Raw genomic sequence first — 284,411 nt, 5'->3', positions numbered from 1 at the left:
TTCTGGAGAGCAGCTCTGTAGAAAAGGACCTGGAAGTGCTGGTGGATGACAAGTTGACCATGAGCCAGCAATGTGCCCTAGTGGCCAAGAAAGCCAATGGAATCCTGGTGTGCATTAGGAAGAGTGTTGCCAGCAGGTCGAGGGAGGTGATCCTGCCCATCTACTCAGCCCTGGTGAGGCCTCACCTGGAGTACTGGGCCTGTTTAGCCTGGGGGAAGAGAAGCCTGAGGGGGGATCTTATCAATGTGTACAAGTACCTGAAGGGAGGGTGTCAAGGGGACAGGGACAAACTCTTTCCAGGTGTCCCATGTGACAGGACAAGAGGCAGTGGGCAGAAACTGAAGCACGGGAAGTTCCGCCTGAATGTGAGGGGGAATTTCTTCACTGGGAGGGTGACAGAGCACTGGACCAGGTTGCCCAGAGAGGTTGTGGGGTCTCCTTCTCTGGAGATATTCAAGGCCCACCTGGATGCAACCCTGTCTAACATGTAGGTGACCCTGCTGAGCGGGGAGGTTGGACTAGATGATCTCCAGAGGTCCCTTCCAACCTTACTGATTCTATGATTCTATGAAAGGGCTGCAAACAAAACTCATAATTTCCAAACCTCTCAGGTCTCTTATGAGAGCCCTGATATCCTGTTCACAGCAAGGCTTGGCTCTCCAAGGCTGCTGCCATGAGAATTATTCTTAAGAACTCAGAAGGTGGAGCTAACTCGCTCTGATTTGATAGGCGGCACAAGCAATCATCCACAGTAGGTCTAGAGAACTCAACACACTGCAGCATGTATAAGCAGTGTACTCAGCCAAGCACCAGGAACATCAGGTTGAGGAATGCTGCTGGTTTGACTGCTCACCAGAGGAAAAAACAGCCACAGCAAACATGAGGACAGCTACTGGATATGTGCTAAGCATGTCAGCCTGGAGCAGAATCATAGAATGGATAAGGTTGGAAGGGACCTCTGGAGATCGTATAGTCCACCCCAACCCTGCCCAGGCAGGGTCACCTAGAGCATGTTAGACAGGATCGCATCCAGGCGGACCTTGAATATCTCCAGAGAAGGAGACCCCACAACCTCTCTGGGCAACCTGGTCCAGTGCTCCGTCATTCTCCCAGGGAAGAAATTCCCCCTCATGTTCAGGCAGAACTTTCTGTGGTTCAATTTTCGCCTATTGCCTCTTGTCCTGTCAAATGGGACAGCTGAAAAGAGTTTGACACCCTCCCTTCAGGTACTTGTACACATTGATAAGATCCCTCCTCAGGCTTCTCTTCCCCAGGCTAAAGAGGCCCAGCTTTCACAGCCTTTCCTCACAGAGCAGATGCTCCAGCCCTCTGATCATCTTTGTAGCCCTGCACTGGACTTTCTCCAGTAGCTCCATGTCTCTCTTGTCCTGGGAAGCCCAGAACTGGACACAGTACTTGAGATGAGGCCTCACCAGGGCTGAGCAGAGGGGCAGGATCACCTCCCTCGACCTGCTGGCAACACTCTTCCTAATGTACCCCAGGAGACCATTGGCCTTCTTGGCCACTAGGGCACACTGCTGGCTCATAGTCAACTTGTTGTCCAGAAGTAGCCACCAAGAGCACCCAGGCACACCTTTGCCTCAGAAACTTCCTGTGCCTTGTGTAAGAGAGATCAACTATGGAAAACACCCACTTTTGGACTCTGACAACTATCCTTGAAAGCACACACATCACATACCAGCAAGGCTACATCTCTTCAGTGACCAAGCACCACTCAGAAGCTGAGTGAAACTGTGTGTGGCAGCACACTCCTGTGAGTCCTGGGCACCACAACATTGCACTACTGGAGCCACAGCCAGTAGCATCCACCCAGCTGTGACTTACAGCTGTGACTTACAGGTCTCCCTGCAAGAGCTCTCTGTGCAGTGTGTTCATAAGCACAAGTGGTCACCCAACTAGAGGTGGAAAACTGCTGGTGGCATCCAGTACAGGGGAGAGGAGTGGAAAGGGAAGAGGATGAGAGTAAAGCAATAGGAAAAGCCACCCTTCTGGTAATCTCCCCTTCCCCCACACTAAGCATGCGTGTTATGCTCAAGGGGTTCCTGTTTTCCTGAAGTGTGCCAATAAAGCACACTGGCTGCCAGGTAACTACTGCAAAAGGAAAGACAGACCTTAAAATGATCTGAATTTGAAGACCACACCGCTCTAGTGAGAGTGCAAAGAAGCAAGATCTGATTCTCAAGCAGGTTTTGTGAAATTACTGTGCGAGCAGGCATTGCACAGAGCCTGAAGGATGCCAATAATAACAGCAGTGACACATGACTCTTCCACCAGTGTAATTTTTGTGGCGGTGGAAAATGAGGAAGATACCTGGGAAAATGGAGGCTTTTCTTCAACCATCTTTGGCTCCTTCCCTTTTGTTATAAACTTATGCCATGGAGGTGGCTCACATTTTGGTCTGGGAGAAGGTTTATCTGGTGGTGGTCTAGGCTTGATTTTCAGCAGTGGAACTGGCACAGATGTAAGCCTAGCCTGACTCTGTGCTCCAGATGGCTTTGGCTCAGCCTTTCCATGTCTCTGGGATTTGTCAGGGAGGTGGCATCCATCTTCCATTGCTGTATCCAGTACTTGGAAAACAACTTGACTGGCAACATCTTGGAGGGCTGAGAATAATGTCTCTTTGAGGCAATCAGGAGTGCCAGAGGGAAAGGGGCCAGGACAGTGGCAAGGAACATCGGGCAGGGCTGTTTTCTTCAGGACATCTGTGATTTTTTTTCCAAGCTCTTTGCTAGTGTCTGGTGGAGATGTCAGCATTGTCTTGAGAGGTGGAAAATCAGCTTACTTTTCAGAAACACTCTACAAGAGAAACAAAGAGGGTGAAGGTCTTGCCAGAGCAAACAAGAGCATTCATCAGAGGAAAATGACCTTTTAAGCATATGAACCACAGAGATGAAGGGAGGGAAGGCTCAATCTGAAATCCAAGCCTTGCTGAGCTTTTAATGAGAGGTCAATTGGAATTTCTGTCTTTAAATCAGGCAAGTTCAAATACTGACCCTGAGATGCATCCAAAGTCAAACAGCCCTGTGTCATGGTCCAGACACCATCAAATGCTGCTTAGCATGTGTTCTCCCAACACTTGCGGAGAGCAGTGTGGGACCCTAGCTAAGCTCAAGACATAGCTGCGCCTGTGCCTCTCCAGGCACAACGACAGGACCGCAAGCATCAGACTAAGATTACAACTTTTGTTCATCTGCACATGCAGGGCTGCCAAATCTTGCAGTCCTATTTTCTGAAGAGATTTGCTTAAAGCCCCACTCTCTGGAAATAAGACAGTGTCTGTTTTGGGGTACTTTTATCTTCATAGCTGTAGGAAAAAACTTTATTGGGGTGATCCACATCCACCTTGAAAGGTTAAGCACATAACAGAACTTACAAAAGATAGCTCCATGTCTACGTCTAGGTCTAGCTCTAGCTATGTTTCTGGTTTAAAAGCTTGTAGTTTTCTAATTCCTATCCTATGGAGTTTTTTTGATAACTAAACCATGTGAATCTAATCTACAGCAAAACACCATTCACTTCCTCAACTTCCAGGTGACAGAGTTGTACATTTTTTCCATTTATAGCATCCTGACTGGTGGCATTTCAGGATTGCACATGTGTTCAGGTCATTGTGAGAGAATGGCTTCTCTTTGGAAATGGAGCCTCTGTGAAATCCCTCAAAATCACGTTGTAGATCAAAGAGTCAGAATGGTATGATACTATAAATGGTATGCTACTATAAATAGCCCATAGAAAGTATGGTATGATACTATAAACAGCCCATAGAAAGTACATGCCTTTAACAACTGCCTCCTGCCAATGCTGGGGCTCAGGTTTCAAGTAACGGAAGCCAAGAAGAGAAAGCCTCCATCATCTTCTTCTCCAGCTCCCTCATGCCCCAAACACATAGTGCCAGGTTCAGAGGAGGGGCTGACAAGGAGCTGATTGTGTGTATAGGTAAGTGTGAGTCCACAGTGAAAGGACTAAGGAGAAGACCTTGCTGGGTATATCTCTATGCAACAAAATATGGCTAGTTTCCAATGAAATTGGAATGTGTCTGTGGTGGCTTTCTTCTTTGCAAAAGGTCTTAGTGCCAGGAGATTTAGAGAGACATACCTTTGGGTAGAAAACCCTCACCACTTCTTCCATCCACTTCCTCTCCTCCCTGCATGCAGTCTGGGCAGCAAATTTCTCCAGCATCCTCCACTCAGGGCTTTGCCCAGCTTTGCTTGTGACGTGCTTTTTCTGTTCTCTTTCTGAGCTGGGTGGAACAGCGTACCGGCCAGAGCAGAAATGACTCCACTCTGTCCAACAGGAATACCTTTGAGGCTCACTGACTGAGCTTGAACTGAGTTCTCCATACACCATGACATCCCTTACTTGCTGGGTGGGATCTTCCATTACAGGCTGGAGGCTCTCAAACACATCCACATTGGCAAAGAAATCTGCAAAATTGGAGGAATGCTCAGCAGTTGAGTGGGAGGGAAAAAGGGGGCATGCTACTCCCTCTGGGCCTTTGCTGTGATGTTCCTCTCAAATATGCTCCAGGTGGAAACACCCCTATGACACCATGACTCCTTTGGGTTCTGGCATCCACAATGGGTCAGCAGTATAAACTGGGTGCTCCAGTTAGTGGGCTTTGGGGAGGACATGTCTCACTGCATAAGAGCAAAGCAAAGTCTGTCATTCAAGAGGAAACTGGAAGGGCTGGAAAAAACATCATTTGGAGCCCCCTGGAAAGTCAATCGCTTATTGTAGCCCTCAGGGTGGACAAGCATTATGGCTCCATTGTAAAGCATTTCTGCATTGCCACTGCAGGAAATAAGCATGCTTTGGCTGGGGAACAGAATACATCCATGGTATTGCAATTACTAAAACAAAGACGCTTCACTCTCCCCTCTTGCCTTTCACTTGCAGCTATCTACCTTTTAGATGTACTAATGTACTGCACCACATAGGACAGAAGAGTTACTTGGATCACCTTGTAAGACAGGGGTAGAATAATCGGTCACAGGTTACAGGATGAGGTGCAGCCATCTCCACACTTTATTTGCAAAATTGTCCTTTCCCCTACCTGACCTCTGTGAATAGACTGACAGAAACTAGGCAGGTGGAGAGAGTCTTGGACTCCGTTAGCTAACTGGGAGCTCAAGTCCTACGTCAGTGCATGTTTTTGTGGGAAGGGTCGTGCAAAAAGGGGGGTAGAATGGGTATGTAGTGCAGGGAAGTGGAAGAGTGATGTGTGGTGTGAGTCTGTGAAAGGCTGAGGTATTTGGTATGTGCCCCTCAGAATAAAGTGGGTGGGGAAGACTGGAAGAGATGCTGAGGACCCAAAACCGTGGGACTCTGGGCTCAGGAGGACTACCTGTACCTGACAATCTTGGCCCACATGTGCTGAGATAGACTTGTGGTGTGGGAGGGAGTGTGCAGAAGCAGTGGCCTGGGTTTGGGGAGCCATGCAGTGGGCCATATTTATCTAGGTGCCTGCAAGTGGGGAACAACAATGAGAGATCATCTCTGTGGGGCAACAATAGAGGAGTCATGGTCTTCAATGCTAAAACTAGAAAAAACAAGTCAGAAAGTTGTTTTAGCTTTAGGGTGTTTTTCTCAAGCAGCACTGCAGTTTCTCTGAGCCTGGAGCAGGAGGATCTTACTGAGGCCAGGATTTATAACTAACATTCAAGCCCATGCTCTCCACCAGCTCCTTAGCAAGCACTGCAAAATTCCAAGCAGGAAAGCCATTGTTGCAACAAGATGGAGCCTCAGGGAATGTGTCACAGGGCTATCGTGAACATAATGTGACCCTCCAAGCATACAGCAAGTGAGAAAATACCCTCCAACCCCAAAGAGCTATGGGACATTTCCTACAATGAGACTTCCTCTTTCCAACCACTGGTCCTACTTACAGCAATCTCACAAGGGCTGACGTTCACAGGTAGCACAGAATTGTTTTCCATGATTTCTTTTCGAACCAGGGGCTGGATCATGCAATCTTTTTCAATCACAAGTCAGTACATCTTGTACACTAAGTACACCTTGCAGTCATAAAAGGGAAGCTTGACCTGAAAGCCTGGGAAAGCCAGATGACTGAGCACATCCAAAGCTGAACGGGTGCCTACTTACCATGACTGTGATGTCATAAACAGGTAACCAGGCAAGCCCATCAGGCTGGGCAGCACTGGCACCACTCCCTTGTAGGCCAATGCATACCACCAGGATCATCTTTGCTCTAGCACATGGGGTGATCTGAAGAACTGGTCCAAAGAAGTTTCCCAAAAAAGCAGAAATTTCCTTTGCTGTCTCATCCAAGGCTGGAGTTTGTCATTTTTGTTGAATATCATGAAATCTGGGCACCTCTGCTTTCTGCTTGTCAGGTTCTTTCAGCCTTGAAGCTTTTCATTGCAGCTAATGGACATATGACTGTGGGTGCGCTTTTGCAGGGCCTGCATCTCAACCTCCATGCCTCTCTTGTCGCATGTGCTTTGCGTGCCTGGCACCTGGAGGTACTGTCTACTGGAGGGACTAGGGGGTCCCAGTCAACTGTGAGGCAGACTGTAAGGTCTGGGGATCGACTGAGGCAAGAGGCAACTGGGAACAAGAAGATCCATGGGCCATCTCTGGGGAGACTGAATGCCTAAGCCCTCCTACTAAGGGATCCTCAGTGTGTGTGTAGGTGGTGTGGCAGGGGGTGGGGAGAGAGAAAGGAGACAGGTAGGGGTCTGTGTATTTCACCTCCAAAGTATAAAAATAATTTTAAAACTGATCAGCCAAATCTTAGCCCCCATCTACATTCCCTGAAAATACTCTCAGCTTCATGGAAACATCCTTTCTGCTGCAGATTATTGGGTTATGTGAGAAAAAGCTCACTTTCACCAGCACAAAAGAGACCAAAGGAACAAGGTTGGAATCCAAATAATACTTTCACATGTTTTCTCCCAGGCCCATCACAGGAGAGTGATCAGTTCACAAATAGTTTGTCTCCACAAACATGAAAGAACTCAGAGAAACAACAGCAGGGAGAAAAATGATCATCCTTCCCTGACTCCTCCCAGGGCTGTCCCAGCAGAGCCATTCAGGAGTGAAACTCACCTGTGAGTCACAGGAGTGGCTCTTCTGACTGCCTCTTGGACTGAGAGGTGTTATGGACTCAGGGGGGAAAAGGTTTCAGATTGCTCAAAACTTGTTATGGGATGTTTGGGGGCAGGACCAAAAGGCAGAGGGATGGAGGGATCTGGATGATACAGGAAGGGTTAAGCATGGGAAAATAGAGGGATAAGAGGTTTAAAAAGGGCTGGAGGCTTGCAGATTGGGACTGGTCAGTAAACTTATCTGGCACCTGATCAGCAGTCTGACCTCTCTTCCCATTAAACTCCAGTTTTAACATTTGTGTATGGAAGTCTAAGTGGTGGGACAAAGGGTCCAGGGCCTGCTTGTATGTGGAGCCAGCAAGGGGAGCAAGTAAGTGTAGGTACGTGTGGTTACAAGGGAATATGAGACCAGGCAAGCAGAGTAAAGGTGAAGTGGTTTGGAAACCAGGTGTATATGTGTATCTCTAAGGGTGAGGCACCTAGAGGATTTGGCTATCGGAGGGACCAGGCCATCCCAGGCAACTGCAGGAGAAACCGTAAGGTCTGGGGATTGACTGAGAGACCCGTGTATATGTGTGTCTGTGTGTGTGTCTCTATGCAGGAGGCAACTGAGGACAGGAGGATCCACAAGCCATTCTGGCGAGAATGAGTGTCTAAGTCCACCCCCTGTGGGATCCTCATTGTGTGTGTAGGTGGGTGAGAAGTGGAAGGGGCAGAGAGTATTTGTGCATGTGTGTGTACCAGCAGCAGGAGGAGTTTAAGCCTGAGGGACTTGCATGCCCAGGTTACCAGCAATTGGGTAGAGTGAGGATCTGGGACAAGTTACTTCAGTGTCCAAGCCCATGAGCTGGAGGGATCCACATTGTATAAATAAATATATTTCCCACTAATGGACCCTTCCCCTGTTGCAGTGCTCTGTCACCCTCATAGTAAAGAACTTTTTTCTTAGATTCATAGAATCATAGAATCATAGAATCAGTAAGGTTGGAAGGGACCTCTGGAGATCATCTAGTCCAACCTCCCTGCTCAGCAGGGTCACTTACAGCTCGTTAGGCAGGGTTGCATCCAGGTGGGCCTTAAATATCTCCAGAGAAGGAGACCCCACAACCTCTCTGGGCAACCTGGTCCAGTGCTCTGTCACCCTCCCAGTGAAGAAATTCCCCCTCACATTCAGGCGGAACTTCCCGTGCTTCAGTTTCTGCCCACTGCCTCTTGTCCTGTCACATGGGACACCTGGAAAGAGTTTGTCCCTGTCCCCTTGACACCCTCCCTTCAGGTACTTGTACACATTGATAAGATCCCCCCTCAGGCTTCTCTTCCCCCAGGCTAAACAGGCCCAGTACTCAAGATGAGGCCTCACCAGGGCTGAGTAGAGAGGCAGGATCACCTCCCTCGACCTGCTGGCAACACTCTTCCTAATGTACCCCCAGGAGATCATTGGCTTTCTTGGCCACTAGGGCATATTGCTGGCTCATGGACAACTTGTTGTCCACCGGCACTCCCAGGTCCTTTTCTGCAGAGTTACTCTCCAGAAGAGTCAAGAAGGTCAGCCCCCAGCCTGTACTGGTGCATGGAATTACTTCTTTCTAGGTGCAGGACTCTGCACTTACCCTTGTTGAACCTCATGAGATTCCTCTCCACCCAGCTCTCCAGCCTGTCCAGGTCTCTCTGAATAGCAGCACAGCCCTCTGGTGTATCAGCCGCTCCTCCCAGCTTGGTATCATCAGTAAATTTGCTGAGGAGGCACTCTGTCCCCTCATCCAAGTCACTGATGAAAAAGTTGAACAGGATGGGATTCAGATCAAACTTCCCGTGTTTCAGTTTGTGCTCATTGCCTCTCATCCTGTCACTGGGCACCACTGAAAAGAGTCTGGCCCCATCCTCTTTACATCCTCTCTTCAGATATTTATATGCATTGATAAGATCTCCCCTCAGACTTCTCTTCTCCAGGCTGAACAGGCCCACCTCTCTCTACCTTTCCTCATATGACAGATGCTCCAGGCCCTTAATCATCTTAGTAGCCCTACACTGGAATTACTCCAGGAGCTCCATATCTTTCTTGTATTGAGGAGCCTAGAACTGGACACTACTCCAGATGCAACCTCACCAGGGCTGAGTTGAAGGGGAGGATTACCCCCCTCAACCTGCTGGCAAAGTTCTTCCTTGTGCAGGCCAGGATGCCATTGGCCTCCTTGGCCACAAAAACATATTACTGGCTCATGGTTAACTTGTTGTCTGCTAGAACTCCCAGGTCCTTCTCTGCAGAGCTTCTTTCCAGCAAGTCAGCCCTCACCCTGTACTGGTGCATGGGGTTATTCCTCCCTAGATGAAGGACCCTGCACTTCCCTTTGTTGAACTTCATGACATTCTTCTCCGCCCATTTCTCCAGCCTGTCCAAGTCCCTCTGAATGGCAGCACAGCCCTCTGGTGTATCAGCCACTCCTCTCAGTTTTGTATCATCAGCAAACTTCCTGAGGGTGCACTCCATCCCTTCATCCAGGCCACTGAGGAATAAGTTGAACAGTACTGATTCCAGTACTAACACCTAGAGAATACTGCTATCTACAAGCCTCCAAACAGACTTTGCACTACTGATGACAACCCTTTGAGCTCTGCCTTTCAGACAGTTCTCAATCCACTTCACTGTCTCCTCATCTATTCTGCACTTCCTGAACTTGCCTATGAGAATGTTATGGGAGACAGTGTCGAAAGCCTTCCTGAAGCCAAGGGAGACAACAGCCACTGCTCTTCCCTCATCAACCCAGCTAGTCATGCCATCATAGAAGGCTATCAGGTTTGTTAAGCATGATTTCCCCTTGGTGAATCCATACTGGCTACTGTTGATCACCTTTTTATGTGTCCAGGTGGGTCCATGTGCCTGGAAGAGCGTGCACTGTGTGCATGCTGACTATGGACCATCCATGTTTGTGTGCCCAGCCTTGTGTACGTGTGTATGCAAGTCTACACAGGAGTGCAAGCTTGGCCCTGTGTCCATGCAGGCACACACTGTCCATCTGTGAGTGGCTCTGTAGGCACAGAGCTCCACCTACTGCTGTGTCATTGCAGCTGCTGAATGTATCCATGCATGGAGCTGCACCCAAACCTGGCAATGCCCAATGCTTACAGATAGAATCACTGGGATGGGAGAGAGCAGATATTTCCCTCCTCTGTCTCCTGCAGGGAGAGGTAGGCTCAGGACAGAGGGGAATGCTTTTTCCATGCAGAGCAGGCAGCTAATGGAAGCTGGAGGAGAAAGAAGCACCACATCTCCAGCTATGCTGCACAATATCTTTTATAAGGAAGGAAAAAATCTAGTGAAACAGTACAAAGACACATGTTCCTAGAGTTTGGTGAAATACAGAGAATTGCTTGTTTCCGCAGGACAAGTGCTATGGAAAGTGCTTGTGTTTTCCCTTTCCACCTCTGCCTTCTGGCAATCACATCCCCCCAAGAGCAATTTCTAATTCTGAAACCCTCCCATCCCACAGTGTGCAGGCTCTGTAGGACAGCTTTTGACACTGTCTCCTGTAACATCCCTATCGACAAGCTGATGAAGTGCTGATGGATTAATGGACAGTGAGCTGGTCTGAAAACTGACTGACCAGCCAGTTGGTTTTGATGGTGATTTTGATCAGTGGCATAAAGTCCAGCTAGAGGCTAGTCACTAGTAGTATACCCTAGGGGTGGATATGGGGTCCAGTGCTGTTTAGCCTGCTGGCTGCCCTCTTGCCAATGCAGCCCAGGATGCAGCCAGCTTCCTCGAAGCTAGGGCACATGGATAACCCACACTGGGTTTCTTGTTTACAGTAATATGAAACTAGGATTTGGAGTAGCAACAGCATTGCAATGCTTAAAGCCCCCTCCCCCCACTTTTATTTTTGCCCTTGATGTCCCTTGCCACTCCCAACATGAGTCCAGCTTTGCCTTTTCTAACATCATTGCTGCATGCCCTGGCAACGTGGCTCTGTTCCTGCTTTCTCATCTGTCCCTTTTTTAACCTCCTATGTCTTTCCTGTCTGCTTTGAAGCTCTCTCGTGAGTTTCCCTTTTAGCCAAGCTTGTCACCTGGAACATCTTTTTTTTCTTGAGCATTAGGGTGGACTTACTCATACTTGGGGAGGTGGTCCTTAAAGACCTGCCATCTTTCCCCAGGTCCTTAGCCTGTCAGAGCTGCTTCCCATGAAGCCCCACCCACCCATTTCCTGAATATGCTGGCATTGACTCTCTTGAAGCCTGGGCTCTGCATTCTCTTACTTGTCTTCTGCTCTCCCATCTCTCCACAGATAGACAATCTCATGGTCACTCCAGCCAAAGCTGCCATTGATTATTACATCCTCAGCCAAGTCTTCCTGGTTCATGAGCAGAACCAGCCTTGGCCCTCCTTGACACATACAGAAGATGTAAGAGTTATCCCCAACTTCCCGAGCCTCAAGGGTTACCTGAGTCCCAACATGTTGCTCTCCTGAAGAGGCTGCAGAGCGGAAAATCTGCATTGTAAGAGTTGACTGCAACCTGGCATTCACCTTGAGCTTTTACAGAAGATTTTGCCCCCTTCTCATCATGAGTGGGTGGACCATAACAAGGGAATAAGGAAATAAAATCAAGGGACCATAATAAGTGGACCATAACATGGGAATGGCACCAAATCCATCTCTTCTCTACAGATGCAGGTATAAGCACAAACTTATAAGCACAAACTATGCACAAACTGGAGCTAATACGCACACTATAAGGATATTTGGCTAACTATTCAAAATGAACACAGAGATCAGATAGTGATCAGAGGATCAATGACAGGATGGAGAACACAGACAACCTGATCCATCTGAATTAGTTATTCTTAAGACCATCAAAGGTGAATGACTGAGCCATTGTCCACAGTGCAGAAACCTGCTGTGGTGATTCAACAGATGAAATTGTTTCCCAAGTGCTATGAAAACTCAAGTGGGCTACTGCATAAAGGAGTATAGGATATGTGGGCATGCGGTGAAAGTTTATCATTAAATAAAATAATTTGGGGGTAATACAGAACTTATTATGGGTTGCTGAGGGAAAAGGCCAAAGACAGAGAAAAGGAGGTATCAAAGTGTATCAGGAAGCAAAAAGCATGGGAAATGCAGAGAAGGGAAGATAAAAGAGACCAACCATATGTAAACAAGCTGCCAGTCAGTATATTTGTCTGGCCAAGCCCTGCACCTGGTCACTGCAGTTTGTCTTATCTTCTTTCTTACCTACTTTTTCTTTTTTTTTTCCTACCTATTTGCTGCCTGAGACACTCCATTTTATGTGCACATGTGTGAATTTGTGTGAGTTACTGGGTAGTGAACATAACACTGTGGAGTAAGACAAGAAGCCTGAAAGCCAGATTCTGGAGAGACAGAAGTTTAGGGGGTCAAAAACTGGAGAGACTTCTTGCTCAGGGAGCAAGATACCAGAGAGATCCTAAGTGTGACATCCATCTACTGGACAGACTGGAACTCTGGGTGCCAGATACTGGAGACACCATAGGTCTAGGAGCCAGGTATTGAAGAAACCGATGAAAGTTACTTACTTTTTCCAAAATGTTTTTAGTATATGTATACCAATGGCATTGTGAAAAAAAAAAAGTTCTGCTAGGTCAGTGAAAACATTGCATGGTCAGAAACTTCCATTTTATACAGTGGCAAAAAGTATTGTAACTACCTTACAATGTATCTTGATATCACTCTTTAATTCCATCCCTGTCACATGACATTCATTTCTTATACCTCAGTAAGAATCTCCTTCATTTCTTTTGTGCACGATTGTTCATCCTATCTCATGCTCTCATACTTTTTATCATGTCCTTTTGTGGATTATTCAGTTGTCATGTACAATTTCTTTAAGGTCTAGTTTCAATAACAGCTTTAAGAATTCTGCTAAATATACAAGTCTTGAGTAAATCCTACTAAGGCTAGGCTTCTGGGCATAGTTCTGGATATCAAAACTTTGGACATCAGAAGTTATATAAGGTGAAACCCAGCTCTTACATCTTCAACATTGGTAATAAGCTCACCTATAATTCATTAGCTCTGTGACAAAAAATCCGTTTCTGCATACAAATACCAGTGCTTCAGGAATATTAGGAAGATCAGCAAGCATGATTCATCTCTTCTCTGTAATCACAGCCAAGGTGTTTCAGATATATTCAGTGGCAACTCATTGTCTGGAACTGAGAGTGCTGTAGCTGTGCTCATCTCCAGCTGTGCTACTCCTGGAGTAAGGAAATAAGGAAATTAAGACCTCTACTCGTCCCCAAGTTCTGTCCAGAAATTCCACACCACAAAAGCAAAAGCTATGATCAAGTAGAAAGCATGCCCACTGCCTTTTCAGCAAGTGTGTTACCTGAATAAGAGCTAATGAATATCCAGAATGGCTCCTGATTTGTGCATGGAGAGATATAAGAGGCCCAGGCTCTTCAGGAGGCAGTCTGAGCAGCTAACTGGGAGCTCGTAAAGGCCAGCTTGCCAGTGATACTCCATTACTATTTCTGCCATGGTCCTCTTTTACACTAGAAGAGTCCTCTGACAACATTCATGCATAATTTTCACTCTCAAACACCCTCTTCATTTCTTCATGTTACCTTCAGGGACACAAAACACAGATACTGGGCAGAATATTAATAAAAAAATGAAAATCACCACACCTCATTAGGCTGCAACCCTTTTTGAACTGAAAAAACTTCACCAGCAAGAGCATCCATAATTTGGGACTGTGATAGATGGCTGTAATAGGTGGGATTCAAAAGAGATCTAGGGTAAATAATACACCATATGAGTATGGACAGTTTATTCCACAGAATGCAAACACTCAGTTATTGGGCACAAGCCAGTCTGCACCGAGTTGGTAGAAACTTTCTCCCAAAAGATCTCTCTTTGATTTGGCCCATGAAGAAAGCACACACAATAGCCTTGTCCAGCGCAGTCCTTTCTACAGCAGCATAGAGCTGAAAATCAGGGAGTGTCATGCAGGTAGGGAAACAGGTTCTTCACAAATCTATTGCTAAAAAACTGCTTCCCCACAGAGAGTACTGGCCCAATGCTGAAGTTAGCTTAATTTCTACTCATTCTGATTCCACCTGAACTTCAATTAACCTCATGTGGAAACTTAAGTCCTATATTTTCTTACATATGTTGTTATAAAATATTATGCCACAACATATCTTTACTTCCAAGTATAGATATGAGAGCTTGTCAAATCTTCAGTTTGCCTCAAGGGAAGCAGTTCATAATGGCCAAAAAAGAAGTGCTGGGAGGAATATGCGAGTGCTTAGGGAAGGCACAAAAGTGCTGCCTGATTGTACCATAGGGGATTGCTCTGAGAAGAAAAGTGCACATCTGTCTTGTTCATAATGTCCTTTCTGGAAGTTGGGGTCACCATCTTTAGAAGCTTTGAGGAAAGTATTTAGCATGGTCAGAGGAGTGGAATTCAGATCAAGAGGCTTGATATAGTTGTCTAAACATACTGACTTCATGCCATTAAAATCATTGTTTTATACCCAAGCCTTTGAAACAGCTCTGCCGGGTTAGTACAGTACCTACAAGATCTGCATGTCATTCTGAAGTGGCAGTTTGAAGGCCATGCAGAATATCTTTGAGCCTATAAAGTGTCAGTAAACTCCTGCATTTAGGTTTTTGTATCCTACTGTTGATGGAATTTAAATGCTGTTCTAATTAGATTCCCGGGGGCCAAACATCCAGTTTGGCAAGCCAGCACAAACTCATACACACACACAAAGACTCTTCAGCAGCAAGAAGTTTATTAGTAGATACTTACAAACAGACCGACCCGATGGTAATCTCGAGAAGGACCACCTCAATGCTTGCCCTGATCGTCTGCATGATGAGAGAGTCGGCAGGCACAATCTTTTTGGGTGTCCCCGAGGAGGCAACGTGGTCCTCTGTTGTATAGCAGCCTCTCTCTCCTTCAGAAAAACTCCGGTATTTATGATTATTTGTGGTAGGTGGGAGTCCCAGCACCTGGGGTCAGCAAGTGCAAGGAGTCTAGCCCAACTCCGCCCCAGTTGCATAACCAGGGTATGATACTGCGCACGCATGCAGACTTATTTCAGGGACTACATTTGACTTTGGGGGTCACTATTTCATTACTCTTCAACTTCTGACCTTCATGTTGACTGCTTCTCATGGTGATTCTGTGGCTTCCAGCCACAGAATCTATATGTAACCAACCGCTGTTCTTTCTCACAGATTTCCAAGACCTTGTTAGTTACTTATTTGTATCCCGCTTAACACAGCAGTATTGTTCTAGGCACTAAAAAGTTACAGCACTAGGCCATTCTCACCAATCATCAGATAGTACAGATACAAAAAGTTACAACAGGGACCATTTCCATCAAGTATCACGTAGTACAGATACAGATGCCTGTCTGACATGGGGACAACTGAGTTTGGATATCTTCAGGGTCTGTCGCTCAGGAGTCTATCCACATCTGAAACACCTCATCATACTTGCAGGTTTCACAAGACTGGCACATATGAAACAGAACCAACTAGTTCCTGTAACTTTCTGGAGCAATAGGTGGAGGACATGAAAGCTTCTTAAATATCTTAAGTAGATATCTGTTCTTCGGCAACAAAATCACACCCATGTTCTGAAAGTAAGTGCTATCACTATCAGATGCTTGCTGCTGTTTGATGAATCTGAACTGTCAGGTTGCATGCAGTCTTTCTAAAATCTGTTGATTGTAAATGCAAGAGGGTTTGGCCAACTGGGTCAAGGCATTATATCCACAAATCATACTTGTAGCCAAGAGTTTGCCCTCCATTCTCTGCATCTAGGCCATCATGCTGACAATTCAAAGTACCCCTTTACTCTATCTTCAGAAACCACAAGCTTATGCCAGCACATCTAGTTTCTGAGAGCGTGGAACTGCAGTCCAGGCAAAGACTGAAGGTGGTGAATGTCTATGTTAAGAACCACAGCATCCTACAAGAGAATCATTCAACTGCCTAACCATAGCTACCAAGTCATCATTTAATACCTTAGATTATCCAGAACAACTACATGGGGTTATCAGCTGTGACTCAGGACCTGCAAGACACATGCATGATGTATTGACTGCTGGAGGCCAGGTGGGATACCTTAAGATATCTAAAATGACAGAAGAAACATCAAGCCCTTGAATATCTCCTTTAATTTAGATCTATGCAATTAACTTCCAAACATTTAAAACTACAGGAGATAATCAGCAAATTTTCAATCTCTTACAAAATAGTGTCCTCTTGCCTTTTTCCCTTAAAAATATCAGAGGTAGAGTAACCACGTTCTGAGTTTTGTCCTTATTTTAATCATTTTCCTCCAAGGAAGAATTTTCTCCCTATTTTTTTTTTCAGGGCACATTTCACTTCCTGGTTCCTAAGAGTGTAGATTAAAGGATTTAGAGCCGGGGTGACAACACTGTACATGAGAGACACCTGCATTTCCCTTTTGGTGGAGCTTCCTGAGGAGGGAGGTGTGTAATTGAAGAAAACTGGTATATACAGCAGAGCTACAACAGTGAGATGGGAGGCACAAGTGGAGAAGGCCTTCCATTTTCCTCCATTGGACTGAACTTTCAGGAAGAGGAAGAAGATAATATAAAGATAGGAGAGGAGTATGACAGTGAAGGGGACTAGAGCAATGGATGTGGTGACAACATTTAGGAGGGTCAGGTTGAGGCTGATGCTACTGCAAGCCAAATTCAAAAGTGGTTTGATGTCACAGAAGAAGTGATTGATGTGTCTGTGGCCACAGAAGTGCAGCCGAGAGGTCATGATTGAGTGCATCATGGCATGGAAAAACCCAGTAGTCCAGGTGGCCCCAGCCAGCAACAGACATGTCCGTGAGCTCATGACCAGAGTGTAGCGCAATGGGTTGCAAATGGCCACATAGCGGTCATAGGCCATGATGGCTAGGAGCACAGCCTCAGTACTGCCCAGGAAGTGGAAGAAGTAGAGCTGGGCCAAGCACCCACCAAAGGAGATGGGCTGATGCCCAAAGAGAAAGCCAATGAGCATCTTGGGAACAGTAACAGTAGAGTAGAAGATGTCCAGGCAGGAGAGGTTTCCCAGGAAGAAGTACATGGGTGTATGGAGACGAGGCTCAACTATCACCATGGTCACAATGGCACTGTTTCCCAGAAGATTGGTCAGGTAGAGCAACAGGAAGGTGGTGAAGAAAAAGTGCTGTAACTCCTGGAGATCAGTAAGGCCCAAAAGGATGAATTCATTCACCTCTGTCTGGTTCAGCATTACTGGAACAAGGACAAGCAAAGGCAAAATGTCAAGGTTTCACAGCTGTGAGAAAAAAAGTATTACAGTATTCATTTATTTCTGTGCTATTTTAATACAAATGAATGCATAAACATGTGCAAAACACAATGCATGAAATAAAACATAAAAGCTGAATAGAAACACAATAAATGTATATGAACAAAAACAGCTAAAATGTATTTTCTCCTACTTTCTCTCTGTAACAAGAATGAAGAAAACTAAAAATATAACAGAATGAAAAATACTAAAACAAAGCCTTTCTTCTATGCATACAGCGGAACGTGAACGATATGAAACACTGCTTTTTCTTCCACTCCAGTCACACTCGTATTTCAGTTCTGTCCGTCTATAACTTCCCAGTACAGTCTTCAATCTCATCTGCAATGCTTCTAACTCACATGAATCACTCTTAATGCTCTCTTACCTCTATTCTGCCTATATTTCATTAAGCCATTTTCAATTTTCATGTTTCTAATGATTACCATCTCTTCTTGATATTTTATTTTTATCTTTAAAAATGTACATCTTGCAGTTTTCAGCAATGATAATCACTGAAAGATGCCCCATGGTGTATGCAATCATCAATATTTCTTTTGTACTTTACTAAGAAGTAAAGAAGAGAATGCTTCAGCAGACTATCTCAAACTCAGCACATGTTCTCATTCTTTTTTCTGTTCCAAGCAGGTTTATTTATCATTCTGGATAAGAGCTGATCATATGGAATAAGAATAAAAAGTTCTGAGATAATTTTTCTAGGACAGGTGGGCATGTATATTTCTGGTTTACATTATACACTGCAAATTCTGCAAGATGAGTCTTTTTCTTTGTTCATTCAGTGCAGAGAAGATAAAGTGATAATCAGTATTAGTGAATATAACTAATGAGAACGTAGTTACTTCCAAAACATTTCTTTTAATGAAGTTAAAGCACATACACACAAATTTCATAATTTTTTGTTTCTCTCATTATAATATATACTTTTATTGAAAAGAAGTGATTTTTTTAAAGTCATTATGATTTATTTCCAGTCCAATCACTCACTTTCTTGTATTTCTTTGGATTATTCTTTTACTATAAATACAATAAACAGACAAAAAGAAATTATTTTCCTAATAAAAAACTGAGCATGTAGCCAAAAACTAATTTACGCATATGTATGCACTGTACTAATTTATGCACTATTAAAAAATGATCATATGTATCTGAAAATACTTCTATCCCAATCTTTGAACAAGTTGTATTGGAAACATTACAGTTAATCATATTATGGAGTCATCAACCAACCAGTGTTGCCTAGATTTGAAGAAATAAAGGTTTTAAATTCAAATACCTCCATTTATACATACTACTTGCCACCTTCAAGTGTACAATTGATCTTCATTGAAATCCATGTGTAGAAAGATATCACTGCATTAAGGTATGTTCCCTCCAATTCTTTTTATCTCTTAGTCAGCCACAGGTAATCTAATCACTTTCATTTTCTCTTTCTTCTAACTATTTTCTTACCTTTCTGACACATCTCTTCTCTTTCACAGATGCTGACTATTTTTTTTTTTACAATTAACTGATGATTACATCAGTACATCAAAGGAAAGTATCCCTCTCAAACATTTTTTTTGAAAAACTCTTTCTTAAATACAAATGCAAAGAAAAGTCTTTTCATGATGAAGCTTGCCTGTTTTTCCAACTGTATCAATTACATAACAAAAAATTTTCTGTGGTTTTGTAGTAGGGCAGAAAGCAAAGCTGAGGATGAATGTATTAATTTTGTGGTGTTAAAAGACTGAGAATTTCTGCCGTACTATTTTCTTGCATACCTACCTGGCATTTTTCTAGTTGAGAGATTAATACTGTCACTGCAATGAAAAGCCGTGCTGTAAAATTCTCAGAGATTTTTAGCTATTCCGGTAAGATGCAAGGAGGAAGCTTTTCAGACTATGCTAGAAATCTCTGATGACCTAGCTAGAGGACAAGAAAGTCTTTTTATTATGTTAATGACATACAAAATACCAACAACATCTTGGGAAGTAAATTTCCAGTTTCTTTGATCAGTCTCCTGAGATGAGATCTGTGATTCACTGGTGAGTTGCAGAACAAAGAAGTCAAATATTCCCTAAACATAATTCATAGATGAGTAGCTTGAAAAGCAGTAAAGAGCAAATGAAGCAACCCACAGGACTAGATAATAAAAATAAAACCAAAACACAAATATCTTCATCTCAGTGCACATAATTTACGGCTGAATACAGGTGACAAAGGCATAAATCTTGCAATTCCAGCTGAATTTGAATAGTATTGGGCTAAATTACTTCTTGAAACTTTAAAAAATATTAATCTGTCAAACCAAGTCTATATTCCATCCATTTTGATCTATTAGCTCTTATTGGGTTTGGAGTTTAGATTTTTGGGGGTGGTGAGGAGGGTTGTATGTGACAGATAAGGAGGAGTTTCTGGCCTGATTATAATCAAGGAACATCACAAATTTGCTTCGTAATGTTCATTTTGTCTCCCATAGGAAAGTTTCCACAACTGGTTACAGAAGTAGCATATTCATTTGCAATACAAGTAGTTCAGGTGTAGTAATATAAATCACACAGGAGTAATATAAATCACACAGGAAATAGTGAATCACAAACATGTCTCTTTCTGAGAAGGTGGATTCTTACATATTCTCTATAAAGTTCCTGGCAAGTCAGCTCCAAATTAATCTCAGGTTTGAAAACCTAGCACAGTCAGCACAGTTTCACAGACACACAGAAACGCAGGTTTGGAGAAACCTTTGTAGACTCTGGTGCACCCCCCCCACACACACTCAAAGCAGGAATCACTTGATAGATAGTTCACAGTCTTATCCAATGAAGTTTTGAATATCTCCAAGGATATTCAAACAAACTCTCTTAGTAAATTCTTTCAATATTCGAATATTATGAGGAAGAAAAAGATTTCCCTAGTATCTACTCAGAATTTCCCATATTCCAACTTGTGCCCATCGCTTTTCATCTTATCACAATACTTCTCTAAGAAACATCTGTTTTCATCTCCTCTACACCCTCACTGTAAGTAGCTGCAGCAAAAAAATCTCTCATGATTCTTCTCTTCCTAGGAATGAACAAGCCCAGGTCTCCCAGTATCTCCACCAGGTAAGTCAGACCCTAATCAGCCAGGTGACCCTGTCTTCATCCACAGGACTTGTTCCACAATGGCCATGTCTTTCCAGTACTGGGAAGTCCATGACTGGAAATACTGTTCCAAATATGGTCTCCCAAATGCCAAGGAGTGGGAAAGGATCCCTGGCCTCAACCTGTTGCCTGCACTCTTGCCAGTGCAGCCCAAGATATGGTTGGCCTTCACTGCTGCAAGGGCACACTCCTGACTCGTGTTTGCCTTCTTCTCCACCTGGACCCAACAGATACTGTTTTTCGTCAGTTATCCACCAGCCTACCCTGTGACATGGGGTTATTCATTCCTTCCTAGGGGTGCAATCTTTCATTTTCATCTTTCTTGCCCTTCTTGAAGATGGATGTGACATTTGACATTTTCCAGGCCCCCATGAACTTACTGTCATCACCATAGCCTCTTAAAGACAATAGACAGTGGCCTTGCAATGACGTGGGCCAGTTTCCTCAAAATGCTTGGATGCTTTCTATTTAATCCTATGGATTTTTGTATGTACCACTGACCTAAATGCTCTCTGACTGTATCTGTATCTGTTGCTTGTTCTGCTTCACTCCTGCAGACTCTGCTGGTAGGCTTAGGGATCCAGGAAGCCTGAGAGCAGACCTTACTAGTGGTAAGTATGGCAAAAAAAAGCATTACATACCTCAGCCTTTTAAAGGTCCTTGGTCCCCTGCCCTGTTGAACAGGAACTTGCATATTCCTTAGCCTTCCTTTTTCTGCTGATTTACTTATAGAAACCCTTCTTCTTGCCCTTCCAGTTCCTTATTAGCTGCAACTACTGCTGAGCTTTGGCTCTCCTAACTCCATCCCTAGAAGTTCTATATCTCTCCTGGGTAGCCTGTCCCTCCTTCCACCTTCTGTGAACTTTCTTTCTTGTTTGAGCTTAGTCACAAGTCACTCCAAGGGCTCCTGGTATCCTTCCTGAAGCAGAACAGCTACTCGCACAAAATACGAGAGTAATGCAGATATTTGGCTGCTTAACATGCCACTCTAAAAGTCAGAAAGACTAACAGTCTTCTTTATTCTTTTTGCCATTTTTTCCAACACTGTCCTAACAGGCCTTGAATCTAGTCATCTAGTCCAGCCCCCTTGCTCAAGCACAGTCACCTCAAGCACATTTCCCAGGACTCATTCCAGATAGCTTTTGAATATCTCTAAGGATGGAGACTCCACAACCCCTCTGGGCAACCTGTTCCAGTGCTCTGTCACAGTCATAACAAGGAACTTTTTTCCTTAGACTCAGATTGAACTTCCTATATTTTAGTTTGTGGCCATTGCCTCTCATCCCGTCGCCGGGCACCACTGAAAAGAGTCTGGCTCATCTTCTTTACACCCTCCCTTCAGATATTTATATGCATAAATAAGATTCCCCCCTCAACCTTCTCTTCTCCAGACTGGACAGGCCCAGCTCTCTCAGCTTTTCCTCATATGAAAGAAGGTCCAGTCAGCCCTCCACTACAGTCGCTCCAGGAGTTCCATGTTTCTTGTGTACAGTGACGCCCAGAAATGGAGACAGAACTCCAGATGCAGCCTCACCAGGGCTGAGCAGAGGGGCAGGATCACCTCCCTCGACCTGCTGGCAAAGTTCTTCCTCATGCAGCCCAGGATACCATTGGCCTTCTTGGCCAAAAGGGGCACACTGTTGGCTCATAGTCAACTTGTCCACCAGCACTCCCAGGTCCTTATCTGCAGCACTTCTTTCCAGCAGGTCAGCTCCCAGCCGAAAGTAGTGCAGCTGGCTATTCCTCCCTAGGTAAAGGACTTCATGATATTCTTCTTTGCCCATTTCTACAACCTATCAAGATCTCTCTGAATGGTAGCACAGCACTCTGAGGTATCAGCCACTCCTAGTTTTGCATCATCAGCAAAATTGTTGAGGGTGCACTTTATCCCTTCACACAGCTCATTGGTGAATAAGTTGAACAAGATTGGACCCAGGATTGACCCCTGTGGTACACCCCTAGCTACAGGCCTCCAAACAAACCTTGCACCACTGATCACCACCCTCTGAGCTCTGCCTTTCAGCCAGTTTTCAATGCACCTCACTGCCCGCTTATCTACCCCACACTTCCTCAGTTTGCCTATGAGGATGTTACGGAAGACAGTGTCAAAAGCCTTCCTGAAGTCACAGTAGACAACAGCCACTGCTCTCCCCTCATCTACCCAGCCAGTCAGTCATCACAGGAGGCTGGTTGGTTAAGCATGATTTCCTCTTTGTGAATCTATGCTGACTACTCCCAATCACTTTCTCAACCTTCATGCACTTGTAAATGGTGTCCAGAATGAGATGCTCCATCACTTTCCGATGGATGGAGGTGAGGTTGACAGACCTCTAGTTCCACAGGTCCTCCTTCTTGCCCTGTTTGAAGACTGGAGTGACATTTGCTTTCTTCCAGTTCTCAGACCTCTCCTGATGGCCATGACCTTTCAAAGATGATAGTCATTACAAGGCCACTCTTATCAACCAGCTCCCTCAGCACTCATGGTGCATCCCACCAGAGCCATGTACATAACCAGTTTGTTTAACCTAGTCCTTCTCCACCAAGCGAAAGTGCCCTTTATTCCTGAAGGCCAGTCTTACCAACAAAACTGAGGTGAAGAAGTCTTTTCTAGCCCCATCTCTGCATGCTCAGACAATATCTGTATGTTCCTCCCAGGTTGACTGCTCCTACATTCACCTTCTGTATACTTTCTTCTTGTGTTTGAATTTTGCCGGTAGCTCCATATCCATCCATGCAGGCCTCCTTCTACCTTGTTTCTTTTTGGGAGGGACCATTCCTGAGCTTGGAGGAGGTAGTTTTTGAATGCTAATGAGCTTTACTGGTCCCCTCTTCAATCTGCAGCCATACCTTTCAAGTAGATCCCTGAATAGGTCAAAGTCTGTTCTCCAAAAGTCCAGGGCTGTGATCCTGCTTTTTGCCCTGCTCCCTCCTCACCGGATCCTGAACTCCACCATGTCACGATCGCTGCAGCCAAGGCTGCCCTCAGCCTTCACATCCCCAACCAGTCCTTTCTTTTCTGTATGTATGAGGTCCAGCAGAGCACATTTCCTTGTTGACTCCTCTATTACCTCTATCAGGAAATTGTCATTGATGCACTCCAGGAACCTTCAGAACTGCTTATGCCCTGTTGTGTTGTCCCTTCAGCAGATATCAGGGTGATTAAAATCTCCCATAGGACCAAGGCCTGCAAATGTGAGGCTACTTCTAGCTGTCTGTAGAAGGCCTCGTTTACCTTTTCCTAACAGGCAGCCTATAGCAAGTACTGATAACAATGTCGCCTCTACTGGTCTGCCCCTTAATCCTTACCCATAAGCCCTCAGTCAACTCATCATCCACCTCAGGTAGAGCTCCATGCATTCCAGCTGCTCCCTCATATAAAGTGCAGCTCCCCCTCCTCTCCTTCCTGGCCTGTAATTCCGAAAAAGTCTGTATACATTCCTTGCAGCATTCCTGCCATGTGAGCTATCCCACCTCATCTCCATGATTCCAATGAATCCTGTTGTCCTGCAACCACACACAGATTTTTAATTCATGCTGTTTATTCCTCATGAGGCATACACTGGTGTACAGACACTTCAGAGAGTGTGCAGATTTTCCAGAAAGGGTAAGATGTTTCCCCACAGTTCTAGTTTGTAGACACTTCATTGTTTACATGCAAATGTATGAGGTACCCCCACCTAAACTGTGTTTTGTTGGTTATATGTTCCCTTCTATTCATATCACCCTGAGGCCTTTGTTTTTCAATCCTGTCCATCACTCCCTCACATAGGTGCTCTGCTCTCCTCATCATTCCTAGTTTCAAGTCTTTGTTACAGATCAGAGAGCCTGTTGAAAAAGATGCTCAGTAAGGTAGATCCCACCTCTCCAAAGCAGTTGGAAATCCTTGAACAGGGTCCCCTGGTCATAGAAATGAAAACCCTATTGCTGACACCAGCTGTTCAACCAACCATTCATATGGAGCATCAGTCCACTCCTCCTCATGCCTTTCTCCCCTCTTACTGGTAGGATGGAGGAGAAGGTCCCCATACTCCTGGCTTTTGCCCCCAGAGCTCTGTAGTCACTTTTGATATTTTCCAAGTTACCCCTGGCAGTATCATTGGTACCTACATGGAAGATTAGGAGGGAGTAATAGTGAGGGATTGACAAGAGGGCAATCTCTCCACAACATCCAGGATCCAAGCTTCCAGTAAATCTCTCTAGACAGAAGGTCAAGTTGGCAGACTGTGTTCCCTGCAGCAGGGAGTCACTCACTAGTATTACTCATCGCTTCCTCCTGGTACTCCTGAGTAGCTCAGAGTTTTTCAGCCCAGATTCTTCGCTTGAAAGCACACCTGGCTTCTCAGCTTTCAGGGCAGTGAACCAGTTCCATAGCTGCAAGCCTTCAGGAGAAGCAGGAGCCTTCTTCCTAGTGGCAGAAGGCACCAGCTTCCAGTCTTCACCTTCCCTGAAGTTCCACTTACCGTGCCATTATGCATAGACTCCACCTGCTCCTTCATTGTAGTTGGTGCTCTTGAAGCAGTAAGGTCTCGAAGAAGATTTCTCTCCCTCTCTCATCCTCGCTGATGCTGTGCAGCCTGTTTGCTTCCTCCCCTAACTCCTTCGCTTGGCAACACTGCTCTTCAAAAACAACACATATCCAGCAGAAAAAAAGACCATCTGCCCCAGCCTCATGAAGGGGCCTCAGACACTCTACAGCCTGAGACTTGCAGAGTTGTATCATCCATCTGAAGTTCTATCTGGGTCAAAGCTTCTGACATGGCAGGGGCAGCTGCTGCAACAGCTGCTGGGGAAGAAGTCCCCAGAAGATCTAAGCAGAGCCTAGAGTCTGTTCTGCAAACTGCTGCATCTGTTGACTGCCTCTGTTACCTGTGCTCATCATAATTGTGGGGTTATCTAACCCCATAATCATTAAGTAATGGCTAAGCATAACTTTCAGCATCAGAGAAAATACAGTGAGATGGTTTTAAATAGGTGACAAATGGCATCCCAAAGGTAAATTGAATCTCTTGGGGGTTATTTTCTTATAAACCCATGGGTAGGCTACAAAAAGTGATCATAGAGCTGTTTACTTGGTGTGTACATAAAAGCAGTATTAGGGTCAAGAGAATCAAAAAAATAAGCTAGCTCTTGAAAGAGATCCAAGAATGTAAACATAAATTCTGCTTGATGTGAAAATGGAGAGCAAATGGTTAAGGATCATTGAAAAACGGCGTGAGATAAGATAGTCAATTCTTCTTGAGCAGGAACAGTCAGAAAGATATGGAAATTTATTCTGGTGAAAACCAGCATGAAATACAGTCTGCAATTTTTTAAAAACTCATAATGCCTGGAAAGAATAGAATTTAACTGAAGAACACTAACGGTAAGAGAATGTTTGGCAAGAAAGGAAGATTAGAGAGATACCAGAATCCCAAAAATCAGAGACAGACAAGGGTCCAGTTCTGAACCCAGAATGATTTTCCACTGGGTACATTTTTCTTAAATAAAGGCAAGGTACTCAAAGACATATGGAGTTTATCACAGGTCAACAATAATTGTTAAAAATATCTGCATAACTTCGTAACCTAACTCCTATCTCTGCTTTTAAGATCTCATTCTTTGTAAGTAAATATGTTTGATAGGTATGTCAGCTTGGCTTCTTCCTCCTCCCGTTATCCTTTTTTTTTCATTGTTTCCCTCATAACAGAAGCATATATACATATTTCAAATTATGAATCTATTTTTCTGATGAAGAAAGTATAATAATACCTCTCATAATAACATCAATAATTAAAATGATACACGAGGCATGGAGTAGCTCTTTCCTATGATCACTCTGTTCAGAACAGAATATTGTCTTTTATGCCTAGCATTTATATCCAGTTTATTTCTAAATGTATATTTTTGCAACACCATGATTTTTGTACTATTAATAATGGCAGCCCTTACCTTTCAAGCAGATAATCACATTTATAAACTATGTGACTTCAGGCTGAAAACCCATGTGAGTGAGCATCTCCATGCAGAAATATTCGGAGGACTGACCCTTTATTCTTTTATGTTCAAGATTTTGCAAAGCTAAATACTCTGATAAAATAACTGGAAATTGTACCAGTAATAGATTAAGTCCCAGTTAGCTGATGGTAAATGCAACACTTGAAAAATCCATTGAATTTGGTAGCTCTAAACAGTTAGTTTAGCACTATGGAATCAGTTCAAGAAAATATGCCTGATTTTTATTCTTTTAATGTCATTGGGGATTTCAGCATGGCTTGGGAATGATAGCAGTGTTGCATTACAAGCTTAAAAAAAATGGTGTGCTACACTGTTGCTGCAAAGTAGCAAATCTCTCTTTGGATCATGCTGTTACTGTGGGATTTTGTTAACTAAACATTGTCATCTCTTGTTATTTTGGATAATGTGGGGCATCTCACTTGATTTCTCTTTCAAAAATGTTGTATTGTCATAAATCCTGTATTTCAAACTCATGTGGATGTTTTGGTGATGCTTGGGCATTGAAAAAGTCTCATTCCATATCTTCCTGTAATGACAGTTGTATGTATATTCATATGTAGATGTGCAGATGGAAAAAAACCAAAATGCTGCTATCTGAATCTCAAAATGTAGCCCTCCTATAATCTAATTTGCAATAATATTCATAGATGAGGCATGGAGTAGCTCTTTCCTATAATCACTCTGTTCAGAACAGATTATTGTCTTTTATGCCTAGCATTTATATCCAGTTTATTTCTAAATGTATGTTTTTGCAACACCATGATTTTTGTAATTGTTTCATTCATAATTTTTAATTTTTTTATTTAATAGCTCACATAAGATTTTACTTCACACTAGAAACATGTGCCTTTTATTTAACTTCTCTAGATCTGATTGTGGAAATTATTGGGGTATGGACAGAATCCTCTTGACTTCTACACTTTTTAAGGGGAACAATAAATCCCAGAAAACCCAATCCAACTACTCCTATAATTATTCTCTTCTCAGCGTCCAGTCCCATGACTACATGGTCCTGCTTTTGTCTCCCTTAACATATAAGGAATGTTTTTCTATGCCATCATAAACCTAATTTCCTGCATATAATTCCATCTTTTTTTTTTTTTTTTTTTTTTTTTTTTTGAGTATCTTGGAGGAAGAGGAAGAGATGCTCTCAGGGAACCAGACCTCTGTGACTGAATTTACCTTCTTAGGTTTCTCCAGTTCCCATGAACCCCAACTCTTTCTATTTGTCCTTCTCTCACTGGTATACATGCTTACCATTGCTATTATTGTCATTGTCCAGATATGCCAGCAGCTTCACACTCCCGTGTATCTATTTCTAAGCAATCTAGTCATGACAGATGCTGGGCATATAAGCAACACTATCCCCAAAATGCTAGTGGACTTCCTGGTAGAGAGGAAGTCCATCAGTGTATCAAGCTGCATTACACAGCTCTGCTTCAACATGTTCCTTGGAGCTACTGAGAACCTCCTTTTGGTGGCCATGGCCTATGACCATTATTTAGCCATCTGCCACCCATTGAACTATACAACTGTCATGAATGCCAGAGTCTGTGGCCACTTAGCTTTTGGTTGCTGGGAGAGTGGATTCCTTGTTCCCCTTTCCCCTTCAGTCTTTCTCTACCAGCTGTCTTTTTATGGTCCCAATAAGATACATCGTTTCTTTTGTGACTTGGCTCCTGTTTTGCAGCTATCATGCACAGATAATTCCATTAGTGAAATCAGTTTCTTTTCACGCACATGGACTATAGTGTTCGGCTGCTTTATGCTCATAATGGCATCCTATGTGTGTATTATCTATGCTGTCCTAAGGATGCCATCCATTGCAGGGTAACACAAAGTCTCCACTTGCATAACGCACCTGATTGTTGTGACTGTATACTATGGGTCCACCATTTGTATGTGTATGTATTACATGTCTGTGAGGCCATCAGTGAGTTATATCATTAGGTCTGACAAAGTAGGGTCTGTTTTCTACTGTGTAGTATCTCCATTCCTGAATCCTTTCATTTACAGCCTGAGGAACAGGGAAGTTCGTGAGGCTTTCAGGACTGCCTTAGCAAAGACAAGAAATGTCTCCAAATATGTTGCATAAAAGTAATATTCCACCAAAAGATTAAACAAAAATGTAATCAAACCAACTCCTGCAATTCTGTTCAGAAAGCAAAAGCTTGGGTGAAAATAGCTAGATTGTTACATCAACTGATCTGATTCTATAGGAATTATGTCGTATAGTCCAGTTATAAACATATAATTCTACAGCATTAATTTAATTCTACAGCAACTTAATTTTTGTAGTCCCTCACATATTTAAATACCCCAGAAAAATTTACCAATTCTAAGCTGGTCATCAGAATTCTACAGTCAACAATGAAAAGTGCACCAATGGAAAAAGTCATCTTAGATACCTTAGGAATCTTTACTTTTATTAAGTAGCATTGATCTCTGAATTTACCTGTGATTAGGAAGCTACTTAAACTTTTATGCTTTCAGACAGTCAGAAATGTATGATGAATCCTACTTTTCTGAGTTCTGGTTTCTCATTAGGATTTAGGTAGGCATGAATCTTCCTTAATGTAGGCATCCTTTCTCCTCAACCCTTCTTCCCCACTTCCCATTCTGTATGACAGATTGTGTTATTTCCTTTTCCATCACCTGCAGCCCACAGTGTCCATTATACTGCATAACTGCTTCTCTGCTCTGCTTCATCTGTTGTCTACACAATACATATCATTCTCTACTGAGCATGGTAATTTTTTCATCACCCGGTTGTGACCAGTATCTGAGATGCTACCGGTTCTCCTTCACCCTAGTGCAATGCTGAGAAGTCAGAGAGATTGGTTTAAACTACCATGGAAGGATGGCAGAGGAGATGGGCTTACGTGAAGAAATATTGTTCTCAGCAGAGGCACCTGGACCTGACATGAGGCTGGGAAGTAGGGTTGCTGCTTACCACCTCCTCTACCAGAGAGATGTCTAGCTGTGTGAGGTCTTTTTCCCTTCCCAGTTAAAATCAATCAGCTGTGATTTAAATGAACTTCTTTGACCTGATGTTGCTACAGACAGGAAAAGAAGGACTTCCTTGGCTGTTATTGGTCTTGGGTTGGAGAAAAGTACCAGCTGAGGGGGTGTTTCTTGTGCTTCCCACATGATATTTGTACTAGCCCATGTCCCATGTAAAATGTTATAGCTATATCTGCATCTTAACTCATAAGCCTAGGCTCCCTTTACAGTCACTAAAGAGAAGCAGCACTTCCACAGTGTGAGTTACATAATGTTTTTTTACATGGCTAAATTACAGTAGATGAATCACACATCTTCTCCAGGCATCAAATCTTTTCTATCTGGATTAGTAATCTTTCTTTTTTCTCTTCCTTTGACTAGATAACTAGATGAGATTTTAGTGATATTCCAAGAGTTCTCTAGGAATAAGTAATGACTAAAGCCATAACATCCCTTCTGTCCTTTCTGTTCTGCCCTAAGCCACAGAAACACAAAAATTCTTGCCTAATACAATGTTTGTCACTGGCAGGGTTAGAGGGGTGCAAAAACAGTATGACTGGGCTCACCCAGTGTGACAGGTTCTACAGTCAAATTTGACGGATAATAACCGAAGTGCAGATGATACCAAACTGCAAGGACTGGTTAATACCATTAGGGCTGTGCTGCCCAAGACTGTGCTGTGCTGCCCTTCAGAGGGACCTTAACAGGCTGGAGAGATGGGCAGAGGAGAACCTCATGAAATTCAATAAAGTGCAGAGTCCTGCACCTAGGGAGGAATAACCCCATGTACCAGTACAGGCTGGGGGCTGATCTGCTGGAAAGTAGCTGTGCAGAGAGGGACCTGGGAGTACTAGTGGATGACAATTTGACTATGAGCCAGCAATGTGCCCATGTAGCAAAGAAGGCCAATGGTGCCCTGGGCTGCATTAGGAAGAGCATTGTCAGCAGGTTGAGAGCAGTGACCCTTCCCCTCGACTCAGGCCTAGTGAAGCCACACCTAGAGTACTGTGTCCAGTTCTGGGCTCCACAGTACAAAAAAAGACATGGACATCTGTAGAGAATTGGCTGCCTGAGCATGGATATCAGGCCGTGCAAATGAGCAACCCTGACTTGCTGATATGGAGTAACCTTGGAGACACCTTGAAGGACAAGTAATGAGGGAGTAAGAATGAATGCTGTGTAAAAACAGGATGAAGGGGTTGGCGAGACGGGACAGTGAATATGTGGATAGCCAAGAGCACAGAGCTTTGCGGCGTGAACTATAGTAGTAAGCCAATTAGATATAGCCAGCTGGATGCTTGAGCGTGTGAACAGCATACGATGGTATATAAGCAGGTTAAGTTGCTGAAATAAACAGATCATATTGCTAGCTCATATTGGGTCGTCTTATGATTCCGCAAGCCCGCCTCCGACAGAAATCCCGGAGTAAGCCCTGTGAAGAGGAACTGGAGATGATGAAGGACTGGAGCATCTCTTATATGAGGAGAGGCTAAGAGAGCTGGGACTGTTTAGTCTGGAGAAGACAGAGGAGGAATCAGCTATCAATGGCCATCAACCATTTTTTTTGTGACGTCTCTCTAGTGCTGAACCTTTCTTGTACAGACATGTCCCTGGCAGAGATAGTAAGCTTTGCATTGGTCATGGTCATCCTGCTGATCCCCCTCTTCATCATTGTCCTCTCCTACAGCTGTATCATGTCCACCATTTTGGATATGTCCTCTGCCAAGAGGAGGAGCAAAGCATGCTCCACTTGCACCTCCCATCACACTAGGGTCATTAGCTTCTCCGTCACTATCTTCATGTACACCAAGCCCAAGAGGACCCATTTGTTCAATGCAGTAGAGCCTTTTTTTCATGCTGTCTTGACTCCAACATTGAACCATGTGATCTATTGTCTGAGGTGTAAGGAGGTGAAAGACATTCTGAGGAAGACCATAGGCACAGACAGTGCCTCAATACATAGGCTGAGGAAACAGAGGTAGAAATACAGTAACAGAAGACCTTTAGTCTTCTGAAAACAGTGTTGAGAAGGGCTGCTATTCCTGGTTCAATTGTCAATTTCCTGATGCTCTACAGTTTGTGAGTTTGTACAGTGTCCTCACTGCTTTTACATGTAACCGTCTCCTACCTATTCATGAGGGTGCTGTGATGACTGAACTATACCTATCTGTAAATTACTCTGCTGTGATGGCAGTAAAGTCATACAAGGGCCCTGGCAGACAAATAATTTTCTTTTTAAAATCCTAAAAGTGAGATTTTTTTGGGGGGGGGGATCAAAAGAAACTTGGGAGGTATCGAAAATCGGTCATAACTGAAAATCAGTCATCAAAAATCCCTACAGATACATTTAATGAGAGTTAAATGAGAGAGCTTCCTTATTCTATCACAATATTTCTGTACAAAGAAGAAAGCATCACATTAGCTGTGGCTGTACTGTTTGTGTTGGCTGTACCTTCTGGTGAACCTACATTTGCTGTATGACATGGCAAAGACATTTGCATTCACACTAATGCCAGGTGAGCCACTTAACTCATTCCTGACCAGAAGCAGGATGAGTCCTGGTATTCTCTGTGTACAGTCAGGGAGCCAGGACCAAGTCTGAGCCCTTTTGCAACAGGAGAGTATTAATGAATTCTCTGTGATGGTTTCCATTTGTGATGCACTAGTACAACGATATTCTTCAACATTCAAGTTAACATTTGATTGATTCACATTCCTAGCTTTTTCAAAATACAAACCCAAATTTTACTGGAATTGATCAGCTGTTAAGTACTTTAGTCCTAAATTCTTATCACCTAATCCTTCACCTCTGTCTTACACTGATTTACCACACCCTCATCAAAAGCGCTTCTTACGACTGAAGGGCACATCCATCAAATGATAACAATCTTTCATTTCCAGATTTAAGTGGACAAAAACTATAAAAACAATAAAAAAGTTATAAGAATAGCCTACTATTCTTGTTTAGTGCTATGCAGGACATTGGTCTCATACTGCAGTATTCCATATTCACAATACCACTGTTTATCCAAGTATTTGTTTCTATAATCTCTTGAAAATGTCTATAACTACTGGACACTAACACATGCCAAATTTCATTTTCTCTAGTATTAGTAAACTAGATAAGAATAAGAAATTATACTATTATTAGTGATATAACTCCTGTTAAGAATTATATCAGTGACTTCCAAATATATGGAAAGAAACATTACCTATAATAAACTTTGACTTCTAGTATCTCTTAAAATATACTGCATATTTATATAGTCCATGGATTTTTAAAACAATCATTTTAACTTATGATTTCATCATAACAACAAATCACTATCTACAGACCTTGTCCTACTGGAAGCACAAGAAAATTCAAATACCACCATCCGTAAGTTCTAGAAGCATTTGAAGTCAGAGGGGAGATGTTGCTTTTTACCAAGGGAAATAAAGGTATTGATTTCTTTTATCTCTATATTCACGATTTCTCCTCCTTTCTGCCCCTAATGAAGAGAGAGATCAAATTCTACCAGTTTTAGTAACATGAGATAATATTTCAATTTCTGCTCTTCATCCTTAGTGGATTTCTGAGACAAAAACAAAACCAAATGTGTTTCCATAGTTTATTTTTCCAATTGGAGCCCAGAGATGGTATTAGGATATATAAATGATATACATCCCACTTGGCTTTAGACATTGACAATGCAGATTTTTACTTCTGAATTATTCACTTGGTTTTCTGAGAGAAATAGGAACCTCCATAGCATGAGGAATTTGTACTGTTTTAGATGTCTATGGAGGAGAAAGATTAATTGTACTCAGAAAATCCTTTCTTTTTTCTATCATCTGTAAAAGAATTTGCCAATTGTAGCTGCCTATATTGCATGTAATTACATTGAACAGAAGAAATACACAATTTCTTTCTTTCTCTTTCTTTCTAGCCTTCTGATCTACCTATTTTCTCTTTCATCATCACTAAAGCAAAAAAAAAAAAAAAAGAAAAGAAAAAGCATTGCATTTTCAGAATTCTGAAACTCCCCAAATCTTAAGCCATTTTGTATAATTGAAATGGCTATTAATGACACTGTTTCACCGTTGTGTCAGTAACAACAGTCTTTCTTAATCTATAGGCTCAGGTTGACTTCCCCCCAGATATACAGATATCATCATGGTAATTGAAACAATTTGTTTCCCATTATTAGTTTGGCATTTTTGTTGCACTTGTATATCCTGATCTCACACATGTAAACCCTGAATAAGAAATGCTAATTCTTAGTTCCATTTTGTAAAGATGCAGTCCGGATCCTGTGGGCCAGATTCTGATCTCAATACTAATATTGTAAATACAGGAAAGATGTTTTTTATTATTGTCTTTTTGTCACACTATGGCTATGACTTTCCTAATTTGCAAGTTGGGATTTATCCTGCTTAATCTTAAATAGCTACAATATAGACAGCTGTATCTAAGCTATCTTTTCTTTGTAGGTGGAAAGAAACAGACAGTTTGGCAAAACTAATGTAATTCTAAAGTCTTCTTTAAAATTTAACAGGTTACTCATGCCCTAAAAGCACCTCTTTCTTTCTAATAATAAAATTTAAACTAGAACAGACATGTGCATTGAAATCATCCAAATTTAGAGAGACTAATTTCCTCTATGATTCGGCTCTGCTGTCTTTTTGTTGTCCCTCTTCATTGCTCTACTCTGCAGTGTTGCACTTGTAAGGAATGACAATCTTACCACGTTTCCAGTGCAAAACTGTTAGATCTCTTAAAGTTAGTAAAACTTTCCCTTTATTAAAAATTCACAGAAAAAATGATTCATTAAATCATAAGACAGGTAAATCAATTAAAAGGAAGCACATTCTTGGGCAGGCTATTTCAATTTGTTATTTATTATTTCCTGATAACAAAAGGAGCGTAACTACTTTGCCCAGATATCTTACTTTTACAAAGCTGGAATTAATAGTTGAATCCCACCTCAAGACCTTTAGCAAATCAGTACAGCGTTTCAGGATGTTACTTTTTCTAGCAATTTGATGTTAACTTCTGAAGATTTACCTTCCATGCAACAGTTGATGAAATGAAACTAGTGACCATCTCTCAATTCAGTACACTCAAACTCAGCCAGCAAAATTTTGGCTAAAACAGTCCAAGAAGATTCCCAGACAAATAATTAGAGCTCATGAGGGACAGTAGAGCTCATGAGGGATACATTTCCACAAAATGGCAGCAAGATGCAGATGTTGGCGACCTCTTTTATTTGGGCGACTATCTGTATGGTAAACATCTTTTTACTTCTCAAAACTTAAATTAATATTTAGGATATAAATTTTATAAGATTTGATGAAATAAGTGTAAATGAACACTTTAATTAGTTTAATCTTCTCTAAATTTGGACTGTACTTTTGCAGGTAACGTTAATCAATGAAAATAATTCTAACATAGGCAGATCATCTCTGCTCACAAATCAAACCAGTAAGTAGGTAGGGATCCACAAGGTTTTTATTATCACCTGGCTCTGAGCACCGAGAGCTAAATTATTTTCAGTTAATTTCAGCTGTCTAAAGACTTGGTAATCATATACTCACTTCATTATTAATGATTCCATCAGTACTAGCATTCCTTTGACATCTGTCTTAGGAACAAATTGTGCTTCTGTACTGCAATCTATTTCTCTTCCTTAAATATGAAGTGTTTCTAAGATGACTGGTCACATATAAATGTCTGTATCTTGGATGCTGAAGTCAAGTAAGAGACATCCACCCCCATCCAAAGTGAAATTCTTCTGGCTTATCATAGATGTCTCTCATGATAAGATAATCTGTCATAGAATCAGTAGGGTTGGAAGGGACTTCTGGAGATCATCTTGTCCAACCCCTCTGCTCAAGCAGGGCCACCTACCTTTGGAAAGATCCATTTTTTCTATAAAAAATTAACCCAGAAGGCTATTTCAAATTTGTATGTCTATCTTCTCTTCATCTATTTTAGAGAAGATTAATCTCAGCCTGTGACCGTTAAGGATTGCCTTGTACAGGTTCCCCAACCAAGCTCTTTTAGACTGACATAACCATGCCTCATCTCATATCTTGAATCCCAATTTATTTACAACTATAGCTATTTTTGAGACCATGATCTGTCCCAAGCTACTAATCCTTTGGTAGTTTGTTTTTTGTTAGTTAGTTAGTTTGTTTGTTTTGTCTCTTAGGATGCAACTTGCTGTGGAAGCGGAGCCAGGAAACCAAACCATCATTGTCCACTTCATACTTCCGGGATTTACCTTTTATGGCAAGATACAGCTCCTATTTTTCACAGCAATTTCCTTCATGTTCCTGCCCATGATAACAGGGAACTCTCTTATTGTCGTGATCACAGCTATTGACCCCGCCCTACACACACCCATGTACTATTTCCTAAAGAATCTCACCTTGATGGAGAATTGCTGCAGCTAGAGCACCAAGTGTCTTGGGTCACAAGACACTTGTGACTCTGATGGTGGAGAGAAAAATTGCTTCCTTCACAGCTTGTGATTTGCAGCTCAACTGTGTTGTATTTTTGTCACCTGTGAGTGTTTCCTGCTAGGCACAATGGTTTATGACCAACAAGGAGCAATATGGCATCCGTTGTACTACAGCACGGTGAGGAACAGGAACCTCTGCATCAAGATGGCTGTAGCGTCTTGGCTCTCTGGTGTCCCTCTGGCTTGTGCTTTTGTTTTCTTTCTTATTCCTTCTAATTTCAACTCCAGGCCTGCTCTTGCTTGTATCTGAGCACCATTTTCCCCATCAGTTAGTGTGATTAATACCTGATTTACATCATTTTCCAGAATAGCATTTTCCTCTGTAGCAATTGAGTGTTTTTCTATTCACCTCACTTCTGGACATAGGAGGATCAATTCACCTAGCTATATATCATCATTTTTTGATTATCTGCATTTTTACCGTGTTTTTGAATAAACAAGCGATTTCCTGTCCCACAAAATTGTCTTACCCCATTTCACTTTGTGGGAAGGACTCCAGATCCTTATGTCTATACATCCTATGGGATAAAATTGCAACCATCTTAGAAAAAACAGCATGGAAGTGACCACGAAAGGAAATCTAGTCTATCCACCCTTTCCTCTGTGTCTTTTTTGACAGCTCATCTCACTCATCAGTTAAATTTTGGACTAAGATCAGTTACAGTCATTCATCCTGCAACAAAACATTTTATCTTGCTTATATCTTAACTTTTTTTAAAAAATAAATAAATTTGACCTGCTTCTTAAAAAAAAAGCTGCAGTTGAGAAATTAAAAATACACAAACTCCATAAATGTCAACATTTTTCACAAATTTTAGTCAATTAATTTTGTTGTGCAAAATTATTCTCTAAAATTGATTCACACCTTGCAAATATTCCCTCTGCTTCTATAATTACATTTTTCATTTGTTGAAAGAAAAAGAAGTCTGGGTCTGTATGACACACACTTGTATTCTTAATACTTTAGGTACCTAAATATCCAACTAAGTTTTCTTCTTTTTTTTTTCTCCATTTATACACTAATATGTCCAGCTACCTATTTGCCCACTTGTCTACTTACCAAGCATTTTTTCCAACGGACTGATATTTATTTGTTCTACCTTATATTTGTCTGTCTAATCCTTGGACAAATACCAATAAAGACTCTCATCACTAATTCCCACTAATTCTTTACTCTTCTTTCTGTTATCTTATTGTGCTAATGTCTATATATTGGTTTTGCATGTCTCCTGATCATATGCCTCTAGCAATGGGACAAGGTTTGGTTCCGTTGGTACATCTTACAGTCAAGTGAAAGAGTTTGAAAAAAATATATTCAAAACGTCAAAAAATGTTACTCAGCTTTTTAATAATTTTATATATGCCATGAGTCTTTGTAACTAGAGGATTATACAACCCAACTGAGTGTGCAGGTAATTTTACAAGAACAGCTCCAGAGGGAACTGGAGCTCTTAAAGGACTGTAAGGCAGTGTTACTTCTGCTGTGGAAGGGGCTGGGGAGACAGAAGATTTTATTAGCGACAGCTTAGTCCTTTGAGACTCATGAGAGAAATAGTCAGAGACAGACAGTCCACAAGATGCTTGATCACAAGGATAATGTTCATTTTTGTTTGACATTGTCATCTCCTACTGGAAAATGGCATTCATTAAGTTCTTTTGGAGCATATTAATTTAACATTGTTAGGCTTAAGAACAAGAAACAAAAAAAGTCCTCTTATGTCATCTGCTCATTAAAATCCTCAAGTCTAGCAAAAGTCTTCACAAAAGCCTATTTCTCCTATTAGTTGCCCAATGAGTGTACAGAGAATTAGAGGCAACAAAAGGCTCATTATAGTTTCCTCACTCTAACAAGCCGTTGGGGAAAAGTTATGCACTATGAAGGGCAGTCACAGAAAGAAAGTTTCCTGGAGTTTTAATGGGGCCTTCTGAGAGGTGTTAGAGGTAGAGCTGTTACAGGAAGTGCAAGTGTCCCTCCCAAGAGGCTTGTTAGAACAGAAAATCAGAGGCATGATTGCAGGAAGACAAAAGAAGTAACAAACTTTCTTATCAAGTAGTTCTTTTGAGTCCTTCTGAAGGCAATGCTTCTAGCCCTCACCTGCCAGAGGTTTCTCTCTAGTTGGTGTGATGTATATGGCCCAGGGAGGGGCTGCAGCAACATAGCACCTCTGCACATCCAGGCTCCTGGGAGGGAGCAGAAACGAATGTCAGACATCCTGTTCACAGCAAAGCTGTCTGAACATACATCTCTTCCTGCTCTCCAGGTGGCCACGGCAGAAATCATCCAAGGGGCTGTGAACAGGACAGACCACCGTATCATGGTGCAGCTTGATGATACCTCCACAACACCCTCTGTGACTCTTATTCCGTCTTTGACACACACACAAGCACACAAGTTTGTATCAGTCTGGCCCACCTATCACCCTGGGGCTACCCTCCTTCCCTAGTCCCTCTCAGGCTCAAGGACTGTTGTTCAAACCCGAAATATAGCCCTTACTACCTCACTTTCCCTGATACCGCTCAAGCCTAGTCCACAGATCTGCCAGATAATTTCCAGGATCCATTCCTGTGAAAGACTAAATCTTTTCTTAGAAAGAGCTGAGAGATATTCAGTGACTCAGTCCAGAGACTACTCTCAAGGGCAGTATGGATAGCATCTGTCATCCAGCTGTATCTGAGCAGACTTATCATCCTCACATGCCTGTATGTATCATCTTCCTGCATGGAGAATGAATTTTCCTTTGTATCATGCTGTCCTAGCGCAAATCTAGAAAACCAAGGAACTCTCGCTATTAAGGGGAAATATGAAGACATATGAATTCTTAAAGAAGCTTAAAATGTCTCAGGCCATGAGGAAGGTTAAGGCAGATCTCTGGATTAAGGCACTTTGGTTTTATGCTGAGGGATTCAGGCACACTAGGAAGCAAAAGCCATTTAAATAAATAAAAAATATCCAACAGTGATCTCTGTTTCAGGACATGGTGGGAACTAGCATGGAAATGTGGAAAACATTAAGTGTGGCGGAGTCAGTATTCAATGAAATCTTGGAGATAGACAGTGCAAGAAACTGTGGGATAAATATCCAGTCTAGGTTGCAGTAAGGACATGGCTTGACTGTTTTAGAGGAAGCTAGCTGCAAGCCATATGGACACGGTGTATCCTGTATACATATCAAGTTAGGTAGTTCATCTAGACAGTTGTGTAGTGTATCTCCAAAGCCAATGAAAACCAACAATAAAATAGGAATTTGCTAAGGAGGATTCATTACACTCAATTCCGGATCTGAAAACCAGGTTTTAAAAGCATCTTGTGCCATTTGGGGTGACCAAGGGTAGCACTGATGTCAGCACAGGGTTGATAGATAGGACCCAGAGAGGAGAGCTGCAGGATACCTTAATATGGCTGAAATAGCACCAGATACCTATGTTTAGACAATTATTTCTCACTTTCATTAGAAATGCCTACAATCTAAATGGCAAGAATTTCAAAAGGGATGTCTGAAACAAACTAGTCATCTTGACTCCCTTTATAGTCAATGGATAGAAAAAGAAGCTCTGGCCTACTTGGTGCATGCAACAGATCTTTGCTGCCCCCCTCCCCAAAAGTAACTGCTTCTCAACATTGGCCATAAAGGGAGCCTAGGGAACTTGCCTAACTCAGAGTCTAAATTTTTAGACATAGAGCTAGGTGAGATAAATCCAGGTTACAGCCCCCTTTCCGTTAACAATGGAAAACAATGAACTGGGTTGACTATCTCACTCTTCTCTAGGAATATAAAGGAGGTAGAGATCAGTAAGAACTGTTATAATGTAACATTGGAACCAAAGGAGTGCAGTAAGGTGTGGGAAAGATGTGATTGTAATATACAGCTGGCATTTCAGGGCAGGAGCAACTGAGAAGGGAAGATTGGACATCTGTTCTGTGGAGTGTTCTTTGGAAAACAACAGTGTGTTGACCTTGGAGGAAGGATTACTAGGTGGCACAGCAAGTGGTAAGGAATATTAGAAGGAATGGTGATCCAAAGGGAAAAGAGTTTAAATTAATATTTCTCATATTATTTTTACCATACCTAAGGAGATCACAAGTTAGCTCTCTAAGTTTTCTACAATCAGTGAAAAAGAAATAAGCAGCTCCAGAGAGTGACTAGCCCCTCCTGACCAAGATGCATACCTGAGAACCTGAGAAATCATGCTGGAGATGTGTTTATGGCTTCCCACTGACTCCTGAGGGACTCTGCATTCCTCGCATTAGCATAGTTCTTCTTTATCAGGAGGCTAAACTTAGCAGAAAAGGCAGCCATCCCTGGCAACTTCAATTCTCAGTTCCCTTACAATCCCCAAATAATCAGTGAAGAGAGACTGGCACTACCAGAGTTATGGTAGTGTAATGGTAGGGTGTGAGCCCTCTCTCTCTCCATGAGGGAACCAAACCACTTAACACAGATTATGTTACAAATTTTCAGCTGTCATATTTAGATGAGGTTTGACCCATGTGGTAGTGTCACAATGAGAAAAGATTCCTGTCTCTACTTTTAGATAGCTAAATGATGCCTAGAGGTGCAATTCATATGATCAATCTTCAGATGAGATGAAAGTTCTTTTCTTGGCAATGTCTATTTCTTTCCATGAACAAGCCCTATTTCCATTTCCTAGCCCTAGCTACCAAGATGAGAACAGACATAGACCTTTAATTTTTAGATTCCTATTTATAGTGTCATTAAAGCTGTATGTATGTCTTTATCATTTTTTTCCTATGGGAAGCATTGACAGCATCTAAACTGCTAAAGGTAGCTCCTCAGGAAGAGATACCTGACCTCTGGACAGATAGTGCAGCCTGACTCTCACTCGCACTGCTGCAAGCCCCCTCTGGCATAGATGGGCTGAATACAGGCATCTGCTGTCACAGCAGAAACCCTGGGATATATGTGACATCTTCACAAGGTTAACAGATACGACCTACACCTTAGGATAGACCTGTGTGCTTTTAGAGTGGTAGACACAGTCTAGGGAGGCATTCGTGCAGTATCTAAAAGGATAATGTATGTCTACATCTAGGCGGATGAAACCTACCTTTGTTGTCCAAACAGCATGGCACTTGGCAAGGGGGTCTCGTTTATGCTGCATGGAGAATGCCGGTAGCCATAAGAAGTATTTCTTTTTCTTGCAGCTTTTGATTCCCAAGTGGCTGAAATAATATGAAAATATGACAAAAATATTTTGAGTTTAATCAAAATTTGTGGGAAGGGTTTTACCATTTTGGTTTTACCATTCTTTCTAAAAGAAGTCCATTTCAGTTTAACCAAAAAATTATTTCTTCTTTTTTTCCTCAAACAACCACACAGCCAGAGAAAGTAGTTTATTTTCGCTTGTGACTTGGCAAATCACCAAACCAGTGACTATACAGTTGCTTTGGAAGTCATCTTCAATAGTTTATATTTTTATAGTCTAGCCAAAAAAGCCCCATAATGCATAGCTCTTGATATATCATTTATATAAATTCCTAAATGCATAGAGATCTTTCCCCAGGTTTCTCTGACCTTGTCATTCCTTAAGGTGTAGATAAGTGGATTCACCATGGGTGTTACAACAGTATGGAAGACAGAGAACAACTTGTTTAAAGCTGTGAGATTGAAAGTTTTTGATAACATATAGAAAAGGATAAGAGTTATATAGAAAATAGTGACCACAATGAGGTGAGAGGAGCATGTTGAAAATACCTTTTGCTTCCCTGTAGCTGAAGGGATTCTACAGATGGCAATGCCAATTAAAATGTAGGCTGCTACAGTGAAAAGAAATGGCAGCACAGTACGCGCAGCAGACATCACAGAAGTTATGATTTCTATCAGGAATGTGGCACTGCAGGAGCATTTTATCATAGGCATGAAATCACAGAAGAAATGGTCAATCTCACTGCAATCACAAAATGTAATTTGCAACATCAGCAATATGATAACAAAGCTAATTATAAAACCACTTACCCAAGTCCCAGCAGCTAGTGCTATGCAACACATGATTCATTAGGTGACAAAATGCGAAGGTTTGCGTACTGCTGAGTATCAATCACAAGACATCACTGCCAGGAGATAACACTCTACCCCAACTAGAAAAGCAAATACAAAAAACCGTGTCATGCAGCTATTGTAAGAAATACTTCTGTCCCCTGTTAGGAAGCTGGCCAGCAGCCTGGGCAGGATGGTAGAGCTGTAGCAGGTCTCCAAGCAAAACAAGCTGCCGAGGAAGAAGTACATCGGTGTGTGGAGATGCTGGTTAGTCACCACCAGCACAATGATGAAAATGTTCCCTGTCATTGTCACCATGTAAACCACCAAGAAGAATAGGAAAAGTGCAGGCTGAAAATCAGGTAAATTTCCAAATCCTAGGAGGATGAATTCCATAATGTAGGTTTGATTTTATTTTCCTATAGCTGACATTATTATGCTGAATCTTGAGGAAAGCAAACACTAAAATATAATGTGAAAAATAATAAAGCTATTTTCAAAGTATGTCTGTAAAAATACACTTTTAAAATTCATTCATTCAATATTTATGTCCTGATAACTTATCTAATACTCTAATTATGAAAATGTTTCAGCAATATTTACTATGAAAAATTGCCTTATTTCACTTTTTCTCATTCACAGTTGGTATGTCTTAGGGATAAGTTGAAACAGGAGTTTAAATGGGTTTTTTTTCTTCTTTTTCAGAAATATGGATGATCACATGTCATTTTTTGGCTCTATATCTTGGACTGTTTCCTTTTCTTTAGCATATATACCCCAACTCTTGTTTTTTGTGCTCTGGACATACTTTAACATATTCATGCTCCTTTGTACATCACCCAGCTATGCCGAAGTGGTGAAAGATACTCACATCCTTCTACGTCTGAGCTGTCATATAAGCTTGTAGTCGCATCAGATCAGCTTCTCCAGTCAACCATGCTGCACAGAAACTTTCTCATATTCTGGATATTGGATGACCTGACTGACTTACAAGGTAGGTAAAATTCAGGCATGGGGAAGGACTGTCTCACATTAGGGCTATGCTCTACAGACAAAGCAAGTTCAAATCTTGGAAGCCATTTGGCTTAAGTTTGAATGCAGTACTGGGCACAGCTATGGAAAGCAACAGAAATGTAGTCTGATCCAGAAGCAGATCCTGACAGAGAGGAGATCATAGTGTAAATGGGTTTTATCTTAAACACACACACACACACACACACACACACACAAAGCAAAACAACAACAAAATGAAACAAATTTTTAAAAAGAGAAAAATTCCTCTCCAGACCAGTTTGTTCAAAAAAAATCACTTGAAAAATATTGAGGCATTCAGATAAAGCTGTGGCTGGCATAGTAAAATCATGTCAGTCACTGCAGCTTTACAATTCGGTACATTGGTTATTTCCACTGAGAAAAAACTTTCCACAGACAGTATCAAATCAATCTTTTCATAAGTTCTTCATTCCCCTTCTCCCTGAATCTGAACACTTTTCTTTGACAGCATTACCTACATGACAAGTCACTTATTAGTTGGGATCTCTCATACATCAACTCCAGCCTTCATATGTGGGCGGCATTGTGGATTCTGTAGGCTATCTTCTCTGCTCATCATCTTTACATGAAAGCCAAGAGCTTCATCTTCTAAAGTGGTTGCTCTGTCCTTAATAAATCTCTGTATTTACTAGAGCCAAAATGAACTCCAGAAGTCCCCTGTGACTCGTTATATGCTCTCTAATATGAACGTAAAATCTGTTTTGATAGTTTTACTAACGGGAATTATAAATATTTTAATTTATAGATTGATTGAAAACTTCCCAATAGCATTCTCAGAGAAAGTTTTTATGTTAACACTACACTTGTATTTAATAATAAAATTGTATTTCTCTCTCCCCTGTACATATTATCTGCATTTATATTCCATTTTCCAAAAGCATCTAGATATACCTGATGAACTTACTGGGAGATGGATGCCTGTTATGCCAAATAAGAGGAGACTGTATCACAACCCAGCTGAATGGTATCTTTATAGCATGACATTAAGGGCCTTTGATGTAGCCACTCGTGTATGACTTGAGGGCATGCAGTAGCATTTCAGACAACAGTCACTACTGTAAACACACTGACTCCTAGCACAGGTCCTGGCTAACTCCAAGTCATGAACATCCCCATTTAGTCTACAGACTGAGCTGGACAGAGAGCATTGCACAGTCTGGGCTATAGCCTAGCTCTCTTGAGTGCTCTTCCCACTTGGCTTCAATGTCAAACACAGGCCAAATATCAGGCACAGAATTAAAAATGAGACAGAAACTTGAAAAAGTTGAAGTGTCATCTTTTTTCCTATACTTCAGTCTTCAGGTTTTGCCTGCCAACAAGCTGAAATTAGTTCAATTATTCAGCTGTTCCCATGCAGCACCCAAAGTGCATCTTTTCAGCTGTGACTGTGTTTTCTGCACCTAGCACTGGTGTGCTAGGAGTTAATAGAGAGATTCCAATGCCTAAAGGGGGGCATCTCGTGTCATGCTAGATGCTCTGGAGTATCTGAGATGCCCACACAGGATAGCAGGTATCCACACAGGACTAGCAGGTATTTCCTAGAGTTCCTGGGACACCCATGACCTCCTGATGCAGCATTATAGGCCAGGCAGGATGTCCCAGGTTTTCAAATGTGGCACAGAATTGGCTACTTCTAAGACCATTGAAGGAGAACCACTAGACTATTGTCCCTGGTACAGACCCATCAAGATGAGAGAAAAAAAGGAATTTTTCTCCAAAATGCCATGCAAATTAAGGCGCATATGGCTTAAAAGGGTATAGGGCCTATTACTGTATGCAGGAAGAAGAGACATTCGAGACAGAGCAGAGAGAATTTGAGGACTGTGTAAAATAGCTTATGGAATGTCTTAAAGGGAGTGTAAGATCGTGAAAAATGTTTTGTGGTTTGTTTAGTAGAAGTACAAAAGGTGGGAAAAGGGAAGAATCAAGGTGAATTGGTGAGGAAAATAATATGGAAAAATAGAAAACGGCTTAAAGCGGTCATGTGAAAGCAAGATGCTGGTCAGTATACCTGGTTGACTGAGCCCTCTTCTTGATCACCTTAGATGATCCCGTATCTTATTAAATTCTATTTCTAACGATCTTCTGCACGAGTGTATTTCCCATTCTAAGCAAATTTCAAGCTGGACTAGCTGGTGCATGCAGGTGTGTGTATGTGTGAAAGCCAGCACACATCAACTCTTACCAGCTGGAGATGAACAGAGCTAGGCAGTCTGTGGTGTTCGTGATTGTAAGAGTACGATCCATTTCTGTGGATGTGCTGGTCCTCTGGGAACTCTATCAAAATATCAGCTTATCCTTACTGCAGACCTCCTGACTGGATAAATAAGGCCACATGCATCTGCAGAGATGAAATTGTTCCTCATATCTCAGGGAACTCATTTATTAACCTGTAATTGTGATGATAATTCACACAACAGCACTGCCTTGAGTCCTACAAATGACCCACATTTCAGGTATGATTCAGTCTATGAACTTTAGCTATCTTCAGCTATCATCTGAGCTAATTGTCCAGACCATTGTTACAGTCAAAGAGAAGGACACATTTCTAAAGTGTGTTCCGCCTTATACATTAAAGATGCCACCTTCAGGATCAATGTTGTAGAAATGGAGATCTCCACTGGCTGACCATCAAGCTTACCCAGAAGCCTGGTTCATATTTAGGTGTTTCTTCTGTAAGCTGCAATAAATTCCATCTTGAATTGCTGTTACTTTCCTGATTTTTTTCTCCCTACTTAGTGTTTTTTTACTGTTTCCTTTCATACTTCAGCATATTTGTATAAGTTCTTACAATTTCATTCACCTCTTTGTTTCCTGAGTGATAAACAAGATCGCTCACCATGGGAGTCTAAAGTGTGTAGAAAACAATGTTACTCACTATTCACCATGAATCTGTGCTTGGTAATATTCACAAAATCATAACGGTTTCATAGAAAATGATAATTACATTGAAGTGGGAAGAACGGGTAGAAAATGCCTTTTGCCTTCAAGTGATAGAAGGGATTTTCAGGATGGTGAAAATGATGGAAATACAAGATGTTGCCATTAATACTAATGGGAATAGGATACAGAAAGAAGGCAGAGTAGAAAGTACAAGTTCCATCTGATGAAGGTCACTGCAGTAGACTCAGATAATTGGAGTAAAAACCCAAGAGAAATGATCAGTTTTGAGGTAGGCACAAAATGTCAGTGATGAAAGGAAAGATATTAATACAGTATTAGTCAGAAGACCAGGATTAAGTGACTAACATGTTGCAAAGTCTGTCATTCATAAGGGATGAACAGCAGAGAGATTTACATATAGCTAAATACCAGTCGTGAGACATTGCTGCTAGAACGTGACATCCCTCTGCTGCCACAGAGTCAAAGAAAAAACATTGGGTGATGCAATCCCAAATAAAGACTAATTTCTTTCCAGTTCAGGAATCCAAAACAGTAATTCTGGGTTCCCACTATCGTCACTGAAAGGAAAGAGGCAGTTCTAGAGAACGGCAGAATCGCATGTTTTCTCAGTATGTTTTCTCTTTCTCTTTCCAGAATGCAAAGCAGACCTACAGTGAAGATCTCAGTTTAGTTGTTTATCACTAGCTGTCTAAAACCTGCTTTTTTTTCCCCCCTAGCAGCAGATAGTGCCTTTTGCATTGAAGACAATATGCATAAAATATCACTATGAAGTCACTGTGGGACAGTTCCTAGCTGAGTCCCTCTCACTACTCATGAATCTTGCATTACTTTCCCACTGCGAAATGCAGTCATGCATTGAAGTTTGGGACTTCAATGACTCACACTGCTCAGTAACTATCCTCTCTTCACTTTCCAGATGGAGGCTATAGATAGCCATCCGAGGCTAGGTATAAATTAATGATTTGTGAATTGATTATATGGAAATATACAGAGATTTGTCTTCTGAGGTGGCTTGTTCTCCGAACTAAAACCTCTAATATGCACCCCCATACAGATATCATGGCAACAATGTAGTTGAGACTGTTGTTGGCTGAACAAAGGCATTTGAAACCTGTCTTGGCATTGACAGAGTCGGTGTTGGGTGGGAAGTCAAGGGTGTCCCATGCGAAAGTCAACAGATAGATTTTGAATGTTAGAGGCAAATTTATTTCATCTCCTATTAGCAGTCAAAATGTACAGCATTCAGTTCCTGCTGTTCAATTCACAACCTCTCTGCACCTGCTGAAAGCAGAAGTTACTGGGGTAGAAACTGATGTTTTGGATTGACTACACTCCCATCTAGTGGTATATAATACAACTCTCCTTTCCTCTTTGTTGGATCCTGTGGTCCTTGAATTGCCCCATGTTTTTGTATTTTGTCTTTTCAAGGCTTATCAAGTTGACTCAAAGCAATCTTTGTCTCTTATTTTTTGCAACCACCATTATGTCTGTCTTGTCATGCCAGGCAGAGAAATCTGACTGCCTAGAAATCGATACAGACAGGGTTATGTTCTCAGAGCTGTTCCACAGGGTTCTCTGGGCTGTTACCCAAATGGATTTGCCACATCAACTCTACATCCTTTGGCCTAGGTCTGCTCCTATCCATCTCTGATATCCTTAAGGATGTGAACAACGGTTACTTTGTGTGATTTTTTTTTTTTTTTATTTCAAGGTGCTTGAAATAAGAGGGCTATGTCATAACTTGTTAGAGTAAAATTTCATAGCATGACAGAAGGCATGCCATATGCCTGGAACATGCCTCAAAGGTCTTTGACAGTACGAAGGTGTCTGAAGAAATGTCAGAGGTGTCTCTTAGTCTAGGGAACTAAACTTGCCATTGTGCACATTCATAGTGCATTCGTATGTTTTTAAATAATTTAGCTTTCTAGCTTATCCTTGGATGCTGGTTCCAAAACCCCCAAGCTGCTTGCAGGTTTGCTTGTTCCTGGGCTCTGCTTTGGAGTTAATTCAATAGTATCCACCAAGACAAAGCTAAGGCAGAGTTCTTGTTGCCTCTGCTCCAGTATCCTCTTCCAATTAGCTAGCTCAATTAAATTGCTAGGCTTCCTCTATCCCATACTGGCTTCTAACATTATAACAGCAGTTATTGTATGTGTTGGCATCCACCACATAAACCCCTCACACCAGGCCCCAGAGTGTGGAGCTCATACTCTTTAGCATTATTAAGACCTTTATTCTGTCAGATTGTACCATGAGCTCCTCACTATTTAACACACTGTAAACTGAAAATACACACCCACACACAAGCATGCTTGCATGTGCATACTCACACATTTTAACACCACAGGGCACCAAACACGGCTCAAAAGAGACTTGAGCCAGCTGTTACACTGTGTGGAGTTGTATGTTGCCTTTTAAATGGTCCTAGCCCTGAACACTGTGGGTCCTTCCCTCTCACCTCAAGGTGCATGTTTATAGCTGCCTTCCAAATTGTGTTTCACTTATTACATTTTTTTTCCAATATGTGAATGCATTACTTTTTTTTCAAATATGTGAGTCTTCGCTGGAAGAAACTCATTTATCATTGTGCCTGACGATAACATTTTATCATTATGCCTGATAAAGTGAACATTAAACTAAACTTGATTTAGGCCAATGTTTGTTTTCCAGAAAAATGCATGTACAGCGGTAAATAATAAGAAAACCAAAAGATGTTTATTCAATAACCTGTTTCTGTCTGGCCTTGGAGATTAAACAATCTGAACCTTAACCAACAGATAAACTGCAGTCCACCTGGCCTTCTAATGCAAGCTGAGAAGACCTGGTTGAAGACCAGGGCCCTGGAACAATCTCACTTAGCTGTGATACCAAAGTTAAGAGCACAGTCACTCTACATTATGAGTAGATAGAGCAGCATCTCCAGAGGCTGACTGAAATAACTGGCACTCAGATAGCAGCCTGGTAGTAAATCCAGGCCCTGGTGAGTTTTTGACTTAGGAACTTCCGTAGAACCCAAAGGGAGTGCTGGATTGATAGTAACAATGACCACCATAGTAATCTTTTACTCATTTGTCATGATATCTACCAATATGATTTTATCCAGTCTCCAAAGTAATCAAAATTCAGACTAAAAGTGCATTGCAACTCAAATGTGCATGAAGCAAACAATTATTTACGTGCATATGAGTTTGATGAATCAATCTCTCTTAGGTTTTTGTTTGGTTGGTTGTCCCCTGGGATGATTCACCAGCCTCAGCTCTGAAAATGTTTTTAAGGAAGAAGGTGAAAGGAGGAACACCATCTGCTTGTTAGAACAGAAAAGAAAAGTTGATATATTCAGCTGATAACAAAACAGAAAGATGAGAACAATCTTCTGGGATTTCTTTGCCAAGAAAAGTGCTATAATTCTTTTTTTTTTTTTTACAAGAAAATCCAGTTTCTGAAGAAAATAAAGCTCAGTACCAAACCTTGAAAAATGAAAGACTGTTGGATCAGGTTTCAATGTCCCTTTGGCTTCAGGTAAGAAATAGTGTTGCTCTAAAAAGTTTATTAATTGGCACTGAAATGGGACATACTTTCAGTGATCTGAGTTGTCAAATGCTGGTAAATTGGCTCAGCATTGGAGTTTTGAACAAATAAGCTTTAATGTAAAATTTTAAATTACATCTATGCAAAGAAATGTGAAAATCTTACAGAGTTATGCTACCAAAAGCAGTCCAATTAAAAGTGATTGGATGACTGTCTTTATATTGCATTCACTATCGTAGTGTCTAGTCACCTCCCTATAGCGCACACATGCAGTGAATAACATCTAACTGGGAGTGCAGCCTGCATTGCAACAGTTGATTTCTGTATCTGAACTGCTGCTCTTGTCATTGGAAGGAGATAGACAATTTCCATGGATTATTAAGCTCTTACAATGTAGGTATCTAAAACATGTTGAGTGAATTAATCTCAAGTGCTAACTTCTCTCTGTAGACTCCGAAAGGAGTCTGAGGTAAATACTTTAGATGCAGATGTCTATACTGCAGATATTCCAAGTAAGGTGACAGTAATACTACTGAAGAAGACTCAGATAGACACTGCTAAACTGGAATACTGTCTTTGGGAAGACAGTGGGCTGGAAAAAGCCATAGCTTGTGAATCTAACAGAGAATGTGTTTAGGAAACCCTGGAGTGGAAGATTGTTCCTTCCAGTCTGCGGAGGGTCACGGTTGGAATTTGTGTTGCCAGTCGCATGGATTTAAAAAACACACCCCATCAATGCATCCCCTTAAGGTTGTTAGTACCTCTTCCAACTCCACACCTATCTGGATAAAAGCAGAGGTGACATGAAGAGTCTATACAGAAGAAAAGAGAAGTAGCTCTTCTGTTCAATTCCTTTGCTGGTATTATCTTATTCACAGTATTGCGTCCAGTTTTGGCCACTGAATTTTAAGAATACACTTTGAAAAAGTCAGAAAAGACCAGTCAAAACCACAAGAGTTTTGGAAAATTGAATTGTTAAGGAAATTTAGAGGGACTGAGGCAATCCAGTACATAGAAAAAAGAGCACTATGATAAACAGCAGATTTCAGCTAAACTGTGCTTTTTCAATTAAGTATCTGAAAAAAAGTAGTCCACTAAACATCATCAGTGAAAGGTGACATTACTTTCAGAAGAGGATTAATTCTGTTCATAGTAGGGTGAATGTGACCGCTGCAATCTGGAGTCCTTCATTCTGTCTGCTGACAATACTGGATGCTGAGACAACTGGAAGGTGTTTGTGTGTCTTGGAGTTCTTTGACAGATAGAAGAGCATATATTAATGAGGATATACATATTCTTCATACTTTTTTCCACTGGAGGCCTTTGGATTTCACAATTTCTTAAATTCCCTGCCATCTACATTAGTTCATGATTCTGTTCTCTTTCAGCCTCCTTCAAATAAGAAAAATGAACACATTAAAGGTGGTTACATAGATAATGAAAATACAATATACATCTATGCATATTAGCAAAGGAAATATGATTCTGCTCCTATTACAGCAATCAGACCAAATATTTGTTTTTCATATCGGAATGAAATAGGGCAAACTTGTGATGGTTTCTAACAGAAAAAGAAGTTAATTTTTAATTTGCTTACACAGGTTTGAAATTTGTCAGAAAGACTCCTTGCCCACGGGAAAAGCATGGGTGCATTACTTCAGTTTTAAGTGCTCTTTTCAGTACCTGGAATAAAAGGATTGACCTTGTGAGCCCTAGTGAATGAGAAATCTGTGTAGATATCAGAGGACATGTCTCATAATGCAAGGACTTTTTTTCTCTTTACTCCTCCCTTCTATTAAGAAATATTCATTGCTTGAGTATATCTTTTTTCTGTCTTAACTGTCAAGGTCTTCATTGGTGCTAACAGCTCCTTTTTTCATAAAAATGAAAGCCATGTCACAGCTAGAATGGAAAAACAAAACAGCTGTCACAGAATTCATCCTCCAGGGATTTGGGAATGGCCCTGAAGTACATTCTCTTCTCTTCCTGATATTCCTGGCAATCTACACGGTGACCATAACTGGGAACATTTCCATTGTTGTGCTGGTCGTGGCTAATCGGCACCTTCACACCCCAATGTACTTTTTCCTGGGCAATTTGTCCTGCTTGGAAATCTGCTACAGTTCAAACATCTTGCCGAGGATGCTGTTTAGCTATGTGGATGGAGACAGAAGTATTTCAGTCAATGGATGTTTTACACAATACTATTTCTTTGGTTGTTTAGCAGCTGCAGAGTGTTATCTCCTGGCAGTGATGTCCTATGACAGGTACCTAGCAGTGTGCAGACCCCTGCACTATCCAATATGTATGAATGGCAAGCTCTGTCTACAGCTTGGTGCTGCATCTTGGATAAGTGGCTTTCTGTCTAATTCTATATTGATGTTCCTGATCTCAAATTTAGACTTCTGTGGTCCCAATGAAATTGAACATTTTTTCTGTGATTCCTTCCCAATCATAAAACTCTCCTGTAGTGACACTCATGTGGTGGGACTTGTCACTTCTGTTGTGGCAGGCATATGCTCACTGCCTCCATTTCTGTTGACATTCTCATCCTATTTGTCCATCATTGTCATAGTCATGAGGATTCCTTCTGCCACTGGAAGGAAGAAGGCCTTTTCCACTTGCTCCTCACACCTTATTGTGGTGATACTTTTTTACTGGTCAATATTAACTGTCTATGTATTTCCTCCTTACAATACTCAAATATCTCTGAACAAAGTCTTCTCTGCCTTTTACACCATTCTCACTCCCTTGGTCAATCCCCTCATCTACACTTTGAGAAACAAAGACGTAAAGGAAGCTCTGCAAAAGCAGACAAGTAAATTACTGGATTTCAGAGAATTGCTTTGTATTTTTAAAAAAGAGAAATAATCCATAGTGACTTAAATGTTCAGACACAACTACATGGCATGTGAATATAGTTAATTTGAATAAAACTTGGGAATGAATAGCTATGCATCTTTAAAATAAATGAGCAAAGAAAGAAATAATATAATAGAAGTAATATAGTATTGCCATCAATTTGTGAAGTATGGAGAAAGACAACAAATGTAGTAAATGTGAATTAAGCAATGTAATCAACATCACAAATTAAGCAAAATAAACACTGTAGATACATTATTGCACATTATACCCTCTTGCCTGCCTGCTTGTCTTCTTTCCTTTTTTTCTTTCTTTTCACTACAACTGAAATTCGGTTCAGAATGAGTTGAAATTTAATTTAGACTGGGTAGACCATACTTTATAATATTATGTTCTGGATTAATCTTAGTTTTTACATCTACAATGTAGAAATCTGTGTCCAAGATAGTTATCTGGACTCTCTTCTTTGCAAATGAAGAGAGAGAGAAACATATTCTTGAACACAATTCATCTGGTCTGTTCTGGATGTCTGTTTTGAGGTAGCAAAAACAGTGTTCTAGAAGGGTTCAATTCACTCCACTGAAGAATTAAGGAAGTTAGCCAGCCAGCTCACATGGGAGAGCATACAGGCTAGACAGTCTAAAATTAATTAAATGTTACCCATATTTGGATTCATGATTGAAACCTTAAAGTGAAAGAAAAACACCCACATCATCACGACAACTTCCAAAAAGGAATGCATGCCCTGTTGAAGTTTAGTGGAGAGGAGAGGAGTTAAATGGAAAGGACTTTTTTCACCAAGTTGAAATTAGTTCATTTTGTATATATTGTTTTATTCTCCTTGAAAACAATTTCTGTTGGAACAGCAGTGAAAGTATTAGTTAGGAAAACCTTTCCTATGTATAGAAGTATAAGGTAAACAAGTCTGTCTAAGTGAGTGAGATTCAAGTGACTACCCTAATCTAAAGCAGTTGTTTCCAAGGGTAGGATGCAAACAGCAGAAACACTTAAAAATAAGAAGGGCTGAAAAGCTAGAGGAAGAGTTTTCTGTGAGCTATGAAATAGGCAGATTTGTTTAGGAATCTTCTATAGGTTATAGAATTGTGATTGCTATGCATATTCTTACTGAGATTTAACATGGTTAAAAAATGTAAATAAATAATATGGCTAGAAAAGCTTCACATTTCTCTACAGTGTCTAGCAGTGCAATAAGCACTAGAGAACAGACAGCAGGAGCAGCAAGTAGAGTAAGAAGTGAAGCATAGGACCAGGGGTGGCCATCATGGCAAAGAAATGTCTCTTGAGAGCAGTTAGCAGGGTGAAGTAAGAAAAGGCTAGGGGAGCATTCCTGGGGTCTGAAGGAAGGAACAGTTGGAGAGGTGGCTAGCAGAAATAGGAAGAAATGATACCACAGGACAAATGAAGCTATATGAGACTGAAAGAGCTTTCCCATGCCTTGGCTAACTTAAGAATATAGGAAGCATTCACATATCTACAGTAGGTTAACCTGAATCTGCTTACCAGCTCAAAAAATGTCTATAGCTCTTCATTTACTCTAATAGATGTCTAGAAAACTAGTTAACAGTTGGGTACCTGCAATATAAATTCTGTATGCATGCTAATCACCTAGTGTCCCAGCATACTCACTGGACAAAAAAAAAAAAAAAAAAAAAAAAAAAAAAAAAAAAAGACATTTCCATACTGTGACATTTTGGAGTTCTCATGATATGAGAGAAGTGCCTGTTCCTCTCCTTTGACTATGGAGGGAGTGATTCTATGGCAGGCTCTCTCAATATTTAGAGATAAAATCATTGGCCAAACACAAACCTTCAGTGCCCTTTGAGATACCTGAGAGTATCTTATCTGGCCTCCAGTAATGTTCCAGAAGCACATAGGTCTCCTACAGGAGACCTGTAAGAAAAATCAATATATTTGCTAGCTTTATGTGGAAGTTTTGGATACTCTAGAGCATTTCAAACACACTAAGTGCATCAGCAACAGTCAAAATGTTGGATTACAAATGTCTCAGATGCATTTCAAAAACTAGTTTTGTAAACATGAATTTCTAATTTTCTGAATACCTGTAGGAACCATTTCACCTAAGCTTGTCCATCCAAATGTAGACATTTTTGTTAAATGACATATTCTGCTACCTTCATGTTAATAAAAAGAGAGTTGTTTCCAGAACGCGATTTATCCATCCTCAGATTGCTGTCTAAAACAAATGGTTTGATTTGCTTGGGATTTTGTTTCTCTCCATCAAGACAGACTTCATTAACAATTCAAAAAAGGTATCTAGCTACCGGTTTTTCCCTCGTTCCATTACATTCCAATGGAAAATCACATTTTCCCTGTTTTATTTTTAACTTTTAACTTAATTATTCTTAATTTTATTGTTTCTACTCAAGTAAGAAAAAAAAAAAGAATAGTGAACTTTCACTAATTTAAGTTGTTCAATCTGCTACAATACCAAGGGAAATGTTTTGCCTTCTGAGTATACTTGTAATGAATGTAGAGAAGGTTTCCCATCTCAGAGAGACAGACATGTAAGATAAAATGCAGTTCAGAAAAACAGAGAAAGCTCATGGACTATTCAGGATCCTGCATGAAACTCTCTTCACAGACACGAAGTGTGCAAAAAGGGGAAAAGAGTATCCTGGTATCTGAAATGAGGAACAAAGACATCATATCAAAAACTCTCGATTGCTTCTCATGAAAATTGAGGTATATCATTATTTTCTAGACTTTATGGTAACAGAAATTGGCAAGAAAAAACATGTATTAGTATAGATGACTCAAGAGAAAATATATTTGTATCTTTATAAGGCAGGATAGAATGCTTCTGAGACATCTGCAGTGGACACTGATGTCTGAGCTAAATGTTAAGACTTCTTTTGAGATTTAAGAAAATCAAGTACTTCTGACATTTAGTCTATTTTAGTTTACTTCCAAAGGATGGCACAAATAACATCTAAATGTCTTTATTTATTTTCAGGCTTTAAGGGAAATGTAAATTAGTAGCTCTGCTGCTGATCCTTACCATATGGATGTTTGCAGATAACAACACAAAGGCTTTTAGAAACAAAGTAGCTGCACAGTTTGGGAGTGAGAAGTGCTTCCCAAAGCAGTGCAGTCAAGTTGCAGAGTACTTCAGTAACCTATGTAAATCCATAGGGACTGGGCAGGATGAAGCAGAGGGTACTGAGGGAACTTGCTGGTGCCACTGTGAGACTGCTGTTTGCCATCTTTGGCAGGCTGTGGCCACCACGGAGATTCCTGATGACAGGAAAAAAGTAAATATTGTACCTATCTTCAAGAAGGCCAAGAAAGAAGATGAATAGCAGACTGGTCAGGCTTACCTCAGCCACTAGGAAGAATATGGAGCAAATCATCGTGTTCAGGCACATGAAGGACAAGAAGGGGTGTGTATCAGCACAGATTTACCAAAAATGTCATTCCTGACCGACCTGACACCTTTCTATGCTGAGATGTTCAGTGGGTGAGAGTGTCATTTATCTTGACTTCAGCAGAGTTTTTGGCAGTCTCCTGTACTAGCCGTGTAGATATATTGTAGATACAGATACTGGATGGGAATACTAATAGGTAGTTGAAGAAATTACCTGGACCATCAGGCTTTAGAAAGTAGTGGTCAACAGTCTGAAATCTAGCTGGCAGTTGCCTGAGAGAGGCATTCTTCACAATCTGTTACTGAGACTGATACTGTTTCACTTTTTCATCAGTGACTGGCATGATAGAATGGAGAACCTCCTCAGGAGTTTTTAGATGACAGTGCTTTGAGAACAGGGTTAGAGGTCCATACCATGAAAAGCAGGGTCACCTTTCAGAGGGACCTCAGGAAGCAGGAGGAATGGGTCAGCAGGAACTTCATGAAGTTCAGCCAAGGCAAATGCCAGAACCTAACCCTGGGACAAAACATGCATGGGTATAAATCAAGGACTTGGCCTTCTGGGGAGCAGTTCTGCAGAAAAGGATGTGTGTGTACTGGGGGAGGGCAAGTCAAATATGAGCCGGCAGTGCATTCATGAGGTGATGAGGGATAACCATCTAGCAAGAGCTAGCCAGAAGGTTGAGGGAAGCATCTACTCCCCCCTGTTTGGTACTTGTGCAGCCACCTGTGGAGAACAGCATCCAATTTGAGGGTTCCCCATTCAAGTGAAAGATTGAGAAACTGAAGAGCATCCAGAAGAGATACAACCTTTCTCAGCTCATACTGCTTTCCGTAATGCGTATAGCTGCTCCTTTCTGTGATAAGGAATAGAGAGAAATTCTTCCAGGCAAGAGATATCCATGCAGATATCTGAATGAAGTGAGACATATAATCTAGGTTTCTGACTTACCTTCTTTATCTACTTGTCTTTATACCAGCTACAAAGGCAATTAAAACATTTACCTCAGGTATGGACATCTACATTGCAAACAGCTAAATATGGACAGCTAGATTGTAGAGATCTCCGGAAAAAGGTTTTTTAAAACATGAAATCAATAAGCAATTGTTCAAGGAGCTGAATAAAGAATGATGATGACTAAAAACCCATAAATTTAGTATGTCATTGTTTATATTTTAGTAGCAATGAGAATAAATAGCCAAATACATGCTTTATCCACTCTTCAAACTGTCAAATATACAAATGTACCATCAACAAATCTATTTTCCAAGTTATTTTGAGATATATAGCTATAGATACAGATACAGATATAGATATGGATACATGTGTGTATATCTGTGTGAAAATAAGGGGAAATATTTTTTCCTAAAAATAAAGCAAATATTTTAAATAAGTTACACTTCTGTAGGAAATAAACCCATATTTTGCACACATAGAAAATAAGATACATAAATTGTTGGTGAAAATATTTTTCCAAAAAAAAAAATCAGTTGCCCTGAAATGCCAAGTAGACGTGGCAACATCATAGCTGAATTAAAAGGAAAGCAAGGAAATTATAAACAAAACAAAGGGGGAAAACTTATTTCTTCTGGCATTTAATGTGAGTGTTTTTCCTATATCTTTGTTGTTATCATAAGGATTTTTATTAGGTTGATTATAGATGGATGTTATTTGCCCATTTGTAGTTGATCACCCAGCCTGCTGAATAATGGAACTGTTTTCAGAGCAATTCACTATTACATCGTCATCCCTATAAACACTCCCTTCTTTATTTCTTCTGTGTTGGGTCATGCAGGCTAAGTTAGAAAACCTCTGAGGAACATCTCTTTCAGATGGAAACTGCTGAAACACCATGGCTCAGAAATTGGACCTATTTCACCTTGCAAGGGTTCTCACACCTTGCCACCCTTCAGATCTTCCTTTTTGAGGGGATCCTTCTGATTTTCTTGATCACAATGACTGGTAATACTCTCATTATTGTAATTACAACCACTAACCCTAACTTGCACACTCCTATGTACTATTTTCTCAAAAATTTGTCTTTAATTGAAATTTGCCTTTCATTAAACATAGTGCCCAAGATGCTTGTAGATTTGTTGTTGGAGAGAAAGGTCATCTCTTTTTCTGTCTGTGCCCTGCAACTTTACTTTGTCATATACTTTGTCACATCTGAGTGTTTTATTTTGTGTGCCATGGCTTATGACCGATACATGGCTATATGCCATCCCTTGCGTTATGCCACCACAATGAACAGGAGAATGTGTCTTCTTATGGTCATCGCATGTTGGATTTCTGGTATTCCATTTGCTGTAGGACTTACTGGTTGGCTGTTTAGCTACTCTTTTTGCAGCTCAAAGGAGATTGAGCATTTCTTCTGTGATATTTCCCCTATTATGGACCTAATTTGTGCAGACACACACTTATTTGAGCTGCTTGTGTTCATTGCCACTGTTATAATTGTTTTGATCCCATTTATCTTGATAGCAGCATCTTACATCCAGGTAATCTGTGCTATCCTCCAAATACCATCCGCTGAGGGAAGGCACAAAGCTTTCTCCACCTGCGTTGCTCACCTCATGGTGGTGACACTGTTCTATTGCACAACTGGCCTGATCCATTTAAAGCCAAAATCCAGTCTTTCACTAAATAGCAAGAAATTGGTGGCTCTTTCTTACACAGTAGTAACTCCTATGCTGAACCCAATCATCTACAGCTTACGAAACAAAGAAGTGAAAAATGCTCTGAGGAAGACATTTGGAAGGAGATAATTCTTCAGCAAGATGTCTCTGCCCAGATAGTATCACTGATTTTCTGACAATGTTCACACTTGAAATATTATATATCAAGGAATTGGTGTTCCTCAAAGCCTTTAGAGTTTGATCATTTTACTTTTTATTGGAAAATACTAAGAAATGTAAATCATCTATGTATTGAACTAAGAAGTATACTTAATGTAAGTTTCCAAAATATTACATAGGCTACAGAATTGAACCATAAAATCTGTACATTAATTACAGTGTCTTTAAACCTTTTGTCCTTTTTCTATTCAATGATTAACCTTCAAGAGTATATAAAATTAATTATTGTCATAAGAAAACATGACTCCAGCATACAGAAAAAATCTAATATGCAGCAAAATTCCAGAAAGATCTAGAAAAAAAGTCATGAATATTTTCATGGAAAATATGCTAAGTAATTGCTGGCATATTAGTACAACCGATCACATGGTAATTAGTTCCTCCTACCAGACAGTAAAGAGTAAGGAGAGAGATTCAATTGAGTATAGGGATGAGACTCAGTTGAAGATTAAGACATCTAATTGTAGGTGGCTATGTGCAAATTAGTGCCTACATGCCTCATCAAAGTCAATCACAATATAGTCAATACAATCTGTAGCATTTAAGGAGAGATTCAGCTGCACAGGTGAGAGAAACTTGATTTGGTTGCTTGAATATAGGTATCTAGTGCTGCTAGAAACATTCTAGGTCATCCTATTCTAGTTCCAACTTTCAGCACAAAAAGGTGAGTTTCCCATAAGTCCATGTTATGGGAAGCCCAAATATAAAAGAAATAACCATGGGGACTGCAGAAACCCAAGGACATTTCAAATCATGCCTATGCGGAAAATTTAATCAGGGGATGTTTACGCACTCTATGGGCAATTGAAAAGGCCTCCAGTTGCCATTCCAGATAAGCGTTAGGAAATTGCATCCAGTCTCCATGTCCCTTATCCATCATTCCTCTGGAGAAATGAGCATGATACATCCTCTGCTGCATGGGTAATGCTTAGGAACTATGCTGCCTGAGATGTTTCCATATGCTGCCAGAACTGAATATTGCTGCTCTACCGCAACTGCAAACCAACACCAGCACAAAACTAGCTCGAAAGCAAGGGCAAGCACATTGCTAGACCTTCCTGTGCAGTATGGAACATGGGTACAAAGAAAAGCAGCATGTCAGGATGCAGCAATGAAGCATGAAAAGCCACATTCTCTGAGCACGACCCCAGCATACACCAGAATCTCAGCATGCCAACATGGGACAAGGTCCAGACTCTCACCACACAGGCAGCAAGAGCCCCATAAGCTGAACTACGTATTAGCCCTGTCAAGCCCTTCTCAGGTCCTTGACTGGATGCCTTCCACATCTCTGGGTGTACAAAGCAAAGCATGTGGGACATGATGCTTAGCTGAGGAGGAGCTTGGCACAGAGCCCTAGCAGGTCCTGCGCTCCCAGGTGGCTGAAGCAGGCAGCAGCCACAAATGTGGCTGGTGATGGGTCTGACTGGCTTCAAGACAAGGTCTGGCTGTTACACCACTGGCTGGATGCTATGCTAGCAGCAAAGCCTGGCAATATGCATCAAGCAGAGACATGCTACAAGGCAGGATCATCTCAAGAAAGTCAGCAATGGGGACAGAAAGATCTGTGGACTATTGAGGTGGCATAACACCAGCCTCAAGGAGGTTTCCCCCACACACTTCCTTGCATCCATTTGAAACCAGAGCTGTAGGAGTGAGAATGCAGGAAGAAGGGCGGTCATTGCTGCACACTCCTTGCAAGGCCAAATGGGCTCTGCTCTGAGAAAGCTGCTCAGGTAACAGTATCAGTTTCTCCTCCAGAACAGGAGCCGAACTGCAGCACCAGTAGGGTGCCCTCCTTTCACACTCAACTCTTGCTCCACGGAACCAGTGTGAATTACCTGATGCACTTTCAGGTGGATTTGAAGTAGCACAAATGAGTAGCACAATCCCCAGATTTTTCATTTTCTTTTGTTTGTTTTCCAGAAATCTTTAACTCTCCTAACAGCCAGCATTTTTGGCATTTGCAAATCAGGTCCCCAAATCTGAAAGAGATCTGTGCAAAAAACACACCCACTGTCATTCTTTTACACTCCCCACTAGGAACTTGTTCATTTTCCTACAAGCCTATGCAGCCGGCAGTTGTATGCAGCAGGCAAGTGACAGCTACTGCAGGACAACATCCCAGAAAGGCATTTTCTGGATGTGGTTTTTAGGGACACAGGGGACCCTTTGTTTTTCTTCTCTGGGGGGAGCTCAGAGCTATTACTCCCAGCAGATGGGCAGCCACCCAAGGTAGCCGCTTACCTGCCTGCACACTCACGTGATCATCCACGGCTGTTATGGTGTGATTTCACACAGGATGGGTGCACTGCTGGAATGAGGGGAGGCCAGCACTGTTCATCCAGCCCCGCAGGGCCACCACGGGAGCAGTCCTAGAGTAAGGGAGGGCAAACAGTGCTACCTCTATTAGAGGTGGTGGCAAATGTGTTTCTCAAAAAGCAGAGTGGCGCAGCAGAAGCATGCTGGGCCATAACCCAGAGGTCGATGGACCGAAACCATCTTCTGCTATTTTCTTTTTTTTCCCCGTCCTGCTCCCACCTCACTTCCGCAGCTGAGGGCGCTCGTACTCCGCTCTCGCAGCCTGACTGCGAGGCACCGCACTCCTACAGTACTGCAGGGCGGGCTAGGAGGACAAGACTATCATGTGGCCGGTTAGCTCAGTTGGTTAGAGCGTGGTGCTAATAACGCCAAGGTCGCGGGTTCGATCCCCGTACGGGCCACTTGACTTTTTCTCCACCCCTCCCCCCGCTCCTCACGACCCTCTGCTTTTCGCCGCCACTGCTGACCGCCGTTAGTGCAGAGGTCCACACGACGCTCCGCAGACCTCGGGTGTGCGGTACGAACGGTGTGGAGGCAGCGAGGGAAGCAGGGGGAGGAAAAAAAAAACGAAAAAAAAAAAACTAGCAGAGGATGGTTTCGATCCATCGACCTCTGGGTTATGGGCCCAGCACGCTTCCGCTGCGCCACTCTGCTCTCCCTACTGTGACTTCCTCCCATTGCCTGTTATAGATACAGTGGTGCACATACTTCCCAACATTTCCCATCATTTCTGCAAGAGGCTCCTGTGGGTGCCCCACAGTGACCTACAAACAGCATCCCTCTTGCCTGGCTCTGTGCTGGCCAGGAAAGACCCCAACATTCCTCTGCCACATCCTGCCCTGACCCTGCCTGAGTGCACCTTGCTGCAGCACCAGCAGCACTGAGACCTGGTTGCAAACTGGGAGCCCTCACAGCTCCACAAGCCCTGGAGGAAACAGGGATGGGGCTGTGAGAGGGGTCAGACGTGGTGCTGGTGGTCAGACACAGGCACGCAGCTCTGAGGCGTTCAGGGATGTGGTTGGGAGTCGGACACAGATGGGGCTAGGGGCCAGATGCGGGGATGCAGCCACAGCTGGGGTGAGATTTGCAGCTGAGAGTCAGACATGGGTCTGGGAGTCAGCTCCAGGGGTCAGACACAGGAGTGGGGCAGGGAGGAAATAACGCACCATCTCCCTGCCCCAGACAAGGCTGGGAAGACAGCTGTGGAGATCATCGTCTCTGAGCAGGTTGCCAAGGATAACGAGTCCCTGCAGCCCCCTTTACCTTCCCCAGACCACAGATCCTGGGGCCAAGGAGCTGGCAGGGTTTTCAGCTGCCAAGGCCTAAGGCAGGCCAAAAAGAGGCAGAGAAGCTTGAACACTCTTGGGTGACACGCTGGGATGGGTTTGGGTGACAGCTCACCCACCTCCCACACACTCAAGGCCATCACGCTGAAGACACCAGGAAAAATTACTGAAGGACTCTCTCCTGCAGCAATACTGGCCCAGACCCAGCACAGACCAGCCTCATTGCCCACCAGTGACAGCCTGTGATGCTGCATCCCCTCTAGGACCCGGCACTGCCACCCCAGGGTCCTGGGGCACCATAGCACTATCAGCAGAGAAGTACTGGGGCCAGGATACAAGGGGGCCTGAGCTGCACATGCATCCCCACTGCTAAGGGGGCTTGCTTGTTCACATTGGATCGAGACTCAGACCTGCTCGTTCCTTTGCAATAGTCCTTTCTTGATGAACTTCACCAAAATGTTTGCCGTACAAGGCCTTTGGTCAGAAGACATAAGGTTAACTGTCAGTATTGCTAAAATCCAAGTGTCTCAGCACATCATTCCTGGAAAACAAGTCAGAAGGAACCACCCTGCAACAATAAAATATTCTTTATACTTACTCATTCCCCAAACATTTGACTCTTAATTAAACTTATAAATTCTGCTAGATACTCAAATCCATGCATTAAACTCATCCCCCCCACAGTACCACGATCACATTATCATGGTTTAACATTGTGTGCTGTTGCTAATCCAACTGCTCAGCAACCAGCCCTGCCATCCCTGTATTTTCACAAACAAGGTCACCATAACCATCACAGGGAACAGGGGAGTTCCTGTATGTCCACATATCTGCAAGGTGGTTCACTTACATTAAGTAAACTTAACATCATCCTCACTTGTGCCTCCAAAACCTGAAGTACTTCAAGTGGGCCTACAAGCAGCAAGAAGGCTTCACTCTTTGTTCATCAAGTTGGAGAAATATTTGATGGTTAACATCATCCTCATCCACACCACGCTGGTATGATGTGAATCATACCACATTCAATTCTGTCAAGCAGCACCAAGCCCTGAGGAAAGCCATATGTAATTGTCTGCTGGGTGGACTTCCAACTTCTGACCACTGCACATGAGGACAGCAGTCCAGTCAGCATTCCGTAGATCTTAGTCCACCCATCCAGCCACATCTCCCCAACATGGCTGCAAGGACACTATGGGAAACTAGGTTGAAAAGTCTTCCTAAAGTCAAGGAAAACATCCACCATTCTCACATCATCCACCAAGGCGGACATCACATCACAGAAAGCAAGCAGGCTGAGCAGAAGGTACACTCTTCCATCAAAGGGCTCCAGAAATGCAAAAGCAACACCTGCTCTGGGGGTGCCTCACCTACTGAGCCCACATATATGCTCAAAGCGGCAAATGTTTTGAAGCAACATGATACAAAAGTGCACACTGAGCACTTTTATTCATCTAGATGGTGCAGAAGGGAGTATAGGACAGCAGGTCTAAGAAAACTGGATAGCAGGAAGGGAGAAATGCAGAGCTGCAGACTGCGAGTGTGCAGCAGAGCTCAGAAGAATGTGGTGGGGGAAGATCTGGACTTTGAGACAGATGGGTAGGTGTAACATAGGAGGTATTCCAAGCTAGAGATGCATAAGGATAAACAGCAAACAAAATGCAAATGTGAAACTAGCTGAGGAAAGAGGGGGAGGCAAGCATGTAGGCAAGAACCATCTTTGTTAGGCATTGTTTATTCTCAGTAGAGCTCAATATTCCTCACAGAGATTGTTTCAGCTACATCTCAGGCCTGCTCACTCCTGTGCTGGGGCAAAGAGTACTACTAATGATTCTTTTAAGAACAGCAGACCTTGAGCTCCTCCTTTTCACCAAGGAATACAACTCTTAAATAAAATATTCCCCTCTCCTAGCTGTCCTAGTTGATTTTTTGTTTGTTTTTAAAGACAAGCTGGTACCTTTTCCTGTAGAGAGATTAGAGCAGGAGATACCTAGACTTTACTGATGCTGTTAAACTCAAACCCTCATTTGAATGCTTTTCCTACAGCAGAGGTTCAGGGTGTACGATTGCAACCCATGAGCCACCCCATTTCCACTTTCTAACTCCCCCCTTGAAAAATTCTGATCACTATAGACAGGTTTGCAGTCTTCCAGCCTCTACAGCTAGTCCTTCTAGTGGGAGTTTCATACATTCATCAACACTATCAAAATCCCTCAATTGGACTGAAGGTAATCCAAAGTGTCAGCCCACAACTAGGTCAGTGACTGCCATATGCTGTGAGCATGTCACCTTCCTACTAAGGACAGTCTTCAGGCCTATACAGTGAAAACGCAAAATGGCTTAACATATTAAGAGTAAGTTAACCTGTAATACTGTTAGACAAGAATCAAATAAGGAAGGAGTATCTGAGCATCATTAAGATCTTGCACAAGTTTTCCTCTCCAGTACTTTCCACCTTGCTTAGGAAGAGATTTTAGCACCTGTTTCACCAGCTTGTGAAATCTCCAAGGGGCTACAAAATGCTATTAATCTCCCTCAAAAAACAGAGGCAGCTAACAGGAGCAGGCACTTCCTCCTAATTCAGAGAAATGGATTTTACTAAGAGCTCCTGAGCTAGACAGGACAGAGTAATAAGCCCACTGCTTAGAGACACTGCAGCATGATGAATGATACTACAGCTCCAACAAATCCATTTATCTATTTCAGCTACTTGTTTGTATCTTACACAAAGTGATGAAGCTATTCTCTCCCTTATCTAATTTTTCATTTAACCTGGCTCATTAGGCAAAAGGCTCTGTGACCCTTCATAAGTGAAAAAATTACTTATTAGAAACAGCTACAAAAGAACTAGATTTACACAATCAGGTCAAACTTTTTCAGATTATGGTGTTAACACTCTGACCCGTCTCCTTCATATGCATGGTCAATCTCGAAGTACAAAGACATCCTCTCTCAGACATTCAAGTTTCCACCACAAATTACCATCATTGTAAGGCTCTTCTTTTACCAATGTGACCTGTATCAACACTATCCATCTCCCATAATTCAGCTACTGTGTTCCAGCTGTTGCAAATCAAAATGGATTTCAGGGAAGGAAGCAGCATGGAGTATCACTGTGCAAGATGAGTCTTGATCTCTCCAGAGAAAATTGAGCACTACTGCAAGTCCTTCTAGTCTTCACATATCCTTCTTTGTCCCAGGTATCTTCAGGCAACTTCTAGTAATCTGAGTTGCCAAAAGAAGTTTTGGAAATAAGAAACAGCTCAGTTCCAGATATTATAAATATTATTTGTAAGACAAATACATACAAAACATGCAGTTTTACAGGACAGATTATATACATTTTCAAGCACCAAAATACATCAGAGCCAGTGTCTTATTTAGGTACTGTTGCCTCCGGTGCTCTTTCCAGAAGCTCCTATTTTCTGCAGCCGGCTAGCACTTGGTTGTCGAGGCATCCTCTGGGCAGATCCTTCCCGGCTGTTCCTTTCTGCTAGGACCTGGGTCCCGCTGACCACAGAACTGGTTTTATTTCTCCCTGAGTGAACAAATACACATATTAATTTTGAAGTCCCAGCCCCATATGTCAAATGCATCTAAGCTGCAAGCGTTCCTTGAGAACTCATGCAAAAGGCAAAGTTTTATTAGATGTCGCAAATTTATCCAGCATCCAACACAAAGCAGATTTGTGGATTCAGCTCAACAGATATCAGGGCCACAAAGTCAAAATGCATTGCAGTAGGAGCATTAATTGTCATCAACTTTAATCCACAAAGTAACCAGCCACCTCGTTCTTTAAATACAATTGCTTTCGTTTTGTACAGGAACACCAGCACTGCAGACAGCAATTCAAGAAGAACATGAAGAGCACTAACACCTCATAGCTGGGATAAGTGAACCAATGTGCCAGTGTCCACCTCTTTCTCAAGCCTGCAGTCACATCAGAAAACCATCTGTTCAAGTCACTTTTGCAACCTGATGAGCAACCTGGATCTCCCATCATTATCTGCAGTTTCCCAGTAGCTCCAAATCCCATACAGCACCAGCTGCTCATAGATCTCCTCACTGCGCTCAGAAAATAATAGAATTGCCTTTCTATAGGCACAGCTGACCATTTCTATAATGATATATGACAGCAGAGAGAAGCAATGGGTAGAGGTGCAAACTGGGGGAGGCAAGGGGCATCTACCCATGCTGCCACGTTCAGCCTGAAGAGAAAGGAGGACAGAGTAAACTGGGCTGCAAACAAAAGATACGTGGGGAAAACTGAGCAAGAGGTAACACAAGCTAGTCTGACTTTTCCTGGCACTGGAGAGAACTACTTCAGATGAAAAACAGCACTTGCACTGGGAAAGATTGATGCTGTTCTTTCCTGAGTATTTGTAGTTACATGAATACAATTAAAATGGAGAGTGACATGTTGGTAATTGTATCAGAGCAACTTCCAGAATACCAATAGCAACTCCACATGGAGGAGTCTCCATGGGTATGGTTTGGAAATCATCATCTTGGATCACTTGCACTACTGATAGGACAGTAGACCATAGCTATAAGCCTGTTTTACTTACCAAACTATCCTCCCTCCTTGAAATATTGTCCGAGAATAGGACTCATAGCAAAACCACAAATTAACACACTGCAGCACTGGAAAGACACCCTGAGAGCTTCCAAATAAGTATACGTGGCCTCTTTATATCTGTAACACTTGACAGACTAGGGTGGCAAAAGAAATAAATTCACTTATCCCAGCCAAGTCAGGTGCTCTTAGAAAGTCTGTTATTGTAAATCACACTAGAAATCTGCTAGCAGTTATCAGCCCAAGCCAGCCAGCCAGCCTTGCAGTTTTTCTTCTTAGCTCAAGCTCCTAAGCGCTTAAGCAATTTTTACTAATGGAAGTGTTGTACATGAAAAACAAACAAACTGAACAAAGGCAATACATGATCTCACACTATTTAAGTGAAAAATTAGCAGGAACAGAGCATTAGAGTTCACCATGATGCTTTTAGCAACCCAGTACACTTATATAGGTGAATGCCCTCCCTTTCCTTACCTGCACATATCCAGTAAGAATTCAGGTCCCCAACCTGTGCACAACATGACTCTAACCATGTGCACATACAAAACAACTGTACCATTACAGGCTAAAGGGAGTCAGGCCCTTGATCTTCTGACCTACCTGAAACTACCTGGGAAAAAGAGAATCACTTTGTAAAGAGCAGCCATGTTCAGATAAAACAATGCCCTCCACAGTAAATCACAGTAAAACAGAACAGTTATTTCAATAGCATGAAATTAACCATGCCTTTGGAAGCATCATATCTAGACACATGAATCAATCAAGATTAGCTGACAAAATGTGCAAGGACAGGCACAGGCTGTGCAGGTCTGCAAGAGTGAGTATCAGAGATATCAGGGTCCACTAGAGTAAAGCACAGAAGTTAAGCTACCGCAGATTTTCTGCAATTCAAGTAACTACAGACTAGCAAGAGGATTCTACTGATACCTGTCTTGGTGACACAAGATGCCCATATCTTGGGTGTCTGACTCGCACAACACAGTTGCAGTCCAAATAATTATGGATGCAAACATAAGAATCATGTCAGAAGTAAACCTAATCGAGTACCTCCCAGCACGAAGATGACTCAAAACTGACTAGTTACATGCTCAAGCATCTGACAAAGCCTGAAAAGAATGGGTATATGTATGCAAGCAGTAGCAGAAACATGCCCTTTCTTTCTCTGATTGCTAGCTCTCCCCATCTAAACTACCAGCGCTTATCTTCTCTGGCTACTTGGTGAATGCATTAATGCTGGTCATCTCTGACAGAACTGAAGACTGAAGGGCTACTGCCACTTCTGCAAGGAGACAGTTGCCACTCTGAGTCTTCAGCAGATACAGAGACTGCAGTCTGCAGACCAGATCAAATTTAGGAAAAGCAGCCTTACCCCAGACATTCTTTTGGAAGTGGAAATCTAAAGTCCTTTTTTTTCAGCCTCCTTTCTGCTCAACCTACTGCCTTATCCAGAGGAACCTTTACTGTTTCTGAACAGTAACAGAAACTGCAGATCCTCCTACATCTGAAGCAACTTTCTTTTCTCACAGAATTTTTTTAAAAAGGCCTTCAAGTGCTGTTGTTATTACTTCTACTTGGAACACAGTCAGAGGCCTGGGATATCAGTACTGCAGGTTTTGAAACATCTCTCAAAGTAAATACTGACAGGGCTGAAGGGCCAGAGCAATAGTGAGTTTATCTCAGTTATCTCACACCCTGTTCTTGTTTGTCTCAAGTCTTACCCTGGGCACAATAAACCAGTTGGCCTTTCTAAAAGGGCAGAGACTCAATTTTAGGCCTGGAAGAAGAAAAATAAATTACAATAGCAGAAGTCTATCCTCCTTACCATCACTGCATGTTATCTACAAGGTTTAGAAGACAGACATTTATTACCCACCCACTGAAGATGGCACAGTGATGGGACTCGCTTCAAATTTCATCACTTCCCAACCATGGAAACATCTCAAACAGCCACAGCTAGACCTCACTTTCCAAAGCAACCCAAAGATGCGATTTTGACTTGCTATAATCAATATTTTGCTGGATTCCCAGGTTTACTCTGCAGAAAGTCTTGCTCACATCCCAATACAACTATCACAAGCAGTCCTCTTCTGCAACACAAACCAGCAGGTTCTCAGGTCTCCAAAGCTGCTGAGATATTCTTAGCAGCTAACACACACAAGCATGATGTGTCAGGCTCCTCCCAGTGCTAAACACAACCCTTGCTAAAGCAGTTTCCCTAAGATGGCCCATTAAGGAGGCCAGTTAAGAATGGTAGAACATGTCTCATCAAGTCTACCTGAACAGTTTTCAAACACAGGAAGAGGCAGAACAGGGGGATGGTTTTTAAATGCACCTTCCAAAGCAGTTAGTTAAGACTGTAACTATGCACTAAGATAATGTATGTGCATTTTCTTTTGCATGCACTTGTCTGAAGAAAATAAGAGTTGAGACCTACACAGACCTGTAAGTCACCTGCAGAAAACTATTATCCTCTTCATTTCTCAAACATTATTTACTTTAAAAGAAGGTTATGTATTCAACTACATTACTACAAGCAATTATAGAACAGTAAGTTAACAAAATAGCTCTCAGATCCTTTTCCACACACCAAAAAGCCTCCTTAGTTGCTCTAGTAACTCAACTAAACACATGTGGTAAGAATCCCCTAAATTTCAGATGTCTGAATGTGAGTTAAGGTTTGAAGCAACTCCCCAGCTCCTAGAGCAGAGGTCTGCCTTAGTCTGATGAATATGACATCCCTTTTCCAAGGAGACTCTCTAAAGAGCTCTGAAACAGTATTTCCTCCATTTCTATCTGCATGATGAAATTCTCCCCTACCACTCTAGTATCTTTGTTACCCTGGGAGGTTACCAACCTACCCACCCAAACAGTACCTGGTTTACCTCAAAAAATGTTTTCATTCATATCTCCCACTCTTTTGAGATAGCTCCCTTTGACATTGCTAAGCTGAGCCACTGGAGATCATTTACCATCTACTGATCAACATAAAACTACCAGTCTTTTTCTACAAATCTACCCCAGATCTGTTTGCTGTTTTTCATTTGATTGGTTTTCCTCCTCACACCTGGGATAACCTCATTTCTTCCTCCTCTTCCTCTCCTGCATGTAGATTACATAGGAAGATGGAGCTGTTCCTCATTTTCCTCAGGGAGCTTTTCTCAGTCCGTTTTCCTGGCTCCAAGTATGGCTACTTTCCATTACATGCAGTATTTCCAGAACTTTTTTTTTTTTTTTGGACACACACACAGAGAGAGAGAGAGAGAAAATTAGTTGCTGCTCATGATGCACTCACATCTCGTTACTTTTCCACAAAGCCATGCATGACAAGCCTAGCATTTAGAGTACTCTTCTAAATCCTATCTCTTTATCAGTTTTTGGAGACTTGCCTCACAGAGCAAGAAAATGGAGAAAAATAAACGTGAAAATAAAAAAAAAAAAAGCTTGAAAATCCTCCTGAGAAAGATATGAAAAATGATCCCAGTGGTGCAGTGTTTAGCTGTCTCCCAGTACAGCAGGGAATTATCTCAAATACCAAGCAGAAAGAAAGCCTTACTGTCTCATGTAAAACTGAAAACCTTGTGTGCCAAAAGTATGACTAAGGACAGACACATCCATACCGATTAGAGATTGCCAGCTGTCTCTGCTACCCTTTCATGTTGACAGCATTGTCAGTTCCAGACAACTCCTGGTTTTAGCCATCTGTCCATGTTAACTAGGGCATCCCTGTCCATCATACCTAGAGTATATGTAAACACACCACACAGTGCAACCCAGGCTACTCGGGAGATCCCATTCTTTCAGAGAAAACTGTTTTAGACTGGCTCTCCTACTGAATTGTGGCCCAGCTTCTTCAGTAAACATAGTCACAATACTTGTGAAAAATTATTTGCCAAGTTTGTATGTCAGGCTCTGACTCTACATGTAGCACTGCAAAGAATATAGTACACTTAGAACAAAAGTATGGAAGAAGCCTGTGCATCCCAGATTAGCCAATTATTTTTTTCTTACAAGTTCTTGAAACGTTGGAAGGACTTTAACAGATTACTCCCCAAAATACAATAGTACAGACTGAGTCACAGGATCCAATACAGCTCTTTCCATTCAAAAAGTTAAAGATTCGCTAAAAGACAAGTATATCTAGACTTCAGCTTTCAAAGTTGTTACTCAGAGAAAAAAATATTTTCAGGGGAACAATGAAGCCATCTATTGTTTCAGGACTAGGTCCATGAAAGGTTTCAATGCTCCAGCCCAAACTTTTTACATGTTTGTTCTGGCATGCACACATATATACACACCTCCTGGGAGGGGAAAGAGGTTAGAATTTAACTAATGGGCCTTAAGCCATCCAAGGAAGTATAACACAAGTTACTGAAAAAGTTTTCAAATTTAGTTAGTTACTAAACAACTGATATCAGCATTTGAAATCAAGATAACACTACTTCGTAATCCCTGTCCCACAAGATGAACAAGGTGGTCCACGTATCTTTTATAAACTGAAGCTATTCAGTTGCTGATAGAATACTGAAATGCCTACAATCTAAAAAAGTAAAAACAAAAAGCACATGCTGGAATGGCACCTTGGGGGGGGGGGGGAGGGAAGCAGCAACTCCACAGCAGCAAAGTGCCAAAACCAAAACTTCTTGCCCTGTGGAATTATCACATCAACTACACTGCACAAAACAAGAATAAAGGCCTCTAATTCCAAGGAGCTTAAATTGCACTGTTTTGGTAGAAAACATTACAAAAGAATGGTGTAAGAGTTACAAGTTAAAGATCTGTTGGCAAGTGCAACTTGACTGTTCTTTAACAAATGCAGGTCAAAGGAAATCCAGCTACTGGAATGGTATGGATGAAGTACTGGCAAGCTTGAGTGAAGCCACTGTGTGAGAAAATCATGATCAGAAATACATTAGTCCTTTGATCAGTCCTCCAGATCATCTATAGGAGGTCCTACAGAATTTTTCAAGGAAGATATGCAAATATTGTATTCAAACATTTGATGCAGGTACACAGTATGAATTAAGAATGTTGCTAATGGTTAAACCTCCTGGATATATTTAACCTAAAAATAACAATGCAAAATTTATCATATATCCAAAGTGCAATAGCCAGTGTAACCAATACAAAAAATACACTGAACAGTGTATAGAGAAGATTAAAAGCATTTAACGGTAAGTTCTTAGTATTTGCGGGGCTGTTCCCTGCATCATGTTTGAGCTCCATGCCACATTATCCTTGCCAACTGCTGTATCTCCTTAATAGAGAAGTCTGCATTACATATCCAGCATCAAGGTGAACCCTGAGGTAATGCAAGGGTGGGTAAGTAGAAGATGAGTACAAAAAGACTGTAGCGCAGCTAGTGTGGCCAGCCAGCTGTACACTAGAGCAGTAATAGTTATTTGGAGTCCTTGCAGTAATAGCTGTCCCCCTGAAATACTGATCACAGCTAAAGGCAGACAACATAGAGAAAGCGCCAGAAATAAGAAGTAGGACAAAGGATAAATAGGGATGGTAGCAAACTACAAGGACGGCAAGCAGAACAGGTAAAGACAAAGCTGGCAACAAACAATATAGTAGACACAGGGTAGATGTATTGAGAAAATAACTGAATAGCAACACTTGGAAGAGAACTTTCAGACAAGGAAAGATCACCCACTGAACGCTTCACTGAGCCCACAGCCAGTGGCCGAGTCGGTGGCATTTCGAACAGGTACCCAAGCATGACACAGAATTTCAGGGGGAAGGAAAGCGCTCTGATCTCTGCAGTGCAGAGCAGACTAGAAGGTTGAAATGGTAGCCTCAGAATTAATAAGCCAAGTGAGATGCCCAAAATGAAGACAGGATTCTGAAATGCAAACTCACTTCAGCCACTCGTTGGGCATAAAGAGGTAGCTGAGGAGGAAGCTCTGGGAAGTAACTTTATGGAAGACGCATGGGATGGGGAAGGAAATATGAAGAAGAGTGGAAGCATGGAGGGCAAGAGAAGCATGACACAACACTCATTAGCCTAAAAAGAAAGAGAAAGGCTTTGGCATATGCAGTAGAAGTAGTAAACTGCAGGGAAAGCATCAGCAGCTTGATTGTGGTCTGACAGGAAACAATAGGTAGGAAAATGGCATATTTAACAGCCATAAACTATATACATAGATAGTTTACACTACAACCAGCACCACTGCCCCAAGGGGTTCACACACCTCTCCCTCACCTATATCCTTTGGACAACTTTCTTCTGTGTGTTTTCCCTCTAAAATCAACTCTTCCATTCTCAAATAAATTATTGGTGATGAATAGTTTTGTGCACAGCTTACATGCAGTTGTTTCTAGCTAAATATGCCACATGGATGCTCTAACACTCAAAAACAGTAATTCTGAGCCAGTCATCAGAAATTCAGTTACCAGCAAATACTGCTCCAGGCTGAACACCATGGTTATGTTCTCTGGGAAAACACAAAACAAAGTCATTCAGATTAGATTCCCTGCTACTTAAGAGCTTTAGTTTTAAAAAGCCAAAATAACTATAAGTTTGGGGGGGGGGGAGGGAGAGAAGAGGAGAGAGAGAGCGAGAGCGAGAGAAGGGGTAGATTTTTTTTTTATTTTTACATATATATATGCTGACCAGAAATGCTGTAATGGTCATTAACTGCTTCAAACAAACCTTCCTGCATCACGATGAGTTCAGAAGCCTAAACTGGTGTATCTTCGTCATTACTGACAGAACCTGAGTGAAGCAGTCTTGTTGGCTAATCTTTAAGACAGACTTGGATTACTTCAGCCATTTGCCTGTCTTCTGACAAAGGAAGAAATACAGGAGAAAGAGCAGATATGCAGAGCTGAAGGAGACAGCGCAAAGCAGGTAGGCAAGCTTATACAGGACAATCACTGTTCTTTGTCTCAGTGCAAGGAGTTCTGGCTTTATCAGCAGAAAGTCCTGGTTATACAGAGGCAGTATCTCCCATTTCCAAATGCCTGGTCCCATCCAGAAGTGGCATTATCCTCTTCTTAAACCAAAGAGGTATCTTCCAACAAGAGGTAGCAGGGCCAACAGTAGATACAGCTTTGGTTCCCCTTCCCCACAGCAGGTCCTAGACGGAAAGGAGGTAAGGCAAAGCGAACATTCCTGCAGAATGGATTCAGCCCAGAAGACACCCCCACTCAGTCTATTAACACTTAGTCTCCAAGTCCTGAGGCACTGATGATGGACTTGAGTTGCATACAGAACTAGAAAGTTCAGCAAAAGAGGAGTAAGCCTAAACTGATTCTTCCTTCTCCTCTTCAATCTGAGTTAACTGGGTATTTCCCCAATTTAAGGGGAGAAACTTACTCTGCTGAAGGTATGCTGATTTTAATGGGATCTTTACATCAGCTACACTTTCCCCCAACAGCTCTAGTAAAACAAGCAGCTGTCTTGAGGTGCAGATAGTGCAAAACTTAGTTCAGCCTCAGATGGTCCTGTAAAGCACAGATATGGCTGGTACTGATGGTCCAGTTCTGCTTTACATCATCATTACCACTTCAGGAACTGAGAAATCAGTCTGGAATTTTTTGTTTTCATGGCCTTCAACCAGCAATCCTACACATCTTCCCTCGGACATACCAGGCGCACCCATCCAAGCACCAACACTATACTGTGCTGCCAGACACAAGCTAGCCAAAAGCTGTACAGCTCCAGTTAAAGCAGCACAATTTGTTACCTTGCACTTGGATGCCTATTTTAGGGCAGATCAGGCACTATGCTAATATAATCATTTCTTTAACTGATTCAGTAAAAGCAGGCACGAGACTCCCCGCTAGCTGAGAGACTATCAAAAGCTGATCCAGAGAAAATGAGTGCTCATCTTGACGATAGTGAAAGCTGACTGGCACTTTTTACACTCACAGAAAGGCAAGTGCAAGATTAAGATTGTGATAAACCACTGCTAAGCATATGTTCTGCCCAAAGAATTTTCTAAGAGTTAGGCTTTCAATAATGACTTCATTCACATACAGATCAGCTGCTGTTTAACTTCAGTGGGCCCTGGATGACAGCAAAGTCACTTGCGCTGATAGGAATTAAAAAGAAGTTTTCTCTCAAAGTGATATACTGCTCTAATGTAGCAAAAGCTTCCACAAAACAAAAAACCCAGACATAATCGGGAAGATAAAACCTTCTAGGAAGACAAGGCAAGTACTGCCCATCAGAATTTGGTTAGGATTTAATCTAATGACAGAAAGGAGGCCAGTATGCATCTCTATCACCAGCACTATGCACCAACCTGCAAAAAATGGAGATCTAAGTTCAACATTCACTGCAGACACACAGTAAAACATCAAGTCTGTGGCTTGATGGGCAGGATCCTCCTGTAAGCCTGTATAGTCCAAACCTAATCAGCTATCTCAGTCAATCAACTAGCCCTAAAGGTACTTCAGGTACACTTCAGCCTTATGAAATAAAGCAGCAGTGAGAGATACAGAAGGCCAGACTAATACTGTGAATGATCACTATGAGCAAAACAGTACTAATGCTTTCTCTGAACTTTACTATATACCTCTCTTGGTTCAGTTGACAGACGAATTAAGCCCCCAAAAGAGCATAACAATTCCTAGAAACTCAGCCTAAGGTACTTGTATGACCTCAAGGTAGTAGAAGGCAACTGCTCAGGGCAGGTCAGCTCTAGCAAAAGGTTTCTGGATTTTCCTCTTGAGAAATTTAGCGATGGTTACCAAACAAGCAGCCATCTGGCAATTTCAAATTTGAGTCAGCCTAGCAGCAGCCAAAACTGGAATTGCAGCAGTGGCCCAGTGCTAGAAAAATCTCATTTTGACAGGAAGTGGTACACAACCAGCACATGTGAGGGAACAAGAGCTACTCCAGATTAGAAGACAGAAAGGAACAAAAACCTTACCAAACAAAGTTAGTTCATAGTTTGAGTGTCCCACCACACCTGAAGCATCAAGAGAGAAGAAGTAAAAGCAAAATTTAACAGCATCTTCTGTTCAAAACTGTTGCTTTCTTTTGAAGACATTTCCTCTCAACATAGTACAGGAATAGCATGTTGCATGTTACTTAAAATATGCAAGTGCTGTACCTCTTTCTTAGCTCAGGAAAATAGTCAGCCGGGTGTCATCTTCTCCTGTACATCTTTACAGTTACTTCTTAATCATATGCCTGGCTGTTCTCTTTACCACAAATGACCTCTCATCAAGGAATTCTTAACCAAAAGCACCTCTTCCACTCAGCAAGAGAGAGGAAACTGTTCAAGCTGAAGTGCAAGACACTATCAGCACACTCTACATCTAATTCTCATTAAAGCTTTACTAGGTTTCCCAAGTCTCTGTACAGTCACCTTCAGCTGCTGAGGTGAATCTCACCCATTTACTGCATAGGAATTTACCCCATGACTAGCAGGCTGCTCTGCTACTGTAATGGTACCTTGGATCATGGCTTAATTCATCTCATTCTGAACCTCTGTATTTGGTCAAATGATTCACACTTTGAACTTCACTCTCTCTGGACTCACATATCAGATGTAAAAGCTTACAAACACAGGCAGTTGTCACACAGAGGAAATGTTTCCCATCCCTAGGCCAGTCTGGGCAAAGAGACTAGACTAAATGCTAGTATGCTAGTGCAACAGATAAAGCTTACTGATTTTCCCCAGTTACCTGTGCTGGCAAAGCTTTTGTTTGTTTGCTTTCACCCCTCTCCTACCGCCACTTATCTCAGATTGTCAGTACAGTCCCTGCTGAGCAAGCTTACTTTTTCAGTTTTGTGACATAATTCTTTGTGAATCAATGTACACACATGGAAGTTTTCACCCTAAAAAATACTTAGAGGATGGGAGAATGGAAAACAATAAAACTCAACTCGACCTCGTTCATGTCTGTGCTCCCACTAGTGGACAAGCATTCCCATATTACTAGTATAGCAGTGTCAAGATGTGGAGAAAATGTGTTGTTAGGCATGCAATTTTTTTCTCTGCAACCACAAACAATGACCACAAAATCTGACTGCTTTGACTATTATCCCTTTTACTATATTTTTAAGCAGAAGAGAAATGAGAAGCCCTTTACAGTGAGTTTAAGCTTAGTGACAACGGGTGTATTTTAGTTACCTCTTTTAAATCTTTTAGACGTAATCCACAGATATCCAGAAGTTGCAGGCTACCAGCCAAAAGTCACTTCAGGAAGATTCAGAGAACAAGTAAAAGTTTTATTAGAACTGGTTTGGGGAAAAAAAATGGCAGAACTTCAGGGCTAAATTTGTTCCTGTCCATTGAAGTTAGAGGACTAAAGAAAAATATTCAGAAGCAGTTGCTATTTTAGAGCTTTCCATTTCACCCAAGGTGCACTTGAGCACTTTGAAGCAACAGGCAGAAAAAGACCTCAAGTGCTCACATTCCCACTAAATACCATTCATTTGAGCACTGTAATGTGCTGGAAGAGAGATAAGACGTGCAGCCAAAGCTACCACGCTACCAGCAGATGGAACAGACAAAGCACTGCAATTCCCCTCACTTTTAGTAGTTCCTAACATCTCAAGAACTTTGTTTTCGTAAGTCAGATGTAACTGAAGCAGCACTAGCTGATACTAGGTATTATATGTTTGGGGTTTGCTTTAAAAGAGTTGAAAGGCAGAGCCAGGGGTTTAACATATCCAGGTATGAAAACTAACAGAAATGACTTTCAGAACCTGCGTTTCCCAACGCATCACACCACGCATGTTCCTCCACAAGCTACTACCTGTGCTGCCTTTCGGGGGGGGGGGAGGAGGGGGGAACCGCCCCCCCCCCCCAAAAAAAAAAAAAAGGTTGAGGGATGGAATAAGCCCCACAAAGCAACTGACCCGCAGCGGTTTCAAACCCTGATGGCGGGGGGGTAGCATCGAGCTCTCCAGGTAACCTCGCTGAAACGCGAGCTGAACCTGACGGCTTCGCACGGGCCACCGGCGGCTGCTGGGGTGGGCAGCCTCGCCGGCGGCTCACACAGAGCGGGCCCCGCGCTCCCCGCTGCCCCCGGCCGCCCGCGGAGGGGGCCCCCGAAGGCCGCCCGCGGCCCAGCGCCCCCCGAGCGCCCGCAGGCCCTGCCGCCCGGGCCGCGGCCCCCTGCCCGCAGCGCCCCCGGCCCCCGGCCCGCCCACGCGTGCCCCCGGAGCCGCTGCGGCCTGTGCCAAGCCCGGAGCACAGCGAGCACCGCGACCGGCGGGAGGAGCAGACAGGCAGCGGGGAAGCGGGCAGGCCGCGGGGGGACCTTGCGAGAGAGGCGGGCGGCCGTCGGCGGGGCTGCAGACCACCAGCTTCGCGCCGCCGAGGCGCGGAGGCCGCAGGGCGGAGGTGAAGGCGAGCGGCGCAGGGATTTTACTGTCGGCAGGGGCCTCTGGGGCAAAGAGAGACACAGCCACGTTAGGGCCCGCCCGCGCGGCCGGCCCCTCCCGCCTGCGCCGGCCCCGCCCGCCACCCCCGCCTACCTCGGGTGTCGGCGGGCAGCGGCGCCGGCGCCGCCGCAGCAGCGGCACCGCCTTCCGCGCCCGCCGGCAGGCGCTGCCCGGCGCACATCGACTTGAGCATCTGGAAGACGGCGAGCGGCGCCACGTTCATACGCAGCAGGTCCAGCAGCACCCTGCGGGGACACGGCGCTGAGCGGCGGGCGCCGGGGCGCCGCCGCCGGTGCCACCGCCCGCCCGCTCGCCCCGCCGCTCACTTGAACACCTCCGGGTCCAGCCCGCTTCCCGCCGCCTGCGCCAGTTCGAACAGCTCCGCCTCCTCGGCGCTGAGGAGCTTCCGCCGCGGCCGCGCCGCCGCCGCTTTTCCCAGCGCCCCGTCCAGCGCCGCGCCCGACATGGCCGCGCCCGAAATGGCGGCCGCGCTGCGCCGCCTCAGCCAACCGCCGCGCCGCAGCGGCCCGCGCTCCGGCCCCGCCCGTCTCGAGCTCGCCCCGCCCCCTGCGCGCGGGTTGCCGTCGGCGTGCCCCGCCCCTGCCGGGGCCGCGGAGGAGGCGCCGCTCGCGGTCCCACGCACGGCCAGGCGCCCAGCCTCACACGCAGCCCCACACAGCATGCTGAGCCCTGCGCGGCGTCCCGGTGGCCCCCGCTCGGCTCCCCACGGCCACTTCCGCCGCACGCAGCACCACTTTGTTAGTGAAAATCGTTATCTACAACAACTTGGAGTCACACAGGCCTTCCCCCCTCAGATCCCTTCACAGCCCCCGCCCAGCCCCCCTTACTGCTTCCACGCAGACCCCACTCAGCCCCTCCACAGACCCCTTCTTGTCGCAATCACCGGCAGCCCACATCAGGCCCCACACAGCCACTGATCCCACAGCGAGGGCAGCCGCTACCACGCTCACGGATCACACCCCACACTGGGGCGGCGGCTGGACCTGGCGTGAGGCTCGGGGACAACACGGACGGCCATGGGCTTGTAGCTGTGATGGTGGTAACACCGGGGCAGCCTGGCCAGAGAAAAGCACATCTTGAATCCCGATTTGTAGTTACACTTGTCTGACATATCTTTGAATTTATTGCAAATCACGCAGGTGTTCAGTCAGCTGGATATACAAATATCGATGTTCTAGGGGGTGCTGAATGTTGTAATGCTCTCAGGAAGGAAATAAGGAAACTCATGGAAATAGAGCAAACTGGAAAGTATACAAAATCATATGACTTGAGCATCCGGAGCAAAACTAACTGAAGAGGTGTTTCATAATAGTCATGGAATAATACAAGTTAAAATCTTACTAGCTTCAACATACACCTTTGCTAAGCTGACTTCTGCTTCTGTAAATAAATATATAAAGAATATAAAGATGTATAACCTAGACCAGGCTTCAGACAGACTGCAGACTAGAAGGGGGGTATGTTTAGCCCCAAATTGCTACAAATGGACGGATTTCCCTTTTTATCACATGCATTTCACTAGTAGGTTCTACTTCTGGACAAGTTACATCTTCTTACGCTTTATTAACTCATGACATCTGCATTAAATCAGCTGTGCATCTCCATGCTTTGCTGTTGTGTACCTTCTTCTCATGACTGTGTGCCTGAATATTTTTAATGGCATTGCACATGTGTGCCAGGGATCACACAGATATTTTTCCAATGGTCAGCAGTCAGGACCTGGCAGGTGCTCCAAAAGTAAGCAAAGGAAGTTTCATGCTAAGGCAGTTCTCAGCATCTCCTTTTGACCAGCTGTTGCACACTGCAGCTGAGACTTGACATGCTAGCGTGCAGCTCCAGGTGCCAAAGTTCTGCAGGACAAGCTTAACAGCAGCTCCAACATTTTGTTGCTGTCAAAAGAGCACATCTCAGTGCCACTCCATACGTGTTGCAAAGCCAGGAATGAACTAGATCAGGCAGGAGGGGTACAAAAGCAGAGCCTGAAACAGTGCAGAAACCACCAAAACCTTGTTGAGCCTGATTTTGGCTCAGTTCCTCCAGTCCTTTCACCAAAGTCCAGTAGATGGCAACAGCATTTCACAAATGCTTTGATATTTGTCTTAATCCTTTACTATTTTGTTCATCACTGCAATCCTTGCTAAGCAATTTCTGTCAGTATTTCAAAGTCTGCCCCAAACTGAGTGGCCACAGCATGCAGTACCTGCTCCTTCCTGAGTTTGTCATGCAATGTGGGTTCAGGCTCATGGGATTGCTTCATGGGTCACTTGGTGCTGCCACCCTCTGCATGGCGTGCAGAGTCTGTACTATCTTTACTTGCATGCGTATACTTATGTTCTTTGCCCCTACACCCCATGGGGCGGAACATATTTCACCTGGGTTAAGCAGATGTCTTTCTCCCATACCTCATAAGGAAGAAGTCACTTGGACACCAGCTCTTCATTCAGCTTCTCACAGTCAACCCTTTGGGCAATCTGGCTACCCTCAGCCCGTACAAACAGGTCGCCACCAAGATATACATAGAGAGAGGGGAAATCTGAGCAAAGCCCTTGGGATTTCCCTTTGGTTTTGCCTTTCCTCATAGAGCATCCACCTTCTCTGGCTTCTTGTGAGCTGAAACAAAACACACATGCATATGCACCCCTTCTGCCCTCCCACCATTGCTTCCCCATGGCTCCCCTTGCTGAATCTCCCTGGCCCTCGTCAGCACTGAAGTTCTTTTCCGTCCATGGAGGGACAAGGAGACCAAGATCTTCTCAGCTCTCATCCCTCACACCTGCAACCATGGTATCTGCCCAACCCACTGCTCCAAGCTCCATCCCTGTCCATGAGGTCACTAGTCCTCAAAATTCTCTTTCCACTGTGTGTGAACCCCAGTCAGATGATTACACCCAAGGGCTTTCAGCTGTGAAAGAGGTAACAACACTGGGAAGAAGGACAGGCCACAGCAGCACACATCTTTCGAACTCAAACCTACCACAGGCTCACCCCTCAACCATCAGACCACCTCTTTGCTTAACATTGCTGATGCATGTGACAGTTGCTGTTATTTTTCAGCAACTAGTGCTGCCGTGCCTTCAAGTACAGCCTATTGGCGGACATGGCCCCTGGGCTCCATCAGGGTGCTGTCAGGAGTACTGTATTCCATCTCTTCCTCCAGCATCCTTATTTGAAGTGTCTGGTCTTTGTCTCTTCCCCTCACCCCTTGCTTTCATTTGTGGCTCCCAGGAATTATTTGGTTCCTCAGGTTTTCTACACTCACTTTTTAGTGAGAACTAGCAGTTGTTCTGTTGTAGCCTATCTTCTCTCATTGCTGCTTTTATATTTCAGTGGTCTGCAGACTCTCTAGCAGCCTTCCCACTCTTCACATCTCTAAAGCAATTATGACTGGATGTCTTCTTCAAGTTGTCCCTCAAATTCTTTTTGGCCTGTCTTACTCTGCGTGTACATGTATCTTCTCCAAGTTTGTGTTCCTTTTTACTTTCTTCATTTGGATACAATCTCAGCTCATTGAAAGATGCCTTTTTACTCTTGGTGTCCTCTCTTACATTTCTATTTAGCTTCCTTAACTTCCTTTCTCAAGGTTTTCTTCTTTGGTGGTAGACACCTTTCCTGAACCTCCAAACTGAGGTCATTGGTCATCACCCTTCTGCCTGCAAGATTGTAACATCCCCCCCCCCAGCAATCCTCTCTAGCTTCTTTTTCACAAACTTTCACATTTTTAACTGAGCAAAACTGTGGTGGATGTGGTGTGTTTCTCTATTCCTAGAGACCCTAAATACATTATGATGGAGACCATGTCAATAATCATAAGCTTCCTTGTTTGCTGCCTACCCATGATTGTTCAAACATGTACCTGATACAGGCAATAAATGGGCACATCCCCACCTCCTTACTGAATTTCTTCTGGCATTTTTCCTGATGGAAGAGAAAAGTAGCTGGTTGTTTTCATTGCCTTTGTGTTGGGATCATCTGGGTGACTTCTTGCATAGCTATATTTTGTCCTCCAAGTCATCTAGCTCCTGCATTGCAGGGGGCCAGCTTTGGGTGCTTTTACCTGGATATTTATCTCCTTGCCTCAGATGGTAGGGGAGGAGGTGTTAATGAGGGGTGGTGGAAACCTTGTGGGCGCTAGGAAGGAAGGGCAGCAACTTTGGGTGCAGGGAAGGACCCATGCAGCCACCTGCATGCCAGCTGCATGATGGAGCTACACATGAATAATCAGCTGCGTTCATGCTCTTGAGTGTCTGCCTGTGCAGTACCATCTGTAACGCACTTCAGTTCACAAGCCAACAGAGAGCATCTGGCTTTGTGTGGGAAAGAAAATTGGAAATTTGGGTGTCTGGTTCCACTGTGGCAAAGAGACATCAAGCTTAGATTGAAATTCCTCTATCTAAATGAAAATCAGCAGCATCTTTGGCATCAAGGAGGGATCACCCATGTCTCTACTCCCCCCATTCCCACACACCCATGCACCACAAAGAGACAAGCTCCATTACTGAATGAGTGGCAGAGCCTCAGGAGAGGGTGGGCAGGGATGGAGGCAAGATGCAGGGATGTCACTCCCCAGCACTGCCACAAAGGACCCTGGCCCATGTCTGCAATGCACCACAGGAGACATACGCTCCCTCTCTACACTCTGAGCAACCTGTGAGCATGTCTAAATTATCCCCCGCCATAGGGCAACTTGACCTTGCGTCCTTACAGGCAGTAACAGACAGGCATTTACTGTAGCTGTCAAGATGTGAATGAGATACATTATGATAAAAGAACGATATTGCTGCTAATGGCCCTGAGCGGGACCAGCCCGGAGGGGACAATTATCGCAGTGCTGATAGCGGGAACAGCAGCTGCCAGTGTGAATTACTGTACTAGCTGCAGGGTTAGTAGTGGCACAGCTACAAAGGCCTGGTGTTGCCCCAGATTAGGGACTTTTGGAGGGACCCACAGCTGAGTGGGGCAGTCAGGGACCCATGGTGGGAAGAGACCAGTCAAAATCCCTGTGCTTTCTTTCTCACCCTCTCTGTGTCAGAGTACGATGTACAATTTCCTCTGGGACTGGCTGAAAGTCAAATGCAAGGGCATCCACTATCAGCTGAGGCCTTCAGCCAGGAGCATGGTAGCCTCTGCATAGCTGTGGATACATGTACCACTAAACCAGGAGTAGGTGGGAGTAGTATAGGCTATCTGGGGGTGTGAAAAATGAAAGGCCTTTTAGGGACTCTGTCTGCAGCTTCCCTTGGGTCTGTGCAGTGGTGAAAAGAAAGGAGCAGCACAAGCAAGGATGATCCAGGGCAGGAGCACATGGAAAGTAGCCCTCACCACGTGGATGATGCACTTCCAGCCTTTCCTGCTCCTACCTGGACCACTTTTACCATTCTGTGGCATCTGTAACCTCAGCTACAAGTCACAGCATAGCAGGGAAGGATGTTTTTTTACCTCATCCCCACCCTGGTAAGAAGAAGAAAACCAGAAACCTCCTTCCTTATGATGAACCGTCGGAGCCCCACCTTGCACACTCCTTGCCAGACCCAGTGGGTTTCCCTTGGTCTGACAGCTCTCTCCTTGCGCTCCAGCCACCAGCACCATAGCTGGGACTGGAAACCTTCCCAAGACAAGGGATGGGAAGCCCTGCCTCCCTGGCACTTTCTTTATGGTTTGTCAAAAACCATGGCCATGAGGTCATGTCTTCCTCAAAATTTCTTTTCCTGGTGTAGGCCTGGACAGGAATGTTCAGCAACTTCTTCAAGTGGCAACTGTCTCCTTTGGACTGTCGAACATGTTATGTGGTTCCTTCTGCCATCTGAAGCATTTCTGGGGTGTCTGATGTGCCAATTTTCCTCTTTCATTCTCCCATGTCAACAGGTCCATCAGGGAAACCACTGGGAGTCCATAAATGTCTCCAGAGATGACCTCAGTTGCTGGAGTTGCAATATGGGTGGCATTTGGGACTATGGCTTAGACATCATCCTACAGGACACTGGATTTTGCTGCCCACCAGACACACCCTCCATTACCTCCAGCAGGACTTTAACATCTAATCACCATGTAGCCCACAGCTTCCAGAGCAGGACAGGAGCCAGGAAAGTCTTGGCACAGTGCTCCGAGGCTGTATCTCAGCCCTTGTAAGAGCTGATTACAGGAGGAGCAGAGCAGGTGGCCGAGGCAGAGGAGACCAGATAGCTGGTGGGCTCAGCCATCCTGCACGTGTGGAAGGAAAAGGGAATTCAGTGAAGTGTGGAGTCTTCGCAATATACTAACCACTAGAATTGTGGGTTATCTTTGTTTTTCTTAGGTTTGTGGCCAAACATTTCACTTCAGTCTTACTGAAAATGCCTTTGCTCTGTTTTATTTCTGTGTTGGGGAACAGGCAAAGCAGGATACAGGCTTGGACAGAGAGACTCCAAAACCATGGTCTGTGCCCAAATGTCAAGACACAACGATAACGCCTGCTGTAATAGGTGGCACCACGCATGCAGAAAGTAGCACTATGACATGCCTGAGCAGGGGAGTCATGACACATGTGCAGGAAATCAGGACCAGCCACCAACATGCATGCAAGAAATTATGATGTTGTGCACACACAGAGGCCATACCATACACAGGAAGGGAAGCCATACTGCTCTCCAGCCGCACAGAGAGCCCAGCTATTGCATACATGGTTAATTCAAGATCATCCTGTGCACAAGCAGCACGTGAACCAGACTCTTCCCCTTGAAGAGAGGCAGTGATATGGGTATGCAGTAGCTCAAGGTGCTCCACACAGCAGCAAAGAGATGGAGGAGCCTGTCCTGTAAATCAGGACATGATGTGCATGGTCAGAGACAGTGCACTGAGCATAGGCACTACAGCAGACGTGCTGAGAATTTGCAGAGAAGTAACCCTTAATGTGTGCAGTAAATCAGGAAAAAACGTGCATGCGCAGAGAGGCCATAATGCTGCATATGGGCAGTAAATCACGCTGCACTGTACACACGCAGCAAGGCTACCCCATATGTGAACAGTGAATGAGGACATACACGTGCAGAGAGCCCATCAGTCACACATAGACACAAATCAGGACTTGCTGTGCACTGCCATTTAATGGAGAAAAATTCAGCATGCATACACTTATCCAGGAAATTAGAGAAAGACTTGTAGCTGTGCAGGTCATTAGGCTGAGCAAGATGTGATGGAGTGAGTGCCTGAGGCACAACCACCAAATGAGGATACACTATGAATGCATGGAATGATGGCTGACCAGGAGATGCTGCATGCATGCAGAGAGATCACAAGGCAGGTCACACTGCCTCCCCATTTGCTAAAACCAGCTCTCGGCTTCATTTAGGCTGAACTTCAAGACTTGAGAAGTCCTCTAAAGTTAGCAGTTTCCACCATGTACAGAAAAGAATTAGAGACAGCAAGTGGACTAACAAGCTCAAGGGTGTAAATGTAGAAGGGATGGAGCTAGTCTATGCAGCATAACCTGACATTTACCTTTCAAGCATTACAAACTGCTAAAAAAGAGCTAAGGATGCCTCTGTACACATGACCACTTCAAACAGGAGAGCACAAGACCTAAAGAAGCATGTAAAGGGGCCTTTTTCAGACAACCATGTCCCAGAAGGTAGGAACTGCCTAAAGCACTGTTGAGCTGCACTTCAATGTACCTTCAAATATCCAGAAGGAAAGTTTTGAAGGAAACAGTACTTAAAGATAGGAAGGCAAATGGAAACAGTATTTATAACAGATGCATTGTGTCAGTTTAATGTCATGATTTTTCTTCAATAATTAACTCAGACATGGTGATACAGCACATGTAAGCTGTTTGGATTTAAATGAAGAGTTTGATTTGCTAATCAATAAGAACCAGTCTTCCAGTGATGGAAGTGATGGGGAAGGATACCATGTAAAGTGGAAGAGGAAATGGCTAATCAGGCTAACAATAGATTGTATTAAGAGGGGAAGTCTCTGAGTAAAGAGACGTTACTAGCACTGTTTCCCCATCCCCAGTCTTGTGACGATCCTGCTCATATTAGACACCATCCTACAGGACACAGCAAAAAGTTCAGGGCTGAGACCAAGGTCTGTGGTCATCATGTCTCGGATGCATTGTCAGGAGCCGTGTCAGTAGCAAGGGAAGATTTTCACCTGAAAGATATTCCTAAGCGTGTCATTTTGGAGACATCAATCCAAAATTGTGCAAGGAAAAGCACAGAACTGATGACAAATACAGACTGAAAATTGGATGGCAGCATCCAAGCAGAGATGTTTCAGGGCAATTTTCAAACAGGGCACCAGAAGTAAGTAACTATTTTGAGACAATGCTGGGAAAGTGTACTGAAGGGACTGAAGAAGAGTGGTCTTTGAGTCAGGAGCTGGAACTTGCCCCTTGTGGCAAATACGTTGGTCACTAAAAGAGGGTTTAAAAGGAGGCATTTAGCCAGGCCATATGTGCACCATATGCACGTGTGTGCTATGCATGTGCTACACTGCATGTTTTGCTGGTAGCCTGCAGGGATCAGGAAGAAATGTCTCTCCTTTGCTATAAATTTTGGCAGCTGAGTTGTTAAGAGTGTTTGATCCTTTTCTTGCAGCACTGGAGAGTACTGCAGTTTGAGACAGAGCGCTGTGTTTTCGGTTATATTTAGGTGCCTCAAGCATCACTGGTAGGTCTGGAGTTTAACTCACCACTAGATTTAGGCTGAAGGGAACTTTTCTTCCGGGCCAGACTGTCAGGGAGGAGCCATGGATGACAGACCACATCCTACACTCATCTAAGGGTTTTACCTCATCCTGCATGGATGGAAGTTATAGTGATGCTCTCTAGTATCTGAGATGTTTCCATCTTGTACTCAGTGTGAGCATCCCAATGCTTCTGTGAGGTGCAAGCTGATGTGTAATCTTCTGGGGAAAAATCAGGTCCTAACGTGTTAAAGCAAGGAGGTACTGGAAAAAACATGCTCAGGGAAAGGCTAATGCCACCTCTGAGGGCACCCCTCAGCATGGATGGCCTAGGACTGCAACCCTAAGCACCACTGTGGTGGGACTCAGGAGCCCAGATGGCCCAGTCTGGAATGATGAGAGAGATGTCAGGCTTGATGTTAACCAAATTGCTTTACTTCCAGTGGGTAGGAGGCATCAGGGACTGTGAAGGAGTTTAAGAAATACATCTGCACTTCCAAAGAGGACAGGCTGAAATTCTGTTGTGGATTGGCTTTTCATCCCTCTGGCTGGCTTCCTCTTCCTACAAGAGTATGTTTTTCAGCCAGTAAAGTCCTGTGCAGGCATAAGAGTGGCCAGGAGCCTGTGCTCCTGGCTGGACCACAATCAATGGAACAGCACGGGGCTTGGGGACTGCGCCAGCTCTGACTGCCGTGCAAGTGCATGCTCCCAGCAGTGCTAATCCAATTATGAAGCAAACTTCCTTCCTTCATTATCAGGGCCTGCAGCATGCTAAAACAGCTCAGTGACTACAGAGGGCTTAGCAAGGGACTAGAGGACAGGCCATGAATGACAGAGCTGTTTCATTTGCAGGGAGGTGGGACAGAGAATAGAGGCAGCTGGGAGGACCCAGATTGCAACAATGTCAAGCTCATTGGAAATTGGAAAAAAATACTTTCCAAGCTCATTGGAAATTGGAAAAAGGTGTCTAGTCCACTTTTGTGCCCGGACAGGTTAACTTCAATGCCACATCAGGTTGCTCAGGGCCTTGTACATCCCAGAGGTGAGGATCCTCATTGATCCTCTCTAGCCCTGTTGCAAGACTGCCCCATTCTCACTTCCAAACAACCCTCATTTCAGTTACAGGATGGCAGAGGGAGCACTAAAGTACTGATGGAAGACTGATTCAAACTGTCTAAACTTTCTGGGAAACTCATGAAGATCAGCTCTGAAAGATCAGCTCTGACATCAAACAAAAGGTATAACACACTGACCAGACCCAGAGCCCAGTACAATGTACTTTCTATGGGGGGGGGGTCTCAAATTGAGACACTAACTCTGCAGGATCTGCCCTACGTGAGAAGCTCAGGTTCATCCCCTGACCCCACATCAAGCTGTGGGATGACTCTTCACTATGGCTCTGCATCCTGCATCCTACCCCTACTTCTTTCCTCCGCTGCAGGAAGTCCAGCCTGCTGGGCTTCCTGTTGCTCTCAAGTTGCATGGAATTTGCAACTCTCTTTATGCCTGGGGTCTAGCCCATCCTGTAATGCTATGAAGAAGGCAAAAAGTCTAACTTGGCCTAGGGCAAATCTGCTCCTCTTCAAAAAAGCATTTCCTACCCTAGTCTGACCTCATGGCTGACCCTGCTTTGAGCGGGAGATTGGACTAGAAATCTCCTGAGGTCCATTTCAACCTGAGTTATCCTATGAGTGTTGCCAGCAGGTCAAGGGAAGTGGTTATTCCCCTTGGCACTGGTGAGACCTCATCTGGGCACTGTGTCGTTTTGGTTCCCCCCGCCCCCTCCAGTATAAGGAGACAGTCCTGCAGTCCATCACTAGGATGGTTGGGGCTAGAAAACATGATATACAAGGAGATGCTGAAGGAGTTGGTCTTGTTTAGCCTGGCAAAGAGAGGGCTGAGGAGGGATGTAATTTCCAACTATCTACAGCGAGGAAGACAGAGCCAGATGCTTCTCAGAAGCACCCAGTGAAAGGACAAAAAGCAATGGCACAAGTTGCAGGAAGGGAATTCCAGTTGGACACAAGGAAAAAAATGTTCCCTGCTCTTCCCATTCCCAGGGAAAGACTTCTTCTGCTCCTGTCCCAGGAAAGGATCATTTTTGCTGACTGGGGAGAGCAGTGCCCAGCTGACCGCAGGAACCTGAGCTGGTTGCTACTGTCTGTAGCCATGAACTTTGCCTGTGCCAGGTCCCAGGAAGCCCATCTGCTGAGTTTTCACCTTCTCTGAGTCAGAAGTAGCTGCTAGGCCCAACCCAAGTTGACCTGAGCTTTCTTGCCTGGTGTTAAATACTAGGACGACCATACAGTTTACCTTTTTCTCTGCAGCTCAGGGCTCTCTCAGCATCACATCATTCCCAAGCATCAGCCTGTATCTCCCTCCAGTGCACCATGCAAAATGCTATGGGCAGAATTCTCCATCACAATCAGCCATTTTAAGAATGAGGCCTAAAGTCAAGTGCCACGCCAGAGAGGCAGCTCCATCAGGCAGTGTTTGCACATGACGGTACACAGCCCATGAGAAGCAAAGCAGCGTGCAACAAGGAGAACAACACAGCAAGGTGGGGAGAGATTCATTCTGAATGTGAATTCAAACGGCTGGGGGGTACTAGGGCTGGTGGGCAGCATGCAGTGGCTAGAGGGGAAAAATCAGGACCTATATGCCCACAAATACCCATCAAACACCAGCTGAATCAAACCTTGGCCCCTTCTAAAGTAACTCCACAAAATAACCAAGCTAGTTGCTGTTTTACCTGGAAGCAGGTCAGGTATTTACAATCACCAAGCAGCTGCTGTTTGGATACAGACTGGGAGAGCTGCAGGGATCTGCTGCCCTCACTGTAGGAGAAAGAACAGGTATTTCAGCTAACAGCCCCACTGCCACCTGCTATGCAAAAGCATGCATGCACTCTCATCTCTGCAGAGAGCTGCACACTTTACTGCATAGGGAGGCTTATGAAAGTTGTTTAAGCATGTGCACACAAAACCCAGCTTCAGTGCAATCATGCTGGCCACAGGGCAGCTAAGGACCCTTCTAAGCTTCTTAAATGGATCAAGGGCATCTAAGAGCATCTCTGAAAGGGTATTCCTGCATCTCCAGCCCTTTTTGTGGGCTCTGGTGCTCGCCTATCCTCCTCAGAGATGCAATGAAGAGAGAAAAACTCTCTGGCTGGAGTTGGTCCATCCCTGTGGGACAAGGTGCCTATTTGGGATGCTGACAGAGCTGGAGAGAGGCAGCCCCTAACCTGGAGCTGCCACTAGGCGAGCACAGCTGTAAGGCGACACCAAGCACCCGAGGAGCTCAAACTGCTGCCTTTTAAGGAGCGATGAAGACTGAGGCATCCAGAAAGGAAAAGTCATGGTTGCTGTGCGCTCCAAACTGCAGCTGCAATTTGGGAGCATGGCTGGTCACACCAGATGGTTCCCATGACAACTTGAAAGGTATGATCACCAGGTGGGATGGTGATCCCCTGACTAAAAACTGAGAGCCTGAAAACCTTTGAGCTCCAGATGGGTAGAGCTGGGTTTCCACCACAGAGTCAGCGGCACTGACCGCACACACGGACTCTACGTTCCCATAGAATAACATCTTCTCCCCAGTAAAGTTCTGAGATGAGCTCCTTCCCAGCAGCAGGCGATGTGGATAACGATGGTTTTCAACTCAGCCTTCAACAACCCACTGGGCTCACTCAGCACCATAGAGGGCATCTGCTGGGCCTGGGTACCCATTGCAAGATAGGCAAAGAGGACAGACACAGACCTACAAACTCTGCAAGTGCTTGGCTCTGCTGATGTTTGTGATGCTCAGGTTTTGCTGGTCAGCAGTGAATCTGTCCTTGCCATCTCCTCTTCTGTGCAAGGCAGGATAGGGCCCCAGGAAAAGGAACGTAAAGGAAACACAGTGGACATCAGTAACAACAGCTTAAGAGCTTAAGCTAGCTTGAATCATAGATGGAAATGCACATGCATGAGCATGGTAGAAAGCATCCAGAAGAAACAAGGCGAAAAGGCAAGGTATGCATTAACTGCTTCAGAGAGCCAGATGTAACTTCATTCAAATGAAGAGGAAAAACAAACTGGCACAATGATAAGGTGTCAGGAAGACAAAGAAAGGGGCCTAGAGTCACTAAATACCCAGAAAAGGAGAACAGAACTGTGAAATTCAAGGATTTCACATAGGAATTATGTAGGCGTTATGAGAGAGGAAGAAAAATAAAGAGGCAAAAGATCCCAAAGAGCATCCCCTCCTTTAAGGTATAAAAGGCAAGTCAGTTTCTTGCCACCAGTCCAGAACTCCAGAGACACAGCAAGGACTCAATAACTAGCATCCCTTGTCCTCTGTGTCACATACAAGTGACAAGTGACCTGGCCAGACTGCTTGGGCATGCTCGTAGGTGGGAATGAATAAAAATGAACTTGCTCAGACATTTTCCCCACTGTCTTGCACCGAGTTTTGCTATGTGTGTTTCCTAGAGCAGGAGCATAGGGCAGCAGCCAGCCCCTGATTCCATTGCCCGGCTCAGGGCAGGCTGTCCACACAGAGGGGAGAGGAGTCTGCAAAAAGGACTTAGGGCTTTGTGAAGCAGGAGGCTGGCAACCAAGGGGACTATGCACTGCTTTATTAGGCAGTGGTGCTGCTCGCACAGCCAAGATGGTCACTATTTACATTTGGCAAAGGAAGGTGGCAAGTACCAAGCACCCACGTGGACTGGGGCCCCACCAGCCAGCCCAGCCCCCCAGCTCCTCACTAGCCACAGGCAGGATCTGCCTGGCACCCCTTGCCCTCTGCCAGGGATGGCTCCAGGCTTCCTTGGCTGCAGGCATGGGTATTTCAGCTCCCACGTGCAGCACCATGGGTAGAGGTTTTCTCCCACTTTGTCCCGCCTCAGGCCTCTCCAAAGGCCTCAGCTTCAGTTCTTGCTTCCTGAGCTCTGCCCAGTGGCAGGCAAGGGCAGCAGGCAGCCGGCAAGTATGGCAGCAGGCCCAACTCAGCTCCTCACACGGGGAAATCTCCTGTAGTCAGCCTAGAAGAAAAACCAGCACACAGGAACCCCACAAGAGCAGGAGAAGAGGTCTGGCTGCAGCAATCCCAGACGGTGCCAGCTGTGCCCAATGAGCCACTCATGGGCTGCCAGTCCTTGTCCTTGCCGAGCTCGTCCTTGGCATCACAGCACTCAGCCCTGAGGATGGGCCAGCTTTGGGTACACCCGGCCTCGAGCCAGGCTCATGTGGTGTATGGACTATAGGGTACGGATAGCCACCGGGTACAGCAAGGACATGTGCTCAGCCCCCTTGATGGGCAGCTTGCGGCTAGCATAGTGATGAATGATCTCCGGCACGCTGTCAAATGGCGGGCTGTGCTGACCCAACACGTACTTGTTCTCTTGAGTTCGGGACAGTTTCATATGCATGAAGCCCTGGCTGCTCCTGTAAGGAAAGATCGAGGCAGGGTTAGGGGAGGCAGCTTTCCCCAGCATCCTATCAGCTTTTACCCCATTTCTGGCCCCACCAAGCCTGGCAACCTGCCCCTACATCTCTGGGATGTGGATGGCCTCCTGCCTCAGCCACAACCATGCCCATGCTATGCCCATGCTGCCCCACATCCTCCCCTTTCCCAAATCTCTAGGCCTGTCCTCCTCCTCTAACCATGCATCTCTCCACCAATGTAGCCTGCTCTCCCCATGATGTGGGATGAAGGCCACAGCATGTGGGATATAGAGGGACATGCCCATGTGCGGCCATGCCATGCTGCACCAGAAGTGCCATGGCACTGCAGGGTACAACAAGCCTGTTTGGGCACAGGGACAGTGCCCAAGGCACAGGCAGAATGTGCATGGGCAAGGGAAGGAGAGGGGCTAGTGAGTCCAAAGCACACAACGAGGGCCTGGCTTTGGCTTGTGAGATGTGAAGTCACACAGAGTTCCAGACAACATGCAGACGATGGCAGTTGTGCACATTGTCCATGTAAACAGAGGCAGCAGGCCAGCTTTCCAACCCCCTTGCATGCTGTGGCTAAGAGGGGCCAGGTACAGAGCAGCAGGAGGCTCTTGCTGCAGGATGATGCAAAGGCAGAAGCTTTTGCCCCTCGCACACAGCAAAGTGCTTTTCACAACCACTCTGGTTCACACAGCAGACAGGCCAGGACGTGTGTTTGTGCATCCCTAACCACACCCTGAGGAAGCTGAAAGCGAGCAGGATGTCTCCTTCAGCCATGCAAGGGACCCATGCACCCCCACGCACACACATTGCAGGCTCTGTAAAAACCCACTAAGCGTAGCAAGGCCATTTTCTGGCACAGCGCGGGCGCCAAGCCATCTGAGGCTGTACAGGCAGATAATGCCACAAGGTCTGATTCCAAGTGACGGGCTAATGGCCCTGTTGCTATTAATTTGTGTCTCTGAGGAGAGCCACAGCCTGTCTGCAGCGTCTGGAATGCACATTACGGCAAAATATTGATGACTTAAAAGCAGACAGGACCTCATCAGCAATGCTGAGCTGTTTCCAGTTCTGTATAGTCCAGTCCCATCCCCCCAGCTGGATCTCCTGAGGAGACAGTGCCCATAACAGACAGATTGGCTGCATTAGCAGAATGGGTTTGCAATCCATTTAGGAGCTGTTCAAGCTGAGAGGCAGGGAACAAGCTACCCTGAGGGGAGGCTAGGAGAAGTCAGGCAGGAGAGGCACAGTTCTCCGCAAGGATCCAGGCCGATGGACTACTGCACTGCCAGAAAAGCGATAGCACTCAGTCCGACGAGAGCCATCAAATTCTCCGATTGGAGACCTGCCACATCCCACATCCCTCCAGATGCAGGGGAAGTGCTGCAGGGGTAGAGACGCAGAGGCCACGCTGCTTACACAGTGAGTGCTGGCATCCCGCAAAAGTTGTGTACATGAGCATTTTATCCATTCGCATGTGCATGTACCAGGTCTTCACAAATACACACAGTTGCCCATCGGCACTGTGCCTTGTTGGCAGATAGACCTACCCCTTCCCTATCACTAGCAGTGGCAAGATGCACAGGTACAGGATTAATGTAAGAGGGCTGCAATATAGGTCCATGGAGAAGTGAAGTAGGCTGTTTTGCCCAAATTGCTCCCTGGGTTTGTGTGACCAGGAGCTGGGTCACGGTTAGGGGACACCTTCCCCAGCCCCCAAGCTGCGGTCAGCACCAAGACGACCTCAGAGACATCAGCAAGCACTGCCTGAGGATCCAACCAACACCAGACCCTCAAAAAGGTGCTCCAGAGACCACACTGCAAAACCAACAGCCTTGCTGCCAACAGCTGGGTTTGATGAGGACAATGCCAAGGATAAGACGATGCTCCTTCTAGGTAGCCTGCAGCCTCTGCCCCAAGTGCCCACAAGTCTGTGTGCAGACACAGACAGACAGAAGGACACAATCCTTCACAGTGTGGTCGCAGCCACTGCTATACAGGCACGAACCTGGCAGGACTCGTTTTCAGAGCATTTGAGACAACAGTACAACTCTGCCTAGGACCAGCCAAGACGGCTAGCCTGCATCAGATAGGATTGTCATGGAAGGGTTAAATCCTTCAGGCTACCTGACATGCTATGGATACAGCTACTCCTGCTGTTCTCTTTTGTGTGTATTTTTCCTTTAAAGTGGCACAAAAGGACTTCAGGTCAATGCAGGAGTTCTCCTTTCAGACCATCTCATAGGCTGCTCCTCCTTTCTCCTCCCCCTCCCCCCCAAGCAAAAAAAAAAAGAATAAAAGAGAGAGAGAGAGAGAGAAAGAGAGAGACACATGCAGTTGACCAGCTTACAACTGCATGAAAAGTGTCCTAGGGGGTTCATTTTGAAAAGACCCTACAGAGAAATGCAACAGAGTAAAAATCATGTTTTAGAGGCTGTGTGCTCTATGCAAACACAGCCAGTGGATAGGCAGCGTCCGAGTAGCTGCCTGGAGCTGCCTGGATGGCCTGCAGCATCCTCTCCACCACCAGAGAGGCAGCCTTCAGGGAGCAGGCACACAGCTGGAAGGCTACATCCCAACCTCGTGTTCCATTTGAGAAGGGGCAATTCTTGGCAAAGAGGATTTGGCCATTTTTACCACAAGACCAAATATCAGCAAAAAGAGCTAAGATAAAAACAAAGAAATAGATGTTTAGAACATAGGGAAGACACGAGAGGCGTTCAATTGAGATTGAAGTATCTAACTTCTAGGAGAGAGCCCAAAAGGACCCAACGGTGAGGTGACCCAATGGGGGTGTCCTATCAGCATGAAGAGGGGCTTCAACTTGCCAAAAACAGGTGATGTGCATGACAACAATTGGACAACTCTGTATTGGGAAGAGCCCCCTAAGCACACAGGCAACAGCACACTATGATGCTCCAGAGCACAGCTAGGAACTACCACTGTTGATCTGCAAGAGGTTCAAGGCAGTATCCCACCAGGGCTGTGGTTAAGGGACACACAGGGCGTGAAGGCAACTTTGGGAATCTTAGCAGAGAGGTGATGAAAATACAAGAAATCCAGCAACATCAGTGCTTCCAAGTTGGCCCAAGGGTGAAGGCTCATCAACAAACCTACTGCAACCTCTCAAATACATGTGGTGGCAAATGCTACCCACAAGCTGATGGCTGAGAGGACTTCTCGCAGTCTCAGACACAACCAGAGATTCATCACTTCTGTGACGCCTGCTTCCAAAATGCTACTTTGGGAAACAGCTGCTGAAAAAGTGACTCTAGCAGGAGCAAATCATCATTCATATTTGTACAAATCAGAAAAGTTAATCTTCTTACCCAAGGCCTACTGACCTCTATTTGAAATTGCCTGAATTTGAACCTTGCCCCAAAAGGCAAAGATTAATTACTGGGGCATCACCAGATATGCAAAACAGTTACAATTAGAAAAAGGCCAAGAGGAAATACAGTGGGCCAGTAGAAGCAGTTTCTTCAGAAGAGCTCACAACCCAGGGCAAGGAAAAAATATTGAGAAAACTAAAATGTCAGGAAAAATTCTGACAAAAAATAATGAAAGCATTTTTTTTTTTTAAAAAAAAGAAGGGTTTGTTGAGTAATCTAAAAGCTACAACGGCAGAAGGAAGACAGAGAATATTTTCAGCTAAACGTCTGCCCTGGTTTGGTGTTGAAGGCAGCAAAAACATACAAAATAAAGTGAGACAAAGCAATCTGATTCCTGGTTATGGTATCAGGAAATAAGTGGAGAAAGCTCAAATCACCAGGGAGAAAGGCAGGTAGAAAAACAAAGTATATTAAGAAAAGCTCCAGGACGTGGCCTGTTGTTGGAGAGAGACGACTGAAGTGCTCAACACTTTTTTCACCTATGCCAGGAACAGAGTTGACATACTTGTACTGCAGGAGGGCAACAAGGTATTTACTAATCCATCTTCAAGACAGGAGCAGCTTTGATTTCATAGGGGGCTGCCCCAAGAGTCCCCCAAAAGCTGGATGGGGAGCTATGGGGAGCAGGACTCTTTCCCTGGCAGGACTTCAACTACAATGCTTCATGCAGTTTCAGTGCTCCCGTTTTATAGAAATCCAGAAAACTTGGAGAGAGCACAAAAAATCCCCCAAGAAAAGCAAGAAGAAACCAAACTCTGCTGAGAGAGTGTGGTTTTCCTGCTCAGAAATCGAAGAAACATAACCTGGTTTTTCAGAAAGAAAACTGAAAGGTAGCATCACTACACCGGGTCCCTGGAGGAGACCACCTTGGCATTCCTGGGTTGGACTTCATGGTGTAGAATAAGGTAACTTCCCCTGCAGACAAGGTGTTTATAACCTCTTTTTTTCCTGCAATCAGTGGTCCAATCTGCAGCCTAAGAAGAGCTAAGCCCACACTGCAATCTTTTCCTTAGGAGCTTAACACAGTCTCTCTATGTCTTTGTCTCTCCCTCTCTCCTTCTTCCACCTGTCTGTTTTCATGGGCTGTGTAGGATGTCAGTACTTTTTAAACAGAGACCCTCTCTACAGTGTGGATGAGCAACAAGCTACAACACTTAATTGGGCTGGGAGGCACAGAGGGATAGCCTCAATTCCATAAATAATGTGATCGCACAAACTTTTTTTTCCCATGAAACTAGACCAAAAAGGGATAACAAGAAGCCAGAACTGGAAGCTGTAATCAGGCACATTCGAATAAGTAATAAGGCACATCATTTTTATCCATCTGGATTACTAACACTGCCAAGGGAAAACCCACATGCCTTCAGATCTGCAAGTCTTTCTGAAAGATACTTTTGCCAAACATTAAACCAAATGTCAAAAGCCCGTGTTACGCAGCAAAGAAATGCAAGCTTTGTATTATAGTGATTTATGAACATCCTGCAGTTGTCTCTAAGTTACCTCATTTCCCTCAGCTCACTGCCCAGTCCAAGGTGGCGCACAGCACAAGGAGAAGCACATGTGCACACTTACCAGCGGCCCACAAATGCGGGAAATCATGGGTAGAAACCCACGCAGCTGTATGCAAAGGGCTGAGCACACGTCACTAGGCACACGTGTGCGGTTGCAGCTAATTCACATCCGTGCATCCCGCAGCAGGAGCACGGCACAGCATTACCCGCACGTGTGTTGCTGAAGAGAGGTGCCAGGTGTATGTAAAACAGCAACCTATTACTGGCATAGAGCAAATGCAGATGTGAACTGCCACCAAAGTCCCAGGCTCAGCCTTCCCCGATGTCTAGCTGCCTCTGACGGCTGACAGCCAGCCTACAGGGAGCCTAAGACCAGGGATATTTTCACATTCGGCTCACCACATGCAATACTGTTACTCTGGATGCCCTTGCACGCAAGTTGCTAGCACTCAGGGCCACGTGGCAGCGTCATTGCTCCTGCGGGTACAGGACAGCACAGCCTTGGAAGTGCCAGCCACCCCCAGCCCTACAACCCAAGGCAAACTCACTCACTTCAAGGAAAGAGAAAAGTCGTTCTTGCTGGTCTCACTGTTGCGCACCAAGTAACTGGCCTCCTTACATAGCCTCAGCAGTGTCTCCGCATCTGTCCGGCTGATGGCCCCGTGGTACCAGCTGTAGGCAGGAGAGAGAGCAGAAAGTTGCTGGGGAATGACCGGTGCAGATGCCCCATGCTGGACAAGGAAAGCCCTAATGGATTATTTTTGTGCCTTGCAGCAGCGGCAACGCCAGCTCACTCAGCATCTCCCTTGAGACAGGAGCCATGCTCAGGCTAAGGGATACGGGTGAGAACAGGGTGGGGATGGGGGATGACAAGCAGGTGCTGCACACAGGCCAAGCATGAGGAACGCAAAGGGCACAGGTGGACACCAGGACTTCAAGAAGGATGGCAGAAACAAATGGCAGCAGGCAGATACATGGTGCCAGGGAAGAAAGGAAAGGCAATAACCAAGTTTGTCCTGGGCTTCTTCATGGCTTCACGATGGGGATCCCAGAGCATGCAGAGGGGTTGGGGAGTCATTTGGTGGCAGGACTCACCACTGGCTCTCCAAGGGCAGGGCCGGGTCAATTCTCTCCCCAAGGAATGGGGCCGGCTCCAAGCTTAGTGTCTTTGTGCTCTTGAGGCTGCTGGTCCCATGCCTGAGGGCAGCCCTGGCCTTCTCCTCCCTGCAGGGTGAAGTACGGCCATATCCCAGGCCCTCCACTTGGCCTGTAAGACAGGCACATGTCAGAACTCAGAACACGCAGAGCAGCTTCCCCAGCAAGAACTAGGACCGACTGCAGGGTAGTGGGCTGGACTGAGAACAGGTCTGCCAGGATCCCAACTTTCAAGAGTATCTGCCACATGGAAGACACTGCAGCAATGCTTCTGGCCTCAGAAACACCCAGACACATTTCACATCATGCTGGGTCTCCTCTCACTTCTCCATCCTTCTGGTCTAACAACAGACAGGCTAGGTCAGCTTTTGGACTCTTGCTCTCTACAGAGCCCCCAGATGCACAAGGTCAGGTCCACGCCAAGCTGGGAATTGGTGCAAACTGGAGTCTCTGCAATGCCTTAACTCCTGGAAATATTTTCCAGAGCACCTTCAAAAGCTAACCCAACCAAAGATTCAGTGATTGTGGTATATAATTAAGTACATCTCTCAAGAGAAAACACCAGCACTGAGAGGCTCTCCAATCATGGGAGGAAGAAGGAGGAAAAATGGAGTGCACAACTTCAGCTGAGAGCAAATGGGAGAAGCAATCAGTTAGGAAATGAGGGTCACGCTTCTACCTGCACAAGTGATCCTTCACCAGGAAAAAGAAATGAAAAAGAAAAAAAAATACCCTTCCCCTCGAGGAAGGAGGCATTTCAATTCAGAGATGCTTCCCTGATACCTCCAAACACCAGCATCGGATCCAGCTGCTGGCCTCCATGCAGGATGCTTGGAAGAAACACAGCCACCTGGTGTGGCGGGCCCTTTTGTCCTCCCATCTGCAAGGCACGTTGCCTCTGCGATGCCCCAACTTTAGCTCTGCAAGGGTGGCCAGTTTTTTTTCAAACAGCCTCTGGCAAAGCTACAGTGGGTTTGAGGCTCTGCAACTGAGATTCAAAGAGTGCTTGGGGGCACATCTGCAAGGTCAAGCACCTCCATGCAGCCACCCGAGACTTTCCACTGCACGTGCCTGGTCTCACCAAGCTTCCCACTGGCCAGCCTCTGCCTGCCTTGCCCGCAGCTCAGTCGGGGGAGGGATGGGGTGCACGAGTGGCAGGGCATTAGTGGAGATGTGCCCTGGGGACTCGGTCGCCCACTGAATGTTATTTCCTCGCAGGATGATTTCAGCATTAATAATATTGTTTCTCTCTCCTCCAGAGAGTTCATTATTGCTCCCCTGCAACACAAGCCCCTTGCACAAATTACTTATCGATCGGGCAGCCGTGCATAGAGCTGACACGACACTGCTGGCAGCTAGAGACGCAGGCGCCCTAAAGGCTGTCGAGCCCCAACGGCCTCCTCTGGCCTCTCCTTACCCCTAGGACAAGCCGCAGGCAGCTACTGTGCAGCCCAAATGCCTTTTCAGCCAGCGTCAGCTCGTTGGATGCTGCTGAGCTGCTTCCCCCCACACCCTCCCTCATTCCATTGTTTGGGATGATTTTGCCAGCACTCAGCCCTCAGCCTGTTCCACAGGACCTATTCTCTCGGGCTTATAGTGACCAGGAGCACATGAGCTTGAGGTAGCCCAACCTGTGCCCTTCCACCCACTGCTGGCTCTGCATGTGGCCAGGGTGTGAGGCAGAGGCAAAGCCTAGAAGTACTCTTGGGCCCTGCGACAGATAGGCCGCTCCCGAGGTGGCAAACCCAAGCGAGGCGAAGGTCACACTGCTGCGGGGCAGATACAGAAAGCTAAATATTGGCCATCAAAGCAGGAGGAGAAGGACATTTCCATCTAGCAGGGTGTCAGACATCATCTAAGGGGTCTATTCGAGAGAAATCTTGTCTGCACCCTGAGCAGACAAGTTTTGCAAATGAGGGATGCAAAAAAGGCAAGGTCTCGCAGGTACTTCTACCCAGGAGAGGGTCACCAAGCACCCCAGCATGCCTTTGGACTGAGAAGAGAAGAAGGGAGGCAGAAGAAAACCTATCCAAAATCCTTTGCAGCTCTGCCTGGCTTAAAAATGGCAAGAAGGAGCCAGGGGATGAAGTGCCCAGCATTAAGTCTAGACCAGCAATGCCTCCAAAGCAGACTTGCTTTTAACCTGCCAGGTTCAGTCTTGTACTTAACAACAGAACTTCAGTTTCAACTCATCACCTGAAAAATTGGGACAATCATTAAAAAAACAGTCAAAAGACTGAAGTGTTTGCTGGCACCAGAGACAGCTTAAAGTCATCATATTAGAGGCTCAGAACAAATGCATAGCACCTGTCAGAGAGAGGCAGAGGAAGAGCATATGATGAAACAGTATATTAAAAGAAGTCCCTTGGAATAAAAAGACATCTTTCAAGAAGTTCAAGTCTCATCCAGACAGAGAAAGTAGAAAAGAACACAAAACTCTGGCAAAATAAACTTAACACAACAAAGCAAGTCAAAATAAAAGATGGAGAATTTGGGTGCTAAAACCATGAAAAATGACAAATGATGTGTTCATCAGAAACAGGAAGCTTGTCAGAGTGACTGAAGGAATAAGAAATAGTGAGGGAAGAGTGGAGGCTGTGTAGCAAAGAAATTAAATTTTCTTGACAGAAGTTTCCACCTGCCAAGACTTTTTTTTTCTGGACACACTGAGAATTGATCTCCGACTGCAACATCCCTAAAAGAGGACTTGGGACAATACCACAAACTGACCGAGGCAGATCAGCCACCTCACTCTAGTTCCCCTATAATTCACAATGAATACCAGCAGTCACGTGCAATCTCTTGCTCAAAACCACCCGGGAGGTAGCAATAGCCTTACCGATTTTCACAAAGCCCTGCAGGGGTCTGGGTAATTACAGATAAGAAAATCAGACATCTGCACCTGGTACACCGCAGTGTCTGTCAGGAGCAGAATTAGTGACACACGGACAGACATGGTACACTGGGGTATCACAACTGTTTCGTAGAGAAGTCATGTCTCAGAGATCTATCTAAGTCCTCTGAAAAAGCAGCAGCATGTGAACAAGGCCGACCCAACCAATACTGCATGGGTGGATTTTGACAAAAACCCTCCCCTAAAGCTCTTTAAAAATCTAATCCACCATGGCATGAGAGCATGGCCTTTAAAAAATTAATAATTGGGTAAAAGGGAAAAAACAATCATTGCTTTTTATAACAGAGATTAACCAGCGGAGTACAAGGGGGATTTACTCAGGGCCTCTTCCACTCAACACACACAAGACGACTTTAAAACATGGCAAATCTGAAATGACAAAGCGTGCCTGCGAGATTCAGCTGTTCAGGATAGTAGTAGTGAGAGCTAGCCACCGAGGGTTCAGAAGGATTGCCTGCAATTGAGCAGCTAGGCAATAAAATAGGAGAGGAAATTTAACAGTGCTAAATGAAGTGATGCATATGGGGAAAAAATAGCCCTAACTTCAGTGGTGGGATCTGATTTAGCTGTTAGCATCCCTGTAAGAGACCTGGGTGTTCAGAGTCCCAAGAAACATTTGCTAACTGCTCAGTATTTGGCAAAAAATAAAATAAAATAAAATAAAATAAAATCACCAATCACATGTTAAGAATTTGGGGGCAAAAAGGAGAACAAAGCAGAAGATAATAATTCTGTCACTGAATAAATCTCTGGTGCATCTTTACTACTGTGTGCAAAGAGGTATCGTATAACCAGAGGGGAGACAGAAGAGACAAGGACAAATGTCTCATGCCCTAAGGACAAGAGGCCAGAAGGAGCTGGGGGAAGGTGGAGGAGGACAGATGTCTGTAGAGCTCCTCATGGCACAGACACAGCAAAGCAGTTCCTGTACGGCAATGGCAAGAGGCAGGGGAACATCAAATGAAGTTATCAGGGGACCAGTTCAAACACCAAGAGGCAGTACTGGGGATCTCCACCATAGGATGCTGTGGACGCCAAGTGCTTAGATGGATTCAAAAGGTATTTGAAAAAAACTCACGCAAGATCAATCTGCTATGGACTTTCAAATATAAAGCCAAGCCTGGTTCAGGCTCAGGTTCTGAGCTGCAGCTTACAGGACAGGAGGAGAATTTGTGCGGAAAGCATGAGTTTATGCTTGTCCATCTTAACATTCCTTCCTGGGTATCTGATGGTAGATGCTGTCAAAGACAGACTGATGAGCCTGATGGACTGTATGAGAGCCACAAGGCTGTCCTTGTACCTCTTTAATGTCAAGAAGAGAAGGAGAAGGCAAGAAACTGAAATAGTTAGTAAAGCCTTAGATGAACTCTAAGCACCTGGGCCCCAAGATGTGACCAGAGGACAGTGGGGCTGGCGAGCATTTTCACCACGTGACAGGGTCAGCAAGCTCTGAGTTGCCATGGCATCTAGAGCCTGGGTTGGCAGTGGGGCCAGCAAGGCAGGGTCCCATCTGGCACCAGCTCCAGCCTCCCCAAACACCCCGCTGGTCGCGCAAGACCCACCGTTGGCGTCTTCGTAGCTCAGTTGGCCATGCTGCAGAGGGACGGAGGCACCAGCCTCACCATCTGGGGGGCTTTCACCGCTGTCGAGCTGTCCCACTGGTGGTGGCCATGGCAGGTCTTTAATGACCTTGATTTCAACTAGATAAGAAGGGGGTGGGAAAGAGAAAGAAAGAAAGAAAGAGAAAGAGAGAGAGAGGGAGAGAGGGAGAGAGATTGAGAAAGGGCTTAGAAATAAATGTCAGCAACACGAGGCCTACAGAGAAGGATAGCAGTTGTAGCAGGGAAAGACCTAAGGACTAAACTCCCAGGAGCTTGACCACATGCAGCTCGAAGCTGAATGAGGCTTGTCGGGGTGGACCGCAAGGCATGTGGCCGAAGGGACCCACATCATCACAGCGGGCCATCGCAAGCAGAGCTAGGCCCAGGGAAGGCCACAGGAGCAAACTGAGCTAACCTCAAGGCACCACCCTGCCACGCAAAAGGCTCATGGTCTCCTCAGGCCTTGGAAATCATCAAGGAGGAAGTATTTGGAGCTGATGGTGCTCATACAGCTCTGCCACTTCATTCCTTCCTCAGCACCAAGCAGGAATAGGTCTGATGCAGGGTAAGTTCCCAGGGTAGAGACACTGCTCCTCTGTCAGGGCACCAGCTTTTCCAGCCAGCCTCAGCACAACCTCTGGAGCCAGGAGAGAGCCAGCAGTCTCTCCCATCCTATGTGCAAGTCCATCCAGTAGATCTAGGCTGAAAATCCCATCACAATCTGTCCTGTCTGTGCATTTAAATCCCCTCAGCCATCTCACCCCAGGCACCTCCTAGTCACCCAGCTCAGTCCAAGTTCCCATGCCACGAGACAGCAGGTTGCTCCCCAGGGATGTGCTCAGCCAGCTGGGTCCTGCTCCACAGCCAGAGGATGAGACAGAGGCACTGCGCACTGGGCTCAAAGTGCTTACAAAGCTCCTGGGACTAGCCAGGTCACAGGTGGATAATGCACCATCAGCAATGAGAAGGTGGCAGCGGAGATGATCAGCATCAGGGAAGGGGGCACAGACTCTGCTCGTGGTGCATTAGCCTTGTACTAGTACCACATGCCCATCAGCATGGGATCTCGCAGATACAGCAAGGGGGCAGAGGGCCAGTAGAGCGGTTCCAGCATCGTAAGAGGGGAGAAAAGTCCTGCAAGCAACACCAGGACCTACTCCAGTTCCAGGAGAAAACAACAAGCAGGTCCTAACATGCCTGAGGGCATGGCATCCTGCTTCATGCCACACACAACTCATCTCCCTCACCGAGGGACATCGAGCAAGGCAGCTAATCAGCTCAAATCCACAGCACAGACATCTCAGCATAAACCCAGCATACTGCATTTCCACATCATGGAGCCCAGTGAGCCAAATCCTCAGCACAGCATGCTGTGGACACCTGGCTTTGCATCAATTCATGCTAGGACCCAGGAGTCCCAAGTGCCAATACAGACTCAACCAGATGCCACAGAGTCCAACTCACACATCTCCAGCTTGCAGAGCCCAAGCCCGAAACCTGAATCACTCCCTCAGTTATGAGCCCCAATGTTGATGCTTCTCCACCTGCATCCCTGCTCAGCGTCAGCCACCACCAGCTTGAGTGCTTTGTGCACACTGGCAGCATTGCAGACATACTGCTGCAATTAAACTGCACCATAGATAAAAGTGTGGCAATTAGCCAGCGCTGGCACAGGAGCCAGCATTAATGCACAGCATGGATTTCCTCATTAACAAACACAAACGCAATCGATCCAGCAGCATGGATAAATAGGTCAAGGGGGTGGATGTTCTCCAGCCAAAGGCTCCCAGGGGAGTGACCAGCTCTTGCCCATACAACGGCAGACTCGCAAAAGAACGAATAAGCCTGAGCCCAGAGTTCAGCTTCTCCTCAGTGATTTGCGACAGGATGGGGGGTGACTCACACTGGAGGCTCTGATCAGTTAGAGAGGGAAAGAGGCAATTAGAGCAGAGCTGGAGACAATGGGCAATGAACAGGCTGCCAGGGCAGCTCCAGCCACCAGTCCAACCAAGCTGGCCAGTGGTATACCAGTTGTGTCCCTCGGTGCTCCCAGCTGGCTCCCATGAGCCCTGCTGAAGACAAACAGCCTCTGCAAGTGAAAAAGTCTTCCCACAATGCAGAGGTTGCCCCTACTCACCCCACAAAAACAAACAGAGCTCAACGAAGCAGGTTCCCTCCTCTGCAAAACACTATGCAACACTAGCAAGGAACAGCCTGTCGAGCTGCTTAAGCCATCCTTCTCAAACCACAGGCTGCCTCCACCCTGCTCACCTGCAAAAGCTTTAGAGATACGCTCCTTCTTCCACTCCCAGGGCTGGTCATACTCCTCAGGTGGCCGCTCATCATCCTCGGGCAGTCGGGACTCCCTGGGCCTTGGGCAAGTCGGACGGTCAATGTCCATGTCCAGCCCTCTAAGCACAGGCTCATAGGGAGTGTCATAGAGGTGTAGTGGCCGAGCTGGAGCCTCCCTGAAGCCCTTCTGGCGGATCTCTAGCACAAGACAAAAGAGAAGAGCATCAGCTTTTTGCCCAATACAGCCTGGCCACAGTCCCCAAAGCTGGATGAAAGGGCTTGCCTTCAGCTAAAGTTAACATGGGGCAGGGCACATCAGCAAAGAGCAGACTCCAAACCTCCAGAAAGCACCTGCCAGAAGCATCAGAGCTGGTTGGGAGCAAAAAAGCAGTGATATTTTCTTTTGTGGGAGCCAGGATGCTATTAACAAGCACCAAATGATGACTTCCCACCTGCCTCAGCCCAATCTGGGCTCAGGACTGACAGTGAGAAGGAGTTCCCCAGCTGCTTCATGGAGAGGAGACACTGAGATGCCAGAGACACCGTGGTGGGGGGAAATGCTACCCTCATGGGAATGCAGATCTATCTCCAAACACCCAGGTGTCACCAGACAGAAGTATCACAAGAAAAAGTGGTCAGGACACCTGGATTCACCCTGCAGTTCTGTTCAGGCTGCAGAGTGGAGCTGGCTACCGCTGTCAAAGGCTCCAAGTTCTTTGGAGGAACAACAGGAAACGGTGTATCTTGGAGGACTTCGTCAGAGGACATAGAGGGAACTAAGCCATGGCACTATGCTGGGCACAGCTCCAGACAGGTCTCTTGGATGGACACTGACACTGGATGCACTGCAGCCCTTCCCCGATACCCCTAAGCAAAGGGAGCTTGTCTCTTGGGAGCCAAACTCATCCATCGGGTAGGAAAGCACAGCCAGCCTTGCTGCCATCCCACAGAATCAGGATCCCTTCCTTCCCGTGGCACACCCCCAGTCCAAGGCAGCCCTGCAAAGCAGGTCTGCAGGAGCAGAGCATCCCAGCTACAGGGTCCGCACAAGCAACAAGGACAGGTTTATTCCCTGAACATCTAGCAAGGCTAGTCTGGAAAAAAAAATCTGAATAAAATGCCCTTCCCTCAATTTAACAGGAATGCAAGTCTCCCCACAGACACAAGCAGCCTCTTTGTTGCTGATTTTTCCAAAAAAGCAACGCTCTTCTCCAGAAGCTGTTTTAGCTTTCCAAAACCATTTGCTGCAAGAAAACCACAAGTTTGCAAAGCAGAATCAGAGCCTGGAGTGTGCAAGCTGGCAGAACAGCCCTGCATGTGCTGCTGCAGGGAGAGCAGTACCTTTGGGAGCACATGCTCTCACCTCTCCTGCTTGCAAGCCATAAACAAGACCACTGGGGACCCCACTGCTGCAGCAGACAACAGCAAGTTCAGGACCAGTCATAACTGAATTAAATAGCTCCCACGACCGTCTTGTATTATGCAAGACATATCAAATGTCAGTATTGGAAGGCAGGTCTCTCATGGCTCAGCCTTGCCAGGCCATCCCACTGCCCTCAGGGTGAGTCGGCAAGCAGGCACTTCGACCCCGGAGGTGGTACTGCAGCACAGAGCTGAGCTAAGGATGACCAGCAGAAATACAGAGATGCCTTTACTGCTTCAAAAGCACTTTGGCTGTGGCAAGCTCCTCATAGGTCCTGCTGAGGAAATTTGGCTTCTTAAGTGGCTATGCCCTCCTGAAGCGATCTCCTAAGTTTGCCAGCCAACTCTCAGGAGTTTTGACTTGGGGACTTGGCACCAACTTATGTTGTAGGCTAGGAGGAAGACAGTGCACTGGCCACTAAATTCAAAGAGCAGTGGCAATTAGAGACACTAAGAGTGCATTGGCCTTTGCAGAAAGCATTTAATCTTACCAGCCATCATCTTCTGGGCTTCATACGGCTCCATATATCCATCATTCTCCATCACCTTCTCAAGTCCTGTCTGGCTACCAGCCACTTGTGTAGCATCGAAGGGATCTGCATAGTCCTCCAGGACAGCCAGCTGAAAGAAGGACACGATAGAAGGGTTAAGGTACTCCCTGCCTTCTCTGGAGCACTAATGGCCACATTAAGTCCCCCCGAAATATCACCATCTCACCAAAAGCTCTGCTGCGAGAAGCTGGAAGTGGCAGGAGGGGCCTCCCGAGGCCAGCAGAGGGTGAACACTTCTGATATTGATTCTGTTACAGACCCCTCACAGCAATGCAGACCCTTCCTTGAGTAGTCCTGCAGCCCAGGAGCAAAAGCAAGGTGGCCCATCAGCATGAGCTCAGCCTCACACCCAGAGCGCAAAGGCACCTGCAGCAAAGCGAACCAGCACCGAGAGCCTGGGAAAAGCACAGGCTGTTGCCTCCTGCCTTCCCTTTTGTGTCCTTTTTTTTAAAGCAAAGTACTCAGTAGGCTTCGCCATGCTGCCTGTATCAGAGCAGCTCCACAGAGCAGGTGCTGGGAGCCTGCTGCTTTCCAAGCCGGCTGTGCTGCTAGGCACTAGCACGAGGCGCACAGCAGTGGAAACGCTCCAGCCTTTGTCCCGAAATCTGGGCCAGAGCCAAGCAGAGCAGAAGGCAGCCTGGCCTCCTCCGTTAGCATCAGCTCGGTGCTGGCAGAGTCGCCAGTGCCTGCACAGATGCCCAGGCAAGGGCCCTGCTGCGGCGCGAGGCCACTGCAGCCACTGTCCTCTTGCCAGCACCACACACAGATGCTCTCTGGCAACCTCACCAAAGGCATCACAGTCGAATTTTCTGCATCCGAGGTGGAAAAGGGGAGCATGTGGCAGCCTCACAAGGCCAGCTTGGTCCTGCACAGCTACAGGCGCCCAGGCTTCCAGCAAAGAGGTGTCAGCTGGCACAGCTGGTTATTTTCCATGGCTCCCGCAGGCTTCTCAACACAGTGGGAAAAAGTTTCTTAACTAAATGGCTACAAATAGCCCAGCAGTTCCCCTCCACTCCCTCCCAGGTCTCTGCAGGACCACCACAAGCATCCCAAGTTATAAGATGGTAAATTCCTCCAGGAGACCAGGAGTCCAAAGACCACAGGCCTGAAAGCCTCTCAGGCACGACACTGCAAGAAGGCAAGAAAAGAGCCCAAAGTTTTACCCTTACAGACAGCTGATGCCACAACAGGGTACGAGGCAAGACAACACATCACGGAGCTTGGTCCTCCCCAACCTTCAAGCCACACTCCTGCTCCTCAGCATCTCAGCAGCCTCCAGTGGGCAGTGGCAGCAGATCCCAGTAAGCCTGGAGCCTCTATACTGCATCCCCCCAAAAAGCAACCGCCTAAAACAGGGGCTGAGAGCACCCAAACACCTGAGCTTGCTGGTGCTGGGCTGCAAACCCACAATGCCAGAGCCTTGGGCCATAGAGTCAGATGGATTTTTCCTCTGCAACACTGGCTGCCTGGAGCTCCCGCCGCCAGGGCCAGCTGGCCAAGCACAGCACGGGGCCGTCTAAAGCCACACTATTGTCACGCTTGTGCCAGGCCAGGAGAGCCGCCTCAGGCAGCCTTAGAGGCCCAGGCCACTCACAGATTCATCTTGGGGCTTAAAACAAAAACCTCTTCCTCCTTCCGCTGCAAAAGAGCCCAACGATAGCCCTGAGGAACAGAACGCAGCAGGAAAAGCAAACCGGAAGTGGAGGTGTAAACACCTCGCCAAGGCCCCGAGCCTTTGCATCTCCCTGAGCCCCCAGAGGAACGCTGCTGCTCAGGCCCCTGCTTGCTCCGGGGGCTCCCCGGGCACAGGAAGAACGGCTCAGTCGCTGCTCGCCACCAGCCGGCCCGGCGCCACGGCCCTCGCGGCAGCCCAGCCCAGAGCGGCGGGGAGCCAGGGCGGCTTGCCAAGCCCATCCCCTCTGTACCAGGGCACGAGAGGAGCTGCGTAAGCCACAGCCAGCCCCGAGGCTTGCAGCCATCCTGGCTAAGAGCAGCAGGGAGGGGGAGGTTGGGGGGGGGGAAGCTGCAAAACCCAGAGCAAGTGAACGCCGGCGCGGGCTGGAAGCCAGCACGAGGAGACATGGCTGCGAGGAGTAACGGCCTTCTCCAGATGAGAGGGAAAAAGCAAAACCTCCTGCTGGCCCTGCAGGCAGGGCCTGGTGCCAGTGAGCCGGGACAGGGCTCCAGGAACAGCCAGCGCCTGGCTTGCAGTGGGAGACAGGAAATCTGCTATTACTGCTCCCTGCTCCACCATCCAAGGGAGACGTGGCCAGCCCTGCCTTGCTAAACTCAGCAATTCCTCAAGCACCAGGCTCCCAGCAGGGAGGGCACTGAGCACCCGGAGGGCGATTAAACCCAGGGGACTGTAGCACTTTGCTCATTGCCACCAGAGCATAAGTGCTCCAGGAAAGTCAGAATTGCTCTTTACTTTTCAAGCCGTTAAACTGCTGGACCTGTTCCCCCCTCGCCCTCGTCCCTGCCACCTCCTTCCACCCCGCAGCAAGATTTAGTAGAGGAGCGTTGTGTTTGCACAAAACCCAAATGTGTGCTGTCTCTGCTGCTAAAATCCCAGTTAGATCTAACGCCCACGTGGCAGGAAGATGAGTGACAGCAATTGCAAATTCACTGCGGGAAGCCCCTCCAGAAAGCTGCTCTCTAAACTCCCTTTCTCTCTCTAAAGCAAAGAGGGACTTGGCCCGTAATAGCTTCCATCCACCACCTGCGAGATACCGAGGCAACACGCTGGTGCCCACAGCTCTAAAGCACCAGGAGATCGCACAGGCTGTGCCCACATTTTGGAAAGCTGGTTCCCACCCAGCAAAGAGCCTTTGATACTGCTGCAGCGTGATCAAAAAGCACAGTCCGGAAACGGCGACAGCTCATTCGCACGAGCATTAGTGCAAAGGGACGCACAAAGAGGTAGGCACATGTATCGACACGCACAAAAGCGCACAGGCCCTGCTCAACATGCGACAGCCCGCAACGTGAGTGGACGTGCGGCATGGCACTGAACCACCCCAGCAGCAGATGTGGCCCTTCCCCACCAGAGAACTGGCAACAGTGCAGCGCATTCCCCCAGCCAGCTCTTGGGACCATGCCCCAGGCATCACCCTGGGCACGCCGCTGTGGAGTAACTGAACGCCTGCGACTGCAAAGAGCATTTCTGAAGAGGAGTGTTGGGCATGGTGCCTCGGACTGCACAAAACCTGTTGGCAAAGAGCTCTGCTATCTCCAAGTTTGCTGCAGGGCTGTGAAATGTGTCAGGATGATCCTCCTGGGGTCAGAAAGGGGTTGTCTGCTCGTTCTTCCTCCCCAGAGCAAAACCTGCCTGCATTAAAATCTGTCACAAACCCCATTTCCTAGATGCATTTTGCTAGATACACTTACACCTAGCTTGCTGCTGATGCTTGTCCTGTACCCCTCCCTCTCCCACCCCATGAACACTGAGCAACTCCGGACAAGACAGGGCACCAGCACAACAGCTTTGCAGTCAGGAGACTGCACATGTGGCATTTGCTCTTCCTAATCAGTGGACAGCCCCCCTGCCTTGGCAGTCCTGCAAAAGCCAGGAATCACCCCATCTCCCCAAAGCAGCAGTCTAAAATCCCAGCTAACCCACTTGCAGAACAGAGCTGCCAGATCATCTCCCTACCCCTGCTGCCAAGTTCATTGGCAATGTCAGCAAAAACACTTATTTTTTTCTCCAGTATTTCCTACCTGCCTGGGTCCAGTTTCATAAGGAGGGAGGGATATGCAAGCCCCAGCGAGCTTGCAGAGAGTGGCGCCCACTCAGGTGCTTCTGACGCCAGGTCTAGAAAGCAGAGCAAAGATGAAAAATCCCAACAGATCTCTGCTGTGAACTCTTTAAGTGACCTAAAACCAGATATTTTCTTCCAGTGGGCTGCAGAGACACTCAGCAACAATTAGATGGACACTACGCAAGTAAGATGCAGTTTATTAAGATTAGCTCAGAACTAGAGCCAAGATGACTGATCAGATACCTGAGTGTCCACGTTCTCTGGGTTTGGTGGGGTTTCGCTATGTTGGCTTTACCCCTCCAATACCTCAGAGTCGTGAAATAAAGCAAGCGAGAACTGTACCCTGAACACTGAGGACGAAAGGAGGCATCACCTCGTTCACCTGTGCGGGCAATGAGGCAGGGCTTTTAGAGGACAAACAGCAGGCATCATGCAATTACCAATTGTATCCTAATGCATTTTCAGATGGGGCACAAATTAAGGTTGCCCGGGCAACTGGGAAGCTGACATTTCCTAATCCGAGCTCCAGACTTTGGGAGCTGTGTGGGGCTCCTCACTGCAGCCACTTTGCCCGCAGTCACTCAGGCAGCCACCAAGCGCAAGAGGGGGGCCGTAGAGCCGCAGCCATCACCACAGTGACCCCCCAGCACCTCGGAAGCAACTGTTCCCAAGGGTATCACGCTCCATCTCGGCACTCGGATGCTTTACTCACCCACAGCATCGCAGGAGCTGTTCACTGCACCCCACACTGCTCAGATGCCCTGGCTACCAAGGCATTGCCAGCAATGACAGATAGGATAGCATTTTCCATCCTTTCCTCCAACAGCAGAGACAGAAAAGCTCTAGTTAACAGCTATGTTCTGCCCTGGTGCTGACATGCGCAAGACTTGAACATCTTTTGTGGCAAGAGTCAGAAAGAGCAGGGAGCTGGCAGCCCAGCTCTCCACACAGCTCCCCCAGAGTCAGGCTGGTCTGCTAAACCCATGCTTGCTCCCTCTCAAATGCGCCACAGGCTTATTTGCTATATTTGAAACAATTCAATGTTATATCTGAAACAGTTCCAAGGTCCCAGGACAGCACTCTGCACAGAGCAGTCAGGCCTCTGTGGCACCCAGACGCATTTGGGCACATCCTCCTCGGGCACCTGAGGATTTTTCATGCATTTATCTACCATGCTACCACACACTCAGGTCCCTAATGCAGCACTAAGGCTTGTCTTCCTCAATTATTTATGCTCCCTGTAAGAAAAGGGGGAAAAAAAAAACACAAGCAAGATTAAGGTGAGAAAGAGAAGCATTAAATACGCATTGCACAAAACACTTGACAAAGGGGAACATTCAAAACCCGATATGCATGGCCGCTGCTCCACCCCACGCTCACATATCGGACTTGCACATAGAGCATGGGCAGTATTTTGATGATCACCTTGGTTGGCGAACCAGGGAAGAGCAGGGGGCAGAATGCCGGAACTGCCGCAGGCTGTACCAACGCCGATCTTCCAAAGCAAGGTACAGGAGAGCATGCGCACACACACACAGGGTGTGCGCACAGGTATACAACTTGAAATGCAACCACAGCAAGAGCACGTACTAAGCTTGCTGAAAATCTGAGGCTGCAGAAAGCTGGCAGAGCTGAGGGGCCAGCAAAGCTGTTTTTACACTGTACACCAGCGAGCAAGACAGATGGCAGCTATCCAAGAGAGAGTTCATGGTTTCAACAGAAAAATCCCAGGTCAGAGTTAAGGCTGTTTGCACTCTCTTACCTACAAATGTCCAAGCTGCTATCAGTTTTTGCTGTAACAAGACACTCTGCTTTATAGAGAGGTCTATTTCTATCCAAAGGACATCTGGAGAGATTCTTCATTTCATAAACAACCAATGTTTCTTGCCCTGGAGATAACGTAGCCGTAGTATTTCCCCAGATTGTGGCTGCAATGCTTTGTTTCGCATTAGAGCCACTCCAAGTTACAACTGAACTTGGTTTGCTCTCTCGTGGGGTGTAAAAAACGCCCAAGATTTACCTTAGCCAAAAAGCAAATTCTGCTGGCAGAATTACACCGCTGCCTCTGAGCTTTCTAAGGAAAGAGACTCCGCCAGCTTGGCCTACTGGGACACTCTGTGTCCCTACGCACAAAGTGGCACTGCAGAGCGAAGCCCGCCACCGCCTCCAAGGACATGCACCTGAAGAAAAGCACAAGGCTGTCATCTTACAGCTCACTGCTTTTGGCAGAAGTCAAAGCAAAACGTAAAAGCAAAGTAAGTGCTGGTCTTCCAAGCAGGGAGCTGATTTCTTCCTGGACGGTTCCTGAGGGGTAAGGTCAGGCCAGATGTGCAGTCGGGAGCTAGAGCCAGGGTGCATACTGCGGGATGGCTGCATCCCAGGGCGCAGGGCACTGGAAGAGCATTGCCCGGTGCGGACAGCACAACATCTTGCAGGATGACTCAGTTCGGGGAGGCTCCTGCAGGAAAGACACACACCCAAGAGCTTCCTGGCCGGCTGTTCCCACACCCTGCAGCACTGACCCTGTGAACGCCAAGCAAAAACTCTGTGCTGGAGGACGCCAGACCTTAGGCCAGGCCCTAACTCACAGCACAACTGATTGCAAACAAGATCTGGGCAAAAGGCAGTACTCAGAAGACAGCCTGCAGAGCTGTACATCCCTGTGCTGTGGTCCATTGTCCCCATTGCCTCTGGCACATAACAGCTCTAACAGATCCCATGGCAGCCAAGGAAGAGAACAGTGTCACTGAACAAGACAGGCTCCAAGTGCTCTGCCAAAGGGCTGAGCACACCAGGGTCCACCCAGCAGCACGGGCTAGCAGGCTGCAGTAGTCACCCACTGTATCCTTACTGCAAGCAACAGCTCCAAGAAACAACCTCATCCCCAAGCACACCAGGTCCTGGGTTCAGGCACTCACATGTCCCCACACACTCTTGCACAGGGAGATCCCTCCCCAGAAAGAGGCATATCCTCTCTCCACTGCATCAAGGAGTGTCCTGGGGACATTACTCCTCACTCCTAATCCAAAACATTGCCCAGAAGACAACATCTCAAAGGGACCGGCCTCACTCAGGTGAGTTGCACAGGCCCAGTCCATCATCCCCTGCTGCAGGCAAAGAACCGCCTAAAGCAAGCAGAGGGAGAAGGAGCTGTGTTGTCCACTCCATGCCCAGAAAGCCTTCAGCTTTACAACAGAGTGGGAGCAAAGCTTGCCCTAAAGTACAGGGGCAGGCACTGCCCATCCCCACAAGACGCTGCAAATCCCACACGACGCAGAAAGATGCAACGATTCACTCGACAACAGGCAAGCTGCCTCCTTCACCTGCCCTCAGCCAGGTACAGCACTGACTGCTCCTGGACTCACCAGAAAACACACGCTCAAACACATCCAGCGGGGCTCCTGGCCATGTTGGTCAGCAACCCTGCATGTGTCTAACCTTCAACACCAGGCTCAGTCTGTTCTCCACATCATAGCCATCTGCAGCACGGGGATTTCCTGGCCTTCCTGGGAAAAAGGATCCTGCAGTTCCTGCCAGCCACCTTCTCTGGTTTCCATCTCACTGCAAGGGCAACTCACTCAACCATCTCTTCTCCCCAGTACCTGTACACAAATGAAACCACTGTCAGCCGCAAGCATATGGCTCAAACAGGAAGGATGCCATTGCCAAGATGTTTCTGCCCTGTCCTGAATTCTCCAGAAAGGGCAGCATGGCCAGAGTGGGTATGGAGTTCCCAGGGCATGTGCTCCCCATCCTTGAAGTGCAGCATCTGTAACACAAACCACACTGCTCTGGCCAAACTGTACAGCCAGGATCCCTGCAGCTGGAATTGTGGCTGCTCCTTCCATCCCTGCCCCTCCTTGTCCTCCTTGCTTGGAAGGGCTGCAAAGTTTATTAGCGTGTTCTTCACTGTCAGGTCTTTAAGGAAGATGTTAAACAAGCCCTAGCAGCTCTAACTGAGGCCAGCACCAGACACTCTGCCTCAGAAGCTATCGTTACACCCGCCCCATGCCCATACCTAGCAGGTAAGGTATCTCACTTCAATTCCTACTTGACATCACTAGCCAATGCCCCACTAGTGTCTCTGTCATAAGCAACAAGCCTCTCTGCTCCAACACAGCATTGCCTGCACCTAGACTTATTTTTTTCCCTTCACCTTCAGCATCACCACAACTCGCAGTCCATAGCCACGAGCTTGCTGGAGTCCCAGTCCCTGCAGCAAGTAGAAAGCAGAGCTGTGAGCAGTGCCTAGCACCCCTTCATTAGAGTGGGTGTGCTGAAGCTCCCAGCACAAGCCACAGTGACCTCCTAACTTGATTTGAAGGATTCAGCAGAGGTTCCATCCATGCCCCAGTTTGCTTCCTCTGCTCCAGCACACCTTCACAGTGTCATCAAGAGTGTGATATTAGGGATGTAAGCAACCATCTAGCAGGTTGTCCTCCATCTTCCTGGGAGCTGAGGAGCCCAGATTGAGCTCCAGCCAAAGCATGGCCTCTGATGAGGAAGGAGCAGCCCCAACAAACCACCTCCCAAGCACCCAGGGATGCTCAGGGCTGCATCCTCACCAGAGAATTCTCTGTGTGCTCTGACAGTCCACCCAGGTCCTGCCCTGCTATGCCACATCCAGCCAAGCACTGTTCTCAAGGCCACCAGAAAGGATCACCAGCCCTCACAGCAACTGGGGAACCATCCCCACTGCTGACCCCAACTCAGGCACAGCAGATGTGAGGCAGAAACGATGTCCAAGCCAGACAGAAATGCTCCATGTGATGGATACTCCCAGGCACTTCCAGGAAAATAGTTTTAATAGGCAGCTGCGTTCACTCTCCCATATTCCCACCCTATCTCTAGCTTTGCCAACCAGCCTCTGGAGCTCTGCCTTTGTCCATCAGATACCAGAGTCCTCAAGAATCAGAAACCTACTCCCCGCAGAGGCACGTAGGAGATCAGGAGATAATCTAATTACTGTCTGCCTTGGTTAAGACGAAGGGCCTTCTTCAGCCTCATGCTGTTAGCTGCGTTTCCACAGATGCCTCACAGCTTTGGGCTCTTCTGTAAACTTTTCAATGTCTCCCCAGTCCTCTGACACTCAGAAAGCAAGAGTCAGGCCTGGCTGCAGCAAGGAGTACCTGTCAGAGTTCCCCATTTCCCACAGCTCCTGTTCAGCCCTTCACATACCACAGCCCAAGTCCCTCCTACACTTACAGTCCTGGTTCCTCTGATCTGACAATGCATATTCCCATGTTGTCAGAGGAAAATCATTTAAACGCCCTGGGCCTGCCATAGTAAACCATACCCCTGCAACAGCACCTTTACTCCCTCCTTACCCTGTGCTGCTAGCTGACTTCCCTTAGCAGCCAGTGTCTATTTACAGTTTTGAAGATCTTTGATGAAGAGAAGGTCTCTGCCATGCCCCTCTGGAAACCTCATGAATGGCAATTATTCATTAATAGCAACTTTCAAAGATCCATCAGCTGCAAGTTTTTAATCAGCTTAAAATACCCCCAAGTGGATTTTTGCCCAGTACTTGTTTAATCAGGATGTCAGGCCATGCCAAGACCAAGTATATTATTATTATATCAACAATTCCCTCCATCAACCAGATCTGTGATCTTGTCAAGTTCATTTGACAAGTCCCGTCTTGCACGTTGCAGCGCTGACGGGCACTAATTACCCCTCCTGCCTTTCTTTGCACAGTCCCCCTATCAGCTTCTCCACGATGAGGCCCAGGACAGGCGGCGACAGCCCTAACGCATTTATCCTCCGGCTTCTTTCCCAGCTCCCCGCACCAGCCAGAGCCTGTCCCCCCTGCTCGGAGCCTCTCCCTTGCTCCTGCTCCTCACCTCACCACGGACTTTTCTCTCCTCCCGCGCACCATGAGCTTTTCAGACCATCCGCAGCAGCAGGCCTGCTGGCAATGCTGACTGGCAGAGCAAGAGGGAGCAGGCAGGCACTGGTGACACGGAGCTCAACTCTTACCCCCCGAGAAGGCAGCTCCAAGGCGGCAGACAAAAGAGGCGCAGGCACTTCCTGACAAAGCAGCACGGCAGCTTTGAGAGGCCCATCCACCAGCGCCCGCCTGCGCCGCAGCTGGCACAGGCTAGCCAGGGCCCTGGCGAATGAGCTGAGAGGAGGATTCGCGCTGCCTTTCCTGTGAACGCATGCAGGCGGGAAGGCCTGGGGGTAACCGGCCTGAACGCGGGAGGCTACTGGAGACGGTCTCGCGCTGCACAGTGGAGCCTTCCTGAGCTGCAAGCATACAACGCAGGCTGCCGGTCTTCACCTCTGTGCAGCACTAAGCACTTGCCTGGAAAGAAATCACCACGGAGCAAGGTTGGGGGCGGGGGAGGGGGAAGGAGACGGTGCAGGGAGGCCAGCAGGCCCTACATATCCAAGCAGGCACGTTTCTTGCTGGGGATTATACCTGCCTCCTGCGAGGAGTTGGAGGAGACAGACAGAGGCGCTTCCGCAGCGCCCGCAGAGCTGCTGTTGACATCTGACTGGCATGTTATTGCTGCCAGGACAAGGGATGGAAAGCAGGAGACCTCTCAGAGCCCAGCTGCTCCGCAGAGGCATTTTGGGAGCTATTTCACCACCAGTACTGCTCCCAGAAGTGCGCCCCTTACCCTAGGCAAGCCCTGGGGCTGCAAAGGCCCCGCTCAGCACCAGGTTCAACCTCCCCCTCCAACAACCAGGGGGGACTTCAGCCCTGATGCTTGCAGCCAGCACGGGAGCAAGGAGGGCACAGGCAGTGGGATCAGGAGCCTCCTCCTCCCCAGACTGTGGGGTTGGAGCAGGTTCCCCCAGCGGTGAGCCTGGCAGATCCCCAGTTTGGCGCCTGGAGCACCCCAAGCAGTGGGGCCGGAGGGCCCCGGAGAGGCTGTCGCAGGCCCGCGCCGGCCACGGAGGGCTGCCCGCTGCGAGGGCTGCTGCCCAGCAGGGAAGCGGCCCGCGGGGCGTCCCAGGCGCCCGCGACCAGTGCCTCCCGCTGCAGAAGGGCCCCCGGCCCGGCACACTCACCTCCTGCGGCAGTTCGGCGGGCGGCTCGGGGCCGGCCGGGGGCGAGCCGGGGGCGGCGGGTGGCGGCGGCGGGCTGGCGGGCGCCTTCTCGGCCGCCTCCACCTTGATGAGACGGTGCTTGGGCGAGACGTAGCGGGGCCCCTCGGCGGCGGCGGCGCCCGCCGGCGCCCCGCTGTAGGGGTCCTCGAAGTCGCGCTCCTTCTGCAGGCGGTAGGCGGCCACGATGTCGGGCTGGGCCGCGGCGGGCAGCGGCTCGGCGGCTCCCCCCGGCGGCGGGGGCGGCTGCGGCGGCCCGGCGCGGTAGTCGGGCTTGGGCGGCGCGGGCGGCGCGGGCTTGGCGCTGCGGAAGCCGAGGTGCTCGCGGAGCCAGCGGGCCATGGTGCCCACGCACTGCGGCGCCCCGCCGGCCGCGGCCCCGGCCCCGCCGCCGCCGCCGCCGCGCTCCGAGCCCGCTGCCGCTCCGCTCAGCAGCATCGGCGTTGGCGGAGTGAGCGCGGCGGCGGTGGAGCCCCGGCCGGGGGGGAGCGGGGAGGCGGGGGGGGGAGCGAGGGAGGCGGCCAGTGCCACCTGCCGGAGCCGCGGCGCCGCCTGCTCCGAGCGGGGCGCCGAGCTGCGCGCCCGGCTTCCCCCGGCGCCCGCGCAGCTCCCTCTGGCGCCCGGCGCCCGCCCCGCTGCCCCGGCGCCCGCCCCGGCGCCCGCCCCCTGCCCCGGCGCCCGCCCCGCTCCCCCGGCGCCCGCCCTCTGCCCCAGCGCCTGCCGGGCTCCCTCGGCGCCCGGCTCGGCTCCCCCCGCGCCCGCCCCCTGCCCCGGCGCCCGCCCCGCTGCCCCGGCGGCCCCGGCCCGGCTCCCCTCAGCGCCCGCCCCGCGCCTGCCGCGGCGCCCGCCCCGGCCCGGCCCGGCCCTTCGCGCTCTCTTCGGCACCCCGCGCGGTTGCCCCCGAGCTCCGCCTGCTCTCCAGTTCCCCCCACCCCGGGGCTTGGCCCGCCTCCACAGCGCCTGGCCTGCTCCCCTCGCCACCCCCGCGCCTCGCCCGGGCTCGCCCGACTGCTCCGTGTCCCCCCCCCCCCCCGCCCCGTCTCCCTGCTGCCCTCGGCCCCGCAGGCAGGGTCCCGCGTGTGCACGGCGCCCGCCCCGAGGGGCTCTGCAGGGGGGAGCGCTGCTGTGGCTACGCATCTCCTCAGACCAGCAGATCCTGGGCTCCAACCCGCAGGGATTTTGGTCCCGCTGTGCCGCGGTCCTGCGGAGCACAGGTATGATCACCTGGGGCAAGGATGGGGCAAAGGCCATCAGCAAGAGGCACAAGGTGCAGTTTGTAGGTGGGGGGGGACAGCCTAGGACACGGGCTTTGCAAGGAGGCAACTACAAGAGCTTTTGCAGGGCCAAATGGCAGAGGAGCAGCCTGCCAGCCAGTTTTCCTCCGTGCGTAGCTGTTCTCTGAAAACATCCTGTCCTCCTGCAGTCAGACATCCACATCGTCAGGGTGCCGCTGCAGCCAGTGCAGTGCACACCTTAATGCTTGCTCCTCAGCACTGTCCTCTCCCAAAGGGCCACGGGAGAATCGCCACGTGGCCCTACGTGTGCTGGAGTGTGGCAACAGGGACTGAGGCAATGCTAAACCCTGACCGCTCACTCAGACCACACAATGTCCAGCTTGCTGGACGCCTCAGCTCACCTCCAAAGCCCTGCTTGGGCACAGCAGCTGGTTCTGCACACCCACTCATGGTCTGCTCACACATTCCCTCCCCTCAAGACCATGGTCAGCCAAGCCTGAGAAGGGTGAAAGGGAAGGCAGCAAAGGCAGGATGCTCTGAAAGTGGGACTCCCTGCAGAGCTGAAGCCTTGCAGAGGCAAGGCCATGAGGGGCTGAAATGTAGCTGCATGGCCCCACCAGGTCTCACACCATGTCCCCGCAACAGGGCTTTGGAAACCATGGGATGGAGAGGGAGGCCAAGCAGGTGCTAGCACCATGTCACCTCCACTGTGCACTTGTGACATGCAGTATCCAAAAGCCAATGGCAAGTATCCATGTTTTGGGCCCCAGGGGCAGCTGCCTGTGGGTTACTGGGGCCCCCAAAACTCTTGGCCATGTGAAAGGGCCATGGGAGGGTGCAGCCTCCTGGATCCATCGAGTTTCAGTGCAACTGCACCAAGCCATTGCAAAGATTACAGACATTTGGATGTGGCTTCCAGGGTGCCAGCTGCAGGAAGGACAGCATGCATGGTGAGAGAAGCTTCCCACAGCGACCAAGGCTTCCCCTTTCTTCCAGCCCCTGCACCGGAGAGAAGAGTTGGAATCGACTTGCAGAGGAGCTGAGCTGTACCAGCATGGCACAGCACGACCCCAGCTGCTGAACACAAGTCCAGTGAGTCCACAGCATCCCAAACGCACTGATTTATTGAGTGCACACCACACTCCTACCCAGAAACCCAGACAGAGCTCCCAGCTCCAACTGGGCAATGGGGGGCAGCTTCCTCGTTAGGGAAAAGACAGCCCCAGTACCCAGCAACTAAGTGTAAAAAAGTTACGAGAGATGCAAAAAACATCAGGAGAGGGAAAAGCGTCTGTCAGGAATAACACAAAAACAAGCAGAGGTCTAGCAGCAACAAAATAAATCCCTGCAGATGGAGATGATAAAAGTGCTATTAAGATGCAGAGAAAGTAGAGGTTCTTAGTAATTCTGTCTGTCCTGCACTGGGGAGGAAGCCGGTGCAGTACTGATGGCACACAGGAATGAGAGTACTTCCACCGTCTGTCAATAGCCAAGGAGGATGTTCAGCAACATCTGCTGGAGACAGCTCTTGTTAAATCCTCAGACCTAGAAAACACATGCTTAGCACCCCCTAAAAGGTGACTAAGCAGGGATCTGGCCCATGGCATTATTTTTTGTACAAATATTGCAGTACAAGAGGAATTGCAGAGATCCTTTCTTACCATCCCGTCCTGACACATCCCTCCTCTTCCACCCTCCTTTGCTGAGGTCTGGCCACAGCAGGACTATGCTAGGGATGGAAGAGGGTCTGTGGTGTGAACATACCTGAGTGCAGAGGGCCTGGGCTCTTCCTTACCATTCGCGAGGCCTGTTTCTCTTGTAAATTCTTCTACAAATTCAAATGCTACTATTCAAACTCTTCTGCAGCCTTCTCCAGCCAGGCAGGTGGGCTCCATGTAGCACCTGGCATAGCATAATCCCAGTCTCAGCTCTCTGTGCACTGTGGGGCATCCTGACCTAAGGCTTTAGCAAAGCCCAATACAAAAATGGCATCTAGAATAAGATCCCTGGATTTCCTCATGAAATCAGCAGCACCGGCGCCTTCAGATTTGAACATCATATAAGCTACATCTTCCTAAGGGAAGAGACCAAACCACCCAGACAGCAACACAGGACAATAGGGTGGCCGGCAGGGTGAGGAGAAGGTAGCTATGGTGGGAGACTTCTTTGTGCTTGGACAGATTCAAAGAGGAGTCAAGTTCTAAACAAACGAGTTCTTCACACCCTGCACAGCTCATCACAGGCACAGGCTGCTCATATTTCTGCAGTCATGGTGAGACACTACCGACATCTCTCCATTCACAGGAGTTCATTTCAGGTTTGATGCTTTTACTCAAAAAGTGACAGATTTCTGCATTCACAATGCCAAAGCCACGCTCCATCTGTGTCTCACGCTGCAGCTGGTGTTGCTCCAATCCCTAAACTGTTTATATCCTTTGTATCTGATGCATGTTGGAAGCTAGGTTTGTTCCCTACACTGTAGACACTGGCCCCGATGCCACGTCCGGTGGCCCCGATGCCACTCTGTTTGTTACTCCCTGCAGCTCAGCTAGAGCCCAATGGATTGCCTTGACAGATGGCTGTCATGTAGCACTGCTCATGTAGAGACTGGCAGGGGACACAGGGTGGGATTGGCAGATGGGAGAGGATCAGGGAGCACACATTGCGCCACTCGCGTGCCAGACTCAACATTTAGTCTACTCCCTAATGCAGACGTGGTAAGAAGCCCCCAGCAGGATGCTTGGGCCCCCAGGGCTGCCTGCTGCTCATGCTGCTGTCAGCCCATGGAGCCCCAAGGAAAGAGCAAAGGACGGCATGGCAGTCACTGGTCACACAGTCTTAAAGTGGGAGGGGAGCAACTGTTGGCTGCACAGAATTGATCTTTGGCTCATTCCCTTGGACTGCATAAATAGGTGAGGAAGGAGGCTTGTGTAGAAGCCTACAGGGACCTATAGGTGGTAGGCCCACCTGCAGGAGCTCTGTTCCCCTGCTGCTCCATCTCAGGAGGGTCCAGCAGATCTTCTGTGTCATCTCTGGGCTGGAGCTCACTGCACAGCCCTTTCTCTTCTCAAAGGCAGCAATTACTGCTTGCCTAGATAAACACTTCCCAGACAGGTCTGAGCACGCACCAGGTAGAAAAAGCCAGAGAAAGTCTTCTGGGCTCCTGCCAGCCCTACGGAGAGTGTGCATGTCCTCAGCCCTCCTCTGTTCTCCTGGAGCAGCATCAGTCCTGAATGTGAGGAGCCATTTTGGCTGCCCTGAGTTCCCTGTGCTCCCACCATCACATCAACAACGGGGAGCCCTCTGTGCACCCAGGCCAAGAAGAGGATATGAGACTTTCACTTGGGTCTAGGGGGGCCTAAGTCATGTGGCCATGGTAAACCCTCCCATCCAGTTTAACCCCAGGCAGTTTAACCCCCAGCCTAGACTCACCCCAAGCATAGTAGCCAGCAGAGGCCTGGGTTCCATGCCCATCTCTCATGACTAGGGATTTTAGTGTCTCAAAGGAGAGCATCGCTGCTCCAGCATACCCTGGAAAAAGTGCTGGAAGAGGATTCACCTACAGGTGATGGGGAGGCCGAGTTTAGCATTTGACACTGCCACCAGGCCAATTCATTTAGGCTCCGGCTCAGCTGCTACCTCTGACTCCAGCATCACCCCTGGCTTGCAGAGGATCATGCAGCATTGCCAGATGCTTCTTTTGCAGTTTTGAATAAAAGCCACCTGCTGTCCCTAGGAGCTTAGAAATGTCTATGTCCAGCCCCATCAGAAATGTCTATGACCAGCCCCTCCTCTTTTTTTGTAGCACCCTGCACAAGCTCTGCTATGCAGCACAGGCAGGGATTCAGAGCACGTTACGTGTGCTGGCCATGCACAGCCTTCCTCAAGATCTGGGTACAAGAGGGGACATGAGAACTGGAAGGTCGCAACTGTGACACCAAAAAGGCTTCCAAGGAGAGAGCCAGGGAACCGCAGACTGATAAATGACACATCTGTTCTGTGCAAATGAACAAAAACTGGCATAAGGAGTAGGAAACTGGCATCATTAGGGAACAGATGGATAAATATATCATATTGGGAAAGTGTCAGCACAGCTCTTTTAAAGGGAATTTCTTCCTTCCAAAACTAGTGGCTTTCTTGGAAGGAGCCAATGGCCACCTGAGGGTGATCCAGCAGAGAAAGATCACTTGCATTTCCACAAACAAATTCTCTGATGAGTGGGGTTCAGTGGAGAAGTGACAAAAATTGGTGATAGTACTGAATTACTCTGGATACTGAAGATGAGTGCCAAGACTTGTGGGGGGGGGTTTAAGAGGCTGAGCAACTTGGCAATAAAATGAGATGAAATCCAATGTTAAGGAAGAGATGCACATGAGGAAATCAAGCCTGGCCTCATGTCCGAAGTGGTGGGCTCTGAGACCTGGGGCTCTAACAGTCCATGAAAATGTCACCTCTGCACTCAGCAGAGGTAAAAGTCTGCATTTTGTAATAGAAAAGGTTAAATAGCAACTACATCAGAGGCACTGAGTCAATCACAACCACTTGCGCTCTAGTGCTGTGTGCAGTCCTTGTGCCTCCATCTCAAGGGTATGTTGGAGAGGGAACAGAAGGAAAGGTGACAGATTGACCAAAGGTCTGGAATGGCTTCTGCCTGTAGGGTGTCTGATGGACAAGGGCTCTTTTGTATGAAAAAGAGACAGCCAGGGGCATAGGACAGAGATCTGCGTGGCTGGAGAGAGTGGGAAGAGCTTGACAGATCAGGGAGAAGCAAGAGAAGCTACGAGTAGCTCTGTGCATAGCAAGTGGTAGTGCTCTCTGCCACAGAATGCTACAAATGCTACATGGTGCAGGAGGAAGACTGGACAAACTCGCAGAAAGAAATCTATCAAGCACTGCTAAATACAAAGACTCCCTGATTGGCACAAGGAGCCTTACAAATATTTAGAGGCAGGGATTGTGTCCAGGGGAAATGTTGGTTCACATTTGCCTCCTGCAGCCATTAATGACCAGGCACTGGGTAAGATGGGACAGTCTCACCAGAGCAGCTGCCCACGTGCAGTGATATTGCTCCCAGATACATCAAGCAGGCAGCATCCTTTGGTTTGGGAAGCTGCTCCCAGGCCTGCAGCATCCCTCTTCCAGCAGGCCACAGTCCACACACCAAGCACATTTCCCCAATCAGGCTGCATGAAAGCAGTTGGGAGCCTGCAAGCTTTGTCCATTGTATTCAAATTTCTCAGCTCCCATCAGTCCGGAAGGAAATGAGATGTATCTGCACTGAGCGGCCATACCTGCACATCCCAGCTGGATACCAGGTGCCTCAGGCAGGGCAGGGGACAGACTGGCATGAAAGAGAGAAGCACCTGCACAAGACGCTCTGCAGCACCAGCTTGCTGCAACAAGCTGTACAGGGATGGCAGGGGCCAAAGGCAAGTGATTCGCTGGAGGAAAGCAATACACTTGGAGCATGAAGCTCAGCTCAGAAGTCCAAGGTGAATGGTGTGGCCAGAGAGGCACCTGGATAACATGGGCCGGCACCGAGTCCTATGCATAACGTGACACACTGCTCTTCCTAAGCAACACAAACTAGGACATTTCTGCTTCTAATAACACTTGAACAAGTGACGGAGACCCAGGGTTTCTAAGGGCGTTCAGGTCACTCAAATGCTCTCTATCCAGACACACAGGATATGCCCAGAGCATGTGTGTTTACCAAGTGAAGCAAATTCTTGCAGACGTTTTTTGCAGCTTCCCAACCTTTCTGTCAAAAAAAATCATTATGCATTTGATAATATAATTGAAACTATGCTAATTGACCAAAAGAAGACAGGACAACTTGTTGACAGACATCTGCCAGCTTGGAGCCAGACACATGGGTTGTCACCCCAGCCATACTAAGCACCCTTTCTGCCTCTCTCTCAGCACCAACAATCCTCTTCATGTCCGTGACCCTGAGCATCACAACTGCTCTGTAGTGTGATCTGTTATCTCATTAACACTTGATGAGGTGTGGAGAGCTGTGGGAAACTTCATTTCCACAAATCCAGGTCCTGCACCCTGGAAACTTGTCAGCAAGAGAGCTGGGTGACAGATATGAGAAAAAATTACTCTAGGACTGACACATCAAGCATGAGGAAAGCCTGTTTCACTGGCAAACATTGGGTATGACTTTGAGGGAGATTTCCAAATGGCCGCTATATAAACCTGTGGGGGTTATTTTCTTCTGTAAAATCATTTTGCATATGCTCAGAGCCCTGCAGAACTGAAGCCGCACTCAATGCCCAAGGGGACGGAGGAGCCAAGCCACAGGAGCACCCTGCAGCTGGCGTCAGTATTTCCCCAGCAAAACTAGGCTTGTGGGAGGGGAACCTTGCACTAGACGCTGGCTTAGCGACGACAACTATATTATATCATGCGAAGCGCATGGCCTAATTCATTCACTCCCTTTCACACTGTCCCCAGATAGGTTGGCTCTTTCAGGGCTCCAGCAATAGCACAATTCAAACAGTTCAAATGCTGTGGGGAGAGCAGGGAGGAACACCTGCATCTGCACGGTATTATTTGCCCTTACCAAAGGGCTTGTGCCCCACAAAGACACAGCAGCTTCCGCATGGGATCAGATGCCCAAAATCCTCCTCTGAATGAACAAAGGAAGTGGGACCAACTGGGAGAGCACAGATCTGAACTCAATAGCAAGCAGTAAAGTGGAATTGATTGGAGCCGTCTGCACTCATCGATCTGAGACAGAGCAAACTAAGGAGCTGGAGCATTTGTAGCTCAATCAGAGTAATGTGCTGGACAGAGGCCTGTGCTCTGAGCCTGGTGGGGGACCTGTGAGCTCCACGACTGCATTAATAGTGGGTTTGATTAATCCAGCTGCAATATCCTTCCTCAGACAGGTACTCACTGAGGTTCTGTATGGCCTAGGGGCTGGGAACCACCAGCTGGCATTCCCCCTACATCTCTAAAAAGGACGCTCCTCAACCATTAGGAGGACTGGCATGGAGGAGAGGAGCAAAACAGGGGCCACTCCCCCAGGCAAAGGAGAAATAAGTCCTTTTGCCAGTGGCATTCACCCTGGTCCAGCTTAGTGTCTCCAAAATGGACAAGAGGCAGAAAATGAAGGTGAATTCAGAGCAGGGGCAAGTCATGCTGGGCAGGTTGCCTGGCAGTGTGTGGCTGCTTGTTATCTGCCCGCTCAGCATCACAAAGAAGGGTTAAGAGGTGGCTGTGTGCAGGCTATAAATCCCTGCTGCCACAGGAGGCTCCTGCTTGTCTCACAGACAAAGGCAGAGTGAGGGCTCAGGGCTGGAAGCCGCAAGGAGACAGGGTAGCGTTCATATAGAGTAGGGAGACAGGCAGCCCAGTATCTGGGCCACTTTTATCACATCCCAGCTGCAGCTGCATGCTAGACCTATAGCAAAAGGGCCAAAAGACTACTCTGGGCTTTGTGCTCCCTGCTGGTTAGATGGGAGAGCTGGTGGTTCCCTCAAATGTAAATTTTAGGGACTTTTTTCCTTGCTTTCTGGGTGTCAGAGCCAGGCAAGGAAATCCCAAAATACAACAAAGCAAAAAGTTAGTCTGTTGTAGCCTGTTTGTCATACATAGTGCTGCTGGACTGGAAAATGCCCTTTGAAGTCTGGGCTGTAGAAAAACCAGGACCATCTCATGCACTGTTGTGCGCTCATAAAGCTGCTGAAGAGCAGCACAGCTGAAATTCCAAGGGCTTATGTCAAGAAATGTGTGAGTCCTCCTCATTCAGTCCTTGGCACACATCTCATGAGCTAGAGGAGGATGGGGAGGTGGATAGTGGAGACAGAGCCACATTGGGTTACTTGTAACCCCTTCACAGCCCAGACCTGCTGTCCTTCATCCCCAGTCCCACCTAACCCCTTGTCTCCAGTATCATCTCTAGGACCTGTTCTTCTCTTCCTCCTGCACTGGCCCAGCAGACCATGCAGGGGTGTCCAGGACAGCAGGACTGCTGTGCAGTACAGGGGGAGGCATGGGAGGACACACACAGAGAGAGCAAGATCACAAACCACCTCTCGCACTGACTCCACTTCTCTCTCCTGCAGAGGAACCAGGGTTTCCTCCTCCGCGTACCACAACCTCACAAACATCACATTAGTACTAAACGAGTCATTTTTTCCAAAGTCTCACTTGCAGAAAGGGCTGGAGTATCAAATTTACACACCTGTACAGGCATGTGCAGCTGAAGACTGCATGCAGTGGGGCTGAGGAGCTCCCAAACACAGGACATTGTGGCTGCTTCCTGGTTTAGGGGAAAATTAGGCAAATCTGGGGTGGAGGGGGGGGAAGGGGAGGAACACTGAGGCTGCTAAATGCAGGGAAACCACATTTGGCTCAGAAATCTTTGTTAAACTGGGGGGAGGCCAGAAGAGTACTGGGGGCTCGGAAGTATCCCACGTGCTTCTGGATATGGGATAGCGGACTAGACAGTATAACTCAATGGGGATGTGCTGATGTTCTTAGCAAGGAAGTTGGGCTTTCAGCAGCAGAGAAAATTGCAAGTTGAATTTATGGCCTCTGAGTACCCGGAAATGACAGTACTGGCCTGCATCAGCGCAGTTTTATATCACCAGTAAAACATGGAGCGCCTACTCACACTGCTGGCATCCCTAATGCCTCCCCAAGCACCGGCTCTGCTCCTCTGGCTATTTTAGAGATCTGAGTCAGGATGAAAAGAGGCAGCAGTGCAGTTCACTCTACCTCCTGTCTGCCTTCTCACAGTGGGGAAAGAAAGCTGGGGGCTGCTCCAGTGAGGGAACAGCTGGAGAGGGGCAGAGCAACTGAGAGAACTGCAGAATGATGAATTGCTCTTGTCCTTGTGCCAGTTGGAAGATTGATGTTCATGCCACAGAGGGGCAACGTCTGGGCCCAGACACACTCTCTGCCTGACTACACCAGCGTTTTGACATTGCAGGCACCGTTAAAATCCTATCAGACACAAATAACAGGCATCAGAGGGCTCAGAGAAAAAGCTACCAAGGGACACAGCAAGGTTGGAAGAGCAGGGGAGCCTGTCTGGAGCAGCCACCCTGCCCAGACACTGAGCAAAGGCCGAAAGGATCAGATCATCCATCAGGCAGTTTCCCTAAACTACCCATCCCTTTCCCACCATGCTCCATGAATGCATTCTGGCACGTCTGAACCATCTGGGCCAGACCAGTAAAGTCCTGTTGACCAAACTATGCCCTGAAAGGTTATTCTGGCTCCTGACAACATGGCACAATTTCATTAGAAGCAGTCCTATCTGATTCCCAGCTCAACACTCCACTTGTTAGGTGACACAGCCCATGGGTAGGAAGCTGTGCTGGCATGGGATCACTGTCTCTGGTGAGTGGTGGCAGCAGCTTCGTGCTTCCTTTTCCATACCAGCAAAGCCTCCAGCACTTATCTCTGTCTCCACTCACCACCTCCCTGCTTGCTTCCATGTTTGGCTGATTCCTCCTTATCATTACAGCATTTATCTTGTTCATGCCTGTTGTAACAGTTGAGGTTATTGTTATTCTGTTGGTTTCCCCCTTTCAGATATGTCTGTGGAGCATCCAAAACACAAACCCTGCTTCCTTCTCCTCACCCACAGGAGAACCTGCACATGTGCAGTGCCCAGCATGCACCCATGCAAATATAAGCCCTGGCACCATACTAGTCTAGGGTAGGCCAAGAAACCGGGATCAAGACCATGGTGGACACCAAGTTGATGGGTTGCACTCTCCCTGTCTATATGAGTCTCCAAGTAGGAATCCCCTGGTCATTATGGGCATCACTCTATGTTCTCTGTCCCCTCCAGGCACAGGCAGCATGTCTTGTGAGAGGAACTCCACATCTTGGTGCTGTCACAACTTCTTCCTTGGTTGCTTCTTCTCCATTACCATGTTGCACTGACACAATGCAGCAATTGCACGGGACAGTGCATGGGGGCAGGCTGGTGACACAGTGGATCTGGGCTTCTCCTTGCTCACTGACCAGGTCAGTGGGAGTTGTGGCACCACCAGCTTAGCACGGAGGAAGGCACAAGTGGCCAAGACAGGGCACAAGGCAGGATAAAGACTTCTTTCCCCCTCACAAGCTCATGCTTTGAGTTTCAGAGGGGTGAGATGACCTCCATCTCTACAACTTATCTACTCTGTCTTCTGCAGATGTCTACTGTGGTCTGTTCTCGCTCCCCAGTGCAGTCCATAGGCTCAGCGTAGTGTTAAACTCCTTGCACATGTGAGTAATCTTGCCACTTTGGGTCCAGTAAGAGGGCACAGATGGCGACAAGGTTGGCCATATATGAACAAGAGCAGTGTCCCTACAATCTGGTGGAAGGGGACAGACCAGGACTGGCTGAAGGCAAACAAGGGAGGGAGAAGGGCAGCAGTGAAGCAAAAGGGCAGTGCCAAAAGCCACCTGTACACCCAAGTCATTCAAAGATGCCACCAAAGAGACCCTCTTTCACCATCTCCTGGGTAGCCAGGTTTGATGGCATGGAGAGCATCCCTCATTGCAAAGGCTACCACTGTTGCTAAGGGACCACATCAGGGCATAGATGTCTGCAGCAAAGAGGCCAAGGGGAGGAAGACATGGCTACAGACAAAGAGACATCACAAAAGGCTTATTCTGCCTTTCGCCACTGCTCCGAGCTTTTTTGAGTTGGATATAAGCAAGATGAAGAGCTCAGGGTGGCAGGAACTGCTTCACTGGGTGCAGTGTGCCCCTCTGGGTAGCTCTGGTCCCCACAGACAATGATGCAGACTGGGGAGATTCTGCTTCTCACAGCTGTAGCTGGTCTCTGCATCATTTGCTGCTTTAGCATCCATCACTACTCCCCAGTTCTCACCCCCGACACACACAGGATACAAATCAGAACCTTGTTTTTACTAAATTGTTCCTGAATTGAATGTTATGGATGGAGATAAAGCTGGGAAATGCTCCAGGATCAGTAAAGTCAGCAGCCAGGCTGGAGGGTAATCAGACAATACTTGACTGAGTAGTCAAGGTACTCAAGGCCTTGCTCAAGTTTGTCCCAAGCTTCAGTAAGGCTGTTGCACATTTAGCATTCACTGAGTGCAGCAGATATGCAGGAACAGATGTGGCCTATGCACATACTCCTACCCCAGCACAGACAGCATGGCTGCTGGAGACCTCTTCCAGCACCCCTCACACCTGCCAGAAATGTAGAGGTGCTAACAGCCATATCTATGAGGCTGAGTGCTGAGCTTGGTCTGCTTGCAGATAGCAGAGGTTTCTGCAAACAGCTCTTCCCTGTGACACAGCACAAAGAGGTATGAATCATCGGGGCCATTTGAGTGCTCTGAAGCGGCAAGATTACATGGAACTTGCTCTAAAAATGTATGCAAAAAAATCCTTTTGATCTCAGGCACTCTGAATTCTCTGCATAGCTGTGAAAATAAAATGGCCTTTAATACTTACTTGAAGCACTGTAATAATCAGCAATAGTGGCAAGAACAAAGAGTCCTTAGCACTATTAATGCAGATGCTTCACCAAGGTAGAAACACAGGAACTCCAACATAGACTGACTCCTGGCGCTCTCTGTTTTTGGCCACAAAGACAAATTCATCTTTAATCCCTTGTTTTCCTTTCAGAGTCTTACACACCATCCCAACCTGCTGAGCTCCCCCAGTATCTTCTGGGAAAGCAGCAGTTAACAAGGCAGTAAGGATCATCACTGAGAACCACCCAAAGGGTTTAGAGTTGGGTTGCGCTCAGGCAAAACAGCTAGGATCAAGGAGAGGGTTAGAAGCAGAGTCAGGGATAAGGTCAGAGCGAGTGTTATGTTCAGGAGCAAAGGTAGGGATAGGGTTAAGTTTAGAGGCAGGGTCAGGGACACAGTGAGCCTTGGGGACAGGTTAAGATCAGGAGATAGCATCAGTTTACAGTTGGGGTTCGGGGTACAGTTAAGGTTAGAGTCAGGAACAGAGTTAGGGTGACAGTTTGGACTTGAAGTCAAGACCAGAATAGGGGTGAGAGATCAGGTTAGGATCATGAGCTAGAGACAGGGTTAAAGCCTGAGTTAGGGTGAGGGTGAGGATCAGGGACAGGGCTAGAATTGGGGTTAGGATGAAGGACAGGGTCAGGATCCAGGTTTGGAGCTGGTATCAGGCACAGAGTTTAGACCAGGGCTTAGAGACAACATTAGGATCAGGGTTTAGGGTCAGGGTTAAGACTGAAGCCTGCATTTGGAGTTAGGCCAGCTGCAGAGTTAGGATCAGCAATATGGGTAGACTAGGGCAAGATGAGGGCCGAGAGCCAGGGTCAGGGAGAAGGTTTGGGTCAGGCCAGGGCTGGGATCCCGCTTCGCAGCCTGGGTTCGGCTGAGGGTCAGGGTCAGGGTCTCCCTCAGGTCACGCTGAGGGCCGAGAGGACCCGCGGCGACCCCTGTGCGGACCCGCCACCCTTCCCCCGCCGCTGCGCGGAGGAGGCGGGAGCGCGACACGCCGCGCATGCGCAAAACGCCGCCGTGGAGGGAGGATCCGTCACGCGCCCACCGCATCCCCATGGAAACGCCGCACGGCCCTAGCAACGCGCGTCCCTCACCTCTGGGGGGAGGAGCCCGAGCTGCGGCACCACCCCGAGCTGCTGCCCCGCCCTGCGCATGCGCACCGCGCCGCCGGCGTGAGCTCATCCGCCGCCTGCCCCTAACAGCGCGCGCGCCGCCATCGCGCCCCAGAGCCCTCGTAGCGCGCCGTGATCGTATAGTGGTTAGTACTCTGCGTTGTGGCCGCAGCAACCTCGGTTCGAATCCGAGTCACGGCATCGCCTTCCGGGCGGTCGCACGGCACCCGGGCTTCTTTTTCCCCCCCTCTCTTGTTTTTTTCCTTTCTTTCTTCCCTCCTTCTCTTTTTCGATTCCTTCCTGGGTCTGCCTTCACTCACACATGCCTGCATGAACGTCACGGGGGAGCTCCCCGGGCCACCGGAGCAGGCTCCTGGGCACAGCACAGAGGTGTGCAGGCACCCCTGAGGGCTGTGCCTCCTCAGGGGGGCTGTCTGCCAGCGTGAGAAGGGCCTCCATGCCATCAGCACAGGCAGCGGCACACTGGGGCTGCCGGAGACCTGAGGATACCACTAGGGTGCCTGAACGTGCAGGCGTCGGTACGGGAGGGGGGCCATCTTAGGGTGCCCGCTGCGCCTGCGAGCGTGGCTCATGCTCCAGGCAATGCCCAGCACTGAGGTACTGCCAACTGGGCCAACTGGGCGGAAAGTGCAGGGGAGGAGGGATACATCCCACCCGAGGCCTCCACCTGCAGGCAGCTATGAGTTGCCTGGCCCAGGGATTCTCCTGGGGTGCCGGGAGGAAAAGGGAATAGTTTGTAAAACTGAACTGAATCAAATGAAGGGAAGGAGAGGGAAAAACAAGAAGGAAAAAAAAGAGGGAGCCCGGGTGCCGTGCGACCGCCCGGAGGGCGATGCCGTGACTCGGATTCGAACCGAGGTTGCTGCGGCCACAACGCAGAGTACTAACCACTATACGATCACGGCGCGCTACGAGGGCTCTGGGGCGCGGTGGCGGCGCGCGCGCTGTTAGGGGCAGGCGGCGGATGAGCTCACGCCGGCGGCGCGGTGCGCATGTGCTTGGCGGCGTTGCTGCTTTGGGCGCTGCGCCCCGGCGAGGAGGCAGAGGCTGGTGCGAACAGGGGCAGTTCGCAAGCGTTGTGCGCGCACTGTCCGCGCCGCGCCCGGCTGGACCAAGCCACACTGGACCTGCGTGAGCAGTGCCAGGTTTTCACAGGCACTCCAAAGTGCACGAGCCCTGCTCAAGCAGTGCCTCGTTTACAAGAGGAGTTCACAGGTGTCCTGTGAGCTATGTCCAGGATGCACGAAGAGTTTCAAGTGTAGTGCAAACACTGCAGGGGCCACTGTCTCCTTAGTGCATGCTATTTGCATGAGGTAATGCCACGTTCGCATGTGCCCTGCACAAGCAGGACTGGGTTTGCAGTTCACATGCATTGCATGAACTGTCCCTAAGCTGTGCAAGTGCTTCATCTCATTTACACAAGCAGATTACAAGCATTGCATGAGCCACACCAACAGGCACTGGCTTATGAGCACAAGGCGCTGAACACTCTGGCAACTGGTGTCTTAACCAACCCCAGACAGCACATCACCCTCCCAGCCACATTGCTTCACAGTCTCCTGAGGGTTGTACACCAGAAAAAGGCAAAATCCTGTCATTGCTTGGGATCCCCCAGTGCAAAATCCCCACATGAGAGGCCAATCAGCCCTCGCATTACTGGCACAGCAGGGTGGTACTGATTTAGTGTATGCACGTGGGGATGTGGCTCCCACCATCCCACACAAATACGATGGTTCTGACCTCTGCTTGCAGGCAACATGGGAATTCCCGCAGCAGCCAGTGCTTGACAGCCCTTGTGCTCACAGAGGTCCCATTTGTCCCACACTGTTTCAGGGGGGAAAAGCACTGGGTCAGGAGGGGCAGCTCAGCCAGCACGGCTGCTCCATGGCAGCTGGGGCCTTTGCAGCACCATGGTTTCAGCAGCTGCATCAGCACCACTATTTTCCCAGGAAGCATTTCCTAGAGTACAGGTTGAATTTCTCGCTTTTCAGAGCTTGCCGTGAGGCTCATTTTGCTCTTGAAAAAGACCATTCCTGGATGCCTTTTCCTAGCGGCGTGTTGCCTCTGCAGCCGCTCCGCCAGGCCCCTTAGGGCACTTGCCGTCGTGAAGTGCCAACGTGCTGGGCAGCTGGGCTGGGCTGGGCTGGGCCGCTAGGGCACGAGCCCAGGGAGGAGCCGGGCCAGCGGTGGCCCCGTGGCCAAGCCCAGCTCTTTGGACTGAGCTGTTAATGGATAACTGGGTGCGGGACAGGGAGCTGTGCGGCCTGGCAGCAGCAGGCTCGGGCCTGGTGGGTGAGTGCCAGGGGGCCATGGCGGGTGCAAGAGCACGGGAGGGGGCACGAGGACATGGGAGCACGAGGACATGAGGCATGAGGACATGGGGGCACGAGGACATAGGGCACGAGCACCTGGGGGCACGAGGGCACAGGCAAGGCAAGGCAGGGTAGGGGGATCGGGGGGGGGGCACCAGGCCCAGCAGTGGGACAAGGGGCGGGGGAGTGGGGAGTGGGGGGGGCCCTCAGGGGGAAGGAGGCCATGACTGCAGCCCACGCACACCCCCTCCTCATTGGCCGCCCCCCCCCCCAAGGGAAGAGCAGCCAATGAGGCTTCACCAAAACAAAGGGCAGCTGAAGCACTTGGTGGGGCTCGCTGCCCACCCCACCCCATCCCTGCGGGCTTGGGGGGCGGGGCCAGAGGATGGGGCGGGGCTACATGAGCTGTGGGTGGGGTGTTGGTCTGGAGGGGGAAGGAGGGGGAGGTCTGGGGAGGGGGGAAGGAGCTGGGTCTTGGGAGCACTCTGAGCCCTGGAGTGGGCTCGGTGTGACTGGGGGGTGCCTAAGGCCTAGGGAGGGTCTCTGAGCCCTGGGGTGGCTTGAGTGGTCCCTGAGCCTTAGGTGGGGCTCTAGAGGCAGTCCCTGAACTCTGGGGTGGATCTGGGGGGTCCCTGAACCCTTGGGTGAACTGGGGGGGTCCCTGAGCCTGGGGGGTACTCTGGGGGCATCCATGAGCTTTTGGGATGGGCTCTGAGCCTGGGGTCCCTGGGAGGAGATTCTGATGGGGTCCTTTAGCCCTGGGGTGTCCTATGGGGGGAGGGGGTCCCTGAGCCTGGGAGGAACTCTGGGGACATCCATGAGCTTTTGGGATGGACTCTGAGCCTGGGGTCCCTGGGAGGAGATTCTGATGGGGTCCTTTAGCCCTGGGGTGTCCTATGGGGGGAGGGGGTCCCTGAGCCTGGGAGGAACTCTGGGGACATCCATGAGCTTTTGGGATGGGCTCTGAGCCTGGGGTCCCTGGGAGGAGATTCTGATGGGGTCCTTTAGCCCTGGGGTGTCCTATGGGGGGAGGGGGTCCCTGAGCCTGGGAGGAACTCTGGGGACATCCATGAGCTTTGGGATGGGCCCAGGAGGGCCCTGGGGCCCTGGAGGAGGAGCAGGGCCCTGGACCGGCATTGAGAAAGCGTGTTCTTACCAAGATGCCAGGGAGGCTTTGGGCATGCAGAAAGGCCTCGGAGCATGCCCCAGACCTCGGCGCACTTCCTCTTCAGCAGCTTGCAATAGCCCTTTCGTCTGTGGACCTGTTCACTTGTTGAGCTCACCTGTGCTCTTGGCCTTGTTGACATCGCGAGGCACTCAGTTAAAGTACACAGTCTCCAGAAGCTCCATACCTCCACTCGTTCCGTTTGGGGCTGGATCATTCCTTTCAATGGATTCTAATTCTTGCATTGTGAGAAGCTATGGATAATCTTGCTTCACCTTCTCTATGCTATCCTTAAATGACAAACTCTACATCTCCCTTCAGCCATCTCTCTTCCAAAACAAGGACTCTTCCTCTGTTGCCTCCCTCCTCATACAGAAGTACTTCTACAGGTCGCTTGCCACCTTCTCTGTATCTTTTCTCCTCTTCACCTGCCTTTTTTCAGGTAGAGGAACCCAGAAGGTCTCCAAACGGGATTGCTCCAAGGATTTCTGCAGTGCAAAATACTGATTTTTAGCTTTGCTGTCTCATATCTCCCAGTATGACCCTTCAGTTTTGACCAGTACTCATGAAAACCACCATTTATTCCTGACCTCCTTCAGTGTGAAAGGAACATCTTTCTTATCCTATGGTCGCTTAGTTATATTAAGAGCTTTCAGTGAGGGATGTGGTCACATTTATTTTTGGCAAAATCCCACAGGACTTTAGCAAGGGAACCCACACTGAGGCATGTGATCACTGTTGTCCCCTTGAAGAAATGTTGCTAGCCCCATTGTATCATATTTGATCAACTGGGTTTAATTCTCATCTGTAATCTCTTAGAAGCAAGGAAGTGCAAACACCTTCCTGGAGTTAGAGAAGAGCAAGCAAGCCAGCACACTAACCCTATGACTTGAGGACTCCAGGCGTTAGTCCCTCAGTTTACTGGTGCAAGAATCACTCTGAATCTCTATTACAAAGGGTATCCTCCTCTCAGAGTCCCAAACTCAATAATCAGAGTCAGACATTTCTCCCTTCCAGGGCTGATCCCAATTTTCTCTCCAAGCCAGTGTGTCAGCCCTTAGCAGTGCCATCTCTCTAATACACTGCAGTCCACCTGAAGATGGAAGATAACCAGATAACTCTGGTCAACCTTGAGAAAGGCTTGGACAACCCAGCTTTCAGCTCCCAGGTAAATCTCCCTGTCCCCTCTTGTCTGGGCACAGGAAGCTGCTTAGGGTACCCTGCCTAATGATGTTTTTCAGGGGGAGGAGGGGCTCCGTGAAGAACCTGATGATCCATATGGGAAGACCAAGGAGGAGAGGGGAAGAGAAGGGAAAGGCAGATACTCCTCTTACTGGAGGTAAAATCTCCCCTGGAGATGCACACAGCACTTTGCATGTAGGATATTTCCAGTCGTCATAGTGAGCTCTTGTACTGTCAAACCTGGACTGCAAGTAGCTGATTTGGGAGCAGTGTATGGTCATGCTGTATAGACAAGGTAGGATATATGGTTTTGTAAGGCAGCGGTGGTAAGTCTCTGTCCCCATAGCAGTATAGCCACCTAGAGCAAGCCTCTTAATGTGCCCTGCATTCTGGGGTGTACAGGGAGGTCTCCCCTGCGATAACAGGCCAGCTTTCTCCTCTTGGAGCAGGCAGTATAGCTACTAGAGGCCAAGGCACACCTGCACTGCCATACCGCTGCTGCAAATGCTGTCTAGGACGCAAGCTGATGATGATGGTCATGATACAGCTCTGGTAGTTTTGGTCATGGAGCCTGGATCCAACTTCTGGGCCTCTCACATCTCTGCTGCTTTCTCAGGAAGGCCGTGCACCCGGCATCCAAGGCAAAGCATTTCTGTAAGGCTCATGCCAAGGCAATACGGAAGGTCATCTTGGGAGTCCTTTGTGTAGGTGAGGTCTCCTCAATGCTGAGGCCCCGTTTCCATAGCCTTTGGCTAGTCATGCTCCCAACCTCCAAGCACTGGGGAGCATCTCCCTTGAGGTTGTATCTGTTCTCATCAGCCCCAATATCTGCTTCTTTCTCCCCTCATCACTCATGTCCTATAAGGGCTACCTGCACCCCACTGTCCTTTTCCCTTTTCTCCCCCTACCCAGGGGGTTTGCTGTTCCTCTTCTGCTCACTCTGTGTGCCCCCAAACAGTAGAGATGCTGTCACTGATGAGTCCCAGAGCCAGGCTGCTGGGGTGGTGCTCCCTAAGGTCTCCCCACACAATAGGAGCCCTAAGGGAGGCCATGGAATGAGGGTTGAGAGAACTGCACCTCAACATTGGGCCCAGTTAGTATTATGATCCCATGATCCTATGGTCCTGCCGTTGCTGACTCTCAACATACCTTCCCCAGCCTACCTGTGCTACTTTGCTGCAGCCTGTTGGCTCAACTTCCAGCGAGCCCTCGCCTTGGTTGTTATGACTGCTCTGGTTGTCTTCTTCATGTGCTGGAGTCTCTTCCAGAAGCACTGTGGGGCAAAGGTATTGCAGCTCCTCAGACCCTGTCGGAAATGCTTCCAAAAGTCCTGGCCGTGGCTGAAATGGTGAGTCAGGAAGAGACAGGGCCACATCCCTCCTAAGGCCTGGATCCACGCTCACCTGGCTTCCCAGCCAGAGCTGGACTGGCATGACTGACAGCTGTTGGTGTTGGGCACTTGTCCTCGTACTGTGCAGGCACCTTGTGAATGATGAGGCATGGCCCAGCTGGGGGGCAACACTAAAAGCTGTGGCAAAAATGGCTTACTGCCACCCCTCTACCTCAGTAGTGAACTCCATTATGGGAAGTTCAGCCAAATAGCAAGTGCGATGGCAATTTGCATCCCGCATTTATGTCTGAGCCCCAGGTTTCATTAGATGCGTGGCCCTTATGGTGGCATCTCCTGGACAATTAGCTCCTGAGCTTGTCTGTGTCTGCTCCCCATGGTGACATCCTCTGTGACACAGCCTGGGATTTCCTTTGCAGGCTGCTGTGTGTGGTCCTCCTGGGCGGTCTGGTTGCATGGCTGGTTTTGGACACCTCCAGAAATCCGGAACAGCTTGTCTCATTTGCTGGTCTCTGCTTTTTGGTTCTGTTCCTGTTTGCCTGCTCAAAGCACCACAGCGCAGTAAGCATTTCAGATGTGGCTTAGCCATTGCTCCCCTCACTGGGTGTAACCACTCAGCAGTGAAAGCTGAGGAGGAAGTAGCCTACTGGCATCCTCTGACCACCCATCACTGAGGCAGAGGAGAACCCCGTGGACTCCTGAAAGGAAGCAGAGGGGCCAGCAGGGCACCTGGGCAGAGCTAGGAGCTGACAGACTGGGGAACAGAGACCAGGGTGAATGGCTGGAATCCCAAAGCCATCGCTCTGCTCTCCTTTTCACTGCTCATCTCAGGGCTCCCTCTTGGTACCTCCATCCTGTTTTGCTGCACATCCTTCATCCCTTCAGACCCAGCACCACGCTCTCTCATGGGTTTCAGGCAGGTGGAGGAACACTCTGAATGGCTTGGGCAGAAGCAATTGAAATGAAGTTTCATTGACTTCCAACTCAACCCACTTAAATGTTTAGGGCAATCTCTCTATCCCCTTCCTCCAAACAGTTAGTAAAGAGCAAACTTTGCTCTAGGGAATGTGTAATACTAGTCAGACAACTAGAAAATCTCTGTGTTCTTCTCCTAGGTAGGCCTGTTAGGTTATATTCCATCAGCCATTTCCTGAGTCCCAACGCCTCATTTTCTCCTTCCTCTATCAGCAACCTGTGCTTGCAGGTTTCTGTAACACTTTCTTTAGAAACATTCCTGTGACCATCACTCAGGGCACAATGTGCTGATGTCTGTGATGTGCAATTGTTGACAGAGGCAGGAGACTGGAGAGGGAAGTCTGTAGGCTCTGCTAACATCTGAGTCCCCATTCTGCTCTTGGTCTCAGGTGTCCTGGAGAGCAGTTTTCTGGGGCCTTGTCCTGGAATTTTTACTTGGGCTCTTCATCCTCCGAACAACCCCTGGCATCCAAGCATTCCAGTGGCTGGGTGACCAGATCCAGGTACTGTCTGCTCAACACATCCTGTGCTTGTGCCCTCCAAGTAGCTCCCCTAGGATCAGCAAGAAAAGCCAAGAGTGGCATTGGGTTGAGAAGCTGCAGGGACTTCACACTCACAAAGGTTTTTATTTGGAAGTGGAGAAAAGCCCGCTCTTTTCTGCTTTTGTACAGCATCCTGGGTCCTTTGGTGCAGTGTCCATTGTGGGCTGGAGCAGTGCCCCATGGCTCAGAGACAGCCCACTAATATCCTCAGTTTAGGTTTCACAGGGTCATTCATTATCTGTTGGGGCAATGAATTGAGCTGAGGGGTTGAGGTGGGAGAACAGTTGCCTACTAAGTAGAAGTGAGACATTGGGAAAAGAGTTAATAGGGATAGCTGTCCTACCGTGTAATATCTCCACTTGCAGTTCTTCCTGAATTACACTACAGCTGGCTCCAGCTTCGTCTTTGGGAACACGCTCATTGGAGAAATCTTTGCCTTTCAGGTCAGCTTGAGGAATGGGATATAGGGAGGGAGAGGAGAGCCTGGTTTTCTTCCAGTTTGGGTATTTGAAGAGCATGGAGCTGAATGCAACTATGGTTGCTAGACCAGATCTCAAATAGCTCCAGGACAGGTCTCCTTCAGCCTTGTACCCACCCACGGATCTCCTCGGTGCCCTGGGGAATTTGCTCTGAGAACTGATCCCCATCATCCCTGCCAGGCATGACCAGTGCTGTGGTGCTTGGAGTGCATGGGTTGGCCCATGTCCAGTGCTACTATGCAACACCACAGCGTGGTCAGCTCAAGGAGTGGGGAGCCCTGGTCCCTAAGTGTACTTAGATGTGCTGCTCAACTCCTCTTTAATCCTGTGCCCTGGTGCCTTGCCTGCAGACTCTGCCCATCATTGTTTTCTTCAGCTGTGTCATGTCCATCCTCTACTACCTCGGCATCATGCAGTGGCTCATTCTCAAGGTAGGGCCTCACACCAGACTTTGATATGATGATTGAAAAAAGGACCTGCAGAATGTCCCATGAAAATTGGGATGATACTAATCTGGGGTGATTTGTCCTCCTAAAATGATAGAAACACAATCCCTCTTTCTTTCACGTCTTCCTGAGAAAACCAAGCCCTTGGGTTGATGTTGCTTGTGGTCTGTGGGCCTTGATGTTGTTATGTGCTCTGGGAACACTTCCCAAGATCACCTCTGTGCAGCTTGGGGAGGGCAGGTTGGAGAGCTGGATGCTGCCCACTCTGCAGGGGAGCACAGCAGAGGTGACAGGAGCCTTTTTGAAGCTGGTGGCCTTGTCTTTCCCCAGATCTCCTGGGTGCTTCAGGTCTCGATGGGTACCACTGCCACTGAGACCCTGAGTGTGGCAGGAAACATTTTTGTGGGACAGGTAAGCAACCTGGGGAGGAGATCTAGTTCCTCAGCCCTTGCACTAAACCTGCCACAGAGAAAGCATCTTCTCCTCCCTTCCCCGAAGACCTGCAGCCCTGTGTGGCCTTGCCTTGAGGACGGCAGAGGTTTTCTGTCTTGCAGACTGAATCCCCGCTGCTCATCCGCCCATACCTTGCAGACATGACGAGTTCGGAAATCCATGCTGTGATGACTGGTGGCTTTTCCACCATAGCAGGCAGTGTGATGGGAGCCTACATTTCTTTTGGGGTGAGTGCATGAGTAGGTGTGTGTCACATGCTCCCTACGTGGGAGCCCTGGTACACAAGAACCACCCAAAACTTGCTAGGGAGACCCCCTTCAGGTGCCCAGTAGTCCCCTTCAGTGAGCATGGTGAAGGCAGAGTGCATCCATGTCCAGCCTCCTCTTCACTGGTCTGGCAAAAAATGGGGCACCCTACTGCATCAAATGAACTGCAATGGGACCCTCCTTGTGTGTCCTTGTACAGAGACCTGCACAAATCTTTTAATTGAATCACACAATAATTTAACCTGGAAGGACTCAGGACCCTCTGATCCATCTTCTGCCCAGAGCAGGGCTGGTGGCAAAGCCTGACCAGGGTAGTAAGGGCCTTGTCTAGTTTGGTAGTGAAAATCCCCATGGATGGAGATTTCCTCCAGCACTCTGGTACATTGCATGGCTGTCCCAGTCATGGAGAACATATTTGCATTATGTCCAGCTGGAATTTCCCTACTGTAATGTGTACCATTGCCTCTACTCCTTTCACTAGGCACCTCCAAGAAGCATCCATCTGTCTTCTCCATAGCCCACTTTTAGGTAGTTGGAAATACCAGTTAGGATCCCCCTCCCCTCAGTCTTCTCTTCTCCCAGCTAAAAAAGTCCAGCTCCTTCAGCATCTACTTGAAGGTCCTGTGCCCTGACCATCTTGGGGATCCTTTGCTGGACTCTCTCCAGTTCATCAGTCTCTCAAAACTGGGCACAGTATCCTGATGTGGCCTCATCAGTGCTCTGTAATGAGGAATAATGCTTCCCCTCAACCTGCTGGCAGGGATCCTTCTAATTAAACATTAGTTAGTCTCTAAACATAAAGCTAAGGGTGAAAGATCAGGGAAATAAGAAATAATCACCCAGAGGTCAGAGGAGGAGTGAGAAGAGGCGATTACTGTAAGGCTCCACTCCTGCTGGAAGCTTGGCTGCTCGTCAGCAGGTAAAGGTTCACAAAGTTGCACAAACTATTGCTCTGATACTGATAAAAAGGGACAAGGAAGGAACAGGAATAATCAAGATGAGGTCAAACAGCAAGAGAGATTAATGTCTCCAGGGACATGATAGTTATGGCTCCAGCAACACTTCCATCCAGGCAAGTTGCCCTAAGCATTGTGTATAGGCAAGACAGGGAAAAAGAGAGACATTATGCCACTCTGATGAGCCAGCTGAGCAAACAGAGAGCCCTGAACTGCTCCAAGCATTGCTCACCCATGCCAGCCCTGTGCTAGGGGCACCCCAGGGTGGCACATCGTGCAGCACAGCCTTGCACAGAGATGCCAGGTCTGAGTGCATGGTCTGCACGTTGCAGATAGACGCAGCGTCGCTGATTGCAGCCTCCGTGATGGCTGCACCCTGCGCTCTCGCCATGTCCAAACTTGTCTACCCTGAAGTTGAAGAGTCCAAGTTCAAGGGCAAAGAAAACATCCGCCTTTCCTGTGGGTGAGTGGGGGCAGAGGGATGAAGGAGTGGGACTGCACTTTTCCAGCCAGACCAGGGAACCTGTGGGGACAATTTGGGGGTAGGTGCAAGTATCATGAGGAACTCAAGGTTGGGAGAGCCTGTGTGATGTGTGGACAGTGTGGTACATCCAGGGACCAAGAGCTGATCTTGAGTGGAGGATGCTTGGCCATATGAGCCCATCAGGCTCTTTTCCCTTGCAGGGAGGAGCGGAACATCCTGGAAGCTGCTGGCAATGGGGCTGCTGCCTCCGTGGGGCTTGTGGCTAACATCGCAGCCAACCTCATTGCTTTCTTGGCAGTGCTGGAGTTTATCAATGCCACATTGCGCTGGTTTGGGGAGATGGTGGACATCGAGGGGCTCTCCTTCCAGGTATCTACTGCTGGCCTGAAGGCAGCTCATGGTCCTCACCCTGCCAGATCCCCCATCCACGGTGTCCCTCCATCCCCACTGCTGCCCACTGCCTCAGTAGACTGCTGAGACCCTTTCTTGGTCAACTTTCACCTTGTTGAGTGCTACAGGTGAAATCCTGGCTACAGGTGCCCACGCTGGTAGTTAATGCAGATGGTCAGCTGTTAATGGTCAGAGTTAATTCCTTCTGGGATGCTCTTCCCAGGTGATCTGCTCCTATGTCCTCATGCCAGTGGCCTTTCTCATGGGGGCAGACTGGGCAGACTCGCCGCTGGTGGCTGAGCTCTTGGGGATCAAGATCTTCTTGAACGAGTTTGTGGCATACCAGCAGCTGGCCACGTACAAGAAGAACCGACTGTCAGGCCTGGAAGAGTGGGATGGGACCCGGAAGCAATGGATATCTGTGAGAGGCACCTGCCATCCTGTCGGGCACAGGGTGGGAATGGTGCCTAGTGAAATGGGCACAAATGGATGATGGTGTTGGGATGGGAGGACAGCTCTGGCCAGCTAGACTTGAATGTCCAGCTCACTTGGTGGGCACATGGTCATCTGAAGCAGTCAGTGAAGTCCTTTTCCATTTCTCCTGCTCTCCAGTGGGGCATATCATGGTGTTATAGGGTCTTGCCATACCCGTTCTGTTCTCAGCCTAGCCTGTTCCACAGGCAGGCAGCCCACCACCTGCCTCCTTGCTCCCAGAAAAGTCTGGAGGAGAAAAGGCAAGGTTGGGGGGGGGGTCATCTCCATCCTGCCCAACTGGGCTGGGAGCTACATCACAGTGCTCATCTCTGGGTGCTGTGGGCCTACTGGGGCTGTTCCTGTGCTGAGGTGACCATCCCTTGCTGCTGTGTCCTGCAGGAGCGAGCTGAGAGCATCACCACCTTTGCACTCTGTGGATTTGCCAACCTCAGCTCCATCGGGATCATGCTGGGAGGCCTGAGTGAGTACAACCCACATCTAGAGTCCCTGAGTGCAACCAGTGTTCAGGGTCCCTGAGCATGGGGCAGTGGGATCCCAGGCCTAGGGAGCACACAGTCAGCTGTGGTAGGAGGCATTTGCCATCTGTGAGCCACTGTGTCCATCTCTGCCAGCACACAGAAAAAAATGGGACTCTCATGAGGTGGTAAGGGTGATTTTTGCACCTCACTCAAAGGTGAGGGCCATGGCACAACCCACCAGTCCAGGTGCTACCAAGTCATAGGGACAAAGGGCAGCACAATCAATGCCGACAGCACTGGATCAAACACCGATGGGTGCAGGATGCACAGTGTTCTGCCAGCACCCACCTCCACCAGTGCTGGCAGACAGCATGTCAGTCCCTGGTGGAAAGATTGTGATGTCTCCAAGGCACCATGTTAGAGAAGCAGTTCCCAGGACAGAGCTTCACATGGCAGAGGGAACCCAGGGATGCATCCCCTTTTGCAGCTGCTCCTAACCTAGGGCAGAGTGAGGGCAAGGGTCCAGCTGAGCCCAGTCTCTGCTTTGCCCGCAGCCTCCATGGTACCCCAGCGCAAGGGTGACTTTGCCTCCATAGTGCTGCGAGCCCTGCTCACCGGCATCTGCGTCTCCATGCTCAACGCTTGCCTAGCAGGTAGGTCCTTGCTCACTGCAGTGCAGCCCCAGAGGGCAGCTGAGAGTCAAGAAAGGGCTGGGAAGGGGCATGCAGAAGGGTGAAACCCCCTGTAAATGCATGTGACAGGATGGGGATGGCTGGCCTGCCCTTCCCATGGCCCTGCTAGGGCTTCCAAAACCCCTTGCTAGAGCTTCCAAAAGCCCCTGCTCTCCTCACAGCTCTGCCAGGGCTTCCCAGATGCCCCTTTGCTTCCCCCCTAGCTCTGCAGGGGTCCCTCACCCTCACCAGGGCTGAGATCAGGGTATTTTGAGGGTGGGTTCTGTGGCACTGCAAGGAGCTCCTTGGGGCCACAGCTGCAGCTGCTTGTGGGGGGTGTAGGGGATGTGCAAGCCAAGTCCAGGTACAGGATTTGCAAGCATGGTCCGAGAGCCCCAACCACAAGGTCCTGTCCCCCAGGCCTCCTTTACGTGCCAACAGAGATGAGTGACTGCGTGACGTTCCTCAGCAACACCAACTTCAGCTCCACCAGCTATGCCATATACACATGCTGCAAGCAGCTCTTTGCCAGGTGGGTGCATGGCCAGGCCACAGGAGGCATATGCTGTATGACCCTATCTACGGATCCACATGTGTCAGGGTCACAGCCACAGCTAGATGGTGGACCTTACAGCTTGTCCAGGCATTCCATCTTCTTCACCCTCACACCCTACAACTCTGTGCCACAGCATGGCTGGCACCCAGCAATGTGGCTCTCCTGCTGGGAAGACATGATGAATGGGCAGCCTGGATAAGGATTCAAATACTTGGCTTCAAGGTGGCAGGTGAAGAAGGGGGGCAGCTTGCCCTGACTATGTCTCTCTTCTCTTCCAGCTCATTGCTTGAGGAGAATGGGAACCTTTCCTTCACGGGTCCCTGGGCAGGGGTGGAGGAGACCATGCCATGCCTAATCCAGTGCTGTGGACACTACAACCACACAGCATGTGCAGACTGAGCCTAGCCTTGTTGCAGCACCGAAAGGTGCAGGCAGATGCCTGCTCTGTGGTAAAAGGCCTGCAAACACCAGGATCTGCCAGGCCTATACCCAAAGGCAAAAAAATCCCCAGCACAGACCCACGCAGCTGTACTTCTCTCCTCTGCCCCGGTGATGCCACCTAGTACTGTGAGCCTTGCAACCCACGCTGAGGTATTGGCCTTGCAGATGGGGAGGACAACTCCCTAATAAATGAGGAAAATCACCATGCACTCACCATGAGCCCTCTGTGTTGCTCTCTGGCACTCAACCGCGCTTTCCTGTAGGGGACAGGGTGTGGGATGCTTTGCTCAGGCTGTACTCTGCAACTGGAGCTCCCTGCAGCTGATGTTTGCTGCAGATCTTGCGAGATGACCCTCTGCCAGATGCCACCTCCAGGAACTGGTTCCACCCACCTTCTTCTCCCCAAGGGGTGAGGATAAGGATAGAGCCCCATCCTTCCCCAAACGCAAGCCACACCAACTTGCCCCATTTGGGTGCCACAGAGGTGGCCCTAGACCCCCAGCAGGGAGCTGTGGCATCTTTTCTGTACAGACCACAGCAGAGGGAAACAGGCCAGTCCTTCTTGCTTTATTGCACTCGAGCACAGCCGTTTGCCACTGCGGCCACATATGTACATCGTTATTTTACAATGACCTGACAGCAAGCACCAGGGCCCCAGAACATGCCGTACTCCCGACCTGATGCATTCCCTCCTCTGCTGGAAGCCACATTTGGGATGGAACATCAATGCCCTCATGACTCTTACAGGGTGGTATCACATACCAAACCCCATTCTCCAGAGCCCTGAAAATGTGAGGCTCTACAGTGAGACAGGAGCAGGTAGATCTGGGACAAGAGCTCTTGGCAAGTGTCACTGCAGCAAACGCTGCCAGTTGCCACATTCTGCTGGCTATTGTGCACCTTGACGAGCTAATGGGTTTGACGGAGGCTTGATTCAATTCAGGGCACTTTACTTTCCAGCCTGAGCACCACTGCCCATCCATTGCTGCCTCCTGCCATGGCCAGAAGTCTTTAGGTCCACTTGGCACCATCCTTTGCAGGTGCACAGGGCAGACAAGCTGGCAGCAGAGCTGCTGCTTCCACTGGGGTATGACACAGGGCGGTACAGGGGTGGAACTAAGTAAGGGTGTCTGGGTGGTGTTACATGGCCGGGCAGGGTTTGCATATGGCAAACAGGCAAGGGGTGTCAAGAACTTAGTAAGCTGAAGGAGCAGGCCAAAAGGCCATATGTGGCACAGCAGCCCTCAGCATGCAGGGGAGGCCTCCCCAGCTCCTGGGTGCCCTGTGTGAGGTAGAGCAGCCTTACTGTGGCATGGCTGGCACCCACTGGCAGCACCACCAGCCCAGCCTCAGCATCCACCCCATAACAGGGCAGGATGCCCCAGGGACCTTGTGATGCTTGCCCCAGGGTGTAGGAAGAGGGTGGGAGTGCAGAGGGAGGCAAGGGAGCAAACCCCTATTGCCGTGCAGCCGCCAGCACTGGTACCACCACCAGCATCATCCCACATGACAGGTTCCCCAAACAAAAGCAGCAAAGAAGCACGAGAGCTGCAGCTTGCCACTAAAATCACCTGCAGCGATACGTGTTGCCTTTTTCCAGTGCTTTGTACAGCAAATGGGACCAGGTGGGCCCTGTTTGGGTTTGCATCCTTGACATGAAGCGCCGGCAGGGTTTGACTCGTTGTCTACAGGGAGGACACTAAGGGGGTTACGTGCAGTGGCATGTGTTGGGGGAAGACAAAGATGCTGCGAGGCAGAACAGCCTAGGCTGCCAGTCACCTTGGCAAGCGTTGGGGACACTGCCAGAAGGGGGCCTTGTAGATCAGCTTGGCACAGACAAAGCCCAAGGGAGCAGGGCTGATGGCCCCTGCCTTGAGCACACAAGGGCAAGGCACCAGCGCTGGGCTTAAGAAAGCTAAACAGACAGTCAAGAGAGGAAAGCAAGCCTCACCACACAGGGCAGCCCCACAGGCTCCACCATTGGTGGTAGCTTATGTTAAAGAGGTAATAAGACAGCAACCGTGGGCCAGCGCTGTAATGCCCACAGCTCTGCAGGCCCTGCTGTGAATCCAGCCAGGTCGCTCTTTCACTAGCACACCACAAACAACACAAATGCTACGAGCCAGAGCAGGAGCCGAAGGAAGGAGAGTGGCAACAGCGGCTGCCAACTGAGGTCTCCCCCTTCCCAATGGGGTGCGCAGGTGCACACTGCCTTCTGGCTGCTTTTGCTCAGGGCCGGAGCAGAGTCCCAGCAGAGGCGGCTCTAGCTACTGAGGGTGGCCGGTCTCTCCAGATCCGAGTTTGGAGGCTGCCTGGGCCTCCCCCAATTCTCCCGCTTTCCGGGAGCTCTTGGGGCTCACAGCAGCCTTGCGGGTGCCCTGGGGACTTGCCAGGCCCTTCTTTGGAAGCTGAGGGCTGGACTGGGCAGACTTCCTGCCCATGGAGGGGCTCTTGGAGCCCTTGGGCTTGGCTGGCTCCAGAGTCTTCAGGCCGAGGATGGTGCAGTAGTGGTTGCACTGGTGAGTAGCTGCAAATTGCTCCAACAGGGATGGGAAGCAGCTTTCCTTCAGCCCCTGGTACCTGTCAATACAGTCACACTCAGCCCTGGCTAACGCAAGACCTCCCACTTGCCTTTATTCTCCAGTGCCAGTAGCTCTTTCTTCTGGCCCACCAGCCAGGAGTGACTCGAGATAACTGGGTCCAGCCTTGCAGAGCTCCTGGACACTGGCTAGCGAAGATGGAGCCCAGCTGTGCTCACCACCGCACTGTTTCTTTTGCAATGCAAGCAGCAGAGCTACAGACTGCTTGGGCTGCTGTGAGACAGCAGCTGGAGGGTCACTTACCCTTTCAGATTGGTAGCTATCCTCACGTTGGTCATCTTCCATCCCACCCCTGTAATGAAACAGAGAACAACCGGTCTCTGCCCAGACAAGGATGCTCAGCACCAGTGTGAAAGGCAGGCCCATCGCCCCTGGAGCAGGGATGACCTGATTATGGCACAGAGGCCTAAGCTGGGGCTTTTCCTCCTCCTTTCACAAGTCACAGTGTGGGGAGGAGCTACACGAATCAGGCAGGAGATCCCATTACCTTCCATGTCAGTCACAAGGATGTTTCCATTTGTCCACTGGTAGACCCAATGCTGGAAGGTGCAGCACTTGAGCACAATCTCTGAGGTGCCCCTTGCCACCAGGCTGCCATCTCTCTCAGTGACACAGTACTGCTCGCAGGGCCCCCCCAGATCCTCCTCCACCGTGGCATAGGGGATGTTGTTAGCCGGCCGGTAAATCAGGTACAGAGGTATTATCCTGCACAGCACAACACAGTTGGAGTTGGCACCAGCTCACAAGCTCTCCCATCTCATCAAGTGGAGACTTATACCAGCCATTTGCAAGCACAGCCTTCTCTTCCACCTCTCCCACTCTGCTCCCCAAGCCAAGCTCCAGCACATCTGCCAGAGTCAGAAGTCAGCCTGCCAGTCCCTGGCACAGTTCTTCAACCTCCCACAACTTCCCTGGGTTCGACTTCCTTAACATGCCTAGGTATTGGGTTCCTCCCTTGGGCTTGATGCGCAGTAGGATGGGAGAAGAGCGCACCACCCTTTGGGATCTCCCCAGCTCCCATGGGGAAACCTCCCTATCATCCAGCTGCTTCACCCTGCTACCAGGCCAACAGAGCATCACAATACCCTACTTACTCAGGCACTGCTCCAAAATCGGGGACAGCTCGTGCCTCAGCAGCAAAGATTTTGCAGTACTCTCGACTGGAGTTCTGGATTTTACATTCCTGGGGATTCAAGCAAAAGAGTCAGAGCCTTTTCCTGCTTCACATCAGCTAGGCAGCCAGTGCCCAAACCTCCCTGGGACTCCCCACCTCACAAGGCATCCTGTGGTAGCACTACCACTCTGTTCCCTGTCCTGGCAGACGAATGACAAGTGACAGGAATCCTACAAGCAACTCTGTGCGGCTCAGGGAGAAGAGCTGAAGCCAGAAACAACAAGTACAGTGCCAGCCCTGCTGGGACAAGGCTCAGCCCATCCAGAGCATTTGAAAAGTTTAAGGAAATAAAGAAATTGGAAGCAGAGCTGAGGACTGTGGCTCATACAGACAAGGAAGGAGTGCAGGAGGAAAGCAGAGGGCACCCAGAGCCCCAGATTGCCCCACAAGAGTGGGAAGCTGCTGTGCCCACCTGGATGGTGATATCATAGTTCTTCTCGATGAGGCTGTTCTCATTCTTGGTCCCAAAGACAATGAAATTGTGCACTTTGATGACGCAGGTCCGACCAGACTCAAAGACAGGCTCCAGGCCATAAATGGCCCTGGCGCGGCAGGCTTTGCGCAGGAAGCCGGCACCCACTTCCATGTCCTCACTCACAACACGCCCGAAGAACTTATCCCCCCAGTAGCCTGAGTCAGCCAAGCCTTTTGCAAACACCATGGGCGTCATCTCGATCTCCTCACCAACTGATGGAGGGAAGAGCTGGTGAGCAGGGACACAGCAGGCATGCCTTGCCCCTGCCACTGAGCTGCCTGCATCCACGCAGCAAGAGGTGGTGGCTGCAGCAGCACTCACAGCTCATCAGCAGATTGCCCTTACCTTCAATCTCTTCCCGCAAGATAAATCCTGACAGAACTGCAGGAGACACAAGGCAGGAGAGCAGTCAGGGTCCTGTCAGGATGCCACCCAGCCCCAATGCCCATGCAATTTTATGTGAAGGGATCCCAAAAAATATGTCCTGAATCACTCATAAATTAATACGGGCAAGTCTGCCTTGGAAAGCATCTTCTGCTCTACTCAAGGCCTGGGCTTGGCATCTCAATGGGACCCCAAAAAGAGAGTACTTCTGAGTCAGAACTAACTGATGGGCACTTTGCAGAGAACAGCACCATGGTCCAACCGGATGTCACTCCCTCCTCTGCAGAGTTCAGGCCCTTCACACCCTTGCAGTGCTCTTGTCCAGGCTCAGAGTGCATCCCACAATCATTGGGTTGCCCTCTCCCTGATGCTAAACCCAGGCCACCCAGCCCAAATCTATGCCCACTCCCACCAGGCTTGCCTCTACACTGTCCCAAGGAGAACTGATCCCAAGGTGGGATTTGCTGCTCGGAGGTGGAGCACACCTTGGAGAGGCGGTATTATAGGGCTTGCAGAGTTCTCTCTCCATGACCCACCACCAAGCCTTTCCCAGGCCCCTCTGTGCCATCCCATTGTACATCCAGGTAGCTAAGAGAGCTGCCCAGGCTGCTAAGGATTTCTCACCTTCTGGGCTGAGCAGAAAATCAGTGGAGTCAGTGCCGTACTCATTGCTTATCACGCACCGGTAGACCCCACAGTCCTTCTGGGATGCCTGCACAATAGCCAAGGCTGCCTGGCCCTCGTCACCAGCACTGCAAGTAATCAAAACATCATGTCAGCCTTATCATAGGCTAGTACACTTTCATGGTCACCACAGTCTCCAGCAAATTGCAAAAGGGCTAGAAAGAAAGCAAACCCTGCTGAGAAAAGGAACTTCACTTCCCAGCTAGCCCAAGGGCATGTGGGAAGGCAGCAGGGTCCCAGCTGTTCCCCCAGCACATCATGGCATTAGGAGGTCTGCCCTGCAGTACAGAGATGCATGTCTTCACAGTAAATCCTGGCTGCAGCTGAGCTGCAACCCCACACTCATACCCAGTAAAGGAACTAGTCTCTGAGCATGGCTGAGATCAAGGCCGTACTTGGGCTACTAAATCCTTGTCTGGATAGCATCGCTGGAAGCCAAACAGGCACAGAGGTGTAAAGCTTCCTGCTACATTTCAGCCAATTCATGAGCAAGGGCAGATACTACTTCCCATCCCGCAGCCTTTCTCTCTCCAAAGGATTGGTAGAGCATGAGCTTTATATCAGCAGGCTGTTGATCTGCTCCAGTCTGTAGCACCAAGCTTTGGGCTGGCAATTCCTCTTAGCCAAAGACGATGACGAACTGCACAGGGAAGAGGTGGGAGCCTCCCCCTGAGTCTTGCTGGCTGAGCTGGCTGCATTCCCTGTTCAGACAGAAGGAAATGGTTGCTCCTCCATCTGCCCCAGTTCAAGTATCTGCTGCAGGGGACAGTTTGTGCCCCAAATGCACTTCTTTCTACCTGCTCACTATAAACGGAGCTCAGGTGACTTTCAGATGTATTAGGCAAATCCCATCCAATGTGGATGATGTTACTACACAAGTCATTGCTTGCCTAGGCTTGAGAACAAAGAGCTTTCCCTATTATATTCAAAGGAATATCCAGAACACAGTATGCCACCCAGAAGTCTGAAAATGCTCTCCAAGCACAAGGGCCATGCCAAGGGTGGAGAGGGCATGGCCGGAACTTGTTTTTCTCCATTGACACTTACCAGAGTTGCTTGTATGGATGTGCCTGCGAGGGTGCAGCAAGTAGACCCTCCAGGCACTGCCACCAGCATCACATATATCACTAGGGGTCCCAGTTTTTATCTCACACCCAGCTCTTAAACTCTGAAATGCGCACAGTACTTTCCCTGCCCTCCCCAGGCTTGGCTTCAACCTCTGCCCTCCTCAGGGCTTTGCTATTCAAAGCATCAGCCCCCAAACCACAGCCAGACTTTGGATGGAGTATCAACAGGACAAGTAGGGCAGCCATTCCACATCCAGGCAAGCCTTCCCTCCCAGGGCACTGCCATTATAGAGTTCACAACGTCCTGTGCCATGCAATGCGCTTCCCATGCAGCCTTAGCAGAAGAGGCACCTTCACCCCAATAGGCATGAGGGCCAGAGCTGTATTTAACATGCACAAAGACTAAAATAAAGCAGAGTGGCAGGTTACCTCCTTCGAGTTTCTGCTACAGGGATCTCGTCCTTGTACCACATCAGCTTAGAATCGCTCAAAATATTGAAGAACTGGCACCAAAGTTTCAGGTTTCCTGATGCATCGGAAAATTGTTCTGCCCTGATCTTACGGATCACCTGTGGAGCTAACGACAGGGTGCAAAGAGACCGATGGTGAGATACACAATGCTGGTTGCAGCTCTGGAGACAAGCCAGCCAGCCCCAGCACTGCTGCTTAGGACTTATGTGTTGGGTACCACATGTACATCAACACACTCTTCACAAGGAAGGTCTCAGAGCTCTATTTGGATAAATACAATGGAATAAAAGTAGTACAAATGAATTCAGCAGTGCAGCATGGTACTACCTAATTGGAATCAACAAGAGGCAATGCAGAAAAACAAGGAATGTAGAAGGAAATGTAGAAGGAAACATTTATTCCCTGAAGTAGGGATTTGTCAAGGTTAATCCTACCCTTGTGAAAATACTGATTTCCGCGAGCATACTGCCTGCCTCCTGCAAGCATCCCAGCATCCAGACTGTCCCTCTTCTGATTCAGTGTCACCAGGGATCAAACTAACATTGATCATGGAAGTGGAAAAGGAGTATGCACCCTGCTCACACCTACATGGCAAGGACTGAGACAGGCAGTCCAAGAACAAGAGCATTATGTAACTACTTTGGACAGTGAAACCCAGGCTGTGTTGACAGCCAGTATCAGCACTATCTTCTCTGGCCTTCCTCTGCCTTCTCTGCACTAACCCCAGCAGGGCACAGTAGAACCTAGTGGTTTCTCTGCAGTGGTCATGCTCATGCTTCTCCTGTGCTTCACACAAAAGCGCTCTCTCCAGCCCATCTTACCTGGCTACATCTCACTCTGAAAATATTTGGGGCGGACTTTTGGCTTTCCAACAGCTAAAAACTGATGCTGAAAATCCTGCCAATGCACAAAACTCACATGGCCTCAGGTGGCTGTCAAAGAGGGCTCTGCCAGAAGACCACGTCGGTTGGCCAGGCTCCCTTTGTAGGCAACAGGGAAACATGCTACTAAAGCATAGTTCATCTGGCTACTTCAGGGTCCAGAGATGAAAATTACTTCTTTTCTTACCTTTAAATGGGTTATTTTCTTTCTTGGACTCTGTCAGCTGTACTTCTGGCTTAGCATCTTCTGGGACTTCATGGTCACTACTGTTGTCACCCGTGGGCTCCTCATACAGCTTAGGGACCTCCAACATGGCCATCTTTCTCATGAGGGTTGGTGAGCGCTGCTCTGCAGGGGGGGACGGAGCCAAGACATGGGTTTGCAATAGGGCTGCATTCTTCCTGGATTGCCGTGGTGAAACAGTAGGACTTTTCAAGTGTCCTTGGCTCTCTGGGGTTGCATCCTCTTCCTCCACCACCTGCTTGGGTTTTGGCAGGTATATTTTGCGTCGCGCTCCAGAAGCAAGCTCCTCTGGGGTGGCACAAGGTAGCATTGCAAGAGGGTCACTAGCGCTCTCTTTCTCACAGCTCACTGGATGCAAATCAGAAATATTATTAGGAGGTTGTTCTGCTCCTACCACTGGCATGCTGCCCACTACAATAGAGGGCACAGAGAGTTGGGGTGGCCCTTCCACCTCAGGAGCTATCCTGGTACGTCTTTTTGGTGGCACAGGCCTGCAAGCCAGCATCTCCTTGCTGGTAACGAATTCCTCATTGATCATACCCGTGATCCGCCTGGATGTCCTGGGAGTCAGAAGTAAGTTTTCTGCTGTCTGGAAGAGCTGATTGTTTTGCACCTTCTCCAAAACTCTCCTTGAGGTTCGGGGGCTCAGGCCTGCAATGCCAATTTCTGGGAGTTCTGCTTCCTCCACAGCAGGCTGCTCCTCTTCATTGCGGTCAGTGTCATCTTTCATGACATCCTTACTGCTATCTGACATTTTTAAAAGCAGCAGTAGGTAGTTCTTCAAGGAAGACACAAGGTTTTTGTGTTGCATCTTCTCCTCCAAAGGCACCTCCTGAGGTCTCTCAGGACTTGGCAAAACCAGTGGCACTTGTGGCTGGACCTCAGTGCTTCCTTCAGAAGTGCCTGAAGGTGCTGCTGGCTCCTGGATTGGAGCTGCAGCTCTTTGCTCTCTTCCTTCCTTTCTTTGAGGTCCCAGGGGCACTGGTTTGGCACTCTCCTCCCCTGAAGACCTCACTGGAAGCTTCTCCTGCAAGGCAAATTCATCTGCCGTTTTGATTTCCACTTCTTTGCTCACATCTGGCAGCAGCTGGGCTCCTGACAGGATTCCCCCTCCTGAAGTCTCTTTCTCTGGGGTGCTGTGAGCTGCAGTAGGTGCTTCCTGAAGTTCCAACATCCCTGCTGCAGGAGCAGAAAGTGGCTCTTCCTTGGAAGCTTGGACTGAAACAGGAGCTGACATTTCAGTCTCCTGAAGCACCAAAGGCGTCCCTCCCACCTCCCCACCTGCAACCGCAGGAGATGGCTCTGCTGCACAGCTCCCTTCTGCTTCTGCCTGGGGCTGGCTCCCCAGCAGCTGTGCTCCTGCCTCTTTGCTCTCCTCATGCTTTATTGCCGTAAGATGGGCACTTTGCTCAAGAGGAATATTATCTCCAGGCATTGGAGGACTCAATTGGTTTATTAATGGCTCTTTTTCAACTTGGCTCTTGTTCTCTTGATTTGACAGTCTTTGTTGGGTCTCTCCATCTTCGAGAATCTGGGAATGTCCTTCTGCTTGTTTCCAAGAAGGAGGACGCTCCTTGCTATGCTGTGTGTGGTCAGGAGCAGATGCTGGTGGCCTTGGTGGTTCCTGAGGCCTCAGCCTAGGGTTTGTCCTTTTTCCAGACTCCTTGGTCTCCTGGCAGATGGGCGTCTCTTTCCTGAGCTCCTCACACTTGTTGGCTTGCTGACCAGTGTCTACCATTGGACCAGACACTGGATGTTCTAAGTCACTAGCAGACTGTCCCACTGTTACTGCAACCTAGTAAAAAAATAAAGTAAAAATGGAAATTGAACACTATTTTACTGCCTGCTTCCATGCAGTGGTGCTTATGGCTCCCTTATACTAAATCACAGTGGTTGGCCTCTATTTGAATCTTAAGCCTCACTTAGTCTAACCTGGTATCTCCAAAATTCATGTAACATCAAGTCCCTCGTGGCTTCACCAGCATCTGTGGTAGTGAGTCCCACAGCTTGCTGTCATATGGCATAAAACAGCTTTTTATTTAAGCACCTCCAGTTCTGTTGCTTTTCAACATCTTGGTTGTGCACAACAGGGCAGGCTGATCTACCTTCCCAAAACAGTCAATGGCTTTTAATTCTATCCCCTCCTACATGGCTCCTTCCCAAGCAGCAAAATTTTCCGTGTTTTCACCAGCCACTGCTGAGGCCTTGTATAATTTTCTTGCTCTTTTTTAAGACTCAGACTTCCTGCTAGAATATATCTGCAATCTTCATCTTGAGATGGTACGATCAGCATGTCACATAGTATCTGGATGAGGCTGCCCAAATGATTTATAGTGAAACTGCACACCATTACGTTATCTGTACCATTCTACCATCCTGTTTCTTTGACATTCTGGAAGCTCAAATGATTCCAACTACAGCTGCATCCCAGCAGACATTTCAATGAGCTATCCACTGTGACAACCAAGCTTCATCCCAAGAAGATATGGTGAAATCATCCAGCCAAAGGGCACTATGTATTTTTGTAGGGTAAGGCTCGGGAGAGGCAGTGATACTGATCATACATGTTGTACTTGACAGATGCTCAGCTAGCAACTTTGGGACAACCGCACCAGGAGTGATGCATGCATGGAAAAGGCTCCCCTTCCCCTAAGCAAGAGCGGCTGCAAGGCAGAACATCCCAGAGGACCTGCTGCTAAAGTTTTTCTCCTAAGGATCTCTGTCTTACGCTTTATGTCTCCAAAATGGGGTTCATGGGATAAGTGGGCTGTGGCACGCAGGCCTTCTATTTTCCTGGCACATAAGCTTAGCTCAAGTGCTTGGAGAAAACAGGAAAACTCTCAGCAAGCATTTCTCCAAGCATCTGTTATGACAACTATGTGAATACTAAGGATGGGGATGGGAGGGATTGGTATTAAGAGGCCATTCCTACACATAAAATTCAAGTCTGCCTCCTTGGCAGACTCAAGGAACCCCAAAGGCTGAGTGGCTTCTCTGCACGCAGGACAGGCACAAGAGGGCTCCAGTTCATATGGTTGGATAGGCAGCCCACATTTACCCACTGCTACTCCCCTGGAGTCACATAACCCAAGCCGCTTTGAAGGGCTCAGTGCCACAGCATTGAGCATCCCAGTGCCCAGGTTTCAAAGGTTTTCTTTACTGAAGGGATGACGCAGAAAGATGGGCTTCATGCAACGAAAACACCCAGGGGTTTACTGCAGTGTTTGGTCCTCAGTGGCATGGAAAGGGATGGGTGTAGACACTGCCCAACCTAACGGCACGTCCAGGCCTTGGCCCCTCTGGCCAGAGAAAAGCAGCTTAACACCACAGCACCCAAAGGAAGAGAAGACAGAAAAGGCTAGTGGTTCATAGAAATGGTTCAATATATAGAGCTATCCCTGTATGACGGTGCTGCTTAATGAGAACATCTCTTGAGCTGAAAAGGACTTAGCGTTGAAGGCAAATTTGCTTAGCATGGGTGCAGGAACTAAAGCTTATTCAGAAAAGGTTTCTAGAGGACCACAGCATCTGTCCTAAAGTAACTGTGAAACAGCCAGACAAGGGGCATAAAGAAGAAATGGAATTAAAAGATTAATTTCAAAATTGTACGAGAACTACTGCAAGAGCGATCTTGATCCAAACCCAGTTTCAACTCTGCCCTTGTGCATGAGGAAATTTAGACCCTGGCATTTTGCAAAGACCTTCTGCAATAGATAAACCCAGATCAAAAGAGAAGTCTTGAACATTAGGCCAAGTTGATACCAAAGCCAGGAAAACACCTATGCTATGAGCCTTTCTGGTTGGGGAAAAGATTAAATACAAAAAAGCCAAGCAACTCTTGTACTGCATGGTGTAAATATTCTCAAATGCAGTTGAAGCCAGCTTTAAAAATGGCTAATTTGGTGATATATATGCCTGACTGCTTTTGTCTACAACAAAGCATGCTAACTGACAAGTTAACATTTCCCTCTGTGAGTGCTTTTTCTAAGAAGAAAAAACCTTCATACAAGTTCCAGGCTTAGGAATGGCAGCCCTAGCCTGGCTGCTGTATACCAACAAGTCCGACTCTCCTTAAGAGCAAGGGTCATGAAAATGCAAGAGAGAAGAATTGCTTTTGCATAGTCTTGCATGCTCAGCAATAATTTATGCAACAATGTTTGATGCTGATGGGTCATGTTAAAGATGCGTTCAGAGTGCTACACTGCAATGAGTCCAGTACCCAGACACACTTGGTTCACTGTAAAACACAGCAGGTTTCTTACCAATAACTCGTGCGCCTACCAGTGGCTGTGCACCTACAAAGAAATCTAAAAGAGAAAGAGGGGAAATTCTTTCACTGGAGCACCCCCTTTAGTCCCACCTCTCACACTGTGGATGTTTTCATATCCTGAAGTACTGTGTTACCTGCCAAGGGAGTGATCCACAAGAGAGAGGTTCTGTGCCTTGAGTGCTCCTCTAAAAGCTTTGGTCTTTATTGAAAGCATGCACCTACCATTGTTCAAATGTCAATTCCTGACAGCACCTGCAAATTGGACTCGGAGAATCCTTTACCACAGCAGGGGTCACTGACAAAAAGAAAAAAGGAAAAAGAAGAGCCGGGAGGGACAAAAAGGCTGGTAGCTTCCAATCTAGTATTTTCATGGAAAATGCTTCAGGTTAAGTGACAAAAATAGACATTGATGAGAGAGAGTCAGGAGCAGGTGCAGCACTCTGGCTCTGCATCCCCACAATGAGTCTTGCAGCAGCCCTTTTCCAACAGTTGAAGAGCCAAAAAAAAAAAAAAAAAAAAAAAAAAGCCCAGATCTACTGTATACATGTTGAACTGTAAACAAAATTCAAAGCCCTGCCTAGCAGCGCTCACGTGGCATACCTGGCATGCTGCACTCATTTGCATAGGGGGCTCATTAAATGCGTCAAGCTGAAGCTCAGGCTCAAATTCTAAACTGAACAGATGTCATCAGTCTTGTTGCGCATCGTACGCACAAGGCATCCACCCCCAGCTATAAATAGTCATTCAGTGCTCGCTGCTTAACTGATTTGGAAACATCTTGCATGAGGTCAGCCTGCCGATTAAATAGGAGAGCTTACAACACCCCCCAGCCTGTTCAGAGACCAGCTGTTCAGCTGAAGGTCCCTGACGTACATCTCCCCTCACCACCTCATTTGACATTTACTCAGAGATGGGGTGTTCAGACGGAAGCCCTGCTATTCAGGCACACACAGCCCAGCAAGCCTTTTTTTGGAGGTGCTTTTGCCAGAGGAGAGTCTCAGCAGCAGGTCCCTTGAGGACCATGTAGCATCCCAGGGTTGGCAGCACAATCAACGCAATTGTGTCTGGCAGCACAAATATTTCCTGGTCGCAATCCCCCTGTTGGCTACTATCTGGTCTAGTTACCTGTGGATCAGCGGCTTTGTTTTCCTTTGACTTCAGTTCTTTATGCTGACCTTTCTGTCCCTCAGATGAGGCATGTCCTGTCTTTGATACTTCTGAGGAAGATGAAGTACTCTCTGCCTGCCTGCTGGTGTCCGCGGGCTGCAGCACAGCCTCATTCACAGCTTCTTCCACAGCTCCAGCCTCCTTCTTCCCCCCCAGGGCTTTCATTTGATTATTGAAATACATCTCTTTCAAAGAAAAGTGCATGTCACCCTTGGAAGGTGGCAGGCCCTGTTGATACCCATTAGTTTTAGCATCCTGATTTGTAGGTTTTCCAGATTCTTTGATTTTTGGAGTATTTTCCACCTCTTGATCATTTGCCACCCTCAAACGTGTGTTCTTGCGCAAGGGGACAGGAGGGGCAAACCTTGGATTTGATGAGGGGTTCACCTTAGCTCTTCCACTTTCTTCTTTCTTTAAAACTTCCTGTTTTGCAGCTGGAGCTTCCATTACCTTTTTCTTCTTTTTAGCAGCAGAGTCTTTGGCCATGGGTTTGGCTTTTAGGTCTTCCACTGTCTCATAGATGTATGCAAGAAAGCTGCTCCCATTCTCCTCCCCACTTTCCAAAGAGACATCTCCATTGGCAGTCACTTCTGCTTTCAAAGGTGTTATCAGTTTGTTTGAAAAGCCAGTCATTGCATTTACAGATGATTCCTTTGGCTCAGCAATATCCTCATGTAATCTGGATTGAGAATCAGCAACGTGTACTTTTACCACATCTTCTTTCTCCCGTGAGGAGGTTCCTGACCAGAAATGCAGATCCCTAGTCAGCCTCCGCTTTCTCTGGAGCCGATCGGGGCTCATCCTCTGCAACTTCTCCACCTCCACATTTTCTTTCCCTCGTTTCTTGCCCTGTTCTATCTCTCGCAGCTTTTCCTCAGCTTTTCTCTTAATTTTGGCAAACCACTTCTGATGGATTTTGAACTCCGTCATGGTTCCCACTTCCAGCACACCAGAGCAGGATACAATGCCTTTGTTATTTCTAGCTGAGGCCTGGTAAATACCTGCATCTTCCTCTCTGCACCTGGAAATCAAAAACTCTGCATGAGACCAACCCTTCCTCCCTCCCCAAGGCACTACAGCTGCACACAGACACATGCATGCTCTCCCCCTTCTTGCTCAAGAGTGTCCAGAAGATGAAGGTATTGCCCTGAGGTACCTGCAGTAGATCTGAAGACCTGTAGCTGGGACTGGCCTCCCTCACAGGCCTCTACTTGTTCTCAGCACTAACAGATAAGCAAGATGGACATAAATCAGTGCTCTGTTCCCCCTGGGCTGTAACACTGACAGCAGAGGGCTGTGATGAAAGAGTAACAGCTAGCACCAGGCATTCTGAGTGCTGTCAGCCACATCCCTCTGTAAGACCTTCCCCACTCAGCTTTCCACTGGCTAAGTTTGATTCTTACATTTCTATTTTTACTCCACCCTGTTGCCTTGCCAAAGCCTTCCCGCCCTGCTTCACAGACACAAGCACATCCACACCACTTCCACTTCACCCCTCCAGGACTCCTTACCCAAGGAACTCCCTACTGCTGCAACAGATCAGCTAGACACTCATGAAAATCTGGAGTGTGCCTGGGGCAGCAGAAAAGCCCAAGCTAGAATTGCAAGGATCACAGAATCACAGAACTGGTAAGGTTGGAAGGGACCTCTGGAGATCATCTAGTCAAACCCAAACGAGTGGCCCATATGAGGATCAAACCCATGACCTCGGCATTATTAGCACCATGCTCTAGGATCACCAAACTATTAGCAATACCAATATCCTGCACTTTCAGAGCGTGTCATCTGAAATTCAGGAGACAAACTGCTGGGGACATAGTGTACTTGGTTCCCCAGAAATGCAGCCTTCATTCAAAACTAAAAGAAGCTGACAGCCTTGTCTGCATAGCTACATGGCAATGGGAGCCAGCACTGGCCCTGGAGGGGGAACATTGCTGACATTCTTTACTTCTCCAAGTAAAGAAAACACACTCAAAGCTCCCATCAGCAAATCCACTACTCTCCATTTTTTTTACTCACTTATACAGCTGCAGGGTGTGGCGATTTCCGTGACGGAAAATTTCATACTTGGGTAAACCACAGTAGCGGTCCATTTCTTCATCATCCTTATACCAGGTCACTTCTGGCTGTGGGTATCCTGGAGAGGAAGCAGTATGTTAGTGCGTGGGACATTACAAACAACAGCACAAGCTTGGTCTTGCAGGGATAAGGAATCAATAGTAAAAGGAAAAGCTCTGGCAGAGTAGGATATACGTTATTCTGGGCTCATTCCACTCTTTAAATCACACAGCAGAAAAGTATTGTGATTGGAAACAAGATGCGCTTATCCAAATCTTTTATCGCTCCTAGGAATAGGGCTATTTTTGAGAAAAAAATCTCAGCACTTCATTCCTGAACAGAGGACAGTGGATCACGCGATCGTCTCCTGTAACACTGGCTCAAAGCAGAAGGTGAGCGCACTGTCACTTTTATACGAAGAGGCATGTTTTGATGAGATTAAGCCTAAGGTTAGAAAACAGGCATTCACCCGTCTGTGGAGCTAACAACATTTCACTAAGGGTCAGTCTGTAAACTGATTCCAAAGTTTCCATTGAACAGAAGCAACCTTGATTGCATCACAGCCAGCTTGGTGTCCCACAAATGTCACTTGACAACAGATGTCACCTGCCTTTTCAGTAGAATGACATCATGATGCGTGTGACTGCTTGGCCAGCGTGCTAGGCATACAGCCACATCCTCCCCCATCATAGGCAGTGGTGGATCACCAGAATGCCCCACACTGATGAGAGCTAGCCACAGTCCTCATCTCTCACTGACAGCAGCTCTAACTCAGAATAAAAGTTGTCTGTTTCTCAGGTTGAAAACTGCTCAAGCAAGCAGCCCACCATTGATTCTTGTATTTCAGACAGGGCTCCCAGCACAGATAAGCTGACCCTAAGGACATGGGATACAAGTTTCAATGATCAGGTCATATCCCAACTTAAATAAATGTGTTCAACAGTTGTTCAAAGCCCAAGGTAGGAACCTGAAGCTCATTTCATGCAAATGCCCTTACTGACATTATGTTCTGCTGAATGAGGGAGACTGGCACCTCCAGCTTCCAAAGTCTCCATGTCAGCCCTAACACTCCTGAAGATGGTGGGAACAGTGGCTAGATTCATGGGATGTGCTGGAAATGATCCAGCAATGGCTATCTAGGAATATCCAAAAGGTCTAGACCCAATGGCTCACAAGTTCTGAGAAGGCAGGGACAGGGCACTAACTAATTTGGTTATTTACCCGTTGCCCATCCACAGATTTCAAGGTTGGGTAGGAGCCTTTTAATCTCCATAGTGAGGACTCTCCTATTTGCACCATGCAGAGACACTGGCAACCTGCAGCAATGCCCAAGCCCAGCTTACATCTATTCCCATGAAGGTCTTGTAGCAGGAGTGAGACGACAGGGAGCAAAGACTCATCAGCAAGAATTAGCCCCGATTTTGGCTGATTCAGAAAGCCTTTGACCAGAACGAGCTAAAGCAGCACATACCAAACCTCCTCCCCACGTGTCATTTGCTTTTCTCTCCTGTCTGCACTTTTGGTCCCTGGCCCCTTATATGCTTGGACTTACTCTGCTGTAACCAGACAGGACAGGGGCCATAGAGTCAGATAACTTTTCCTGTCCTGCTCTTATCTCAGGCATGGAGAACAATCATCCCTGTAGCCCAGAAAACCGCCTTGATTAGGCTCGATCCTCCACCTTTCCTCACTGAGGTCCCTTACTTCGCATTGCCTCTGATGTATACCTTCTCCATCCTTGCTGCCTATACCTCTTACCTCCTTCACCCTCTCATTCACTTCTGCATTGCTGCCATTGGCAGCTCTGGTCTGGATAGAGGTGAGGTTCTCATCCTACAGACCACAAATAGCACTGATCTTCCTTGTAGTTTTTCCATGTGCAATTCGCAGTTCGTCCAGGGCAATCCTGCTCTTCCCAAGTGCCGCTCCGCACATGTGACCTTCAGGAGGCCTCCATGGTCATTAACACAGCTAACTGGTAAGTAGATTTTCCTAATATCCTGTGAATAGCCATCACTGCAATTCTTTCTAGGAAATGCAAGTGTATCATTTCCAAGAAGCCCTGTGATGTCCCTCCATGGCCTCTGCAGCTGATTGCCATTCCTAGCTGTCATCTGCCAGAGCAAATTGCAATTTCTATAGCTGTGCAGTGCCTCAGTGAAAGACTTTTCCTGCTCTTAAGCTTAAACTCTCTATTGCTCATTGCACTTGTATCCATGAGGCTACCTGCCTCCTGCCAGGGGCTAATGCAGCACTAGCTCGGGGACTAGTCCCTGCTGCAATCTCCAGCCTGCAGCAAAAGGGAGCTACAGGCAAGCACCAGCTGGAAACCTGCACACAGAGGGCCAGGGAAAGGCTTCCCCAGCTCTGTGCACAGCCTGGTCAGAGTTTAGAAACAGCAGTTGCCCCAGAGCATTCCTGTGCCTTCGAACACCAGCCGCTCCTCCTCAGACACTGTAACCGGAGCCAAGCAGGGGCCAGAGAGATGCCTGAGCATGGAGGAGGCTTGCTGCTGCACTCCCTGGCATGCCCCAAACACCAGCGGGGAGGGGAGCTGCCACTTGCCTTGCTGGCTCAGGCATCCATCTGCAGGCTGCCTTGCTAAAAAAATTCCTCCAGTTTGGGGATAAGCTTAACTCCCAGTATGTATGCAGCACCGTCAGGGCCAGATAGCGGCTGCGACATCCCCAGCTTAATAGCTGATGTGATCGGCTGCTTTCAAGCAAGTTGGTGGGACCAGGTGGCTGAGCCTAGGGCAGTCTCCAGGCACCACCATGCTACAAGGCACTGGATGTCTGGACAAAACAGAAGCACATTGCAAGCACAGCAGCCATTCATAAATTGGGCACTTGTCCTTCTGAAATCTGTCACTCCTGCAGACCCCCCGTGCAGCTGGTGCAGAGAGAGATTTGCCAGCAGCTGGTCTCCTATGTTCACCAGCAAGTGCCCCACGTTTACAGACAGAGCAATGCCTTGCATTCCTGGGGAGGAGGACAGGCTCCCACCACGTTTCCTATGTGTCTTCAGGCCTAGCAAAAGCTTTTGGGAAGTATGTCTTCCGGAGGCATTACTTCAGCGTGAGAGCAAGGCACTGTCCTCTGCTGCACTGCAAAGCCAGAGAGACTTTTCTGAGCAGGGATTTTTCCATGGAGAAACTGCTGAATTTAGATCAAATATTCTTTCTCCTCAAGCTGTTTAAGGTCTCAAAAACTTTGAAGGCTTCTCAAACTTTATGCAAAACAAATTCTTGCAATAGCCATCCAAAATCACCCATAAAAACTCTGTTTAAAGCAACTTTTTTGATTTTATCAGGCAGAAGGTAAGAGCAGGGCTTTTGAAATTTTGTAAAAATGGAACCAGATTAGAAACAATCACACAGATTTCCTTGGTTTTCCTTTTCTGCTCTGCACAAGCTGTGTGGACACTTTTTGTCTGCAGCACCCAGCTCACATTCTGGAGATTTGGTCTTCAAACATTTGCATCTTGCTGCCTTCCTAAAAAGCAACCAGCAAGTCACTGATTCACCAAGGTGGAACTGCATGTAACTGTCATTATCAAACAAGAAGCAGAAGACTTTAAAATGTCCTTGTAGGTCATGTATGTGTATTTAGGGCTTGAGAGTCACCACAGCAGCAGTTGACAGTCTACCCTTTGTCTCATGTAAGTCTATGATCCAAAGCATCCTTGAACCCAAGCTAAAGCATCGGGACTCATGCTGGTTCCCTCCTGGTCACTGGCCAGGGATGTGTTTCCCTTCTTTCTGTAATATATTCCAGATGAATGTAAAAATCATGGCAGAGGGGGATAGCTGAACTACTGATTTGATTTTGCAACTGAAGCTGACTTTCCACCTCCTGATCCTCTCTCCCAAATAGATCCCAAGCTCCTAGAAGAGTCCACAAGACCACATGCAAGAAATTCTCAAACTGATCACAAGGCACAGTCTTTAAGGACATTTCTATCAAAATTCTAGTTTTGTAGATCTATTTACTTAAGTGCATAAAACTTTCCTCTAGTTCAGTTTACTAGTGTAAAATATTGCAAAGTGTATCAGGCTGAAGATGTTCATTTGACATTTTCCCTCACCTTAAATGAGGAGACCAGTATCAGGTCAAGTGTTGCCCTTCATGGAGTAAGAAATCACTATATGCTACACAGCACCAGCACATCACCCAAAGCTGGGTGCCTGCCTGCCAAGAGCAAGGGTGAACTGCAGGAAGGACAACAGACCAGACAGAGACCATATTCATCTCTAGGAGCTGATGCTTCAATTTGGTACAAGCAGAGGTGGCTACTCCTTGGCAGTATGTCTCCTGTACAACATACAATGAAGAGCTTCTCCAGCTTTTCCAGGGAGAGGTACTGGAGAGAACACAGAAATGGCTTTTACTTCCTACTGCCAAGGAAGCCTTGCATCAGATACTTCAGTATCTCTCCCATCTCCTCTTAAGAGCAAACACAGCATTTTAGAGTTGCATATGCAGGGCACTTCCTTCTCCATGAGCTACCTTCCAGTCTAACAGCGAACTAGAGCTCATCTGCACACATGGGCCTCGTGTGCTGACACAGCCCACATGGACCCGACGCTATCATTTGGACTTTGGAAGAGATGACATTTGTTAGAAGGAACTGTCAACCCAAAGAGGCAGTCAGCAAAGACTTAAGTCAGTGAGATAAATCAGGACTGCTGCTTGAAAAGGGGCAAGAAATCCTGGGAGGGAGAGCAGTACTATCGTATGTCTTTGAGGGAAGCTCTGGATTTGAGTCAGTTCTACACTTTCAGGCAAGGGAAGAAGAAACAGAACTATATTTGCTATTGCTCAGGAGTTTCCAACATATCTAAACATGAGTCATTTTTTGACCTCTAAGATTCTTGGCTTGTACAATACACAGTGTTGGTGAGTTCCACACCACTGCACAATATGTAAAAAGCTTTTCCATTTAAATAACTTTAGTTGACTGAGCCCTTCTAATGAAGGGCTGAACAGCATAGCTTGGCAGCATCTCCCTAGCAGCCTAATTTTGCTCTAGGAATCAGAAATGGTATGTTGAAGTTAAGTAGTTAAGAACTCAATACACCAGTGGCACCCCTACAAGATCACGAAGTCAGACCTCTGACAAATGAGCCTATATGGGAAGAGCCAAGAATTCAAAGTTGGCAGCTCCCACAGAAGGGCTTCAGCCTGCTGTTGTTAATAACTCATTTACAGCATATTTCCAATGGCATACTAGATTTCCTGAATCATAGGAATGGCTTGGTACTTATGGCAGAGGTTCACTGAAGATACCCTCCTCCTTCCAAAACTTAGACTTAGCCTAACATCTCTCACAGAGTAGCTTGCTGGAATGGATATCCTGTGCAACATCAGGAAGGATCAACAGTGTCTTAGACAGACAGATACTACAAAGAAGAGGCCTTAGAGTCTCTATACTTAAGCAAAAGCCCACGGGCAAAAGAGTTATTTGCCTTTACATCAATGCTGCCATGCCACATCACTACAATGGCATAGTACAAACAATCTCCTTCAACCTCCCCTTTACCCGTCTTGTTGGCCAGACCCCTTCCTGCTCAAGGTTAGATTTTAGCACACTGGGCAGAAGCTGGCTTTTATTTCAGACGTGCAGATATTCAGACCTATCATCAATATGTAATGCCAGCTGCACTCTAGCCACTTACAGCCAATGAGAGTCAAAGTTGGCTTCAATATGATAGCTTTAGTTTTCAAAGCTGCACACTTCCAAGTTATAGAGTCCATGATTAGAGAAGGAGCAGAAATTAGAGGAGAACAATAAATTGTTATAAGCCCAAGTAGTGATTAGCATTTTCCATTTTCAGTTCTTAAATTTGGGATGGGGGTGATACATTAGGTTATACCTCTGCTTCTTTACAGTCTCAGGTGCTCCCCCACCCTTCTTTAAAATTAAAGCTGAAATCATCATGCAACTGCTGAACCTTTACTTGGCAGTCTGACAACACTGGAATTGTGTGTTGTCTTGTTATTCCTTGCTCTGGAGTTTTATTAGCACAAGTCCAGCAAATGAGGCAGGACCAGGTTATTCGCTGAAGACAGTTACCTGTCACTATGCACGTGAATTTAGCATCAGAATCCTCGGACACAGAACGGGATTTGATAGTGGTTTCAAATAGTGGCTGGGTTTCTTCCGTCAGCTGAGAAATGATTGCGCAGAAGGTGCTCCTGGAAGATTCAAGAAGTATTTCTTAGAGCTGAAGAACCTAGAAAGAAATCAAAGGGTCCCCTTCCTTTCTATCTGGTCTCAGAGGCCTATCTGTGTTGCTCCCTATGGTCAAGCATTCTTGTTTTAAATGCCCTTTTTCCCTCCCACCAGAGCAACATTAGGTTTTTCGCAAGTCCAGTGTAGTGTGATGGTACTTGACGTTTTTTCACTCCTAAAATGACACTGTCAATTTAAAGTGTCACTTTGGAGACATCTCCTTTGTCTATAATGCTATCAGAAATAATTGTTAAGAGCAATTTAATTCCAAATTACACTCAAGCATTTCTTTGATCAATTTGCAGTCTTGATTTAAGATACTAACACAGTCAGCTTCACTTTCATATTCCTGGTACGGCTCTATGAGTGCTTCAAGCATTGTTACATTCACTGGGATTTTATTTGTGAAAAAATTTATATTAGGATTTCAGGCCAAGTATGAATTAAATATGGCTCCTTGACACATGGCCTTCTTTAAAAGCTTGAATTCAAAGTGTTCCCCTGCTTCGGGGACAGCTTATTGAAGAATACCTGCATCCTGGCTTATACCTTCCCGAGCTTAGGAACTGTATGTGAAGCTGACAGCAGTTCACTGCTTGCTGCTGCATGTAGGTATTACAGGCCACTCACACCATGAGTTCATGCACTGACTCTGAAGTTCAGGCCAGGACATCAGCCAGAACTATCCAAGTAGCCAGTACTGTGACAGAAGTTCATAAAATGGATCTTAGATTTCCAAGTACTACTCAAGGATAGCACTAAATCACTGTATTCATGCAGCACTTGCCAACCCTGGTAGACAGAAAAGTGTCACCAAGAGGCCCCAGAAGACCTTGACTTTATTTGAGAAAGAAAAAGGATTTATCTCCCAGTTGGGTCTTCATTTGAATAGTGCTCAGAAGCCCTTGGAAGTGAAGGGCATGTTCTCTTTAGGTTTCTTTCTGCAATTAAAAAGCTATATGTTTATACTAGGAGATGAACCCAAGGTCTCATGTGCTAAGACCTTCAAAGAAAGCAAAAATTGCCATAGAATTGGTAGCTGGCAGCTCTACTTACACCATTATCAGCAATGAAAGACATATTCCTTGAACAAATGATCAGCTCCTACAGACATGCAAGAGATTGAACAAACCCCCAAACCATTCCTGACACAGCTCCACTACGAAGAGCTCTTAGCATGTAGTGAGTGCTTTGCAAGAAGGATCCCAGCCTCAAAGCAGCCCCCAACTCACAGGCAGGATGCTGGCACTGCTATTACTCATGCTGTACCTGCTCAAAAAGCAGACTTGTCTTGGGGGGAGGGAGGATGGAGGAAAAAAAAACACACTTCTCAGTATGAATGCAGCCAGGCCAGGTGCACTGACAGGCACTGCAGCAGGGACTGAACTGCACACAAGGCTGAACAGCACCAGGATCGCTTCAGGCACAGAAGCTTCTTGTTTCATCTCCCCCAGAAGACTTACCTGAAAGGTGCGGTGCTATGATTTTCACTCTGGCTTCCTGCTAGCCTCAGTTTGTAACAGATCCAGGGAGGTGAACTCCCTGGGTGACAAACAACTGGGATGCAGCGTGAGCCTCACCCAACTCGTCAGCACCATTTTCGTTGGGTAACGAAAAGGAAAAGGGATAGCAGCTAGGGCTGTTGCAAACTTGCCTCAGCTACTGAACAAGGGTTATAAACATCATCTAATACAAACGCACGCATGGGGCAGAGGGTAAAAAGCAGGTGCCACAGCTTGAAGACTGTTCTGTAGAAGTCAACAGTCCCCAGGAATCTGGTCCTGCCAAGCAACTCCCCATGCAACCACAGGGCCAGCAGAGGGCTGTGGAAGCCAATAGGTGTTTCAAATCAAAGAAACCTTTCCATACTGCAACAAGGAGAAAAAACTTCCCACTTCCAAAGAGCAAGGCAGACAATCTGGTGTCAAGGCAGTTACTGGTGAGGTTTTGATGGCCCAATCAATACAGATTCTGAGCCTCAGACCAGTAAATGCCTTTTAGATCCATATAGTGAAGTTAGCACTTCCAAAGCATCAATTAACATTTCATATCCCAGCAAGAGAGTAGCATGATCAGCATCTTATCAAAAAAAAAGTGATACACACACATAGTTGCACTCAGAACCAAGTTTAACCTCAGTGCCATGCCACTGATATCAGCAGGCAGCACCAGGAATAAGTCTAGTCTATTCAGTGCAGACCTCAGAGTTGGGTGAAATATAGCAAAGGCTACTGAATGTTTTTGGAAAGCAGTGTCACCAGAGGCTGGGGACTCCGCAGGCATAGCAGATGAATCAGACAAAACTTGCCCAATATACTCCATGCACTTGACAGAAAACCTTGGAAGGTCAATTTAATCTTTCAAAGAAACCATTGTATTAATCACAGGCAGGTTTTAGAGACTGCAGCACTGTGCAGCTCCTAGTTGACTTCTTCCAGCAGCAAGACCACCTGTCCAATTCAAATTGCTTTCTAAATCAGTAATTCAGAGCATTCAGGAAAACTGATATAAGGTGGCAGCCACTGTTCCTCTGAGCCTTCCTGAAACTGCATCTCAGTTGCAGAAAAAGCCCTGCAGCCTAGGAGGAGGCAGCTGGCAATTCAGTAGCCTTAATACGTTAAAGAGGGATTTCCATACAAAAGCAATCTTCAAGAGAATGAGACTTGAGAAGTGTCAGCTTCATCACCATTTTCTTTTCCTTACCTTTGGGTTAACACTTCTAGAACTATAGGAGCATCCTGGAGAGGCCTTTCTCTCCACAGTCAATCCTCTAACTGCTTCTGCAGCAAATCAGTAATGCCAACTGACTTCCAGATGTGCTATTTTGCCAGAGGCAAAGTCCAACTGCACACGTGTGGTTCAGTGCAGAGTCCAGAGGAAGGAGAATCTTCATGATAAAGCACAGGATGGTGGGGAAAGGAGAAAATTTCTTCTCTGAATGCATCTCAGTGCAGTTGCATGTTCTAATTTTTAATGCATCTCTGTATGGAAGTCTCACTTTAATATCAAGAAATAGCTGATCAAACTGTATACCCATCCTTTGGCTAAGAAAGATGAATATGTCTTGCACCTGACACAGGATTTATGACAAACACTCATTTTACTGTCTGCAGTTCAAGCAAGTATTAGAGATTCAGTCATGCAGAATAAGGCCATTACATCACTTCAGTGCTCTTTTTAATTAGTACCAAAGCATTACAGATTAATCACATGCAGTCAGATTCAGCAAAGTGCTTGGTCAGAGAAGTTTAATGCAATGTAGTTTTACCTTCCTAAACTGGAGAGAGATAATCTGCTGCTTGATAAGCTAAGCAAAAAACAGCATACAAAACCATTAGACAGAAAAGCATGGAAAGGAGCAGAAATAAACCATTATAGAGATGCATTAATGATGAGTTGATTTGCACAGGTCAGACTTCCTATTAAAATAAGGTACAGCTGCCTTACTCAGGCTGACTGCCAGGACGAGCAAGCTGCATTGTAAATGGTAATCAAAGGCTGTAAAATTGAAACAGTCGTTAACCACCGAGAATAAATGCAAGGACATTTATACAAGTAGGTTTCCAAGCAGCACCTGAGCCTTCCATGCACCATCTGCAGCTCTGGGCACAAAGCAGGCAACTTCACTCAGGAGACGTTCAACTAAATGGCACTCAGAAGTGCAGACCACCACAGACTCATTTCTCTGCTGGCAAGCAGGTGGCCTGAGTTGGTCACACCCTGTACTTGAGGTTCAGAGGTATCAGCCTTTTGGAGAAGCTGAAAACACCCCAGTCTTTATATACTGCTTTCCAGCCTGCCAATCAAATCATTAAAGTTTAGGTTAGGAAAAAAAAAAAAAAAAGTAAGATTTACAGGAATCTATAGTTTTTGTTCTCTTTGCAGGAACATGTCACAATATTAACCAATTCAGAAAATAAAATGAAATGCCAAGATTTACACCTGAGACACCCATCGGATGAGCTACTTACCAGTGGCAGCCAGTTCTCCCTGAGAACCATCTCCAGGGATGGTTCGTGCCCCTAGCCAAGCAGTCACATTGCCATTCTATGGCAGCAGCCTTTGGCAGGCTGTAGGAAATAACCTCTCAGCACAGATCTGCAGCAGACTATGCCAAGCTCACCTACATTGCAATCAGAAGCATAAAACTAACCAGGTAATAGCTAGTCGGTAGTATCCAAGCTGAATGATTTAATCACACTGAGATATACATTAGTCGTGTCTATGCTACAATCTCACCATATAGCCTCAGAAGTGACCCACGGTGTAGACATATTCTTAGGGAATTCTCTGCAGGAAATCCAACGCCCACATTGGTATGAGCAGATGGATCAAAACATCTTAGCTTGTTCACTTTAGATTACTACGAAACAACCAAACTTCTCTAGTGCTTTATGACAATGCTATAGCAGACTGCATGAAGAAGCAAGAAAGGTTCACGTCTCCAGGTCTTCTAACCACAATCAGATATGAAATGACCAGATCTGTGTGACTGGGACTTGCACAGAGCCCAGAAATCAGCAAGACTCAAAGTCTTGTCCTAAAAACGACTGCAGAGGGTTTCTGAAAACTGCTCCTGTCAAATATGCAGCACTTCCACTTGTGGAAGCAGAATCCACATGACTAGATGAACTAAAAAAAGCAGGAAAAAGTACTAGGTATTCAAGTTGATATTTTTTTTTAAAATAAGTAATTGCATACACAAAAACTTTTACTGCACACAAAAAAAACCTCTGAAGAGCTCTAACTCCCCTCCTTCAGATCAGAGAAACTAAGACAGTTTAGACAGGGGAATACAGAAGTCTTAGCTGCTCAGAAGTTGCTTTAACCCAAAGATGGGTGGCAGTTGCCCTTCTGGCAGCAGCTTTACTCTCTCCACCTCCAGGTGCACAATCTTGATCGCTCCCCAGTGCCAATACTGGTGTTCAGGCAGCCAGAGGATGAGCAGATCAGTAGCTGTCTGGCTGGAAAATAAAATACTAACCTTGACAGACTTGCAATCCGCTCCTTGATCCAACTCAGTATGCACTGTGCTGGCTCACTGGAGAAGTCGAATTAATGTAACAGACAACCTGCAGCCTTCACCTTTCCAGCTGAGCCCCAGCATCTGGGGCATCCCTTTGAGCACCAAGTCTCTTCCAGAATTACAAGGCTTTCCTTGCATTACCTGCCTTACTGATCAGCATAGAGCTAAGAAGGAATATCCTAAAACACTTGCTGGAGAATGCTAGCATAGGTAGGTTTTTTTTTTTTTTTTTTTTTTTTTTTTTTAAAAATGATGGTTACTTGCATAAGATAAATGAGAAGGACTCTTTTCTTGGTTGCAGAGTAAATCACTCAAAAGACAAGAGCCTGAATAAAGGGTGCCTGTATCACAACTCCCTAGTGTTCGTGTATGTGATCATGTAATTAAACACTGTTCAGTGATCGTGTAATTAAACACTGTTCAGTACTTTTTCAATTCTCCGTGCTGAGCACACAACCCAGTCTTTATTCGCTGCACATCCCGAAACACAATGCTGAATATTGGCCTGATCGTCTCTTGAGGTGCCCTGATGTTATCATACACAAAAACAGAAACAAAGAGCCCAAGTACTAATTCAAATTTAACCTCAATATTCTAAGGAGACAAGCAGAATTTTTACAGATTAGAGACTTACATCCAGAGAGAGGAAGATCAAGTTCCAAAAGCTTTAAATGAAACAGGCCTGCCTGCAAGCAGCTGGCGTTTCACCTCCTTTTAATTAAGTTCACAGTATCCCCATGTAGGGCTGCACCAACATATCTACATCAGGCTCTAAACCAACATATTGATTTGGATAGCTGGGACTTCCAAGCAAGGCATGCCAGATGCCCCAGCAACAGTGTGCCTAGTTTGGGATACTAACAGTTCAAGCTCAAAGCGTACCTTCAATTCTCCATAGAGATTTGTTACTGTACAGAGTATAGGATTCAGCTAATTAAGCGCAGCATCTGCAGAGGATTTATCTCTTCTGAGCAAGCTTGGGGTCTGTTATAATCAACAGATCAAGATAGCAACTCATCTCATCCTCAATGTTGCACCTAAAGCAGGTAAATCAAGATCTAAAGGTGCTAGTTTTTCCTCCATTGGAGGAAGGGAGCTCTGGCTAGTTAGCTCAGTGAGGTCTGCTCTTAGCATGCCTAAAATCAGTGGAAGAAAACCCACCCTGGGTATCTAGAAAGTGAACAGCAGCTTGTCAAAAGCTAGCCATAAAAATACTGATCTGGTTACTAACTGCTGTTTCACTGGACCATGAGAATTATACCCCTCCACTATTTTTCTGGACAGCTTCTACCTCCCTGAACTCTTCTTTAAATTCTGTTCCATCAGATAATTTCAAACTTCTACAGGCATTTATCATCTTCTTATAGCTTTTAACTCTTCAACTATTCATAATTTTCCTTTGAAATTAAGACAATCTTTCCTCTATTTTTCCATGCACTTGCTGAATTTCAGCCTTGCTGCAAAGGTAGGAGGCAGAACTGTCATGCATACTCTCTTTTTAATCACTAAAAATATTGCTCAAGTTGATGACCTTTGCCAGTACATCACCTCATTTATGTTGAAAAGTTAATTGCTTTAAAAACATACAGATTTTAAACCCAGTAGCTTTTCTAAGCCCTCTCATGCAATTGCTGCATGAAATTCTTGTTTCTTTTCCCCTTCATATAAAGAAGTCATTCTCCTTCCAACTCATGTCCTCATATGGAAGTCTACAGGGGCTTAGGAGACACTAAAATACACTTCGCGACGACTCCCTACTCACGTGTACAAGTACATGTGCTTGATCTGATTGAACTGCAGAAACATTAATACATTTCAGAGCTCTTAATGGTATAAAAATTTGATTGAGACACACTAGCTGCCCAAGGCAGCAAGTAGAACAGAGAAACGTGTCAATGACAGCAAGACTGAGAACTCTAAATTATGTTTTTAGAGAAGCATTACTGGCCAAAAGCTCCTTAGATCAAGAACTCGCCAAGAACAGGGCAGTGTTTCCATCTTAAGAGCAGGACAGAGGCCGCACCCTGACAGCCCTTTGCAAACTCTCCCCACTACCAGCGTTCTGATCCATGATATTATTGGGCATGCTCTGCACATGCAGACTTCTAGGGATAAGATTTCACATGAACTTCTCCACCTCCAAGGTTAACACTACTTGAGACAAACACAAGCCACTTCGAATGTTTTCTCAGCTGTCAGTAGCTAACCATTTTAGAATTTAAAAACCAACAGTGAAGCCTTCATGTATGTGTGGTTATACCTAAGGCTTCTTTCCTGCCATGTGCCTCACTTCTTATCAAGCACTTCATGCACACACAGAGCAAATGTGTTCGTATTTCATATACTGCGGCAATAATTATCAGCAATCTTGTGACAGAGTAGCTATGAGTGCTATGGAGTTGTACAAGACACATTGCTATTTTACAGACTGGAAAAAGGATGTATTGAGTCTTTACTTGTCAAGGTCACAGAATGAATTGATGTTACAGCTGGAAAAATACGGCATTTTCCTGCAGGTAATTCACTTTGAGCTGAGATGAACATCAACTTACCTATAAACAATTTAGAGCTAGATTTCATTAACAGAGAAGATAGACAATAAAGTTATATGTTCTTGTATCAACCTCTAACATGCTGAAGATGATGCAGATCCGTGTAACTGAACTCTAAGGTATTACTGGTTCTGTGGTCCAAATTAGCCTGGTAGCTAGCTGAAAGAAATCAAAGAATTAGGAAATACAACAGAAAGCAAAGCAAATATTATACAATAAGATGCTCAGATAAATTGACATCTTTCCAGTATCTCACTGAACTCACTGTGCTTATTGGGTTGGAAAATAAGCAAGGTGAAAATATAGTTGTCTCTGTAACAGCTCTACTTTGCACTCCTTGGATTGGCCTATTAAGTGTGAATCAGCGCAAGACTACAGCAGCCCCCTTCATCTGAGACCTCCCTTCTCTAGCTGAGATGGAGTGAGGATAAGAGCAAATTTTAATCCCATCCCCTGGAAATAGCCTCTGCTGTGGCACAAGAGATACCTATTTCACATGAGACCATGCCACTTCCCTTCCAAGCAATACCAAGGGATCCCAGTCTCTGGAAGACATCTCTATTTATGATGGTTCCAGAAAAGAGCAAAATTCACACCTGCAATGTATTTTTTGCATTTTAAAAGCAGTCACAAAGCGCACTCTGTCCAATTCCACACCTTGATCTATCAGTCCATACTCAGATCAATCTGACTTGTTCTAGCTGATAGCTTTAGAAAGGGAGCAGATAATGCAGCTTGGGATTATTACTCATGACATAAAGCTGCCAAGGAGTCCCATTCAAACAGGACACCACTGTGCAAGCAGTTATACCAATAGCCTACCAATACCTAGACAGCCTACAGACCAGGGGCTGACCCATTAATACGTTTACTTCTGCCATTTGAACAAGTACCAGGCGTGCCTTCTTCCAGGGTTTGAGATGCTTTGGTCAGACAAGACAGAAACACTGAATTCCCTCGGATGTCTCAGTTGCTTTCCTATCAGAGATTTTTACCTCTTACTGGCAAAAGCAAGGTTGCATAAGAAGTTACAGGTGTAAAGCTGCTGAAGAGAGACTGCCCCTGAACGAGAAGCTAAGCACGCTTTTCAGGAACTAAGGACAACTGTGTTTTCAGCTCACTTGATCTCACTTGACTATACCAACAGATCTTTCACCTTCATTTGATATTACGTGCAACATAATAGATACAAGATCAGGAATGGTTCTTAGCCAGAAGAGCCAGATGCTTAAGAAAAAAATAACAACAATCATTGCACTCTCCTGAGCTGAGCTGCCACAAGTAAAGCCAGTTGTCCTAGAAGAGATCAGAGGCAATGTCACTATACTCTATAAATATCCACATAGATGAAGCTAAGAAAGCAGTAGAATGTTCAAGCAGGGAGGCAACGGTTTAGCAGGACCTTGGGGCAGATACCTACATTAGATGAGAGGTGCAAATTGTTTCACACTAGGACAACAGAGTAATTTGTCTAGGACTCAGATGAAGCCTCTGTCACATAAAATTGCATCTCTGAACTAGATACTCTCTAAACTCAGAGTTCTTACAGAAAGCGTACTAAAAGAGCTATCTTAAAATTGTGGGCCACAAATGCAGCTGAGGCAGACTCTGGACAGGACTGGCAACTTTTGTTCTTGCTTTGAAGTAACTGTAGCTGAACGCTTTGAGATAGAAGAATTTTGAAAAACCTGCCAACTGCCATGGCAGAGGCAAGTCACCAAGTCCAGTACCTGCCACTTACATTGTCCATTGTAAGGCATATTAAAGATAGTTCAGTGACAGTAAATTCCTGGCTTTCCTCTACCTGTTTCAAGGGAAAGGTTCTTCTTAAATAGCAGCTCCCAAGGGCACAAAAAGTAAATATCCTCAATACTCTTGGTAATAAGGGATGATGCTCTCTACATGACAATTTTCAACACCCCTAATCTTTTGGCCTCCACGGTACTAAGGCCAATTTCTACAAGTTAAAAATCAGGAAAAGCATGTACTGGTTTTCAAGATAGTATCCTATCTATCTACATAATATCCATTTCCTCCTACAGAAGGAGACAAAGTAAGATCATCCAGGCTACACTTTCTACACAGTTCATTAACACAACTGAATAAATGAAACTTTCCCATGAGGCTCATCAGAAGTAAGAAATTCTAATCTCAGTTTCTGTTCATAAAGGCATTTCCATGCCTTTAAGTACCTCTGCCATGTCACTATTCACTTTCTAGTGCTTTGTTCTGAGACAGGGGGAAGAGGGTGGACATAAAGACTTCAGTTAAACATACTCTATAAATATATACGACAGCAATAGAGAAGCCTGAAAAAACACTTTCTTCAGATCAGAATACCCGCTTTGCTTTCCAACCACCACAGCAGCCTCCAATTCTGCATCTGCATCTTATGTCTTCTGCTTCTATTAGCTTCAAACTCAAATTCAAACACATTCTGCATTAAAGAAAACTGCTGAATGTTATCTGCATTTCACTCATCTTGCTTTTCAAATGCTCCCATGGAAGCTCTCCAGATGTTTCTGCATTTCATTAAACTAGATTGCTTTCTGAAAGTCTTGCTATACAATTCCACTCGTTACAATGCTTTTCAGCATTATTAGGATGCATTATTTAACTATATGACAAAAAGCCCCATTTCATTCAAGTCCTTATCCTGCATCACAGACAACAACACAGTTTACTGAAAGTTTCCACAGCACTCTTCAGCACTTGCAGATACATCCAGGACCATCCAGGGAATGAGACCTTTCTACATTACTCCTTCTGTTTTTGTCAGGGAAACTGGAAGCCATGTTATGAATAGGAAAAAAAAAAAGTCAATTTTGCTATTTAGAGATTATCTATCACTGCTGCTTACAACAAAAAGGGGCAGCCACTGAAGTTACCAGGCAAAATGAAACTGCCTTGCTGTAGGCTTTGATGGCCAAATTCATAAACAATTTGAAAAGGGGATTGGCCAAACTTGTGCAAAATTAATCTACTGTGGATTAAACATAATACACCTTCGTCTTCAAAAGCATAAGGCTCTCATACTTGGAGATAGGTGTGCACCTACCATACGGTACTAGTATAACAAGTTCAAGATGTTCAGGACTCAGAGCCTTGCAGACACAGGCTGGATTTACTGTGCTTGAGCTGCAGAGCCAACACATCCAGAACACGTGAGCTCCACATTGCTTGGCACTTCCCTCAGCGGCCATGAACAAGTTTTCCAGGATTTGGAGAACCCAGTTTAGAGCACTGGAGATGTTACCTGAAGGAGCTATGAACCCTCCTTTATGAGCAAATCCATTAAAGCTGCAATGTGAACATACTTGGTTGGGGGGGGGGGGAAGAGAGACAAGCTTTAAGCTACTAAAAGGCCTCAACAGCTTATTTATTAGGGACTTTTTAAATCTGTACAAGGAAGGTATTGTACTCCATTACAGATTTCCTTTTGGCATTAAGTATAGTCTGAGGTCACGTATTAGTTGTGGACACTCTACGAACATTAGCTGGTGCTGATAATGTCTTGGTATGTAATTAGCTTGCACAATAGGATACAAGCACAAAAGTTCCTTACCCATTCTGTGATTCTGTTCTGAATTAAGCAACTTAACTTTGGCATCGCTCCAGCTTGAACATCCGACTTCATAGTTCGCATCTTTATCTTTTTTGGTCCTATTTATTTTCACATCTCTGATTCTTTCAGACATAAATCCTTGGCATGCTGTAAGCCAATCACTCACAAAACATCATTCAGGAAAAGGCACACTCATTTTAAGAGCATACAAGTTGAGGAATAGTGAATTCTAAGTAGTTTGTAGGCTTTATTTCGCATGATTAATCGATTAGCAGTGCCTTTGTTTTCACTGGCACGTTTCCTTGTATTTAATAACCTCAGCCTAAGTTGTGAATGTATTTATCACAATTTCTCCCATAAGAGAAGAACTTTATTCTTACCACAGACCTTCTGCCTAAGGCCACTTCTAACACAGGAATATACTTCCCATCACTACTTAGTCCATATCTGCATTGTAGAAATACCTTTTTGGCAATAAGATAAGGCACACACACACACCAGGCCTCTTGCTTAGAGTCTGGCATAGATAACACACAAGCAGCTTCACTACAATGAAGCCAGGGAAGTCAGTGCAGTATCCAGTACGCAAGTTTAACTTGAGTATTTACCAAAGTAAGAAGAGACACAGAAGCTAGTGTCCATCAGGATTTTACAGCAAGATAGTCAACTTTACATACCTGCCCTGTTATAGAAAGATGCACAACAGTGACAATCTCTGCCCCAGCAACAAAAACAAAAATACATCCCCTTTCTGGGAAGCGACAAGCTAGTCCTCTTCTTCTAGGCTAGAGCAAACAAGCACTAAATCGTTTTTGAGAACCCAAGCCCACAACATCAATACAGCTCCCCCCTCTTCTGCTTTTTTAATCTTGGAAAAAGCCTCCAGCGGATTGCAGACACGCTATTTCTAGTTCTTTGTGCTGGGACAGCAGTGCTTCGGAAAGAAAAGACGTCTGGATTGTGATACAATTTCAAGTTCAATCATCGTATCAGTTTGTTTTACACTGAAGCATCGCCTCACAGTTTGGGGAGTGGGGGGGGAGAAATCCCTGATCACGCCAGCTTGCTCCCCTCGCACAGTACATCAAGAAACAGAGCCAATGTTTTCCTATTCTGCAGCATAAATATGCCTTACCACTTCCAATTCACCTCTGAATTAGTTTTGAACAACTCTTCCTTATTTCCCATCTCTTAGGTGTTTTTATTTTCTTTTTTTAATTACTCAGTAGTTAGAGTTCTCTACCTTTCTCTGAAATCCCAGTCTCCGTCAGCACCTCCTTCCCGTAGCCAGCAGTGGCCTCAAACCCTGCTCCGCCGCCCCAGCTGCCTCCCACCGCCCCCCAAGCTCTCACAGCTCTCCAGTTTTAGCCTCTTTTCTAGTACTTTTACTCAAAACTAAGAGCTCCCAGGACTAAATGCCGAGGCGAGGGAGTTATCCCCTCCTGTCTGCGAGCCCCTGGAGCCCGGGCACCACGGCAGAGCCGCCGGGATCCCCTTTCAGGCGCTTCAAGCCCCGGCGCCGGCCCCTCCCGCCGGGCGGAGGCGCCACGGGCCGGGCCGGGCCGGGCCGCAGCGGGGCCGCCGCCGCCCGCCTCCGGCAGGGCCCGCGGGCCGCCGCCACCGCCCTCACCTGTTCTCGGGCCGGATGCTGAGCAGGTAGCTGCGCCGGTCGGGCCGAGAGGCCCAGGCCGCGTTCTCGGCCTCCTCGGCGCCCTCAGCGCTGCCCTGGCGGCGCGGCGACAGCAGCCCGTTGCCCGAGTACGACTGGCCGAGGGCCCGGCGCGGCGAGCCCATGGCCGCGGCCGGGCTGCCTCTGCCCCGCTGCCGCCGCCGGCGGCCTGTCAATCACCGCCCGGCATTTATAGCCGCGCCGCACATGCCGCTGTCACTCGGCGGCCGCGGGGCGGGGGCCGTGACGCGCCGGCCCCGGCCCCGGCCCCCATCGCCCCGGCCGCCCTGGCCCCCATGGGGCACCGCGCTGCTCGGGCACCTCCCGCGGTTCTACCGCGCGTGGTACCGCGCGCCTGCCGCCCGCATCTGGCGGCACCTGGAAAGCCTCTCCTGGACGGACGCCGGGGCTGGAACGGTGCCGCCAGCCATGGTGCCGCACGCCTCCCTCACACAGCTCAGGGCACCGGGACAGCTCTCCTAGATGAAGGCCATGGTGCCACACGCCTCCCTCAAGCAGCTCATAGCACCAAGACGGCTCTCCTAGATGAAGGCCATGGTGCCACACGCCTCCCTCAAGCAGCTCATAGCACCAAGACGGCTCTCCTAGACGAAGGCCATGGTGCCACACGCCTCCCTCAAGCAGCTCAGGGCACCGGGACGGCTCTCCTAGACGAAGGCCAAGGTGCCACACGCCTCCCTCAAGCAGCTCATAGCACCAAGACGGCTCTCCTAGATGAAGGCCATGGTGCCACATGCCTCCCTCACACAGCTCAGGGCACTGGGACAGCTCTCCTAGACGAAGGCCATGGTGCAATACGCCTCCCTCACGCAGCTCAGGGCACCAGGACGGCTCTCCTAGACGAAGACCATGGCGCCGCATGCCTCCTTCACACAGCCTGTGGCATCAACAAGACTCTTCTAGATAAAGGCCATGGCACCAAACACCTCCTTCATGTGGCTTGTAGCACGGAGATGACCTCTCCCAGACGAAGGGCTGAGCCAACCAGCTGAATGGGAGTTCAACAGGACATGGGGTATCTGAAGCTCTGATCTTCATGCTAGACCCCTCTGTGTCTCTCCTCTGTGTGTCTCAAGGCTTTATTGAGCCTGGAGAAGAGCAGACTGAGCGAGGGGGGGAAGGGGAAGAGGATCTTATCAATGTGTATAAGTACCTGAAGGGAAAGTGTCAAGGGGATGGGGCCAAACTCTTTTCAGTTGTCCCATGTGATATGACAAGAGGCAATGGGCAAAAACTGAACCACAGAAAGTTCTGCCTGAACGTGAGGAGGAATTTCTTCACTGTGAGAGTGACGGAGCACTGGAACAGGTTGCCCAGAGAGGTTGTGGAGTCTCCTTCTCTGGAGATATTCAAAGCCTGCCTGGATGCAACGCTGTCTAACATGCTGTAGGTGACCCTGCTTGAGCAGGGGGGGTGGACTAGATGATCTCCAGAGGTCCCTTCCAACCTTACTGATCCTATGATATATCCAGGCCAGGATAACTATTTCTTCCCTTGTTCTTTGGAGTTGAGTTTCTTCCTTCTCCCTAAGGGCATCACTTAATTTAAATCCTATTTTACTATTTAATGACTGGATTTACTACAGCTTTTCTGCAGATCACAACCTTTTTGAGATTTGCGGTAGTTTTTGAAATTTTATCTTGTAAAAATAGCCACTGACCACAAATCATTTCAAATTCATCTTTTCCAGCCCAAGTTCATTTTAGAGGAGAGAATATATAATCTGGCATTTCAAGTGGCTTCTCACAGTTACCTCCCCCTACATATGCATTGGTCAGCCTTGGGGTTCTGACATCTCAAAGACAACTTGGGATCTGTTATAAAATTTCCCATTATGTTAGCAGTAGAATATTTCTGCCCTCACAGGCAGTATTATTCAACATAATCATTGTAGTCACGTCGTCTTGTTAGTCTCAGGAACATTTTATGTCTTGTCTGCCTGCTTTTTCCTCCTGGGCACCCAATGAGAAGTTCTGTGCTGATATTTATTCTGTCTCCCTGAAGAGGACAGCACAAAGGAGGGCTGTAAAAGGTGGCTACATGTCACAGAAGATTACTGAGACTGATTTAATACCGAATGAAAACACAATCCATAATAGAACTGAAGTTGCTTTTGTTCCACTTTCATCTTGCTTGTCAAGCTGTTGTATTGTATGCCAAAGGCATATAAGTGTTAAAACCAGATCTCTCCATCACAGCATTGACTGATAGAGCAAATTTGGTCCAGATCAGTTGTCTGGCCATGACTGCCCAGCTGTATGTTTCTGCTGAGCTAATCAGTGTGATGTGGTATTTAGGCTGTCTGTTGTAATGGATGTCCTGTATCAATACATTCTCTCTCTCCCATAGCACTGTGGGGCACCAGCCCCACTGAATTGTAGGGTGCTTGTAACTGCCTTGCTTAGGGAAGAACACTCATGTTCCCATTATCAGCCTCAGCCTGGGAGATAGAAAGCACCATGTCTCCTTTGTACCTTACCACCACCAGACCATCACAGTACTCCCCCTCTGCTTCTCCAAGGCCCTTTGCAGTACACGTTGTGCTACAACATTCAAGCAGCTTGCTAAGAGTTTTTCAACAGAAGTGGACAATGGAAATTAATGCAAACTTCCTTTGCCCCAGGAGTACCATTTACTTTCTACATATTCTAAGGCAGAATGGGTGCATGTGACAAGTAATACAGAGCTGACCATATTCCTAGAACTTTCCTGGTACTGAAGAAGCTCAGAGTTGAGGCTAAAGAACTGCCATCTCCTATTCAATATATCTTTGAGTAGGAAGAACATAAGAGTGGCAGCAACAAGTATTGCTGTAAAAGTGAAAATATAATTGTAAAGAGAGGACTCCACAATGAGAAAACAATCAATTTTGAGCTTATCGCTCACTTGGCGAGACATACAAACACATGAGGTAGCAAGCAGTAAGGGAGAGGATGGTCATAGCAGTCATGTGAAAATGGGACATCCCTCACTACTGTTGTCCTAACCAAACACTGATTTGAAGGTGACCTCTGCTAGGGCTCCAGAACCCAGAAGCTACCAGCTGAGGAGCCTGGGTCCTACAGCAGAATACCATGGACATGTTACCCTTATGGAGGTTTGTGATGGGAACACAGCACCAAAGTGTGGAGTGTGAAAGTGAGAAGACCAGCCATGAAACCCTGGAAAAGAACACATAAAACAGCAAAGGATGGACACATGCTGGGTGACACCAGGCCACAACAGAGATGTGGAGCAACAGCAGTTTGACATAACTCAGCCTGAACCTAAGCTGCCTTTGTCACAGATATATCAAGCCCTGGTCCAAGTGGAGAGGGAGATTACAATTTGAGCCTGATCTGAGCTTGTGCCAACCAAGGGAATTACCAAGTCCAGCAGATGCCCAACGCTATGCATGTAGGAGGGCAGTAACGTCTGTGGACCAGGTGTTTGGAGAGAAGGGAGTGGAGAGAGTGTGAGCTGTCTGTGTGTGATTCAGCCATGCAGCCCAGTAGAGCAGAACATGCAGACAGCATCAGGGTCCACTGGCAAGCCCACCAAGTGAATTTTGCTCTCATGTAAGGTTTCTTGGATCCTATTGACCTGCCAGAATTAGTTTACATACAGTCAACAATTTGGTTTTTTGTGGTTGCAGCAGTTCTGATCCCGTCTTAAACAAGCTAAATCTGGATTTATCCAATTGCCTGACTGTGGTCTGACCCAATATGTTCCTCTGGCTTTCTAGTGAGCTCTATAAAGATGGCTACAATTCACTGAACATGCTCAGTAATATTATTCTCTTTTCACTTGACACATAGCCAGTATTTGAGAACTTCTTGTGCATGACTCTCTCACTCATTCAGGTCTACCCATCAGGACTAGATTTGCTGCACTTCCATTCAAGTTCCAGTGAAATACTTTTCTCAGTTCTGATCTCAGGACAAGCTTGCATTTGACCAGTATTTTGGAAAGAGGCCTTTATTGCTTCAGATATAGGTATTGGAGTTTTGCACCTGCTTTTTGCAGGTGATTGTATTATAAAGCATGTAAATAGCTAGATTTGTGACACCAAAGAGGATACTCAGTCCTGGCCAATGCAAGTGATGGACCTCATAAGACATTTGGATGTGATCCTAGGAAATATGGGGGAAAATGTCCTGGGGACTTGTGGTCCCAGTGGGCTGACTGAAGATCTTGCCAGACCAGGGAGTAAAATAGAGGTGAAATTCCACAACAACAAATATAGCATGATCCATATAGGGAAAAAACAGCACTTACTTTCTATAGGTAGCAGTGGGCTCTGCATGGGCTTATCCATCTCAAACAGAATATAATAGAACTGAGAAGAAAAAGAACCTTGCAGAAGGCAGTAAGGATGATCAAAGACCTGGAATGGCTGCTGCCACATGAAGAACAACTGCATAGATGTGGTCTCCTCAGCCTGGAAGAATGACAAAGGTGCATATGACAGAGGTCCACACAATCCTGAGTGACGGGGAGAGACTGTGTTTCAAAACAAGTCTGGAGGCACCAAGTGAAATTAGCAAGTGGTAAAATCAGTAAAATAGAGGTGCTTCCTCATGCATATTGTTATTAAGCTATGGTGCTGCTTGCTGCGCAATATTGTGGCTGCTGAATGTCAATAGGAATTAAAAAAAATAACAGGACATGCGGAAGGAAAATCTCTGGAGGTTGGTTCAGTAGAAGGGTACTCACTTCTAATCAAGAAGTCTCTGAGTGACTTAGTCCTAAAGTATCCTAGAGAAGATTTCTTCTGTGCATGCCCCAGTCTCACACTCTCTGTGCACCCCCACAATTGCCCAATGTGGGAGGCAGAATGCTAGTCTGAGAGGCCCAATGTGCCATTCTGGTACTTAACATTTCTTTTCCTGAGAGAAGGAGGATCTTTAGGTCCATTGACTCCAGAAATCTGAATTCAAGTCCCAGGATATTAATTACATGTTATTTTACCATCCTGTCATCATTCAGTCCTATCCCTTGGGGTGTTAGTCTGACCAAAGAGACAGTTCAGACCATCTTGAGAAGGGTGCCTAGAACTGTAGGGGCTCTGTGTTGCTCTGTTAGCAACTGTGTCCAGTTTCAAGTTCCCAAGTACAGGAAAGACACTGACATCCTGGATTGAGTCCAGTGAAGGCCACCAAGTGGATTAGGGGAGGTCAGGCACATGACATATGAGGAGAGGCTGAGACCTAGGTTAGTTAAGTCTTCAGAAGAGAAGGCTAAAGGGAGATCTTATTGCTGTTTTCAGCTATGTCATAGGAGGGTGTAGACAAGATGGAGCCAGACTCTTCTCTGAGGTGCAGAGTGATCAAATGAGAGGCAACAAACACAAGTTGCAACAAGGGAAAACCTGATTTGATGTTAGGGCAAAAAATTATTCTGCAAGGAGGATCAAACAGTTTAAGAGGGGTCCAGAGAAATATGCAATCTCCATCCTAGGAGATAGTAAACTCTAGACTGGATGGGATGCTGAGCAGCTGATCTAAGATGGCCCTGCTTGTAATGGGGTGTTGGACCAGAGACCTCCAGAAGTCCCTCAATTATAGTCTGCTTCTGTGACTCACCCTATTAACAAAGGGAAGCCTGGATAGCAAGCACAGGCTTAACACCTACCAGCTCAAGTTAGCTGAGATGAATCCTGTTCTAGTGATTGATCTCTCATCCAGACGCATGGTGTTTTTTTTCTGCCCTTTTGAACTCTGAATGATTTTTGTGCCAGTTACACTGCTGAGACAGAGCTTTCTATTGCAACATCTGGTCTCTAGTCATTTTGTTTGCAGAGAGTGAGACTGCCCTCTGCTCTTGTCTCCGTTTTGAAACTCACTTTCTCAACATGCAATTTTTGAAGTTTAACCAGTCAGTCAAAGGCTTCAGTCCTGCATTCTTGTTAGCAAAGCATTTTCCTCTGCCTGCAAATCCATCACTGAATCACGGTAGCTGAGACACACGGATAGTTTCATATTCCTCTTACACAATAAATTCTTCCCTTTCCTATCCAGCACAGATATGCATGTGTTCCTCCCTTTCTAAAATCACACAGACTTGTTCCTGCTCTCCAACATGACATCAACAAACTCTACTGCCAGCACACAGACAAAAACATATTCTTTATCAGATATTCCTGCAGACTGTGCCTGGACAGGACTCTTCCTAAATCCAGAGGACAGGTGGAATACAATTTTTGACTAGGCATATGATAAAGGATGAAGCCCAAAGAAGCAGTCCCTCTGGAAGGCAGCAGTGCAACATCTCCAGTAGTTTGAAAAGATGCTGTATCAACCAGAAGTTTCATCTTTAGCTCTCTGAAAGTGTTGGGGTTAACTTAACTTTTGCTAGTTACCTGAGCTGTATTTATAATAATAGCCTTGACTTCAGCAAGGCTTTTGACACTGTCTCCAATAACATCCTCATAGGCAAGCTCAGGAAATGTGGGTTAGATGAGTGAACTGTCAGGTGGATTGAGAACTGGATGAATGGCAGAGCTCAGAGGGCTGTCATCAGTGGCACGGATTGTAGTTGGAGGCCTGTGGCTAGTGGAGTCCCCCAGGGCTCAGTACTGACTCCCATCCTGTTCAACGTTTTCATCAATGACCTGGATGAAGGGCCAGAGTGCCTCCTCAGCAAATTTGCTGATGATACCAAGTTGGGAGGAGTGGCTGATACACCAGAGGGCTGTGCTGCCATTCAGAGAGACCTGGACAGGCTGGAGAGTTGTGTAGAGAGGAATCTCATGAGGTTCAACAAGAGCAAGTGCAGAGTCCTGTACCTAGGGAGAAATAACCCCTATGCACCAGTACAGGCTGGGGGCTGACCTGCTGGAAAGCAGCTCTGCAGAGAAGGACCTGAGAGTGCTAGTGGACGACAAGTTGGCTATGAGCCAGCAGTGTGCCCTTGTGGCCAAGAAGGCCAATGATATCCTTGGGTGTATTAGGAAGAGTGTTGCCAGCAGATTCGAGGGAGGTGATCCTGCCCCTCTACTCTTGAGCAAGGGGGTTGGACTAGATGATCTCCAGAGGTCCCTTCCAACCTTACCCATTCTGTGATTCTGTGATAATACCTCTGCATCACAGGAACGACATGAAGCTGCCGGAACATATTCAGTCAGGACCTTAATTTGCAATCCATTGATACGTTTATTCTAAGTGTATAACAGGTACATTTCCAAATGCTTGACCAGGCCCCCTCTGTAGTAGAAATTAAGAAAAGGGAGATTCATTATGCCAATACACTGTATCTATGGCCTTTCAGAGACAACTGGGGAGGAAAGCACAAAGCGAGGCCATACCAGTCCGGCTTAACCACCAGCAGATTCACATAGTGAAGCACTAACTGGGCCATGGCTGCACTCAATCCCCCTTCTGGGCTATGTGGCTCAAGTCCAGTTGCAATAAGCAGCACCCGTTGCACACGGATGTTCCTCCCTCCATTCCCTGTGGAGGAAAGGACTTGGACGGAGAGAATCCTTCCTCCATGCAACACTTGTGTTGTTTTCTGCTTTTTCCTAGCATCTTCTTCCCCATCCTTTTAAAGAAAAGAGCACTGCGCAGTGGCACATCCCTCATCCTTGCTTAGTCCCTCTGACCCTATGGCATGGCTTAGCTCTGTCCCTTCTGCTGCTGGGGAAGCACATGTGTGCAATTCCACCTCTCCCACAGTCTTCACTCCTGCACACCCTATTTCAGTCTTTTCCTCTCTCAGCCATGACTGCCTCTCTCGTTAGAGGTGCCTTAATGGACAGTTCTGGAGGCCTGTCCTGCCCTCTTAGGCTGCCGGTGAAGGTACTCAGGATAGAGGCCAAAGGAGAGACGTTCCTAACGGTGCAAGTCTTGCTTTTCCTTTGTCAGCCCCCATTTTCACCACTGCAGAGATATACAACATGGGCAAGGGATCAGCAGTCTCTCTTGCAGCTTCTCCTCCACATGGTCTGTGGTTCCCCTCATTCTACCCCACGGGGAACTACTGCCCAAGACCACTGTCTGCCACCATCTGTAGGGTTGTAGAAGAAACCATTCTGGTCACAGTTTGTCTGCACTGGGAATGTGATCCGACCAGATCAAGCTCATAATATCAGGGCTGTCCTCCAACCCAAAACACCTCTGAACTCTAATAGGTCCTGAGCAGTGCAGCCCCTGTCCCCCTCTCATCTTTGGCTCTGCAGAGCTCATGTCACCCAGAGAGAGTGAAATCTTTTTCCTGCGTTTACTTCACTTGAGAGCTCAGGCATGTTTGTAGTACAGTTCTCAGATCTCCCCCAGTGAAGGGCAGCTGCCACACACATACAGCAAGCTTACCAAGAAGCAGCCCCTCTTCCAGAACTTCTTCTTGAGGATTATTTGGAGACATCCAAACTGTTACACTTGTCCAAAGCCCAGCAGATCAGCCCATCTTCCATTATTTTTTGTGTTACCTTTCCACTTCTTGATGTCTTTTGAAAGATGAAGAGTTCTGGTTTAATGAGTCTGTTCTTAAAGGGAGGCCATTCCAGACCTCTGATCATCTTTAAGATCCTTTGTGTGCCCTCTCTGATGCTATCACATCCTATTCATAAGGGACTGAAACAAAACCAGATATGGATATGCCATGAAGCCATATAGCAAAATTAAATGTAACTATAGTGAATTCTTTTTATTTCATCGCTCATATTAGGAAGGGGTCTGAACTCGTTTGCTGCCCTACCTGAGATGCTGTTGGTAGAGAGGAGTCTGCCTGTTGTCCTAAATGTGTAAATGAAAATCATGACCGTATGGCACAGGAATAATGAATCCTTACAGTCACTGCCATCTAGTTTCTCCAAGTACAACCTGCATACAAATGTAATTCATTTCATTAAGTTATAACTTCAGAAGGGCTTGAAGGATCTCTCATTCTGCTATAAAAGACTGTTTAAGATAAAAATTAGACAGGCACAAGTGCTCTGTTCCCAGAGGCCTCCTTAAAAATTAACTTCTAAGTCAATTGGCTGCTTTATTAATGAATCCTCAAACTTATTTCAGTAGCCAAAGAGGGACCTAGGGAAGAGATTTCATATTTTTCCCTTGTACCAAGACTAAATATGGGTGTTAAGTACAAAGTCAAACCGGTGAATGACTCTGAGGCCACAAGTAGAGCCAGTTTGCAATACAGGTTCTAGAACTTATAAGTTTGGATCTGAGAGGCTGGGCTTCAGGAGGAGAACAAACCCCTGGATCTGATCCGTCTCCTTTCTGGCCAGTCCCAGAGAGACTTGTGTAACCCCTGGGCTGGCTGGCTGAGCTTAGCTCCCTGTGAGGCCCTTGTGATGACCAGCAGGGATGGCTGCAGATTTTTTGGAGGAAGCGGTCTGGCAGATTTTCACTAGCACAGGCTGTATCCTTGCTCACCTTCTCCCAGCTGAGGGAGCAGGTGGCAGTGCAGCTGTGGCTTCAGCATGAGCCTTTGGGATGCAGCCCTACAGAAGTGGACGAGGGAGGCTGTGGACACAACAGAGTGGCCTTGGGGACAGATGGGGGTGAGGGTAACTGGGGACAAGGATGAAGGTGGCCATGTGGATGAGGGTGGATGTAGGGATGGTGGTGACAGCGATTGTGGGGCTGAAGATTAAGGTGGCCATAGGGATGGTGGTGAGGGTGGCCACAGGGTTGAAGATGAGAGTGAAGGTAGCTGTGGAGATAAGAACTGTGGAGACAGGCAGGGATGAGGGAGGCCATGGGGCAAGGTGAGGATGAGGGATGTCGGGACAGTGGTGAGGCCGGATGTGGGATTGAGGGTGGGGGTGGCCATAGGGATGAGGATGAGGTTGGCAGTGGGGGCAGGGACAAGGACAGTTGTGGGAATAAGGGTAAGGTTGGCTGTGAGGATGGGGGCGGCTGCGGGGATGAGGCTGGCTGTGGGGATAAGGTGGGGCTGGCTGTGGAGATGGGGGTGAGGATGACACCGGGGCGGGCGGTGCAGGGGTGAGGGCGTTTTGTGGGGCGGGGACGAGAGTGGCCGTGGGGACAGGGGTGGGGGTGGCCTTGGAGAGGGCGAGGAGGGTGGCTGTGGAGAGGCGAGGCCGGGCGCGAGGGCGGCCGTGAGCGCGGGCGAGCGGCCCCCGCGGCTGCGGCTGCGGCGGGGCCCGGGGCCCCCGGCAGCCGCCGGGCCGGGCCGGGCCGGGGCAGCCCCGAGAGGCACCGCCCCGAGGGCGGCGGGCGGCGCGGCGGCGGTTTCGCTTTCGGGGCGGGCCCGGCGGCGCGGAAGTGCCGCGCTCGGCCGCGGCGGCGGCAGCGGCAGGTGAGTGCGTGGCCGCGCCGCTCCCGCCGGTAGCAGCGACGCCGCCTCCCCCAAGCCCCGGCTCCGCGGGCGCCCGTCGCGGCCCCTCGAGCGAGTGGGTGCCGCGGGCTGGCCGGAGCGGCCCCAGGGACCCGCTTCCTTCGCGCCCGCGTATGCGAGCGGCCGCCGCCAGGGAGCCTGTCTGCCACCCCCGCTGGGCCCCTGCAGCGGCCGAGACACTGAGCCCGGCTCTTCCCAGGAGGAGGCGACGTCCCGGGCGACCGTGGCGGCCCGCAGCCTCCGCCGCGCCGCTCCGCCAGGTGAGAGCCGCGGCGGCGGCGCGGCCTCGGCTCGCCCGGCCGCTCCGGCCCGGCGGCGGCGGCGGGGGCAGAGCCCGGCCCGGTGCGCGCCGCTGCCTGCCGCGCAGTCCAGGCTGGCAGGAGAGCGGAACCAGCGTGGGGAGGGTTAAAGGCTGCCGTTCGCAGCTCTACCCCCGGGAGCGCAGAGAGCCGGGGCTGTTCCAGGCCCGGGAGGCCGGGAGGGGAATGTGGAAGGTGATGGGAACGGCAGACAGCCCTGTGTTCCTTCTCCTGCTCTTTTCTTTTCTCTCCCCCCCCCACCCGGCAGCCTGCTATGGGGTTTGAGGATGGAGAGGGGGAGTCCTGGTGGCTCCAGGCTCTGATATACTCCACGGGGAACCTGGAGCTTCCTTACCATCTCTGCTGTTCCCTTCCCTAGGCAGATGCTGCTTCTTAACTGGGAAAAATCCGAGTGCAAGACTGACTGCTGTTGAGGCCAGCTGCGTGCATGCAGGCTTGGGAGGACAAGCTGCTGTTAAAGCAATGCAGAAAGGTGAGCAGGTCCCTGACTGTGTTCAGGCACGGAGTCAGCTGGGGAGCTGCAGCTGGTGTCCTGGATTAGGTGCTGCTAGGGATTGTAAATTGTCAGTTAAGCAAACTGAGTAGTCCCTATAGGTAATCTGTACCAAAGAAATGCCTGTGTTGTGTTTTGTCTGGGACAGCACAAAGCATATGCCTCAAATTGCTGCGACTTGTATGTTTAAGCTGTGAATAAGACTCTTTAAAAAACAGTGGCATCCCTGTGTGTTGGAAGTGGGGCTACCTCATTTTCCTAAATGTCCTTCCTTTGTGGATGAGGCCCATCTGTGCAGGTAGCCCACTCCTAAAGGATCTGAGGGATTTACTCCCTTCCAGAAGAAAGTGCACAACAGGTCTTGCAGTGCTGTGCGCCCAGCTGCCTTATGAGAAAGCACCAAACAGAAGTAAGCAGCCTTGGTCTAACCAAAGCAGAGCCTGAGTTGTGCTGGATCCGTTCTCCTCTGAAGGAGGAAGAGGGACTTGTGTGGGTGAGGATCCTGCACGCCTGCCTTGTTGTTTCTGTCTCCTTGGTTGTGTTACAAACCAGCATCTGTTTCTCTGTAGCCATTGTGATCACCGAGCAGCCAGTCTCCGTCTCTGTCCCTGTTGGATACTCCTTTGCTCTGCGATGCAGAGCTGAAGCCTGCACATCTCTGCAGTACCAATGGTTTTGTCAGCACCAGGTAATGCTTTTATTTGGAGATAGCCCATGCAGTCACAGGCTAGTGGAATGCACTGCAGCATAATGGAGATGACTTTCTATGGACAAATCTGATGGGAACTGGGAAGGTAGAAGGGAAAAGAACAAAGAGCAGAAGGAAATAGGATATGTTTGCATGATTGTGCTTGCCTAGAGCTTCAGTAGATGCTACGTGGGGGTACTAGGCTCCTCCTTCCTGTATCCTTCTGACTGGAAGAGAGGACAAAACCAGGGACTTTCCACTCTTCCTGCTCTTAACAAGGTCCTCCTAGTGCTTTCTGCTACCAGTGATGAAAATGGTGTGTGCTGCCCCTGGCCTGTGTTTTCTTTTTAGTCTGTCTGCTGCCAGATTCCTGGTGCCACTGAACAAGACTTGCTCATCACTGCACAGCAGACCCAACTCTACACCTGCAGAGTCAATGACCTCTATAAAAATGCTGTCTTCTCTAACTGGGTGAAAGTGGAGGTCCATCAGTGTGTTGCCAGAGGTATGAGCATGTCTTCACACTTTTCTCTATTTTATGTTTTGCACAAATATCATCCATGGATGAAATGTTGCAGCCCCTTGCAACAGTCACTCTTTGCAGTTCTAGGGTGAGTGTGTCCTCCCAGCTCTAAAATCATCATACAGAAAGATTGTTCTAGTGAAATGACTGTACAGGTCCAAGCTGGACGACTTTGTCTCTGCTCTGGATATGTCAGATCCTGTCAGGATAGCAATAACGCAGGCTGTTTTTACCTGTGCCTCCTGCTGATAACTCACCAGAGATTTCCCAAACAGATGTTATGCTGGGTATTTACCAGTTTGCATTTGGCAGATGGACTCAAGGAAGAAACTCAGAACAGCAGTCTGGCTATTTCAAAGCTGAGCAAAATAACTCTGGGTGTGTCTGACCTCAGCATGTTGACTGCACCCTTGGCAGGAGATGTTGAGCCTCTTCAGGCATCAGGGCACATTTGGGACTGGAAAGCAAAAGGTATCGCTATTGTTTGTCAGTGAGTGATCTTACTGCTACAGATGTTGCTCTTGAGGACTCCCTGCTCCAAGAGCAGGAGATACAGAGGCACCTCCAGAATAGCAGCCTTACTGCGGGACAGTATCTCTGTATGCAAGTGGAGACAATTCATTTTTCTAGCAGTCTGCCCAGACTCTTTTACAGGGGAAAAAATGCCTTTATTTCCTATCCTGGCAGAGAGGATCAACTCTGTTTGTTGCTTCACAGGTCTACTCCCTCAGCTTTGGCGAGGAGAACCAGTCATCATCCTCAACCCCACTGAGCAGAAGGTAGAAGTAGGGAAGCCACTACAACTGCAGTGTGCTGCCATGGGGGTCCCAGCCCCAAGCTTCCAGTGGTACTGTAACGGGAATGTGCTGGAACACCAGAAGAAAAAAAAACTCTGGGTAATGTTGCCTCTGGGTGGTTCATAAGCTGTGGATGATGAGAGAAGCTCACTGCTGGGTCACAAGCATGGGGGAACCTCAGAAGGCTTGGAAAGACTGCTAAAATATGTTATTGTCACCCTCCATATGCCTGGCTCTTAAAGGCCCAGGCGTGCGTTGATCTGTGTGAGAACAGAGATCTAGAAAATGAGGAAAAGTTGGCAACCCAATTATAGTCATGCACTGTTCTCCCAGCATGGCTTCCAGGGACAGGGTATGGCTGTGGCACAGTGTTTCAGGGCTGCTGGAGAAAGAAGGGAGGGTTTGGCAGAAGATCCTTGTGCTCTAGAAGCTGAGGTCTGCAGTAAACTCTGTATGAGCTTACTGAGCTTCTTAGAAAAGTCATGGAAAAGCTTATTAGGCTGAGTTTTCTCAGGCAAAGAACAAGGTCTTGGTGAACAGCAACAAAAGAAACATTGAGTTCCAGGAACACGGATGTTTGGCAGATACTGTCAGGAGAACGCAAGCATTCATCATAAATAATGCGATTTAACTTTCAATCTGTCTAGATCAGCCATGCAAAGGTCAGCGACTCCGGCACATACCTCTGCTGCGCTTCTAATAGCCGTGGAGAGCACTGGACCAATGCAGTGGATATTCACGTGGGTGAGCAGAGCCAACTAACATCTGGTTTGTTACAAATCATCTTTTAGCGTGAGAAGTGAGGCAGGGAAGATTTTAGTGCTCTCGCCTGGAAAGGCTGTGCTGGTGAACAAGGAGCCCAGTGCGACAATGTTATCCTGGGGCTCACTCTGTGCAGGGGAAATTGGGCTATGGGCTGTTAGATGAGAAGAAGTAGGACGTGCAGCTCTGGTACTTACACCTTTCCTCCATCTTGTACACTGTTAGTAACAAAAAAAGGTCACTGGTTTGAGATACCACTTCTCAGCAGAGCACAGCACAAAATGCTTCCAAGTGCCTTTCTTATTATTATTATTTCTTTTTTAGAATGTCATTAAAAAAATAGCCATGTTAAACAGTGGGTTGTTTACTTTTCAGCCTTGATTCCTGTCTAGAAAAATTTGTGTGCATTTGTGTGAATGCTGCATGCCAAACCCTGAGCAATAATGTGCTGGGCACTAAAATGTGGAGGGGGATGCTAGGCAGAGGTGGTGCATATGGGGCTTTTGGAGAGACTCAGTGCTGCTGAAGCTAGAAACCATTTGTAGCCATAGCAACTTGTGAAAAGACAACATGGGGCTCTACAGAGAAATTGGAGAGTCCTGGCAGTCCTGTGGCAGCTGTCACTGAAACAGCCTGCAAAGCACAATTTCACACCTTGGATATACTTGAAGCGATGATCTCAGTGGAGCTACACAAGCTCTCCCTAGCTGAAGACATGGGTGTCTGTTAGTCCCTGCTGACAGGCCAGAGCAGTGATAAATGGAATTCCTTGATAACAGAGCTCAAAATTAGCTAGGGAAGTGGTGTCTGTAAAATAAAAAACTCAGTGATCTTCCCGCATGTTTGTACAGCTACTTGACCACAGGGATGCTGCTGTATCCTTTGGCATGACTGAACTTGAAAAGGCTTTTGCATTCTGTGAAGTGTCTTGTGGGACATGGAGCTACACAGGGGGTTCGGATGAGGTCTTTCTGATTCCTGAGAGTAGAGAGGAGAACTGGTGACCTGTGTCAGAGCTGATAGGTTGCCAGGCAGGCAGATCAGCATGCAGGCAGCTGGGCATAGCTGAATCCTGGGTATTTGGCTGCTCACTCTCCATCTGCTTTAATTTTTGGTTGTGCGCATTTGAATGTGGCTTTTAAAGCACCTCTGATCAGCTCATAAGAAACCTGCCATATTAGACTGTGCTCTTCGATGCTCACTCAGGTATTCTTGCCCTGCTGAGGTGCTGGTTTAATAGGTTTCATCTCAAATTGTACTGAGGTCCTTTGCTGAAACTAATTTACTGTCTTACTGAGTGAAAGTATTACGTGCTCAGATTTACAGAGCTGGAAGGATGGTGTTTATTTCAGGAAGGTTCAGGCTGCTCCTGCTAGTAGGTCAGGCCTGATTCTGTGCTTCCTGTGTGATCTGAGGGATTCTGGTGAAAAGATGGCTTTCCAGGGCCTCATACATACAAAGTATGATGGCTGCTTTGGTCCTGTGCCTTTGCTAGGCCATGAGACAGAAATAGCACAGGATGGCATTGCTGGCTCTTGACTCCATCTAGAGATTTTTCTATGCCGTAAGTTTCTTATCTGACTGTTCAGACTGGCTGTAAACTCTCTAAATTGCAAATTGCTCCTGTCTGACTAGGGAGCCTTGTCTACTGTCCCTCACTCCTTGCAGCTAGCAAAATAGTGTTCAGGATAAATGAGTAGTGGGAAAGGAGTATCAGACTGGGTTGGGTTGAAAATGTGAAGACTCTATAGTTTTAACATGCAACAGGCAGCTCTGCCAGAGGCAGAAGAGGACAAATGGGCTTGTTCTGATGGCTTTCCAGGCATCCATGGAGCATTAGCAGCACTGTCAGCACTGCGTATCCAGGTCATAAAAGTCTTTCAAACTCATGAAATTTATGCAATTAAAAAATATTCCCTTACTTTCTTCATTTAGAGCCTTTAGGGTTTCAGGGCTTTCTCCTGGGCCTTATTATTATTATATAAAAAAAGTTGAAGCTGTTAGGGTAATGATAACTTTAAACTGGGAGAGCTCAGGGGATGGGATGCCTGTGCTGATGCCCACTGGACGTGCTTGCACCAATGAAGTACCATGCTGCGCTCCTAGTCAGGCAGGGAAGGTTATGGAGCTCATGAAAATGACTCATGTTTGGGGTGGCACTTCTGAGCCAGAATTGGTAAGAGGCAGAGAAGGGCAACCCAAGGTGTTGAAATGCTCTGGAAATCTTATCAGAATCTAAAGCAAACAATCTACTTCCTAAGTGCTGACCATTCATGGGGAGATGATATTTGTTTTGAAACTTATGTTGACTGAGTTTCTTCCCTGAGTCCTTCTGTTTCCTTTGCTTTGCCCTCAATGAGGGAGCAGGCAGGTCCTCCTGGGAAGAGCAGCAGCCCAGGCAGGGCTGATATAAGCAGTACAGGCTTCCTGACAGGCAGCAGTGACTTTTCCACACTAGCCCTCCTTCCCCCAGCCTGCCCCTTCTGTGAGCTTTGCTTTGTCTAGACTAGTCACTAGACTAGTATCTTTAAGTGGGTAGTGAAAAACTCATTTGAGGAATAGCCTGTGTTGTTCACTGAGCTGCACTGCTGTGGTGTTTGATCCAGCTTTGCATCGCCAGGGGCCGTGGGGATGGGTTTGAGACCCATCTGTGATGGGAGTTGGCATTGGGAAGCTGGGTGCTGAGCATGGGCTTATCATTTTCCTTCTTTCTTTTCCAGGTACATGTCACTCTGAAAAGTTTTTTGGTGAGTACTGTGAGTACTTTTCCTGAGCAATTATTCCCCTCTTTAAAAGTAAAGCTCTAGAGTGGATGTGAGGACATGACATAGGAGTGTTTTTCCTGTGGAGACCATTTTGAGCCTTTATGTCCACATTGTCACGGGCTCTGCTGACACTGTTCTTTTGGGATCAAAGTTGCAAAGCACAGAGTGAGTCTCATCCCCTGCCAAGAACTAGTCAGTCTCAGCAAATGCAGTAAGACTATTCCTAATGAGTCACTCAGTCGCAGTCTCTGCCTGTCAAATGACTTCGTAAAGTCCTGTTTGCATGACACCTTTTTGCCTTCTTTGAAAGAGGTACTTGGATGAGGACAAAGTTCTTTTCTCCTGTGGCTGGTTTTCCCACAGTGGAAGCTGTGGGCTAAAATGAAACAAGAATCTGGGACTTCTGGCCTTCAAACTCATGGGGGAAAGGAGCTCTTACACCTGGCTCCGTGCTCCTGCTTCCAAGGCACTGCTGGCATGCAGGACTCGGACACAACAGAGTGGATGCTGAATACCTTCAGTACCACAGATTCTCCTGCGCTGCTGGGATTTTACTTTCCAAGTAAAACTTCTCAAGTGTTGCTTTCAGTATGATGGTTATAAGACCGTATTTTGTCAAAATGTTTAAAAGACCCCAAAATGCCTGAAAATGAAATGAAAATATCCTTTTGATTTGTCTGCTGACAGCCCTCCCAGCCCCCAAAACAATGCTCTGGTTCCAAGCAGAAGGGCATAATGTGAAGCTGCTAGCTCTCTGGACAAGTCAAACAAAACTTAAGGTTAAAAACTGGATTTGTTCACTGAAATACTATACCCTGGGGTGGGGGCGGTGGGGAACGACAACTCAAGGATTGTGGCAGTGTAGAGTATATATATCCTGACTAAATGTAAGAAAAGATTTCATGTATCATCAGTCTAATTGAATGAAATGATACCTTGATCCCAGCTGAGCATTTACGGCTTTGTCGTTTGTTAGCTACAGACAAGATAGCGCTTTTAGTGGGCAACAACCATTACCAGCATCATCCAAACCTGATGGCTCCTGTCACAGATGTATTTGAATTGAGTCTTCTTCTAAAGCAACTGGGGTTCCAGGTTGTGTCTCTTCTGGACCTGAACAAGGCTGAGATGATGACAGCGGTCAGTCGATTCCTGCAGCTCCTGGGGAAAGGGGTCTACGGTAAGGCAAAGTCAGACTGGCCATCCACTGAGGCTGAGTAGGCAATAGCCAATGCTAGCTTAACAGTGGTTGATGCAAGGGAGGAGGAGGGATTCAGCAATAACTTTTCAATTTCTTTCTTTTAATGTAACAGCTCTTATGAACTTTTCTTTATGTGAGGAAGGGGAGCCCTACACCACAGTCTGTAGGAGTATCAGACTTGGCAGGAGCATCCAGATAAATGCTGCTCAGTTTTGGTCAGGTTACAGATAGTCATAACAGGTGTTTCTCTGTCGCGTGTCTAGCTCTTAACTCAAATAGCATAGTTTTGTGCTGCAGTGCTGTGGTTTTGGGGAGCCAGTGTACGGGAGAAGCTGTTTTAATTTCTTCTAAGAAAAGATAAAATCTAGGAGATTGTTTTTAAAGTGAATATTGGTGGCTCCACAGAGTTCCTTTGCAAGGGTAAGAACCCATTTTGATTGTTGCAGCTGGCCACAATTTCCTTGTTTCTCTTTCCTGGTGGTCAAATTTGAGGCACTAGCAGCTTTTTTTGCAGAAATGTAGAGCATTTAGGTACCTTAGTTTGGAGTTGCTGGGCTTTGAGCTTATCACAGACTGTCCTCAGTGGGAAGCATCCCTTAAAAATGAAATCGAAGAATAGATACTGTGGATCTTAAAGCAAGCATTCAGTCGTTGGTGGAAGTAGCTTCTTTGGGGACTGTGAGGCCCTCTCAACATGACAAAATACCCTGGAAACACCTGGTAGATGGTTTCTTCTTCCAAACCTCAGAGAGGCACAGCCTGCTTTGTATGATGCTTTTTTTTTCCCCCAGTCCTCTAGTCTTAGTAACGTTCTAGGATATTCTGACAGAAGACATAAGTGCAGGCCAATGCCAGTTTGGTGATCAGTGTGAGATTTGGATGTTGTGCAAAGGATAAGGACAAGGCCACAAATGAAATGTTAATATGAAGAAATACAGCAAAGCTACCTCCTTCTGGGAATCTCTGACTCACTCTGGGAGGTTCAGCTGGTGTGGAAAGGGAACACACAATTGTCACTGCTTGGGCTGAGTGCATCATCTGATGACAACTTATTCCTGTGATTTCACTTGTAAACTTCCTTTTGTGGTTTCTCTTTGAAATCCTCTTCCATCTCAGGCGTTACCTCCTCTCTCCCTCACCAGAGTCCTCTGCTTCCCTGGGCTCCCGTGGGGTATCTCCCCTGCTTCTTCCATGGATGCAGCTGCAGATCCTACCCAGCAAATCTTTATCCGTAGCATATGGCAACCAGACAACATTTTCTTTACACTGAGATTCCCTTATTTTCGTAAGCATTGTAGAGAAAAAATATTTTAAATGACAAACCTATCATGCTATCATGCCTTTTTTAAAATTGCCAGTGCTTTTCTGCATTCTTGGCCATTGATTCTTTATGGCAAAATTGATTTTGTGCACTGTCAAGGAAAATATTAACAGCTGAGGTACTGAACCTTAATAAGCTCTAGGTGTTTGCAGGCATAGCCTGCACTGAATAGTGATTTTTCTTCACAGCTTTCTATGCTGAGTGGCCTGCTAATGTATCGAGACAGGAAACATCAGGCTAGCCCCAGTACAGTGATCAAGTTGAAGACTTGTCATATTTGGGTGGCATCCAGACTTGCAGTGAGGACTTTGGTCAGTTTGTCTGCTGATTGCCCCAGGGTTTCTAGGTCAGAACAGCTCCTCGCTGTGATGCATCTTCCAGTGTTTCTTCAGATGTTTGTCTTGCATAACATTAAAAGAAACTGGTGAACAGCAAGTCATTGAAATGAACTTGTCATGTTGATAAAAGTGCATGTTTAGAACAAGCCAACAATTTATCCTAAATGTTGTGTGTGCCTTTCAAAGCACTAGCTTCAGAATAAAGGCCCAGAACCAGTTGATAGATTAAGAATTCAGATAGCTCAGATGCAGAAGCTTCAGGATGTTGCTAAGAGCTGAAAAAAGTAGTACCTTACCACCTTAGGCCTCTTTTAATTCAGGGATTCTCTGCATGACCAGGCCTCCATTGTATGTACTTACAAAGCCATGTGTGACCTATACAGGGGTTGGTGCAAAGGGACTTTTGCAGGGGAGCAGGAGACTGCAAATCCTGCTCACAGCAAGATTGTCATCCACACAAGATCCGGCTGGTTGTGGCTTGCTTTATCAGGTCTTGAGGACCTCCAAGCATGAAGCTCCTCACTTTTCCACCTGCCTGTCTCAGAGCTGCACCACCCTCCAGGGATAAGTCTTTTTTCCTGTCCAGCCTGACCCTTCTCAGGTATAGTCTGTGCCCATTTCCCCATGTTACACCTGCCACTGCTAAGAGTTGTCTCTGTAACAGCCTGTACAGGAGCTCTAGGCTGCTGTTAGACCTTGGCTTTACCTTTACTTTACCAGACTAACCCTGGACCCCACCTTCTCAACAGCCTTTGCTGGCCTTTTGCAAGTTTCTCCATCTCCTTCTTGAACTGATGGCCCTAAAACTGGACACAGGATCCAAGTGGGGCCTCTTCATGGCCAAGAAGAGGGTGTGACAGCTTTCCTCGCCCTGCTGGTCCTGCGTCTCCTAGTGTAGCCTCCTGTGTGTTTCGCTTTACCCCCGTTAGAGCCCCACTGCTGGCTCACCTTCAGCCTGGTGGTCGTCATGATCCCAGGCCCTTGTCTCCAGGGCTGCTGGTCAAGCAGTAGCTCCCCAGCCAAAACGATGCCTGGGGTTATCTGCCCCGATGCAGGACTTTGCATGGTTTATTATTGAACCTTATCTGAGATTTCTCAAGACCTGAGCCAACACAGGCTTCCTTTTGAGACACAGAGCTGTTGTGTGACTACATGTTTGAAGTGATCTAGCTAGCTTTTTAATTCACCTTCCAGAGATGGTGGCTTATCTTTCTCCCTGCTCTCTCTCTAGATCTCTTAGAAGGGCAGGCTCCAAACCCATGCTGAATATGTAACCCTCAGGCAGGAAGGACTCTCCCTAGATGTTATTTCAACCATCCTAAAAAGTCCCTAGTCAAAAACTAATGTCAGAAATGCAACAGAGGAAAAAGTTGCAAGTGAAATACTAGGAATATATCGTCATATGTTATTTAAGCTGTATGCTGACATTTCCTGTATTATAACCAGTCTCTGGAACTTCCCTTTTATATTTTGGTACTCAGAAGCCAGTCTTGGATCAGCAGTTTTGCAAAACGTGGGAAGACAATGAAATTAAATGCTTAATTAAAAAAAAAATCTTCTTTTACTCAAAATGTTGAGGGGGTTGTTTAAAGTGAGAGATTACGTTTAGAACAGATTTCCAGCAAAGTTGTTCAGCCAGCATGAATCCTGATGTTTCCTCTCTCTTGAATGGAACTAGAGTCATTTTTATTTTGTGGTTTGTGTAGTGCAGGGATCACCCAATGGTTTATTCAGGTTGCAAAACAAGCCCCCAAAGGTTAGAAAGTGCTGTCCGGAGCTGTTTGTGTTGTCTTAACCTGAGCCCTTCTGCGTCTGTGCATTTTGATGCTGTATCTATTGACACATTTGCATTGTATTTTCATAGACAAGGACCATGCCATACTTGGGGCAGATGATATTTGGCACTCACTGTGTTATTTTTTATATGTTTGTATGTTTATATGTTATTATTTAATATTTTTCTTTCCTATATTATTTTACTCTCCTCAGTTAGAGATGATCCCTGCATGTGATTCACTTTCATCATGGAAAGCCTGCAATGACTACCGATTTAATCACTTTTGGGGGGCTTTTCTATGTTTCAGTTCTTTCCAAGTTCTTCCCAAGTGTCAGTGATGCTATCAGACCAGTGCCTTGGTCTGGTAAGGGATCTCATTATCTTAATTTTATGCACAGAAACCAGAACTAGACAGATGAGAGCCAGAAGTGCTTTACTACTTTAGAGGCCAAAACCAAAATCCTGCATCTGATTTTTTCAGAATACTTCCCATCTGATACTCTTAGAGTCTCAAAGCAGGATTTTGTGGCTTTGATTTGCCAGTTATGAAAGTTTAAAACTTCTGCAAGTCAAAGCCAACTGCTTCTGACTGGGGTTCCAGAAGAAGAGGAACCCAAACCTTTCAGGCACCTGTGAAAACAGCCATTTGAGTAACTTTCATCCCTTGAGAATAGAAACCAAAGATAATTTTAGATTGTCTTTACTATGAGATCATACTCTCACTCTTTCAGTTCCTGCTCCATTTGCTACATCCCTTCCAGCATTAAAAATCAAATGGATGTCTTGCAAACTACAGAGGCAGGAGCAGTGTGGGAAAGTAGAGGAGGTGGTTATTCAATGAAGCAAGGGCTGTGGCAGCAAATCTGACTTAAGAAGTTCCCCTGCTTTTGCTCTTAGCTGCTTGTTCCTATTTCTGAACCCTGGTTCTCCACTGTCCCGTAATTGCAGCAACACAACTGTTTGCGTCATTTTGTCGAGCTATTTTCAATGCCTTTCAGTTCCCTGAGCTGTCTTTCAACAAAATCCCACAAACAGTTGTACTGGGGCTGGGAAGGGCTAGCAAGCTTCTGCGCAGCTTTCTTTCAGAAGGCTACAGCTCACATGAGGATCCCTTCATGGAAAGAAAGCCCTTCTGCAAATGCGTATGTGGGGAGCTAAATGGGAGTCAGAGAGAAGCACCACATTTGGCCTCCTCTGTGCTGGGCTTTCCAAGCTGGAGGTTCCCATATTGCCTTCTCTCATGAAGGCAGAAACTATTATTATGGTTTACATGCTTAAGAGTAAAACTCCAAACCAAAATCCCTGTTGGATGTTGGACTCCAGAGGTCCCTTCTCACCAACTCCTCTAAGAGTCTGACTCCCACCTTACAGGGCTGGTAGCTGGTTTGAGATCATTGAAGCATGTGGTACGCATGGTCAGGTCTCTGTCTTGATTTTCACTGATTAATAAAGTACAAGCAGACTTTTGAAAGCTGAAGGGTGTTTTCCATCACCTAATGCATTGCCAGTGTCTGCTCCAAAACTAGAAAGCTGTAGAGCTTCGCATTTAAAAGATTGTTAGTATATTTTGATCAGGGTGAAACACTTCTTTGTCCATTGTCTCATTCTCACTAAGAGCCAAACCTCTTTTAATCAAAACTTTGTACAAAAATGGAACTCAGCCTTTCAGATACTGAGCCTGGATGTTGCAGTGCAGGTTGTTACTGTTTGGCAAATACCCAAACCTCGTGACATTGGGGTCTCCTGAAGGACAGTGGTGGAAGGCGTAAGTAGAGGAGAGCCTCTCAGGTCTGAAAGGAGGAAATTTTGAAGAAAGGCAAAATTGTGAGGTCAATTCAGTTCCAGTTTCCTGCCTAAAGTTGCTACAGGCCCGGGTCTGTCCCGTGCCAGTATCCCTTCAGGGTGGAATATGGGACATGGTCATGGGGAGCTAGGAGTCTGCAGGTTTGCACTGTGACTTATCCTTTCCTCATCACATTCCCAGCTATATTTTACTATGCCGGCCATGGATATGAACATTCGGGGAGGAACTACATGGTCCCTATTGATGCCCCACAGCCCTACGCCCCTGAGAACTGCATCAGCGTGCAGAGGATCCTCCAGAAGATGCAGCAGCGGCAGACAGCCCTGAATCTCATTCTTCTGGATACCTGCAGGAAATGGTAGGGTGCTTTTCACCTTTCTTCTTTAGGGATGGGCAGAACATGGCATTTAGAGGGGTAAGGAAAGCAGCTGCCAGCCTCAGCCCTCATCAGCAATGTCACTGTTCAGAGATGTTCTCATGGGTTGCCAGGGGCATGTGCTCTGTCTCTCTCTTGAGCCGAGGCCTTTGTCACAGGTTATTAGACTGTGTCATGAAGTCTCCAAGATTACTGGGTCTTGCAGGTTCTCCTGGGCAGCCTTGTCAGTCACACATTATGTTCAGCCTTGTAAGTGTCAGATCCTGCCTGAGATCTGCTGCAGAGAAGGGGCTGGAGACCTTTCCTTGATTTTTCCGCAATGAGGAAGCCTGACAGACTTGAGGCTATTAGAGCAAGTCTGTGCAAGGCCAGCTCTGCTGTAGCATGAAGCATTCACTGCTGCTAAGTGCGAAGACAGTACAGATTTGTCTTTTTGCATTTCAGCTCCATCACAGTGGCCCCATTCTCTGCTTCATCTCCAAATGATTTCCCCCTGCACTGAACCGCCCAGCCTGGTAGGCTATAACAACATCCCACAACATCCCTCTGCTGTTTCCCTGCCTCATGCTATTTGGCCCTGCTAATGCAGGAAGGCCACTGAGGCCCGCCGTGCAAGTTTGGCTCTTTTCTGGCACTCTGTGGGACACGTGTGGTTGATGTGCCAGCTGGCCCACTATGATTACTTGCTCACTGGCTTTGTGCTTTCACTGTACGTGTTGCCCTGCATGCTTAGGCTGGACTGTTTTCTCTTGGCTGTGTTTTTGTTAATGTCTCAGTGAAAAGAGGACAATATAAAATATTTTCCCCATCCTGTTTCTTAAACTGTGCTACTTGGTTTTACTGGACATTTCCTTTAAGACTTCATGCCTTGAAGTAGGATTGAGGCTGATGCTGAGGGTGGAGATCAGCTTTTTCCCTCTCTGTGGAAAACCCCTTCATTTTTCAGCTGCAGAACATTACTATTTGCCCATTTTCAGTAGGGTTAGTTAGACTTCTCCAGTAAAAGCTGTCATCATTTCATTTATTTGGGACTCCTGTGGTAGACTTACAGGTCAGTAAAGACCTGGAGGGCAAAAGCAGTAGAGTCTCGCCTTTCTTCCTGTGGTCCTGGACTGAGAACTGGGAACTCACTGGATGATGGAGATCTTGATACTACAGGCATCTTACTCTTCTGCGCTGAAAGAACCACCAGACCCTGGAAAGATGTTAAATCTTTTGTGCCCTTTAGATGCAGGGACAGAGCTTGAAATAGTTGTTTTGAGTAGGTTTACAAGCTGATACTTATCCTGCCTTTCACAGCTTTAAGTTGCTAGTGGTGCTGGAAGTTTCTGTCCTTGGTACTTTCATAGTGAGGCATCTCCAGTTTCCCTGTCCTCCCTCTTGCTCCCCTCTGCCCTAAGCACACTGCATGCCCCATCTCTGCACCAAGTAGCTCTCTGCCTTCTCAGCACATGTGGCAGCACCTTGCTGTTCTCCCCAGTGTGACACCAGGCAGGGGACTGCTTGCAAATGAGCAGGAGCATGGGGTTCTAGAGGATACACTGATAGGGATATATTTTGGGGATGTATGAGTGTCCCCCTGGTCTGCAGATGAAGCAGAATTCCTGCTTCACAAGAAGAATCACATGGGATAGGTTCGTAAAAGGAAAAGGAATCCAAGAAGGCTGGTTGATATTCAAAGACTACCTCCTCTAAGCACAAGAATAGTCCATCCCAATGTGCAAGAAGTCAAGCAAAGGGGGCAGGAGACCTGCATGGATGAACAAGGAGCTAGTGGAAAAACTCCAACAGAAGAAGGAAGTATACAGAAGGTGGAAGCGGGCACAGGCAACCTGGGAGGAATATAGGGATGTATGCAGGTACGAGGCTAGGAAGGCCAAGGCCCATCTGGAATTTAATCTGGCAAGGGATGTCAAGATTGGCAAGAAGAACTTCCAGAAATACATCAGTAACTAAAGAGTGGGGGAAATGTGGGCCCACTATTGAATAAGGCAGGGTCCGTGGTGACAAAGGACACAAAAGACAGGGGTAGTGAATGCCTTCTACACCTTAGTCTTTGCTGGTGAGACCAGCTCTCAGGAATCCCAGGCCCTGGAAACCAGGGAGAAAATCTGGAGAAAGGAAAACTTTCTCTTGGTGGAGCAGGTTCAGATTTTAGGGATCACTTAAGCAAACTGGACATATACAAGTCCATGGGGCCTGATGGAATGCACCCACGAGGATTGAGGAAGCTGACTGATGTCATTACAAGGCCACATTCAGCAACCTTTGAAAGGTCATCACAATCAGAGAGATGCCTGAGGACTGGAAGAGAGCAAATGTTGCTCCAACCTTCAAAAAGAGCAAGAAGGAAGATCTGGAAAACTATAGGCCAGTCAGCCTCACCTCGATCCCTGGAAAGGTGATGGAGCAGTGGAGCAGCTAATTGTTTTCCAAGCACAAGAAAGGTGTTTGGAAAATAAGAAGGTGATCAGGAGTAATCAGCATGGATTCACAAATGGGAAATCATGCTTAACGAACCCGATAGCCTTCTACGATGTAATGACTGACTGGGTAGATGAGGGGAGAGCAATGGCTGTTGTCTACTGTGACTTCAGGAAGGCTTTTGATGCTGTCCCCCATAACATTATCATAAGCACGCTGATGAAGTGTGGGCTAGATGAGCAGACGGTGAGGTGGATTGAAAACTGGCTGAATGGTAGAGTTCAGAGGGTTGTGATCAATGCCACAAAGTCTAGTTGGAAGCAAGGCTAATTGGAGGTCAGTAATCAGCAGTGTACCCCACAAGGTCAATCCTGGATCTAATTCTGTTCAATTTATTCATCAATGACTTGGATGAAGGTACAGAGTGCACCCTCAGCAAGCTTGCTGATGATACAAAATTTGAAAGAGTGGCTGATAACTCAGAGGGCTGTGCTGTAATTCGGAGAGACCTGAACAGGCTGGAGAGATGGGCAGAAGGGAACCTCATGAAGTTCAATAAAGGCAAGTGCAGAGTCCTGCCCATAGGAGGTATAACCTTATGTACCAGTACAGGCTGGAGGCTGACCTGCTGGAAAGCAACTCTGCAGAGAAGAACCTAGCATTGCTGGTGGATAGCAAGTTAACCATGAACCAGCAATATGCCCTTGTGGCCAAGAAGGCCAATGGTATCCTGGGGTGCCTTAGGAAGAGTTTTGCCAGCAGGTTGAGGGAGATGATCCTCCCCCCTTTACTCAAGCCTGGTAAGACCATACCAAGAGTACTCTGTCCTGTTCTGGGCTCCCCAGTATAAGAGAGATATAGAGCTACTGGACTGAGCCCAGCAAAGGGCCACTAAGATGATTAAGGGACTGGAGCATCTCTCCTCTGAGGAAAGGCTATGAGAGCTGGAAATATTCAGAGAAGAGAAGACTGAGGAGGGATCTTATCAATGTATATAAATATTTGAAGGGAAGGTGTCAAGAGGATGGGATCAGATTCTTATCAGTGGTGCCCAGTGATAGGGCACAGGCACAAACAGGCAACAGGCAAAAACTGAAATGCAGGAAGTTTCATCTGAACATGAGGAAAAGGTTTTTTTTACTGTGAAGGTGACTGAAGCACTGGAACAGGTTGCCCAGAGTGGTTGTGGAGTCTCCATCTTTGAAGATATTCAGAAATCATCTAGACAGGGTCCTGGACAATGTCATGGGCCCCTGCTTGAGCAGGGGGGGTAGACTAGATGATTTTCAGACATCCCTTCCAACCTCAGTCATTCTGTGTTTCCGTAATTCTGAGATAAGCTTTGCTGAGTGGAGCTGCTGAATCATCACTGCAGCCCATGCCAGATCTGGGGGCAAAGGTTAAGCCAGGAATTCATCCAGATGTCAAATGCGCTGCCTGAATATAGCATGGCAATATGTAGCTTTGCTGTGTGAAGGCTGCACTGGGATTTCTAACATGAAAGACAACAATCTGTGTAATAGCTTTTGGGTTGTTGTTTCCTTTCTTGGCATCACCAGCAGTTTCTGTGCTTAGTGAATTCTTAGGGTGTGTTGGGATAAGGATGCGATGTGAAATCTGCTCTGACATTTAGATGTGGTTACGTGGCTATTTTCCTCTTCTCCCCCACCAATCTAACACTTCTTTCCTACCCTTTCTCACAGCAAACACAGCACTTCAGTGCAGTAGGTGTTATCCCTGGGCTCACAATGGATTGCCGTAGAAGACTCTCTCCTGGGTTTATTTTTCATGAGAAACAGAAGTCAGTGTTTCAGCTCAGCAAAGCATCTGGATTTCATAGTTGTGCTTGTTTACACCACTCCTTAAAACAGTACTCTTTCCCAGTGCTCTTTTGATTAGACTAATGTTGAGAATTGCAGATAGTTGCAATCTTCTGACTGTTTGCTCAGCCCCACCTGAACCAAGAGGAGCTGCATGTGCGCTAACAAAGAAGGGTTTAACTTGGAGTATCTCTTCACCCCATGTGCTGCTATCAGGAATGCTGAGTCAATAAGAAATACATCCCCTTTGGCCAAATGGTAGCAGATATTCAGTGTCAGTGCAGGAGGAACCTGGAATGTGGAGTCTGTGCATAACATAGTACATTTATGTGTAGACCAGTGCTAATTTTGGGTGAGTGCAATTACTTTTTCCAGGAATTTCAGCACACTGCCTTCCTAGGCACTGATTTAGGAGGGTTTCTAGCACCTGCTGCTTAGGACAGAAGGAAGACACCATCTCCTATCTGGAATGCAGATTAAGAATTACATTCTCTATAACTGAGTTGCATGAGATGTGCTGTATAAATGAGACTTTAATGGCAGCTTATGCAGGAGTGAGCAGTTGTCAGGCCTCTCACTGTGTTCGATCATGGTCTAGAAATGCCACTGCTGAAAATATGCAGCTGTAGCAATGTGTGCCTGCTGGTGCAGTCATGAAAGGCAGGCACCAACTTGTATCTGTGCAGCCTTGGGTGAGAAGCACCCATCGTGAGGACAGCAGGGATCTCAACTTATTTTGGATCTGATGTCTTATCTCCTCAGGCCTGGAATCCTAGCTATCTCCATTTGTTTGTGAGAAGCTGGAGGCAGATAAATCTCCCCATTCAATGTTTGTATTTAGAATCATCTCTTTTCCAACATTTCTCTTGTGAGCATCTTTAGAAAATTTATACAAGCCAGATGAATATTCACCATTCAACAGCTTCTCCAGACTTTACCACCAGCAGTAGGTAACTTGCTGGCTGCTGGCCGTATAACAGCCCCTTCTGTTCTCTTCAGCTTGACAGCTTCAACCCCAGCAAACTACCCTGTGCCTGAATAACACCACCTGTGTTCTCAGCTCTTGTCCCTGTGCTGTTGGGAACAGCTCCAAGTCACTGGTGTAAACCTCAAACCTCGGAAGCAACCAGTCCTTTGCTGTCCAATCTGACTCCAGTCAGATGAGCTCCTTAGCAAGGCTTGCCATTGAATGCTATCCTGACAGCTTTTTTGGTGGGAACCAGTCACCCCAGACAGATCTAACTGCTCTTGGAAATGAACCGCTATATGTTCTGTCTGAATCTGTGGAAAAACTAACTCTGGGGAGACAGAGGCACAGTTGTACCTGCAGCTCTAGGCCTGCTTGCAGGTTGGGGAGCAGTTCAGCAGCACAGACAGGCCAGACCTGGCCCTATCTACTTATTGCCCTGTGGTTTAGGTTCCTCGTAGGACACCTGGCTGTAGTCTCTGCTGCTGCCCAAATAACAGGAGTGTTATACTTGATGTGAGGGGTGATCCCGTTGCTACCCATAGGAGACAGGTTTTGTGAAGCACTCTAGCTCTGTCCCCTCCAGGCGCATGGCCGCTGGTCAGTGGCCTTGACACTAATTCATACCTTCATCTCCTTTTCCAGGTACAACCCAGAGTGTGCCCTGTCCCAGGTGCAGCCACTGGAGCCCTGGGGCAATACTGTTTATGGTTATGCCACGTAAGTATACTTTGCCATGCCCACACCATGACACAAGACTCCAGCACAGCCCAAAGCAGGCACCTGCTCATGGTGGCAGGGGCTGGCATAGCCGTAATTCCTAACATCCCTTCATCCTTGGTGGCTTGAGAGAGTCTTTGTTATATTTCTTCTGGCTCTTACCCTTCACCTTCAGTGTCAGCTCTTCAAGTGCTTCTTTCCTCCTTCCCTGCGTTGCCAGTGGCTGGAGCTGACCCACCATTCAGTCTTACCTCTTTCCAAGGCACTGTGAATGAAGTCTTTCCCCAAAACACAGTGTATGCCTCTCCTGAACTACAGGACTGTAAAGCCAGGCACACAGCTCGTTAATCGTAAGTTATGTGTGAAGGTGGCATCATCTTCTGTCATCTGTCCTTCTAGGCCTGAGCCTGAATCCCAAGGCACATGTGCTACAAGCAGGTTACCTGAAGCCTCCTAAGATGGGCAAGAGCACTATTTACTGCTCTAACACAAGTTCCACAGGCTTTTCAGCTGCTGTCGCCCACCAGGGCTGGCAAAGGAGACTGCTCTCCTCTTCCATCTGTTCCCTTCTACTTGTTCCCACCCCAAGCTTTTCCCACCCTCACTTGTGCAGTTGCACGAGAAACTAAACAAAGCTAGACTCAGCCAACATAGACTGGATGTCAGCAAGCCCTAAATATACCAGTTTCATGCCAATCGCAGAAAGGTGAAGACAAGTCATTATTTTTGCAGAAGTGAAGATGCAGAAGCCTATGAGTTGCAGGATGGGGAATTCAGCTCTGGGATCTTCATGAAATATCTGAAGAAACATATTCTGCAGGAGAAAAAAGTTACGCACATGCTGGAGGATGTGTTAGAAGGTAAGGGAGTGTTTTTAAGCTAGAAACAACTTATTTCAGTAGCAGTTGTAATAAGAGATATCAGCAGAAAGCGAGTGATGACTGTTCAACATTTTTGCAGCCTGGCCTTCCCAGCAAGGGTGAGAATGAAGATCAGCACCCACACTCCCCTCTCCTTAAAAATAGAAAATGCGTATGTTTGTGATCTGGAAAGCAGGGAACCCTGGCAGTCAAAGAGGGAGATCAGGAGCAGATACAGTAAGATCGTTAAAGTAGAGTAAGGCTTTTATCTAAATCATTGGTTATCCATTCCTTAAACACCCTGCAGCATAGGTGAGTCTATCTCATTTAACACAACCAGGGAGAGTCCAGCCATGCCAGAAATGCAATAGAGTCACAGAAGGACATGATTGTGAAAGCTTTTAGTAGCCTGGCGGCAACACCACCAGGATGTTCATATAAGAACTTAAAGTCAAGATGAGAAAATAAGGGACCTGGATGCCTCTGGGTGCTGCAGCGCCCTTAGTGCCTCTAAAATTCTCTCTCAGATATTGGCCGGGATCCTTTGGTCACTGGGAAGCAGGTGATGGAGATCAAGCACACATTGAAGGAAGCACGGGCCCTGACAGACCCTATCTGCCCCTTGGGAGCAGCCACGCTACGCTGGGGACGCAGCCATGGTAAGCATGCAAGTAGTAGGCAGAGCTAACAGGCAGGGAAGGAGGAGCACTGAGGGACAAATTCAAAAGAGACTTGCCAAAAGAGCACAGTGGGGCTGAGAGGACCAAGGAGCCTCTGTGCTCCTCAGTGATAGGGGTGAAGAGGGGAGTATCCAGGCTGGACAGGACGAAAGGTGAGAAGATACCAAGTGTGAGACTCTGACAGTGCTGGTGGCTGGGTGAGCACTGTGTAATGTGTAGGGGAAAAAAAAAAACTGTTCTCGTCCTTGCTCTGCCTCTAGTTGGGGGGTCACAACACAGCAAGGAGACAGGCAGCAGCACAGCAGTAATGGAAGCACAGCACAGGAGCGCTTTACTTTGAGACGTAGGCCTGGCACTACAGCAGCTGGGCTGCTGCGCACACACAGCCTCCATGAGTGCTGGATGGTGGGAGAGCTCTCACAGCTATTTGGGAAGAGGTTGGGTGACATTGGCCTACAGGGAGCAGCTGGGGCTGATGGAGAGATCCCTCGAGGAGATCAGTGCTGCGCTTAGCGCTCATCCCACTTGACTTTCTCTTTCAGAGCTGCTTAATGAAATAGTGATGTTCCCATGTGGGGCACGGGTGGAGCTCCGTTTCCACCAGGTTTTCTCCAATGTGATATATGTGTGCGCCAAGCTGCAGGCACCGCCGTCCCACATCGCTGATGTCCGCCTCCTGCTCTGCCGTCCAACTGTGAGTCCTTTGCAGGGAGGAGCTGGATTCCAATTCCCGTTTCCAATTTCTTCTTGGCTCCTTTCCCCAAAGCATACACAGGAGAGTTTATTGCAAGCTCAGCGGGGAGGTGGGGTGCATGCTTCAGGGTGAGTTTGGAGGAAAATGCATCCAGCAGAGGAAGAGGAGAGGAAAATAGGTGCAGAATGGGAGATGTGGCACGTGTTACACAGGCAGAAGAATCCTGAGGGGTGGAAAAGGCTGAACCCATATGCAAAGGCAGACACTGAGCTAAAAGAGGGAATCACATTTATTGCTTGCTAGGCTCATTGCTGGGGTGTCTAGCCTAGCTTTCCTCTTCAAAAGTAAGAGTTCTGTTGGGTCTGGTTGCTCCTTGCTCAGAGAGAGGATTCCAACAGGAGCTGTGGCACCAGCCCTGTACAGTGACTGGAGGAAAAAGGAAGTGATTTTTCTCATCATATGACAGTTCTTGTGCACACTCATATGCCTGTTCTACCTGCACTGGAGATCACTGTGCTCCTCCTCTCTCCAGCCCAGCACCAGGTCTGGACTCCTCTTTCCTCCCCACTTCAGACGGAGTGCCTGCAGGAGTTGATGGGATGAAGACAGACATCCCCATTAATGTGAGCTCTTCCTTCAACAACCGCAGGCTCTATGAGCACTTGTGTTCAGTCTTTGTCTCCGTCTCCTAAGCTGTCAGTGCAGCAGGTCTCTTGTACCCTTGGGATGAGGGGGACCAGAACAGCCCTCAAGTGTGTGTAGCCAGGGATTTTACATAGAGGTGTAATGGCACTCTCAAATTTATTATTTGTCCATTTCCTAACATTTCTTAACAGAAGTTGCAATTTCTGCTGAGCACTGAGAGTTACATTTTCACATAACTTGCTATTATAGTGCCTGGTTCTGTGTGAGGATCCCCTTTTCTGATAACATTGACCCAGATAATCCGTTTGGCCTCTCTTCAAAAGCCTTGTACTGTTTGAGTGCTCCTTGCATGCATTAGTATTCCACAAACTGCCTGCCATGTTCCTTGCTCCTAATGCATTGGAAAAAGGATTTAACACTAGTTTTGATACCTTTAGCTAGTTACTCCTCAAACTGTTTTTTTTTAACCTGCCTGATTAAATCTGTGTATTTAATCTGCTGGAGTTGATCTTTGTTCTTTGTTTGGAAACAGCTCTAGCTTTTTGAATTATGCTTTCTTAATATGCTGTGCTAATGTATCCTAACATAACAATATATCCTAATGTACTTGTTTGCTCTTCAGCCATACCAGCTTCCTTGTACCCTTTCTCACACCTCTCCTAACAGGAAGGCACCATGCTCTCAGCATGGTCTTTTCCAGTGGTCTGCATGCCACTATTAAGAATTTAATTCTCTTTGCTGCTCCTTTTTGTTAACAGTCTTACTCATTTTCTGTAGCTTGCTTGCTGAAGCGTAGCACGACTGTGGTGGATTTTTTGACCCTTATTGCTCCTGGAGGGATGCTGACCCTAAGTATCTTGTAGTCACTGATGCAGAGCAGTGCATCCAGTGGGAGGTTTGGAGCCTGATCCTGCCTGTTACTCAGTACCAAGCCGGAGCATCATTTCCTCTTGTGAGCTCCCTTACCACGCATGAAAATTGTTTGTGGGTGTCTGTGTCTGCGTGCAGGTGTTTGCGTGTGTCTGCCCCACATTAGTGCTTGTGGGGAAAAAGGGGTCCATCTACTTGCTCTTGCTTCCACAGCTGGTGCAAGAGGGACTGAGGAGACCAGAAAGGGACACCTGTATAGCTAGGGCTCTAGGATCCCCTGTTCCTATTTGGCTCCATGGCAGAGCTAGCACACACTGACCTCCAGCGGTGTTTGCTGACACAGCAGCAGATCTTGGCAGTGGTGTGCAATTCATCTGCCCCACATTAGACAGCTGCAGTGAGGCCACCCACACTGGTATTTGGGACCAAGCACACTTTTCCATCAACAGAGAGATGCAAGGATGTCTGCAGGAGGGCACCTGGCTCCTTTGGGGATCCGGGCAAGTGGGCTTTGTCCTGTGACAAACCTCCTCAGGGATGCTGAGGGGAGCCTGGATGGCCCTCTGAGCTGTACTCGTATTGCTAACACCCTAGAGCTGGAAGCTGAAGCCAGACAAACGTAGGCATGCTGCATGTTTAAGTCCCTGGGGAATTAACCCATGGATTCATTTGGTCAACGAAGTAATAGTTTTTCCACAGTTTGCCATGTTTTGCCAATCAAAGAGACTTGAGCCCAGAGATTCTGGGCTCACTGTAGGATTTCAAGAGATAATTACAATTGTCTCTTGCAGCACAGATCCATTTTCTTTCGTTATCTAGTGGTAGCATTCTCTCCCATCTCGTGTCTTGCCTGGCTTGTATTTTTACTTGATAAAGACTGTCTTCAGAGAAAAAGACTATTTTAGGAAATAGTCTTTTCTGCCGAAAAGAATGATGCTGAGAGTTAGACAGTTCCATTTTTTGCTATGTTCTGCTTAAATGCCTATTTTTAACTTTTGTGCTGGATCCTCTTGTTTTTCAGTTAAGTTACTTGATCTGGAGCTGTTTGACCTAACGACATTTCTAGTCACCTCTTCCCCGTTCAGAATATCTGAAACTCTGGGCAAGCCAAAACTGTAGACTTGCCAGTTCCTGAATATCATCTTCATTAAAAAATACCAAAATTCCCACTGTGGGGATTTTACCATAGAAACGTTTATAAACAATTATGAATGGGATAGAAAAGTTAATATAGAAAATCCTTTCCTCCGTTTCCTAAGTCCTACACAGCAAGAAATGATGAAGGAGACTAATAGAAGGAAATACTTGCCTGTATCCACTATAATTAGATTGTGGTAGTCACTGGAACAGGAGGCTGTTGAGGCTGGGAATTTAGCAGAGTGCAGATACTTGCGTGAATAGCAAGCTGCTGTCAGCCAAGGGGTATTGAATTGCGTATTTCAGGGCTTTAACTGATCCCTCAGGATTAGGGATTGGAATAAGGACTTGGTGATTTTGGTGATTTTTCTTCTTTTTTAAGTTAACATAAAATTATTAATAATATTTGATGACTCTTTCTATGGGTGATTGATAGGAGATGGAGAGACCTGCTGTTGCCTGAAGGAGACATCCCAAGAGATGCTGTCCCCAGGAGCCCAAATCCAAGATGATACCTAAGGGCTGCCAAGGCTTTTTCTGCCAGCCAACCAGGATTCTGTGCTAAACCCGTGATAGGCCCTAATGTGGCCCCACAGAGCCACCTTTAGTAGGGGGCTACAAGGCCATAGGAATGGGAGCGGAAGGCAGAAAGGACCTGAGTCTGGCAGGAGGAGATGCTTCTCTGTGTGATGAGGTCTTTCTGTTTCAGGAAGTAGTGGGAAGAGGAAAGAGTGTATTTGCAAATTTACTTGCAAGATTAATGGGGAAGGCTTCCAACTAGGATCAAGGTGGACAAACGTCCAAACCCTGCAGCACATAGAAGCAGTGGTGCCATGGGCAGAGGCCTAAAACAAGAGGAATGTGCGTATTTACAGTAAAGTAGAAAGAGGCTGGTGATTTGGTCTAATGAGCATTTCAGACTTCTGAATACTAGTGGAAGAATGAAAAATGGCCAAGAAGACCTCAAAGCCTTCATACACAAGCAAGACTGTGACTGAATGAGTATGTCAGGACTTTGGTGGGATAGTTCAGAAGATGCAAATATTATTATTAAAAAGGTTTAGGAGTTTTTTTTCTGAAAGATCAGGGCTATAATAGAGTTTTATATTTTCATTAATGACCTCATTAATGTGCTATAGTGTGCTCTTATTAAATGTGCAGGTGCATGCTCTAACACTTGGCAGCACAAGGTGCTAAAAGACAGGATTAGGTTTCAGAAACATTTTTAGTAACCTGGTGAGAGAGTCTGTGATACAAGGTGCTACTTACAGGCAGGGATAAGCAGTCGTGTATACACAGGATGGGGAATGACTCGGTAACAGTTCTATTTGGAGTCCACACTGGTTGCAGAAATGGAAGCAGGTCGGAAAACTGTGCTGAGGATATAAACAAGGGCTCCAAGACTTAGAGGAGATCCTCTCCAGCTCCCTTCGCTGTTGCTGAGGCTGGAACGCTGGGTACAGTTTTGGATTCACGTTTCATGAGAGAAGTGTACCAACTAAAACACATCCCAAATAATGAAAGATTGAAAGAACTGTGATTTAGACAAGAGAAGCAAAAATTGGCAGAAGGGGGACCCTTAAATACATGAAAGGTTGTTGTGATGATGAAAGAAAATAATGGTTTAAATAGCACTATGGAAGATCTAGGTGGCTGTGACATTTTCATGGTAAAGAGCGTGAAGGTCTGGGAGAGGTTTTGCTTAAAGGTGTCGCAGAGTCACCATCCATGTAGGTCTCTAAGAGCAGCTGAAAATGCATCTGTGAGGTATGATGTGTGTCACTGGATCTGCCTTGTGGCAGGATCTGGGCCACAGGACACCTTTGGTCTTTTCTGCTTTAGGCTATCCGGGGGTGAGGGCGCCCACCTCAGGAACAGGACGCAGGCTCAGCGCCCTGTGCAAAAGCAGACTGGCACTGTGCGGCTGGCTGGTGAATCCAAAATCATTTAATCACACAGTCATTTAATCTGTTAATCCTCTAGTCCTGGTCAGAAGGGGATCTGCTGGATAGCAGATCCTTCCTACATGGATGCTGAAGGGATTTTGGTCCTTTCACTGTAGCACTGATTATTTGCTTCTTCCGGGAATAGGTGCTGTGGGAATGGTACCAGGCCTGTGGCAGAGAAAAACAGTGCATCCGATTTGGACATTCAGTGCTTCGGGCTTGCTTTGTCCCAGTTGCTCGGGGATGCAGGGTGGTTCACCCCATCCAAACATCCCAGTGCTGCCTGGCTTTTCATAAGCCATATTTTCATTTGTGATGGAATATTATTACATCCACGCTTGTCATGTTTGAAGTATGCTGAGCATTTTTAGATAGGTTGGAAAAAAAAAAAGTGGCCCAGCTGTAAGGGGCTTGAAATTGTAGTTCAATAAACAGGCATTAGGGAGAAGAGTCCACCGAAATAGCACAAATACAAGCACTCCTGCCTTTCTTCTAAAAACTGAACTGTGATGTTAGTCATTGAAGACTCCTGGTGTCTGCAAGGATGGTAACACAACTGCAAAACCAGGCACTTAGAAGTTACCTGATCCAGACCCCATTTATGTTTGCAAGAAGAAAAAAAAATAGAATATGGCCCAACCCCTGCTACTACAGGCCAGTGAATCCCTAGAGGGGAGACAATTAGAGAGGTCACAGATGTGGGGATGCAACAGCAGAAGGCAGAGCTGCAGAAGTCAAAAGCCAGATGTGGAAAGAGCAATGGGGAGGCTAAGGAGAATGTCAGAGGAGAGGCCTCACCTCTGGAGAGCAATATAGCGTTAGAGAGCAGATGTGGACAGGGAGGGAACCAGTGACAGGGTTACCATGTAGGTGACTTCTGACCATGGACCGGACAGATTTTTTTCCTCCTAGCAAGTAGGGCATTGTGGGTATTGCAAATCTAGCAAGGTTTAAAACGAAACTGAACGTCTTCATAAGAGTCCACCAAAGGCTACTGCAAGAACAGGTACCATCTCTGGTTCCAGAAGTCACTGATTTTTCTGAAGTCATTGAGCAGATTATCTGATGCAAAATGCTGAGGAGAGCCTGGAGCAGGGCTGCAGAGAGTCTGGCTGGCATAGGAAGGAGCAAGCAGGAGAGGGCACTATTCGTCAGCACAAAGTGGTCTGCATTGCAGTCTATCTCCTCCCATTTCACGGTTCAGACCTGTCAAAGAAACCAGGATGAGGCCACCCTAAGTAACACAGCAGAAGGGCAACTCCACCCCCTAAGAGCTGTGTCTTCCCCTTGCAGGCACAGCTACTTCCCTTTCTGACAAGTCTATTTGCTGCCTTGATCTTCCCTAAAATTCCCTGCAGTTTCTTGTTATCTTTCTGGTAACAAGTGGCTGAGTGCAAAGAAAGGATCTGGTTTTGTTTTGTGTAGAGATAATGCTATTTCTGCAGTCTGCTTCCAATGGACCCACTGGACCAGCTATAGAGGGATGATGTAGTGTTTACTCCTGTTCTACCAGCCTAGCAGTCAGGGGTGACACAGACATCTGCAGATTCCAGCCAGCACTTGGGGTCAACCATTTGAGCTTTCAACCCCAACCTTCTCTTCTGTGTCCCAGCCTGAAACAAATTGCTTTATCCACTTGCACCCAGCAATTAGGAGCTGTGTAAAAACTAGCATGAACATCCCCATCGTGAACCGCTGTTTACAGCCCCCCTTGGACTATGATAGCCCTCAGGGCTTCTCTAACCTCTGTGTCCCTGCAAGGTCTCAGACAGCCTCCTGCATCAGCATGCTCAGTGCGGCATCTGACACCAACGATGAGAAAGCTTTGCAAGGGTTGGCCCCTCCTTGGACTCTACCAGCTTTATGCAGGTCTGCAGTGAGCATGCCTGGGCCACTTGACTCCTGTGGCCAAGGGCAGGCCAGGACATCCTTGCACTGGTGAATCCAGGCAAGCAGGAGCGAGCTGTAGCAGCTACCAGAGCCATCTGATAGAGAATACCACTATTGTATACAAGAGGCTGGTGGATAATGGGTCATAGGTTGTCACCCATCCTAGAGGGCTCAAATTCGAAACAAGATACAGTATGTTTGATGGGCTGATGCTGAAAACTTGATGTGTTTCCTCTTGTTTTCCTAACCCAGGAAAGGCAAGATGAGGCAACCCTGAAGGACAGCTGCCCAGACCAGGTGGAGTCTCTACTTGCCTCTGTTTACAAGCAGGAGGAACAGGACTGTGCATTCCAGCTCAGTGGACTGCAGAAAATTCAGGTGAAAAGCTGCTCTGTGGGAATCTCTGCAGTTCTCCCACACTCTAATGTAACTGGTACTCTCTATCTTTGCCTGCTCAAGCCTTGTGTGCCCCTCAGGTATCCCTGGACTGCATGCAGCAGTTCTGTATTGCAGGGTAACACCCAGGTGGGTGCTCTACGAGCCCAGGCATCTCTGAGGTACAAAAGCCTGCCTCTTTCTGCTGGTTCACCCTGCCCTACCACACTGCGTGGCCAGAGAGGCTGTTTTTTTCCTGTGCCTTTTTCAGGCTGGTGCTTTGGTCCTAGCAGAGATCAAAGTAACTGGAATGTTAGAGAGAGATGGAGAGAGTCCAGCGTAGGGCTACAAAGATGATTAGAAGACTGGAGCATCTGCCCTACGAGGAACGGCTGTGAGAGCTGGGCCGCTTTAGCCTGGGGAAGAGAAGACTGGGAGGGGATCTTAGCAATGTGGATAAGTATCTGAAGGGAGGGTGTCAAGGGGATGGGGCAAACTCCTTTCAGTAGTGCCATGTGACAGGACAATAGGCAACAGGCACAAACTGAAACTCAGGAAGTTCTGCCTGAATATGAGGAGGAATTTCTTTACTGTGAGACTGACAGAGCACTGGAACAGGTTGTCCAGAGAGGTTGTGGAGTCTCCTTCTCTGGAGATATTCAAAGCCCACCTGGACGCAACCCTGTCTAACATGCTGTAGATGACCCTGCTTGAGCAGAGAGGGTGGACTAGATGATCTCCAGAGTCCCTTCCAACCTTATCGATTGTGTGATATGTTTCAGGTGAAGAAGGATGTCTAACTAGGCTTGTGTGCTTCTCAGGGAGCTGGGCTCATGGGCTGGCCAGGGACTCGAGCAGTGGGAGGAATTATCCTCTGCCTTCGGAGTGGTACTCCTTGCTTGAACCAAGAGCAAGGAAGACTTCAAAAGACACTTGGACTATATTTAAAGTCTGCAGGAGAGGCAGGATTGCTAGTTCCATGGCTTCTCTCTTCCAAATGATTATCTCTCCCCAAGCAGCAGTGTGTACCTTGTTTCTTACTTGATTTTTTTTCCTGTCTTATGAGGATCTTGCAAGGCGCTTATCCGCATGAGTAAAGCCTCTGCTCTGCATTGTCATGCACCAAATGCAATCAAGTTGCTGTCTGGATCTGCTTGAAACAAGCTGTTTGCTGAATACCTTAAATGCCTCAGTGTATGGCATTTCTTCCAGTCCTTAATTGTTCCTGGAGCTCTTTTCTGAACCCTTTCCAGGCATTCAGTGTTGCTTTTAAAGTGCAGACATGGGACCTGGACTGTGGGCCTGCCAGACACATAGGGAAAATCTCCCTTCTGCTCCATTATCCATCTCCCTGCTCTGTACAGCCAGGTGTCTTAGGCACAGCCCTGTGCTAGGGGTTCATGTTCAGGAATTTGGCTGCCATTAATATGTTACTTTCCAATTTCTTCGCCATCTTTGTGAAGATCTAAAATAGTACTAGACTGAGAATGGATCCCTGCAGAACACTGCTGTTTTAAACTGCTAGCTTTACTATGTGATGCATGTTTTATTTAAGTGGTTCATATTCCTCCTCTTGCATGCCTCTCTCTTATGTGTACTTAGGCTAGGATGGACATCACAGCACTCCTTGCATGGATGCAATTTTCCTAGGCACAATCCTCTCCACTCCTGCTCCCCTGCAGCAATATATTGGGGAAGTAATGCTCTCAGTGACAGTGCCCTGACGAGGCATTTCCAGAGTCATGAAATCCAGAAACTGTGCCTCAGGCCCACAACAATCATGAACATCTATTAGAGCTCGTTTACTCTGGCAGTAGCATTGCTCTAGCACACCACAGTATGGGGCTGTGAGCCTGAAGAACAGCCAGCCAAACCTGTAATTTCTTGATAGTGGTTATAGAAAAAACAAAAAAGTTCTGCTTTAAGTCTTAGTCTGTGATTCACTTTGTGTCCTTTGCTATCCTCCTCCAGACAGATGTGCTCCTGCAGTTGGATTTGCATTACACCCAGCTAAGCACAAAGCAGAGGACTTGTGAAAGCCTACAGAAAATCCTCCAGAAATCTCTGGTAGCGCAGTTGTTCAGCCACAGAAATTCTACCCAGCCATACTACCAGCAAGCTCCAGCATCTGCAGGCAGCCTGTGCCTCAGGGACACATCCACGCTGAGCACAGGCCCAAAGGCACAGACATCTCTGAGGATGGGCTCAGGACATAGTTTGCCGAACAGCACCCCCTCCAACTCATGCAGTGAGCCAGAAGAGAACGATGAGAACAACTTGAGTGAGCTCTGCTCAGCGCTGCTCCGGGCTGGCCCAGGGCAGGACTGTCCTTGACCTGCGGACTGTTGTGACCATGCCTGGGAACCATATTTTTGAAAAGGCAACAGTTACTCCAGTGATAAACACGACGGAAGTCATCGGCTGCCTTCAGCCTCAGTAATCACTCTGGCCAAATCAGGCTGCATGTGGCTGAGGCTGCTTTTGGAAAGGCCTCTCCTGTCTGCCCCCTGCAACATGCCCGGCTGAAGCCCGCTGGAAATAACCTCTGTCCTACAAAATGTTCTGTGTTGTTGGGAACAGCGAGGAGTAATTGTCATGTCTAGTGGAAGACAGGGCCATCCTACAAGTCATAACATTTCCAGGCAAAACCTAATATTGCTTATAATCAAGGGCACTGGCTGATGTTTTCTGAGAATTAGCCTTTGCTAAGCAAGTGCCTGAAAGCATTACAGCACTAAACATGATGAGGTGGGATACCCATACACACTACAGGCCTGTACTACAGCAGGGACACAGTCTAAAAACCCAAACACAACTGCTAGCTCTCATCACACTTGTGCAGGTGACGCAAGGAATTAATGAGTGACCAAGATAAAGCTGTATTTATGCATAAGCTTTCCCCCAGGGTTACAGTGTGGTTTCCTTTCCTTTCAAATCCTGCCTATGGAAAAGCAGATGATAAATTATGTGTTTATATACTTCTAAAGAGTGCATTTGTATTTTCCTGCTTACCAGGAAAAGGAGGTTGAGATGTCCTGTCAAATGCATGTTTACAACAGAGGCTGGTTTTCCATCAGTAGCAGCTACAGGTTCATGCTTCCCCCTGCCGCTTCTAGTATGCTACACACAGACATAAAAGGGTGTTAAATCCTCTGTGGTTGCTCTCAGATATAGAGCCCCCTAAGTCTGGGAGATGGAGAGGACAAGATGGAGGAGGAAGAACCTCAAAGTTTTTATTACTACAAATTTTTTCAAAGTGCTGTCTCTCTCTGTGTGCATTCACCCTCGGCAACCTCAAGTCCTACCCTTCATGCAGAACCAGCTAGTCGGAGAGAACCACAAGTGAGCAAGGACCAAAAGACAGCCTAAGTAGGTGCAGTACCCATTCCTGCTTCTGTAATACTTGTTTAAAATTTTGGCATAGCACCAGCTGATTGCTCTTCAAGGGCATGGGAGGGCGTCAACTAGTAGCAGAGGGACCATTAATCCTAGTGAGGTGTGGGATCTCTGTCCTTGGAGACAGGCCACTCTGGACTGGTGAAGATGCAGATGAACTGATTTAATTTGGCCCTTCTTGGAGCAGGATGTTAGACCAGAGACCTCTAGAGGTCTCTTCCAGTTGTGATTTTACAAAAGGAGGAACTTGGAGATCAAGAGATTCTTGTGAGGTCAAGGATGACAGGGTGGGGAGACCACCTGATGTCTCCTGTCTTGGTCTAAAAGAGGGATGAATAGAGCATTTTCTATGTTATGGTCCTCTGTCAGCAGCAAAGATACTTGTATCTCAGTATGCAGTGGGGACTGTCTATTCCAGCATGGAAAAATATGAAATGCTTCTTCCAGGTAAACCACTCTACAAGTGTTGGAAACCTGTCCAAAGTGAATGGAGGAGGCTTTTATTCTTTTCAATGTGTTGAGAAGAGAGGCCCCCTCTGGCTGAAGGCTAGAAAGTCACCTAGGAAAAAGCAAAGCCCTCCCCCCCCATCCCCACCAAATGTACCTTAGAGTAAACCAGAGGAAAACAATCTAATTGAGGGGAAAACCAAAGATCAAATCAGCAGTGGTAGAAGTTCAGTGGGAGTTGCCGTGCAGGCAGTTGGGAGGTGCTGAGAATCTCGTTGCTTACTGCCTCTGAGAACAGCATTTTAGAGGAGGGACTATATGCTCCTCTCTATATCTGTTGGGGCAAAATGCATCTCTGACTTGGTGTAATCATGGCCAGTGGCACCTCTTGTGAATGTTGAGCTTACCCAAATCTGTTGATTTTTTCTGAATAAAACACTATTGGTTTTGAATTGTATTGCGCTTACTAACAAAGAAGGACTGGTTGGAGATGTGAAGACTGAAGGTAGCCTTGGGGAGTTCGGGATCCTGTGAGGAGGAAGCAGGACAAAAACTAGATTGCAACTCTGGACTTCAAGAGAGCAAACTTTGGCCTCTTCAGGGACCTACTTGGAGGAATCCCATGGTTAGAGCCCTAGAAGGAAGGTGGGGGTGGGGGGAGTTTTCCAAGAGAGCTGGTTAATATTCAACCATCACCTCCTCTAAGCTCAAGAGTGGTGCATCTCTGTGAGTAAGAAGTCAAGCAAGGAGGGCAGGAGACTTGCACAGATGAGCAAGGAGCTCCTGGCAAAACTCAAACAGAAGAAGGAATTACACAGAATGTGTGAAAAGGGGACAGGTAACCCTGGAGGAATATAGGGACATTGTCCAAGTATGCAGGGATGAGGCTAGGAAGTCCAAGGCTCATCTGGAATTTAATCTGGCAAGGGATGTCAAGGACAACAAGAAGGACTTCTTCAAATACATCAGTAACAAAAGGAAGACTAGGGAAAATGTGGGCCCACTGCTGAATGGTGTGGGTGCCCTGGTGATGGAGGATACAGAGAAGGCAGAGTTACTGAATGCCTCCTTTGCTTCAGTCTTCACTGCTAAGGGCAGCCCTGAAGAATTGCAGAGCCTGGAGGCAAGGGAGAAAGTCTGGAGAAAGGAAGACTTTCCTTTGGTTGAGGAGGATCAGGCTAGAGATCATTTAGGCAAACTGACATCCACAAATCTGTGGGTCCTGATGGGATGCACCCACGGGTACTGAGGGAGCTGGTGGATGTTGTTGCTAGGCCACTCTCCATCATCTTTGAAAGATCCTGGAAAACTGGAGAGGTGCCTGAGGACTGGAAGAAAGCCAGTGTCACTCCAGTCTTCAAAAAAGGCAAAAAGGACCAAGGAAACTACAAGCCAGTCAGCCTCACCTCCATCCCTGGAAAGGTGATGGAGCAGCTGATCCTGGATGTCATCTCTAAGCACATGAAAGAAAAAAAGGTGATCAGGAGTAGTCAGCATGGATTCACCAAGAGCAAAGCATGCTTAACCAATCTATCAGCCTTCTATGACGGCATGAGTGGCTGATTAGACGAGGGGAGAACAGTGGATTTTGTCTCCCTTGACTTCAGCAAGGCTTTTGACACTGTCTCCCATAACAACCTCCTAGGCAAGCTCAGGAAGAGTGGATTAGATGAGTGGACAGTGAGGTGGATTGAGAACTAGCTGAAAGGCAGAGCTCAGAGGCTTGTTGTCAGTAGCACAGTCTAGTTGGAGGCCTGTAGCTAGCGGTGCCCCCAAGGGGTCAGTACAGGATCCAGTCCTGTTCAACTTACTCATCAGTGACCTGGGACAGAGTGCACCCTCAGCAGGTTTGCTGATATGAAGCTGCAAGGAATAGCTGATACACCAGAGGGCTGTGCTGCCATTCAGGGAGATCTGGACAGGCTGGAGAATTGGGTGAAAAGGAACCTCATGAAGTTCAACAAGGGCAAGTGCAGAGTCCTGTACCTAGGGAGAAATAACCCCATGCACTAGGACAGGCTGGGGGCTGACCTGCTGGAAAGCAGCTCTGCAGGGAAGAACCTGGGAAAGCTGGTGGACAACAAGGTGACTGTGAGCCAGCAATGTGCCCTTGCGGCCAGAAAGGGCAATGGTATCCTGAGGTGCATTAGGAAGAGTGTTGCCAGCAGGTTGAGGGAGATGATCCCGCTGCCACCCACTCAGCCCTAGTGAAGGCACATCGAGCATTTCTGTATGGCAGATCTTCTGACCCTGAACAGCAGGTTCACATGCTTCCTGATTTGCAGCAGCAGTCTTTGGTCTCCATCAGCTCCCTGCGGTCACCCTGAGGTGTAGGAAGGAAGAGGTGCCCCTCTGTGCAATGTGCTAGCATTTCGTATTCTGCTCTCAGCATAGGAAAGGCGAAGCAGTCCCAACAGTCTCCTTCCACTCAACCCTTAATTTCTCATGTCATTACCACCACTGTAATCCTCCTTGGCTCTTTATGAACGGCAGTGAACACAGGTGCTTCTGCGGCCATCCTCCTGTGCTTATCCTTATTCTAACCCAGAGCCCAAAGGTGAGTACAACATAGATAGGCTGCAGAGCAGCCCACAGTCCTCTCCTCCCCAGCTGAGCACTGCAGTGACTGAGCTCCCAAATCAACCATTTCTTCCAGCACCACATCCCTCTGGTCCCTGATCTGATTGCCTCTCTCCATAATGTGTAGTAGAAAGGTCAGTTGCCTGAACAACACTGCTTCCTTCCCCCCCCCCCCCTTTTTTCTCTTTTTCTCTGAGATTTTACCTCACCTCTTGTTACTGTCTCTCTCTGGCTTGCCCATGGCACTAACCCCACAGTTCCCACAGCAGACATCCATTCTCCCTATCCGCTTCCCTTTCTCACTTGGCAGCATATATCCCAGCCATCTTTCTGTGTCTTTTCCAGTTTTCTCTCCATCCTAAACAATTTCAAGTAGACCTCCATGCCTTTTGTTACATTTTCTAAAGTTGTGGGTAGTATCTCCAGACTTAAAAAAATCTGGAAATCTGGTGTTATCCTATTGCATTTCTTTACAGGGTCGTATCCTAGACAGATCCTGTGGATGGACAGTACAGGTACACTCATACACTTACAGTCTTCTAGCTACCCTTAGTAAGAAACCAGTCTATTAGTTTGATTCTTCAAGAAGGAATACAAGACCCATTGAAGGCTGAGGCTCCTTTATTAGTTGCACAACTGCAGGTTAGGTGGGACCGAAAAATCATGTCCAGTTTACATTCCCTCTGTGCCGCTGTACCTTCACTTATACATTCATAACCATGGCCATTGCCATCCTCGTCCCACTGTCCTTGGGCCAGTCTGTGCAGAGGGGCTACAATTAGCTACTACAGCACTTTGAACCATATTTTAGCTAATACAGTTGCTTCCCTTTTCCCAAGGCTGCTGTGTTTGCTTTGACGGGCAGCAAACTAACTGAAATTTTAAAGCATTCATTAATTTCTGGGAAAAAAGGAGCCACATATAAATGTTCAATAGTTTTCTTTTTAAACAGATTCCCTTGTTTCTCTTTGCCAATGGAGATGTGTTGAAGGTAAGGACCCTGGTCAACAGCCTGTTTATGCTTTTCTTGTGTTAAGGATGGAGTTTGTATGAGATGTAGTTCTCAGTATTTTTGCAGATGCTTGGCAGTTCCTGACAAAACAAGGCAAATGCTCCCAAAAGGAGTGAGAAAAAAGGGTCAGCAAAAATCAAGGAACTGCCATTTCTGCCTGTTTTACTTAGTTACTAAAAAATCACTGGCACAGTATAGAGGTGTCTTATATATGGCATACATGCCCAAACCTGGCATACTTGTGTTGGCAGATTCCTGAAGGTTTGTTCTCAGCTGGCTATCTTGTAGATGAAGCAATGTAACAGTGGATATGTCCTGGATCAGTCACCCTCCAAACTCAACCAGGAACAGAAAGTTAGAAATGTAAGGCAGTCCTACACCTGAAGCGCTAGTAACATGAGTAAACCAGTAAGTCAGGGATAAGCAGGAGCAGTGGGTTCACATGACCATATGGAGGCAGATGACAATAGTTTGTCTAGCCTAGTGGCACTGGCTGTTGCTGCCACGTGTTGGCCACCTGGAGCTGTTGCTGAAAGAGATGTGTAGGTTCCCTACTGATCACCAGCTTTCTCCATCTAGGCAAATGTAGCATGTGCAGTGATTCTGAGCTTTTCATAGCACGTGCTCTACAGGTGCTCATGTGTCCAGAAGATCTTTCTGGCACCTTTGGGCAGCTGAGACATCAGCAAGTCATTGTGGGTGTTTCAAACACCATTGGGGCGTTACTGCCATGTGTTGTTCCCATGTATGCAGCAGCAGCATGAAAGCAGGGCTTTTCTTGGTTCACACAGCCCCCTCTCTGGATACTTAGCCATTACTGCTGGCACTGTGCAAGAGCTCTCTCCTATCAGACTCATCAGAGCTGCAGCTACAGAAGGACTGGGACCCACTGATTGGTGCCTATGAACATTTTCATTCTCTGTAGTGCACAAACATGTTTTTTCCCTTGTCAAATCTGGAGTGTGCAACAGAGGAACAGAAATACCTCCACCAGTTCCTGGATCATCTCTCATCGTAGTCATATTAGTAAGTCCAGAGACAAAAAAGTTGCATCCTAGCCGTGTTAGCACATCATCCGAGTTCTGCAGGCTATTGGACAAGGAACAGTGATCTTTAGATGGTTGGAGACATGCTTATAACCAGCTTAGTCCAGTTGACCCAGATGACTGCAAACTGCTGTAATTTGGGTAGGATGCAGAAAAATGGATGGTACATATACTGTCAAGCAAGAAAGTAAAGATAATAAGGATATCTTATATAGTTGTATTTATAAGTGTGCAGGTAAGACCATTGGACTGCTGCATGGTTTTACTGAAGTGTCCTCAACATGGTAGAAAATGTCTCCTCCATGCAAAGCAGCTGCTCTTTGTTTGCTTTCTCAAGGTTACGCTGCCTGCCAGGTAGGTCTGGTTGCTATTGGGGCACTGAAGGAGCAGCCTAGAGGTGTTTCACCTCTTTGAGTGAGCTTATGGAGATCCCGGACCGGGTCACCAAATGTCAGTGATGCAGCAGTGTGTCAGGATGCTTGGCACACCAGGTAAAACACAATGTGATCTGAAGAGCTGTGATCTAAAGAGCTGTTTCTAAGGAGAAGAATGTCTAGATGGAGTAATATTGAGCTATTTCACTTGCCAGATTATTTATCTCTTTTCAGTTTGGAAAAAAAAAAAAAACTTCTTTTATGCAAGAGTGAATTTGAATTTACTCTTCAGAAACTGGTAGATTCTCTTTATTTTCCACTTGCTAGAGATTTTCCTTAACAGCTAACACAGAGTCTGCAGATCATTCCCTGCTTCACATTAAAGGGCAGAGGTAGTCATGTTGTCTTCTAGATATGCTTGCTTGCCACCTCCCACTACAGACGCTGTTTGCAGTTGCTTAGAGCTGTCAAACTGTAAGAGTTTGAACTGAATTTTTCCATGTGATGGGCTGATCTCATGCTGTTTTCTGGTCTTTTATATCGTGTGAGCATTTGAATTGCAACCTTGTGAGTTTTCTTTCTTTTGTTCCAGAGCAGCAGCTTCCTGATACACACACAGCCTAATCTGGGCCAGGATGGCTCTTTATAGAAGGATGCATGCAATACAGTGGAATATACGTAGGAGGGAGGAACTCCAAGACTCAGAAACTGCAAGACTCAGGAATGTCTTTCCGGTCCTCTTTCTCTAGTTTTTGGAAGCAGGTTAATATATAGGCAGAAAAGGTCCTGAAGGCATTAGCTGGCCATTCCTTCCTAGGGGAGGAAGGAACTTCCCATTGGGCAGGTTATAATGTTCTGAGCAGTCTCCCCTGTAGAAACAAATGAATAAGATGATCTCTTGAACTGATCTAACAGAAGAATTTCTCTCTCTCTCTCTCTCTCTCTCTTTTTTTTTTTTTTTATGTAGTCATTAGCTCACTTCCTACCATACTGAAATATAAGGAAGTGGCAGTTTACCTCCTATAGGCATAACAGGACCACACACAAGATGATAATTGAAGATACTGGCAGACTCAGGTGGACTCTGGTGGACTCAGGACTAGCCCAGGAGCTCTTGAATCATTAAATGCAGGCCATGCTATCAAAGACTGAGTGTCACAGATGGCCTTCATCCATCATGCTTTGCACATGCTGACACCCATGGATGTTCTAGCATTGGCAGTCATCGTGTGTCAAGCAGGAGATTGGACTAGGTCCCTTCCAGCTGACATTTTTGTGATTCTGCTACCAGAATATATATGCCCAAAAGACTACATATTCTGAATGGTTCCAAACAGCAAACAGATTGGAGGATGCAAGACTGTGTTTTCAGGGAAATATTCCTATTCCCTGTCCAAAAAGCAAACAAAGACATTGATTTAGCTCCACTGGTTCTGAAAATTTTAAAAACAAAAACTTACAGCAGATCTAGAAAATAAGGGAAAAATGGTGAAACAGTCCATCTGAAAATGTAAGGCAGTTCAAATTCAGTTCTTCCAGGCTTCCCCAACAAGCAGATTGCTCAGTGATGAAGCCAGGAGGATAGCTGTAAATAAAAAGGGTGAGTGAAGTCACTCCCTGTGAAGGCAATAAACACAAGATTGCTCAAATTAAAAAGTGGCTAAACAGTGCTGATCTACCTTCAGGCCAGCTACCCCTCCGCAGCTTGCTGACTGCCTCTTCAGAAAGCAAAGACAGAAGCGGATTTTGTGCCATCGTGAAGCCTACAGACTAATACTGCATTCATGATGAAAATTATTGATAGTACAGCTTCAGTATGGTCCCAGAATTCTGTTCCTCTATCAAAGGTTATTTCGATAGCTGTTTTGCCATTGTTACTAATCACTTGAAATTAGGTCCGTGACATCCTGTGGCAGTGAAAAGAGAAGCACATCACCAAAGAAATGAGACTTCTTGAAGGGCTTGAAGTTGCATCTTATCTTCACAGTTTGGATAACCTTTTGCATAATAATCAACAATCTCAAATATATTGGTCATATCACCTCCTCAAAGAGATGAAGACACACTTTGATATTAGAGACTAGACTTCATAAAAACGAAAAAGCACTGATGTGGTGTCACATAGTAACGAAGAGCTAATGTCTCTTTGATAAAGCTGTCTGCTGAGTTGGATTTTCTTGCCATGATGTCAGGAATAGTTGACGAGACAGACATGTTATTAAGTGGTAAAAATAAACAGATGGAAGAGGCAAGTGAGAGATTTCAGCTATGACTTTCCAGAATGTTTCACAAAGAATAACCTCCTAATTTCCATTCCCTACTGGAGATGAAAAATATGAGGTACTTTTACCCAAGCGTTGCACAGTCACAGCTGTTTCGCACTAGTGGGGCTTCACTGCACCGACTGCAGTCCATGTGCTCCTAGCACAACACTGAGTGAGGGTGGCCCCACTGGCTGAGACTGCAGCTAGCTAGCTAGCCGACATCTCGTCACTACCTGAGTGCAGGGCCCACACGATGGGGCAGTTCATGGACCTCTAGAAGGGGTGCTGGTCCTGATCTGCTGCTACTCTGGGTGCAAAGTCATCATCATGAAGAGCACTGATGAATGTTCACGTCTGTTGGCTGCCTATATTCCTGCTGGGCATCGCAGTCCACTTCTGAGCCTCCAACCTCTACGCTCTTTCCCTGTTCTCACTCACTCCTCCCCAATCCATAGCTGTCTCTTCTCCCCAGCTTTCCTTTTCATCTAGCCCTTCCCGTCACAGAAGGACATGGCAGTTCAGTCAGGGCTGTGCTGGCACCCTGCCCGCCAAGGGAAGAACAGAAGATCACATGTAGGCTGAGGATGAATTTCAGCCCCTGGGATTGCAACAGCTCAAATGTCTGCTCCCGCAGAGATGTGATGCTGAAATAGCGTTAAGTGGCAATGTTTGTGAGCATGAAGGAGCCTGCCTTTGCATCCCGGGTGCTGCCACAGTGGAGCCCTTTTTTCTGTAGAGCCAATAGAGAATGGCTGTTGCACCCAGAGCTGGCTCCTGCTCAGGCCCCCATATGATACATTACTGGGAGAGCAGAGGACAGTTCTTGCCATATCACTGCAGGTCTACAACCATCTCCAGATTGCCTGCCTTATTCTTCTGTGTTGCTTAATATCAATTATAAAATATTAAATCAGATAAATACCTTTGGCCTTTCTGGATGATAAGAAAATACATTTTCCTGCCTCCTAAAATGCCGTTGTTTTCACTGGAAATGCTAATGGGATTATATAAAGGTTATTTCAGCCTCCTCTCAAGTCTGGAGACGTGGCAAAACAATTGCAATGCCCTTTGTTTATGCCTTTTTAATGACTACTTTTATCTCCAGGTATCTGAGGCCTCTTCTCAGATACTCACATGCAGGATCCTGGGGCTGCTTAGTGGGGGGATTCTTCCTGGGGAAAATAGATACATCCGTGCTGTCACATTAGAGATCTGGAGGAGAGATGGTGTGGTGGAAAGCTCTGGGGCTCTGGCAAGGATTTGGCATGCATATCTAGATACATCTGGGTATGCACCCTTCTGTGTTTTGCAGTATGAACATATCTGGGTGCATATGTGTCCAACCTGCTCCTGTGCCATGTCTGCATACCAGCGGCTGTATGCACACCTCTGGGGCTCACTGGTCTGGTTTTCCTTCTTCAAGGCATGTGTCTGTGAGCCTGTCCCAGGATGCACGCATGAGCGCATGTAGGTCTTGTGATGAGCAAGTTGCGTGGTGCCATCCCTGTCTGCAACCTTCAGTCTAGACTGGCCTTCACTGCACCATGCAGAAGTGACAGGCTGAGTAAGAAGCATAGTCTGTGAGCCAGAGGCAGCTAGAGAAATAACTGTGGAGCCCCATTTGCCCTGTTCACTGAAAAGACACTTCCAAATGATTGTTTTTGTCTAAAAGTTCTTGTTCTTCTTCCAGGCTCCCTGCAGTCAGACAACCCTTGATTTTTACCAAGTTCTTCCTTAGCATCACAAAACAGTCCTAGGCACTGAGTGTGGGGCAGAGGGCATTGTGACAGCCTGAAAAATCTTGTTGCTTTTCAGAGAGAAGTACCAGACCAAAATAGACTGTAATAATTTGTAACACCAGAAACGCGTTGGTTGTCGCTGCAGACCCCCCCGCATCTCTGCCTCTGCACAGCCTGATAGATGTATTTCCTTAAACTGTCACTGCCACAAGGGTTAGGGTCACAGATGTACTGGGCATCAGGCTCTGGGCAAGTTGACCTAACATTGAGAGCAGCCTTGCTCTGAGGAAGTGGTCGGACTAGGGACATTCCAGAGGGTACTTCTGTTCTAAAAGTCTTTCTAGGATTCTATAAAAAAATAGCTGTGATTTGTTGTTTAGCTACAGTCTCATGCCTTTTTATGCTCTCCTGGGAGTTTGTTTCTCTTGCAGAAGAGCTAAAACCAGAAATATGGTAAACACAAGGACACTCTTCCCTGCCCACACTGGCTAAAGTTTCACATTGCTCCGGGTCATTCACACCATTCGCATCAGAGGAGGGTGTGGGCAGATACACTGGGGGGCTGCCCAGAGCAGCAGGGTGGGGATTCATGTCTTTCCCTCCAAATTTCCTTTATTATCTCAACTGGCATAACTGGAGGGAGGAGGGCAGGTATGTTGGGAATGGTTGTACTAAGTATAGCTTGACTGTGTTAATAAATTTAATAATTTGAGAAGAAGAGGAGGTTCCTGGAAAGCCAAAGGGCACATGAGCTAGGACAATTGGGATTATGTCTTTAATACCTAAAGGACAAAGAGAAAAAGAAAAGATGGTTATTACTGCCTGCTGAACACTAAATGCAAAGAGCACGGACAGAGAAAGCTGGCATATCTCTGGTGTTCAGCAGAGGTACAAACTCAGTTCCTCTGGCTAAAAGTTGTAATGCTGTCTTTTGAAGTTATTTTGTAGGTGTCCCTGGAGAATCGCATCTGAGAGGTCAGAGACGGCAGCTGATGATCAGCTGCTTTATGAGGCCAGTCCTTTCACTGCTGACCAGGGCTTTCTGTTGCACATTGGCCATGTAAATTCATTTAGTAGGTTTGGTTTCCTCACCTAGTTTCAGTGAGTTCTTTTTCCAATATTTGTGGTATTTGTTTAATATTTTCTCTGGAGAGGTCCCAGTTCCAATGGTATGGGACAAACAGCACAGGTTCAACAGAGGAGCTTGTCTCCCTGCTCCCCCAAAGCATCAGCTGGTCTATTGAAATACATAAGTTCTCTCTACAGCTCTTGCCAAGCTATATCCTTAGACCACCACGGCTACTACTAAATTGATACCATCATTCATTATGCTGTTCCCCAAAGTCCTGCTGCTGCCGAGTTAATCTCATGCTTTCACTTTCTAAAGAGCCTTCCTGCCATCTGTGTTAATTAGAGAAAACCTGAAATTTAATTACTAAAACAGTGTGTTCAGTTTTGGCATCATCTTTTCCAGGACACCACCAGGAGCCACCCAGACAGAGCCACTGAATTCACCTCCAATACTGCTGAGACCTAACGCAGTCTGTCCATGTGCCTGCCTGCAGTTGCCTGCCTTGTCTGCATTACTGGTGGGACCCCCTCCCCCTCCCTTGACGCCAGCTGTACTAGGCCAGATGTCTACAGCCTCCCTCTTCTGCAAACCAGTCAGACATCCTGAATGAACAAAATCACAAGAAGCAACAAGATGATCTGCAGTCATCCCCAGGGACAAGGTCTCAGCCAGCTCCCTGGAGCAGTACTGTAGGCAGAGGGTAGCCTGGGCTTCAGCTTCCTCTGAACTTCAGTGAACTTTGCATGCACACGTATCTTCAGCTCTTTTGTGCATCTAGGCTTTGAATGAAGTGTCTGTTGCTTGTGAAATAGCAAAGTCAAAGCTAACAACCTAGCATGACAGATGAGATTTCATCTGGAGGGTCCAGTCTTGCCACTGAGCTGGGACTGTCCTGCTGATGGTGCAATGGAGAACACAAAGAATGAGCAGCACGCTAAAAAGTATGACCTGGGAGGAAGAACAGAAGGAACTGGATTGTTCAGCCAGAAGGGAAGATTCTTGAAAGGCATGATGAGATTGATTCCTCAAAGTGATCTGCATACTTTGTCTGTCAGACTCTGAAGTACCACAAGTGGCGGATACTTATCACTTGGCGAGGCAATGCAAGAGCCTATTTTTTACTCTTCCCTTTAACATCAGCCCAGTTAAGCCACCTCAGCTCCTTCATCTGGAAATTAGCAAATGCATCACAAACCCTCAGCATGCCTGCAAATTACAGAGGTTTCCTTAAGGCAGTTTAGGTGGCTGGATCAAAAGGCCTATCTCAGATGTACAAGGTCAGCAGACAGAGTACTGCAGACGATCCTCAAGTACTTGTAGGATGTGCATCCCTCTTTGCTGACCTCAATTCTGCAGAGCCTGGCTCCAAAATCAGAGTCTCAGCCTGGCTGTAGAGCAATGCATTGCTCCTGCTCCCTGCCCTGGAAAGGCTGGTGATGGCTTAAGAGAAATACAGATAGCTAGGTCTGAAGAGAGACCACCATCCACACCACTGTGTATTTCTGACATGATGAGAGGGAACAGCAGCCTCCTTTTGCACAGTACCTCACTCATTTGAGGATCCACTTGACATAGAAGTCGTCGGTGGGACACCACAGTAGCATTCTCTCCTGGGTCCCTAAGCAGGAGGGACTCTGGCCCTATGGCCTTTCCCTTCTGGTGACCCAGCTGAAGAAAAAGCTATCCATGAAGACTGGCTAAAAATCACCTCTAATATTGCCACCAGAGCACTAATCATGAACATGGGATCTATTTGCTCAAATCCTCTGTCTGAGAAGGGCCTTGAAGTTGGGGTACTGTAGGTAGCAACGGAGATAGCAGTGGTGTTAGAGAGCAACATGATGATGCTCAGAAAGGGCTGTCCAGCTTGGGAGGTGTTGCCCTGTGAAAAGAGCATGCAGGAATGGAAGAGATGTTCACCAGAAACCCCTATAGCCCAATACATTACTTCTAGCAATGTGATGTGGCAAGATGTTTCAGAAATCTGACGCCTCTCAAAAAGGCAAATTCCTTTATTGCTTGTTTCAGTCCCATCCCAAAACTGCAGGTTCATAATTTTATTCTCTTTAATTGTAATTCATTAGCTTCAACAGTGCTTTAGCTAGCCCTACTCAGTGCTTTTGTTGGAGGAGGATTTTTAATACAGCAGTCCAAGGGCAGTCATTCATTCCTGGCTCCTCTCCGTGATTCTCTCTTGCAGGCAACACTTGTGCTCCCAGGTAGGCTGCAGTGTGCTTAGCACATTGCTCTGCTGTGCTGGCATGAGTCAATAGGAGTTCAACCTTTGGAAAATTGTTTCTTGAAGGCCAGAGACATTTGTTTGTCCTATACTTAAATGTCTTTCACTGGCACGTCAGAGCAACCACAGCATCCCAATCACAGCAACCACATCGCTTAGCATCCTGAATGACAGCACAGCATAACTGATGGCCCAATGAATGTCTAACAGGATAAAAATGTTCACATTTAATAGGGTCAAAGGAGGCCTATGGTGGAAAACTTCATTTCCAGAAGGCTTTTGACTGTGCTAGTACAGTGCTTTCTTATCATCACAGTCCTTAAAGTTTTAAGAGATAAAAAGAAATTTCTCCATAAAAAATCCTACATTTTTTTCTTTTCTGAAAAAACTGTTTGTCATCACACTTTATAATTTCCTGTCTTTCCTCATTTTACTCCTAAAGCTTGTTCTGAACAAAAGATATTGCCTCGTACTTCTTTTATAAGAACCCTATGTCCTAATTCTCTATGCTATTATTTCTCTTCTCTACACTCTGATCATCTTTATCAATTAATAATCAAACAAGACGGTTTCTACTGCTAAACAAAACAAAACAAAAAGGAAGTTAATGCCTTTTGGTGCCAGAACCCTCCCATATTTTGCCGACTAGTAGGCTAAGTTTGCCAGTGGGTGCAAGCCCCAAATCCCACCGTTTCACAGCCCCTTCCCAGCAAAATAAAGTTTGAGAGTCAAACAGACACACTCACTGCTGAACGAACTGCAGTTCCCATGCTAGCATGCAGGCTGCAGTTTCTTGTTTCGATCCTGACTGTGCATTCAGGCTCTAGCTCTTTTTCCCAGGGAAATACGAGTGTGAAGACAACTTATTATCGAAGGCAGAACAGAGAGCAATTCTGCCCACTCAGTCTATCCATTAAGACAGCCAAAGCCTCAGGGACCACATCACCAGTTGTCTCAGCTAAAGCTGGGTTTGAATTCAAGGACAAAACAAGGTGAGAGAGAAAGGCAAGATACGGTGTATAAATTCCCAAGGTTCCTCTCTCTCTCTTTCTCTAGGGATAACAAAGCCAAAGGTCTGGAGAAGAAAGGAGAGAAATTTATTAGCAAGTAAAGATTAACTTCTAGGAAATAGATTTTGCATCCAAGACTGCTTCTCAGGAGCCATAGCAGAGAGGTGTTGCTAAAAGCTGTGACCTCTCCACGGGCGTAAATATTGCTGCTTAGTACCCATTTGCTCCTCCAGCTTTTCCTCAAAAAGGCCTGCGAAGTGGTGTTGAATAGATGTGCTCCATGACATAGGTACGGGCTGTCCCATGCTGAAGTGGCTCTTGTCGAGCCCACATCTGAGGGCAGATGATGCCAAAGCCAAAGCCGGAGACAGGCAACGTGCCAGGAGGCATGAGCGGAGGTGTGAGGAGGAAGGCAGGAGATGCTGCAGCTGCAGCGACCTGCCTCCGCCTACCCACCACAGAATAAACCCGGGGTAAGCGAGATGTGAGGAGGCTCTTCCCTCGTCCGTGAAATAATGTGAGCCCCACATATGAAGGCAAGATATTCATTGTTATCTAAATCCAAAACAGAGTGAAAATCTAACAGTTTTTTTGATACGCTGATGTTTCCTTAGACTAACAGGCAAGTGGAAATGAGATACAGCAGAGCCCCTTCAAGCATACCTTCAGGGAGCGTGGAGATGGGGGCCAGGAGAGGCACATCGGGTCATCACGTAGTCAAAAACCAGCTTGTAATGTAAATACACAAGCCAAACTGCATTCTGCAATTCCATGGGACTTTGCAGCCGTTCTGGTGTTGTGAAAGGGTGACATGGAGCTGGCCTAGTTCCCAGAAAGCACAGTCGAGCACCAAGTTTTGGCTGCATTACCTTGAGAGTCAGCGTGACTTAGCGGTAAAGTTGCGGGCTTTCCTGGGAGAGCTTAAGTGAATCAGTTCAGCTGCGTGGCAATTTGATGCTTCAAAGTCTGACGAAAATTATGGTGATTTAACACTTCATAGTATAATGAAAATTACGTCAAGAACATGCTGGCAAAGCAAATAGTCCACTTCAATACGATTGTGAACCTCCATAACAGCATAATAACAAATACTTGGAAGCTGATGCTGTGATAAACAGAATTCGTACCTATACTTTTGCAATTTAAAGGTTTACCTGTGTTTTCTTACTATTATCCTGAAAGAAGAAACAGTAACATATGATTTTAAAAACAAAAATCCACTGAATTTTGCTAATAGTTTCCAGAGGAAAAACAAAAAGAAAGACCTATCACAGGGTGGAGATTAAACATGGAAAACTTCTGTCTCAGCTGTGGGGTTCTTGGGAAATGGCAACGTCTGAAAAGTAAGAAGAGGCGGTGAGGGTTACGTAGCACCATTAAAAATCCTCTTGCTTGATTTGGTCCCTAGCTATAAAGAAAAGCCTCTGCCCCACTCTGGCTACAGTTTAAAATCCAGTTGTGTTTCTCAGTGCAGGCTGTGGGATAAAGCCTTGACACGGGCTGCTCTGCCAAGGGCTGCAATCACCGAGCGTGCACTGCAATCGTAGATTAAATTGCTCAGGTGCCAAGCAGTCCCCCAGTGACCTTCCCATCCCACGCCAGGGAGCAGAGGCAAGGCTCCTGCAAGCACCTGGGAAAGAACCGAGGTGCATTTCAACACAAATAAGCATGGGACGTGCTCCCAAGTACAAGCAGGCAAGGGCAGAAATGGCAGTTTCAGTGGGGCTGTGCACCTGAACGCCTCTTTTCCAAGCTAAACAAAGCCAGAATATCAGTTGCTTGCCCCTCACAGATACGGTCTTGTTTTAAAAGAATGTGCCCAGGGGGGCAGTGTGTGGCTGGTTTGCTTTCAGTGCTAAGAATAGCCTGATTTAAGATGCTTTTTATTCTTACTGTAGTTTTGCAATTAGGTTCTGCACATGATTTTAGCTTTTTTTTTTTTTTTTTTTTTTTTGTTTAATATGAACAACTTCCAGCTGTTGGATGATGCCAAAAGTGCCAGACTCACAATACTAGGATTATCAATGCATTTGCAGAGAAATGAAAAATCCAGTGCACATATTTGTGGCTACATTGCACATAATCCTTGTTTGACACCTGGAAACATGAAGTCATACATTCTCCTAAACGCATCTGCTAGGTACACAAGATAATTTTCAGGCAACGTGAGTTTCTTATCTGCTCATATCGTCTTTCTTGCCTGACTTCAAACCCGGCCATATTCATTACCCTTTTCATACAAGTGTCCTATAGGGGAAAAAAAATAGAGGTTAGTACAACAGAAGGCTATGGTAATGTGGAAGCAAGCTGTTCTTCCACAACAGATCCATTTCTCCAGGCATCTCAAGAGGGTAAGGACGGAGCGAGAGCACGGATTATTACAGTTTCTGGGGTATCTGTTTGATGCAAGCTTTTCACTATTCCATTTCATTGGAGAAACTAATTGAAGAAACGTCTTCGTGCAGGAACCCCAGGCTGGGAGGCAGACCAGGTTGGCCCAGTCTGCCCACACTGGACTGCCATATTGCAGTTTAAGGCATTGGCCAAGCCACGGTACTAAATAATGGCTATTATCAAACATCTCCTTTCTGCTCTTCTGTCTATAGGCAGACCAGTTGGCTTTGCTTACAAAACAGACTGACCTTACAGGTACATCACCATCTCTCTCTCTTTTTTTTTTTTTTTTTTTTTTTTTTAAAAAAAAAACCTATCGCAATGGGCAATTTAGGAAAGAGAGCCCTCCCAGTGTTATTCGGCTCGCTGTTTTCACAAGCTTTGATTAAACTTTCTAGGAAGAGTTCAGGAAGGTTTCCAGGAGTGATGTGGACCTTGGTTTGGCGACAGGTTGTCGCTAGCATTCCTACCCCAGCAGCACCCCCTCCTCCTACCCTGTTCCTCAGTTTTGCATACACCAGTCTTTGTAGGACCATGTGTGAGCAGATGAGGGAACCAGTGACACTTAATTCATTCCCCATGGATGTTTTTAAAGTCGGGATCAGTTCACTCTGGTTCACAGAGTGGTCCTGCTGCAGCTGCACAGTGCAACCGAGGGCACAGAGGCAAGAGTAACTTAAGCCAGCACTGCCACCCTGGGAAATGTATGGGAAAACCACAGTGTCTCCAGGCCACCCCAGCCCCAAGGCTGGGCCCAGGGCTGCAATCACATGAAACAGTTGCTTCAGCAGCAGAACCAGCCTGGGAAGTTCCTCCTGTTGCAGCTGTGTGATGCAGTTCACTTACCTCTGGCTGTGCCAGAATCCAAAGCGTGGAAGTGAGTTTGCGTAGACACAGTTCAACAAGAAACAGGTTCTTTTTAGCCCTTTTCAGCACGCCATGGGCAGATGCATCTCCAAGCAGTGGCATCAGTGCTATTTGGGAGAAACGAAACAAAGTGCAAGGCTTTGCATGGCCTTTGCTGTTAGCACAGAGGATTGTGCAATGGGCCTTACTGGCCCAGGCCTTAGAACGTGCCCATACTCCATCAGAGGCGTTGCGTTTTTAGCATGTCTGCAGTCCTCATGGATGAAGAAAACTGTCTGTCTGGAAGTTATTTCCTCAGTTTTCTAGTCAAGTTATACAAGAAGTTTGCTATTGCACTGGCAAAAGCTGATAGGGGAAGCCCCTCTCTTGCCATTCTGGTACCCTTTGGTTACAACTTCCCCCTCAGAAATCAGTAAAATTTATCACATTTCCAACTCCAATAAATGGAAATCTTAAGTACAGCAGAGCAAGAAAGAGTTCTTCTCTAATAAGTATTTGCCAAATTAAGAATCTTATTCCTATTCCCCTACTTGCAGGGACATAGCAACTTTGGTCTGTTTGATTTCATGTAGGAATTTGAGGTGAGAGCTCCCTTATCGCAAGCACCAGAACCCCAGCTATTAGCTACTTTGGACATGGATATGGAATAACTGCACGTTTTTTCTATATTTGTGGTGGCTCGGAGGTCATACAGAGCACTGGTCCAGAAACAAAAGAGGGAAAAAACATTTGGGGGAAATGCACAGGACACGTCCTCACAGTTAGGGAGAACTTCTTGCTTTAGAAGCCCGAGTGAAATGTGTAAATGGTTTTCAATGTACAGATGACATCTGTATAATTAATTACACTGATTTAAGTTACACCAATTTTTTTGTGTGTAGATAACGCTGAAGGCTATGCCGTTATCTTAGAGGAATGTTTGTGTCTGGGGATTCATTCTCACCCTGCCAATAATAAACCTTCCCTGGAGTTTCTAAAACATTAATTACAGTTTTGTAACACAAAAGTTTTGCAATCAGCTCAAGGTAATTCTCTGTAACACCTCATTCTGACAGAAACAAATTAATCAGGGATTTGAAAACTGACAGTTGCCTAGGTGTGCGTGCTCAGGACTTTATTACATTTGTTATGTATAAATAAAATGCATCTCAGAATATTTGCCAGCCAGCCGGCCTACATACATACTCACACATACACACCCTCTGACACAACTATCACCAAAAAGAATTAGTCTCCCCCAGCTAAAAAGCAATCACAAACAACACTAAGCAGGAGGAAAAATTAGAAGTGAAAATCTCAGATGCAACTGGGCATCGCTTACGACTGTATTACATGTCCAAAATCTGTGACAAAAGGCTGCTTGACTCACAAGCCCATCCTGACCAAATGGATGTACTGGAAAAAAGTGAAAAAAACCAGCCCTACTGAAGCCCAGAGAGTTGCTTTGTAATCAACCACATGTTCTTTAGAGTCATTCACGACTACCAAGTTAAATGGTTTATTTTTGATCATGAAACGAACCCAAAGTGACAAATTCAAATCTCCTAAAGAAAGCATGAAGATTTTTTTTTCTTCCTAATTTGTCAGTTATCACACAGGGCTAAAAATTAAAAAAAAAAATAAAAAAAAAAAAAGAAGAAGAAAAGAAATGCAAATTTTAGATCATACATAAGAATAAAGATTGCCCTTAGTCTTTTTTGTGCCTCTGCTACCTTGTGGAGGGGGATTTAGCTTCCCAACCTGCCACTCTAGGGCTGTCTTTTCCTCCTTGACCATCTGGGACGGTGCATCTCTGAATTCACATTTGCATTATATTTCTTAATTAGCACATTCCTTCAAATTACAGTGGCTTTCCTGCGAGCCATAACACGTTTAGGTCTGTGGCAGTTCTTTATAAATTGTGCAAGAAACACCAGTTATTTTATAAGATCCAGCATCCAACTCAGAAATAGCTTTTCATAGAGATAGGCTAAAAATATAGGTAACAATTGTGATATTCAAAGTATTTTCTCTGCATGACTTCCTTTGGCCTTTGTTAGTCTTGAGGAACTGGGCATTACCTGCAAAAGGAGAAAGGTGAAAACAGCAATTCAGCGTTGAAGGAAATGAAGCTAAGTGTTAAAAAAGAAAAAAAAAAATTGCCCACAGGGCTGAGGATAAGGAGAAGGCATTACTTAACTAGATCAGAAACAAATGCCATGAGAACAGTGCTCTGAGTCCACTCCCATGTATAAACGGTAAAACTGTCACGTCACAGGAAAGAAAACGCAGTTAAGTATTTCTGTCTTTCATTACGACGGAAGGAGGATGACATATTTGTACCTTAATGTGAAATGCTTCCTCATCTATCAGTACCTGTGAAAGACAAGAAGCCACTGCAGTTAAGATTTTTTTTAAAATTGCAGGATTGATAACATATACCCAGCAATTTTTTCAGCTAAGGAAGTCCCTGAGCAATTAAAAAGGACAGTCAGTAAATCCTAACAGCCTACAGAAGTTCCACAGGACCAAGAAAACCCATTTAAAGCTGTGCTCGCATTTAGAAGCGAAAGGAGCAGGACAACTAAGCCCAAGCCAATCAGTCTAATCAAGAGAGTCATAAATAAAATTACATACATGTGGATATGGGATACAATAGGGAAAGAATTAAGAGACAGTTAATTAATTAATCAGGATTAATTACCAGATTTGATGCCAGCCAGCATGACTTGCTAGAAAATAGGCCTTGACAAGCAAAAGTTAAAAACACATAAATGAGGCATCACAAAAATTAAAATCAAGAACCACCCATACGGGACGTATCAAGCAATGCCCGGCAAGGATCTGCTCTCAACAGAAGGCCAGGTGATTTTTTATCCTTTTTTAAGAAGAGTGACAGGGGAATTGCACTTGGAGAAGTACTGCCCAAGGGGTGAATAAGGTGGGGCGGGTGTTTCCCGATGCCTGAGCGGATTTATTTGGTCCAAGAAATTTCTGGAGCGTTCCAAAGCCTGTAACAGTGTCGCAGGGTCAGACAAGCATGACCAACCCGGTGCACCAGCGTGCACGCCCGGCTCCAAGAAGCCCAATGCTCTGTCCGTGTAGCAAGCAAAAAAAAAAAAAAACAAAAAAACAAACAAACAAACAAAAAAAAACGAATCACCAAAAAATACCGGGTTGGGTGTGGAAGGCGGCGCAAGGTATATTTCGAGCACAGGAGAAGGCCCAGGGCGGCGGGGCGAGGCAGGCTGCCGGCCGCCCACGCCACACGGCATGTGGAGGCGGCGAGGCCGAGGGCGCACGAGGCCGTGGTCGCGCTTTCCCGCGCGGGAGGGCTGCGGGGGGGGGGGGGGACGGGCCCGAGCCCTGCCCGGCTTCTGGTAGCCGCCGCCATTGCCTCTTTCCATCACCCCCCCCCCCCGAAAGCGAGGCCGCGGCTCAGGCGGCCTCGTCGCTGGGGCGGCTCCCGGCGCCGGCCCCGAGCCGCACAAGGGCGGCTCGGCCGGAGGCGGCCCCGCGGCCGCCGGCCCCGGAGCGGCGGGGGAGGCGGGCCGCCGTGCCCCGGCCCGGCCCCGCCCCGCCCCGTCCCCGGCCCCGCCCGCCGCCGCCATGTTGCGGCCGTTGCTGCCCGGTGCGGGGTGAGGCCTGCGCGGGGCCCTGGCGGCGGCGGGGCCCGCGGAGGAGCCGCCTGCGTGGGTGAGTGCCGCTCGGCCGGGCGCGGATCCGCCCCTCCCGCTCGCCCTCCCTTCCGCCCTCCGCCGTCCCTCCCGGCCGGGCGGGTGCTGCCGCCCCGCGGGCAGGGCGGGCGGCCCCGCCGCCGCCGCCGCCGCCGCCGCCGCCGGCAGCCGGAGTCCTGCGCGCCCGCCCGGCCGCCCGCCCGCGAGCACTGGCTCTTCCTGCCCTGCTGCCCCTAGCGCTGCACGCCCGGCCGCGGCGCCGCCGCTTCTCCTCGCCGGGCCGGGCAGGCGGCTCTCGCGGCGGTGGCGGCGGCGAGCGAGCCTCAAGGCTGCTGCCGGGCGTGGGGCGGCCCGGCCTAGCGGCGCCGTGCTGCCGCCGCTCCGCTCCGTTCCGCTCCGCCCGGGACAAACTAACTTCAGCGGGGCTCGCCCACGTGCGGCCGCGGGGAGCTGCGCCGCGCCGAGCCGCGCCGGGCGGGGGGGAGGGGGGCGCGCTGACAGCGCGGGGCGGGCGGCGGGAGCCGCGCCCGGGCAGCCGCCGCTGCCGCCGTCAGGTGCCGTCCCGGGGGCGGCGGGCGGTGTCCGGCCAGCCGTGGCGCCCGCGTTGTCACCGGGGCCTTTGCAGTGCGGTGCCGAGAGGCCCCAGCCCCTTTGCTGGAGGGTTGGGGGGGAGCAGGAGGAGGGAGTGAGGGAAATAAAATTGCAGCGCCTGAGGGTGCTGAAGGATGGGTCCGTCCGCTCCTGCCCGCTTTCCGCCCCTCGGTCGTGCATGGCAGGAGGCTGCAGAGCAGGGCCGGCACCCCGGGGGGGCTGCGGCCTGGCTGCCTCCTCGCTCCCCCCCCCCCCCCCCCCGGGTCCGCAGGGCCCCGCTCACCCCCTTGCTGCAGCTGCTCAGGAATGTGCCACATTCCTCCACAGTGCTCGAAAACTTGAACGCGTGTTAAAATATTAGATACAGCCCTCGGTCTTGTTTGCGTTTGTGAAACCTCCGGTTTGATCCTCCCCCGATGGCTAAGTTTTCTGTTCCTTTAACCTCCCCAAGCTCTCTGCCTGCTGGCAGTCCCTGGGCTGCTGCTTTCCTGAAGCGACTTGGTTTCTTCCCCCGCTGCCAGTTGGCGTATGCTCCCTGTGCTTCCTCAGTCAGTGCTCCTGCCATCCCAGCCTTCCCAAAGTACTGCACTGGCAAACAGGCCCTGTCTGCCTCCCTCCCACACCCCCTCCAGAAAAAGCCTGGCTTCTCCGCACCCAGGAGCGGCACGGAGAGCTGCCGTTAGCATGTATTTTTCTGTGGTGCATCGCTGTTGTTTTGTAGGCTTAGAAATACTTATTTTTTATTTTTTTTTAGGATGCCTACCTTGGTATAATTGTATTTTCACACTTTAATATGAGGCAGCAATCTTGAACTTCTTCCTTGAACAGCATGTCACACAGTGTTTTAAAACCTGCAGAGGAGCTATTGCAGATCTCGGAAGGTCCACAGGAATTACACTGCCAATAAAAGGTTTGTCTAATGCGCATATGGGAAGCTGGTCTTGTCCTACCTCTAGTTGGATGAGCAAGCTTGAAACTTAGCCAGCGCTGAAGGCCCTGGGGGTTATCAGACTACCTAGAATAAATTCAGTTTCTTTGAAAGGAGTGGAGAGTTCTAGGTTCCTGGCCTCCTTCAAAAAGATGCCATTTTTGTGCGCTTAAATCTATGCGTCTTACTCCATAAGTCCTCGTTCTTTTATTTTGTTGACCTGGCTTTCACCTATTGCTTTGCAAATCTCAACCTCCAGATTTGCCTATGAAAGCAGAGCAAATTGTCTTCATAACTTTGATTTTAAGTAGCTCCAGTGCTAAGGACTTGCATTATATAAGGATGGATGCTCTGCTTTCCTCCACCAGCTAGTTTGTGGAAGGCCTTGGTAGCATTTCTTTTATATACTTGTATAACTTTCTCTTTGATATCTGAGAACAGAAATAAATGTTTGGTGCTTAGGCAAAATTTTAAATTTATGTCACTTAAACATCTTGTCGACAGAAGAGATTTTTAGTTGGTCTCTTCCAGAACCCGAGTCCAATTTGCTTTATTTTGAGAAATTGAAGCTTTGCATATAACAAATTTAAGAAGGAATTTTGTGAAGAAATACTTGAGCAGAGACTTAAATGTTCTCTCTTGTTTAAGAAAGGAGCATAAACTAGTCTTTTATAGGACTTGAAGACATACGCAAAATCTTCTGAAAACAAGGGATTTCTTCCAAGAAAAGCTTATTTTGTAATGTTCCAGATACCTCAAATTTGTTCTGCCTTTAGATTTTTGAAATACTATAACACCCAAAGATGTGGATAGGTGTTTGGGGGTGGGGATGAGAAGGGAAAAGTCAAAAGCTTTTTATAAGTGATTGGCGAGCTTATTTTTCTGTGTGTAGTACTTGGGCATTCCAAGCTATGGAATGAAACGTCTTCCTTGCATAAGGATTTGCGTGCCAGAAATTTCAGGAGCTGAATGATGCCTAGTTCTTGCTCCCAACTGGCACACGTTTTCCCACCCAAAGGAAAGGGAAGTTTCAAGCCCGTATTCTTTGCCAACTGCTATAATCTGGGGTGTTTCTAAACTCATTATCAACTGCTGGTGATTTGAAGCATATGGATAATCTTCTGAGCATCCAGGGACTTAACTAAATGCAAAGTTGCCCTACCTTGCTGAGGGAACTAATTGTAAATTATTGCAGAGCCCTCTGTGGACATTCATATTTGTGGTTTAATTTAAGAACAAGAGCAAGTTTAAGCTGAACCACAGTGAGCCACCCTTAAGCCAAGTAAATCTCCACCAAGTGTTTTGCAGTAGATTAACCAAAGCAACCCCTCCAGGGCTTGTCTGCAGGCAGAGCCGAACTAAAGCTCAAAGAGCAGCACGTTCTCTTTTGGTGCTGAAGTGATTTCTCCAGAACCAGCTCTGGAAATTTTGTTGACCAATCTGGCAGGAAGAGTTTTTTGTTTTGTTTTAATGTGATACATGACAAACTTTCCTCTCCCATCATAAATAATGAAAGCAATCTTACGTCAGTGGCCCCCAGCTTTTTTGGAAGGTATCAAATAGCTTCTTTCTCCCTTCTCCCCCTTGTCCCAGGGTCCTCCTCTCCTTTCCACCTGCACCTCTGCTCCTGACTCTTCCTCCTCCTTTTGGGTGCTTGCTGCTGGCTCAAGCAACTCTGATGTAGACAGAATCAGTAAGTGTGGCAGGATCTATCCTGTCTGTGGGTTCTCTTTGCCAAGTAGGAGCTGGTACTCTGTTTAGCCTGGTTGACACTCTTTGAGTTTCTTTTTCTTCTTTTTTTTTTCCTTGTATACCTCAGTTCACATAAACTTTAGGTTTCGATGAAATATCTTAAAAGAATGACTTATTAAATATTCAGAAAATCTATATGTAGCAGTAACTTTAAACCATTTCAGTTAAATGGTGGGGGGGACGACGACAGAATCCCTTACAGTTGTGAATACAAATGTTCCAACAACTCTGTGCTGTCAAAGTTTTCATCATATATCTTATCAAAGCGTGATCATTGCCTTAGTAGGACTCTGTACCTGCTGTCTAGATCTCCACTTCCCTTCTAGGGGGCTTATAAAGAGAACTAGCTAGGAATGACATTTTTTAATATGGTTCAGATGCGATCCACTGTTCTGTATTTGGGCAGTTTTGCCTGGTGATATCACTACCTAATTAAAAGCTACAGAACTGACCCTCTGTTTAAAATAACCCCCACTTGGTTTACAGTGCTTTGAGCTGCTGTACTAAAATATTTAGTGAAGACTTCTGTTATTTAAAATGCTCTGGGCAGAGTCATCTCACTTCTCAGGGCTGTTTCTTGTGGGCCACCTGTTTACTTCTGGGGTTTTTTTGCTTGAAGCGGGACTGAATATTTCGGATAGCTCAATCTGTTGAGAAATTAGCAGTGATTGTCATTTAGCTCCTTTAAAAATAGCATAGTAATGTACTTTTGAGTCTATGGAGATTAATAACAGTTGGTTTTGGAGCAGTAACGTATCTGATAGATTGAGAACATGCCCCCCTGCACGTGACACTTAAAAGGATGCATTTGAACCAAGCCCTGCTGTAAAGGATGCTGGAAGAAGGGGTGCTATTTCCCACTACTTTGCTTGCAGCACCAGGAGCAGCTCTGCTGTGAGCTGAGACCACTGCAGACAGCCTGGAGGTGGCAGGTTGTGTCACCAGACAGGAGGCGAGCAGCTCCTTTCGCTTGTCACCTGTCCCTAGCAGCCCAGGCAGGATGCGAATCAAGCTTATGCTGATCCTACTGGTGCGGTTAGGGCAGCAGAAGTTCCTTCCCTGTGATGTCCTACGAAACAGCGCAGCGGAAGGCAGAGAAGAGAACATGCAAGTTAAGAACCAAAACTCCTGAGAGATCTCCTACTCTCAGCCTTAGGTCAGGTGAAAATAGCCTGGCAGCAGGTCAGACTGATGCCAGCCACAGTGGGCCTGGAGCAGTGTGGTGTTTCCCTCCCTTGGAGAGCTTGCTTTGGCCCTGAGACTTTTCCACCAAGCAGATGGTGTTGAAAAAGCTGGGCCTTGCCCAGCTAATATCTTTGTGTATAGACAGTCAGTCTCAGAATAGTTAAAACGGAAGCTGAAGTGACTGGAAGCAGATGTTTCTAGCTTTGGTACTCAATTGCATTAGCGTTTTGGGTAGCTGTGTTTTTTTGTCACATAAGATGTTTATGCAAATGAATTTTTCAGAGTTTGTCCTTGGGGGAAATATACCTGATGAAGTGTTTTGCTTTCAATTGTAGCTTTCATCATGGGGGACATGAAAACCCCAGACTTTGATGACCTCTTGGCTGCTTTTGACATCCCTGATCCGACTAGCCTTGATGCCAAGGAGACCATCCAATCAGCTGGAGAGGAGAATGAGAATCACCTGAAATCATCAGGAATCTGCATAGATGAAAATGTGTCCTTATCACATTCTTTGCCTCCCTCTGATGCTCCTGTTGTGAGTGTTATTGTGAAGAACACAAGTCGTCAGGAGTCCTTTGAAGCAGAAAAGGAAGGGAATCATCTCGGGACTGGTCTGTTACACAATGGGTTTCGTAGCTCTGATCTGCCATCGGAGGCTCACGCTTTAGTACATAATTATGGGAAATTTGAGTCAGCTTTTATTAATGGTGATAGCTCAAGAAGTTACTCTGAAAAACTGGACCAGTCCAAGTCGGAGCCTTTACCAACATTTAGTCAGTTTAGCCCTATTTCCAGCCCTGAACCAGAAGATGCATTCAAAGAAAACAGTATTGGTGATAAACCAAAACATGTCCAAACTCCATACTTTCCACCACCGTCAATGTATATTCCAACAGGAGCTTCAGTACTAGATCACCTTAGGAAGGTACCAGAGCCAGAATTAAGCATGTTTGATCAGTATTGTAAAAAGGAACAAAAGATGGAAATCCACTGCCAGTCAGAAAGTAGGCTGGAAATGAGCAGAAGAGAACAAGACAAAGCAACAGAGAGATTTGTGGAATCAAGTAAGGACTTGGTAGATACCAATAGTTTTCTTGGAGAAGGCTTGGTGTTTGGAGACCTCCCTAACAGTAGTTTAGGAGAAAGTAAAGGGTCTGTGCCTGAGCTGAACATATCCTCATCGGTACCACCTCGCCAGAGGTTAAAGCCAACTCATTCCAAGCTGTCATCCTGCGTGGCTGCGTTAGTAGCTCTTCAGGCCAAAAAAGTTGCGTGTATTCCAAAAGGTGATCAACTAAGTCTTACAAAAGAACCTTCTGGTCCTTTTAAAGATGGAACAAAGGGAAGTCCAAAAATGCCTAAGTCGCCAAAGAGTCCGCGAAGCCCCTTAGAGGTGGTAAGGAAGGCCAGCAAGCAGCCTGAGAGTCCTCGAAGTGTGTGCAGTGACAGTAGTGGGAAAGGCTCTCCTTCCATGGCAGCGGGCTCTCCGCCAGCTATTCCCAAAGTTAGGATAAAGACTATCAAGACATCATCTGGTGAAATTAAAAGAACTGTAACTAGAATTTTGCCAGAAAATGATGAGTTGTGCAAATCTTCAGAAGAATCACCTGTGGAAACCTCATCTGCTGAAGAGTTTATCAAGTCTTTACCTTCCCCTGACACTAGTGCAGTGATGGAAAATGAGGCTAGCAAGAATTCAACCAAAAATGGGGCGGCTGTGGCTATCCAGCTGTCAAATGTAGCAAGTCCTTATGCAGATGGTATGAAAACAGATCTTGCTGCAAGTAACGCATCTGCTGTGTCTCTGTCTCCACTGCCAAACTGCAGCAGTGGTGCCATAAAAGTAGGTATTGTGGGTCAGCAGCTGAACAAGAGGCAGCAGCAGGGCATTGTGGTGCAGCCGTCTAATGCAACCAGCTCCAGTCTTCTTCCTAAAGCTGTGCACTTGGCAAATCTCAATTTAGTTCCACACAGTGTTGCTGCTTCTGTTACAGCAAAGTCATCCACACAGAGGCGAAGTCAACCTCAGTTGACACAAATGTCTGTGCCGCTGGTACATCAAGTAAAGAAAGCTGCTCCTGTAATTGTGGAGGCATTTAATAAAGTACTACACAGTGCCAATCCGGTGCCAATATATACTCCAAACCTTAGCCCTCCACCTGACACCAGTATTAATTTACCTGCTTCTGGGTATTGTTGCCTGGAATGTGGGGATTCATTTGCCTTAGAGAAAAGCCTAACGCAACACTATAGTAGACGAAGTGTTCATATTGAAGTCATGTGCACTCAGTGTTCAACTATGCTACTTTTTTTTAATAAGTGTAGCTTGCTTAAACATGCAAGAGATCATAAGAGCAAAGGATTTATTATGCAGTGTTCTCAACTGCTAATGAAACCAATTTCCTTAGACCAAATGTTTTCACCATCCCCTACGAGCTCTTCAGTGGCTTTGGCTCCTCAGACTTTGCACTTCCCCTCTCCTTCACGTAAGTCCAATGCCGCTTCAGGAAGCGGCATAGGAATTTCTTCTAACACTCAGCCAGCCTTGCCTCTGTATACGGACCCACTGAGACTAACCCGTCACGGACTTAAGTGTCTTGAATGTAACAAGCAGGCACAAGATTACATTGCTTTAGCAGCACATTACCAGAGAACCTCAGAAGATAATGAGAGACTGGTAAGTCATCATCTTAATATTATAGTTAAATCTCTGAGTGTTGTTGGTGGTGGTAGTTTTATTGTGTTTTAGTATATTGTCCTTTTGGAGTAAAACAGGCATCATAGTAGTGTGTGAGTTACTTTATCTAGAAACCTGCCTGTGGGAAAGATTTGGGATATATATGTTGAGGCCAGCAAGCCCAGGCAAAGTGGCCTTGGTGTGTATCTGAAGAGACCGCATTGGATGTTAATCTTCTATTTGTCTTGTTAGTATTGATTTCTTACATTCTTCCTACACTTTGAAAATAAAAAGTGTAGGTGGTGTCTTTAATTACGAGGATGGCGGGTAGTGGACAGTACGGACTACTGAGATCCACAGGCATCAAAGGAAGTTGGTGTTGGAGATCAAGAATCACTTGCACACCTCATCTGAGAGCATTGTAGGGGAAGACCAACAGAGTGGTACCTTAAACAGATTTTTGTGCTCTAAACTCTGTTAGAGGAAAAGCTGATGTAATGTAATTTCACCTTCCGTAGAACTTAGGCCAAAATCTTCTGTGCAACCGTGGGCTTTGGGAGCTACTTACACTTTCAGCCTGGTAAAAGAGTGGGATGAGACTGGCTGAGAGGCTAGCAGTGTGATGTGGTGCTGGTGTTTTGACAGCAGCACGGACTTTGCAGACCACAGGCTTAGGCTTCTGTTCATTTATTTTTAGAGATAATGGTCAATACCTTCTGAATATAAAATAATCTAAAATTGAACAGGAAGAGGAATCCTTTCTGCTTATCTCTTTAGATGAAATGAAAGTTTTCTGTGACCTTCTGGCTGCTGGTAGAGCTGGCAGACTCCCTAGTACAATCTTCTGCATGAGCTCCATGAACAAGGGCTCCAGCCAATAGGGGACATTCTGGGGAATATGATGGCCAGTCTCTGCCCTGGCCATCTTAGTAGTTGCATGCTCCAGAGTATCCCTTCTCTAGTTAAACAGAAAATAGGAATAGTGAGGTTACTAACATGGGCATGCTGTGGTCCCATTTAGGTGCTTTGTTATCTTTTGCTTAAACTTATCATCAACAAAAACCAGATTATGCCTGAATGACTTTTTTATGTAGTGACAAAATGGTAAGGCTAGAAGGGATTGTCATGGCCACATAGTGGGTTTCTTGTGTAAGGCAGACCAACAAGCACTGGGCTCTATCAGCACCATAACTTGGTTTTGAACCATAGTGCGTTTTTAAGAAATGTCGCAGTCTTGAGTTAAAACCTTTGAGTAAAGGGATACAGTGGGTGCTTCTAAGGGAACTAAAACGTTAATCAGTCGCATCAAAAATGTATTTCCTATTTTTGTTGCGGGATTATCAATTTGAGAGCTACTTACAGAGAAGAAATGTCTGACAGTAAGTATTTTTAGACTCTAATCAAATCATTTATTCTGTAACTTAACTGAGAAAAGAGTTTAAGCCTCTTGCTTCAAATTACATTCTGTAGATTTCAGATTATTTTTGTGAATATAGATGTTGAAAAAAATGGAAGAGAGTGGACAGTAGAACTTGTAATACCATCCCTTCGCTACTTGATCTTTCTGTATTTATATGCATTCACAGTCTTGCTATAGCATTGCTCTGAGGGTCCTTTTTCAGTGTATCTGCTGTCTTCCAGACTGCCCTGTAGTGCTCCATGCTATTCCCGGAACATCTCTTCCAATAAAACTGGTAAATTTATTAAGGAAATAAGAGTTTGTGCTCACCTGCCTTGAGTTGGCACTTTCTGTGTAGTAGGCTGCCTTCTCATGGGGGAGTTAGAGGTCACTCCTATTTATTACAACGCAATCTGCTACGACTGTATCAGGCTGTGGGGTGAGGAGGCTGTAGTTAACATTGTTGGAGTATGTGTCTTAAGCTTCTGAAATGGGAAGACATTAACTGGCTGAACTCACTCTGAGTAGGTGCTGTGGACAACCTACTGTATCAGTTGTGAAGACAACTTCCTGGCTTGCTATTTTTATTTAAGTCAGAAAAAGCAATGTTGGTAGGAGCTGGAAATGACTGAGTGTCTAGTTTCACAGACACTGGTTTCTTAGGTGGCAAAAGCAGTTGAAAAATACACCTTTTCTCTTGCCCACACCATCTGCTTCCACCTCCAGAGTTGTGCCATGTCACTTGGTCACTTGTTTTGGGGGCAGTAATACAAACTGTGCTACAGAGGAAAGCATTCATGTGACAGTTGCATTCAGCATAACCTTTTAGTTTTATTCTTTACTAGGGGATATTTTCCTATTGTGTTGAGACCTTGCTTAGGAAGAAAGATATGGTGGGGAGGAAAATTATTATCAAGTTCTAAGGCTGGCAAATGACCATCTAGCATTTTGAGTTTTGTATTTTTGAATATTGTTCTTAATCCCAGATTTGAGTCACAAATTATTCCTCACGTGTCAATAAAGTACAGAGCATCTTGATACTTCAAAGTAGAGCTATGGCTTGACTTCTGCATTTCAAAGAGCTTCAACAAACAGAAAAAGTCCCTTCAGTTTTGTTTGCAGCAGAGTTGGTCTTCACCATCAGTGATTGTTATATTCGAATTGCTCTAATACCACGTTATCCCCCAAAAATGAGTTCTTGAGAAGGATAGACAGATGTATAAGAGGAAAAGTCTTACTCTGAATAAGAGAACAAAGAGTAGAAGTAGCATTTTTGCAAATGTAACTGGTCGGTTGGTCTGCCAATTTTCTTCTTTGCTCTGGAGATAGTATGTGGTTTGCTGTTAGTTGGAGTAAATCTCAGGAGACTGAAACTCCAGCCTATGTAAAATAAGCTAAATGGTTTTTTGCTCTTTGCTCTTTTGCTCTATGCTCTTTGGAGCTCTTCTGTCAAGTGACACCCTATTTGGATTATTAACCATTCCTGCCCTCCTGCAGGAAACATCTAATGTGGAGATAATCTGAGAAACCAAACAGAGCTTGAATCTCTGGAGACTATGGTGCTTTTAATTCAATAATTTTTTTTAGCTCTGATGTGGAATGGAAATGTCACCTTGTGTAGAAGGAAAGGAAGGTATATTACCCAACAAGTTTGTTAAGAATAGAGATGGAAGGGAGAAGACGTTTTTTTTTCAATCTGATTGTTTCAATTATGCAGTTTCATGTTGCAGTGATACAACTGAAGGATGAGCAAGCATCAGTAAGAGGCAGCAATAATTGGATTGGAGAGAAAGCAACAGCTTAAGCCGGCTTTGCTATGCAAGAAAACGTACCCTGTATTGATACTTAAGACTTCTTGTTTTAGTTGGAATTTTTTGCCACAATTTTATGAATTACTTTGGCATCTTCGCATTTTCAGTACCCATTTAAAAGGAAAATAAAATGATTGTTGGGTTTTCTATTAGTTTGTTTCTTTTGGCAGTTTGGAAAATACTTAAACTTTCTGATTAGCCTTGAGTAAAGTCTGTGGTAAAAGGAATGCTAAAGAGCTGCATGAGTATTCTAGGTCAGGCCAAAATAAGAATGACAGTGCTGGATCATGGTTGTTTTGGAGGGAGAAACCAAGATATGGATGTCATCTGGAGAGCAGGGAAAGGAGGAAATTTGGTGCGAGTGAGAGGAAGGGAGGGGGATGATGCTGTAACTGAAAAAGTGGAGTGGAAAGACCTTTAGAACAATTGTGATCTTGGCCTTTAATATTACATTATAGATTTGCAGTAGGTACATGACTGCTGCTGTTCAAAGTACAGCAGGGAAATCCAACCTGGCTTACTTTTATCCAATGTATGCATAAGATGGAGGCAGGTGCTTTTATCCAAATACTGAGGTAGGATCTCTGTGGCTTATAGTAAGGATACCAGCTTTAAGAATTTCAAATTAATCTATTTCAGAAATAGAAAGAACTGGATTTACTGGACATATCTTTTGAGCAGGTCATATTAATAGATCACAGTTGCTTTACTTTTTTGAAGTCTTCTGAGGCCAATTTTGCAATTTCTGTGAGCTTGTGAATTGAGTCACTTGATGGAATCTGTTTACAACTTTTCTGTCTCTGAACACAAGAAAAAAATGGTATGTGAATTTGAAAATCTGGTTGGTTGTTACCTTTTTTTAAATTTTTTTTAATCAAGCTATAAGCTGAGCTACCTATAGGTATTATGTTTGTTGTTCTCCAGAGTCACAAAAAGTGGTAGAGATGTCCCAGGTAACTTCAGATCCATCTGGTCTGACTGCAGCATTGCATTACATTCTCGAGCAAGTTTGAGGAAAAAGGGCAATTACATAGGTGCAAGTAGAAAGCAAAACAAAGCTAGATTATTCCAAACTAATTTGATACACATCTTCACATGATTCTTTTAAGAAAATGGGTAGATCCAGCTCTTCATGACGTTCAGTGAGATAGTTGATTGAGTGCCATGTGGGGAACTGTTGTGCTGAAGAAGTTGAATTAGGAGGTTTGGGCAGAACTAGGTAAGAGGTGACTGCAACTGGAGGTAGGTTGCTTATAAGATTCCCTTAGGAATGTTTTAAAGATAAATCTTAATTAATATTCATATTAAGGATCTTGGAGAATGAGAGCAGATAAATCTGCTGAGCCAGCAAAGAAAGAGATCATTGTGGAGGAGGAAAGTTCGGGGATGTTTTTCAGGAGGACCTAGATAGTCTTGAAGACTGAGTAAAAATGGAATGAAGAAGCTGAAAAGCAGGATGTGTGTTTGGGCACAAGAATACTCTGAATCACTAAGGTGACACAGTTCTGCAAGCTGCTATGCTAACTTGCAGTGAATCAACCAGGATCCTGTTAGTACTTTTACACGGGCACACGCACACACGCTTACAGAGATGAATTAGAGTGAATGAAGAAGGAATCATTGGAGAAATGGAAAAATGATTTTATGAGGGGAGATTAAAGACATTTATTAATTTAGCTTGGCAAACACCTAGGAAGGGAGGATGGGTTTCCTTCAATACTGTACTGGCTAGAATATAAGCTGAGGGTTGTGGGTGTTTTTTTGGTGTTCCCCCTCCCCTCCCTTCCAGGAATTAAATCTGCAAAAGTCAAATGGTTTCTATAGTCTTAAGCTGCACCAAGGTTGGCTCATTTGAGAGTCCACATGATGTTCCCTGACTGCCCAACCTGGCTGCTGGGCTCTGCAAGCTCTTGCAGCGAGTCTCTGGATTGCGTGGTACTGAGGACACTAATTGGGGCAGTCAGTCAAGGCTAGAGTTTCCTGTGCATTTTCAGCCCAGGACCTGCAGGGATCAGGCAGTTTTTGTAGCCCTTACAGAACTAGACTTAAATTACAGGAGATGAGCAAAAAAATGCAGGTCCTGGTGCATTCTTTTTTTTTTTTTTTTTTTTTTTTTTGATTTCTTCCCTGAAAGAGCAAAAGTGTGCAAGGCCAATCTCTCTCCAACATGATGTTTATAGAGAAGAGGCTTTTAAGCCTAAGGGCAGCATTGATTGGAAGATAGCCTCTAATCATTGGAGGAGTGAATTCTAGAAGAGATTTCCAGTAGGAGTGAAGAACAAAAGATGCAAACATTTTTTTTTTTGATGAAAAGGATAGGGTAGTGGAGAATAACATGTGCAAGAATTCAAAGTACTTTCTGACCCTCTTGGCCGTAATTGTCCATCTACTGGCAACCAGAGATACTTCTTACTGTTCTGTCCTTTTGACCTGACCTCCCAAAGCCCGTTGAGGTAGCTAAGACTTAAATAAAGTACAGAATGTAAAGTAAAGACTTTTTTTAAAAAAACACCTTTGTGCTGTTGTTCTTCCCGTTTTCTTTCCTCTTCTGTCTTCCTTTATTTGTCTAATAAGAATTTTTCAATTAATCATGACTTATCCTGTTTGTGCACCACCTACATTGGAGTTATTTAAAAGCTATTCTCTAGTTGCCTTTTCTTTGTCTTCTTCCTTCCCCATCTTAAATCAATGCTTTATAATTTATTGGCTAAAACTTGCCAGAAGCTAGGAAGACCACATGCTGCACTGGTGATTTCCCAGCAGCAAAGTAGCAAGCAAGGAAGGCAGCAGCCATCTCTCTGCTATTTCTCTCTGTCTTCCCCTGCCCCGTGTGTTCATGTTTTACTTTAAAAAGCAAGAGGATTGAAAATTCACAGAAATTCACGTGACTCTGTGAAGCACCACTTTTCCCCCCTCCCAAACCAAGATCACTTAATGCAAGCCTTAGGTATTAGCAAAGTCTGACTTTTGCTTTATACAGAATTTTTCCTTCTAGATTTTATAGAAGGAAAGGGTTGGAGGAGGTTATGATGAATACGGGAATGAAGCTCAAGGCGGTAACTGCTGGGAGTGCAGACAAAGAGATGAGTAGCAGGATAGGAGTGTGAGCCTGCACCCTGAGGCCAAAACAGAGCATTAGGATGAGAAGAAGAGGCTGAGGAGGAAGAAGAGGTAGCATGCAGTTTTGTGGTCTGCATAATTAGTCTGCGAGTCACTGTCACACAAGGGAACAGTCTCCCCTTCTCCTCCTTCCCCACCGGCACTTGTTCTCTCAACTATATCTATCCTGCAGCCTCCTAGAGAATCAGATCAGCTCAGAGAAAGCTGGGAACAGAGAATGAAGGCACATGCAAAGAGGTGGCCGAGACGTGTGTCTGGAGGCAAGAACAAGTAGGGGGGATTGACAATCTGATTACTGTCACCCAAGGGGCATAAGCTGGCCATGACATATCAGGGTTGGAGAGAAAGCAAGAACCCACTATCAGTGCCTAGAACTAAGAGGCTGCTGGAAGCAGGAGTAGAGAAGTTTCCCCTATCTCTTCCTTCTGGAAAGAGTAGTGAAGTCTTATAGTTGGGAGTAGCAAAGAAGTGATTGGGCAAGTAGAGAGGCAATAGGTGAAAAAGCAAAGTGGTTGTTGAAGAAGACTGCAAAAGTGGAATTTGAACAGCCATGGCACTGTCTTTGGTGGGATGCAAGGAGCAAGCAAGGGGAGGAAAGCAAGAAGAACCAGAGTTGGGAGACTAGAAGATAGTTGTCACCACTGATGGATGGGCAGAAGGATGCTTCAGGATGGAGGGAAGAACCATCTCTGCACCATGGAGCCATACTAGTGATTTGAAAGTGGAAGTGTGGAAACTGGGAGGTCCTAACTAAATGGCAGGTCCCTTCAGCAAGTGAGAGCATTGGTTCAGCTTTCAAGTCACAATGTAAGAGGCAGAATGGTTGGTTGCTGGGTGAGGAATAAATGATGTGGAACAGAAATTCTTGAAAATTACAGATGAGTTCATGAGGAGAGAAGAGCTGAGAAAATTTGGAGTTAAGCTTATTTGATGCGATATTGCCAATCTCTTGATATTAGTGGGGTTTTCTATATTGCAATTTCACTTTCAGTTTCTAAGAGCTGTCAAATTTTTATGTCTACATTGAAACTTTAACTGGGAATTTTTCTGCATACGCAAAAATGTATTTTGAAGCTATTGAATGACGCTGGCTTTTAGGAAAAAAGGTTTTATTCAAATAAAATTCTTATTTTACTGAAGTTTGAACACTTTGATGTCTTGGACCAGTTTAGACATATATGTGTGTGGAAGAGTTAGTCTTGGTGAAGGTCTAAGAAGGGCTGTGAGTGAGATAAAGGAATACAAGCAAGAGTGAACTGGGCAAGCGTGAGGAAGTGAAATGCACAGATGAAGCTGAGGATGGCAAGATATATGGTATAGAGGGGGAATAAGCTAACCTTGGCAGGAGAGCAGCAGCCTGAAGTTTTGGACTAGAGTAGGATTGAAGAGCATCTTCTAATAATGTCCTATAGACTGAAGCCTAAACAGGCTCCCTCACTGGATCTTAATACTGATGTTTTAAAACATAACCAATGAAATAAAAACCTCTCTGTTATATTTAGGTGTGGCAATGTAAGAGTTGCATGCCTTATAGGAGTTAACTAGGATAAACTTACCTACGTTAGGACTGGGTTTGATATGTGTTCTGTGATTGAAATTTCAATACAATGGTTTTAAGTCAGCTGAATTCTAGGTTTTCCTTCTTATAATTAATATTTGGCAGGCTTCTCTGGTAGTTTTTTCATCTATAAATTGAGTATATTCATGCAGTGAGAGCTCTTTAAAAGAGAGCCTGTGGGGGGTGCAGTTTGGTTATCGCAAAGACAGGGGAAGAAATTCTCTGCCTGCCCCTTCTGCTTGCATTGATAAACTTTTGTGCAGTGACATTGTAAACTGGATTGTTGCAATGATGCAAGTAAAAAATAATCCTCCAAGAGTGCGGGTTGTTCAGCGAAGTTTGGCCTGGCCCAGCAAATGAGTGTACCAGCAGGAGATGAAGAAGACAGGAGGTGAGGAAGGGAAGGTTGGAGGCAGAAATTGCAGAGCTGACGTGATGGGCTGGAGCCACAAAATCCGATAACCAGCCTTCATGCAGGAGCCAGCACATCATATAACACAGCAAAACATCTACTCCAAAGGATGCAGATTGCTGGCATTTTTCCTGGCGAGGCAGTAAGTGAAAGCTAATGTACACGTAAAGATTAATTTTAAGTAGTAATTCCCTGCTAATTTTTTTTTATAGCAGAAACATCCTGCTAATCTCCATCACATGTTCCTAACTGCCCAGGATCCCTCGGCTATCAGAAGTGCCCCTCCTCCCCGAGCCCTGACTAAAATAGGGGGAAAAAAAACTTTCAAAAGGCTGAATTTCAGAAGAACTCAGGAGTTGGGTCAGTTCTGGGGCAGATTTTTGCTTTGAATACGTAAAGGACAAGTGCTCTTCAGTACATTTGCATTCCAAAAATACAGTGTCTGTTCCCCTCTACTCTTTCACTCTGAGTCCTTAATATTTTTTAAGCTGTTAGCATTATTACAAATTCCTCTTTTGCCTTCTGTAGCTCAGATGCTATGCTTTAGAGTTAGTATATCTGTGTTTTCGGCTGAAGTTACACTATAATGTCAAGCATCCTTGTGGTCTGAGAACATCTGAAATGGATGTAAACTTCATCGATGCTACTCACCTCTCCATAATGTGAATCTAAAAGTGATGCACAAGACTTTTTTTGGCTTGTGCTGAGGCTGATTCCTTTTTCCGTGCACATATCGGGAAATAAGTGAAAGTGAAGGATTTTTGGCCCCCCGAGTTCTGCTTTAAGTTTTGAGTTGTGTGTTAATGAGAATTGTGCCCTAGCTGGTTACGGACCTTATCTGTGCAAGAAAATTGGCCACAGGAATTTAGTAGTGGTGCCTATGTGTGAGAAGAAGGGGACTTGCTCCGGCTTTCTGATCCAAAGTGCTTTACACTGCTGACAGATAGGGGGGAGGGAAAAAAGAAACTTGTAAATGGATCCCGTTTGCCATTGAGTCATTTAGTCAACTACTTCAATGAAACAGAAAGGTCAATGGCGCCGTCTTTACGCAGGCGCTTTTTTGTGCAGGGCTGTGTGCTAACTATGAATTTCCTGATTTGCAAACACTTCAAAGAACGCAGGGTTGTGTTTAGTAAGACTAAATTTTTGGAATGATATATATTTTTTTTAATGTGAACTCTACTTCAATGATTTTTTTCCCTCTGTCTTCTGAAGAAGCTAATAAGTAGAAATGGGAATAAAATTAAATGTTCTGAAATGACTGAGCATCTGAACATTTTTGTGTGTTTCCTCATGAATGTGACTTCTGGAGGAAGAACTGAACTGAAATGTTACAGGCAAATGGGGAGTAATGAAAACTTGTAACCTACGCTTTAATCAAGAGTTATTTATTAACGGGAGTATATGAAAAACACAGACATTACACAACCCAATATCCTGGTAACATGCTTTAGAAATAACTGACTAATGAATGTCTCAAATTGCTGCCAGATTTCTTTGAAAAGTCATGGAAAACTAGAAAAGAGACTTAAAAAAGAAAAAAAAAAAAGTGACAGCTGGAGGCAAGTAATGATTCCTTACACGAAGCAGAAGAGTTTCAAACGAAAAAAACACTGAGCCTCTAAGCTGAAGCCTCCAGGGCAGCCCAGACGCAGCTGCCCTTGGGGTACAAAGCAAGCCTTCTGGGCAGTTAGGTGCAGGATTTCTGGTCTTGCCATCTTTTGCAGATGTTGGGGAAGGGAGATAAGAACGAGCCCAAAAACACTTCCCCCCCCCCACCTTGAGCCTTTTCCAATTCTATGTACAGATTAAGGAAGGGAACCCAGGACTCATAAACTCTATGGACTACGTGTAGTAGAGGGATGTTCCCTGTCCTGCCTTGTGTTGATTTTTTTTTTTTTTTTTTTTTTTGCAGGGGGTGGGGGGGATTTTTTAAATTCATTCCTGACATCTAATTTAGGTTTTTTGATAGCTCCTGAATATTGTGTGGGGATTTATTTTTGTTAGTTTTCTAACTGAACCATCGCAAGCCCAGTATCTTGTCGCTTAGCGACAGTGGTCAGCCAGAAGACTGTTGCTTTACATATAAAGTTAAGACTGCTTTTCCCCATATGCTTCACTTAAATTTCCAATAGACAGATAAATGTAGCCTGCCATTTTGTTGCCCAGTCTTCTTGCCATTCTTCAGGGCTGGCCCTTATCTGTAATACCCTGAGTTACCCAAGTATCATCAACCACTCCTCTGCTCATTACCTTTCCCAACTACCTTGTGAAAACTTAGAGGAGCCCAAATCCCAGAAGAACCCCACTTGGGACCTTCCACCAATCCTAGAAGTGACTGTTTATTCCTCTCTTCTAATTTATTATTTAAAAAAATAAAATATCCTTCCTCGTTTATGCCATGGCAGCATAGTTTCCTTGAAAGCTTCTGGCAAAAGTGTTGTCAAAACCCTTTGGGAAATCCAGGTAAATGGCCCAAGCTGTAGGTCAGATCTTTGTTATACATGTATTTTTTGACTCCTTCAGAGGACTTGCATAGATCTGTGAAGGAGAACGAGAGAAGTTGTGTTGACTCTTCTCCTAAAGAATTAATACTGGTTAAATATGCTAGTTTCCCTCGTTCTCTATTAATTTGCATGTGTGACTCATTGCTGTTGGTTACGTCTGTTTGCTCCATAACTTTGTTTCTGTAGGACAATCTGAGCTGAAGCTTAGGTTTTTCTTAGCTGCTTCTTTTTCTTCCCAAACTCCGAGTTTCCCCTACAGAGCCTGGTGTTCATGTGGGAATCCTTCCAGCTTCTTCCACAGTGGATGCAGACGCAATAAATTCATTTAGCCTTATCCTCGCTGAACCCAGCTTTTTATTCCCGTATCATGTGTATGCACTCCCTGGCATGCTTCCCACTCGTGCAGAGCCCGGAGAAGATAACTGTTAGTTGTAATGCCTCTTGCTAGTCGTCCCTCGTGCTTCCTTCTGCCCTACTTTAGCGTATTTTGTCCCCACTGAGCTTCTCGCGTGGTTCAGCAGAGCTAGCACAGGCACCCGTGGTGGGGAAGATACAGATTTTTGGTGTGTGCTGGCTACCGGAGTGCCCAGGGAAGCCTTCGAGGCCACTGGATGCGATGTGCTAGGGAGGAGGAAGGGAGGCCCCAAACACTGTCTTTTGGTGCCATAAAACTAAACCAGCAGTTTTTTGGGTCCCAGGAGGAAGCATTTCTCACTAAGCTGCAAGAGCGAAGGTGCTTTCTGCTCGCGTTTGTGCTGAGTCTGCTTTAAAAAGTGAGTGAGATCAAAGATCAAAGCGTGAGAAGTCCTGCCATAATGCAGGAAAAAAAAAGAGTAAAAATCTCTGCTGCACGTTAAAACAGAAAATATGCAGAAATTGCATAAAAAGGAGTAAAACAGCCTGAGGCTTCCCTGGGCAAGAATCTCTTCTTGTAGCTGTCATCTAGGGGTTTGGAGGGCTTTGGGGAACTGGAGATCCTACTTAGCAATGCTCTGCCCCTAAAATCTCCCCTTTTGGAGCAAATCTCTCCTGGGGCTGCTGGTCCCGTTTATATTTCACAGGATTGATCTTGGTAGCGCTATGTTTTCTCGGTGCAGTGAGGGGGTTTTTCTGGCATTTGGGGAAATGCTGAAATACTCCTGAGTTTACTTGAAATGGATTTCTTTGAGGTGTGTGTGTGTGCTGGTGGAAGGTGTCATTTGGCTGTCTTCCATCCATTTATCTCTTTCTTCGAGTATTTTCTGTTCTTAAACTGCCGTTTCTAACGTGTCTGAAGTCGTGTGTCCTTGAGGCTTTGGGCTTGTTTGGCGATTTATTCTTTCTTTCCCATGAACCTTTTCAGATTTGTCATGGCTTTGCCTTTTAATATAAATGATGCTTTCTACTACCTGCAGCGTTTTCTGAACAGTTCCCTGATGGGAGTTACATAGCAGAGTGTCCTAGAGCTGTTGGGTAGAATAGCAACAGTGTAGAAAACTGAGCTGGCCCTAAGCAGTGTTACGTTTTTGCCAGATTTAGGGGCTTCTGGCATGGGTTTCTCTTCTGGTTGCCAGCTGGTGCTTAAGTCTGCCTGACTTGGTTTGGTCTGTCCAGGCTACGTGGGCACACACTACATTAAAAGCTTCTCTGGGCTCTGCAGACATGCCCTCGGGTACAGTTTCATGCTGTCTCTGATCTAATCAGCCCTGTAGCCTTCTTTAACTGTAGCTGAACAAAGGATGCCGTTAAATTACCTGATTTGATAATCCCTAATGAGCCATTTGCTGCAGTTCATGCATAACATAGAGCTAGGAGTAGAGGAGTAATTTTGCATAGGTTTATTCATGACGGAAGAGAGTTTCAGCCCAAGTCCGGAGGGTAGGTATCTACTACTGCTATAGTGCTGCTTAGGAATTAGGTAACATATGTGCTGGTAGTGCACTAATAGCTGTTCCTGGGCTTTGGAGGAGTACAGAGGAGTTAAGGTACCTGAGAAAGGGAGAAAAAGTTTGAGAGCTGTTGAAACTGGGACTATGTGTCCATCTAAAAAAGCTTTAGTTATCAAGTAAATGATGCTGCTTTGGCAAAACTGTATTCCTAGTAACCTGCCTTCTAATAGCAGGCAAAAAATGGGATTTTGCAGAAGGTATAAAAACAGGGAGAGAAAGAGTATTTGTGTTGTTTTTAGTGTGAGGCTACCAAGAAGTGTCTTTAAATGTATTATAGCATGTGTGGCATGTAGTCTTCAAAAGTTCAGATTTGGTGTGGTCAAAAGAAAACTTTCAGGAGCCTCAGATGCATCTTTGGCGGAGAAGGCTACCACATTTCAACACTGCACTGCATTCGGGTGGTAACAGAGTTTTGAGCTGGGAGGTGGTTGGGTTTTTCTGGTCTTTTTAGTTGAGTTGTGGGAGAAGCAGCGTTAAGAAAAGTACTTTCCTGCTCAAGAGATTTACTGCTAAGACGAAAGCAGTGACTGAGCTAAGAGGTGAAAGGTTTTGCTTTCTTTTTCTAGGAGGGAAAAAAAATTAAGCCACAGAGGCCACGGTTTAAGAATGGATACAGTCATCTGATATGGCTAGTTATAGAAATACTTCGGTTGGTTCTGGAAAAAGCTGTCAAGCAATGTAGCCACAGAGTTTTGTAGCATCGAGGTGGAAGGTGCTGGGGCTTTCTCTAAACCTCAGAGTTTTCTAGGATGAATTAAGGAGGGGGGAAGCCAGTGTGCAATGACTAATGTGACCTTTCTTTCATCAGACATGTCAAGTGTGCCAGATGATGCTACCTAACCAGTGCAGTTACTGTGCTCATCAAAGAATCCATGCTCACAAGTCTCCCTATTGCTGCCCGGAGTGCGGAGCAGTGTGCCGGTCTGCCTATTTCCAAACCCACGTCAAGGAGAACTGCCTGCATTACTCCCGCAAAGTCGGATTCAGGTTGGTGCTGCTCTGAAAGGTCTGAGAATGCAAGGAGAAGCAAGAAGCTCACGTAGCTCTTGGGAAGCATGCATGCCTTTAGGCGGAAGCTAAAGAGAGGATGCAACATGGGATGGACATGTTTTTTTGTGTGGCAAAATACATTTGAAACCGGGAAACACTAAATGAGCTTAAGAGGAGATAGATCTCATGCCAGAAATGATTTTGAGCCAGCTTTAAGTCGAAAGATGTTTGCCTGTTTGTGTTAACTTCGCATTGCAGACAATCATCTCAGAGTTGATATTTATAGGAGAAGATTGCAGATAATCCTCTAAATCCCTTTCTGATTTGAACTTATATTTATGTCAGTCATAATGGACTGAGGAATGTGTGCCTTCACAAATAGGGCATAGATTATTTTCTTGTATGACCCTAAAAATTTCCAAATACTTGTCAAGTTGTAACACAAATGGAAGAAGGCTTCTAAGGTTTTAGATGCTGTTGTGTGTGTGTGCATGTGTTTTCCTTTCCTCAACTGAATCGATTGCTTTAATAAAGTACATTATTACATTTCCCTATAGACCTTGCCGGCCCTATATATTTAGATCACCACAGGTACAGTACTGCTGTTATGGTATAGTATAGATGATTTGCCTGGGGAGATGAAGAGTGGACATGGGGACCTTTTAAGAGTCCTCAAAGTCCTCTTATTTTTATCTGATTACTACTAAATATTTAACTCTGAAATTTGAAGTGAATAGGGTAATATCTTCTGTTGGACTTACTCTTGTAGACTGTCTGCAAATTCAAGAAGCCTCCCCTTTATGGTTTATTCTAAAATCACATTTAAGTTTTCAAGGGCTTTTTCTTTCAGCTATGAAGAGACATATATTTAACTAATTCTGAGTTTAATTATATACAGATTTTTTTTTATATGGGATCTGATTGCAGTGTGGCATAATCTACAATGAAATTAAATCCATTACAAATTAAATGGCTATGATACCGATGCTGTTGGAAAATGAATTAATTTGAGAGAAGGAGGAATGCTGGGGAAAAAAAAGGTTTTCCCCTAGGTAGAAAAATGTGAATAGTAGTAGCTGTCAGGTACATAACCACTGCATTGATGCAGGTGTTTGTACTGCGCTGGCACCTGAGAATCCCAATAGCAGATACAGTTTCACTATGCTGAGCATTACATAGGTGCCACTTGCGCGGCATCCTCATCTCTGAAAACACTTTGGCTGACAATGTGTCACCCAGGCCTAAGATATGTTATATAGGAAGCTCAGTCTTCTGACGATGATGCAGTGTAAGTCCTTTCCCCTTTCTTTCCAGCTGATGGGCTCCCAGTTTACAGCAGAGGTTGGTGCTGATTCTTAAGTGTGTGACCTTGCGTTTTTCAAAAAATATTTTTCATTCCAGATGTATTACAGTAATATCTTTATGATGGCTTAATCCTTGTCAGTAATGCTAGCTTTGATCCATCTGCAGATGTCATTAGTGAGTATCTGCTCTCTGTGCCAACATCATTAATGAAGATCTGAAGCAAGACAGAGCTCAAGAATGATATTTAGGGAATTCTTTAGCTTCAGCTAGCTTCTCTAGAAGTTAAATTTCTTCTCTCTTAATTCTCATCCACTCAAACTCACCTGTGGAAGCTGAATCCACCAGACAGGTGAATGCCTGCATCTATGCCATTCTTGTTGTTCCTATCTCTGCTGTGGGGTTGATACTGTTGCCGTTGTTGAAAACAGATTAAATATTCCTGTTGTAGAACCAGATCTAGATAATCCGTGACATCTGCCTTGTCATGTAGTGACTTTAGATTTTTCCTTTTATTTTTGTTTCTTGCAGAAATTAAAAGCCTAGGAGTTCGTTTAAAACCTTCTCAGGATCAGCTTGACTTTTTCTACTTCTCACCATACCCCTGTATTTCTTAGAAATTCTGAGTTTGGTTTTTGTTTTTCTGATCAGTCCATGTTCTGTTTCCTTTTCTGCTAACATCCCAGTTCACTCACTTAAATTTGGAGTAAGATTGTTTTAATTTGGTTTAGTCATAGCTAGTGATTACATTGAAGATGAGGGGAAAGGTCTTACTCAGAAATTAAAATGAGCAAGCCTATTCTAAGAGCTGCTTTCTGCACGTCTCCAAATGTCGCCGCTCCACCCTTTTCCGAGTACCTCTAGCACCTTCCAGCTGTCCCTGCTGACGTGGCACTGCATGGCATTCGTTTCCCTACTCAGTGCCGTCCAGAGAGTTCAGGGGCCAGAACACGACAGCATAAGAAAGAAATATTTAGAGGGTTAAGACAACATCTTGTAGATTTATCTCTTCTTGTGTGATTCTTTCCAAGACTTTTACCCTACCCCTCCTTGGCCTGAGGCTATCCTAATATCTTCTCCTGTGAATTGTTCCCCTGTGCTTGGATGATAATCAGAATTTGTTATTTACAGAAATTACATGGCAAACCTCTGAGATCCTCCATCCGCTTTGCTCCACTAATTAGTTTACTTTGTCCAAGTTTATCCTTTTGGCACTGGAGTTCTTGGTTATGAAGAGGCTTTTGTTTAAACTGCCATTTACTGTAAATTAAATCAGCTTGACCCAGAGTCAAGAGCATTGCTAATTCTGTATAAGATCTTTAGTACTTACCAAAACCAAACATAATGCAGAAACATCTCCTGTTAATTCAGTGAGTGTTTGTTGAAGAATCTGGTCAGATATTCCTGGATATAATGGCTAGACCTTATTGTCAGAATCAGTATTTGCTCTTCCATTTATACTTGGGAATTTAGTCTCCCATAATGACACAATTCCTGGTGTTACTATAATAGAGTATATGAGACTCTTTCTGCGTCTCATATGACAGAGGGCCAGGCTTGAAGGCAGAACTATCCAAGTAGAATATTTTCATGCGTTTCAGGAGACAACGACAGCTGTTGATATCACTGATTTTCTTTCTAAATTTAAGAAAATAGCATTTGTGTTTGTATGCATTTAGGGGGAGAAGGTTTGGCTAGCTTGGGCTGGCCAATGCATCATGATCTTTTGAAGTACAGCTTCAAAGCACAAAGTTGTTCCCCAAACTCTGTCAGAAGGCTCATTTGGATGGAGAGATAATTTAGTGGCTTGTTTGTTTTTGATACAGATTTGGTGTTCTTCCAGTTGCTAGGATAGCTGGGGTCCCATCTGGAACAGAGCTAGTGGTATACTGTCTGCCACAGTGCTGCTGAGTGCTTAAACACTAGTAGTGCTCCTAGTAAGTGGGAAATCTCAGAATTAAGAAAAAATATATATTTTTTTTATAAAGGAACTTAACCCCGGGCTGCAGTTTGGCTCACTGGATGAAATTAGCCCTCATTTGTCTCTTGCATCCTCCTAGCGGAAGCACTGCCCCCTACCATGGACCAGCCAAGCTCCTCATGGGAGAGCTCGTTCATTATAACAATCGATAAGTGCTGCGTTGGCTCAAACAGGGATCTGTTGTTAGTCATTTTGATTGAATTTAGTTAGGAGCAATCACTAGAGCTGTTTTGGTCCCTAGGCAGACTAGGTGCTCCTGTCTGGCCCGCTCAAGATGGGAAACTCTTCAGCTGGCATGGCCCAAGCCAAATGAGGCCAGGTTATCTCCATCCTCATATGCCCTTGTAGTGTTTGTGGCTTCCTTAATAAGCTAAACAGTTAGGTGAACGCTTGGAAGGGATATTAAAGCTAAATATAGTACAGCTGTCACTTGTTGCTATCTTGGGGAGTATCAGTCGAGGTCTGTCCCGAAGTGTTTTGAGAAGAGTGGCAGGCTAGAAATGGCAGGCTAGAAATGGCTGGATGACCATAGTTACCCTCCTGGACCTGAGTCTTTGGTTTTGGCTGCAAAGAAGAGTCTTTTGGCTCCATACACAACCTCTGCAAGGACTTCTTCCTTTCTTTCCTCCTGGGGTGCCTTCCCAGCTGCCAGATCAAGCGCTATTCAGTCAGACACCTGTATCTTCATGATTTTAATGAGCTTAATCAATTTCTTAGATGTTTCTGTCGCGGTTTTTAGTATATTTGCTGTTTCTGTCATTATTTCCTGATGCTTAGTATAGTATGAGAGGAGCAATCATACAGGTTACTGAAGATTCCCCAGCTGAATATTCTCTGTTGCTCCTTTTGCTTTTGGTTTTGTTTTGTACTGGAGAATAACTGCTGCCTATTATTACCCAGAGATCTCATCAGATACTTCTACTTTCTGAGTTCTTTGTTTGCACCTGTGACTGAATTGACTTTCACAGATGCAACAATTGCATTTTTACCAACCTGCATCTTCTTTTATTCTTTCTGGGTTGTGTTAAGCTCTGAAGGTTTCTTTTACAGTTCTGTTTGATTTTTGCTAACATGTAGTCATGGGATGTGTCCAGCTTTTGAATTCCTGTATCACATTCCTCCTCACCTCTTCCATGTTGCTACTGAAGAGACTAAAAGAGGACCCACCATAGACTGGTACCTCCCATTCTGGTGCTTTCCAGTTGCATTTGTTTGTTGGAAGCAATATTGTACAGGTAATTCAGCTCTTTCTTTCATATGTCTTCCAGATGCATCCATTGTGGAGTTGTCTTTATGACCCTAGCGATGCTGAAAGTACACATTCATGAGAAACACTGCGAAGTCTTCCACAAGTGTTCTTTTTGTCCGATGGCCTTCAAGTCAGCAGACAGCACCACTGCTCACATGACTAGCCAGCACCCAACAGAGCCTCACAAGACTACTCAGTAAGTATTTTGTAGTTATCTTTATGATCTTACCCTTTTCTGGGTAGCTCCAGAATTCCCCGTTTCTGTCCCAGTTTTATTATTATTATTATTATTGTTAGTAGTAGTAGTAGTAGTATTTTCAGTCTTTATGGCAGAAGAAGAGCTACTGCTTTGTCTGTTGACAGGGGTTCATCCCTAACCATGGCCAGCTCTCCTCAATATGAACACAGTCTTCTCGGCTAGGAGGAGAGGGGCCTGGGTATGCAAAAACAGGATCTTGATCATCGCCTCTTTGTCCAGCAGGAACCAGAGCGGTACCTCTTGGTAAATGATTCCAGGGTAATTATTGATTTGCACCAGAAAATCACAAGAGAAAATATCCTTTTCTTTCTCCTCCGTAGCTTTGCCTTCCAAGCTTTGAGCTAGGGCCGAAAATGTGTGCCTTAAGGCAGGGACTGTGGAAAGGTCAGATTGGCAGTAATATGTAGCTACACACATGTAGGTAGTCATGCATATGCATATAAGCAAACTTATTTTTGGAAAACTGTGGTAGATGCCTAAGGCATTCTGTTGTTCTTCCCAATTGAGTTAATGGTTTGGTGGTCTATGTGGGTGTTTGTTGACAATACACTGAGAGTGCAGCGCTCATCAGAAGCACATCCCTTCCTGAAGTTAAGTTGCTGAGATAGCTTTTTCCACTGTCGTCGTAAGATAACTAATGAAGAGAGAGTGAGCTTCCTTTTTTTTAATTGTTCCAGGGTGATCTACAAATGCTCTTGCGAGACTGTCTTTAACAAGAAGAAACTGCTCCAAGAGCACTTCCAGCAGAATGCCAACAAGTTGTTAGTTGGAGTGTTTAAGTGCCCACAGTGTCAGCTGGTGTATATGCAGAAACAGCAATTAATGCAGCATGTTAAGGTAGGTAACTTCCACTAACTTACTGATATGAGTTATTTTCTGAGTTCTCAGAGAGTTTGCAGCAGCTACGTAAAGGAATGGTTTAAGGAAGTGGAAAGTTCTAATTAGTCAACACATTAGTGGAAAATAGATTACAAAAACTTCTAGTACTGTGGAAACATCAGTAGAGAGCATTTTGTGTTAGTTGGTAATAGTACAGGCAATTACTCTCATCTACATGAAATTTAGCCTAATGAAAAAGCTAGTTTCCTGCAGATAAATCTTTCTGATTGTTAACTGTTCTATATTAAACCAAAAGAAGTGATTAAATTTGGAGGACTAGGGGGAGCTTTATCTTTGCTGGGGAGGCAGGGAGAAGAGTTCACTACCCATGGCATTACTCAAGTTATGTAACGAAAGGTGAATTTTCTCTGGCCACCTTGCAGCTGCCTCTGAGAGAGGCTGCGTGACATTTGAAGCCCTGCTTCCCAAAATGCTCTGCTTGCCGGAAGAAATGTATCAGATCACAAGAGGGGAATGAGAGAGGCAGCAGGAGCAATTGCTGCAGAGGTGCTAGTTTTTGAGAGATCAGACCTGCTGCCTTGCTCATCCACACTGACGCTGGTCCATGGCAAGCCCTGTGCAGCACAGGGTGCTCCAGAAGATTATTTGGAGATTGGTAGTTGTGTGGGAGCCAAAAAACTTGGTGGGACTAGTGATATGGAAAGCGCTTCAAGGCTGCACTTCCTCAATAGTAGCTCATATTCCGAGAAGCACTGTAGTAATTTCACTACCATTTGTAGTACTTCTATACATATGAAAAGCCTATTCTTTTCCATTCGCTGATGGTTCATAGCGGGATGCATGTAAAGACCTGTAGATTTGATTATACCATGAAGGTCTGAGTGCCACATTTATTGTTGTTTTAGTCAGTGTGTTTCTATGTACAGTATCTAACAACACTGCCGTGGAAATCCTCTCAGAAGACTTCCTGGTGCATTTAAAGAAAAAGAGCTTGCAAAGTCTTACTTCCTTTTGATTAGAAAGAATAGTGACATAAGTTTTTAAATCAGTGATTTTATTTTGTTTATACTTGCACTTTAAAAAAGCAAGAAGATTTGTTAGCACACTCTCAAAAGAGAAAATCATTTGAAAACTGCTTCTTTGCTCTCTTCCCTCATGTCTTTAACTTGCAAATCTAGGAATGCTTTGCATGCATTAATGAATTCAAATATGAAGCCCTCCTGTGAAGCTGATGATTACTAATCTTCCTGTATTATAGCAGGGAAAATGGAGACGAGATTAAGGCTGAGACTTTCAAAGAGGCGTTCAAACCCAACACTAATGAACGGGCTTGAGGTACACAATTTATTGCAGCTCATTTGCAAATCGCAGCCCCAAGGACTTGCCTGCAGCTGTTTGTGCCCAGCGCTCTGACATCCTGACTGCTAAACTTTTGTCTTTAAACAACAAGGCCTCATTTAGCCATCGTTGGGTCTTTGAAATTGTAGTTGAAGAAGGCTTTTTGACTGTCGCAGGGTAACAGTTGTACTAGCCAATCTCCTTTCCTATCAGATCGGGTTCCTTTGTGCAATATAGAATTCATGGTAGATGCTCTCTGATTTGTGCCCATAAAAAAGGTAAAGAAACCTTGTGCCTTCATGTCTTTTCTGACTTTCAGTTGTTAAAGTGTAAGAGTTAGAGAAGTTAGAAGGTTAGAGGTTAAAGTTAGAAAGTCTTGTTCCCATTATTGACTCTGCAGTGAAGTCAGTTCACTTTTCCGTGTTGCTTTTTTCTTTCTTTCTTTCTTTCTTTCTCCTTGCTGTGGTGTAATACCAGGAAGAGTGGAATAATGGTTAGTAATGTATTCTTTGTTCATAAAACACTCTCTGGCTTTCCACAAGGGGAGAAATGTGAAGTGTTTGAATTACCCTAAATAGCTAGTGATGCTGTGGGACAGCTGTCATTCCCGTGCTACTGCATGAAACAGCTCCTGCGGACATCAGCTGGATCGGGTGCAAAGCGGATGAGACCTTGTGTTTTGAAGGTTCTGCTTGGTGTCCAACCCAAAAAAAGACTTCTAAAGGCCTCGGGCTTGCATGTGTTGAAACTTCACCTGTTATTAATTACTGTGCACAGTTAAACCTCTAAATTATCCTTTTGTGTGGGTGCACTGTTGTTGTTCCTGGGGGAGTTTCTTGAGGTTTCATTGGTATGTTGCTGTTTTACTTGCTTTTGCTTTCCCACAGCTCTTCATTTCTGTATTATCTTCTTTATGTTCAAATTTCTTTGTTAAAATAACTTTCTGAGGGACTTTGGATTTTGGCCTGTTGAATGACTAAGAAGCCTGAAGACATATGCCTTATAAGGCTGGTTTCTGGCTTAATACTTGCTTTTAGTTGTAAAAGAGCAAAGTTTTAAACTGTGAAAATGTGCATAGCAATAGTAGCTGTGGAATTGTACGAAGTAGGGTAGGAGAAACTGAGAGGTGGACTTTTCTCTTTCTTTGAGCATAGATCAAGCAGCTTTGGAGCCCTTGAGAAAACAGCAAACATTTCATTTGGAGCTTACCAAAGCAACATCTTTACTTAGAGTTTAGGCTCTTGAAATAATGATAATTAACATTTCTCTTCATTACATCTTCCCTTTTTAACCAGAGTTCTCAGAGCTCATCCAAAATGTTAAACAGACAGCACCAAGGAGCTGCTGTTGTCATGCAGGAAACATAAATAAGATCTTTGTGTTTCTGTGGGAAAATCTCTTGTCAGGCAAAGTGTTATAGCCAGTTTCATGGGGAAATGGGAAGATATATAGGAGTGATGAACATATTGTTGGGGGGAGGCGTGGATTATTTATTTAAATAATAGATGTATAATACACTTCAATTTATAAACATATATAAATTATATTTAAATGTCACAGAAGCACAGAATTACAGAATGGGTGAGGTTGGAAGGGACCTCTGGAGATCATCCTAGTCCAACACCTCTGCTCAGGCCGGGTCACCTAGAGTGCATTGCACAGGATTGCGTCCAGGCATTCAAAACCAGGCAGGTTTTGAATATTTCCAGAGGAGGAGACTCCACAACCTGTGTGAACAACCTGTTCCAGTGTTCTGTCACCCACACAGTAAAGAAGTTTTTCTTCATATTCAAGTTGAACTTCCTGTGTTTCAGTTTGTGCCCATTGCCTCTTGTCCTGTCAGTGGGCACCACTGAAAAGAGACTGGCCCCATCCTCTTGACACCCTCTCTTAAGATATTTGTATACATTGGCAAGATTCCCCCTCAGTCTTCTCTTCTGCAGGCTGAAGAGTCCCAGTTCTCGCAGCCTTTCCTCATAAGAGAGATGCTCCAGTCCCCTAATCGTCTTTGTAGCCTTATGCCGAGCTCTCTTCAGTAGTTCCGTGTATCTTTTGTGCTCTCTTGTCATGTTTGATTCTATTATTATTACTATCCAGGGTGTTCATGGAGTCCCCCAAAACCCTGAGGAGCTCTCAAACTTTCGACAGAAGTCTGAGAAAGCGTCAAGGAACCAGGTTCACACTTCACCAAAGGAGCTCTCAGTCGCCAATGGGACTTCCCACTCCTCTCTGCCAAGGAAGGACATGAGGGTGGAACGCAATCCTGAATCGAAGTCCAGACTGAGAAGAACTGGTTGGACTTGTAAGGAATGTTCACAGTGGATCCCTGATCGGGAAACCTATGTGTCCCACATGAAGAGAAGTCATGGAAGGGTAAGGACACAAAGAATCCGATAATTGTTAATATTTTGGAAAAAAAGAAAAACTTTTTTCAAAATCTGTTTGTCAGCTCAGTGAGGAGTGAGAGGAGGACCAGAATGAAATAATGAGATAGCATCTTGTAAGCCCATTTTCTGTCCTTGGCAGTATATCCAACAACCTGCGTACCTCATCCTTTTTTTTTCTTTTCTTCTCCCACTGCATCTAGTGTCAGGCTTCGTTGTCTGCTCATTCGGGTAAGGGGATGGAAAGTTGTGTCTTCTCCAGCTGATTATTTAATAGTCAGCAGCATTAGAATTTCTTCTGGGTGTTCTTAAGTTGTGTTTACAGTTTCCTTCAGCAGATACTCTTCCCCTAGTGTGACAATGTTAGTGATGGTACAAACCTACCATGTGAACCAGTGCAGTATAGCATGGACTGTATTCTGAGTAAAATGTAACTGGAAGTAAGGTTATAGTTACGATAAAAAATAGTCTAAAAACACTGAACGCAAAGTTAAGGAAGGAAATGCAATTCCTCTAAACAGAGTATTTTTTGCTAAATATCACAGAACATCTAACTGGGGAATATTCGTTTAACAGATATGCAGTGTGCAGAGCTATCATTATAGGAAGTGTAAATCTCAGTTTTGTTGGTTTTATATGGCTCAGGCCTTGTGTTTCTTTGACCTAGTTCTGTCAAGTTAATCCTTACTCACTGGCAGAACATTGGCCAAGATGTCATGTGCAGCCAGATTTCTTCGTACTTTGGCATCAGGACTTCTCATTTGATGCACTGAGTCACTCTTACTTTGAGTCCCATGAGCAGAAGCTGTGGAAGTCTGGATCATCATCTTTGATTCCTTGTAGCTTGAATTGGGGAGTGTAGGATTGCACACTTAATAAGTATCAAGAGGAAAGGATTGTGGCATGGTGAGAGTGCTGGATTTTTCCATCTAACTTCTACAGATGTAGGAAACTTGCCAAATAGTTAAGTTTAATACATACATTCATTCATTAAAAAAGTCCAAGAAGACGTGAATGGAATGCATGCGGATTATACCAAGGAGCTTAATTTCAGATAGATGTTACAGGGCAGTAACATCAGGAGACATAGAAATAAATGGATAACAGGTAGGACTCTTTAATATCCTACTTTTTTGTTATGATGAAATACAAGGAAAGAGAAGAGTAAGTGGACTTGCACTTCATGCTGGGGCCCTGCCTTGTTTGGGGGGAGAGAAAGGAAGGACCTTCCACCTGCTCTTAGCAAAGCAGAGATGACATCTAATACTGTCTGCTCCTTTTTCCTCTGTTTGGTTTCTGCCAAAAAGACTGGCAGGAACTCAAGGAGCAGAAAGTTTCTCAGAAGATTCTGCAAAAGCTAGGTCTGGAGATAGTTTTGTAGCTGCTGAATTAATTTCATAGGGTCCTATAGTGAAGTGAACCCACTTCACTATAGGCAGGAGTAACTAATGCAATTCCTATTTAAAAAAAAAAAAAAAAGAGGCGTGTGCTTTAACTTGTCCTGAGTTCTAGAAAACCAGTGCTGAGATTAGCAAACTGTTGGGCTGTATATATGTGAGACCCCAAAATCTTGACGATCTCTATCAGTGGAAGAGAGATTTTTTTGCAACTGAGAGGAACAGCATGGGTATGTTAGAATCCAATCAATGTCTTCTGTCTCCCTGTTGTTAAAAGATATTTCTGTTCTTCTGCTAGTCTATGAAGAGATATCCCTGTCGACAGTGTGAACGCTCATTTAATGCTTCTAACAGTCTGCGTAGACACATCCGCAATAATCATGACACAGCAAAGAAAGTTTACACTTGCTGGTAAGTACTGAATGCCACTCTTCAAATTTGTTTTCAACAGCAAGCTAAATTTTCAAGTTTGGAAGCCCTTTGTAATAGATCGCATCTGCTTCTGTCTGCTCCAGGCTATAAATTACTGAAGGAGAGTGAGACGAAGAATATGTTAAACATGAGAGAATTGGTGGCTAAAATAAATCCTTGGTTTTGGCTGTAAAATGCTCTTTGGAAACTTAGGGTAAGGTCCGATTTGGGATCTGCAGGTGCAAAATGAGAATTACGTTGCACACTGTCATGAAATGGCCAATAAAATACTGGGTCAATCTTACTTTTTTCATAGTGTGTGTAGTCGTGCATCATTTTGGTGCCTTACATGTGAAAAAAATGATGCAAAAATGGTGCAAAAGATACACAAAACACTAAAGAATTGGGACACTAGATCTTGCCACCAGTCTCTACACAGGCACAGCTGACTGCACGAGCTGCAGGACAGTGGAGAATTAAGCCTGTTGGATTTCCTTGGGAAGGTGTACCCCAAAGTTGGAAAATGGATTTGGAGACTTCCAGTGAGCTATGTAAATCAGCAGTGAGTGAAAGTCATTGCTGATGAGCATCTTTTAGTTGTGAATGTAGTCTCATTTCAGGAAAAAGCCCAACAGTTACAAAACTGCCTCCACAACTATTGTGTTTTTGTCTATTGTAATAGCATAAGTCATACCCCAAGCAATTACGCTGACCTGACTACTGTCTCATTCTGAGAGCTTCTTCTGAAAAAGAATTAAAGCACATTTCTACTTGGAGGGAAATTTTCTGTGACATAGGTTGTGGGATTAGTTGTTTAACTATAATTTCGGTCCAAGGCAAGTGTTTCTAAAAGTGAGCTATCACTTTACTTCACTTAAAATTACTAAAAGCCTATTTTGAACAGTACCTGCCTTATATACTTTATTCTCTGGACAGCATAGTGAGCCACAATAGCATTTAGTAAATGGAGGAAGAACTGGCAACACCAATAAGGCCTGGTAGGAGTAAGTGTCCTATGCATTTTTGATACAAGACTTCTAAATTTTCCATTTCTTTTTACTAAGTTGTGACTTGACACCTCTGGAGAAGATGAAACTTTTGTTTATAAGTATCTTTTGTTCTATGTAAAGTTTGTGGGCAGTGGTTTATGGATTTACATGCACCTGGTTTGTATAAATCTGTTCTCTCTGGCTCACTTGTTTTCAAAGTGGAATGTATGGGTATGAACCTAATGCCTCGCTGGGAAGAAGGATTTGTATGGAAATGCATAAAAACCTGAGATTTGCCAGCCTACCATATGCATTAGCTTGTACAGACCCAAGAGTTCAGTTTTTCAGAACAACAGGCAGTTGTGCATGCAAAGCTTCACCCAAGCACCCGAAGTCTGTATTTACAGTAGAGAAGACCTAGCTACACATTCAGGTGAACTGTGGTTGTGTTTAATTCTCAAACTTGTAATTACCCCTTCTCAAAATGCACTGATGAGTCTTAATTGGATGGTGGTTGTGTTGTCTTTCATCATAGCAGTGATAGACTTACTGAGGTCAAGGCACCCTTCAGATTAAACCTCTTCCTTGAAATATTTGTCTCAGTACCTCCAACAGCTTCTCTTAGGGTCTGAGGTCTACTGTTTGGTCTTCCCTTTGTCAGCTGGTTGACTTTGATGTGTCTCAATATTCAGTCTCTGTGGTCATGCTCCTCCCTACTTACATCCCCCATCTTTGGTTGCCCTCAGGGTCACCTCCAACCATCTTCCTACCTGCATGCATTAGAACCAAGAAAAGTTTCTATACCGGTAGATGGGGATGGGTCTTTGTCCATCTGGTCTTTTCCTAAATCCTGTTTTCAATCACAGTCCCTGTGTTTCTGAACTGGTTCAATCCCTTTTAGTTTGCCCAGAATGCTGTTCCAAAAACCACCTTTTTTGCTGCCACTCAAACATTCTCTCATCTCTTTGAATTCCTCCTCTTGCTACTTCCCCTGCTCTTTAAGGCATTGTATCTCTTTCCTTGGGTTCTGGTATCTGTTTTCCTTCCTCCCACCAGGCCTTGAATCAGTCTTGCTATTCACTGTTGTTCCCTTCAGAGTTTTTAGTGCCTTGACTTCATGTCATCCTCTCTATTCCTGGATTTCCATGTGAAATATGGAAGTCTGAGTAAATTTCTCATTGATCTAATAGCTGAATATTTCTTGCAACACCAGCATGCTGTCTTGTAGGCCACCTCCCCCTTGCTTTAACATTTCAAGCTGTGATATTTTTTCCCCTTTTCCCCCCTGCTGCGCTTAGGTCTCTGCCTTATGTTAACTTTGTAGGGAGAAATTATTGATGGAGGACTGTCTGAACACTCTTCTGCCGAGCTTGCCACTGGAATAATTAAGGTTAGGAAAACGTCTCTCCCTGCTCACGTGGGAAGGATTCCATATTAGAGAAAACTGCAAAATAATCTGGTGGTTTTTTTTTTTCATAATTTATTTGGTTATTGTTATCGGAACTTACTGTTATTTTCCAAGTCTTAAGTACAAACTGTCTAGAACACTTGATTTTAGAAATGTTTATTTTTGATAAATACTACTTAATAGACTCTCTTACTGACTCTGTGAGGGAGAAAAATTCCATCATTATTAAATATTGATTTATCATCCAAATGGTTTCAGTTTAAAAACAGAAATACTGCGTGAGCATGTCTGCATTTTCACATCATTACTGACTATTATTTAATTTCCATCTAGTCAAGAAGCTAGAAGATCAGTAGGGAACTTCTCTCCTTTAAAAAAAAAAATATTTATTGCCCAGATATTCTTCATCCTCTATCTGTTGCTTTTCATCCCTTGCTGCCTACATTTCAATTGCAATTTATGTACTTCACAGAAATCTGGTATTGCTTTCCTCATTTCTCAGGTTGATGCTTAGCTGACAGACCTTCTGCACATCATGCTGGCAGTTAGCAGAAGAGTTTGAAGTCAATCTTGGGTTTCCCAACTCCTAATACTTGCCTGTGCTACAGGGATTTTCTTTTTTTAATGTGGCTGCAAGATCTGACCCTTATTTCCAGTAAACCCCAGTCATCACGGAGGGAAGATTAGCAGATGGCACTGCCCCTTCACATCTCCTTTTGAAATTTCAGCCATGGTCTTGGGCAGCTGTTGAATCCTCCCCAAGTCTTAACATGTATGCATATGAGTCATGTATTTGCAAGTTTTTCTGACTACATTATCGTCAAAGCTGCAAGTTTAGCAGTGTTATAAGAACTTTGCGTATGATAATAAATGTGGTCTGTGGAGGGAAAACTACATTAGTACTTGGGACAGCTGGGTGCTGAATCTGGGTCTGCTGGAAGCCTCCTCCGTGTCACACAGTCTTGAGGTCTCTCTGTGTACTGGCTTCTCATCTGAGAGTAACTTTTCTCCCCTGCTTTTTCCATCTTGACTATTTATCTTGTGCTTGTGTAGCATGTATCACAGTGGGCCTGATCTCTGCTAGTCCCTGTATTTATTTGCTCGTGTACCATAAATAGGTGCCCTACTTTCATTCTCACTTGTGCTTACAGTGGTGAACTCTAAACTGTTGTTGATTTTTGCTAGGGGTAATATTTTATTATTAGAACAACAATTTGCTGCATATTTTGGTAATCTTAATAGTACATTACTCACCAGCTTCTGTCTGCAATGACATCTATTGGTTTGACACTTAACAAAGAGCCGTTTGTATGGAAATGAATAGTTGGGCCTCTCCTCTAATATTTTTCCTCCTTTTGTATTTCCAAGGTACTGCACAGATGAAAACCAGACATTTCCTCAGCCATTCATGCTGGAGAATCACATCAGCCTCATGCACGGCATCAAAAACCCAGACTTATCCCAGATGGCCAAAGCAAAAGTTCCAGAGAGAGACACAGCAGAAGTAACTGATATATTTTCATTGAAAAATAAATATTCCTGGCGAGTAGCTGTTCACTTAGGGTGTCGTGTTGAGCTGCAGCCTTGCAGCAGTAAAGCCCTCTCATCCATACAGCAGATTTCTTTCCTCCTCTCTAAACTCCACCCAGTTTATTTCTTTCTGACAGTGTTGTGATCAAAAGTGAAAGTGCAGCTGAGCTGTGGCAGCACCAGGGCAATGTATCTTGCCTTTTTCAAGATATTCTTGAACATATGACCCTGTGTTTTATTGGCCTTTTGTCAGTCTACTCTGTAACCAGATCTAATTTAGGTTTGTAATGACTCTCATTTTCCTATGTCATTGTATTCTGTTTCCTTGAGGTACAGTAGTCTGACACATTTTTTCCTCTTCTCCGCCTTGTTTTTTCTGTTACTTATGTAAAGATTGGTTTTCTGTTTTAAAATCTTATTAGATCTGCTACATATAAGAACTGTGTTTCTCTGAAGTAGAACTGGGTATATTTATTCAGCAAATGTTAGTGTTCAGCTAGTTTTTTTTGGATTGGTTTGGGGGGAGAGAGGTTGGCTGATTGAATTTCTTTGCTCCATCTACTTTAAAAACAGAAGCAGGTTTTCCTTATCTTTGCTAGTTATCATACATCTGTACTAGAGTACTGAGAGATATCAACCATACTCCCCAGCATATTTATGCCATATATTTGGATAGCGCTTACAGGCATAGTGACATGGAAACATCTGGGGCAACTCAAGAGTTCCCTTCCAGGAGCTGTTAGCAGCTTCCACCCAGCAAAGTTGATGTATTAAGGGCACATCTGGCTAAACTGGACAGATAGTAGCTTCATGTGTCTCTAACTGGGTCTAACACAGCCCTAACTAACAGTGCCTTAAACAAAGACATAGATAACAAAATCACATGAAATGGCTTATGCAAGTGAGCAATCCTCAGGGGAGGAGAAGCACGCTGCAGGGTTATAATTAATGGAGACACCACGAGGAAACAGCCCGGGAGTGGAGGGAAAAATGTCCACAGTTAAATCTGAGAAATATTGCCTGGACTAATTACCATTCCTGTGTCCCTCAGCTGTGACCATTCTGTGGGCTTCTCCTTCTGTTTATCATGTTTCATTTTTCTAACTCTTTTTGCTTCCCTCATCAAGTTCAAAATCTCCTTCTCCATCATGTTTCTGTCCAGCCAATCCCTCCCAAGTCTGCCAACTCATGTGGCAGGATAGCAGTTGAGATCCTGCATATTGGGGTGAAGATGCAAGTTCTTGGAATAGAGCTTGCACTAAGCCCTGACGTGTTTAGGTACTTGCAGGAAAGACAGGAGCCCTTAGACATGGCTTCATTTTAGTTTGTAACAAAATACCTATGTGTGTTTCCCCTCAAATGCCTTTAGATACATGCATGGAATTTAGCAAGCTAAGGTGCTTACTCTTACATGCGCTAGAACAAAAAAAGTAACTTTTAAATCTTATTTTTAAGGCAAAATCTCCAAAGAGGATGTCAACAGATGAGCTGGGTCAGGCAGAGACCACTGCAGGTTCAGACATGCCGCCAGCCAAAAAACTGAAAGCACACTGGAAATGTGCTAAATGTGGATTTGCAACAGACATCAGTACTGAATTTCAGGAACACATACCTCAGCACAAGACGGACAGCTCCACGTATCAGTGCTTGTTCTGTGGCTTGTGTTACACATCTCAGATCTCTCTGAACAGACACCTCTTCATTGTTCATAAAGTAAAAGATGAAGAGGAGGAGGAGGAGGAGGAGGATGACGAGGAGGAGGATGACGATGAAGAGGAGGAGCAAGAGGAGGGAGAAGAGGAGAGAGAGAAGTTACAAGCAGAGATGAATGAGAATGGACTTGAGGGGTATAATGGTGAGATGAACACTACGGTGGAAGAAGAAAATCTGAAATGCAAAGAGTACAAAACTGACTCAGCTCTTTGTGAACATAGTCAGATGTGCGGTGTGGAGGGTCCTAGTAGCACCTCTCAGAACAATCATTCAAAGTCTCTTAAGACTTAAAAAAAAAAAAAAAAAAACTTTTGGTTGTTTGGGGTTTTTTGTTTGGGGGGGTTTTTACTCAAAATACTGGGCGGGGATGGGGCAAATCTTTTAAATATTCTGTTGATTTCTTGGGGTGGACATTGCTTTCCGTTAACTTCTATTTGTAAGGGAAATTTAAAAAAGAAAAAACCCCGCCATTGCATCCTAAGCACTAAATCTCTGCCAGATCAGAGAAGTGAAAAGGGAAAGCAGGGCGAGAATTCTCGCTGGAATTTGTCCATCTCTTGAGGATCAAGGAGCACTTTCTGCAACTGCAGTTTCCTTCAGATGAGCTCTCTTCCTTCGAGTGTGCACTGCCTCAGCCTCTGCCTGGAGCCCCAGCCTTGCCTTCCCTATCTTGCTTTCTTTCTCCTAATATTTATGACTTATTTTTCTCTTCCCATCCTGTCTTTGTTTTACACGTTTTAATTCATAATGCTCTCTCAGTGAAACACGTTTGTCAGGACTGTGCTGGCTGAAATGAGATCTTCTACATTACACAGGACAGGTGCAAGCTGTAAGCTGTACTGAAGCTTCAGATAGTTTTTTTTATTGCCCTTATAAAATCTTATTCGACGAGGTAATTTAATGAAATGCCATGGATTTGAATTCTCCTCAAAGAGAATTTCATAGCTACCGTCCTCTTGTGTGAGCAGAGCTCAAAATCGCATGTCACAGATTGACAAGGGCCTGGTCCACCTTGTAGTCACCTGTCAACGTAGTTGCACTGCTGGAAGGTGGGTGTAGCCAGCTGTAGTCTGGACCTTGTACTTGGTGTCTTATCCGTGCTCGAAGCTTGGGCAGAGCGATGTGGCCGGTGAATAAACACTTGTACCTCTCTGTGTTAGGGAGGAGCACTGGAGATTGGATGTCACAGTTCAGAAAACAGGAAAACTCCCCTCCCTGTCTCGGGGTCGGCTAGAATGAAATAGTCCCCGAACAGTTCACTACGTCAGCTAGGAACTCTGTGAGACAGATGCCCCTCATCTGCTTTTTTTAAGCTCCTTGCTTAAGAAGTAGATAGTAGGATTCCAGCAAAGCAAAATCAACCTAGTCTAGCTAAGCTAGTCTCCTGCAGCAGTCAGCAGCAGTGCCTTTCGGTAGCTGAGGAAGTTCCCTACGTAGTATCAGGCAGGGAGGAGAGCGGTTCCCGGAAAGGGGATTGGAGAATTGAGAAAGCGCCATACTGTAATGCTTCAAATACTCGAGCTCCTTTGATAGCTCTTCTCCCATCTTGACTCAGTTTTATGTATTACTTTGGAGATGTTTATTTCCATTTAGTCATATTGACTCTGTGTCCGTGCTATTTCCTCATTTGTACCCCTCAACAAACACATGCTTTTGTGTAATATAATTATCTTCTATACTGTTTTTTTTTATGTTGAGCCAGAATCCTGCTCGTTATTGTTTACTATGACAATGTTTAAATAATTTAAAAACTATTTATCTTATTGCATTTGAATTGCTCACTTTCTTGTCTCAATGTGTTTTGATACAAACAGTTTGGACTCTTTGTATTTTTTGATACTGTGTACATTAGCCTAGGGAATGTTTTACAAGGTAGCCTATGTAGAGTAACAATAGCAGGGGGCACTCCCAAGCCATCACATATCTATTTAATCTGCAGTGGCATTTGTGCCTTGCTATAATGTTTACTTCAAAGTATTTCAAATAAAAGCATCCAACAATGCCTGACTGGGCTTCGTTCTTCCTGGGTGATGTGGGTAAGCTAGTGCAGGAAATGGACCTACTGCCAGCCACCATTTTCCAAGTATATCCTACTGCAGCAAGAAAAATGAAGATAATTTTTTAAGGACTGCTCATTAGTATTAAGAGTCCTGTGTGATCTTGATCATTGCCACAAGCTAGGGAACATGCCTGATAATTCAGCAGCTTCAGTAAAGCTGTGTGCAGCAGCTTTCTGCTTTCCTCCACAGATGGACAGCAGCCTTTCTGCTTGTGGCAAAACCTCACTTGAAGGTTGTGAAGGATAATTTTCTCCTCTGCTATTTAGGCTTTTTAGGACTGAGGGTAGCATGAAGGTGAGGGAGCTGCTGAGGAGGGCAATATACCCCTCCTAGGACTCGAGGCCCCTCGCCATAGGAAAAATGGTGTAGGCAGCTCTTTCACATTATGGATGCTGTAAAATGTGTCTGGAGAAAGCAAAGCCACCTCTGTAAAGCAAAGGACAAGTGTAAGTCCTGCTTGGCTTCTGTAGTCCTCTGGTTCAGGCAAGGAGGATGCCATTTAACCACTTGGCTCATACTGGTCTTGAAATAAGAACCTGCAGTTATGGCTACAGTAGATGAATGTTTGTGTTGAGTCTGGTTTGCTTTGCTTTTTACTCCTTGTAATAAGGAGATCCCCTGCTTGTCTGTGTTGCTCCTTTGCTGGATCTCTCCTGGATCCATTCCTAAATGAAGGAATTGCAGGTTTGGGAGCAGCGGGAGGATTAGACTTTTCCACGGGTAGTATGTACAGACTGTGCATAGCTAGCTGTGTCCGAGCTGGTGTGATGATGTTCTGGAAGTCTGTGCTGTGGCTCTTTACACCCAGCACAACATAGATCATCCAGCTGTGAGAGCACATAGGCACCAAGCTCCTCTTTTTCTGTGAGGTGCAGGAGAAAAAATAGTTTTTAATTTGAAAACAGTAATGTATTTCAAGCCTGAAGAAGGAGCCCTGTGAGCCTCAAGGAGGTCTGAGCCATTGTGGCAGTGTCCTAAGCTATGCCTGAAGCAGAGGAAGGTTGCAGGAACTGCATTTGCAACTGCAAGAATCTCAGGGGCCTCCTAGTGTGCTGGTGGCCAGGGGTATGTGGATATGTCCCCTGTCACCTTCCCTTCCCCTAGAACAGAGGACATCACCCTGCCTTCAAGAATGGCATGGTGCAGAGCAGCAAAACCTCATCTTCATCCAGCCCCAGACACAATGGGGACGGCCTTACAAGGCTGTTAGCTACAAGGCCTCCTACCAACCATATTAGCAGGTGGCCAAACCTATCAATTTGGTGGCCAGGCATGACCTTTAAAGGTTACACAACCTAGGCAGCTACAGGTCTTTTTGAGTCTCAGGTCTGGCTGACCTGAAGGCATGGTCCACCATCATTCTGGTGAGGCCAGGAGCCTCACGGAAATGGATGTAAGTTGAATGTAAAGACAACATAATCCTATGCAGATGGGGAAAAAGGTGCTGGCCTGACTCTGTCAGTGAAGGAAGGAATTTTTGTCATGATACCATGTGGTTGGTGTAGCTGATGATACCATCTATGATTTCCCCTTCTCTGAGTTAAGCAGCTTGCATGACGACTGGCAAGCCTTGCAGGTGATGTCCTGAGCAGAGGGACAGCCTATGCGGATATGAATCCAGTTGGCAGTTCCCACAAGATTGGGATGTCCACAATGAGCAAATACCCATGCGGCTTTAAATATTTTTTGACATGGGCGACTCGTGAATGTGCAGCCTATGCAGGGACCCCAGAGATGACCACTGTGGCTGTGCCCACAGAGGACTTACCTCTCCGAAGCTGGTTCCCCCTGTCCCAGCCTGGTTACTCACATGTTGGTGTTTGCGCAAGGCTGTGGTGACGAGCTTCCTCTGTGCTGGGTGCTCCCTACACTCGGCCATCCTGCTGTGAGGCTGCGCCGGCACTCAGTGGCAGCCTTCTGAACGTGCTCCTCTTCAGTCCGAGGACACAGCGCAGCATCTGCTGCCAAGGGAATGCACCTTCTCTCAGCCCCCAGATCTCTGAGTGATGCAGGGGAGACTGCCGCAAGCGACAGGCAGCAGAATGGATGATGCTGTCTCATGCTTAACAGCCTGTATCAGCCAGTACCCCCTTACAGGGGCTCTGTGTTGAAACGGTCTCATCTGAACGGTCTGAAGAACAGTCT

At 46.3% G+C, this 284,411-nt stretch overlaps 9 protein-coding genes, 1 long non-coding RNA gene, 4 other non-coding genes and 1 pseudogene across 29 annotated transcripts; 7 read left to right on the top strand and 8 right to left on the bottom strand.

The window, feature by feature from the left end:
* Positions 1-16,413: 16,413 nt before the first annotated feature.
* Positions 16,414-17,355, bottom strand: LOC134144667 (olfactory receptor 12D3-like). Its single transcript, XM_062583804.1, has one exon. The coding sequence runs from the start codon at positions 17,353-17,355 to the stop codon at positions 16,414-16,416; it is 942 nt and encodes a 313-aa protein (XP_062439788.1).
* Positions 17,356-38,811: 21,456 nt separating this feature from the next.
* LOC134144847 (olfactory receptor 6Z7-like) lies at positions 38,812-42,485 on the bottom strand (annotated as a pseudogene).
* Positions 42,486-51,431: 8,946 nt separating this feature from the next.
* On the top strand, positions 51,432-52,409 carry LOC134144846 (olfactory receptor 5AP2-like). Its single transcript, XM_062584056.1, has one exon. The coding sequence runs from the start codon at positions 51,432-51,434 to the stop codon at positions 52,407-52,409; it is 978 nt and encodes a 325-aa protein (XP_062440040.1).
* A 5,230-nt stretch (positions 52,410-57,639) lies between these two features.
* On the top strand, positions 57,640-58,575 carry LOC134144845 (olfactory receptor 10A5-like). The gene has a single exon (XM_062584055.1). The coding sequence runs from the start codon at positions 57,640-57,642 to the stop codon at positions 58,573-58,575; it is 936 nt and encodes a 311-aa protein (XP_062440039.1).
* Positions 58,576-61,314: 2,739 nt separating this feature from the next.
* Positions 61,315-61,388, top strand: TRNAI-AAU (transfer RNA isoleucine (anticodon AAU)). Its single transcript has one exon. It is a non-coding gene; the product is annotated as a tRNA-Ile (tRNA).
* Positions 61,389-61,569: 181 nt separating this feature from the next.
* On the bottom strand, positions 61,570-61,641 carry TRNAM-CAU (transfer RNA methionine (anticodon CAU)). Its single transcript has one exon. It is a non-coding gene; the product is annotated as a tRNA-Met (tRNA).
* Positions 61,642-63,989: 2,348 nt separating this feature from the next.
* Positions 63,990-78,688, bottom strand: LOC134144514 (mitotic-spindle organizing protein 2B-like). 10 transcript variants are annotated; one of them, XR_009959406.1, is made up of 7 exons: positions 78,523-78,688; positions 78,290-78,441; positions 78,073-78,198; positions 76,938-77,044; positions 75,729-75,767; positions 73,243-73,283; positions 65,723-65,808 (listed from the first exon to the last, which is right to left on the bottom strand). XR_009959406.1 is itself a non-coding variant. In XM_062583495.1 (5 exons), the coding sequence occupies exons 1-4, from the start codon at positions 78,660-78,662 to the stop codon at positions 76,987-76,989; spliced, it is 435 nt and encodes a 144-aa protein (XP_062439479.1). In that variant the 5' UTR covers positions 78,663-78,688; the 3' UTR covers positions 65,723-65,808; positions 76,938-76,986. The 10 variants fall into 10 exon arrangements, 3 of the variants coding, with proteins under 3 accessions (XP_062439477.1, XP_062439478.1, XP_062439479.1); XR_009959403.1 differs by lacking the exon at positions 75,729-75,767; XR_009959405.1 differs by lacking the exons at positions 73,243-73,283; positions 75,729-75,767 and adding an exon at positions 69,911-70,064 and having other exon boundaries at positions 65,730-65,808.
* Positions 78,689-91,481: 12,793 nt separating this feature from the next.
* On the bottom strand, positions 91,482-118,403 carry SHF (Src homology 2 domain containing F). Of its 3 annotated transcripts, XM_062583689.1 has the most exons (7): positions 117,930-118,403; positions 107,092-107,221; positions 105,158-105,376; positions 102,848-102,985; positions 98,312-98,483; positions 97,769-97,888; positions 91,482-92,304 (listed from the first exon to the last, which is right to left on the bottom strand). In XM_062583689.1, exons 1-7 carry the CDS (start codon positions 118,401-118,403, stop codon positions 92,118-92,120), a joined length of 1,440 nt encoding a protein of 479 aa, XP_062439673.1. In that variant the 3' UTR covers positions 91,482-92,117. The 3 variants fall into 3 exon arrangements, with proteins under 3 accessions (XP_062439673.1, XP_062439674.1, XP_062439675.1); XM_062583690.1 differs by lacking the exon at positions 102,848-102,985 and having other exon boundaries at positions 117,930-118,307; XM_062583691.1 differs by lacking the exons at positions 97,769-97,888; positions 98,312-98,483; positions 102,848-102,985 and having other exon boundaries at positions 92,186-92,304; positions 117,930-118,307.
* Positions 118,404-131,915: 13,512 nt separating this feature from the next.
* Positions 131,916-131,987, top strand: TRNAH-GUG (transfer RNA histidin (anticodon GUG)). Its single transcript has one exon. It is a non-coding gene; the product is annotated as a tRNA-His (tRNA).
* A 653-nt stretch (positions 131,988-132,640) lies between these two features.
* On the bottom strand, positions 132,641-132,712 carry TRNAH-GUG (transfer RNA histidin (anticodon GUG)). The gene has a single exon. It is a non-coding gene; the product is annotated as a tRNA-His (tRNA).
* Positions 132,713-136,383: 3,671 nt separating this feature from the next.
* SLC28A1 (solute carrier family 28 member 1) lies at positions 136,384-145,384 on the top strand. The gene is made up of 17 exons (XM_062584054.1): positions 136,384-136,452; positions 136,526-136,623; positions 137,083-137,174; positions 137,625-137,814; positions 138,234-138,375; positions 139,179-139,292; positions 139,697-139,774; positions 140,161-140,241; positions 140,587-140,667; positions 140,811-140,936; positions 142,264-142,394; positions 142,616-142,784; positions 143,029-143,226; positions 143,679-143,760; positions 144,313-144,411; positions 144,850-144,961; positions 145,264-145,384. The coding sequence occupies exons 1-17, from the start codon at positions 136,384-136,386 to the stop codon at positions 145,382-145,384; spliced, it is 1,983 nt and encodes a 660-aa protein (XP_062440038.1).
* A 588-nt stretch (positions 145,385-145,972) lies between these two features.
* On the bottom strand, positions 145,973-180,098 carry ALPK3 (alpha kinase 3). 2 transcript variants are annotated; one of them, XM_062583406.1, is made up of 13 exons: positions 179,909-180,098; positions 166,977-167,098; positions 160,863-160,980; positions 158,802-159,864; positions 153,350-155,201; positions 152,240-152,387; positions 150,684-150,811; positions 150,021-150,056; positions 149,613-149,887; positions 149,121-149,209; positions 148,514-148,731; positions 148,270-148,318; positions 145,973-148,006 (listed from the first exon to the last, which is right to left on the bottom strand). In XM_062583406.1, exons 1-13 carry the CDS (start codon positions 180,070-180,072, stop codon positions 147,694-147,696), a joined length of 4,575 nt encoding a protein of 1,524 aa, XP_062439390.1. In that variant the 5' UTR covers positions 180,073-180,098; the 3' UTR covers positions 145,973-147,693. The 2 variants fall into 2 exon arrangements, with proteins under 2 accessions (XP_062439390.1, XP_062439391.1); XM_062583407.1 differs by lacking the exon at positions 179,909-180,098 and adding an exon at positions 169,839-170,392.
* Positions 180,099-190,224: 10,126 nt separating this feature from the next.
* LOC134144870 (mucosa-associated lymphoid tissue lymphoma translocation protein 1-like) lies at positions 190,225-222,743 on the top strand. 2 transcript variants are annotated; one of them, XM_062584135.1, is made up of 15 exons: positions 190,225-190,515; positions 190,934-191,047; positions 191,638-191,756; positions 192,108-192,261; positions 192,997-193,175; positions 193,724-193,820; positions 196,559-196,585; positions 197,580-197,783; positions 203,225-203,402; positions 209,277-209,351; positions 210,084-210,211; positions 210,739-210,870; positions 211,434-211,585; positions 218,326-218,451; positions 220,420-222,743. In XM_062584135.1, the coding sequence occupies exons 2-15, from the start codon at positions 191,038-191,040 to the stop codon at positions 220,780-220,782; spliced, it is 1,944 nt and encodes a 647-aa protein (XP_062440119.1). In that variant the 5' UTR covers positions 190,225-190,515; positions 190,934-191,037; the 3' UTR covers positions 220,783-222,743. The 2 variants fall into 2 exon arrangements, with proteins under 2 accessions (XP_062440119.1, XP_062440120.1); XM_062584136.1 differs by having other exon boundaries at positions 220,424-220,554.
* Positions 222,744-240,019: 17,276 nt separating this feature from the next.
* Positions 240,020-242,347, bottom strand: LOC134144739 (uncharacterized). Its single transcript, XR_009959471.1, has 4 exons — positions 242,041-242,347; positions 241,211-241,243; positions 241,068-241,131; positions 240,020-240,948 (listed from the first exon to the last, which is right to left on the bottom strand). It is a non-coding gene; the product is annotated as an uncharacterized LOC134144739 (long non-coding RNA).
* A 131-nt stretch (positions 242,348-242,478) lies between these two features.
* Positions 242,479-282,206, top strand: ZNF592 (zinc finger protein 592). 3 transcript variants are annotated; one of them, XM_062583560.1, is made up of 10 exons: positions 242,480-242,563; positions 243,890-244,045; positions 247,336-249,680; positions 263,224-263,402; positions 267,957-268,133; positions 268,874-269,033; positions 272,472-272,747; positions 274,454-274,566; positions 278,332-278,467; positions 279,949-282,206. In XM_062583560.1, exons 3-10 carry the CDS (start codon positions 247,344-247,346, stop codon positions 280,495-280,497), a joined length of 3,927 nt encoding a protein of 1,308 aa, XP_062439544.1. In that variant the 5' UTR covers positions 242,480-242,563; positions 243,890-244,045; positions 247,336-247,343; the 3' UTR covers positions 280,498-282,206. The 3 variants fall into 3 exon arrangements, with proteins under 3 accessions (XP_062439545.1, XP_062439544.1, XP_062439546.1); XM_062583561.1 differs by lacking the exon at positions 243,890-244,045 and having other exon boundaries at positions 242,479-242,563; XM_062583562.1 differs by lacking the exons at positions 242,480-242,563; positions 243,890-244,045 and adding an exon at positions 245,725-245,756.
* The last annotated feature ends 2,205 nt before the right edge of the window (positions 282,207-284,411 follow it).

This window comes from Rhea pennata, chromosome 10 (assembly GCF_028389875.1).
Source record: "Rhea pennata isolate bPtePen1 chromosome 10, bPtePen1.pri, whole genome shotgun sequence".
Classification (NCBI taxonomy): domain Eukaryota; kingdom Metazoa; phylum Chordata; class Aves; order Rheiformes; family Rheidae; genus Rhea; species Rhea pennata.
Note: the sequence above shows the minus strand (reverse complement) of the source record. Positions and strands in the feature narration are given on the sequence as shown.

Bases quoted from the DNA above. Each gene is read 5' to 3' on its own strand.
- LOC134144514 (XM_062583493.1), bottom strand. From the start codon at position 78,662: ATGTCGGGCGCGGCGCTGGACGGGGCGCTGGGAAAAGCGGCGGCGGCG. The intron at 78,199-78,289 runs GTAGGCGGGGGT...TCTTTGCCCCAG, and splicing joins GCTGCCCGCCGACACCCGAG to AGGCCCCTGCCGACAGTAAA. The intron at 65,809-78,072 runs GTCCCCCCGCGG...TTGTTCACTCAG, and splicing joins CCGCCCGCCTCTCTCGCAAG to GGAGAAATAAAACCAGTTCT.
- LOC134144870 (XM_062584135.1), top strand. The intron at 193,176-193,723 runs GTAATGTTGCCT...CAATCTGTCTAG, and splicing joins AGAAGAAAAAAAAACTCTGG to ATCAGCCATGCAAAGGTCAG. The intron at 218,452-220,419 runs GTGAAAAGCTGC...ATCCTCCTCCAG, and splicing joins GTGGACTGCAGAAAATTCAG to ACAGATGTGCTCCTGCAGTT.
- LOC134144667 (XM_062583804.1), bottom strand. From the start codon at position 17,355: ATGCTGAACCAGACAGAGGTGAATGAATTCATCCTTTTGGGCCTTACT.
- LOC134144846 (XM_062584056.1), top strand. From the start codon at position 51,432: ATGTCACAGCTAGAATGGAAAAACAAAACAGCTGTCACAGAATTCATC.
- LOC134144845 (XM_062584055.1), top strand. From the start codon at position 57,640: ATGGAAACTGCTGAAACACCATGGCTCAGAAATTGGACCTATTTCACC.
- ZNF592 (XM_062583561.1), top strand. From the start codon at position 247,344: ATGGGGGACATGAAAACCCCAGACTTTGATGACCTCTTGGCTGCTTTT. The intron at 263,403-267,956 runs GTTGGTGCTGCT...TATGTCTTCCAG, and splicing joins TCCCGCAAAGTCGGATTCAG to ATGCATCCATTGTGGAGTTG. The intron at 269,034-272,471 runs GTAGGTAACTTC...ATTACTATCCAG, and splicing joins AATTAATGCAGCATGTTAAG to GGTGTTCATGGAGTCCCCCA.
- SLC28A1 (XM_062584054.1), top strand. From the start codon at position 136,384: ATGGAAGATAACCAGATAACTCTGGTCAACCTTGAGAAAGGCTTGGAC. The intron at 136,453-136,525 runs GTAAATCTCCCT...GATGTTTTTCAG, and splicing joins ACCCAGCTTTCAGCTCCCAG to GGGGAGGAGGGGCTCCGTGA. The intron at 144,962-145,263 runs GTGGGTGCATGG...CTTCTCTTCCAG, and splicing joins TGCAAGCAGCTCTTTGCCAG to CTCATTGCTTGAGGAGAATG.
- ALPK3 (XM_062583406.1), bottom strand. From the start codon at position 180,072: ATGGGCTCGCCGCGCCGGGCCCTCGGCCAGTCGTACTCGGGCAACGGG. The intron at 160,981-166,976 runs GTAACTGTCTTC...CTTCCTCTCCAG, and splicing joins ATTCACGTGCATAGTGACAG to GATACCCACAGCCAGAAGTG. The intron at 149,888-150,020 runs GTAAGGGCAATC...TCCCTCCATCAG, and splicing joins CTTGCGGGAAGAGATTGAAG to TTGGTGAGGAGATCGAGATG.
- SHF (XM_062583689.1), bottom strand. From the start codon at position 118,403: ATGCTGCTGAGCGGAGCGGCAGCGGGCTCGGAGCGCGGCGGCGGCGGC. The intron at 97,889-98,311 runs GTGAGTCCTGCC...TCCTGCCTACAG, and splicing joins CTGCCCTTGGAGAGCCAGTG to CTGGTACCACGGGGCCATCA. The intron at 92,305-97,768 runs GTGAGTGAGTTT...CTTTCCTTACAG, and splicing joins GACTTTTCTCTTTCCTTGAA to GAGCAGCCAGGGCTTCATGC.